Source organism: Schistocerca gregaria, chromosome 5 (assembly GCF_023897955.1).
Source record: "Schistocerca gregaria isolate iqSchGreg1 chromosome 5, iqSchGreg1.2, whole genome shotgun sequence".
Lineage (NCBI taxonomy): Eukaryota > Metazoa > Arthropoda > Insecta > Orthoptera > Acrididae > Schistocerca > Schistocerca gregaria.
Window position 1 is genome coordinate 369230208 of NC_064924.1, and position 288358 is coordinate 369518565.

The following is a 288358-nucleotide window of genomic DNA, read 5'->3' on the forward strand; positions in this document are numbered from 1 at the left end:
TAGCGGTCGTTCGGCTCCAGACTGTAGCGGCTAGAACCGCACGGCGGGCAGCAAAATGAAAGTTTCCTGCTCTACCAAAAAATAAATCACGTATTTAAAGAATGAACTTTGTTCATAAATTCAGGGAAATATTACTACTATACCATGGACTGATGGCTGTGACTCACAAAACACGTAAGCCTACATGGAAATGCAAACCTGCAGAGACACATTAACATCTTTCGTTAAACGTTTATAATTCCTAATCTGACCCAAACAATTAAAATAACTTTTCTGGGAGGCACACGAAATAATACTGCTTTAAGAATGATGATTCAACATCAGAACACTGCACTTTAAGCTACTAAGTGATCGAATGAGTTGTCCCGCATGATACATTAAATAAATAAAATATATGGAAAATATGTGTGAGAATAATAGTAAATACTTTTTAAACATCTATGTTAGATTTACGATAATGATTCTGATTTTAATACGGAAGGTTCTTAGGGAAAAGTGGTACTCAGTATAAAAACAGTGGCACAGTTTCGAAAGTTAGAGAGTTACCAGTACGTAGGGCAGTACTTATTCATCGCACTAACTTTGGTCACTCTTCTAGGACTATGGCACCCTCCAACAGACGAAAAAGTTGTCGAAGCAAAGGTATTCTGACAGTAACGATACATATAGCAGAAGATCTTTTGGTTCGAAACAGTCCTGCGTTACCTCGTTTTCTTAGGTGAAGTTAGCTGGGAAAATGTGAAAACCTTCTGGTTGCGGAAACGCAAATAGAAACTTTTGATAATGGGATTATAATGTAAAATAACAACAAGCTACATTAGTTACTTAAAAAGTTTATTTAAAGGAAACAATTACCGGTTTCGGATTTATTGCAAACCATAGTCCAATTTTCTTGCATTTCTGCTGGGACCTCAAGGTGTAATCATTACAGGTTTCCTGCCTTAAGGTGTACGGAAAGTCAATAAACCTGCGATAGGTTTCAAAGAAAGAAGCCCTTCACACAAACGTACGTTAAATGATATAAAACTAAGGTTCTTTAAACCTGAAATGTGGTGAAAACTTGGATGATACTTATATCTGTGCGACGATTTCGTCGGGTATTTGTGCTATGCATTTAAAAATAAAGACATTTTTGGAGTGGGCGCTACGTGAGTGCTTTAACACACATCATTCGATGTTTTCTGACAGCACAGAATCTTACCATAAACAAAACGTGGCACAGTTTCACATAAGAAACAAGAATTATATTTTGGACGACGTTAGAGTTATACAGATCTTACGTTACAGACGCTGTATAGAGTACAGTATATGGGAGCAGTAACATATATTCTCTAAAAATCGGTGAAATTAACTTAAAGGTCTGAAAGAGAAGGAATGATTACATATAATAATTTCACGTATGGAGTTCTGCTGAATGGCTAGGATTACACGAATAAATATTGCATATTTCAAGAAAAGTTTTAAAATGAGAAATATGGCAAATTAATATGTAACGTCCCGTCGACATGAAAGGTTAATAGGAGTGAACTATTAGTTGAGATCTTATGTCTTATTCTATTGTGATCAGATAAAGTTAAGTTTGTTGAATAGCACCAGCACTGATCATGGACGTCAGACGACCAACACTGTTAAAATACGAGAGCACAAGAAAACTTGTTTATGTTCATAACCTTTCGATGTTACTATGTTATAGTGACATAACTCAGCATAAACTTCGAATCTAATGTTACGTTGTATGTTACGAACAATGCAAGGCACATTCGAGGTTGCTGTTAATCAAATACGTTATGAAATTAAATCTGCACAACGAATTTTTTTTCTTTCTATAGGTACTCGTACATAAATCATAAGTGTAAACATTTGCAATATTAATCAACAACAAAAAAAACAAGAAGAAATATTTACCAATTATGACAAAAGGTCTCCAACCCCTCCCCCTCCTCCCCAATGCTTATTGACAAATAGTTACATTACAATTTCAGTGAAATAAAATGTATAGAGTACAGATTACTCGACAGGAGACAGCGTTCCAACAGTCACAGTTGACCAGCCGACCGGGCAGATTGGAGCGAATGGGAGCATTGGCTGTTAGCTAGCACTCGCCTTGTTAAATACAGAAATAACTGCGTCGAACATGCGGCTAATGTCGAATGCGCATGCACACAAATTTGTTATCACATTACCGACCGTTGCATGAGTAAAAACCTACGTCGCGCTGACGTTACCGCACAACAGGATACTATCACGAAAAGGCATATTAGAATTACTCGCATATAAACCTCTCTGTGTGTGAATATCACTGACTGCACAACGTCTCTTGCTCCAAGTGTACCGGATGTACAAAGGAGACTCGATAAATACATAAATTAAGTTGCAGGTAGACGTCTAGAATTCAGTTAGTTTAGAATACGAATCAAGTTTAATACAAAAATGATGGGGTAAATTACGGATAATCTTGAGTGGCTGCAAATCATTTCTAAGTACAATGTGCATCAGGTATCATAAAAACATATGGAAATGTGCACACATTAAGATGCATAATTTAAGCGACAGTAAACCGAATTGGGATAATTAACTTAACATGAAAGTTTGGCAGACGTCATCTCACGTTGGACACACACACACACACACACACACACACACACACACACACACACATACACACACACACACAACACAACTAAAAGAAAATCTACGCACCAAACAAAAATGTAGACTTTAGATTAAAGTGAAAAGCAACCTTAATTCAACGAAAAACACCGACTGTGAAGCACTGAAATGGTTTTACTGAAACTAACAGACTCCACAAGCCCACCCTAACACACGGAAGCAAGCGAAAACAGATACACAGAAAATGTAACCAAAGATCAAATGTCACATTGTCAAAAACTGATGTCAACCTGCTTCTTAATTAAATAAAACCGAAGAAAACTGTGGAAATCTCCAGACGCCCAACTGAACCAAATCTATACCTATCTCAATTCTTATAAGTATATGGAGCCCAAAGAAGGCTTGATCTGTACACTACCAAGTCAAAATCAAGAGACGACTTTTTCCTTGATGGTATTGTGCCCCTGCACTAGCGCACGAAAATCGTAGTGGACATGCGGAGCCCACGGCCAGTGCAGTACTATCTTCTCCAAGTCAGTGAAGAGACTACCTTAATGCCTCTGTCCAGAGAAAACTTGATTGACTAAACCAGTGGTCGTCAAACTCATTTGTCACAGCCAAACATGGGAGTAACAACTACTGCATTTCCGCTTGGTAGCCGTTTTTTTTAACTTAAAGTATATAGGTAGATGCATTGCTAAATTAATTAGAATACTAAGTTCGCCTTTGGTAAAACCGTCCCCAATCGCACTGAGGTACGTTCGTTGCAGTCAGTCGTATCCAACTCTCCAATCCACATTTATCTTGTGTACTTGTTTCGTCTATTTCCTCTCAGTGAACCTCTCAAATCAACCATAAACCATTTCAACAACCCTTTCTTAATGCTCGAGGCTTCATCTTCTTTCAATCTACAACTCTACCTACAGTTGACTTTATAAACTTTTCTTTAGTATTAGCTAAGCTTTACGTATGTAAGATATACGTTGATATCATACTTACTAAAGGTATTATTTATCGATGAATTTAAATTGTATTCATGAAAGTAAATCTTGACGATAAATGACAAAAACTAATATGGACAATGGCCCTGCATACCCTTGGAAAGTTAGGGTTGGTCAGATTTATATGTCGTATCCAAGTTTAGCCACGATTCGCGGTTCTCATGATTAAGAAGACCTCTCAGTCTACTCTTGATAAGGTTGATGCATGAAAATGATTGTTCTCATATATGTGTATACCCGAATAATGAAAGAACAGAAAATGCAAATTTTTTTAGCTGGTAGTAACTCAGGAAATATATATTCCACTTCTTAAAAATCAACATATCTTCGTTTCAGACCACTTGCCTAAACATAAAGAGACTTAAGAACATCTTTTTATGAAGAAATATAAATAAGAGAACCAGTCAAATCTACCAATAATTTTTTCCTTTGTCACTATCATCGTCTGCTTCATTTATTCATTTATTGACGACACACAGGTATTATTAAATAACTTGATAAATGGTGTCTAGTTAGTTCATTATTAATAGCCTGAAATTTCCTGGCAGATTAAAACTGTGTGCCCGACCGAGACTCGAACTCGGGACCTTTGCCTTTCGCGGGCTAGTACTCTACCATCTTTTTTTTTTTTAATCTCATTTTGTTCGCTTTTGTTCGTTGCATCTGCTCGGGGCGGACGTCGTAAGACATCCATTTATGTTCGTTTTTGATCGAGTGACTCAGTTTTTTTATTACAGAGGGCGCGTAACCCTCTGACCGAACACGCTGAGCTACCGTGCCGGCTATCACCTGAGCTACCGAAGCACGACTCACGCCCGGTACTAACAGCTTTACTTCTGCCAGTATATCGTCTCCTACCTTCCAAACGTTACAGAAGCTCTCCTGCGAACCATGCAGAACTAGCACTTCTGAAAGAAAGGATATTGCGGAGACATGGCTTAGCCACAGCCTGGGGCATGTTTCCAGAATGAGATTTTCACTCTACAGCGGAGTGTGCGCTGATATGAAACTATCTGGCAGATTCAAACTGTGTGCCCGACCGAGACTCGAAATCGGGACCTTTGCCTTTCGCGGGGAAGTGCTTTACCATCTGAGCTACCGAAGCACGACTGACGCCCAGTACTCACAGCTTTATTTCTGCCAGTACCTCGTCTCCTACGTTCCAAACTTCACAGAAGCTCTCCTTTACAGGAGAAACCAGTGCCGGCACCAGCGAGGGCACGTAGACTGAATCAACTACAACTCTGCCTAACGTCACTTCTACAAATCAGACTCGCCCAGGCCGAGGACCGAATTCTATGTATGGAACACGAAGTTTCATTCCCACTGTACGTATTCGCGCGCACGTCATGTTCAGTTGAGGAGCCGCACTCTAGGGGACGTTCAGCCGCTTGTGGCTTACGAGCTGCGGTTTGCCCACCACTGGGCAAAAACAAAATTAGCTCACATGCCTCCAACCTCTGTTGGGCACAGTCTTGAAATTGCCCTAACATTGACTCAGGAGGAAGTGTATTAAACTATACAAAAACGGGCGTGCCAGCTACTTGTCACATCACATATATTTCTGTTGTATGGGACATATTCTTCTTCTGAAGTGCAATCCAGAATTAATCTTAAAGGAAACGAAGCACTCATAAAACTGACAGATGCTTTTCAAAGGTGTTAGATTTTACTGTTTCACCAGTTATAATGTAAAAGTAATGATGTCATGTCTGTACATTGAAAAGAATCGGCACTAAAACTTGATCATATATTGACTGACACAGTCTACAGCACAAATGCACAATAAGATGTGTTTTTAATTACAACGCTAAAATTGAGTTTTGAACATAAAGTTCGTTTCTGTATATAAGTTAGTAATTTGGCATTTTACACTGATTAATAGTTATATACAAGAATCAAGCTGTAATACTTTTATACACACTGATCTGCTGGTATGTCCGGCACGGATAATAATGGCGACGTGTCGTTGCACGGAAGAAATGTCGCCTTGGTTGGTCGGTAGAGGGAGATGACACCACATCGGCACACATAAGTCACCAACTTCCCGTAAACTCCGGGAAAAGGGGCCTATGAGCTCTGACGCCACGTTCAGTCGCAACCCAGATTTGTTCGTTCGTATTCAGATCTGCCGACTTTGTCTTGGGGGGGGGGCACATCAATTGGAACTCGCTACTGTCTTCCTACATCAACTCCTAGCCTTATGACATGCTACATTATCTTGCTGAAAAATACCACTGGCGTCGGGGAAATGATTATCATGAAGGAGTTTACGTGGCAGGAATCAGTGTGCGATGCTTCTTGTCCCTCAAGGTGCCTTGATTGATCTTCGCTGGACCCATGGATGCCCACATGATTGTTCCCAAGAGCATAGTGGAACTGCCAACAGCTTGTCTCCGTCCCGTAGACGGATGTCAAGGAGCTGTTCCCTTGGAAGATGACGTTCCTTCTCATCGGCAGTAGACAGAAACCAGATGGCAGATATAAGAGTCGAGGGGTACGAAAAGGAAGCAGGGGTTGGGAAGGGAGTGAGACAGGGTTGTAGCCTCTCCCCGATGTTATTCAATCTGTATATTGAGCAAGCAGTAAAGGAAACAAAAGAAAAATACGGAGTAGGTATTAAAATCCATGGAGAAGAAATAAAAACTTTAAGGTTCGCCGATGACATTGTAATTCTGTCAGAGACAGTAAAGGACTTGGAAGAGCAGTTGAACGGAATGGACAGTGTCTTGCAGGTAGGATATAAGATGAACATCAACAAAAGCAAAACGAGAATAATGGAATGTAGTCGAATTAAGTCGGGCGATGCTGAGGGGATTAGATTAGGAAATCAGACACTTAAAGCAGTAAAGGAGTTCTGCTATTTGCGGAACAAAGGAACTGATGATGGTCGAAGTAGAGTGGATATGAAATGTAGACTGGCAATGGCAAGGAAAGCGTTTCTGAAGAAGAGAAATTTGTTAACATCGGGTATAGATTGAAATGTCGGGAAGTCGTTCCTGAAAGTATTTGTATGGAGTGTAGCCATGTATGGAAGTGAAACATGGACGATACATAGTTTGGACAAGAAGACAATAGAAGCCTTTGAAATGTGGTGCTACAGAAGAATGCTGAAGATTAGATGGGTAGATCACGTAACTAATGAGGAAGTATTCAATAGGATTGGGGAGAAGAGGAGTTTGTGGCACAATTTGACAAGAAGAAGGGATCGGTTGGTAGGACATGTTCCGAGGCATCAAGGGATCACCAATTTAGTATTGTAGGGCAGCGTGGAGGGTAAAAAATCGTAGAAGGAGAATAAGAAATGAATACCCTAAACAGATTGAGATGGATGTAGGCTGCAGTACGTATTGGGAGATGAAGAGGCTTGCACAGTATAGAGTGGCATGGAGAGCTGCGTCAAACTAGTCTCAGGACTGAAGACCACAACAACAACAACATCAGCATGATGTAGAGGGTATCGGGGTTCATCAGATCATGAAGCGCTCCGCCACCGTGCTGACTTCCAATGACGACAGTCACGTGCCCGTTTCAGTCGTAGTTGACGAATGGGCCGTCGGCTACGAGAGTCTATCGTTAGGAGTGTACGGTGCACCGTGTGTTCAGGTATACTTTCGCTTTGCCCAGCATGATGGTCTGATGTTAGTTTCGCCACAGTGTGCCGCCAGTCGGTCCAGCCCACGACATCCGACATCTGTAATGATTGATGGCCTCCCGAACCCACGACGTTTGGACATGGTTTCACCTTGGTTTCATCACGTGTTGAAGACACCCATCACAGCAGGTCTCGAACACCAGACAAGTCGTGCACTTTCGGAAATGTTAGTACCTAGCCACCGGGCCATCACAATCTGCCTTCGGTCAAACTCAGGTACATCGCTCGCCTTCTTCATTCTACACACGGACAGCAAGTTCACTGACACTACGCGCTCCGAGTGTATGTCCGACAAATATTCATTCCTTGCCAGGTGACGTTACTATCACCGGGACCACCGGGAGGTGGTCATAGTGTTCTGTTTCATCAGTGTATCTGGGTTTGTATATCACATATAAATGTGTGTGTTCATATGTGTGTGAATTCCAAAGGGACCAAGCTTCTGAGATCATTGGTCTCTCGACTTACACACTACGTAAACTACATGGCGGACACTAATTAGTTATTATCTGTAACATATAAAATACGGAGGTTTTTTTTCAATAATATCTACTACATGAGTATTGTCAGCAAGAAGATTTTCGGGTGCTGATTTGATTACGTTATTCAGTCGTAGGAATTCGTTTTCCTTAAACTCTATTTCAAAATTTCTACACTTTGGTCTATCTGATACTGTAGTTCATTTTATAAATTCCTGATCTTTCTTGTGGGCTGATAATCTGCGGAAGTGCGTGTATAATTAACAATTTTGTCTGGACAGCCATCCTCCTCAGCAACCCCAGAAATACTTATTTTGTAAATAAAACAGGATGCACTTGCTGCAACAAAAGGCGGTTTTATTTACAAAACAGCTATTAGTCTGTACAACTCCTTCTCGAAGGATGTTAAGACAAATTTTATATTAAAGTCAGCCTATATGTAATATGACTTCATACACTGGTGAATTTGCCATATTTACAGTGGCCATAGTAATTTTTATTCTTTTATTACTTGCAAAGTTTCTGTTAGAAATTATGTTTTTTTTTTTAATTTTCTGACAGTGTATCTATGATTGACGAACCGTATCCAACATTGGGAGCAACTGTTTTCATTGCGCTGATTCCTTTTTGCGTTAGAGGTTTTACAAATACGATGAAGCACTGACGTAATGTTGGTCATCTTACGCTGGTTCGGGTGCCAGGACGTGTTACTGGCGGTAACATGATGATTTTCGCTTCCAAACAATTGAAAGTCTTATTTGTTTTAAGGTCTAGAAAGTTAGTACATGCGAAAGGATTTATGAAATGTATATTGCAGTAATTGCTGCGCCACATCTTCGCGTTTTTCTCCTCTTTAGGATGTTGTTAACCAACACAGAAATGGATCCTTCGTTCCTGAATCGAGCCCATGACTTCAAAGGTAGAAACGTTACTTAGGCAACAGATTGTATACCTTAGTCGCAAAAGCAGTGTGAGTAAACTATGCGCTCCAGAACATAGGAATGGGTCTGGTTGCACTCTTAGACGCCTTTCTTAACGGCCTTCTGCAAAGTGGGGTACTCTAAAATTAAATTACTAGACTTTTCTAATGCATACCGTCAAGTCACGTAACTACCTTTCTTACTTTTTTTTACTTCACCTGCTCAGTCTTTCTGGTAATCTTTAGTAGCTATGCAAGAGAAAACAACTTTGCTTGAGTCTGAAAACTATGCGGTTCAGTCGCTACAGGAAATTAAGTTTTATCAATTAAGAAGCAATCGTTACTATTCAGATGTGTTGCAATATGCAAAGCCTCAATCTTAGGTCGTTTAAATGATTTTAGATTCCTCTTTACCGACAAAAAAGCTATCTGTATGTAAAAGCCTGACCTCTTAAGGCAGGTAGGTTATTCTTTTTGATGATATATATTGTTGCTACAGATGTAATTATTAACAAATAATAAATTAACTCACGTTTCCTCTCGGTAGTTGGGTGATAGCTAAGATCAGTGGTACACTCGATCCACTGCAGTATTTTTCATCACAGTGCACCATTTATACTCCACAAAAAGGCTGACATACGGCAGTGGACTCCTGTTGTGAACCACACGTCTAAAATAATCCTGTATAACTAGGCTCAGACGTTCCCCATTAACGACTGACGTAGTTTAACAGCCATTATTCCCACCATCTGAAGGTTGCATAGGACATATTCCTATAAACATTTGCAGTGCCTCCACTTTATCGGAGGTCAGGGGAATATATGGTAGCAACAAGGGCGGGCTCGAGACGACCACGTGGCAATACAGGGAGGGAAGACAATCGTGTTCAGGGTATGGCTGTGGTACATCGTACCACATCTGCAGCAGCGATCTGAGCAACATTTGGCACGACAGAGACACTACGAATTTTGGTTACCTGAAGAACAACTCCGAGCCAATCGCCCTGTAGCGTGCATTCCACTGACCCCAAACCACCGCAGTTTGCGACTTCAGTGGTGTCAAGCGAGAGCTCAGTGGAGTACAAGGTGGAGGCCTGTTGTATTCTCTGATGACAGCTGGTTCAGCCATGATGCCACTGATGGCCGTGAGTTGTTTATAAGGAGGCCAATTGTGGGCCTGTTACCAACAGAAACACTGGACATGCGCCAAGAGTTATGGTTTGGGCGATTTCGAGTGACAGCAGAACCACTCCAACGGTTATCCCACGCGTCCTGTCTGTAAATTTTTACGTCAGCCAGATGTTTCAACCCGTTGTGCTGCCATTCACGAACAACATACCAGGGGCTCTTTTCTAGCACGATTATGCTCGCCCATATACCGCTATTGCTACCCAACTTACAGTGTGTCAATCCGTTGTCTTGGGCTGTTCGATCAGCAGATCTGTCTCCAATCGAATGAGAACTCCATAGTCATCCACAAACAGCATTAACAGTCCCTGTATTGACGGAAAAAAAGGCAACAGGCATGGAACTCCTCACCACAGACGTATACGGCACATGTACATGACAAACGCATGAACGTTTACATGTTTGCATTCAACAGTTTGGACGTTAGACCGGTTATTAATGAACCAGCATTTCACTTTTGCAATAGCTTATCTCATGCTTATTTTAATCTATGATCTTGCAACGTTAATCACTTAAATAGGTAACTCTATGTACATAACTTTTTTGGTATTGCGGTGTTCTTTCCGTCAGCGTATTACGGACGGTTGGGGTAATTAACATTATTTTATGCGAGGATTCGAGTTACCTTCCAAGACTCCAGAAATATATGTAGTGTTTGATGCTCGAATATTGTAGCCCTGTGAGGTGTGTGACGCTGATGAGGCACGGTATCTGTGCACCCTGTTTCGGACACGTGAGAAGTGAAAATGCAGCACGTCACGAGTAAATTGTCTTTGAACGTGGACTGACCATCGCTGCAAGACGTGTCAGGCGTTTTATATGGGAGACAACAAGGGAATTTTGAAGTCTGAGATCTACAGTGCCTAGACTGGATCTTCAGCATCGCAAAGACTTTCCACATTCAAAACCACCACAAAGAACGGCTTTCAGTGTTCGGTGAAAGGTCCTCACATCACCTCCACAGAGCGATCTAAAGATTAATGTGAATCAGATAGCTGTCGATTTCAACGTGGACTGCCAAGAAACTGTTGTTACCAGGTTTTAAAATTTTATTTTTGTAGCCTGAATTTGTCTTGAGGATGAAAACATAGTCCATCTAGCCTTTAACCTATTAATTGGCCGTGCTCCACGCAACTGACGTATGGACATTTCTGCCAGTCAGTTCTAGTAGCCGAATACAGGCACATAAACTGGTCAGTTCCGGTTATCGCTTTTACCGCTAGGTGCCACTTACTTCCATGACTTACAAAAGCACCTAGGGAACATGGGAAGACACAAACCTGTAAGCCTGCTACGTAGGCTTCGGTCACAAGCTACTTGGTATATCAGAATACAGCCCTGGCTATCACAGCAGCCACACACGAGCATAAATATTTCAGAATTTCGTAGATTGCGAATCATACAGCAAGAAAGCCAATTACATTCTGGAAGGAGCCGGTAGGGTTATTGAGCCACGCTGGCGCCAGGGCCGTGTTCAGACGTGCTATGTTTTTCGACTGAGGAACAATGGTGTGTATAACCGATCGAGTGGTCTCACAGATTCTGAAATGAGTTTGATGCCTGGGAGAGTGTTGTAACGCCATCCTCGTGCCCTTTAAACCATGCTCTTATTCTGCAAGCTGTGAGCAACGTTGCATTATCCTGCTGGTAGATGTCTTCGTGCCGATGGAAAGCCGCATGTATAGGTAGACGTGATCCCCATGGATAGATGCATACTTGCGTTGATCCATTGTGACTTTCAGAAAGGCAAGTAAAGCGTCCAGCCTGGATCAGTCGGACGTTTATTGCAAGGAGTTTGTATTCAGACGTTTCAAGCTGCACACACCAACGGCCTTTTGTCAGATGTAGCTTAAAACGTGATTTATTGGAAAAGTCCACTAAGTGGTCGTTCAGCTGTGGTATTGGCGTGCAGATTCTTGCTTTCGTTGGCGATGAACAACTGTCAGCGTGGTTGCATGAACCAGGCGCCTGGCACATCGTCCCGTATATAGTAATCTTTGTTGAAGGGTCACTGAAGAGACACTGTTGGTAGTCCTGTGGTTCATTTAGAATTTTAGTTGCTCGAAGTTAGACGTTTATTCGCGGATGCACTTCTCCACTGCCGTCCTTCACCCGTGTCAACTATGCCCTGTTTCCGGCGTCACACAAAAAGGTTACGAATTTAGCCGTTTCTGAAGTACATAGGTAGTGGTCTCATTTATGTGACCAGGTCGTGTACATCACGGAAGTAGTCTTGGAACTTCAGTAAGTATATCGAGTGAGGCTAAGTAGTGATTACCTCAGTTTATGGGAGGACGACAGTTGAAATCACTGTCTGACCATACAAAGTTAGGTTTTCCACTACTTCCCTAAATTTGTCAAGATAAAAGGCGGAAATATTTGATTGGAAGGTGACGACCGACTTGCTTTCCCATCCTTCAATAATCCGAGCTTGTGCTGCGTCTGAAATGGCGTCACTAAGGACTGAGTGTTAATCTTCTTCCTTCAGTGAACATAGAACTACATTCAAGGATTAATTTCAGTGATATTGAAGACAGGGTTTGAGTTGGGTCAATAACATGTTGCCAATTGATCACAAGCATTTCTTTGTCCCGGGGAAACAACTCGCTGTCAAAGTGCCTTCCGCTTGAAGAATTCGAGTCATCTACGTTCGGATGGAGCAATACAACAATGGAATTCACCTCGATACGGACACGTGCACACGATCCGTTCCGATGGTACCTGCGCAGAGTCGTCAGAATGAAATAAAAGTCGCGGCGAGGAATGTTCTGGCAGCTTTGATCACTGCCAATACGGCACGTGATCCGAGGGCACGCTCCGGCATTTCCGCGTCCGCAGACAAGGGAGAGAGAGAGAGAGAGAGAGAGAGAGACAGAGAGAGGGAGACTCTGTGCAGTCCTGGGCGCTCACAAAGGGTCAGCAGAGAGGCCAGGCCGCCGGGCGCCCAGCTCGCATCACCCGGCTCCCAGCTAGCGGCCAGCAGCTGCCGGTTCGCGCGCGCCTCATTAGTGAAGGCCAGGCTGGCCCGCGTCACGCGCCCCGCCAATTAACAGCGGCGGGTGGCGGGTGGCGGGCCCGTGGCCCGGCCCGAGGCTCTCTGCCTTTGTGTACCACTGCCGGCAAGCGACACATCGATCGCGCCCCTAGCGCGCGGCACACACGCCGCACAAAGCACCGCTCGGGTACTCGAAACCGGGGTGACGCAGCGCGATCACCGACGACGCAACTCCACCTCCGCAAGCCGCTTTCCCGCCCGCTGAGCGCCTAGTCCACAGTACACACACACACACACACACACAGTGCCCCCTTCTCTGTGCGCTCGCCCTCTTATTTACAGGCGCCTATTCTCCGGGCACTTTGCACTCTCTCTGAAGCTCGCCGGCGACTTTCCGAAGCCTGAGGGTAACAGCACCCCAAATATCCGATCTGCAAAGGATTTGCACGTTAGCAGCCATCGCTGCACGTTTGATCCCCTGCCCTCTTAGGGTGGTGAGGTTTCTCAAATCGGTGCACCGCTTGCAGCGTGAATAATGCTAGGGGAACTGGTGGCTAAGAGACTTTCATCTGCGTTGGTGGCATCAGCATAAGAGAACACGTTGATAACTAGACATTCTCTTCTGTAATCTATCCACTATCACGAAAATTATAAATAGCAGTAAAATATACATAGCGATCATCATCTTTTCGATGCTACCTCACAATGCAATATGAATTTTATTTATCAAAAATAAGCATATCAAATGAAACAATTAGGAAACCCCCCTCCTGCCCCTCACCCTCCCTCAGTGTTCCACTCTTCCTAGTAGACTCAAGCCTTGACAGAAGGAAGAGAGTCCAGAAATTAGTTTGAGCATTGATAAAAATTGCTGTTTCGAAGAGCGCGCCGCAGCGCTTGGTATGAAGCAGTCGTCCTCCGTTTCTGGCTGTGACGTCACTATGGCAATCGCAGCTTTGGGGAAACGTTGCTTATTCACGTGCATTTAAGGGGCGCTATGAGATCGCCAGTCGGTCAGTCTGGATGAGTCTCTCGTCCCCAGGTTGCTAGTCTGTCTCTCGTCCGCATTTGTTAGGCAGTCAGTGTCTGTCTGTCGTTCGGAGTGCTAGTATGTCTGTCATGCGGATCAACCTTTAAAGCCGGCAAAATGAGAGTCTTTCCACTCCACCAGTAAGAGAACTCAGCGAGTGGTCGGGGCATCTGAGCCTGCGCGTTAGGCCGCCAGTCTGCTCGTATTTCCTCAGCCAATGGTCATTGGCGGTTGGATCGATCGGTTGGTCGGTCGCGCACTGAGACACAAGATGTCTTGTCTGTCTTGAGCGTCGGCTCATGTGAAGTCGCCACGTGAGTCGAGTGGGCCGCACTGGCTTACAGTGAGGGGTATTGCCTTCGCGGTCGACACGAGAGCAACAGGAGTCAACCCACGACATCAGTCTGGCCGGTGCAAGCTGCGACGCCGTGAGACTGGCGCGCCTTCCTGTGTCCGTTGAAGCGGCTGGCAGCGGACAGTTCGGGAGAGTGATTTGTGAAGGGGGGGGGGGGGGGAGGGGGGGGGTGCTGCGCCAGGTCGTCCCATTATTCTTCTCCGTTTGCCCACCCGTGGGGAGCTGGTTGTTTACGAATTGGGTGGTCCGCTTTCCCTTGTGGAGTAGGGGCAGGTGAGAGCTACCTGGGGTTCGGGTTGTTCGGTAATCTCCCTATCAATTTCCCGTACGTTAGTAGCTGCCTCTGTCATGTTTGTCGGATTTGGTGTGTTAACGAATTTATTGCTTGGAGTGTAACGGCCTAAGACCTTAAATATATTTTGATCTTTAGGAATTTTTTATATATTATTGCCTATGATCTTGAGAGGTGGTATCTGTGTACTGTAGAGCATCTTAACTATTGTTTGGCCAACCTTGTAGAATTCTATATAAGATTGCAGTTCATGGGCTTTTATTTAAATGATCATTTTAGTATATAAAGTTGCCACTCCTTCACCGTAAGACTTTTCTTACAAGTTAAAATCAAGTTGCACCTTCGGTGGCTAGATTAGTATTTTCATTATTAGTGTTCGTACCATTTCCATCCCTCCTCCAATGGTTGTATAGTTTGTGCGCTTGTGTAAATTGTTAAAACTCTTAGTTTAAAGTTATCTGGTGTGTTTCAGATTTACACAAGTGTAGTCTTTCTGAGGCTGTTGTGAGCGGTCGTAACTTCGGTCGTGTCAAAAGGAAGCGGCAACGTTCTCTTCCCGAAAGGTCATACAGTGAAAACTTTTATCTTTCTGCCCTTGAATAAATTGTAACTTTGATATTTAGAGGGTGCTCTCTGATTGTAATTTTAAATCTGTTTCTCTTAAAAAATGCTCTTTGGCACTACTAAAGTGAATAAAATTCCCATTTGTTTGAAACGAATTTGGTTATGATTTCATCAGTTACTCCCTGACAACTACTTCCATGCTTACATAGTGTGATTAAATGTGTTAATGTTCTTGATGAATCGCTAGTAAATAAAACAAATTCTTAAGAACATTTGAAAATAAATCGCGGTCCACACTTCAGGTAAACGTTGTATACGACAAGCAAAAAAACTCAAATGGCTCGGAGCACTATGGGACTTAACATCTGTGGTCATCAGTCCCCTAGAACTTAGAACTAATTAAACCTAACTAACCTAAGGACATCACACACTCCATGCCCGAGGCAGGATTCGAACCTGCGACCGTAGCAGTCGCGCGGTTCCGGACTGAGCGCCTGAACCGCTAGACGACCGCGGCCGGCTATATATACGAGAAGCCACTCACTAATGTATAGAGCCACCGGATTTCTGGGATTTTGTTTACTACATTCCCCTCGAGTTTCCAAACAGCCACAGACATTTTCTATGTGTTACTTGCTGCGTTACTTTTGTTTCACTTCATTGCATTACTTTCAAGTAATAATAGTTTTGGTATCGATAACTGTGACAAACATTTCGTACTTCTCATTGATATATTTCGTATGAGTGAAAGAAAATTTTGACTTATATATTTTGTTTTACGTGTCAGATTCCCTTTTGTTCTTCTCCATCCTCATGTCAATAATTTTCTGCGAGAGAGTACAGGCTGGATTTAGCGGGATGAGGGCGAACGAGAGGTAGACCACGTAGTGTACCAACGTAACTTGGTGGGCACGTTCAGCAAAGGGAAGGTGGCATCGAAGATAACCTAAGTGGTAGAGTGAGAGTGGTGAGGTTGGTAACAGCGATGGTCGTCGTACAGCCACCACCGAAGAGCGAGCGGGAGAGCCGTTGTCGGGGATTACAATATGTCCTAGTCTAGAGGAACCTGCAGAGAATGAGCGAACGCAGCCAGGTGCTGCTCTTCATATTTGGGTAACCAAGGGAGGTATCAGAATGTATTAATTCTTCTTTGAGAACGCATATGATGTGAGTTTTACACTTAATTTTGTCAATGAAATTTTTATTTTCTGGTTAATTATCATCGTTTTTCTGGAGCAAGCGACAGAAAGTAGGACGTAGTCGTGAGTGGACGTAGAGTGAAGACCTTCAGTTCACGCCGCCATTTCGTTTGTTATTCATATGTGCAAAATGTTTTTCTGTAGCCATAACAATGTAGTTTTGATACTTAGATAAATAATTTTAGGCCTCTTCTTTGTATGATGTACTTGGACACATTTTGACACCGTTTCTTGGTTGTCTGCTGAAGTGTGGTAAAACTACACTACTGGTCATAAAAATTGCTACACCACGAAAGTGACGTGCTACAGACGCGAAATTTAACGGACAGGAGGAAGATGCTGTGATATGCAAATGGTTAGCTTTTCATAGCATTCACACAAGGTTAACGCCGGTGGCGACACCTACAACGTGCTGACATGAGAGAAGTTTCCAACACAAACAGCAGTTGACCGGCGTTGCCTGGTGAAACGTTGTTGTGATGCCTCGTGTAAAGAGGAGAAATGAGTACCATCACGTTTCCGACTTTGATGAAGGTCAGATTGCAGCCTATCGCGATTGCGGTTTATCGTATCGAGACATTGTTGATCGCGTTGGTCGAGATCCAATAACTGTTAGCAGAATATGGGATCGGTGGGCTCAGGAGAATAATACGGAACGCCGTACTGGATCCCAACGGCATCGTATCACTAGCAGTCGAGATGACAGGCATCTTATCCGCATGGCTGTAACGGATCGTGTAGCTACGTCTCAATCCCTGAGTCAAGAGATGGGGACGTTTGGAAGAGAACAACCATCTGCACGTAGTGTTCGACGACATTTGCAGCAGCAGGGACTATCAGCTCTGAGACCATGGCTGTGGTTACCCTTGACGCTGCATCACAGACAGGAGCGCCTGCGATGGTGTAATCAACGACGAACCTGGGTGCACGAATTGCAAAACACTTTTTTGGATGAATCCAGGTTCTGTTTACAGCAGCATGATGGCGACATCTTGGTGAACACACATTGGAAGCGTGTATTTGTCATCGCCATACTGGCGTATCATCCGTCGTAATGGTATGGAGTGCCATTGGTTAAACGTCCCGCACACCATATTTTCGCATTGACGGCACTTTGAACAGTGGACGTTACATTTTAAGATGTGTTACGACCCGTGGCTCTACCCTTCATTCGATTTCTGCGAAACCCTACATTTCAGCAGGATAATGCGCGACCGGCTGTTGCAGGTCCTACATGGGACTTTCTGGATACAGAAAATGTTTGACTGCTGCCCTGACCAACACATTCTCCAGATCTCTCAGCAACTGAAAACGTCTGGTCTATGGTGGCAGAGCAACTGGCTCGTCACAATACACCAATCACTACTCTTGATGAAGTGTGGTATCGTGTTGAAGCTGCATGAGCAGCTGTACCTGTACACGCCATCCAAGCTCCGTTTGACTCAATGCCCAGACGGATCACGATCGTTATTACGGCCAGAGGTGGTTGTTCTGGGTACTGATTTCTCAGGATATATGCACCCAAATTGCCTGAAAATGTAATTGCATGTCAATTCTAGTATAATATATTTGTGCAACGAATACCCATTTGTCATCTGTATTTCTTCTTGGTGTAGCAATTATAATGGCCAGTAGTGTATAAAGTCGAGTCTTCTCGATCGTGTTCTAAACTCAGTTCAACTTAATAGTCAAGACTACAATAATTCTATGTGGTCATTTAATTTAATTGTCATTGTACCTTTCACAACTTGTGACTGTGCACATTTTCGCGCCTTTTACCTTATGTGAGCGTGTTTTGTCTGGGATTATGATTTGTTGATATCACTTTTCATTGAAAGTAAAGTAAATTCAAAATCTTTCGCGGAGCAGTAATTTTGTCCGGGTATGTTAGTTCATTTGTGCAGTTTTCTTTGTCTGTTGTGTTTCATCATGCAGCACTCGTGTGGCCTCTCTCAGATTATATAGTGTCTATTGCTACCTCATTTTGATGTTAAGGCGAGTGCAAGATTAATCATGAGAATACGAACTGTCCCAGAGGGATTTCTTGCGGTAATTTTTATTGTTCTTATGTGTGCTTTGTGCTTAGTGTACGACCACTTGTCGTTACACAAAAGTTAAGGGCCCATTCGGCAATCCTATATAAGGAACTGTAGCATAGATCCATATTATTGGAGATACAATTACAATCAGAGGTTCATTTTAGCTATTAAGCTTAATCATTTTAGAGATTATTTTGAAATGAATTGAGTGCGTTGAAGCATTCCTGCCATCTCATATCGTCCCATTGTCTTATATTGTTTCAATAATTTTCCTGCATTGAAGTAATCCCCCTATAACAGATCTTGCCTCGCTTTTCATGGTAAAGCCAGCCATAATACTTCTGCCAGTGCCTAGATCTAGCTATGTACTCACATGTTATACCAGATTTAATAAATAAATGTTGCATTGTTCTCTTCAGAATGTAAATTCTGTATGTGTTGATTAATTAGAAGTCTAACTCTACTGGTACTGAACCAGACAGTTAATTAATATGAGCAGTCATGATACGACGGTCGTTCCGAAAGTAATGCTTCTTATTTTTATTCATGAAAACTACAGGAGATACATAAATCCCAAAAGCACGGCTAAATAAACCAATAAATCAGTTACAGACTGTCATTTTTACACAGAGTCGCCACAATTCATTATGCACTTCTGCCAACGATGAACCAGAGCCAGAGCGCTTGTAAAAATCGGAACCCGTTGATGCTACTCACTTCCTTACAGCTTTGACAACAGCATCCGAATTTTGACAATTTTCACCAAGTAGTCCATCGTCAAGAGGCCCAAAGATACGGAAGTCTGAAGGCGCTATATCGGGATTGTACGGTGGATGTGGTAACACAGACCAGCCACATTTTGCAGTGAGTTGTGTGGTCACAAAACTGGAGTGGGGCCTGACGTTATCACTTTGCAGGTGAAAATTGGTCTTCTTTTCTGGTCTTACCCTGGAGATTCGGGCTTTCAGCTCAGGCAGTGTCGTCTTGTAGCGCGCTGACTGGGCAGTTTCTCTGGGCTCGACGAAATTCAAAAGAACCACTCCCTGGCTATACCAGACGACTGCCCACATCACTTTGCCTGCAGTCGGCTGTGTTTTGAATTTCTCCTTTGACGTAGAATTCGCATGCAGCCATTACATGCATGGTTTTTTTGGACTTCTGTTCGTAGTGGTGACACAAAGTCTCATCCCTGGTGACGATGCTATTCAAAAAATTGTCACCTTCAGCTTCATATTGGTACAGCAGGTTCCGACTAAATTCCATTCGATGAGATTTTTGTTCTTTTGTAAACATCTCGCACAGTCTTTGCGATAACCAAGATGTTCCAACATGGTTTTCAAGACATTACTGCCGTCATTCAGCTTTGCACACAATTCCTCGTCCCTTATCCGCCGATCAGGACCGATGAGTTTATCAAGACGCTCTTCATCTCGAGGGATGACAGCTGTGCAGGGTCGCCTGGGCCGTCGTTTGTCATGCACACTCTCTTCACCACCTTGAAACTGTCATACTCATCGCCTCACATTGCTCACGTCCATTGTATCGTTTCTATACATCTTTTGAAAAGTGTCTATGGATTTCAATCGACGGAATTTCTTCAGCAGTGCGGAATTCAATCACACATCTCTGTTTTAAAAGCTCGTGCATTTCAGCCTTTGTTTTGGAACGCTTCTCTGCTGGCGTCAACTATCACAGAACAATTGAAAATCGAGCAAATGAAAGAGGAAGTTTCCACCATTAATACTACACGAACGACATCTGGAGCAGACATCCTAAGTCACCGCAAGAAAATAGGAGGCATTACTTTCGGATCAACCTTCGTAACGTTGCGAAGTTTGCTGACCACTTTCAAGTAGATCTCCGTCAACGCTCTACGTTGTTGTCATTTCATGTTCTCGTAGTTGAATTGGCGTACATAGTGTAGCCAAGTGAGTGGTTAATTTTCCTTTCCCTTATCTACCGTTTTGCTTCACGGTAACTCGCCCCATTAATGTTATCCGTTGCACATTTAATTCATTTGTTTAACAAATTTAGTAAAAGGTCAATGTTGACCGCTGTTTACAATGATTTCTGTGGTCTTCGCTTAGAACAATTGAAGCTGAGTTCTTAACCATGAGGTGAAACATGTAGTGAAGCTAGGAGTGAGCCTTTAAATAGAATGTCATTTAGTCATTTACATAGAAGAACCAGGCGGTAGTCTTAAATAATGTTTGGTAATTAGCAGGCCAGTTGAGATTTGATTGTTTGCCTGAGTGTTCGTGAAAGTAAGAATGTATATGTGCAAGCTTATGAACACAGCTCTCACCGTCTTAGGGATGTTCATACTCATCGTGAAGATGTAGAAGAAAGTATTTGCTCATAAAACCACGTTCGCGGCAGCCTGAATGATTGTGTCCAAGTCTTGCTCCAAAACTTCTCCGAACCACATCCTGCCTGATCTAAACTCAGTACACATTTTAGGTTAAACACCTGGTCTGTATATGCAATCACTTGTCCATTCTGCAGCTCTCATTCAGTAGTTCTGTGAGAAACTTTAACATAACATTGTTGGTTTCACGGGCGCGAATATTGTCTACATAGTAATTTTGAAAATACAACCTGGAGACAAAACGACTGCTCACATGTTACGTACTTTGTTATCTCTGCACGGTAGAAATTTCGTCGAAAGGCTCTGAAGAACGATATTCTTGGCCTTCGATTTGCTTCGGACGAAGAGGTGCACACCTGGGTACATATTTCGTTCCATGGTATAATAAACAAAAGTCTTCTGTAATTACTCCATATTACTGGAACCATTATTATATCTGTTTTCAGATGTATGGTGTATAAATCATGTTCGGATTTTTACGCAGTGTTGTTGCAGTGTTGTGAAGTTCTGCGATGCTTTACATTAGTCGAGTAGACCTCGGTACGGTAATTTTCTCATTTTACCCTTCTTATAAATGTTATTACTAAATTAAAATACGAATTCATGTTCTTCATTTCTACTCCATAAAATTCACTGTAAAATTATTCATAAAGGACGCCTCTTACATTTCATTATTTTTTTAAATTTATATTTTGTATAACATCTGACGTGTCATACATTTCAAAGAAAGGTTTAAATTGTATTCTATCACTTTCGTAAATACCTCTTATTTCTGTAGTACCTTTAAACAAATTTCATCTGTGAAAACGGCGACTAATTTAGATTTGTGCTACAGCGTAATTTCGTACTGAGCCACTTTGAGTCATCGAATATTTTGGATACTTCCAGAACAAAATTTAATTCATATGTTCACTATAATTCACGGCAAAGGTGTCATAAGTTTTTGGATTATAATTCAGTACACATCATGAAACTCTTTCATATTGTGAACGAAGAGTTACTACGGCTAAAGTTTTCTTATGCAAGCTTTGATTTTATTTGTTGCGGAAAAAGTCTGTTGTGGAAAATGTTTTTCATGTGTCTACCACATAAGTAAAAGTACAAATAAAAAGTGGATATGGAAAAAAAATTTGAAATACACTAACGTCATTGCGCAGGTCTTAGTATGGGAAGCTGCTGCTTTGTTTGGATTCAGTTTTTCATGTCTTTTGCTACACCGGCATAAGATACCATTCTCGTAGCCAGTAAAAATGCTGCATAGGAGTGATCGGTATTGTTCACGAACTAACTTTTGACGAACAAGCAGAGGTGCGCATACGATCACCAACTGATTTTTGTGGTTTTTGCTTAGAGCATGCGGTACACGTACACTCGATTTTTTATGCATTACGAGTCATTCACTGCAAAGTAAATATGTAGTTGCATCGTCAAGGCAATAAATAAGCATGCTTTCTATTCACATTGATGAAAGAAATTACATATCTCCAACGACTTGTATAATTATCTTACTAATACAGTGATTGTGTGATATCTTCTCAGTTATTTGACTGATACAGCACTTTACAATGAGCAGCATCTCCTGCTTATTTCATTGACAATTCTGGTGGTCCAGGTCGATTTACGACGCGAAAGGTAACTACTGTCTTCGTGTACTGTAACGATTCAAATAAAAATCAACAACTACTTCTACCAACTTTACCCGAAAAGCTCAAGCGATAAGGCATCTCATTATAATTTTGTGGTGCCAACAGTTATGTATCACAAGGACAACAGAAAACAGGATCATGAGTCTCAAAAGAGCAAGTCTTTAATCAGTACTACAAAGTGATATTTCAAGTTAAGGGTATTCATAGTTTATGAACTTACGAGTAACGGAGCTTCTCTAATAGGGGATCATCTATACAAAGCGCAAGTTTAAGGAGCTGATACAATCTGAAACCACTCTGAACCTTACTTAAATACAAAAACAGTAATATCTGAAAACAAAAACTCCTTTATCTGCTCATTTTGTGAAAGCTGATCTATAGCTTCAGCTAGCAGCACTGCTGCATTTACCGCCAGTCTGCTGTACACGAGCTTACATAAGGATGCTCAAAACTCACATGATGTATTGTTATACTCGTGGCGTTGTATCTCGAGAAAAATACTTGTAAGTGACAGTGCAATTATATGTCGCATATGTTAATAGTGAAGTCTGTTGCAGGCTGTGAGTTTACGTAACCACGTTCTTGGGGAAAGGTAACAAACGAAGAATCGGAGAATATATGAATTACATTTCATAATTTGCATTAAAAGAGAACCTCTCATTGTACGAACAAGAAAACGTGGAGCCAACTATATTAGTCAGAATATGAATTCAGACTAATCACAAAGGAAATGTATCACTTTACATGGTATGTAAAAAACATTATCGTCAGAGCACCGATCTGACGCATTACTATACTGAAGCGCCAATGACAACGACAACGGTAAACTATTCAAATAGAGAGGTATGTAAACAGGTAGACCAGGGCGCTGCGGTCGGAAACGCTTGTCTAAACAAGTGTCTGGCACTGTTGTTAGATCTGTTACTGCTGCTGCAATTGCAGGTTATCAAGAAGTGAGTTTGAATGTGGTATCTTGTCAGCACACGAGCGATGGGAAACACCATCTCCAAGGTACTTATGAAGTGGGGATTTTCCCGTACGACAGTTTCACGAGTCTACAGTGAATATCACGAATCCGCTAAAACATCAAATCTCCGACATTGCTGTGGACAGAAAAAGTACCTGCTGCGAGAACGGAACCAACGACGGTGGAAGAACATTGTTCAACGTGACAAAAATGCAACCCTTCAGCAAATTGCTACAGGTTTCAATCCTGGGCAATCAGCAAGTGTCAGCTTGCGAACCATTCAACGAAACATCATCGATATGGGCTTTCGGAGCCGAAGATCCACTCTTGTACCCTTTGATGACTGCACGACGCAAAGCTTTATTCCTCACCTGGGCCCTTCAACACTGACATAGGACTGTTGATGACTGGAAACATTTTGCCTGATCGGACGAGTCTCGTTTCAAATTGTATCGAGCAGATGGATGTGTACGGGTATGGAGACAACCTCATGAAACCATGGACCATGTATGCCAGCAGAGGACTGTCCAAGGTGGTGGAGGCTCTGTAACGGTGTGGGGTGTGTGGAGTTGGAGTGATACGGGACCACTGATACGTGAAGATACGACTCGGACAGATGACACGTGCATCCATTCATGTCCATTGTACATTACGACGGACTTGGGCCATTCCAGTAGGACAATGACACACCACAGACATCTGATATCCTACAGTGTGGCTCTTCTGAGTTTGAAGACTTCCGCTGGCCAACAGACTCTCCAGATATTAACATTATGGAACATATCTGGGATGCCTTGCAACGTGATGTTCTGAAGAGATCTTCATCCCCTTGTACTCTGAGTTATGGACAGTCAAGCAGGATTCATGGTGTTTATTTGCTCCAGCACTACTCCAGACATTAGCTAAGTCCATGTCACGACGTGTTGCGGCACTTCCGTGTGCTCGTGGAGACCCTATACGATATTAGGCTGGTGTACCAGTTCCTACGGCTCTTCAGTGTATATGGGGACGGGATGTAGTATCTAGCATTATCATGGATGGCAATATAGTGCTCGAGTATTCTGGTCGACTTGGACACACGATCAGATCTACAAAGAAACAAATTACGTTGTCAATCTGACTGCCCAGTAAGAGCAAAAAGTTTGCACGCCTAGCTGCTAAATTATTTATACAAGTTCATACTTCCCAAATGTAGCGGATGACATTTGCAATTTGTCGCTCATGCCAATAGCACGGATCAATCCAACCAATAGATTTGCAGCAACTTAATGGGAACCCCTAACCATAAACAACACGCCAGAGCAGAATCATGACCGAAGAAAATTCTCTGCAAGCGTCTGATTAGGAAACGCAAACGAAAGTCTTTAATGAGGTGTGTCACATATGCGGATAGTCTGAAGAGCTACACAAAACAGTACACCATCGATACCAGTGTGTTTACCAGCGTGCCTCTTTCGATAAGAGAGGATGGCTCCATTTTAATGTGTCAGTGAAGCGACAGAAGGCGAAAAGCATACGAGTTGGACGACTGAGAACGGAACTGAATGTCAAAATGTTCCATAGCGCATTTATAACTGTGGTATTCACAAATATCATCAGCAGAATAGGACAGAGCCAGGAGTCAGTGTCAAGTGTTCTCAGGATGAAAGTCTTGAGCACTCATTGTATGGAGGGATGGACAACGAAGAGGGGATGGTGTCATGGTGTGTCTCCTGCTAATATGTCACTCACGTATATTATAGTACGGGAATTAGTTCTTTGGCGTGTTCTTAATTTTTTAATATTATTGTTTTCTTCGCTTTCGTGTAACAATATTTGGAGGTTCCATCAGGACTTGGATAATTTTTCTATCGCGGCTCTTTTACAAAAGTCGTTTACAATCTGCAGACAAGAACGTGAATTAATAAATTAATTAATATAAACCTGTTTTAGCCATGAAAAATTCAGCTCGAATGACAGAGAGCAATGAACATTTTTTAAATTTTATTTGGTTTAGAAAGTGTGTGAAAAAGCTATACACATTGCCACCTACATAGTGTTTGATGTGTTGTTAAAAATATAATTTCTATAGGTTATAAATGCTTATATGTTGAAATGTTTGGACAAGAATTTGATATTCTTTCTCTTTTCAACAAAGCCAAAAACTTAGCACACAACGTTTATCAAGAAACTGTCTTTTCAATTTCTTTTTCATTGCTAATAAACTGTGTCACTGACAGCTTCTTAATTCGGATACTATAGGCCGACTATTTTTTATGGGTAGTTTGCTGGGCGCAGGGCTATGAGAATTGACATTCTGTAGACGTTCTTTCTTAATTGTATCTTCATTTGTATAGTGAAAAAATTGATTGAACTAACGGTCGAAATTATTTGTTTCCGGGGAAGGGAAAAAGTATGCCCTAGTAGGAACTTAAATTATGTATTTTATATCTGGTTGACGACTTATATTATCGACTTGATCAGCTACAATAGCAGTTTCGGCGAAACTAATCCTAAGGGTTCCTTCACAATAATGCAGTGTTATCTCTTTGTTGTTAAGTTGTATAATACACGCTTTAGAATAAATTAATTCTTCCACTGAAGGGTGTCACTACAGCATTACCTGAAACAAATACCTGGATTTGTAACATGTTCACGACCAAAGATAGTGTTATAGGAAGTTCAGAATTTGTATGTTTCATTCCACTGTGTGGCAGTAAACAACTAGTGTTACTGACCATTGACTGGAGTTAAAGAAAGAAGCACCTGGGTCTTCTTTTGTTATCCACAGTTATGAAGCCTAGCTAAAACAAAGTCCAGAGCTGTCAACGTATTTCCTTGAGATTCTGTTGCTATCGTAAGATATGAGCTGTATCCAAACCTATTCAGGGTGGAAGCGAGCTAGGAGTAAAACTGACTTTTCAGTTACATGTTGTACAAAAAATACAAATGAATTTGACATTTACCTCGTAGTTTGACACTCGTTTTACTGTGATCTTATAGCGTTTTAGTTGTATAATTATATCTACCGACTGTTAATTAATGTTCCACCTTCTTTCTCTGCTTCGGCTTTCCATTTTCCGATGAACTGAAAGCTTGGACATAAATTTCACAAAATACGGAAATATTAGTGGAACAATGAATTGCATGACAGGTAATTACACCGCATTGAGAAACAGGCCTCATACTCAAATTGCCATTATTGCTGCGACCTATAGATATATTTTGTGTGCCGTCACCTCTGGACGTAAAGAGAACTCGCTTAATACCACGTAAAACTACAAGAGATACGAGTTTCACCCTTATAAATATAGCTCTGCATTGGGGAGGGTGTGTACATTAGTAGGAGAAAAAAATCTCTATCTGCTTCTTTCGGGACTTCAGTTAATTAGCATTATTAAATTTTGAAGTTGACATTGCCTTCCAGAGCTTCATTGAAAGCAAACCACTAAAAAGATCATAGAGGAATGTTCTTCCAATACTATCAGTTATTAAGGTCCGTCCCGTTCCATTCACGTACGAAGTGTGGGACGAGTGATTGCTGAACCGCCTTTGTGCTCCCTGTACTTGGTCTAACACTCTTTTTCGTCGTACAACAGGAGTGATCAGTAAAATCTGGTAATATATTCCTTGATTTCTTACTTCAACCTAGCTTTTGAAAATTTGTAAATTGGTTACAGGATTACAGTTCAGCTTACGCAGCATATTAATGAAAGCTTGCTGTGGGTTGGACAAGTCTGTGGTAATTCATGCTGCCCAGATTTGTATACATTCAGTATTCTCTTCAGTTCAGTTTGGTGTGACAGTCGGGTGCAAAGTGCACTGTTGGAAATTTGAAACTGGGGGTAAGGACTATGGGAACAAACTGCTGCGGACATCGATCCGTAGCAATATACACTAAGTAAACTAACTTAAGTTAACTTACGCTAAGGGCAACACACACACACCCATGTCCAACGGAGGACTCGAACCTCCGGCTGGGGGAGCCACGCGACCTGTGACAGACACCTAAGACCGCACGGCTAGATTGCGAGACCAAAGTGCATTGTTGACCGATTTCCCCATTCCCGTTCAATCTATCACAAAAATCATGCACTGTTTCCAGATTTCCCTTTCCACATTCCGTGCACCAATTTTCACATAGGCCGAAGGTCCTATGCGTAAAATAATGAGAAATTGTAAAATTGGTGTGAAATTCAGTAAGTAGTGGAAAATTAAAGATACTCGAGCTTCAATATTGGACTTCCCTCTACACTCTTTTGATGACAATATAGAAGTAGGGCTGTTGTCCTAAGTATAAATAGCATTGCTGCTAGATTTCCTGGATTTACGTAACCCTCTTACTTACACTGTGTTCTACAAATAATTAAGGATTGTTGACGTACCAAACGTGACACAATAGACTCTTCCACGTTTAGAGAAGTATAAAATTTGCTTACACTTTTCTCTTAAACTGAAGATGCAGAGCTGACTTGCAGTAGCGTATTGAGCGCATTCATATCAGACAAACGTGATGGTCAAGACATCAACAGGAGCAGTATTTGAGGTATGAAGTAATCACTATGTTGCTGATAATCTACTAAGAATAGAAAACTTGCTCACCCAATCTTTCTCTCTCGTATTCACTGTCAAGCAAGCACAAGATTAGAGAAACGTTGGCATTATCCCCCCCCCCCCCCCCCCCCCACATACCATCGCAGCAAGATTCGGATCTTGTTGCACAGAAACCGATAATGTTGGAAGAGGGAAATCAGTTCGTTTTACTGGATTGCGATGTCAAACGACAGACATAGACATCAAATGGTTCCACAGAATTTGTAGATATATTTTGATGAGTGAAATATGGTTCCTTCAACAACACGCTTGCACTGGAAATCTTTCGCGGGCCATGATTCTGGATGGCCATGACAGGGAGCTCCGCTGTAATGATTTGCACTCCATTATATAGGCGACCAAACTGCCTACGGATAGAGCATTTACACGAATCAGCTTTACAGCGGTTTCCTCCGGGTGTATTTAGCATTACATGTTTACACAACACCTGTATATTCCTGGCTTAGAACTTACGTCTAATAGTATGCATGAAGCATGCAAGATCAGGTGAATTTCACGTCTTAGACACAAACATGAATGATCCTCAAATCAGTCAGTTATAAGAGTTCTTGTGCATGAAATTGTCTGATAATGGTAATTGGATGTCTCTATAGGCCCCCTGGCTCAGCAGCTGTTGTGGCTGAGCACCTGAAGGATAATTTTTGAAAATATTTCGAGAACATTTCCCCACCGTGTTATGATCCTGGGTGGAGATTTTAATTTGCCGGATATAGACTGGGAGACTCAAACGTTCATAACGGCTGGCAGGGACCAAGAATCCAATGAAATTTTTTTAAGTGCTTTATCTGGAAACTACCTTGAGCAGTTAAACAGAGAACCAACTCGTGGCGATAACATATTAGACCTTCTGGTGACAAACAGACACAAACTATTTGAAACTGTTAACGCAGAACAGGGAATCAGTGATCATAAAGCGGTTACGGCATCGATGAGTTCAGCCGTAAATAGAAATGTTAAAGAGCGACCGTGGTACAACAACAACCGAGTTAGAAAACTGATGCAGAAGCAAAGGGAACTTCACAGCAAACCTAAACATAGCCAAAGCCTTGCAGACAAACAGATATTACGCGAAGCGAAATATAGTGTGAGGAGGGCAATGCGAGAGGCGTTCAATGATTTCGAAAGTAAAGTTCTATGTACTGACTTGGCAGAAAACCTTAAGAAATTTTGGTCTTATGTCAAAGCGGTAGGTGGATGTAAACAAAATGTCCAGACACTCTGTGACCAAAAAGGTACTGAAACAGAGGATGACAGACTAAAGGCCGAAATACTAAATGTCTTTTTCGAAAGCTGTTTCACAGAGGAAGACTGCTCTGTAGTTCTTTCTCTAGATTCTCGCACAGAAGGCAAAATGAAAGATATCGAAAGAGACGACAGAGGGATAGAGAAACAATTAAAATCGCTCAAAAGAGGAAAGGCCGAAGGACCTGATGGGAACCAATTCGATTTTACACAGAGTACGCGAAGGAACTTGCCCCCCTTCTTGCAGCGGTGTACCGTAGGTCTCTAGAATAGCGTTGCGTTCCAAAGGATTGGAAAAGGGCACAGGTCATCCCTATTTTCAAGAAGGGACGTCGAACAGATGTGCAGAACTATCAGTTGTAGAATTTTGGAACACGTATTATGTTCGAGTATAATTACTTTTCTGGAGACTAGAAATCCACTCTGTAGAAATCAGCATGGATTACGAAAAAGACGATCGTGTGAAACCCAGCTCGCGCTATTTTTCCACGAGACTAAGAATGCCATTGCTACGGGTTCACAGGTAGATGCCGTGTTTCTTGACTTCCCCACAGTCGATTAATGAACAAAGTAAGAGCATATGGACTATCAGACCAATTGTGTGATTGGATTGAGGAGTTCCTAGATAACAGAACGCAGCATGTCATTCTCAATGGAGAGAAGTCTTCCGAAGTAAGAGTGATTTCAGATGAGCAGCAGGGGACTGTCATAGCACCGTTGCTATTCCCAATATACATTAATGACCTTGTAGATGACATCGGAAGTTCACTGAGGCTTTTTGCAGTTGATTCTGTGGTGTATCGAGTGGTCGTAACAATGGAAATTTATACTGGAATGCAGGAGGATCTGCAGCGAATTGACGCATGGTGCAGGGAATGGCAATTGAATCGCAATGTAGACATGTGTAAAGTGCTGCGAATACATAGAAAGATAGATCCCTTATCATTTAGCTACAAAATAGCTGGTCATCAACTTGAAGCAGTTAATTCCATATATTATCTGAGAGTCGCATTAGGAGTGATTTAAACTGAAATGATCATATAAAGTTGATCGTCGGTAAAGTAGATACCAGACTGAGATTCATTGGAAGAATCGTAAGGAAATGCAATCCGAAAACAAAGGAAGTAGGTTACAGTACGCTTGTTCACCCACTGCTTGAATACTGCTCAGCAGTGTGGGATCAGTACCAGATAGGGTTGATAGAAGACACAGAGAAGATCCAACGGAGAGCAGTGCGCTTCGTTACAGGATCATTTAGTAATCGCGAAAACGTTACGGAGATGATAGATAAACTCCAGTGGAAGACTCTGCAGGAGAGACACTCAGTACCTCGGTACGGGCTTTTGTTAAAGTTTCGAGAACATACCTTCACCGAAGAGTCAAACAGTATATTGCTCCCTCCTACGTATATCTCGCGAAGAGACTATGAGGATAAAATCAGAGAGATTAGAGCCCACACAGAAGCATACCGACAATCCTTCTTTCCACGAACAATACGAGACTGGAATAGAAGGGAGAACCGATAGAGGTACTCAGGGTACCCTCCGCCACACACCGTCAGGTGGCTAGCGGAGTATGGATGTAGATGTAGATGTAGATAATACTCCTTGAATAGTTGAGGTCAGCGTGGTGTAGTTACTAGAGTACTTCTTCCATAGGTCCAAACAGAAGGCTCTAGCCTTAATTAAGTGATGTACTACGCATTACATTCACACTATGGATTAAAATAAGTTCCCAGCTAGCTGTAGGGTAGTAAATTCATATCACAGATTCTCAACTTTTGTAACACAACGACCACACACTTTTATGGTAGATGACGGAATTGTACATATGGTGCTGGTAGATTCTCACTAATTCCAATCACTGACTTAGAATTGCTACAACTATGAAACTGAAAGATTAGATTTTCGCGTTAGCTGATGCTAATATAATTGATGCTAGAGACAAAATTGTTTTAGGTTTTTGATACATTTTATCACAATAATGCTTTCCCACAGTTCATCTACACATAACTGCTGCACCCTACATTCAGTACCACACATTTAGCATAGTAGGTAGCAGGAACGCCACGACTTGAACTTTTATACTATCTCTACAGCGAACTCCATGTACTTCAAACCAATGATGTGTGATGAAAGACTTGTAACACAGCCACATAACCTGCTGTTAGTATAATACATACATATAGGGCATTATAATATTTCCACTATCTAATTACAGTGGTGTAGTATGTCTATATGTAGGCAACTCTCATAAACATACTCCAGTGTTACAGCCAAATACTTTATATTACAGAAAAAAAATTAACACTGTACCTCTATGTGTGGAGCAGTCAAGATGATACTCCCAGATGTCATATATGAAATTAGAATCCAAGATGGTGATCCATAACGGTAGACATAGAGATACAGATGTATCCTGCAACACCGCCCACTGCAATTTCTGTGCTTCTGCAGTCGTCTAATGCACCACTTATCCTCAGCAACTAGTCTCACAAGCCATAAAGAGGAACCATCACTTTTTCTCTGTACGCCATAATCAAAGGGTGATTATTATCATGAAGCGACATTAGAAATATGCCACATTCAGTTAGAAAAAACTGACTCGCACAGCTAGATGTGAGTAATATCTCATTCATATCTTTCTAAAACTATATTATTATTATTCATTAAGTATGTACGTATATATGTGTTCTAACCGTTTTATTTTATTTCTCCCGCAGCTCAACACCTCCCTGATGTAGAGGCTGTATCTTCAACAACAACAGAATATCTCCCGTCAACATCTTTCAGGCTGATACGATAAGATTAAATCTCAAAACCCAACACAGTGTTTGTAATATTTACCTAAAGCACTGAAGTGATGGAAACTTGTGTGGCTTGTATCGTTCAGTACGGGTCACTTCGGAGAGATTCAGTCTATGGTGAAGCAACTTTAAACTGTTTTTCTGTGGTATGGTCAAGTTTGTATTGGAACATGCAGTTCATGATAAAGAGGCGTTAGATGCGTGTATAGGTGTGTGTATGTGTGTTGTACCTATATGTGCAGGTGTTACACCTATAAACAGTAGTTCCACACAAAGAGAATCAACAGATGACATTCCTAAGTCGGTTATTGCTCCAGTTGGTTTACATGAAATACGTGCGAAATTAAATGCACGTAAAAACTATTATTTGAAAGACATTGCAGGATGAAGAATAAGGCTGATTTAGAAAGTACGAACACAGAATTTTAGTGAGTACAAAAGTCGTGAATAATATCTTGGGGGAAACATGTTTATAGAATTCTATGTCGCTGTAGGAAGTCAGCAGCCAAGTGTATACTGATTACTACTGGTACGGTGAAAAAACTGCTTATGGAGTGGACAATAATGGACTGTCAGGAGAAATGGTTCAAATGGCTCTGAGCACTATCTATGTGACTTAACTTCTGAGGTCATCAGTCGCCTAGAACGTAGAACTACTTAAACCTAACTAACCTAAGGACATCATACACATCCATGCCCGAGGCAGGATTTGAACCTAGGACCGTAGCTGTCGCTCGGTTCTAGACTGTAGCGCCTAGAACCGCACGGCCACTCCGGCCGGCAGACTCTCAGGAGAAAACTGTCTTTTGCTTAAGGGGCAGGCTTGGAGTTGCAGAGGACTTGCGTCCTGGCGACGAACAGCAGCCCATGCGAGCTTACACTGGCAAGAGGGCTGGACAAATCAAGGAAATCTGGAAACTACACAGGCTGCACTCATGTTCCAGGTCATCCATCTTGGATTCTATACTTAGACCACTGATATGCTTCCATCAGCAAGAAATCTTCCATTTCCCACCAATCTACACTTACAAGAGCCCTAGTTCCAAAGTGACACATTGTGCAGGGGGAAAATCCAACAGCCTAGCTGGCCCATTTTTCTTTTCCCACCACTTTTGGAATTTCTCAAACTTTTCAATTTCCCGCCATATTATATGGAAAGTAATTTGCCTATGGGGAATCGAGGTGGGATAGCAATACACTCTGTGTCATATCTGTCGTAGTACAGCTTCCTAGGATGCCCTTACAGTAGAACAATTTTCTGAGGTGGGTAGTACGAATGTATCGTAACAGTCCCCTTTGTAGACAGACTGCGTTTCTCTAGTCTGCTACCAGAAGACGACGCCAGTCACCTGCCTTACCTACGACAGAGCCAATATGATTGTTCCGATTCATATTCCCACAAATTGTTACACACAAGTATTTGCTTGAGCTGGCCGATTCTAACTATGTGCTCACAGGACACTAGGTTTACTTCGTTTTGCGAATTGCACAATTTTAAATATCTGAACATTGAACAGGTTGCCAGTCTTTGAACAACTCTTAAATCGTATCAAGATCTCGGTGAACAATGTTGCAGCTTTTTATCAGAAAGTATTTCGTTACAAGTTACTGCATCATCTACGAATAGGCTGAGGTTGCTATTAACACTGTCTGTAAGGTCAAACGTACATCGGATGAACGGTAAGGTAGCCACACGCTTCCTTGGGACACAACTGAAGTTATATCTACATCTCCATGCGATGTAGAGAGGCGACATACAGTGTGAATCGCCGTTCATGCCGAGTGTAAGCTTTTCAAATTCCACTGCTTTCAGTATCGACAGGACGTTACATAAAGAGACGTTACTGGAGGGCGGATCACACGTATCCGGTGCAGGTGGGCAGCGCCCCACGTGCCGACGGCCACCTCTGACAGACCGGCGGTCCTCCAGCATCGCCGCCGGCCCTCCGCAGCCTGGCTGTCTGGTAGCTCTTGCTGCCTGGCTGCTGCTGCTGCAGACAGACGCCGGCTGCCGCCTCCGGGGTGCTGTCTGCGCAGTGCTGCGCAGAGCCTCACCCGCCCGTCGTTTGTTTCCCACGCTTTTTGTTCGCGGCGCTGAGAGCGTTCCTATGTTTGCGCTGCCGCTGCCGCTGCTGCTGCTCCTCCACTCTGCCGTTGGCAAGATCGTGCGCACGCCACGCTGTCTTTTTTCCCCACTCCGTTCCTGCATAACATACGTTCTCACAAATGCTCCAGCCCAGTCGGTTATACGTAGGGTTATTTATATGAGAGTATCAGGGGCGTCTATGAGGCGGTACACTCAGACCCCTAGAACCGCCAGAGAGTCTTCCATCTGGAATTCATTACACCACAACGCAGTGTGCAAGGGGGATGAGAAGCAATACATATAACGCAGGCCCACGGATTGAAAAGACAAGCAACAAAGAGAACAGATTAAAGCACGAACAGTCAGACCTAGTAACCTACACAACACACTTTAACGTCCCTACTGTTTTTATGTTTACTTGAAATGTGTACCATCTTCCAATATGTTAGTGTTGTCTGTCTTATAAATAATGCATGATTTCAGATATATCAACCAGGATACTATCTGATCGTTTCACTTCTATATTGGAACCAGGCTTTTTGCTCCACAGATCAATAGTAAAATAAGAATGTTCCTTCCACGGATAGAAATCAGTAATATATTTTCAGAGAAGAAAATAACTACAAAGTGCTAGAAAAAATGTACATGTATAATTAACTCAGATGAACGTAATAGTTCATAAATTTCTCTAATCGAGCATCTTCAAACAGAAAAACAACTTACATCACTTCATTAAAATAATCCATGAGACATGCGCTATACTAGACAGAGCTGCATAGGGCGCAGGTATTAAGAAATATTGTCGGTTTCTATACAAAGACATCAGCAAAGATACCTGCAAAAGAAATATACAGGGTGATTTTAATATGAAGATAGGAGAGGTTACAGACGATGAAAACGTAAGACCTGTCGTTGGATTTCATAGCTCGGCTGTGAAAAATTAACATGGAGAGTGGTTGCTTGAATTTTGTGTGAATGACAACTTCTCTATATGCAATACTTTTTTTCCAGTATGGTCCGTGAATCACTACAAACGGATTTCTTTTGCAGGTAAGGTTACAAATCTCAGTGACATTCTTTCGGTGAGTGAAATTTGGCGTAATTCGGCCCTGGGTTCTGAGACCTATCCTAGTATAGACTGTAGCACGAAGTACACTATTGTATCTATGAAAAAGCGGTTACAACTTAAGCTGAATGGTTCAAATGGCTCTGAGCGCTATGGGACTCAACTGCTGTGGTCATCAGCCCCTAGAATTCAGAACTACTTAAACCGAAGTAACCTAAGGACATCACACACATCCATGCCCGAGGCAGGATTCGAACCGGCCACCGTAGCAGTCGCACGGTTCCGGACTGCGCGCCTAGAACCGCGAGACCACCGCGGCCGGCCACTTAAACTGATCAAGAAGACAAGAATAAGACAGATTTGTATTACAGGCGAAGGAGTAGCCCCCCACCCCCCAAACATAGGGCAAACTGAAGGAAATATTTAGTTCGACCCTTCCGTAACAGGATACTAAGATCCTTCAAGCAAAGTATCCCTGGATTTCAAGCACTACTCTACTCCTGCTCGAAGAGCGCAGCACATGGAAGAAACGTGGAGTGCAAACTCCTCAATGTTAAGAAGCATAAAAAGTACTTTGCTGCAAAATACAGCGTAGGTGCCGAACTGACGAGACAAAGTGTCTCACGAGTATTTGTGATTAAGTATCAAATGCTAAATGAGAGACATAACTCCGGCCAGATGATAAACAGAAATTCTCGAAAGTTCAGACCACGCACGTGAGTGACATAAAATGTAGATGCAACTATCATTAGTCACAAGGAAACAGTGATAGTCATTAGGAAACGACACTGTGAAACACCGTACTGGAAAGGAAATAACACCGAGGAAGAGAACATTTTTAAAGGAGCAGACGCAGAACCTGATATTATATTTGGTGGACTAATGCCATCAAGCATTTGGAAAACAACAAATCCCGAGCTACAGATTATATTTCTAGAGAAATGCTGATTGTGATGGAAGAGGGAGGGACGTGTGCTTTACATTTAGTATGTAATACGGTGTGGAAAGCTGGTGAGTGGCCTAAAGACTGGACTGCATCTGCTGTTATTCCCCTGCACAAAAAGTATCAGTTAGAGTTGCTTCAGTTACAGGACTATAGTATTAGGAGTAATATCGCAATTAAGCTTATCCGTTACAGATAATTTAGAATTCGTGACTCTTAATTGAATGTAAATACATAAAACTACAACCAGTTCCTTTTTTGAAATGTTAGTTATTATACCATGAACCGGTTTTCGCACCTTTGCAGGTTCATCTTCAGACGGTTTTCTGGATGTTACATCATTATTACATCACTATTTCTAGCATAATGCTGGGTGCTGGTTCTGTGACAAGAAGACAGAACACGCTTTCAAGTTTCTCCATGACAGACAAACAGTAGTAGTGACGATAAATTAAAGCGTGTTCCATATTCTTGTCACACAGCCAGCTCCCAACATTATGGTAGAAATAATGATCTTACGTCAGAAAATCATCTGAAGATGAACCTGAAAAGGTTCGAAAACTGGTTCATGGAATAATAAATATCATTTCAAATAGGTGACAGATTGCAGTTTTATGTGCTTACATTATTATCGCTAAGTCTTCCTGAACATAAAGAATCAACCCCGAAAGAAACAATTGGACTCTCACATTTCTGCAAAACAAGCAGATTTTGTGCTGCTAATATTATGCAGAGGACAGTCTTGAATTTGAGGGAGGTAATTTGGAAATGCGGTGAGTTCTGTGCTCTTGCCCTAATCTTTTGTTTCCTAGATCACAAAAAAGGCTGTCGTGTCATGTTGGATGGGTTCAAACGCCTAGTATCGTTACTAGAAGGTCTTTCTACCTGTCATACTACAGTTATAAAGGTGAATGGTGAACACTCAGAGATTTTTGATGTAATAAAACGAGTTATACATCTCTGTATAGTATGACCATAGTTTTATAACATTTTTTTCAGAATATGTCGTCAGGGGAGCATTGGATGGCTATGATGGTGAAACTGCAATTGGCGACTGGAAAATCAACAGTCAAAGCTTAGCAGATGACATTACCCTCATTGCAGAACGTGAAGAAGAACTTAGTAACCTACTCACCATAGGGAAAACTTTTAACCGTAAGATTCGGTCAAGAGGTGAACATGAAAAAGAAGCAAACTAATGATTATTACTCACAGTGGTTTTAGATCAAAATCAACTTAGAGGATGTTTAAATGATTTAGATGTAGTGAAAAATAGTATATGTACAAGATCTGGGCGTACACATTAGGAGTGATTTAAAATGGAATGACGATATGATGTTGATCGTTGCTAAAGCAGCTGCCTGACTGAGATTCATTGGAAGAATCGTAAGGAAATGCAATCCGAAAGCAACGGAAGTAGGTTACAGTACGCTTGTTCACCCACCGCTTGAACACTGCTCGGCAGTGTGGGATCCGTACCAGATAGGGTTCATAGAAGAGATAGAGAAGATCTAACGGAGAGCAGCGCGCATCGTTACAGGATCATTTAGGAATTGGGAAAGCGTTACGGAGATGATAGATAAACTCCAGTGGAAGACTCTGCAGGAGAGACGCTCAGCAGCTTGGTACGTGCTTTTGTTAAAGTTTCGAGAACATACCTCCACCGAGGATTCAAGCAGTATATTGCTCCCTCCTACGTGTATCTCGCGAAGAGACCATGAGGATAAAATCAGAGAGATTAGAGCCCACACAGAAGCATACCGACAATCGTTCTTTCCACGAACAATACGAGACTGGAATAGAAGGGAGAACCGATAGAGGTACTCAATGTACCCTCCGCCACACACCTTCAGGTGACTTGCGGAGTATTGATGTAGATGTAGATGTAGATCTCTGATCAGTGATACAGAAAATGTGTTACAGAAATAAAACGCCTGCCACAACGTTATATCAAGAAGTCCTAAAGTTCGCTGTAGATGGAGGCTTCTAGTCAAAGAGTTAGTCACTTGAAATAAATGAAAATTCCGAACAACGACACATGGAAATGAATTAACCTACTAATAATGACGAATGACATTTATAATTACATAACTTTTCTAAAGATGCGCAGAAGTCAGATTGTAAGTAACACGTCATTCGATATTAGTAACAATACATGTACCAATTTCTTTTATTAAGAAATTTTCCAACTGAGTCGAAGGAGCTGGGAACCAATATACGCTCAAAGTTTTAATTAAACTAAATTTTTTATGCTGAATAATAGACATCAAAGAGACTAAATCCTTATGGAGATTATTTTTATTTCTGTCATTGATTCTATCCACGGCATCGTTGGTTTGAAATACAAATAAATTATTTACGACAAATTGCAGTAAGGATTAAATGTCCTGGGGAGCAGAAGTTAGGTTGCACAGATTGTTGAAAAGCATTGAGCTCTGTACTTCAATCATTGGCAAGGCAGGGAACTGGATTTCTGTGAAAATTATGCAGAGAGCTATGCTGTTACCAAGAATTTCAATGGACTTTCTCGCTTTACTAAAAGTAGCCACGTCCATTGCAAACACTTAAAACAATCTCCATCTCCTTCTCAGATGTGGGGTTGCATGCAATTGCCTTACTGGCAACATTCTAGTTTAAAGAGTTTTAACATGTTTTCTTCTAATTAAACTTCTAATGAAACGTCAGTAGATTCGTTCAGGCAAACCACAGAGAGTATCAGGGAGACAGAACGTAAGTGTTCGTCATTTATCAGCGGGGTCGATACCCTGCGATGTCCGCTATCGACTCCTTTCGAGGTCGATCCACTTCCAGGGGAGTAGCATAACTGACTTTCGTAAACAGTGTGCATTATTGGTATCTCGTACCCCTCCCCTCCCCCAAACACTATTCCTGAACATAAACCACGTCCTCTCAGTTAAGTGAGTGTTTACATTTGTCACAAATTCATGGTTCACTAAGCATTACGAACCGCAGGCCATTGTTGTAGGAGCTAGGCTCGCTTTTTCTCCTTGTCCCAAGTTATCGCATTATTGAATGCTGCAACATGCTGATGTGAGAAGACTGACCCGTTAGTCTTGATGTTTGCCTGAAAATTAAAATCTTATACACTCCCATGCTGAATCGTTAGTGCATGTGTAATAATTACGCATGTACCTCATGAAAATGCTTGTGTATAGGCATTGGGATTACCAGATCCTGCTCAGAGAAGTGATAACAACAACCAAAACTTTTGAAATTTCAGGTACAGCATAGCACCATTTCCAGGAGAGCAGCGTATCTCCTGTAAAGTATGGTAAATTGAAGTATGGTAAATTCTGTAAAACAAAATTTTCATTCACTAAGCAGTAAGCGTCATCAGAACTCATCACCTTCGTCATCCAACGCGGAGTTCAAACCCTGGTGTCCATTTAGGCGCACAACCACTTAAGATAAATGAGCAGCGGCACATATTTCATGCAAAGTCTTCACTTAGTCCCTCTATTGACCAAGCTCACTTGCTACACTAACCGAAGAAAGCAGTGTCGATGGTGCCCAGATCGTCTGCTAATGATATGCACAGTCAGTGCGAGTACAGGGAAACACTCTGAGAGCAGCGCTGTAAACAAAGACATGTGACCCAAGTTTGCTTTGGGGCATCGCGTCGCACCGACAACCATAGCTGGACCCACTCACACAGCTACCACTAAAGTTTTCTCTTCGGCTAAATGATCAACAGCCACTTCACTGTTGATACCAGTTCATCAGTTTCTGTAATAGATGAGGAAACCTATGCTGAGCTTTGTTCAACATCACTAGTATGACCCAAGTTTGCTTTGGGGCATCGCGTCGCACCGACAACCATAGCTGGACCCACTCACACAGCTACCACTAAAGTTTTCTCTTCGACTAAATGATCAACAGCCACTTCACTGTTGATACCAGTTCATCAGTTTCTGTAATAGATGAGGAAACCTATGCTCAGCTTTGTTCAACATCACAAATGTCAACTTTGCACTGGAAATAGAGTGTAAGAGCATTGCACGGAACCGTACGCTATTCGATTAGTTAATTAGTTCTTCAATCACGTCAGGCACAAAGCTTTTTTAAGATGGACGCTTTTTCATCGTTTGATTTTATTATAGTAGATGACAACAAGATCGTACAAACACTTGTGCCATTATACGATTTTGGAGTAACTATGCACTCAATTGTTAGCTCTGTTTCACTAGTATTAGGATGTGCCAATAACTATGTAACTTGAATTCGGATAAATCATTCCGCAGCACCTCGCTACGTCAGTGCTAGACCAGTGCCAATGGCATTGCTATATGGGTCCATGCCTGAATTAGATCGTCTAGTGCCACAAGGCTTCCTTACACACGTCACATTCAGTTAATGGGCAACACATTGATGGTGTTACGAAAATCAGATAGCCCCCTACGTACATGTGGTGACTTTAAATCAACTAAAATGTACAGTCAGAGACTGGTGTCTATCCCATTTCAAGGCAGAAGAGCTAATGTCAAGAGTACCAAGTGGACAGCACTTCTCTACAATTGATCTACTCGAAGTTTATTTACAACTGCCGCTACAGGAACAGTCCTGAGGATTCATGAACACTCCATTTCTGTTGCAGATATAAAACAGGTTCTCTTTCAGAAGTACTAGAAATCCAGCACATTTCCTAAGTTTTTCGGAGCAGCTGATTCAAAACGTTCGGAACACAGAAAAAGATGAAATGAAATGTTCATGGGGCATTGTTGGCACGGGCGCCGCATCCCGAGCAGTTAGGCCACTGCTTTTCAAGACTCGCTGCAGGTGACGCAACATCAACATGGGGGAACTCGTGCGTTGATAATGAGTTGATGATGACAACATAAAACGCTGCCCATGAGTGGAGAAAATCTCCTGCCCAGCCGGGATTCGAACCCGGATCCAATGCGTGCAAGGCAGGCATCTTAAAACTCCGTTTTTTTACTTTTTTGTTTTTTTATCTTTTTTTTGAAAAGCCTCTAACAAAAAAAACTAAGTGCCACCGCCACTTTTCGTCCTATAACAAAAAAGTCTGTTCCACTTCAGGTGTTGGCTCCTGACTAAACCTACCCCAGAGAGCTGCCCATATACCAGGGGAAAAATGGTAAATCAAGGTTAGGGCTATCCTTACAAACAAAACAAAATCTTCCTTTTTCTGAATTTATTTTCATTTTTATTGTTGTTATTTTCTGCGCCCCGCTGGTAATATATTGAGTCACGTCTTCTCGAAATTGATGTGTTCTGTTCAATTGTTCAGAAATGTTCATTGGTTCAAACAGGAAACCTTCTTCTCTCTTGGCTTAACACATTCCAGCTGCGAGACGGGTCGTGGAAAGCACTCCCAAGGAAGTTCGAGAAAAATTGTCTGTATTTTGGGTGACGGACAACGACATAATGACGGTCATTGAGGTATGTCCAAAAATCGAGTACAGAGTCTAAAGTTTGCCCAAATAGGTAGCGAATGGCATGTCCGCGAATCCAATTCACAGCATTGGGCTTTGTCCCAGGAAAATATTCAAGTTCCGGAAATAATAATGGAAGGGGAGTAATCCGATCCGGAATGTCCCGCGTTAGAAAAGCGACAATACGACGAATCAAGTGCCAAACCTCCGCCGCCGGTCCGCAAACAAACCGATGCTCATCATTGTCTGGCACTCCACACGTGGAACAGAGAGGTGATTGGGCGAGGTGGATACGATGAAGGCGAAGTTGGTTGATTTGCTTACCATTGACAGTTAGGTACCAGACAGATTGAACATTCGTGTCAAGGTAACGGGCGAAAACCGCGCGCCATACATGACGCCAGTCAATCTGAGGGAACTTTTGTTCAATCGGGTTAGGTGGACGACCTAATTGGAGGACACTGTATACTGCCTTTGTCTTGACTAAAATTTGTCTTGGTAAGGTGAGGCGTAGATAACTGAGTTCAAGAAAGAAGTATCGTATATAACGGAACTGGGCCGGAACAAACGAGATCATCACTGGGGCTGACAGTGCGACAGGAGGAGACCAGTGAGGCTCGTTGGGCAACGTGTCCATACCGTCATCTGGAGCTGACTAACAGGGCGCGAGCTCTATCCGGCACTTGAAACAGACCTATCCCACCTCGTTCACGGGGAAGAGTAAGGGTTGCATAGTTAACTTTGAACAACAGCCCAGAGCTGACGAAAGATGCCATCGCTGCCAACATGCGACGTGCCACAGTAAGGGGAAAAGGTAGAAATTGTGCTACATGGGGAAATCGGGATGCGATATATATATATATATATATATATATATATATATTGACCTGCTCTGATCATTAAAAGGAGACGTCGGCAGTTGATGGCGGCTGAACGCCGGAGATCAGATGAAAAATCTATTCCCAAACAGCGAATGGTATCAACGGTGGTGAGAGGTGTAACACACTCCACAGGGAGCCCCGTGCCAGTGAACATAACTTGTGACTTACGTACGTTTAAAGAGCTACCCGACGCCTCACCATAAGTCGCTACCCACGTCAAAACATATCGAACCTCATCGGCATTACGTAAACAGATGACTACATCGTCAGCATAGGCAGTGCAACAGAATCGGTATCGATCTATGGACCACCCTACCAAACGTTGTCTGAGTCCACATAGCAAGGATTCCAAGGAAAAGGCGTACAAAATTGCTGATAGAGGGCAACCTTGACGTACGGATCGACCTATTTTTATCGGAGGAGTGAGCCTGCCATTGTACACAATCCTGGAAGAGGCACCCCGCAGAAGGCGCATCACTACCGTGATAACGGTGACTGGGAAACCCATATGGTGGAGAACGGTCGTAAGGAACGAATGGTCAACCCTGTCAAAAGCTTGACTAAAGTCGAAAGACGCAAGTGTCCCAGAGAGGCGTTGTGCATGGGTAACAGCAATCATATCCCTGTAGCGGCATAAAGCCGTGTGGATATTATTATCCCCTTCCAAAGATGCTTGGTCTGGCGACACAACATAGCGGGCAACGTTTTTAAGTTGTGCCGCCAAAAGGCGAGTGAAGATTTTCATATCACTGTTAAGGAGGGTGAGGGGCCGATAATCACTGATATTGTTGCCGCCATGCGGTTTATGTACAGGATTAATAATTCCTTCCATGAAAGCGTCCGGCACAGGTACTTCCGGAGGCATCAGTTCCCGACAGATAGAGGTGACGGTGGACTCTAACAAATCACGGAAGGTGCGATAAAGTTCGATGGGAAGACCGTCGGGTGCTGGGGAGCGATTGATGGTTCCTGCCCGGAACGCATCGCGGACTTCATCATCAGTCACCTCTGACACTAAGTCAATCGCCGCATCGCCCGGGATACCACCGAAGTTGAGCTGTGAGACTTCCTCGATCAACCCCGGGGAATGTGGAATTGCGGCGTAGAGCTGCTGATAGTGGGCGTGAAGCGCATTCCCTATTGCAGATTGGGTTACGTAGCGACGCCCTTCTTGGTCTGTTAGGACGGGAATCAATTTTCGGCGTCGATGTTGGCGTTCTTGGATGATATGGTACATAGATGGATGTTCATGAGGCATGCGATCAGCAGTACGAGATCGTACTATCGCTCCTTCCAAATGCCTTCGCATGAGATTGGTGATTTGGGCCTTAGCATGGTTCTTCCTTGTATGGCGCTCAGGGGAGGCTGGCATCGTGGAACATTCTCGTACGATCCTGTAGTAAAAGTCCATAGTGTTCTTCCTCCAGGCGACAACATCTTTGCCATACCGGATCAAAGTTTATCGAAGGGCAGGTTTTGCACACTGGATCCACCAGGATATGGTAGACGGATACGTGGGACGGCGTCTATTACGTGTAATCAAAGTGTCTTCTATTAGACGTCGACAGTCCGTGCCATACTGTCTGTCGTGTGAGAACAACGTCACAGAAGTAAGCCTCATGATCTGAGAAAGCAACAGGCCAGATTTCAGCCTGTCGAGTGTGTTGAATTAGGGATCGCGAGATGTAGATGCGATCCAGTCGGCTAGAGAAGTGCGCAGTGTAGTACGTAAAGCCCATAAGATAACCGTGAACATGTCTCCACGTGTCGACAAATTGTAGCCGCGTCACGACTGTTTCCAGAGCTGCGCATGGCGAGTGACTCGGCAATTGATCCTGAGGTCGCTGGGTGGAGTTGAAGTCTCTACCCATGACCCTGTCATCATGTGGTCCCATAAAAAGGGGTGTAACTTCATCTGCGAAGAAGGCATTGCGTTCACGACGGTAGCTGGAGCCCGACGGCGCATAAATGTTGACGATGCGTACACCAAAGAGAGTAAGGGCCATACCTCTGCCGTTGGGGAGGTATAGGACATCTTCGGCAGGAAGACCTTCTCGTAAGATGATGGCAACACCACTACCGGTGTCCGAAGCGGGAGAAAGATACGCCGTGAAACCATGTGGTGGTGAAAAATCGGCGACATGCACTTCCTGAAAAAGCGCAATATTAATGTCCGCACCATAAATCATATCGCGGAGCAGCGCTAGTTTGTGGGACGCACGAATGATCGCGCGGTTAATCGTTGCGACACGATAATGATGGTGTTGGAGTCCCACAGGCACAGGTGGGGCTGCTTCTTCAGGAACGAGAGGTCGTCGATCTTGCCGGTCCGCCGAAGAGGTTGCTACTGTGGAGATTTTGCGGGCGAGGGCGCACTCGATGGGGGCGCCCCGTCATCAGCACCGTCCACCCCACTCCCTTCGATCTCCACGTCGTCTGCCCAGGAGACTGATACTGCGGTAGGGTACCGGCTGTAGACATCATCCATGTGGAGAGGAGACGTAGTTTTCGGCTCAGCGGATAGACTCTCTTCAACGTCGACCTGTGGGGGCGACGGCGCCAGTAAGGAGGGGTGATCGTTGCCAGTGGTCGCCTGTGGCGGGTCGTTCGCATCAGACCTTTGGTCATCATAGAGCGGTTTGTCTTCCATATTCGGTTCTGCATCCCCGGTAACCATCCGTAGAATGGATTCATGATGGGGTGTACGGCTTCGTTTCTTTCTCTTTGGTGTCGACCCTTGTTTTCGAACAGGTCGCTCCTCGTCTGATTGCGGGTGTCTTTCGTCTGATTCCGGACCAGTCTGAAGGAAAGCAGAAGTAGGTATCACTCCCGGATCAACGTCCATCTCAGTAGCATTTTCAGTCACAGTGCTGCGATGATGCGGCATGTCAGGATCTGGCGTCTGTGGCACCTCGGAAGGTATCTCAGTAGCGGTTGCATCTACCTGATCAGACGACGTCAACGGAGCAGGAAGACCCTGTGTAGATGTGCTACCTTCCTGGCCTGGGAAACCTTGGCATATGTGACAGGGATCTGAGTGATCACCGCTGGGGACGCTTCCTCGCCGACCGGCGTCTGGATCAGGCGGCGTCGCATGCAGGCGGATCTGACGTGGCCTTCTTGTCCACAACCCGCACATGTTTGGGGTTGGCCGTCGTACATGACAATGGCTCGCACCCTGCCAATTGTCAGGTATAATGGTATATGTTTTTTTCAGTTCAATTTTTACCTGACGCACACCATTAAGGACATGGTAGGTCGTGAAGGATTGCCATTTTACCTCGACGTAACCGATGACGTTACCGTATGGTTGTAACGCAGAGACAACTACGTCCTTCGGCACTTCAAAAGGTAGTTCAAACACCTTAATAGTGCGTTGACCGTACTCTGCGAGTTCAAGTGTTACAGCTCCGACGTGACCAACAGAGTATTTGAACTTAAGTCCATTGGCATGGCGGCGAATAACATCTTCACACACCTCGGTGTTTGTCATTTTAATATGAACGACACTACTCGTGATCGAAAAAAGGATTCCGAGAACGTGGGTAGGATCTAAACGAACTTCTTCACGTAGGAACGTTTCAACTTCATGTGCATGAGATCGCGCATGTTCAGCTGGGAAGGAAACTTTAAGGGTCGCACGGCGGTAAGCGCTCGATATGTTCACGGTAGACGGACACAAGCCTTAAAGCTACGACACGGAAGTAAATAACGCCTGCAGCCGGCGCGCGGGACCGTCCGCACGCTGCCACTGCTGAGAGCCGACTTATCTAAGCAGGCGGACGCTCACCAAAGTCAGTTGTATGGGCAGTATATCAGTGACGCTACAAGGAAGCAACACCTGGTGAACTACCATTCCAAGCAGTGCAACAAAATTGAATGAAGTGCTACTTACAAAAGAGCGAATTATTTTAAGGGGAAGTCGAGCACTTCAGCGGTATATGGAGTCATAAGAACTTAAGCTGACTCAGCAACATGTTAAGGAAATAGAAAAAGCAGAATACTTTCGAATTTAACTGATCTCAATCGTTTGTCAACAACGTAAATCATTATCAAAACTTTTACTGAACACCACCTAGATTACTAGAACCCTTATTATATATCAGTGCAGGGAAGATGCAAAATTATAATGACCACTGGAATTTGGGCAGGCTTTTCATAAGATGATACATTATCTAAAGCCACTGCTTATCTGGAGTCTTACAGATAGTTCCACAAAAAAATTGGAGGCTACAGTTTTAAAATGTAACGCCCACAGTGACGAATATACATATAGGCCCACTAGGGACGGACATAGGTGCGGCATCTTAAGGGGGACAGAATTTTCTACTCTGTACTCATTTTAACCTTTCACGTTTCAAAATAACAGTGCTTACAAATGAAAAAAAAAATAAAATTGTTAAACAAATTGCTAGTTTAAATAAGCCTTAAGAACGAAACTCGACAATACAAGCTTCGAAATAAACATAGTTTACTTGATGAGTGATTGAAAACTTAGCATTAGGTTTCTGGCTGATATAATCTTCATGTTTGTTCAAAATATTTTGAAGTAAGCTGTCAAGACGGCAATCTACAACACAATGATTGAAACGTTATTACTCCGAGAATGTTGTCAGCTTCTACTTAACCCTACAATTATTCACCGTGAAAATACCGGGACCCCTGAAATGCACTGATAAACTGATCAACTGTTACTTAAATCCTGTAACATGTGGGAGCCTCCGTATGTAAAACCTGACTCTACTTAAATTTCTTGTAGAAATTACCGGGACGTATCGAGTGAACCATCTATTACTGTAATTAATGTGAAAACTCTGAGGTCTCCAATATCTGAGCTTTGATTGAATGACACCGGTTTAACAAAACATGTTGATACTGGGAATGTTTTACATTGGTAATCACATGTTCATACGAAAAGAACACAAAGCGAATATCTAGTAATGTTTGAAATACACTTCACAACAGTTTAAAAATGTTATTTATTTATTTACTTAGTTACTTCATTTGGCGAAAGAAGAAGACTAAACCAACTCATTTATTGTGTTGCATCTTGCACGATATTTAGGTTCACACTTCGTGCAATCAAATAGTACGTGACATTGCTAATTTTATATTAAACTTCTTAACTGAGCTTTCTTTCTTCCTGTCGGTGTCTCTTCTCTGCCTCTTGCGTAAATTGAATGATCTATTCTAATTGCGTAGTTCCAGTAACGTACTCAGGACTAGACGCACGAGGCTCTACTGCTCTATGGCGCCAAGGCTGCGAAATGATACTGTTACTTTCCCTGAGTGTAACTCTTCCCCTATTTACAGAACCTTCATGACCTGCCACCTCGGCATCGTTTTTACCTAAATTTCTTGAGTGAACAGAACCATCATCGGAGTATTCTGCGTCTGACATTTGTGCCCGGTTTGCAGAGTGATTTAAATGACATTCTGCCTTTCTATTTTGGTCTACATCAATGTCCGGCTCGTCTTCCATTTTGGAAAAAATGGTTCAAATGGCCCTGAGCACTATGGGACTTAATATCTGAGGTCATCAGTTTCCTAGAACTTAGAACTACTTAAAACTAACTTACCTAAGGACTCAAACAAATTCATGCCCGAGGCGGGATTCGAACCTGCGACCGTAGCAATCTTGCGGTTTCGAAATACATTTTGGATTACATTAGTGTTTAGCCTACGCGCAGGAGCTTTGCTTCTCGTAAGCATTAAAATCAATTGCTACCACGGCGATCACGCGCCACAACCCTGCTCTGATATCCTTTCAAATGATGGACTCATTTATGCCCTTGCCCATGAAACAAAACCTGCTCTAAAATGTCGTGTACGTCTGCGTAAAAAAATGTGTTCCACAAAACCTTTCTCAACACTGTTAGCAAGAACACAAGATCAGACAACAAGCGACGCGGAAGTCACTCACAAAACAGAACAATAAACCAAACAAAAAAGTCAGTGGCATACAATACGTACACTAAAATAGAATGACTACAGCTTACTACAAATTGATGAGATACAATGCATTGCATCAAACCTAAGTATAAATGTTCTCTATGCACCATAGACTCCATTTGAAAAAAAGAAAAACACGTGCCTGTTCCGCAAGATAACGCACTAACTGCCTCGCAGAAGTCCCATGAATAGAGATCGTAGTCGAGGGACGCCAAGTGAAAACTGTCGCTTGCTTTAATCATAGATATATGTCTGAGTGATGCTAAATGTTGTTATCTGTACATAAAGGAATGTATTATCTTCCCAATAACCTTAAAATTGTGAGCTTCACCTTTAAATATGAATTAGTGAATTTACTAATGGCACTTTTGTTGCCTATGCCTAAGGTCAGTTTCAGAAGTCATATTAATTAACTTCGAAACATAAATTGCTGGGATACTCATTTACTACCATAATAAATTAAAAACATTGAATACTTGAGGCAGTATGAATGAGAACAATAGCGTATTTAAGTTTAAAAAACAATAAGTTTACTAATCCTTTTGTAACTACAAATAGCTGAGAAATCTAACACAAAAATGACGAACACATGTCAGAAATGAAATGGTGTTTGATTGCCAAAGAAGACATCGCTGTGGAAGCTACACAAATTCTCCCCTGAATCAATACCTTTTACAACGGAATCTGACTTTGTTTACGTGAATCCACTGTGGGGCCCAACTCTATTCAAATCGGATCAACTATGACCAATTACAATTCAAACTATGGTTCACCTGGAAATAGGGAGCCGTGACTATCATTTCACAACCGACCGCTGGCGCAGCAATACTATAACCCTTCACCTTGATTAAGGCGGCAGTAGAAAACGGCTCGCTATGGGCCAGGAGCGGTGCGCTGTGGCAATTGTAGTGTTATGACACTTACATGAAAGTTTGCGAACTACGTGGTCTGTCATTCTGGTTAACAGAACGCGAGGAACTTCCCTACCAGGCAGATTTCATTGCGAGGTGCACCCATTCACTCGTCTGGGTAAACCAGTTTGACTCGCAGGCACGACAGTGGTGCTGACATTTCAATCGTCAGATGGCCAAATCAGGACGAAAAACTTCACCTCGTGACACCTGATATGTCTGAGATGATATTCAGTTCCATTGTCGGTGCTGTTGGAAACTGCCACTGGCTCTTAGTACACTACAAGATGTAGACCACAAATCTCTCCCAGAGACCTGAAGTTCTCAGCCAGGGGAGGAACAGAAGATGGAGAAAGCAAAGAAACACTACGAATTTCCATCAAGCCTTGGTATGAGAGCCGAATGAACAAAAACGATACTGCCCACACATTACACAAACCAGTCGAATTATCCTCTACTCATTGAATCTCCCCTCTTGACAGTTCTGTTGGCCTGGTAGCCAATACAGACAGCACCAGGGCCCTTACTATAGGGGAGCATGCCTCCACTTACATATACTGAAAGGAGCCAATCAGAGACTCCAAATCTCTCGTGTCTGTAAAATGTACATTTTAGTCTCGGGAGTTGTCCTCAACGTATGCACGGCCATGTTTGGTCAAAAAACAATAGAAAATACCTAGACGGGACCACAATCCCTCATTTACAGCGACATCTAATCTTGTCAAGTGCACCACTCTAATTCAGGAAAGAAGATTGTCAAGCTTGCCAGATATTATTACCTATGAAATATAGATGTTTTTTGCCGCTCGCTAAGAAAACGTGGCGGCTCCCTGGTGTCAGAGTAGTTATACTCTTGCCTCCACTATAAACGTGCACCAGACGCTCATCGCATAGTTCCAGCTTCTAACGTGAGAATGCACGGACTTTTGTGACAGTGCCACCGTTTAGAGCAGTCTCTCGTAAATAGCTTCCTCCACCCACTTTCCGGCAAGTAGCAGCCTCGCGATGGACTGCTGCCTGGCCCAGGTAGTTTGTTTGCGGACCGGCACTCTCCTGTCCAACCCTAACCGGAAGGAGGAAAGTGATATGGCCGGGCGTACCTCTGCAGGTACGATCCACTGAGTGCTGCTTCCCAGAATCACCTGCACAGCCTGGTCGCTGCACTCGAAGTTTATGGCATCCATCCATATCTCTCTCCCGGTTCTCCTTCGCTGCATTATGGCCCCTGCAGAAAACACATGCACTCATAAAAACATTCTAACCACAATTTCCTCACGTAAAAAGACATAAATCAACGTATCTAAAGTAGTCCTGGGGACAATCATATCATGACCTCAGACATGTTTACTAATCTAACAGTGTTGTTAAAGTGAGACAGTGGCGTACCACCTCTCACGCTCTGTAAAGAAGTCACATACTTATAATTCACTTAATAAGTTGAATATCAGGGATTTTTTAAATGCTGTTTTGTCGTTTGTCTTTACGCCAGCGATAGATTAATCTGTTCATATGTTGTGAGAGGTATAGTACCTTTTGGATTAAGCATTGGTTGGTGTAAATAAAAAGGCAAAATCCATTGGGTTACTGTTAGCATGAGCGTGGAATTGGACCTGCTACAACATGAATATGTAGTAGGCGGCCGGTCACGACACTAGCATTGAAGGCGAGCAGGGGATTAGGACGACCGCTGAACTCACTGAACTCAACGTAGAAGGAGGAAGAGCGGAGCAGCAGGCAGAGAATCCAGTGCAGTCAGCTGCATTCCAGGGCGAGACGAGAGAGGCAAGTGCTGCCACACCTCTCGAGTCCGGCACGCAAACAGCGGGATGCTTGTGTTATAACTATGTTCAGAGAAAGAAACAACTGTAGAGATTCAAGCGAGCAGGATGAACAGTACAGATAATGGCCAACACCATGATTTCTTTGCATTAATTTAGAGAAAGTAGTTCAAAATGCGAACTAAATTAAAAGTTAGACACAAAGTGAAAAACACGAAGTGGAGCCTTCAATCGACGAAATTTGTGATTAATGACATCCGATGTGAGGAGGCAATTTTGGCCGAAGAACATGCGAGAGAGAGAAGAAAAACTAAACATACCTATTAAGGAGAATTATCTGGGACGTCTGCGTGGCAGTCAGATTGCTTCAAGGCATTGGTTAAGGGGCATCAGTATCCCGATGCGGCCTATGAGGTCGCCGAGTTCATACACATTTGCATTGGAAATTGCCACCTCTTCTGGAAAGAGATATTACTATTTGCAGGAATAACAATGAATGACGTTAAAAGTTTTCAACAATTATTGCAAGGGTTATGAGCGGATAAGATATGGCGTAAACCGAGCACCAATAAAGTGAGGTTCATACCTCCTCCAGGTGAATTCGTGGAGAGGAACAACCACCAAACTAGACAGTGAAATGGTACAATGACGTCAAAATAGCAACCGTGCAGAAGGAGACAAAAGTAATTACAGTGGTAGATATTTTTGTAACAGAGAAAATCAGCAGGGTTCCACAGTTCACTAATGAGTAAGAGAAAGAGATCAAAGCAAAGAATACGAAATGTAGAAAATATCGAGCACGACGCCATAGAGTACATCATAAGTTTTTATGTTGACGTGAGAGAAACGTTATTAGAAGAAAATGTAAATGTTGGTATAATTATAACTTATAACATAAATGATAGTTTTAGTTTTCCATTTTTCTTGGTTCGGGGAGCAAGCTTCAATCCTGAGGGAAGACATATTTTTAAAAAGTATGAAAGAAGAAATAAATGAACTTTGCCTACACTCCCACTGAAGAACCGAAAATCAGTTCAAAACCGAAGTGTCGATGTGAAGCAACAGACACGAAACAGTGTTTGATGTCAACAGATTCATTCACCTGTGTAATTATAATCGTCGCGGTACTGACAGTAGAGGCAGTAATACATTTTCTAATAGAATAAAATGCGATTTTAGACTTTTCGTATTCATGCACTAGTGTACACAAAGGGACAAGAGATCAATTTATCCTCAGTTTTGAGAGGATGGTTACAGAGTCTTTGAGCATTCTAGTTGAGGAAGGAAGGAAGGATGATTGGGTTTAACATCCCATCGACATCGAGATCATCAGAGATGGAGCGAAAGATGGAATTGTGTCAGTGATAGGGAACGAAGCCGGCAGTGCCCTCTGCAAGGAACCGTTGCGGCATTTGCCTAGAGTATTTAGGGAAACCATGGAAAATCTAAATCTGCATGTACGAAACTGGGTTTGAACCGTCGTCCTCTTGAATGCAAATGCAGTATGCTTACAAATGCGCCACCTGACTTAGTGATAAAGGAAGAAGACGAGAGTGAAGGTCAGTACTTGTGTATGTCAATGAATATGATTGACAGTAGAAGTAGAGAAGACAGGACTGTGGAGGAAACTGTAAATGACAAGGTGGCGCATATAGAGGCAAGTGAGAAACGTAACAGGTGCGCAGGATACCGTGAATGGAAAAAAGTAGCGCTCTTGCAGGCACCTGCACCATACCATAATCTGCACCATCGATTTTAAAGATAAACCACGTAAATCTTCTTCAGCCCACACCTACCGCATTACTATATTGCATCCAGACAAAGTGAAACAAGAGTTAAAGGAAATGTTGCGACTAGGAATAATCGAGCCAGAGATCAGCTGATACAATAGTCCAATTAACCTAGTAGGACAAAAGAGGGAGATGCTATCAGATTAGGATCGACTCGAGACAAGTTGGTACGATCATTGAGGCCGAAAGAGATAGACCCGAGATCTTAAATCAATTAATAGAAATATTTCATGGAGTAAAATTGGTTCAAATGGCTCTAAGCACTATGGGACTTAACATCTGATGTCATCAGTCCCCTAGAACTTAGAACTACTTAAACCTAACTAACTCAACTCAAGGACATCACACACATCCTTGCCCATGGCAGGATTCGAACCTGCGACCGTAGTGGTTCGAATCCTACCTCGGGCATGGATGTGTGTGACGTCTTTAGGTTAGTTAAGTTTAAGTAGTTCTAAGTTCTAGGGGACTGATGACCTCAGATGTTAAGTCTCATAGTGCTCAGAGCCATTTGAACCATTTTGAGATTAGAGAGCTGGTGGACCAAGAGGAATTTGAACAGGCCGTCAGGATTACCAGGTAGGAAGCAGAGAACAGCCAAGCACCGTGGTCATCCTCACTGAACGACAATTGAAGAACAAAGAGGAACAGTCTGTCCGTCCTTTAAAAAGGAGGGGATTTCGCCGTCATCCCGAGAACTATACCTGTGGAGAATATCATTGCTAAGACCGAATCCTTCCTTACGAAAGAGCTGAGGAAATGTGCACTGATTCAGCCAGAATACTGCGCCCAGCACCACCACCACCGTGCAACCTGAAAAGGAAGTAAATCCGGGTGCTATTATAACCGACGACTTACTGAAATTTAAGCGCAGATCCGACTCAACGTATCACACGGAATACGAATCGGTTATCGAGGGGTCTCCCTTCTCGACGGACATACGGAGAAACGTGAGCAACACAAACCCTTACCACCACGACTGTATGGACTGCCAAAGACCCGTAAGAATAATGTTCCACTAAGACCAATTGTTAGAGCTCCTAGCTCACAAATGGACAAACTGCCAAAACATTTGGTCTCTCTTCTTCAGCCGCAAGTGGGAAAGAGTGACATATACATAAAGGCCTCAGGACATTTCATTGCGAAGCTGATGAATCTAAATCTTGTGCCAAACGACATCCTGGTCACCTTTAATGCTGTTTCTTTGTTTACCGAAGTGCCACTCAATGTCCCTCCGTAGCACATCGTTTTTACCGCACGATATCACCTAGCTCTTTCTTGCATATCTCACCACGAGATTCATCACATGGAATGGAAACTTCTACGAGTAGCTCGAAGGTGTCGCCATAGATAGTTCTTAGTCCACTGGTGGGTAACTTCTTCGTTTAGTATTTCGAAGCACAGGCACTGGACATGAAACCTTGTAGACCTAAGGTGTCATACAGATATGTCTATGATACCTTCGTTGTGTGAAACCATGATGTGGAACAGTTCGGTGACTTTCTAAGACATTTCAACAGCGTCCAAGCAAACATAAAATTTACCATGGATGTAGGGAAGGACAAAGATCTACCCTTTGTAGACGTGCTGATCACAAGGTATGGTTATAACGTGAGACAAATCGCTATCGAAAGGTGACACACACCGACTGGTACCTCCACAAACTATAAAAACACAACCAGAGCTAGAAAAGAGGCACGATAACACTCTCATAATGCGAGAAAGACGATCACGAGAGCCGCAGCACCTCAGACCCCAGATGCAACACATGGAAAGCGTTCTGAGTAGTAATGGGTACTCCACCAGTATAAGAAGGTTAACAAAGATTCGGCACACTAATGTATCAGGTAAAGAAATATCTCTTAGTGCCTTTATTCCATGCATTCCCTTACTGACAGACAGAATTGGCCGAATTCTGCGCAAACGCAGAGTCAAGGATGTTTATAAACCGACAGAGAAGAACAAAGCCTCAGCTCGGCGAAGGAGAAAAGGACCTACTTGCAATTATGGGAATATACCGGATACAACGCACATGTGGGAAAGATTGTTGGAGTCACCAGGATCACAGAACGTAAGCGACACTGCAGGATGGGGCAGTTAAAGAAATCGGCCGTAGACCACAAATTGAAATTCGGCGACACGGAAGTTCTGGCTGTACAGAAGTGCTATCGCATACACTTGTTCAGAGAAGTTATAGAAATACACAAACGTGAGAGCACCTTCACCAAGAAAGGAGAAAGCCTCAAGATAAAAGGATCCCGGATTCCCGTGCTACAGAGAACGACCGTTGCAGATACATAGAGGAGAACCGCACCGAAAATGATCAGGGATTAGTCCTTGGACGTTGGCGACCCAGGTACACGTAATCTGAGATCGAGAGCTCGACTCTAGTCCACAATCAGCAATGTAGGGTGAAGCTTTGACAATACCAGCCGCTCGTGCATGTGAAACGTCAGAAAAATCGTTAAACAAACGTCGGCCGAAGAACCCGCCACAGAAGTCAACAGATAGTTCGCCAACATGTGACCACGAAAGCCTTTACAGTTTTGTATTAAGCTGAATGTACAATAAGAAAATATTTCAATCTGATATTGGGTTATAAGGTGTTTTTATCAAAAGAAACGTTATTTTAACTGTGTAGTAATTGTATACATCTTTGCTAAGAACAACGGTTTGTTTTCAGTGTTTGTGGCTTATAATGTGCGATTTCTAATTTAGTTATCAGCTTCAGATGTGTATGAACGTATGGAAACTTTGTCAAAGTAGTGACTCAGGAAAAAATTTTGTACTTTTCCGTTTTCTTAGTACTGTGTTATTATTCAGCCTACCAAGGAACGTGGTTGTAGCGAACACTGAACTTAGGTATTATTTGAGATAAATCTGAATTAGCCGCTACATTAAATGATCATCTGACCTCCGTCATGATGAATAATTTTGAAGAAATTTTATTTGACTTACAGGTAGTTCTCTTTGTGGAGAGAGGACTTGTATGTTTCGCACCAAGTGCAGTAGAAACGAATCACTGAAGCTGGGGCTCACTGAAATGCTTCTTGGTTATTGTGTAAAGTGTATCAGGAAGTGGATGTACAATTAAAATGATTTTGAAGATTTTATGTGGTTTTAGGTAGTTTTTCTTTGCGATAGGTTTTGATACCAAGTGCTTGGCTACTACGCGTGTTCTGACATAGTGAGGAGAATAAAAACCTAAATCTTGCCAGAATATTTGGGACTAGAAAGCACATTTGGTAAAAAGTGACAAATATTGGTGCATTTCTGACTTTTCCTCATAAATTATGGTTTGATTTAGGGCTTGTTTGTGTAGCCACAGAGATTCCGATTATTCTAAATCTATGGTAGCATGGTTTGCCCCTACAGGGAGGATATAAGCATTACGGGAGAAATATAGGCGCGGAGTATAATCGATTGCTTTTATTTTAAATTTGAGTTCTAATAATTATGTCGTTTTTAATTTTCTCTTTCCTGGAAATTCTTATTGATCTTCCCCAGAATTCCATTTTCAATTGCGATAGGTTGTGTGGTACATTATAACGATCATAAGCTGCAGCAGAACAGCATTTAAATATCTTATTTGTTTATCGTGAATTTGCTTTAAACAAAGGATTTTCTCCAACATAACAACTACACCGAAATTATTGCATCTGTTACACAAGATCTTAATTCATCTCTACAGTTTGCTACTTCAAGTGTTTCGATCTCGTATATCTTCTTCCTCTGCGCCAAGCTTTCTCACTTTAACAGTACATTTGCGAGCCAGGAGGTCACAGGGCATCCTCTTCTCTTTCCATGTGGTTCCCATTCGAGGATCATTTTCGGTTTTCTGGTTTACTCCATTCTTCTTACATGGCAATTTCATTCTAACTTCCTTCTGTTGTTCACGTCACATATTTTTTCTCTTAATTCCGTTCTAATAATTACGTAATCGTTTTTTATTTTCTCTTTCCTGGAAATTCTTTCTGATCTTCCCCACAAGTCCATTTCTACTTCTTGCAGATTTTACGTGTTGCAGGTTAGTAGTCTGTCTCCACTCCGTACATAATTATGCTGTATAATATATATTTGGTTCTCTTTATTATACTTCGCTTCTTAAGATGGAGTTGTGGGTATACATCAACTGGATCATTAGTGAGTTCTGTTTCCTTAAAATTTATCTTCAACAACAGTTTCTATATTCCATTGGTAAGTGATTACATGCATAATTGGCGTCCTCCCAGACTTGTGCTATAACTGCTTCATTATCAGCCAACAGTGAGTTACGGAAATAAACTACATCTTTCATTTCCAGCTCCATACCATTATATTTACGAGACCATGTCTTAAGCCTTATGTATACATAGATTTTAAATACTGTTGGTAACATGGTACAGCCTTGTAGTAGACCCTTGCTTGTTCTACTTTTCTGTGGAAATGTAATACCACTTTTCACCTGGTTTTCTCAGGACAGTATCATATGCTTTTTCTGAATTTGTGAAACCTAGTCATATTTATTTTAGTTTCCCTTGTTTTCCTAAAATCTATTGTAATGCAGTAATATGGTCTCTGCATGATGCTAAGTCACATTGTTCTTCCTGGACTTTGAAATTGATTTGCAATTGATTTCCAATTATTTTCCCAAAAATTCCCATTAATGTGTTTATAACACAAAAGCCTTGATAGTTACAGTATCTTTTGGGATCCCCTTTCTTAAATATGACATTAATATATCCTAACTTCATTTCTTTAGGTATTGACTCTCCATGTAACATTCCATTGAATAAACATGTTATCCCCACTAACACATTTTAAGAACTCCACATTCATACAGTCTGGTCCAGGTGATTTACTTTTGTTCCTTATTATTACTGCCTTACTCAACTCGCTTTCTAAAATTTGGATATCCTTTCCTTCCTGCCTGCCCACTGTTCATTCCTCCAGATACTCTTGTATATAGTCATTTAATAATTTCTGGAGATATTCTTCTCATTCCTTTGGTGTTACCAGTTGAATAATGGTTTTGGTTCTCGTCTCTTGCTGAAGCCCTTTTAATACTAACCACGATTCTTTCGCTCTCGCGTATCCCAGTTTACTGCTGACACTGGCACATGCTTTATTCCTTGCTCTCCACGTCTTTTTCCTCTCTTCATTCTTCTTTTCTTATAAATTGCTCTTGTGGCTTCCGATTTACTATTCAACCACTAGCTAAATTCTTTCGTATTTTCTTTAATTGCCACCTCCATTTCCTCCGCCTACCATTATGCTGTACAGGTGATTGTTTCCCCTTATTCACAGCACGTATGCTGCTATATTTATATCCTTGGTTTTTATGTATTTATAAATTTCCTCTAAATGCCTCTCAAATGATTCTTAGAATGACCTTTCCTTCCTGGCACAAAGATAGTTTGCATAGTTTCATGTTATAGGCTGTCAATAATGATTAGTGGATTTTAAGCTTTCTCAGAGCAGCCCATTTTAGTATTGTTAGTACCATCCTGTGGATTGTTCCATTGGCCAAAAACTCTTAATTTTTACTAGATAATGGTCTGATCCATGGTGGGCTCCTCTACAAGTTCTAACATCCGCTGCCTTTAAACTACTTGTATGTGTAGTGATAATAAAGTTTATTATAGAACGAATTTCTCTAGTATTCTGTTTTCAGGTATTTTTATGAATATCCTTGTGTTTAACAAATGTGTTTATAATTTTCAGAGTAAATAGTTCTCAAATTTGAATCAATCGTCCTGCGTTGCCATTACATTCTCTCTCTCCATATTGAAGCACTAGCATGATTCTCTAATTCCTACTCTTCCGTTAAGGTCCCCCGTGACAATCAGTTCCTCCCTTCTTGGGATTTTTCCTGTAGTCTCCCTAAGGACTGTCCAGAAAGTACCATTCTCCTGGTCTCTTGTATCATTTGTGAGAGCGTAAACCCGATAATTACTGCCCTTGGAAATAGAATTATTTCCACCATAGTAATACGTTCATTAATTAATTTCCATTTAAAATAATTAACTTAAATGAACTTAGATCTTTTTTTAAGAAAGTATGAAGCTCTATACTATGAGACACTACAATGCTACCATCTGGTAGTCTGATTTGTATGGCCTCTCGCTTAGTAATGTTTGAACGAGAGCTGCTTTACGTTTAGGTATTTGTGTAAAAATTGAGTCTAAACCAGTTTCGTCAATTTGAGGAAAGCCTGTTTTACCAATAAAGATGTTAAAGCTTTGTTTGGATTCACTATAGCAGCTTTTACAATTGAGAAATCTCCAATCTCTCATACCTATCAATAATAGCAAGGAAAGAGTAATACAGCTGTTAACTGTTATTAGGAAAGAAGGTAAATATTCTCAGATAGGAATAAGAATCCAGAAGGATTGTCAGTTAAATTTTCGACATAACGGAAAAACTTCTTCTCCCTTCCTCTTTGGTCTGACTGTCATGATATTCCACTGTTGCAGGGAGCTATACCTTTTGCAGAAGTATTTATTTTGGGAATACATAAGTTATTACAATGAGTTTGAGTCAACTTATCAGACCATATGAAGCTATTTTACTTTACAAGAGGATCGATATCCTGCCTTAACACAAACAAAGTGAGGTATGATGACGATACATATCATATAAATGTTTGTGACGCCCATAAATAATTATGTAAAACAATAGTCAGTAATCGGTGGAGGATTGGTTTTAGGAATAACGGAATACAGAAGAAAGTATTTAATGGCGACTAGTACAAGCGGGGATAACTTTGCAAAACTAGCGCTCGAAAATGAAGCACAACTACCGCTACTTTCTTAGTAGGAGTTACTTCAAAATAATGACTTGCAAACGCACTATAGGATGATAACTGCCACGTGACTCATGTGTCTGCTGCGTCAGTGTGTCATGGCCATCACTCTCAACCCTCTGTGATCCCTTGAGGCTTAAAACACGATCACGCCAGCCCAACCGTCGTCCACGCTACTCGCTACTCGCTACTCGCTGGGAACTGAGGTTTCAGCACGATCTTTCGGATGGGCCCCAGGGAGGATACCAGTTTCGGTACGTTAAATGTTCGCAGCTATAATAGCTCCATGCTGGCACGATACGCCAATCCACTGTGCTCACTCTTATCGACAACTGTTGCTGTCCAGGAGCTAGCTTCATGCATCTGAGGCTTGTCTGGCACATCCCAAGGTTCAGCACAGCCAGAAACGATGAAATGAGACTCTTTTCTACCTCCAGCAACGCTAATTTCCAACACGATCGCATAAATTGGTATTCTAACTGCGACTGACTCCCGCATCAGCATTCCGTCGCGCCGTAAGCAGTGCTATAAGCAACACCAGATGTCTAGAGTGACAGTGAATTTTAGCAGTCTCGCTCGCACACACCTCCACCAACTACCAGCAAGTGTATCACGATACCGACACTTGCAGGCCGACGCACCGATGCAAGAGAGAGGGATTCTGTACCTTTCTTGATAGATACTGAGTTCAATACCCTCCGACGTCGGCAGCCGGAAAGAGGTTCATAACATGAGCCTGACCACTGCTGTAAAGCCAGAGACAAAACTTGGCCACTGGGCTGATACAAGACGCTTTGGATCGTGTCGTGATTGAAGTCTCTAGCTTCCATACTGTGTCCTTTCGTAACTTGGGTAGTTACTGGGTTTCAACTGGAATACGATTGGCTTTGCTTTTCTGCCACTTATTGACGGATTTTCTGGACACAGGACGATCTGGATTATTCTCTTGGTGTGTTTTAAAACTTGAGATGTCCTGGCTAGGGCTGTAATTGTCAACTGTCAAGTGATTACAGAGTGACCACATTTTCTGTGTAATAAAAAGCATGTTTCACCATAACCGGCGTTGACACACATTTCTGAGTTGCTTTTACAACTATTGGAAATATACATATAAGACGAGAAAATTAGAAGAAATCTCTTTTTCGCTTAACATCGAGTATAATGCGTAATGTGTGGTCTACCTTCCTGTTAGGTATGACTGAACTACCGCATTAGTGCTCCAGCTCTGTAGGTGCTAAACATTGATATCTTGCTGAATGAAAAGTGGAAAGTTGACAATCAGTTTGTATTTCTGCAAAGAGTACAAGGATAAGCTTTCTGGTTCATATACTGATTAACCTGTTACCTGTTGTTGTATTTCCTTACATGCATCTGCTATTTTCTACAGTAATTCAGGATTTTGCAGTTTAGTGTATCATCTAACTACCCAGTTTTTAATCGAATAATATTCAAACAACCCTTCGCAGGTCGCGTGGTCTTTTAAGACAGAGATGATGGCACTGTTAAAAATCTTACTTTTGTATTTAATCAATGTATTTTTTTTACTTCCGTTTCGATTCATTGGTCACTTAGTTTCTTCATATTTACGAAACGAGCGAACAGATTATTCATTTAATTTTGTAACATAAAATGGGTATCCATCACCCCACCTATTTACTACTCACAGCATGAAAAATGACACAAGTAATTAATGGTAATGTCTCTTTGAGGAAGGAACCCTTAATACACAGAAAATTATCGGAGTAAATATGTACAATATTAAATCATGGGCAATTCTTACAAACAAACCTTTTCATTCTTTACTTCAGATTTTTTCATTTTTACTTCTGGATACTCTACTAACAACGTCATTCATCAAGGTTTTAGTTATCTGGGTATCACGGACAGTTTGACCAGTTCCGAAATTTGAGGTATCACCATCTGCCAACTGATTTCGTCAGAGGTATCAGTTCGTTTAACGTTTTCATGGTTCTTATTTGTTGAATAAATACGTGAAGCATTCATACCAAAGGTATATAAAATATCGTAAAAATTTGTTGTTAGCCATCTTTCAGTAGATTCACTGTACTATTTGAACGCCAACGTAAGTTTTGTGAGCTTGTAGTGTGTAAAAGTTTATGGTTTGGTATTTGAGTACGTGGATTCGTTAATGGCTGCTTCATTGTGGATACCTGAAACCACACTCACTGTTTTTTCCTCATCGCAGAGCAGGATACAAATGTTGCATTATGTCCAAACCCGGGAAGAGATGTGTTTATTTTTAGAAATTTGCTGGTTGAAATTCCTGAGGTATTTCTTTTTTGTTGTCTGATTGTGCTAACATAAGTAGTCTTTTGCTCAAGCATAGCTAGTAATCAAACAACCGCTCACGATTTTAGGTCCTGTGCTTAAAATTGCCTTCACAATTGTCATGACGACCTCCTTCCCTGCGTTGCTCGCATCAAAAGGTCTCGCCAGCTGTTCTCCACAATGAATTTCTCTATTCGTGGTATACATTAACCTATAATAAATTGCAACAAATTCCTTTGCGCCATAATGAGCAGGTTTACTAGGCCTGAACTGTCTGAATCGACATCTTCCACGGAAACCGACCAGATGCTCATCAGTTGGGAACCACTCCCCAATAGTATAGCACTTCCAAAAGTTTTCTAGCACCAGATCTATAAGTCGACGTATTTGAGCCAATTGGCCGACCTTTTTTCTTTCATTTCTAGTGTTAACGTCATCAGTCTGAGGCTCCGAAGCAAGAGATGAAATCTATTCCTTGAAATTGTCAAATAGCCTCCTTCAATCCTACTGTCATTCTCATTGTCAATACTTTGCAAGTATTCAGTTTGTAAGTTTTTATCTTACTAGTTAAAAAAGTGTACCATTTGAATATCGCTCTCTAAAAATTTTTTCCTCATTTAAAAGTGGTAGTCTTGATGAACAAATCTATTATTATGCCGTTGGCTGTCAACTTAATGCAGCCGATTTCAGGTTAAGAGTATTTTTCCTTCTCTTTTTGGGCCAGGAACATTAATAGCGATATTGCTGGACTTTTTTTAATGTTAGGACGATCCGCTAATTTATTCTATTTTGTGCCCGCAACTCTTGGTCTAGTAGCTAGCGTTGTTGCCTCTGGATTACAGGGTCCCGGGTTCGATTCCCGGCTGCGTTGGGGATTTTCTCTGCCGGTGGACTGGGTATTTGTGTTGTCCTACTCATTTCATTATCATCATCATTTGTGACAGTGCCTAAAGTGGATTGTGTAAAAATTTGGTACTTTGTACAGGCTCTGTCATTATCACCATTCTGTTTTATCTTTGCCAAAATAATGATTATATTGATCACTACGTCCTCATTTTCATCTTCTGATTCTTCCGATACATTGTTTAAAACTTGCTCGTCAGGCTGATCACCATCCTCGCTAGTATATCCACTGCGTAGTTCAGAAGCACAATCGGGTCATCAACAAGCAGTTGCATACAAATTACTTCAGCAGAAGTGCGGTCTGCCATTATACTTAAACAATAATGATAACCTAATACAACTACAACAATCCAAATATATTTCAGCTAGAATGTAAATTTAAATTTTTACTCGTCATAAACTGTGTACCTTGATACTGGCGAGGAGTACATATGTGTGCCCACACGAGAAACAAGACTTCAGACTTGGTATTAGAAGTCCCGTGAAGATCTCTGCTCGTCATGTACTGTAAGTTATGGCCTTAACATGAACATCAGACTGAGAATTTCAACTCTACCTCCTTACCAACACGAGGAAAATAACGTTTAGGAAGACAATGTAGCACATTTGTACTCCGCGTGAAAAACCGAGAGTTAATGATTTTATAAAAATAAATAGTAAATCTGTACAACACGCAAAGTGTAAATGTGATATGTTACACTACATGTAATTCTGTTTTAGGTATGTGACATTGGATGTATCTCTTGGTTTTTTTGTCAAATAATTATTGTAGATTCATTTACATAGTGTTCTTGATTTTTATTCTATTTTTAATGTCTTTTTTTCTACACGAACGATTAGTTGACGCTTCCCTCATTATTGCTTATAGATGCAGGCCTGAAGTTCGTGTTTTGAGTGACCGAAACTTGTTGTAATATAATAAATTATCAAAATGACAGCTGTAGGTGTTGGTTTCATTACCTAAGTGGACGGCCGCGATCCTGTACACCATCAGTCATAAGGATTGACAGACGAAAACGTGCTACTATTGTATCGTGTATACATGATCGTGTATCATAATGAAAGAAGAAGGATTACATTTACGAAACGTATCTAGTTATCCACATATGCGACAAATTAAAAAATAAAGACCTGAATTTGAGGTATATCGTCCTTCCCCAGTTCTGTTCTGAATACAGTAACATAATGGCGACAGATAAAATACGTAGACCCTACGATGAAGCACAGTCTTTGTCACAATATTTGACCACCTGGAAAAATAGTTAAAGGATAGAACTTAATAGATTACCATTATCTTTGAAAAGAGAAATCATCAGAAATTATCATCAGCGTGGGTGCAACAAAGAATTGTAATGAGTGTACTGATGATACTTACGGGCAATTTGCTGCTAGTTTCATATATGCCATGTTTGTAAATGTTTTTACAGTAATGTACACGTAATGTGAATATGTTATACTTATGCAATCGATTATGACACAATGCAATAATACAAAGGTAATAATACCCAACCATTTCATTACTGAAACATAAAATGCTCTCAAAAATTACATTTTCACATGGCATGCAGCTGCAAGCTGCAATGCTCCTTTGTACAGAAACAATGATATTAGTATGGTTGTGGGCCACCGTGGAAGCCGGTAAACATGACGGTAAACCATTACAATAGTTTCCGTAAGTACGGAAGCACCTTCACCAACTGTGAAATTGTTACATGGCTGTTCGTCGTTAATTTTGTTACGCTGTATTTGTTGTACATGCCGTTAAGGTTCTTCGACTGCAATTCTGTCCACTGAAGCTTTGTGGTGTTGCCGGTAAACTGGTCTCATGGTCGACGAAACATATTCCTTAATTAAAATCATATGTAAAATGGTATCTGTTGAATTAGCTTCCCTAAGGTGGACACTCACCACTGGGCCTTACGCCCTTTGGCAAGTTGTTAAGAATAATTATTCATTGATACAAACCTGTAATTCCTCATTAAACACTTCTACTGCAACAGCGTAGATCTTCAAATTATCTATGGCTTCCATGTGAGAGGGACTTATCTTAGGGACTTTAGATGCTGGCTGTGTTGCTAAGTGTAGTCACCTGATGTAACGAGCACCACTGTATGGCATTAACAATTATCTAGCAATTGCTTGGTGCTAGAATTATTTGGTAATTTTAGTTTGGCCATCAAACGTGGGGCGCCTCTTGCTGATTTTCGTTTTCATCTTACTCTCAAGCGCACAAGAGTTGTTTATAAATGGGACTTTTCCCGTTGCAAGACTTTAATGTTTTTCAATAAATTTGTGTTCCAGTGTACTTCATTTTATGGCCCAATATCTTTGTACTCCTTATCATTATCTGCCGCTTCATTATGTTCCTAATGTAGTGTTCTCTGGAACCTGCAAACTTTCTTCGATCTTATTATCCGATGTCGAGATCCAGACGTTGAAAGTTACCATACTTACGAAGAAAAATATATTAAGTATCCGGTCCGAGACGTAGATGCAGTTTCAACAGATTTTGTGAAAACATGGCTGTGGTTCTGGAGTCATCAAGAGGGTTTCATTTCACCAAACTATGTTTTTAGTCGCCATTTTTTCACCAATAAATATGACGTGCTGTCCCTCCTCAGTGAGCACGTTCATCACGCCCAGGCAGTTATGACCTGCAAATCAATCGATTGTGTCACCTGACAGCGTCAGCACCTTACAAGAAACTGTTTTATCATACGAAATACTTTCCACTTGCAGATAAAACACACTTTTTTCAGCATATTGTAGATGTTACCTAAAATGTTGTGCATTTTTGTGAAAAATGGTGTAAAAGTGAGTGAGACCATTTTGTTTTAAACTTATATTACCTGCACTTATTTGTTCATATTTGTCAAAATCTGAAAATGTGTCTGAGTATTCAAATGTCAAACCCTTACTGACCTCCAGAACTGACTTTATATAACCAGCACACGATGATCTAACAGGGAAAAGAAGGGAACCAGCCAAAAAATGCTCCTGTCGGAACAAAAATAAGGCGAGTGCATGAAAGTGACACTCCTTCCACACAAAAAGTTCGGCATGTGAACATATTTGCGCTTTTGGGGCTGGTACAGAGTAACAGAGAGACAGTAACAGCGCAATAATGACGAGACGGTGCCAGTGGGAGAGAAACAGAGGACAGTGGTGGTGGTGAGAGGAAGCCGCAGTGAAAGAGAAAAAAAGAAATGAAAATACCAGCAGTTGCGGCCAAGGAGAAAGGATATTCATGGTGAGTCAGTGGAAGCAGAAAAGAAAGGGTATGGGATGTACATAGAAGCAGTGTCAGCAAAAGAGAAAGGAGACTATAAGGTGCAGGGGAGGGCGGAATTTGGACTGGAATTTTAAATGTGTGGATACAGGGGAAAAAATAAATCGTATATCTCAGAATTTATGAGTTGCGACGTACGGTGGAGATAGTAGGAGTGAGAAATAAAAACAAATGCAGGCAGTGTAAGTGAGAAACAGTGGCTATGGGAATACTGTAAATGTAAGGGAGAAAAAGAAGACAATACGAGAGAGACGTAAGTAGGCAGTTGCAGTGAGGGAGAGTGAGTGAGAGAGAGAGAGAGAGAGAGAGAGAGAGAGAGAGAGATTGGTTGGTTGGTTGGTTTAAAAGAGGGGAGGGGGACGAGGATGGTCCAAACAGCTAGGTCATCGGTCCTCGTTCGGATTAAAATAATTTCACAAGGGTGATAGTAAAATAATCGAGACGTACGAAACACAAATGGAAGAAAGGGGAAAACCACATGAATGACAGAAGGGCAACAAACACTAAAATGTACCAAATCGGACAAGACAGCCACAGAGACACGCAAGAAACAGAACCGATCAAAGCGAAAGCAGATTATCATGGCTGATTGACCATGAGCATACGAAGGAGAAGCCAGCCACTCTGCAACATACTAAAACCACCACCCTAAAAGCACAGGGTGTAGGACAAAGAGGGACAAAGGACATGCACTAAAACTTAGATCAAGTGATAAAACCCACCCTCACGAATACGGTTTATGCCCAGTATATAATCCTCCACTTCCATGGAAGGTTCCCCCTCTTGTTTTAACACATTCTACGGAGAACCTCGTCATTCCTTGCCTAATCTATAGCAATCTCCTGTAGCACCGCATCTCAAATGCTTCGATTCTCATTTGTTCCAGTTTCCAACAATCAGTGTTTCACTAGAGTACATTCTCATAAATTTCTTCATAATATTAAGACCTATGTACGGTACTAGAAGGCTTTTCTTGCCCATCTTTTAGCCAACGTTGGTCAGATTTTATGTTTCTCTTCCTACTTGCTCCACGCTGGATTCCCTATCTCTCACCATTGATATTTTTTCCCTACTGCTCTGAACATAAGCTCTGAACATAAGTGTGGAATCCCCGCTGCGCTCTTCATGTTATCACCCTTCCTTTTAATTTCACCGAAGGTTGTTTTGACATTTCTGTATGCTGAGTCAGTACTGCCGACAAACATATCTTTTATGATTTCTTCACATATTTCATGCAACCAATTCGTCTTAGCTTCCCTGCACTTCCAATTTATTCTTGATTATCTTGTACTTCAATAATCCTGAATTTCTCGGAAATATTTTTTGTGTCCTTGTTTCGTAGTTCAGCTAAAGTATTTCTTATTTCTTCTGTTATGCATGGTTCTTTGCAGCTACCTTTCTAATACATGTGCTTTTCGTTCCAGCTTCAGTGACTGCCCTATTTAGGGATGTCCATTCCTCTTCAGCTGTATTGCCTGTTGAGCTGTTCATTAACGCAACATCAGCAACTTCAAAGAACTTCAAGGGTGTCTCTTCATTTCTTCGGCTCTAATAACCCACTTCCTTGTGCATTGATTCTCGCTGAGTTGTCTCTTAAACTTCAGCCTACTGATCATCACTACAGAATTTTGATCTGAATCTATATCAGCTCCTGGTTAAGCCTTACAATCCAATATTTGATTTCTGGATCTTTGCCTGACGATAATGCAATCCAAACATACCTTTTCCGGCGGCAGGGGTGGTCGAGCGGTTCAAGGCGCTACAGTCTGGAACCGCACGACCGCTACGGTCGCAGGTTCGGATCCTGCCTGGGGCACGGATGTGTGTGATGTCCTTAGGTTGGTTAGGTTTAAGTACTTCTAAGTTCTAGGGGACTGATGACCTCAGTAGCTAAGTCGCATAGTACTCAGAGCCATTTGAAGCATATCCTTTCCGTATCTAGTGGCGTCTTGCAAATATACATCTTCGTCTTGTGATGCTTGAAGGGAGTATTCGTTAGCTTAAGTTTATTGTAGAAATTTCTTCTCTTTCACTCCTACTACCAAGCCCATATTCTCCCGTCACCTCTTCTTCTACTCCTTATATAACCGCATTGCAGTCCCCACGACTATTACGTTTTCATTTCTCTTTATGTCTGAATCATCTTTTCAGTAAACTCATATAATTTCTCTATCTCTTCACCTTCCGTCTGAGACATAGGCACATAAACCTGAGCTGTTGACGTCGATGTTACGATTTGGACGAGAACATTCCTGGCACTGAATCGTTCACAGTAACTCTCTGCCCTAGCCTCCCACACTTACCGAATGCTATTCTCGTTACACCATTTTCTGATACTACACTCCACATGTTAGCAGAAATCCTTCTTTACATTTCACTTCACTAACGGCCATTTATATTTACACTAAGCCGGTGCAGTTCTCTTTCTAGCAGTTCTATTTTTAGCTTTCCTACTACGATAAAACTTTTGACAATCCACGCCCAGGATCGTGGAACACTACATTTTCGTTAGTTATTCAGTATTTCTCTCTTACCTTCAGCTTGGCAGTCACTTCCGAAAATCCGAAAGAAGACCTAGTCAAGAATCTTTTGACAGTGGAAGAGATCATCATGGCACTTTTTCAGTTATGGGCCTAATGAACTGTGGATACGCGTTATATGTCTTTAATGCTGGGGTTTCCATGCGTTCTACATCCATACGTCGTCTATCGTTGCTAATTCTTCCGCCTTTTAGGGGCAGGTTCCAAACCGAAGAGCAAGAGAGTGCCGAGACACTTTGTCCGGTCCTCCACGTTCTTTGACAAGGGCTTTGGTATAACTAGAGTGACTTCTTATGCCGGATGTCTTCGGCCACCATTACTGATAACTTTCAAAATTTAAGAAATTGTGTGGTCCTCATCCAAGACACAGGAGGTTTTGATTACTAGTCAAATACGCTAAACATACGAGTAGATCACGGTTGCAAGCCTGTGTATTCCCTGTAACTCGCGGAATTTTCTCGTTGTGGTCTTTCCTCGTTATATATGTGGGAGGAATTAATATTTCGTCTTACTTATGCTGGAAAGAATTCCCTAAAGTATTCAATAGTAAACTTCTCCATGATGCGCAATGCCTCTTTCGTAACGTCTGCCCTGGAGTTTTTCGAGCATTTCTGTAACGATCTCGTACCGACAAAACGATCCTGTGACGAAGCGTGCCGCTCTTCGTGGATCTTCTCCATTTCTTGTATAAGTCTTACATTGTAAGGGTCCCATGTTGGTGTAAAATACACGAAAATCGGTCGACGAAGCGCCTTAGAAGCTACTTCCTTCGTCGATGAATGGTATTTCCTGAAGATTCTTCTAATGTTTACAGTCAACTGTTTCTTCTATTATCGGTTTTTGCGGACATTCCATTTAACGTCACTATGATTAGTTGCTCCTAGATATATTAAGGTAAATACCTTTTCCCGCTATTTGTCATCGATAGCTTAGTGGTATAGTAGTGGACGTGTTAGATTTATTTACGTTACCGTCAGGTGAGAGAGTCTGCTCGATTCGTCAATCCTTTGCAGGTCATTCTGCAAGTCGACACTAATTTCCGGGGTTGCTACTGTTTTATAGACAAACGAACCGTCTGTGAACAGATTTTGGAAACTAGACACATTCTGCTAGAACATTCGTGTTCATTGTTAACAGAAAAGACCTTATCCCACTCCCTTCGGTTACACAAGAATTACTTTTCTGTTGATTTTGTTACGTTAAGGACAACATGTCGAGTTCTGTCAGCAAAGAACTCTTGACTCCAATCGCAAATCTGGTCCCACACGCGCTAAGCACGTATTTGTTACAGTAACCGACGGTGTGGGACGCTGTCAAATGCCATCCTGAAATCAAGGAACAACTGCATCAACATGATTACTTTTGCATACAACGGTAGGGAAAGCTTGGAGGAACAAATAAGCTCGGTTTCGCAAGATCTCTGTTTGTGGAATGCTTATTGATTTTTATGTAGCAGGTTTTAGTTGTCTGGAATAGTCGCAATTGTTGAGCATATAACATGTTCCATAACAGAACAGACTGACGTCACCGATATAGGTATAGAAGTATGTGCATCTGTTCCGAGGCTCTTCATGAAACCAGTAATGACTGCGTTTTAGTAGTCATATATTTTCACTTCTAAGAGACTGTAGTTGATTTTCGGGTCCGCAATCAGTTATTCAATATCTGGCATCTCGACGTTCTTGTGGTGTCTGAAAGGAGGGGGATCGAATTTAGAATTTCGGCCTTCTCGTTTGTTCTGTTTCGGGGCCGGTACGGTCTCTGAATGAATGAATAGGGTATTTTGTAACGCTTCAATCACTGCTCTCATTACGCTCATTTTTACATCGACCAACTTTTGTTTGGCAGCTAGGTTTTGACTTGTCTTGAATTCGTAATGAAGCGCTTTTACTTTATGTAGCATATTTCTAACACGGCCATTACCATGATTGTAGGTCTTTCCCAACCCTTATACGTTGCTCGGAACATAATTGCCTAAATCATAGTAAACGATGCTTTGAATTTTTTTTCCATTTGTGCTCCACATCTTCTTCCTCATCACTGAATATTTGATACCTACTACGCAGATGCTCTGTAACTTGTTACCTCTCACTCTTACTAATCTAAAATACTGTACTTCCTTTCTTAACGATTCTCGTTCAACGTGTAGTTATTGTTCCTATCACAGGCTTACGACAACTGTTACCTTCCACTACGGTAAGTGCTTCGATCAGGTCAGGCCTGTGTGTTACTAGGTGGTCTAAGACATTAAATTCAATAATCGGTTCTATGGGGGTTGAAAGTAATTTTCGGACGAGCTATTCACAATAATGTGAGATGAATCTCTATTGAAGACTCACCATTGAAGGTAAAAGATTTTGAACACATGCTGATAGAGACAATAGAGGCCGTTCCAAGTGGCCATGGACTGATAGTGGTAGGAGATTTTAATAGCAGTGTAGAAAACGGAAGGAATTGTAAGGATATTGGGATGTATGGGGAGGATATTAGGAATGAGAATGGGAAAAGTGTGGTGGCTTTATTGGAGCAATATGAACTACGAGTAGAAAATACTTCTATTGCTAGCAATACATACAAACATTTTCATGGTGTAGCAATGCAAAATTGTTGAAATCAATTACTGATTATTCAATATTGAAACAAAAGGTCAATTTAAGTATTCAGGATGTCATAGTTAAAAGAGGGTCAGATTGTGGAAGGACAGTCATCAGGTTTAATGCTAAACCTATATCTTCTAGATTGTAAGGATCAGTGGCAAATAGAAGAGATCGCATTATGAATGAAGTCTTCTCGGATTTGAAGCGGTGTCAATTTGAATAAAATTCTCGAGCTTTTGATGTCTATCCACGACGTCGTCGTCAGCAGAAAATCCACTGACTGATGGGACTCCATATTTCCCCTTTATTGTTATTTCAATTCCCCACGGCAGGGGATAGCTAGCAGCTAACTAAAACTGTTCTTCAGGCAAACGTTAAAATATTTGTGTTTAAAAACGATTAAAATGTATAAAACGTAACAATGACAGAAGATTTTGTGAAAATACATTGACGATTTTTACATAAAAACTGACAATAAACAAGGATTTATAAACTACACATTGATGGAAAATACTGATGGTTTTTAAAATTGATTTGAGACTTTGTATTAACTCCAAAAAACAGCTACTTTTTAGCGTGAACTATGGTATGACATAATGGTGATGCTAGGTGACAAACGCAAAAACTGTCATGATTAAGGTGCTATGATGAGTATGACTGCGGGACCCTACATAACCGCCGGTTAGCGACTGTAGGAATGAGAAATTTTTTGGGATGGTGTGATATGGAGCGTTGTGATTAGTGTTGGATAGACGCGTGTATCTTGGGACGGATTTCACAGTTGGGGAGTGGAAGAGGAGCTGGGGTGTGGAGATGTCGAGTTGGACACGTCATAAGAGCTCCGGCTCGCCTCGGGACTGAGTGACGTCTGTTCGCGTGAGGGGCCAATTGCCACATTTCAAACTGCCGTTCTCTCCTCCTTACAAGCGTCAAGTACCCGTCGTTGCGCCCTTCCGACATCCAGTGCCCGCCTCCACGCCATACTAAGTGTGTATCCCTAATATGAGTTAAAATTGTTTATTTTTTGTTCTAATCTTAGCCGACTCTTTTATAACGAAGTCCCAGCACGTTTGCGCATGAGCCAAGCTCTCGAGTTTTCAAACTGTATTTCGTGTCCGTTTTCTCGTCAGCGCTCAGCTATTGTTGACTTGTCAAGCTCCGTTTGTTTAATATGTCGCTTGTGCTTGGTACAAAGCTCTGCAACGATGCGAATTCTTTGACCTATATAGAAGCTGCCGCATTCGCAACGGACACCACACACACCGGGCAGACGAAGGGCGTATATCTCGTACCTCGGGGGCTGGCTGGATCACTAGTCTCAGTCTATGTCTCTGTAACATACGTCCTAACTTGTTGCTTGTTGTCCTATGGTACGGCATGGAAGCAACCGGACTGCCTCCTCTGCAAATTCACAAGGATTCTTTCTCTTTTGGTACCTAAAAGCTTTTGTAATCATTATAACCTTCCTCCAATCCGCGATCACGAACAACTGATAACACTGTGACTGAGGTAACTTCGCTCTTGGGAGACAATTCGTCACTGATCCCAAAGGGAATTTATGTCTCGGAAGTATTATCAGCAATGGATAGCACAAGGAGACATCCGTGCGGCCTATTCCCTCTTTCGACTTCCGCCTAGTGACAAGCGAACATATTAATGTCTGCTACTCACTATCTGGTAAGGAAGGACTTGTCACATACTGCGTAGCGGAAGTTGTAACGACAATCAGGTTAGCAGGTGCTCCCAACGGCCTCGGAGGTGTCATAGGCCTCTTCATTTACAGCCCAATATAGCCGCAGCTTAGAGGAGTAGCAGAAAGCCTAGTGACCGTGGCACAATATCCAGGGTGACAATTATTGAGCAATATGAAATAAAATTGTCGTAACTTCTGAACAGTTTGGGTTACGACGATGAAACTGCACGGTTCGCCGCGGGGCATGGTGGAAATTAGTATGCACATGCATGGTTTGATACAGCGACGAAGTCTACTTTCCTTTGGGTGGGTTCGTCAATATGCAAAATTGTCGCGTTTGGCGGACTGAGAATCCGCATTCCGCATTCGTAAAGTCTCTTCACACTCAACGGGTGACTGTATGGTGTGCAAAGTCCAGACACGGATATCCTGTGCTGTACTCCTTGATGGCACGGTGACTACCGAACGGTTAAGGTTTTGGAAGATTATTTAATTCCTATTATGCTAAGTGACCCTGATTTCGACAAGGTGTGCTTCATGCAAGACAGAACTCGAGCCCATCGAAGCACGAGACTGTTTGACGTCCTTGAGAAGAACTTTGGGGACTGCATTCTGGTTCTGGGACACCCAGAGAACACTGGCATCGGCCTCGATTGACCGCCATGTTTTCTCGATCTGAACATGTGCGACTCCTTCTTGTGGGGCTACAATAAAGACAAGACGTACAGCAATAACCCCAAAACCACTGGTGAACAGCAAATAGCCATTCAGGTGGTCATCGGCAGCATAGATGTTCAGCGTGTCATGCAGACTTTCGCTATTCACGTGCGCCACATCATGGCGATCATACACTCCTGGAAATGGAAAAAAGAACACATTGACACCGGTGTGTCAGACCCACCATACTTGCTTCGGACACTGCGAGAGGGGCTGTGCAAGCAATGATCACACGCACGGCACAGCGGACACACCAGGAACCGCGGTGTTGGCCGTCGAATGGCGCTAGCTGCGCAACATTTGTGCACCGCCGCCGTCAGTGTCAGCCAGTTTGCCGTGGCATACGGAGCTCTATCGCAGTCTTTAACACTGGTAGCATGCCGCGACAGCGTGGACGTGAACCGTATGTGCAGTTGACGGACTTTGAGCGAGGGCGTATAGTGGGCATGCGGGAGGCTGGGTGGACGTACCGCCGAATTGCCCAACACGTGGGGCGTGAGGTCTCCACAGTACATCGATGTTGTCGCCAGTGGTCGGCGGAAGGTGCACGTGCCCGTCGACCTGGGACCGGACCGCAGCGACGCACAGATGCACGCCAAGACCGTAGGATCCTACGCAGTGCCGTAGGGGACCGCACCGCCACTTCCCAGCAAATTAGGGACACTGTTGCTCCTGGGGTATCGGCGAGGACCATTTGCAACCGTCTCCATGAAGCTGGGCTACGGTCCCGCACACCGTTAGGCCGTCTTCCGCTCACGCCCCAACATCGTGCAGCCCGCCTCCAGTGGTGTCGCGACAGGCGTGAATGGATGGACGAATGGAGACGTGTCGTCTTCAGTGATGAGAGTCGCTTCTGCCTTGGTGCCAATGATGGTCGTATGCGTGTTTGGCGCCGTGCAGGTGAGCGGCACAATCAGGACTGCATACGACCGAGGCACACAGGGCCAACACCCGGCATCATGGTGTGGGGAGCGATCTCCTACACTGGCCGTACACCTCTGTTGATCGTCGAGGGGACACTGAATAGTGAACGGTACATCCAAACCGTCATCGAACCCATCGTTCTACCATTCCTAGACCGGCAAGGAAACTTGCTGTTCCAACAGGACAATGCACTTCCGCGTGTATCCCGTGCCACCCAACTTGCTCTAGAAGGTGTACGTCAACTACCCTGGCCAGCAAGATCTCCGGATCTGTCCCCCATTGAGCATGTTTGGGACTGGATGAAGCGTCGTCTCACGCCGTCTGCACGTCCAGCACGAACGCTGGTCCAACTGAGGCGCCAGGTGGAAATGGCATGGCAAGCCGTTCCACAGGACTACATCCAGCATCTCTACGATCGTCTCCATGGCAGAATAGCAGCCTGCATTGCTGCGAAAGGTGGATATACACTGTACTAGTGCCGACATTGTGCATGCTCTGTTGCCTGTGTCTATGTGCCTGTGGTTCTGTCAGTGTGATCATGTGATGTATCTGACCCTAGGAATGTGTCAATAAAGTTTCCCCTTCCTGGGACAATGAATTCACGGTGTTCTTATTTCAATTTCCAGAAGTGTATTAGCAACGCTTACATACTGAGTAAAGTGTATGCACGCCGTAGTTTGTAACTAATTTACGTTTTTTTCATATAGATCAATAACTGTCCTGTACCTTTCAGCTGTTCACGCACAGCATTGTAATCTCTTTATGTGCGCTCACAAGAAGCACGGTCCCTAGAAATATGATACCATGTACAAAATTTAAATAACTTTTCAGAAATACAAACAAAGCTGTAACTCAGAAAGTACTAACAGACTTTCGGAAATGAGAAAACTATCCGTATGGAGCACTATTGAGTTTGGAGTGAATGCAAATACACACTTAAAAAAAAGTTTGGCGCTCACCTCGGTTCCGAGATTTCCAGAAACTGTACAGAAAGTTGGAAGAGAGATCAACAGAAAGATCGTATCCGCCCTTTTTATTGCTCATGAAAACTACACATTCCATGTTGTACCACCATACATCGAGACCTTAAGATGTGTTGGTCCAGATTGCTGTACACGGCGGGCCGGTGAGGACGTACGGTTCTAGGCCCTTCAGTCTGGAACCGCACGATCGCTACGGTCGCAGGTTCGAATCCTGCCTCGGGCATGGATGTGTGTGATGTCATTCGTTTAGTTAGGCTTAAGTAGTTCTAAGTTCTAGGGGACTGATGACCATAGATGTTAAGTCCTATAGTGCTCAGGGCCAATTGAACCAATTTTGCTGTACACGCCGGTATCTCTAATACCCAGTAGCATGTACTCTTGCGTAAATGCATGCCTGTATTCGTCGTAGCATACTATCCACAATTTCATCAAGGCACTGTTGGTCCTGATTGTTCCACTCCTCAACAGCGATTCGGTGCACATCGCTCAAAGTAGTTGGTGGCCCACGTCGTCCATAAACAGCCCTTTTCAATTTATTCCAGGCGTGTTAGATAGGGTCATGTCTGGAGAACATGCTGGCACTCTAGTCGAGCGATGTCGTTATCCTAAAAGAAGTCATTCACAAAGCATGCACGGTTGGGGCGCGAAATGTCGCCCATGAATACGAATGCCTCGGCTCCAGATATGGTTGCATTATCTGTCGAAGGTTAGCATTCACGTATCGTGCAGCCGATACGGTGCCTTGAATGACCACCAGTGGCGTAGTACGGCCCAACATCATGCCAACAGAAAACTGCAGGGAACCTCCATCTTGCTGTACTCTGTTCAGCGTGTCCAAGGCGAACAGCCTGACCGGTTTGCCTCCAAACAGGTCTCCGACGATTGTCTGGTTGAAGGCATATGAGGCACTCATCGGTGAAGAGAACGTGATGACAATCCTGAGCGGTCCATTCGGCATGTTGTCGGCCCATCTGCCCCGCGCTGCATGGTGTTGTGGTTCCAAAGATTGACCTCGCCATGGACGTCGGGAGTGAAGTTGCGCTTCATGAAGCCTATTGCGCACAGTCTGAGTCGTAACACGACGTCCTGTGGCTGCACGAAAAGCATTATTCAGCATGGTGGCTTTGCTGTCATGGTTTCTCCGAGCTATAATCCGTAGGTAGTTTTCATCCACTGACCTAATACCCCTTTGGAGGCCTGAGCGAGGCATGTCATTGACAGTTCCTGTCTCTCTGTATCTCCTCCATGTCCGAACATCGCTTTGGTTCACTCCGAGACGCCTGGGCTCTTCCCTTGTTGAGAACCCTTCCTGCCACAAAGTAACAATGCGGACGCGATCGATCCGCGATATTGACTGTCTAGGAATGGTTGAACTACAGACAACACGAGCCGTGTACCTTCTTCCTGATGGAATGAATGGAACTGAACGGTTCTCGATCTGGAACCGCACGACCACTACCGTCGTAGGCTCGAATCCTGCCTCGGGCATGGGTGTCCTTAGGTTAGTTAGGTTTAAGTAGGTCTAAGTTCTAGGAGACTGACGGCCTCAGTTGTTAAGTCTCATAGTTCTCAGAGCCATTTGAACCATTTAATCGGCTCTCGGACCCCCTCCGTCTAATAGGCGCTGCTCAGTCTTGGTTGTTTACATCTTTGGGCGGCTTTAGCGACAACTCTGAATAGTCAAAGGGACTGTGTCTATCTTCAGGAGTTCTGGGAATCGGGTGTTGCAAAACTTTTTGTGTGTGTATAGCGACGAGATTGTGCAAAAAAATTAAATCTGTTTTGCAGAGTTCCCAGTATAGCTTGAGACGGCAAAATCTTCAAAAAGTAGTAAATTTCTCTATTTCAAATGTATGTATTAAGGATTAATTATGAAGCAACTACTACGATCGCGATATATAATTTACTTAAAATGATCGGTTTTGGCACATACAGAAGGGCATCTTCCGCACAATCAACAACGGGATGTTCAACTGCATGCGCACCGCCTGACGATCGGGAATTGCTCGCAGAGTTGTCTGTCATAGTAGCAGCTACTTCGTTAACCATCTGTGGTGCAAATCTTCCCCGAGTGACGCCCTGTTCTGTTGATTCCAACTTCTTCATCATGGTCCACACATCATGGTCCACTGCCAGTGATATTCTCTAAGTAGAGCTGCATCAATACCCTTGCTTAGATAATAGTGCTTCACCAATAATGACATACTCCTTTTGTCCAAGCTCATCTCGATGGTGGTGCTGTGACACATAGAAACCATGCACCTCATACTCTGAACATAAACTCTACCAAGGTTGGTGCTTGTACGTTAGTTATTTTCCGTGTTTAATTATAACCACCCAGTGTATGTGATAGGCCCTGCATACGTTTCTTACTCTTGGATGCCTGTGTCAGCTTGGCGCTGCAAGCGGTCGCTACTAATTGTGGTCTGTCCTGTATAGAAAAATTATAGTTGAGTTGCCTTTGGCAGCGCCTCTCGTCTTGACACCCCAAGCGGTGTAGTTTGTGCCTTAAACTTGCCCTTAACATCAATCACACCGTGTACTGTGAATAGACACTAACACATAGTGTGTCGTATTTATCACCAGTACGTTACTATGACCTGCATTCATCACATCTGAGCGTTACCATGCAACCTGAGAATGACTACAAAGCTGACATAATAAAACATATGACAATTAAAAGCAGAAACTGACTTCAACCCATGGCCCTTTCCACAATCCTGTTCTGCCCAGCGGGTTTATCTGGCGTTTCAATAGACCTTCATTTCAGGAAGACATCTCTGAGAATATACGTTTGGAACACAGCACTGTGCGACAGTTAACTATGGACAGTGGGAACAGAAAAGAGTCCAAGCGTTTGAGAGGTGGTGTTGCACAAGTAAGTTGAAAATCAAATGGAGTGATAAGATAAGGAATGAGGTTTTCCGCAGTATCGGTGACGAAAGGAACATATAGGAAACACTGACAAGAAGGAACAGTATGACAAGATCAATTTAGACATCATCCATGGTACTAAAGGGAACTGTGGAGGGTAAAAAATGTAGAGGAAGACGTAGACTGGAATACATCCATCAAATAATTGTGGACGTAGGGTCATGGGGTCGCTAGTCGTAGGAGAGTAATTCACGGCAGGCCGCGTCACACTGGAAAGAAGACTGATGCCTAAAAAGAAATTGTCGTGTTGAATGAGGGTATTTGATATTTTCCTGTTGAGCAGCGATAACATTGTATGCTATTCTGACCGCATCAGTTGGAATTTCCATCACGTAGTATTCTTGGTGTGTATGTGCAGATCATATGCCTTGTGACTTTCCTGTTGCGCTTTTTCAATAAACCAATTCGATTGTCATTATTATTTTGTTTTTCGTAATGCATTTTTGAAATGAATACTTCTAAAGTCTTAATAAAAATAATCAGAAAAATACCTCAAAGTGAGTTTTCATATTTCCAGAAATTTACCGTGCTGCTCTAGGAAAGTATCACTTGGGCCGGTCAGTAATGTGTCGCTTTTTCGTTCCTTGAACAAGGGCGAAGCTTACGTCTGCAGAGAAAAAGTTAGATTTGTCAACGAAGCTCCCCGTCCCGTCGTCCCTCACGTCCTCGAGAAGCGCCGCCATAATGCTGTCTTGTTACCGCGGATAACGATCCGCTTCTTAAGAGCGGACCCCAGCATATGACGCAGCAACAGTTGCCTCGGCCTTACAAAAGAAGAGACGCTGACAAAAGGGTTGTGTGCCATGCCATGCTCCGCCGACGATTTGAAGTTATGATCCCGAGTTTTTCTTGCGTGGTACCTTCTACATAATACAAATGATATGAAACAGCACCTCTATCATTTATCACCACATCGGTGTGTAGGCCTTTAAATTTCTCGAATTGAAGTAGCAGTGACTGCGTAAAGGGCGACTATTTTGAGAGACGACGCAATTAATTTTTTCCTACATGTTTACAATGAGTAAATGTGCTTGAAAAGAACATTACAAAGTGTACTACAATTGATATTCTTTAGATCGAATTGACTGTTTTCAAATTAACAAAGATATTTCATTTGGCGTCGTGAGGTCTGGGCTACACTTCATGTAAATGGAGGATACACGAAATGCGTTCCTCATACATGGGAGATCAAGCCATTATCATAAGCGAGGAATATATTTTCTCATTTATAATTTTTATGTTTTAGAGTTGGTAAATACCCTGAATGATATACATAATGAAACAACACCATATAGAACTGGGCAGGGTGGAGATTAGTTTGGAAGCCAGATAAATGAAGATAGAGGAATAGGAGACTGGGGAAAGGCAATGCTATATTTACAGAACTAACTAATTTTGAAAGAGTTTTTGACAATGTTGACTGGGATGCAGCTAAAATATAGGTAGCGGAAAGCAGATGCCAGCCTGCTGCAATACATGTCTCAGTCTGTACACAGAGTAATCAGTAAAACAAATCCAAGAGAATGTTATATTACACAGTGAATTCCAGCAAAAATAAATAACATACTTTAAGCAGTGACGAAGGTAGTGTAATTGCGTCAGAGACGCGACGGCCTAAGAAGATCATTTGAATGGAATAAGCCGCTCCTTTAAAATAATTTGTTCGATAAACGTCGGGAAAACCATGGATAACACAATATTGTCGGAAAAAGTAAATGTTTAGGAAATTAGATTTGTTGTCGCAAAGTAACTGAGAGTGACAGAAGGAAAGAAAATACAAAACGTAAACTAATAATGGGAAAATATGTTTGTGTTGGGAAGTCATTTAAGTAAGCACTGTTATACAGGAATCAAACGTGAACACTAAACAGAACTTACCATATGAGAAGCTCTGCTTCTGAGATGTGGTGTTGCAGGAGAATACTGAACTTAGATGCCGAGATCTGGTAACTAGCGAAGAGGTACTGTATCGTACAGACAGCTCCGTTATGTCATAACTAAATTATACGACGGGATAGGACGAGAGCATACATTCCGTAGACAGTGGAATACGAACAGTTATTTGGTAATGGAGAGAATTTTAGGTGAAAAAGTCGTAGAAGGAGATATCGGCGTAACTACAGCAAGTGGATGAAGGTTGCAACAGTTATGCAGAAATGGTGCGAGTTGCATAGGTTACACTAACTAGCGTTGACGGCGTTATCAAATCAGTCTTTGAATGAAGATATCAGCAGGCGTCCGAAATTACTGTCAGATAACACACAGAAAAAATGATTGAGCATATCCTTTAAAAGTCTAAAAATAATAAATTACGGCGTAATGGCGCTCACACACCGTAATTTCAGACAGTATTTCCTTTCCTTCCTTATATTAGTAATAAAAATATCGTCAGCCAATGAGCTCTTAACCCGACTCAAGCATCAGATGCAAATACTTTGCTCATAAGAATTTGACCAGCGTCTTAGTAAATTAAATGTGCTGACAGACAATAATAAAGTTCGAATGCAAATTAATATCATCTTTTCTTGACACATCCCATTACCGACAAAAATTTTGAAATATCTAGATAACTGCGTGTAACAGTGTGTATGTGGAAGGGAAGGAGGGGCGGATGGTAGGTTGTGAGTAGGTGGGTGCGTGTTTTTGCGATTAACAACTTTAAACATACATTAAATATTATGTAAATTTAACGGATAACTAGACAAGTTAATGAGTTACTGAAAACATTTCCACCGCAACCACTTTTCCATTGAAATACTTCATCGTTTAACTAAAACTTAATATCCGTTCCAGTAATACCAAGGTAATACGAAATTCCTCGAGGAACACGCAATAACTCGGAAGATATAAATATGTATTTTAAGGGGTTAAGCATATTGTGGTGTTACCGGTGATTCTTGTAGTGTATGCTACTGAGATCTGATGAAAATTATCGTACGTCTCATGTAGATGATATTCTATGACAAGCATTTCTTCTGATGAGTCATTCGTATATGTTGGTAGCTTGAAGAAAACAAAGAAATGTGATGAAGGTAACGGAAGAGTTATTTGAAAGGGAAGATGTTTACCACGGTATACCGCCGCTCTACTTCCTTACACTCCTGCTGTCTTCATCTCTCTCTCTCTCTCTCTCTCTCTCTCTGTCTCTCTCTCTCGCTTTCTCTCTCTCTCTTTGTCTTTTTCTCTTCTTTGTTGTAGCCGTGTAATTGAATTCTTGCTTGCGGAAAGAGAAACCATGATGGTCATCTATAAATGTTTGTATGCAGTATGTGGAAATGATCTAGTTGATATGAATACAGTTGAGTAATGGTAAAGGAGAATTAGGACGTCAGGAACGGCAGAAACTGAAGCACTTGATATGCCACGTTTATGACGTACTGTCACAGTCATTGCTACAGACATGGTGAATCGCTCGAATGCCATTACTCGTGTAGACAGTCACACCACAAATCGACAATTGGCTCTACATCTGTTAGTGAGCTCGAATTCCATTACTCGTGTAGACAGTCGTACCACAAATCTACAACTGGCTCCATATATATTAGTGAGCGTTGTAAGTACATGTGCAATGGCTGAGTCTCTTGGAGTTGTCAATATGGGTTCCAAGAATGCTCACAACAGATCACACGACTCAAAGACCTTCGACTTCATCTAAACTATTGAAGCAGTTTGAGGAATGTGGAGAGGCCTTTGTATCACAGATCGTTTGAGATGTCAAAACTTGGGATCATCGTTTTGAGACGGAACTGAAACGCACTCTCTGCACAAAAAGAAGAAAAATTCAAGGCTACTCCCTTCTCTGCCGAAAGTCAGGAAGACAGTTTTCGCTATAGTGATTGCGTCATTATCTTAGATGTGTTTCGACGACGGTCAAGCATTAACTAGGTTTCTGAACTAATTCGAGAATCCTTTCCGAAGTATTCGGCCAAACAACAATCGAAAATAATGTAGATTCAATGTGATAATGCACGCTCACATGTAAGACTCACAACCTAGGAACACACTGATAAATTTGGATGGTCATCATTGTCTCACCCACCCTACTGCCCCGACGTGTTGCCATCACATTTCCATTGTTTGATCAAATTGAGAATTACGTGGGACAACTTTTAATGACGATGGAAACGTAATTCATGGAGTGAATTACTGACATCAGCATACGACAACAGGAAGTACACGCATTTACTCAACACTGACTTAGTCGCTGGGCATAGCTGTTTCCATATGGTATCAGACCTGATAAAATTGAGAGTAAATGTGTTCTGAGAAACAACTGTGGCCCTATTTACTGAGGAAGAAGTCAAAATTATTTGTTTTTGTTTTTTATTGGTTTTCCTTGATGTTTATTAAAACGTCTATTATATTTATCTTCTCAAATAAATTTCACCTTTTGCGGAAATTTAGATTAATAACACCTAATTTGTTAAACAAGGCACCATGTTGTTATGAGTGAGTAGCAGTGGTGTGAGTGCTGAATATTAGGACTGGCTGGTTTGCGGCTGGCCATCGACTTCGGTATGACTTGTCTGCCTGAGCCAGGCTCGACCCTGGGTGAGACCGGCCGGATCGTCGTCAACAACACTCAGTGAAGCGTTTCTCACGTAGGTGAACTAACGGTTTGGAGTACAGAGTAAAAACTTGTAGTAGTCTCTAAAAATACGTAAAACAGACATGTTGCGAGGAACCTAAGCACACACGTGTGTGAAACCAAAGGACGAAAACAACTTCCGTATGATGTGTCACTGCCAAGTAACGTAGCTCGATGGAACTTGAATCATACATAGAAAGACCTACTGCAGTATAGTAGAGAAGGTAACTGTAAAAATGCATTAGACGAACAGGAATTACACTTTCGTTCAAAGACAACATTTACACGGCAGTTACCGCGATTCCTGATGGACCCCTTTACTTTACAAAAGACAAGACGTGTATCTTCGTAGGCTGTATGATTATTACTGGCGGCAATGCATTTCTGCAATGTTCTCCCGACAGGCCACAAAGTAGGTAAGAAGTTATTGTGGAATGGTGTTACATTCTACCACTTTATTTTCGTTTCTGGCTGGTTTGATGCACCCACCTCGTTCCCCCACCTGGATTTTTCTCATGGGCCAACCTCTTCATTTCAGCGCAGCACTGGCAACATACGTCCTCAATAACTTCCTGGGTATATTCCAATCCCTGACTTCCTTTAAATTTTTTAATCTCTACAGCTCACTCTGGTAGCATGGGAGTTATTCCTCGATGTCTTAACAAATGCGCTGTCATCCTGTACTTTCTTCTTGTCAGTGGTTTCTACATATTCCTTTCATCTCCGATTCTTCAATGAATTTCATCATTCCTTACCTTATCGATTCACCTAATTTTCAACACTCGTCTGCAGCACCACTTCTCAAATCCTTCGATTCTCTTCTGTTCCGGTTTCCGCGCAGTCGATGTTTCAGTATCATAAAACTCTCTGCTCAAAACGTACATTCTCAGAAACATCTTTCTCAAATTAAGAGCCTTTTTGACAGTAGTAGGCATCTCTTAAGCAGAAATGTCTTTTTCCAGTGGTAGTCTGCTTTTCAGGTCCTCCATCCTTCGTTCGACATCGATTTTTATGCTGCCTAGGTAACAATTAATCCTGATGTTAAATTTCTTGCTGTTCTTCTCATTTCTGCTGCTTCTCCTTACTTTCGTCGTACTCCGATTTACTCGTAATAAATATTCTGTACTCATTTCACTGTTTATTGTATTCAGCAAGTCCTGTAATTATTCTTCACATACGCTGTGGCTACGAATGTCATTAACGAATTTTATCATTTATATCCTTCCACCTCGAATTTTAATTCCACTCTTGAACGTTTCTTTTATTTCCATATTGCTTCTTCGGTTTATAGGCGGGAGAAAGACTATAACTTTGCCTTACACCTCCTTTAATTCGAGCACTTCGTTCTTAGTCTTGTACCCTTATTATTCCCTCTTGGCTAATTTTAATGTTGTATATTATCCGTGTCTCCCATTAACTTACCTCTATGTTCCTCAGAATTTCGAATATCTTCATTTGATATCGTCGAATGCTTTTTCCAGGTCGATATAGATTATGAACGTGTCTTCACGTTTCTTTACTCTGGCTTCCATTATCAACCGAAACTTCAGAAATGATCGTCACTTCGCAGAATGGCCGCGGGGTTTGAGGCACCATGTCACGGACTGTGCGGGCCCTCCCGTCGGAGCTTCGAGTCCTCCGTCGAGCATGGGTGTGTGTGTTGTTCTTAGCATAAGTTAGTTCAATTAGTGTTTAAGTTTAGGGACTGATGACCTCAGCAGTTCGGTTCCTTACGAATTCACACACATTTGAACAGCTGAAATTATCGTCATCTATGTGACCTCCACTTTTGTTTTCCATCCTTCTGTATATTATACATTCAGCAACTTGGATGCATGAGCTGTTAAGCTAATTGTGATAACAGTTGCGCACTTGTTAGCTGTTCCAGTCTTCGAAATTGTGTGGATGACATTCTTCGAAAAGTCAGATAGTATATCGCCAGACTCATATATTCTACTGAACAATATGAATATTCGTGCAGTTGGCACTTGGCACAATGAATTGAGAAATTCTGATACAACATTATCTACCCGTTCCGCCTTATTTGATTATAAATCTTCCAAAGCTCTTTTCAATTCTGATTCTTTTCTTGGATCTCCTACCTCCTCTAAATCGCCTCTTCTTTCTTCTCCTATCGCGTCATCAGTCTTAGAAGTCTTTAGTGTACTCTTTCCACCCATCGCTCTTTATTCTACCTTTAACGGTGCAATTACCATTGCACTTTTGATCTTAACACCCTTGTTATTAATTTCACCAAAGATTTTCTATATGCATTCAATTGCTATTTATTGCATTCCTCAGTGAATCGTGTTTTTATATTCCTGAACTTCCCTGAAAAATTTTGTGCTTCCTTCTTTCGTGGATCAACCGCATTACTTTTGTTATCCACGATTTCTTCGTAGTTGCCCTCTTCGTACGTATGTTTTCCTTTCCAAATTCTGTGATTTAGCTTTTTAGATATGTCCATTCCTTTTCAACTGAACTGCATTCTGAGCTATTCCTTATCGCAATTACTAGAGCTTTAGAGAACTTCAACGGTACCTCTTCATTTCTTAGTACTTCGGTACCGCAATGCTTTGCGTATTGATTCTTCCTGACTAGTTCTTTAACTTCAGTCTACTCTTCATCACTACTGAATTGTGATAAGAATCTGTATCTGCTTCTGGGTACGCGTTACAATCCAGCAGCTACTTGCGGAATCTCTGCCTGATCACAATGTAACCTAAGGGAGTACTTCCTCATTTGTCTGCCTGTTCCATGTATACCTCCTCCTCTTGTGATTCTTGAATAAAGTATTTTCTATTAATACCTGTAGGTTATTGCAGAACTCAGTTAGTTTTTCTCCTCTCTCAACTCTAGTACCAAGCCCTTATTTCCTCATAACCGTTTCTCTTACTCCTTTCCCTACAACAGCATTACAGTCCCAATGTCAATTAGATTTTCATTTCCCTTCAGTACTTAGTTATCCTCATACACTCTCCCGTCGGTGTTTGTTTACTGTAGGTTCTGAGGAGAACCACCCTCTCACCGAAATGTTCGCTGCAAGACACTCTCTGCCGTATCCTCCTATTCATAACGAAACATAATCCTGACACAACGCTTTCTGCTACTAGATTCATCTGAAAAGAAATCCTTGTCTTCATTCCATTTCACTTCATTCATCCCCCTATATCTACACTGAGCCTCTGCCTTTCCCTTTTAGGATTTTCCGGCTTCCATACAAGGTTCAAACTTTTGACATTCCACGCCCCTACTAGTAAAACGGTACCCTTTCCAGACTTAGTTTCATATCACCTCCGCCTTCTGTGTAGTTCTCTCACAAGGACCCGAACGGGGGACTATTCCGAAATCTTTCGCCAAGGGGAGATCATCATGACACTTTTTCAGTTACAGGTTACATGTCCTGTGGATACACGTTATGTGTCATTAATTCTGTGGTTTCAATTTTCATCTGCATCCTCAATCCGTTGATCATTCCTGGTTCTTCCGCCTTTAGCGCAGTTTTCAGCCACAAGTGCAAGAGAGTGCTCTGAAAGGAGGTCCGCTGCTCCGCCCTCTTTGACTAGGCCTTGGGAGAAGGAGGGTGAATCCTTAGGCCGGAAGTCTGCGGCCGTCATTGCTGACGATTTTTTAATAAAAGTTCAAGCGGTTCAGGGCTTGAACGTCGGACTAAAGACATTTTATTATTAATCAAAGACGCTACTCTTAGGCGTAGCGTGCGTCCACTACCGTGATTGAAAACTGCGGATAGTGTTTGGTTCTTGTGTACCTACTTCAATATGTGTCCCCAATGCATCTCATACCTGTTCCATGGGACTTCAGTTGCGGGAACCGGCGGGTCAGTCCACTCACCAAATATCATCTCATTCCCAGAGCTCGTCCAGCTGCGCTGAAGTTTGATGATGATCTCTCCGTTGGCAAAAGGTTCCGGAATAGTCCCTCAATCGGATTTCCAAAAGGGGACTGCCAAGCGGGAATTTACCATGAGATAACAACTGAATAATCAACGAAAGGAGAACGTTCTACTAGTAGGGGCGTGGAATGTCAGAAGTTTGAATGTGGAAAGGGAAATGCTGAGGCTCAGTCTAGATATAGTAGGGGTCAGCGAAGTGAAGTGGAAAGAAAGGAATTTCCGGTCAGATAAGTGTAGGGTAATATCAACGGCAGTAGAAAACGGTATCACGGGAGTACCATTCGTTATGAATAGGAAGGTATGTCAGAGGGTGTGTTTCTGTCAACAGTTCAATGACAGAGTTGTTCTTCTTATCAGAATCGACAGCGAACCAAGCTGAAGATGAGGAGATAGAGAAAGTGTATGAGGATATTGAAGGGAAAATACAATATTATTAAAATCTAATAGTCATGGCTGACTGGAATGCAGTTGTAGGGGAAAGAGTAGAAGAAAAGCTTACAAGAGAATATGGGCTAGGGACAACGAATGAGAGAGGAGAAAGAACAATTAAGTTCTGTAACAAGTTTCACCTAGTAATAGTGAATACTCTGTTCAAGAATAACAAGAAGAGAAGGTATACTTTGAACAAGGCCGGATGATACGGGAAGATTTAAGTTAGATTACACCATGGTCAGACAGAGACTCCGAAATCAGATACTGGATGGTAAGGTACACCCAAGAGCAGATATAGACTCAGATCACAATGTTGTAGTGATGAAGAGCAGGCTGAAGTTTAAGACATTAGTCAGGAAGAATCAATACGCAAAGAAGTGGGATACGGAAGTACTAAGGAATGACGAGATACGGTCGAAGTTCTTTAAGGCTATAGATACAACAATAAGGCATAGCTCAGCAGGCAGTAGACTTGAAGAGGAATGGACATCTCTAAAAGGGACATCACAGACGTTGGGAAGGAAAACATATGTGCGAAGAAGGTAACTGCGAAAAAACCATGGGTAACAGAATAAATACTTCAATTGCTCGATGAAAGGAGGAAGTAAAAAAATGTTCCGGGAAATTCAGGACTACAGAAATACAAGTCGCTGAGGAATTAAATAAACAGGAAGTGCAGGGAAGCTAAGACGAAATGTCTGTAGGAAAAATCTGACGACATTCGAAAAAGAAATCATTGTCGGTAGGATAGACTCAGTATACAGGAAAGACGAAACAACATTCGGTAACATTAAAAGCAAGGGTGACAACATTAAGAACGAAGTGATCGTATTAAATAGGGTGTAAGAGAAGGATGCAGCCTAGCGACCCAATTCTTCAATCTCTACATCGAGGAAGTAATGAAGGCAATAAAAAATGGGAATTCCACTGTTAAAGGCAGAGTTGAAAGCGGATAGGTGGAAAGAATACATTGAAACCCTCTATGTGTGGAAAGATTTGTCTGATGAGATATAAGAGAAACAGGAGTCGATTCAGAAGAGATAGGGGATTCAGTATTAGAATCAGAATTTAAAAGAGCTTTGTAGGACTGTAGATCAAATAAGGCGGAAGGAATAGATAAAATTCCAACAAAATTTCTAAAATCATTTGTGGAAGTAACAACAAAACAACTATTCACGTTGGTGTGTAGAGTGTATGAATGAGGCGACATACCAACTGACTTTCGTAAAAGCATCGTCCACACAATTCCGAAGACGGCAAAAGCTGACAAGTGCGAGAATTATTGCACAATCAGCCTAAAAGCTCATGCATCCAAGTTGCTAACGAGAATAATACACGTAAGAATGGATAAGAAAATTGAAGTTGCGCTACATGACGTTCGGTTTGGCCTTAGGAAAAGTAAAGGCACGAGAGAGGCAATTCTGACGTTACGGCTAATAATGGAAGCAAGGCTAAAGAAAATCAAGACACGTTCGTAGGATTTGTCGACCTAGAAAAAGCGTTCGACAATGTAAAAAGGTGCAAGATGTTCGAAATTCTGAAAAAAGTAGGGGTAATCCATAGGGAGTCACGATTTATATATAATATGTACAACGGCCAGGAGGGAATAATAAGAGTGTACTACCAAGAACGAAGTGAACGTATTAAATATGATGTAAGAGAAGGATGTAGCCTATCGACCCAATCTTCAATCTCTACATCGAGGAAGTAATGATGGCAATTAAAAAAAAGTTTCAGGAGTTTAATTAAAATTCAAGCTGAAGGGATATCAGTGATAAGATTATCTGACGATATTGCTATCTTGAGTGAAAGTGATGAAGAATTACACGGTCTGCTGAACGGAATGAACAGTCTAATGAGTACAGAGTATGGATTGAGAGTAAATCGGAGAAAGACGAAGTGAATGAGAAGTAGTAGAAATGAGAACAGTGAGAAACTTAACATCACGATTGATGGTCACGTAGTAGATGAAGTTAAGGAATTCTACTACCTAGGCAGTAAATGTTAGGAAATTTCTGGAATGTACGTCCGTAGTATAGCGTTATATAGTAATAGACTGTGGGAAAACCAGAACAGAAGAGAATCGAAGCATTTGAGATGTGGTGCTACAGTCGAATATGGAAAATTAGATGGATTGATAAGGTAAGGAATGTGGAGGTTCTGTGCAGAATCGGAGAGGAAAGGAACATGTGGAAAACACTGATAGGGATAAGGAGAGTGGACAGAATGATAGCACATATGTTGAGACAAAAGAAAATTACTTCCGTGGTACTAGAGGAAGCTGTAGAAGGCAAAAACTGAGGAGGAAGACAGAGATTGTAATACATCCAGCAAATAATTGAGGACGGAATTTGCAAGTGCTACTCTGAGATGAAGATGTTAGAGGAATTCGTGGCGGACCGCATCAAACCAGTCAGAAGACTGATGACAAAAAGGAAAAGATGCTGCTGGAATTAAATTAGGAAACGAGACACTTAAGGTAGTAGATCAGTTTTGCTCTCAGGGGAGCAAAATAACTGATGACGATCTAAATAAAGAAGATATAACATGTAGACTGCATATGGCAAGGAAAGCGTTTCCGAAAAAGAGAAATTTGTTAACATGAACTATAGATTTAAGTTTCAGGAAGTCTTCTGAAAGTATTTGTATGGAGTGTGGCCATGTATGGATGCGAAGCATGGACGATAAATACACTCCTGGAAATTGAAATAAGAACACCGTGAATTCATTGTCCCAGGAAGGGGAAACTTCATTGACACATTCCTGGGGTCAGATACATCACATGATCACACTGACAGAACCACAGGCACATAGACACAGGCAACAGAGCATGCACAATGTCGGCACTAGTACAGTGTATATCCACCTTTCGCAGCAATGCAGGCTGCTATTCTGCCATGGAGACGATCGTAGAGATGCTGGATGTAGTCCTGTGGAACGGCTTGCCATGCCATTTCCACCTGGCGCCTCAGTTGGACCAGCGTTCGTGCTGGACGTGCAGACCGCGTGAGACGACGATTCGTCCAGTCCCAAACATGCTCAATGGGGGACAGATCCGGAGATCTTGCTGGCCAGTGTAGTTGACTTACACCTTCTAGAGCACGTTGGGTGGCACGGGATACATGCGGACGTGCATTGTCCTGTTGGAACAGCAAGTTCCCTTGCCGGTCTAGGAATGGTAGAACGATGGGTTCGATGTCGGTTTGGATGTACCGTGCACTATTCAGTGTCCCCTCGACGATCATCAGAGGTGTACGGCCAGTGTAGGAGATCGCTCCCCACACCATGATGCCGGGTGTTGGCCCTGTGTGCCTCGGTCATATGCAGTCCTGATTGTGGCGCTCACCTGCACGGCGCCAAACACGCGTACGACCATCATTGGCACGAAGGCAGAAGCGACTCTCATCGCTGAAGACGACACGTCTCCATTCGTCCCTCCGTTCACGCCTGTCGCGACACCACTGGAGGCGGGCTGCACGATGTTGGGGCGTGAGCGGAAGACGGCCTAACGGTGTGCGGGACCGTAGCCCAGCTTCATGGAGACGGTTGCGAATGGTTCTCGCCGTTACCCCAGGAGCAACAGTGTCCCTAATTTGCTGGGAAGTGGCGGTGCGGTCCCCTACGGCACTGCGTAGGATCCTACGGTCTTGGCGTGCATCCGTGCGTCGCTGCGGTCCGGTCCCAGGTCGACGGGCACGTGCACCTTCCGCCGACCACTGGCGACAACATCGATGTACTGTGGTGACGTCACGCCCCACGTGTTGAGCAATTCGGTGGTACGTCCACCCAGCCTCCCGCATGCCCACTATACGCCCTCGCTCAAAGTCCGTCAACTGCACATACGGTTCACGTCCACGCTGTCGCGGCATGCTACCAGTGTTAAAGACTGCGATGGATCTCCGTATGCCACGGCAAACTGGCTGACTCTGACGGCGGCGGTGCACAAATGCTGCGCAGCTAGCGCCATTCGATGGCCAACACCACGGTTCCTGGTGTGTCCGCTGTGCCGTGCGTGTGATCATTGCTTGTACAGCCCTCTCGCAGTGTCCGGAGCAAGTATGGTGGGTCTGACACACCGGTGTCAATGTGTTCTTTTTTCCATTTCCAGGAGTGTAGTTTACACAAGAATAGAATACAAGGTTACGAAATGTCGTGCTACAGAAAAATGGTGAAGACTAGATGAGTAGATCACCTAACAAATGAGGAGGTACTGAACAGAGCTGTAGATAAGAGGAATTTGTGGCACAATCTGACTAAAAGAAGGAATCTTTTGGTAGTACACGTTTTGGGGCATCAAAGGCTCACCAATTTAGTATTGGAGGGAAGCGTGGAGGGTAAAAATCATAGAGGGAGATCAAGTGATGAATACACTAAGCAGATTCGGAACGATGTAGGTTGCAATAGCTACTCGGAGATGAAGAAGATTGCACAGGATACAGTAGGATGGAGAGTGGCATCAAACCAGTCTCTGGACTGAAGGCGACCACCACAACAACAACAGGCATAACAGACTTTCAGATTACCAGCAGATTCAGGTTATGGTCTCCACTTACATTAGATGCAGCAAGAACTGTTAACTTGCCTTTACGTTGTTTGTGGCCTGGGGCAAATTTATTCTTTTGAGGTTACAGTTTTAGTGGGAAGCATTTTATAACTGAGGCTTGTTTATCGCAGCTGTACAGTTGATCTGGAGTAAAATTTTCCTCTTGTATACTTTTTCTGCATTTCTTACAAAATTGTGTAAGAGTTTAAGAATCTACAGAAAGTTTTTCAACGAATATTTCAAACCGCTTACGCTGTATCGCTTGTTCCACCCCTCCAACAACCCTGAACTTGCAGTAAAATCTTTCTCATCTTTCTTTAATTGTTTCTAAAAAATACAGTAATTTCTTTGCAGAATTGCCCCTGAAATAGGTATTTCTTTTTGTCTTTATTGGGCTAATTAAAGTAACAAAACCTCCGTTCAAACGAGCAAATAGAACAATGGTTTGATGAAAATTTCTGAACTCTGTTTCTGTTTCTAGGCCAGTCTCCAACTGTCACTTCACCGACTTATTCTCAGCAGCTAGATTTTTTAAAGAATCACACAGTTACATATGTACAGTACATTGTACACACTTCAAACAGTTTAAAATTAACGTGGACGCACTACAGTACAGATGTTGCTACACATTCAACTACTGTACATACAACAATTATAAGCCAATGCTGTAAAATGTGTACTGCATTGTTTCTTCGCATACTCTATTTTAACGACCACTGTTGCTGAGTAAGTACAACAATAGGGGTAAGTATAAGGACGGTATTCACTGTATAACTAATTTTTATGGGGTACCATTTGGTGAAAGGTCAACAAAGAACCATAAACTTAATGGAACTTGTCCATCTATGACATAAATGCATTAGCAATCGGAGGGCAAGATTATTTCTTTGCCTTTAGAACGAGAATCGTATGTGGGAATGTTTTACCTGTATTATACATAGAAAATTGGAAGACATTCCAAAATGTAACATGTTCGAAAGTGCGTAAAAATTACATATGGACAATGTATGAAGACACGTTTTTACCCCTGTTTTATATAAAATATTAACCTCGAAATGTCCATGCTGGAATTGCCGGGTCTCTCTGAATTTCAAATTCCTTATCCGCTAACCTTTTGAAGATTAAGCAGTATTATAGTGGAAGTCCTCCATGAGGAAGAGTCATCCGTTACTAACGTGAAAAAATTCTTTACAAAAATTGATTGAATAGAGTTAAAAATGTGTTGGCCGTTCAACATCTATACCGTCATCAAAATGTAGGTGTACCACTCGTCCGATGAAATGAGGATATTACCTCTTTGATTTAGGTTTACCGAACAGGAAGCGGTTAATAATATCGCACAAAGTTAGCGTCCGGAAGATAGTTCTCAGTACTAAGCACTAAATCACTGGACACCCCGGCATAGATAGATATGGTGGCGCTGGGTAGAAAGTCCATCACGTTTAGTGACGAACAGGGAGCCACTGACGAACCCAGCTTTGACAGTATATCTTCCAAAGCACACCATTTAATAAAAAGGAACAACTTGTTTTGCTGCAGTCAATTAGGTCACTAAGTACACAGTTTTCCAGTGCCGCGAAACAATGCGAAAAGGAGCTAAAGCCATCGGTTGGTAGCTCACGATAGGAATTATGGCGGGCCACAAATAGGCTGTAACGAGTAAAAAGCTATAGCTATGTCGGATTTACACTATTTTTGCTTCACCATGAACGAAAAATTGACATGTTCTTTGCTTGTCTCAACCAGCTATATTTCTGTGCTTGACTGTCGGCTTTACTGTAAGCATGAACGCATTTCTGGATTCCCTTCATTACAATTACTTTGGAGTAGTGCTGTGTGTTTTAGGAGGAGTCGGTGTTTGTAACTCTTACTTGGTGTCCCGAGGGTTTTTACACCCCAAAACTCTTTTAACTACTGAGAAACCGTTTTAACATAGACATGAAGTTTTCATATTTCCGATGTGGTTTTCATGGACTTTTTATTTTAATTGGGGAAAATATTTATGTTTATGTCACGGTTCAAAGTACAATAATTTCAATAGTTTTTTCATTGAGGTTAAAAAATATCCCAGGTACATAACACATGGTTTTCAGTGTTACATTTCAGCTTCGCTATGGAAATAAAAGCTTAGTAACGATGTACCTTCTGAACCAACATTAATATTTCCATTTCTTTAACCAATTCGTAGAAAATTATACTCGTATTTGTCTGGAACAAATTCACACTTACGAACTGCGTTTTGATGATGTAAGGTGTGGTATTATATTCTATTCATGATGGATGATGATACATGCTCTGAAAGGGGCTACGGACTCGAGCAGGTTTCATGAGATATACGGAATAATTTTAGCGATAATGGATCAATTTTAGGAAATGGGGACGAGAGCTATGCTGATGCAGATGTGACAGAAACCTGTACAGTCCGGCTATTACGCGGAAGTTAATGTATGTGAAGATAATGATATTCAGTAAAGTAGTGCGCCTACCCTTGTGTCTAGAAGTGGACAGATAACATAGAAGTAGTACCGCCAAACGTGTGCAAGCAGGCTTCCAGGAGTATAGTGCGTGGAACTCCACATATTTGCACATATTTCTCGTCACCTTCGACCACAAGTACAGAAAAGGGCAAAGATTCAATCTCATGCTGAGTGTAATGGTAATGCATACCAATAATCATGGAGAAGACAGTAAAATTCTACACCTAATCTTGAATGCTGGATCGAACTGTAGTATATGGAACGGCAGGTAATCTTTGGTCGAGTAATAACAACTGGCTTACATAAGGTAAGTGGATAGATTTCTAACAGATGATTATGGTTTAACTAGTTTTTCCAGTCGCAATGAGCTTTCCAAGATTTCGCGATAACTGATGCCCTTCGGTTAGACGATAAACTTACAAGAGCAAAAAAAGAAAATCAGTTTCTGGATCAAAATCTGATGCTATAACGGTCGTGTTTGAAATGTTCATTGATGTATGTATGCATTTTGTCATATCCCTGGGAATTATAATACTGTTGATATGCACTTGTATACTTTCAGGGGACTGTTCATTCATGGTGTACATTCCTTCAAAACCTGTGCTGTTTAGGATAAAAGTAGGCATTTCTGTAGACTATGAGACCAATTATCTCATAGATGCACAGCTGCATACAGCAGAACCTGCTTAATAATAATGGAAATAAATTAAGGGAAACGTGTGGTGTATGATTTAATGATCACCTGAGAGGAAAGTGTTAGGAACATTGCCACACGTAATTTTTTGTAAGTTTGCAACATAACTATAGCATGCAATAACAGAGTTGTAATTTCAGAAATGTGTGTGAGTCTCAAAATATTTAATTATTACCTTCGCGAAAATATGTAGTTGATAGAATCGCTTTGGGGTCAAAAAATACGCCAGAGCTGAGACCATGCGAGGGCTAAGTGTTTAACTGTTGTCACGGCCAATAAGTGTAATCATTGTGAAGGGGTTGATTGCAGATACGTTGCTTAGCTGCAACTTCATGAAGAAGTCAGGCGGTATTTTTAATTAAGGAGGTATACAGTTTTTTTTTCTTTCCAGTCCGGCAGATGATACTTGTTGAGCAATGATAAGCATATTCAGGGTGTTTGTAGTGTACAAGAGGAAGTCGATACATTTAATGGGGCCTATCTGAACGAAAGTAGAGCCCAGAAATTGCTTCATTACTGGACACATTTCCTAATGTCCTTATTGACAAACCAGGGATCACGACCAAATTTAAGTAGCAGATTCAGACTGGAGATAAAATTCCCGTCCATCACTGTCGCTCCTCCTAAAATAAAGGATCTGCGCGCTATGTTAGATCTACGCTTGGTTGACACAGTGTGCTCTGACCTGATTCCTATAATGATAAAATCTATTGTGGCGGGTGTGAGGTAACGAGCATTTCGCTCTCATTGAAGTAAATGGCCGAAAGAGTCAGCCTTCAGAAATTGTGAAACGAAGCCTGTCGTCCAGGACCGGATGCCAAAAAGGGCGCAGATTCACCACGAGATGAAGAAACTCACAGGCGTCTATTGTCTACTGAGGCCTAAGGGCTGTAGTGTGCGAGTAAAATAGACGAGCAACTACGTCATAGGGATATCCCACAGAAGCTATTTTTATGGCTGGAGAGATGGTAGTAACGTGAAATATGGCAGACCTAAAATCTGCCAAAAAGTGAAACATTTATAGAAACTATTTAATTCTGTAGTAATGCAGGGAATCAAGCCACAGTAATTTTAATCTGCCATCTTCCATAAGTCTTCATGTTGATACCAATAAAACTTGAATATTGATCATATGTATAATGGTTTAGGATTTACTATTAAAGTGAAATTAACAAGTTTTGTAACAAAGACCTGAATGCTAAAATCCGAACGCTAAGGTCTATCGTAATGATGGACATTTTATATAGACTTCCATCATTAAAATGACAGACTTTGTATATATCAACTCTGTAACCTCATATATTTAAAAGATGCAGTAAATTTAAATTATCAGTATTTTCAGCTAAGCATCAGATCATCATTTCACCCACAAAAAACACATTGAACGATGAACGATGACACCCTGTTCAATCATTAGGTAACAGAATTTTTGTTGTAAATATTAGTGCATAATAGCTACTTTTGTTCTTCATTTACTTATCAGAAAGCACATTGGAGCATGGCTACTGGCCGTGGCATTCAAAGCCATGTAGGAAATTTTATTGGTGTTATGTAAAAGAGTTTAACGTTTATTATTTATAGGTATTATTGTTACTTTATGTAGAACGTGAAAGTGGTCAAGCTTTGATTATTTAAATATGTTAAAATGTAAAATAATGTATAAGAAGCTGTAGCCAATCAGAGGGACGGCTTCAGGATAGGGAACTGCCCTAGTGAATTTAGTGACGATGTTCGACACGCAGGGGAAAACGCGGCCGGGCACGGGTAGAGGGACAGTGCTGGTGTAGACGCGAAAGCTGACAGTTCGGCTGGAGACACCAAAGGGATGCAGACGCGAAAGCGGAAAGTCGGTCTTTCGGCAGGAAGGGAAGTCTATGAGCTGCGCGCCTAGTGTGAACTCTTAAGTTTTCGCGTAGGCCCTAGTTAATGAGGTGAAATGTTGGACGTGCAATTCACGATGAGGTTGTGAATGATCGAACTGTGTCAAATAGATATGCACTCGAGTGTAACAGTAACAATACATACGACAACTTTCGCTATTAATTTGCTTTCTGAATAAACATTATTCTGACCGAATCGCAGCTGTGGGGCCTAAATCAATTATGGGTCGTTAATTCTGTTCCCGATGTTACTATTACTGATATTATGTTATATCAACTTTGTCTTCCGCAAACTTGCCTTCAGCCAGACAATTTAACCAAAGGGTCACAAGTGTCTAATTTAGGGCGTGTAATGCGACACATGCCGTTCTAGACTGAGACGAGTTTGAGCCAAGACATTTCGACGAAGAGGAGTCGCATGTGATCCCGAACATCTTTGGGATGTTAGTTCGCACGGGTTTAGGGCCAGTGGCCGATTACCGGCCCTAAGCCGTAGGGTGATATTGGAATATGTATCCTTGCCCAATCTCCGTGACGTTTAGTTTGGTTTTGCTGTAGGTGCTGTTGGCCGAAGAGTCCAAGCCTCTTACGGGGTTTTATATGGACTGAAATTTGCTCGAATATAAACACGTCTGCTCCTGGATTCTGTTTCTGGTGAAAACTTCGATTATCTTGGCCCGGTTTTGTGCCGTTTACAGGAAGGCAGTTTAACTGTGAATCCTTCGGGAAATCTCTTTTTCGGGACACACTGTCTCGACTGACGGGATCAGTATTGATTAGAATAATACTTATTCTATGTATTAGTTTCCGCTAGCTAAAGATAAGAAATGTGTTTCTAGGTTTATAACACAGTAAATGTTGTTTAAAAATTTCCCAATTAGTCTAGTTATTAATTACGTCAGTGTGGAGAGAAGTTCCAGTGGACTGACACCCAGCAGGTTGCCTCTGAGGATTTGAAAATGGCTTTAAGCAGTGCACTTGTTTTGGTTGTTCCTGTATTTGAGCGTCGGCTTTTTGTTCAAACTGACACATCTAATTCTCCAATAGCCATAGTGTTACTTCAGGAACATAACATCATACAGAAGCTGTAGCCCAGACTTCAACGGCCGTATCATCTCCAGAAATTAAGTTCATTGCATGACTTGGAGGCCTTTCCCTTAAATTCCAGCAATCTGCAGCAAAAGAAATTCCATCTCGAAAAAAATAAACCGGGCTATGAGTTGGAATGGGTTTGACAGCCAGATGGGCTCTCGGGATTTCTGCCTTCCGTTTTCATGCTAGAAATAATAGGGCTATCGACAGTCAAATAGCTGAGACAGTGAGTTACGTTCAGTGTGAACCGGAAATAACCGAACAATCGCAAGTCAGCCAGAAGACCGAATGTTTCTTCAGTACTGAGTGAAATATTGTCGTTATTTGGTTAGTCAGAGGAAAAACAAAACAAGATGCTCAGTTATATAGCGGCAGCAGCCGAGCCGAGAGGAAGCGTAGCGCCTGCAACAGCTGTTGTCTGATAAACAGTAAATTAATTTAGGCTTTGTTTTTTTTCCTCACGAGCTTCTGTAAAGAAATGAACTATACATGCGTTTTTTACTGTGTTGACTAGTGTTTAGAAAATTAATCGTAGTTTTTGTTTTTACGTAGTTCTTGTGAATATCCTTGTGTAGGGCGAATTCCTAGTATAAATTTACCCGTCCCCAGAAACACCGACACGCCACTAAGTTTTAATTTTTGCTAGTAGACAGAATAAAGTTTACATATGTGCATTATAGTTTGAATATTTATCTCGTGCAGTAACGTTTTGGTAAGCAAAGTTTCTAATAACATGTATTTGTAAGTACAACTTCAGTATATAACTTTTTATCTATTTAATAGCTTACGGTCTCAGGATACTGTGAGAAATCTGTACAGCAATTTTAAGTGTTTCTCTATTCTCCTTTGGTATATTTTGTATACATTTCAAACTCAGTAGCGCCATTTGAGACCTTATACCTATTTTATACACATTTTACGATATGGCTAGGGACTATGCTCGTTATGAGCGGACACAAGGAGAGTTGGCTTCCGTCCGTAAACAGTTGGAAGCTGCGTTGGCTACCGTCGACAACCTTCTAGCTAAAGCTCAAAGTTGCGGTGACGTCTTGGTGCCATTGACGAGCACTTCGGCACCTTTGGTGCCATTGGAATCCCCTGGGGACCCCGATGACGCTGCCTCTTCTGATACGCCATTTAGACCTTTTTCAGTGAGGATAGCCCATAGTTATTGGGGCTTTGAGAAAATTTAGAAAAAAAACTCTCACAAAATTGTGCAAAATTGCGACCAATACTTTTCTTTATAAAGATAATCCAAAATTCAGAGAACTGTAACAAAATTATAACTATGTGTCACTAAGAAATAGTATATCAGCTCGTATTAAGACAAACGAATCTAGCTCTCCTTCCTACGTATTACACATTACGTCACAATATTGAGCTGCGTTGGAGAGTAGTTTTATAACGATTGATATTTCATATTCCGACTAACTCAATAGACATTACAACATTTTATCTAGCAAAATTTAATAATAAAGTTTATAAAATACCATACACTTATGGAAATTTAATCTCGCACTACATACTTGTATGAAGATGTATTGGAAAAGGTGCTAAAAACGTCACAAAGTTACTCAGTTTTACAGCAATGAGATTAGTGAGCTGTGAGAAATCTTTACGGAATACAGGATTAAAGCTTAAGCCACAAAATCCAGTCTATCTTGGTTGAGCATTCGAGGCTCAATAGCCCGAAATATCGGGTGTGCCATCCATTTAATGCCAATATATCAACTTCTCGTCCTGCACAAAGAGTGTAGAAGTAATAACAGAAGAAAAGGTAGATCATGCTCAGAAAATAGCTACCATGTTTCAGAAGACATCAGCATCTCTCCATATTTTTAAGTGGAATATAGATTTATAAAAGCGCTTATAATTCAATTTGTTGGTCACAGTGATATTATCGTGGATTATTGTAATAGCAAGCCCAGGGCATCCGGAATTGGTGAAGAACGCCTGCATTCAGAAGAACTGTGGGGGAACTAACATCAGACTTTAATACTGGGCAGAGGACAAGTGTGTGTGAACGCACAGTGCGTCGAACACACCCAATGATGGTTCTCCGCAGACGACGAACTATGCAAATGTCACTGTTACCACTACGACATTGGCAACTATGACTTGAATAGCCACGTGACCATCGTCACTGGACGTTGTTGCAGAACAGTGAAAAGTTTAATGAATCCCGACACATTCTTCACTAGGCCGACAGGAGTGGAGAACCTGTCGTCATCCAAGGCAATAGCTCCTTTATGTCTAAATTTCGGGAGGGAGACAAGCTGGTGGCGACTTCATTATGCTCTGGGGAATGTTCACGTGGGTACCCATGAATCCAGTGGAGATCGTAAAAAACACCATGGCAGCCAAGGAGTACTGACAACTAGTTGCAGACCTCGTAAACTCCTTCAAGACGATCAACAAATTAATGAACCATATCGCAAAGCTAGGAGTGTTATAGATTGATTCGAGGAATGCAGTGGAGAGTACCAATTGATCTGCTAGGCTCCCAAATCGCCAGATCTGAACCCTATCGAACACATCTGGGATGTGATTGAATGTGGTGTCAGAGCTCATCGGCCCCCTCCCCGGAATTTAGAATTAGGTGACACATTGCCTCCATCCCACGCCGTCTCACCGATGTTACTCGTGTCGAAGGTACGAGGTACTGTCTATTAGATAGCTGGTCATAATGTTATGCCTGATCAGTGTTCACAGATATTCTCGCTAAGAACAGACAAGAACACAAAATTCCATAAAGTCACTCTCCCCTGCTGAGTTATCATCGTACACTGGCCCTCATATCACACCTCAGTCTTCAAAATCTTGTCTGAACGGCATTGCAGAAACACTCATTTCCGTACAAGCAAAACCCACCCCGTTACTCATACGTTTTCTCAAAGTCCTTTACAATTGAGGGAACCTGACTCTGAATGACGTCCTTCCTCATATTAGAGCACTCAATAACATCTCCGTATTCGAAAGACAATTAATGACAAATGTACTGAAACAGCAATAACGTCAATCTTTTTCTCTGTTCGCACGTTGTACCCCACTACACTCTTTTTTTTCTTTTCCAGCAAATGTTCATCATTTCCCAGTGCTCTGAGCTGGTGCAACCTCCATTGTATGTCTTTCGCTCAGAATCCACTATGTCAGAAAATATCATTTTCCTTCAACTACAAATGCAACTGGTATTTGCCACCATCACTGTTGTTGTTAACATTTGTATCACTATTAGCAGCAGCCATGAAAACTAGTTCTGCTTCGGTGCCAGTGACGAGCGTTTGTTGGCTAGAAAGAGGCAAATAGAAGGCCTTAACCAACCTGTCTGAGTGCTAGACACACAAGACATACACCGGGAGTTGCTATCAAGAACAAGTATGTTTGTTTTTTGGATATATTCCTCTTTCTCTTTGCCTAAATTTTTAACCCCTGCAGTTTTATCTAGTACCACGTAAATGATTCTTTGAACTGCTACACGTATCCTATTATTCAGTTCTTTCTTACTGTTAATGATTTCTTCATGTTCCTCTCCTCTTCCTCATTTCTTTTTTATTGGTCCATTTTATATTCGGTATTTTTATACAGCACCACATTTCAGACCCTTCGACTATCTCCTTTTCCAGTATTCTCACAAAAAATGATTCACTTCCATAAAGACGCATAGTCTCAGAAAATTCTCCCTCATATTGAGGCCGAAGTGTCATACTGATAGATTGCATTGCTAGTAGGTCATTCGCCTCCATACAAACGCACAGCATCAAAACATTCTCCGTCATATTAAGGCTGATGTTTCTTCCTGTGCTAATCTGCTCTCTATGTCCTCCTTGTTTCGTCCATCTTGTATTATTTTGCGCCCAAGGTAGCTGATTTCTTTCATTTCATCTCGTTTTGGTCTCCAGTTTTGTTACTAAGCTGCTCACTAATCCTATTTCTGCTGCCTGTAGTTACTTTTAATCTTTCTTTGCTATAGTCTCAATTCTTATCGTGTAATCTATCATACCATTCAACAAGTACTCTAATTCATCTTAACTTTCACTGAGAACAGAAAAGTATTCAGAGAATCACAGTTATCATTGATAAGGAGGAACGAATGTCTACAACGCTATCTCATACACTTCCTAATCGGAGTGTTTCGCTATTGGTCTTCTATTATTAGTTTTCCCTCTTCGTTTTAGTACATTCTCTATATTACCAGTGTCTGCTTATAGCTTGTAAACATTTTCCTGAGAATTTCGAACATCCGCCACGTTTTACATTGTCGAATGACTTTCCTAGGTCGGAAATGAGGTCTTCATTTTTGTTAAGTGTTGTTTCGATCAGACACAGCATTAGAAAAGCCTCTCTTCTGTATTTACCTTCCTTCAAGCCAAAGTGATAGATATCCAAATCATCCTAAATTTTCTTTTCTATTTTTCCGTATACAATACTTGTCAGAAAATTTGATGCATCGTTTCTTAAGCAGCAGGTATTTCTCTTATCTCTCTCTTTACTATTTTCGAGACTGTGTGGGTGACATTTATTACAAAATATTCTTACAGAGACAGAAAAATTGTATTAGATTATACTACCTTTCACAATAGCTTTGACATTACACGCATGTATTTAATGAAGAAAAGTAAATTCTTAACCCCGACATTAACGCAAAACAAAAACAAAAAAAATGGTTAAAATGGCTCTGAGCACTATGGGACTTAACATCTATGGTCATCAGTCCCCTGTATCTTAGAACTACTTAAACCTAACTAAACTAAGGACATTACACAACACCCAGCCATCACGAGGAAGAGAAAATTTCTAACCCCGACGGGTATCGAACCCTGGACCCGCGCGTGGGAAGCGAGAACGCTACCGCACGACCACGAGATGCGGGAAACATTAATGCGGATAGCTCATCTGTTTATCTACTACTCTGGTTATCTATCGACATAGTTGACACACAATGGCGTAACCGATTATCAGATCCACTTTGCGGTTAACGTCCTACTAAAAATATTTATTTTGTTACTCAAGAGGCGGCGTCAAATATGTGTTACCATATTAAACAAAAATTGGTCTTTCTGCAGGAAAACATGTTAACCCGTTATTTATTATAAAACCTAGGTACTTCCCCATCAACTCATGTTTTATAACACCTTCTTTCATGCATTAACCTAATCTATCTAACAGCCAAACCCAATAGAACGAAACATAAAGCACTGACCATATTGCCAATAAACCATTAAAGTGGAATGCCTGCTGTAATCCAACTCCTGTCCTCGTCCTCCCTCTATCCTTGTTTTATTCCTCCTCTCAAACCTGTAAGGCACCACAGAGCATTGGTGGGTCCGTTCCGATGGCAGCAAATTTGGCCAGCATGGGATCAGCAGCTAATTGTCTGCGAGACAGCCGGCCAGAGTGGCCGAGCGGTTCTAGGCGCTACAGTCTGGAGCCGACCGACCGCCACGGTCGCAGGTTCGAATCCTGCATCGGGCATGGATGTCCTTAGGTTAGTTACGTTTAAGTAGTTCTAAGTTCTAGGGAACTGACGACCTTAAAAGTTAAGTGGCATAGTGCTCAGAGCCATTTGAACCATTTTCTGCCAGACACCAAAATAAAAAACACCGCACTTTTTACTAGCCGTCGATAACACATAGAGAGAAATAATAGACGCTTTTTTTTTACACCTTCCAATCCTGATACGTCCCCACAACGATTTCAGGACATCTACAAACTGTAGATTTCGGGTAATTTTGTCGACTGCACTTAGCCTCCTCGACCGTGAGAGTTTTCCACACTCTCTCTCACTCACATATTGACGTGTCCTCAGCTAGAGTTCTTTTATTTCTATATTTCGTTTGTTGATAATTTCCATTTAATATGCGACGTTTTTTTCTCATAGATGGCCCGTGTTTGTATTCATTTAATCATGATTTATTTTTTTCGCCAAAAGGATTCGTTCCCCGGTGGCTGCACTCTTTCGCATGGTAGTTCCCAGTGCAGAGCTACTTTGAGGTGAAAAATATTAGCATCTCTTCATATTTAGTCATCACCCTACTTTCACTAAAGGTTTCGTTACCGGCTGTTGGTCGCCTTACCCGTATTAACTCTCAACATCCCTTCTGATTCGCTGAAAAGAAGAAACCTAGCTTACATGTAACAAAATTTAACGAAAACGCAAAAATTGCCATCCTTCCGTAGTGTAGAGCCCATAAATGCATTCGACGATGCAAATCAGTACTGCAAAAAAAGCAATTCTCTGACACTTCATCCGTCCATAGGGTCTAAACGGTAACTAGGTGTGGGCATTAATACAATACAGCCTCACTTAAAACCGCAAATAAGCACTACATAAGCCAAGTATACCATTCATGTAAATATATCACAAAACACGAAAATCTGGAAACCAAAGAAGAACTCATCGTCTCCGCAACGACTTGATTGAAACAAAAGATACAAGATTTGTAGAGAAAATAACACACTACTGGCCATTAAAATGGCTACACCACGAAGATGAGGTGCTGCAGACGCGAAATTTAACCGTCAGGAAGAAGATGCTGTGATATGCAAACGATTAGGTTCTCAGAGAATTCACACAAGGTTGGCCCCGGTGGCGACACCTACAACATGCTGACATGAGGAAAGTTTCCGACCGATTTCTCATACACAAACAGCAGTTGTCTGGTGTTGCCTGGTGAAACGTTGTTGTGATGCCTATTGTAAGGCGGAGAATTGCGTACCATCACGTTTCCAACTTTGATAAAGGTCGGATTGTAACGTATCGCGATTGCGGTTTATCGTATCGCGGCATTGCTGCTCGCCTTGCTCAACATCCAATGAATGCAGAATATGGAATCGGTGGGTTCAGGAGGGTATTACGGAACGCCGTAATGGATACCAACGGCCTCATATCACTAGCATTCGAGATGACAGGCATCTTATCCGCATGACTGTAACGGATCGTGCAGCCACGCCTCACTCCTGGAGTCAACTGATGGGGACATTTGCAAGATAACAACTATCTGTACGAACAGTTCGACGTCGTTTGCAGCAGTTTGGAGACCATGGCTGCGCTTACACTTCACGCTGAAACACAGACAGGAGCGCCGGCGACGGTGTACTCAACGACGAACCTGCGTGCACGAATGGCAAAATGTCATTTTTTCGGATGAATCCAGGTTCTGTTTACAGCATCATGATGATCGCATCCGTGTTTGGCGACATCGCGGTGGACGCAGAATGGAAGCGTGTATTCGTCATCGCCTTACTGGCGTATCATCCGGCGTGTTGGTATGGGGTGCCATTGGTTACACGTCTCGGTCACCTCTTGTTCGAATTCATGAAACTTTGAACAGTGGCAGTTACATTTCAGATGTGTTAAAATCCGTTATTCTACACATTATTCGATCGCTGCGAAACCATACACTTCAGCAGGATAATGCACGACCACATGTTGCAGGTTCTGTACGGGGCCTTCCTGGATAATGTTCGATTGCTGCCCAGGCTAGCGCATTCTCCAGATCTCTCACTAATTGAAAACGTCTGGTCAGTGGTGGCCGAGCAACTGGCTCATTACAATACGCCAGTCACTGCTCTTGATGAACTGTGGTATCGTGTTGAAGCTGCATGGCCAGATGTACCTGTACACACCGTCCAAGCTCTGTTTGGCTTAATGCCCAGGCGTATCAAGGCCGTTATTACGGCCAGATGTGGTTGTTCTGGGTACTGATTTATCAGGATCTATGCACCCAAATTGCGTGAAAATGTAATCACATGTCAGTTCTGGTATGGTATATTTGTCCAATGAATATCCGTTTATCATCTGCATTTGTTCTTGGTGTAGGAAGGCAGGAAGTACAGCAAATAAAGCAACTAAAAGAGAGAGAAACTAGGAGGAGATATGCCATTTGAGCGACCAATATGAGAAGAGGCCAGAGCTCATCACATGAACTTCCTACCCAATTAAGCAGACATAAATTATAAGTAACAAGTTAATAACAGAAAAACGTTCCCCGGAAATCACCAAAATCATGGCTGTCACACACACACACACACACACACACACACACACACACACACACACACACACACAAATAACATCACAGCCATAAAAAATAACTTCTGTCAACAAAAGTGCATGCAACTTCTAATCGGCTAGAAAAAGCACTTGTAAAATTCCACAGACTGGTTTAAAAACTTGTCTCGTCATCTCAGATGCAAATGTACTTATGTCACCCCATTCACCCATCTGACATTTTACACACTCGGAAGTTGCATACTGTCTCCTCGACCCGTACCGTTTATCACACCCACTTTGAAAACGAAAGGAAATAACTTTACTACCAAAAACATACAAAATTCTGGTACACAGAATACTGCGTACATTCTCTGCGCTTCGTAGAACAGTTAACGTATGGGACACGCATTTAACTACACAAAAACAGGCAAACAAAGCCATAAGTTGGTGCCTAGATCTTTGCAGTCACCGGTATCACCCTTACTTTCAGCACTCATCGGTCAGTTGAAATACGACAGGACTTGCAATTAAATGAATCAATAGCAGTCATACATACGACGCGGTAGACCACCATTTGACTGGCGCTTTTCGTCGGTAACATTACCTGTGTTAAAGGTTAATAACCCTTCATCTTTACTTCGTCTCCACTGACTGAGCCTCCAGAGGAAATCATTATTGCGCCATTAGTCATTCCGAATATATATTTTTGCGAATAGTTTAGTCTCATGCTAATAACAAATGTATTCCACGTCTTACCCATTTTTCAGCGATTTTACTATGCCTCTGGCAATATATGATATCTCAGGTGTTATGTCTAGGTAGCAGTACACTTAGCATCCATATTGATGGAGCGTGATCAAATTTCGTGTTCTATGAATCGTGAGGAGTGTCCACTGTTGTCTGATCCTCAAGCAATAGAGCCCTGAGTGGCTTTAGGCAATATCAACGAGCTAGTGAAACGTAGCGATTGACGACACCTTCTTTGAAGAGGCAACAGCAGGTTTGGGTATAATTGCTCTGCAGGTGACTTTGGCGAACGAGAATGCAGAATATCCTGGTGTTTCTCAAAGGGAACGGCCGCTGGGCGTGTAAGGTCAGAAACGTCGAAGACACAAAGGGACTTTTTTCATCATGGTTATGTCTAAGCATGTGCTCCGTCTCTGATGAATTAATTTCCAACGTGGTATCAAAACCAACGTACAGATTTAGTTCATTTTCTTCTGGCTTTTGTTGTCATTTGACGATTACTGTATCAGTATCAGGGGCCCTCATTTCCTGGAAGGGAAGTTTCACCAATGGTAAAAGGATAGAAGTAAACATTAGAAGGCGCACATGTATAAAGAGACATTCCAGAATAGCTTGGAATGATTTTAATAACAGCGCCGACATCACATCAGTATATCACAGTGCTATTACTAGGTAAAACTTATTTTCCAAAGTATAAATTTAATTTGAGATATACTTGCAGCAGGAGTTAGATTAAGCCTTAATAAAGTGATTACGTTAATAGGTAAGACTGAATTAAATATAAATTGTTGTTAAATAGACTTCTGATTAGGAAACTAATTTTTTTCTGGTTAGTAAATACGTGGACATCTTCCTTCCCGGTTGGACCATCCCTCACATGCACCAGTGTTCTGCGAAATCTCTTTACGTATAATACCCCACAATGATTGAAGAAATAAATTACTGACCTAACAACATTTTTGTATTACGAAGCTATATTTCTTAGTAAATACTACCTTCCCGGTCTTTTTTTAATTTTTGGGGAAATGCGAATTATGAGAAGATGAGATTGTCCATTTTGATTCTTTGTTGTTGGTAGCAAATGGGTTTACTGTATGGTCCATCGCATAAAAGAATGACTGTAGCGAAAAATACAACCTCACAAGCTGTGGCTGTTATGAAGTTTTCTGTTGTTGCTACGGTCGCAGGTTCGAATCCTGCCTCCGGCATGGATGTGTGTGATGTCCTTAGGTTAGTTAGGTTTAAGTAGTTCTAAGTTCTAGGGGATTGATGACCTCAGATGTTAAGTCTCATAGTGCTCAGAGCCATTAGAACCATTTTTTTCTTTTGTTCAGTCAACAGCTAGATTTTTAGACAGGAATATTCATGGAAAGATAATTACTTTCACAGCTATTTTAACACAGTTGTGTTCATCCTATTACGAGAACCAGATAGCTCAAAATACTCTGCCGTAAGCTCACAGAAAATCTGATGTTGCTCAAAACAAATAAATTTGATTTTCACTTCTCTATGAGCACCTAGTACAGAAATAATTAAAGTATAAAATAAAAATAGCACAAGTTGGGCACCACAATATTTGTTTCGGTTTCAACTACCGTGCATTCTGCAAACGAGACTACTTTCAAACAAATGAGGAACGAATTCAGAATTGTTATGAAATATTTGTGCAACTAATGTCTGATGAAAACACAATGGAAGAACGAACAAAACAGTACCATGCTGTGACACGTTTGAGTATAAAAGGAGAAATGACGGGCTGAGGCAGCAACACTTTTTTACAAATTTCAGCCATTTTTTTCTTTTTTTCGGGCTGGGTGAAACTGCGCGCTGCTGTTGTTTCACGGTTTTCGGCTGCATCCATTTAGCACGCTTCATATCTGAGTGACGTGCGGGCGCAGAGTGGCTCGCTTCTTGCTGAGTACAGCACACCCAGCAGCCGTGACGCGCGCGGCGGCGCTTTCGCTGCGTATCGGCGTTGTTAGTCTGCACTTCTGCTGCCTTGTCATGTTTACGACACATTTGCAAACCCATTCGCCCGCCTGACGCGGATGAATTGCGAAAATTTCATTTTCCATTTCGGGCCGGTTTTAATGTGATACCGATATAATCCGTAGGTGCTAATATATCTGGGTTGCGCTTGTCACTGAGGGATGCGCGCGAGATAATGGCTGCATCAATCACGGCGGAAACCGCCCAACGTGCCGCGCTGTCCGGCACAGAACTGGCTGCCCGAGGCGGCTCTCCGCTGCACAGGGCCGCGTGACGTACAGTACGCGGACGGTGGCCGGGCGCACTCGAGTTAGAATGCAACTGCACTCACTAGTACGACCCGGCATTTACTTAATGACGCAGGAACTGTTGTTTCGGTTGAGAAATTTTTCTTTCACGTCACATGACGACACCGTAAGGAAATTAACTTTAACATTCACACCGAAATTATAATGTAGCATAAATGAACTACTCTTTCTCTACTCCATGTTGTTTCATCATTTCTCAAACTGCAGCACTAGTCTATTTTATTCATATAATCGTGTTATCATAACCAGTTCAGTATCAAGGAAATGGTAAGAAACATTATGCGGCCTATTGAAAATGTTCTAATCTGGTAAAGAATAGCCGGCCTCGCGGTTCTAGGGGCGCAGTCCGGAACCGTGCGACTGCTACGGTCGCAGGTTCGAATCCTGCCTCGGGCATGGATGTGTGTGATGTCCTTAGGTTAGTTAGGTTTAAGCAGTTCTAAGTTCTAGGGGACTAATGACCACAGCAGTTGAGTCCCATAGTGCTCAGAGCCATTTGAAACATTTTTTGGTAAAGAATATCGTATTTTCGAAATTTGAGAAAAGTTATTTGTTTCTTTTAATGATAATTTAAACTCTCTCACTGACAAAAGTGGTTCAAATGGTTCTGAGCACTATGGGACTTAATTTCAGAGGTCATCTGCCGCCTAGAACTTAGAACTACTTAAAACCTAACTAACCTACGGACATCACTCACATCTATACCCGAGGCAGGATTCGAACCTGCGACCGTAGCGGTCGCGCAGTTCCAGACTGTAGCGCCCAGAACCGCTCGGCCACCGTGGCCGGCTGTCGCTGGCGTATAGCAATGATAACATATTGGGGCCACGTGCGGCTGCATGATGTGTTCCTGATGCGTATGAAGTTCCACTCATCTCATGGTGAACCTCTTCTCCCATGTACGCCTACTTGAGGTTACTGAAATGCAGTTCTGATACGGAAAAGCTATAGAAAAATCAATTGTACCCTTCGTAACGACAAGTTTTACTAAAACGTATTATGTCGGTGGAGGAAATAGTTAAATGAAAGTATTTACGTGCGTAAAATTTCACTCTATTACAGTAAGCTTGCATATACCACTAACTTCCAAGCCCTGCTCTCAGCTGCACAGTCTGAAAAGTCCAAACACACGCATCACTCATAACTATAGCCAGGTTATAGTAATTATTAGTTATTCTTAACAGAAAACTTAATAACTGATTGTTTCTTTTAGAATAGCTCGCTCAATTGTAGCTATAATCAGTTTGGCGTAACAAAACCGTTCACTGTCGCAAGTAAGCAACACGCTACATGGAATTGGTAATTTAAAATGTCACCAAAAGTTCTGAATTTTCATACCGGCATGAAATGGAGCGCTCTCCCACTTGTACGCCACTTCCCAAACATTTTGGTATCGGAAAATATCACAATAAAAATCATTTTCATCGGACCACGTATCAATACATCAGATCACTACGAGATTGATACCCCAACTCTACTCATCTGTTATCACAAAATAAGTCTCTAGTTCCCAAAGTACACTCGAATATGCTTATTTCTGATTGGCACAGGAACATCACATCCACTCGGAAAGCAACATCCAACTCGCTCAATGCCACACATATATGCAAAACCAATCAAAATATGTCACTGAATCAGAACAGTAAGCTAACATAAATAAATTTTCAAAACCCACAAGTATAAATTTCACATTCACACCTTTATTTATCCCATAACAAAACGCAATTATAGTAGCAATTAATAACCATTAAGAAGATTAAAGAAACAGAACTTCAAATAAAATTGACAGCATTTTGACTGTTCGTTAAACAGTGTCCGTTAGCTCGTGACCTCTACCAGAAAGTATAGAAACTACATACACTTGAGCATTTGACTCCATGTGTCTTGCGCGTGACTCATAAGTCTGTTCACAGCTGTATGGTTCCAGTAGGCTCTACGTAAGGCGCTACGTCTCACACGTTATATATCACGCTTATTGATTTTATGGCCAATGTTCCACTTATATGACTGATATAAAGTAATACCGTCATTAGAATGAAATTTTCACTCTACAGCGGAGAGTGCGCTGATATGAAACTTCCTGGCACATTAAAACTGTGTGCCAGACCGAGACTCGAAATCGGAACCTTTGCCTTTCGCGGGAAAATGCTCTACCAACTGAGCTCCCAAAGCGCGACTCACGCCCAATCCTCACAGCTCTAATTCCGCCAGTACCTCGTCTCTGACGTAGAGCAACTGCCCGCGAAAGGCAAAGGTCCCGAGTACGAGTCCCGGTCTGCCACACAGTTTTAATCTGCCAGGAAGTTTCATTTATGACCGATGTTGCTTACTGTTTAATAAATGAATGTTCATCCTGTGCAACTTATGAGACGGTTTTCGTAACTCTTATTGAAAAACCTTACAGATACACTTAAACAAAAAATCCAAGTACATAGATTTTCAACAATAAATTTCTCATTAAGCATTTTCGGGTTCAGCGCTGCACTACTGCATGAGCATCTCTTCAAGAAGAATATTCAGAGTGAACGTCAACAACAATTAAAGAAATGAATATATAAAAAGTTATGGTAGTCACGAAGTACCCTTCTCCCCTTTTCCCATTTGTTAATGCATGCTATCAAGTGTTAGCTATGATTAAGTTATGCTCTATGCAAAACTCTACCAGGCGGCTTCCTCTTTAATTTATTACCCTCAATCCATAGTTATCTACAGTGTTTCCTTCTCTCCCTTTTTCTAGTCTCGAATTCCAGTCACCCATGACTATTAAATTTTCGTCTCCCTTCACTACCTGAATAATTTCTTTTATCTCATCATACATTTCTTCAATTTCTTCATCTGCAAAGCTAGTTGGCATATAAACTTGTACTACTGTAGTAGGCGTGGGCTTCGTGTCTATCTTAGCCAGAATAATGCGTTCATTATGCTGTTGGTAGTAGCTTACCCGCACTCCTATTTTTTTTAATTCCTCCTCCCAACGAACTTCACTAATTCCCACTATATCTAACTTAAACCTATCCATTTCCCTTTTTAAATTTTCTAATCTACGTGCCCGGAGAAGGGACCTGACATTCAACGCTCCGATCCGTAGATCGCCAGTTCTCTTTTTCCTGATAACGACATCCTCTTGAGTAGTCCCCGCCCGGAGATCCGAATGGGGGACTATTTTACCTCCAGAATATTTTACCCAAGAGGGCGCCATCATCATTTATCCATACAGTAAAGCTGCATGCCATCAGGAAAAATTACGGCCGTAGTTTCCCTTGCCTTCAGCCGTTCGCAGTACCACAACAGCAAGGCCGTTTTGGTTAATGTTGCAAGGCCAGGTCAGTCAATCATCCAGACTGTTGCCCCAGCAACTACTGGAAAGGCTGCTGCACCTACGGTACGGCCATCTGTATCGCTGAGGCACGCAAGTCTCCCCATCAACGGCAAGGTCCATGGTTCATGGGGAAGAATATGACACTAAAAAAAATATTTATTTTCTTATTTATTATCCAAATTCAACATGACACTAAAAATATTTATTTTGTTATTTATTATCCAAATTCAAATGTTAAATTCAAACTGTTACGGTGTAAAGTGAAGTGCCACCACGCCAGTGGGGAATGATAGAGAAAAGATAGCTGGGAGCAGGCGTCTGCGAATCGTACGCTGACCGACCTCTCTCCAGGACGACAATGCGACGGCGGCGGCACCTATGTGGAGAGGACACAATCGCCGTAACCGGCTGGCGACACGCCAGTTGAAGAGTAGCATCAAGATTAGGGAGTTGGATAGATGCGTCAAAGCTCAGTTCGCTTGTACATTATATGTAGCACAGTCTTGGAATTGTTCATATTGAACAAGATGCAATACTTCGTATGTCGTTCTTTGCTTGCGACACATCTGTGTATTGTCAATCCTTTTTGTAATAAAACACATTAATACGATTTGTTAGAATTATTTTTCTAGCGAACCGAGTAGGTAGAATTCCTATACTCCACATGGTTGACGACGAGCATGGAGATATAAAACAAACATGTTCGAAAGTTTTGGAATTCCGAGTGTTGGTGTCTTACCAGTATCTGTGACGATAACAGAATGGTATTGGTTAATTAACTGACTATATAGCTTATTAAGCTTGTATGGAAACCTCAGAGCGCGAACAATACTCACTTACATAGACTTTTTATTTCTTTTGCTGTCCATCGAGTCATAGTCTTCGACTGCCGAAATTCAAAACTAGTCCAATGTCTATGTGCCATCATTCTTGCTTTATTCTAATTCCTGTTTAAAATGTAATTTGTATATTTGTATATTTGTATGTTTATGTAGTAACAGATTTTCACATCTGTTTTCATCCGCTTTAAATTTCCATTGTGAACTACCTTCGTCCTTAATATCGTTGTAGATGCGCTACACACAACTTGAATACCACTTCAAAGCCTGATGGGGAGTGAGGAACGTGGTGCAATGCACGCGTCTGACGTCGCACTCGGCTGAGGGTAGGTAGCGGCCCGGGAGGCGGACAAAGCAAGCCGCAGGCCTGCACAGCATAGTTCAGCCTGGCGGACTCGTGGGGCTCATTGAGGGCGTGCTAGGTCCTGCTCTAGCAGCCCGGCTGCCGGCTGCGCAGCGTCGCACAATGAGGAGAAACGGCTGAAGGGACGCCAGGCGCCAGGCAGCAGGCAGCAGAGGCGGGACCCGCCGGGAGATGAGCAGCGTTATGACACGTTCTCTGCACCCGCAGAAAAAGTCAAAACATGTCGCCACCACGACTTAAAAGCATGCAGGCCTTTCTACTTCTTAATTGCTTAGACAGTGACATTAACAGCAAGCAATAGAGTGGAGTTCATCGCAAAAACACCCCCTAATATACTTGTACACACGATGAAAAAATGCGAACCGGTATGTCCGTAAAAAGATTAATATGTTTTCCTTAGTTACTCTGAGGAAAAATCAACTTCTCTACTCTCATCATAGATAGAATATTGTTAATACAGACGCTGAATCCCGCATCTGACTACCACTTATTACTTGGTCAGTTGAGTTTCTTTCTAGCATTATCTTGGAAAACCATGGCATCCGCTAATTTCACTGGAGATATTGTTTCCGTTACAAACATGCGGCTCTCATTCGATGGTTCACAAGCGTGAAGAGTCCTTAGAGAACTTTTCATCTAGCCTTTGCAAAGAAACGGTACTAAATTATTCAACAGATAAATTTAGTAATGAATTCGTAAAGGAGGGGAAATTATAAGTTCAATGATTGTTGTTGTTGTTGTTGTTGTGGTCTTCAGTCCTGAGACTGGTTTGATGCAGCTCTCCATGCTACTCTATCCTGTGCAAGCTTCTTCATCTCCCAGTACCTACTGCAACCTACATCCTTCTGAATCTACTTGGTGTTTCATCTCTTGGTCTCCCTCTGCGATTTTTACCCTCCATGCTGCCCTCCAATACTATATTGGTGATCCCTTGATGTCTCAGTACATGTCCTACCAACCGATCCCTTCTTCTGCTCAAGTTTTAAATGGTTAATTTTGTGCATATCAAATGAGTTAGCCAAGCCAATGTGCAAATTTCTTCTATAAAATAATTGTGTTCTGTATTCTGGAACCAGTATAGGACCATCGGATGATAAAGTCAAAATAATTTTTGACATCTGCCAATGATGTTATTAAAAAAAAAAAGCAAGGTGGCTGGACCATTGAATGAAAATGGGCTATTTAGTTCAAATCATTTTCTTGGTGGCGTTGCCGTGTGAGGAGTCCATTTCTTTCTCGGTTCAGGTGGCAGTAGATCAGACTGGACACACTCAGAGCGTAGATGCCCCCAACTCCACTGTATAAAATTCTTTATGAGAGGTTTGCGGTATGAGCCTGCCGTGCAAGGTAGCCTGTGGGGGCTAGGTTTTCCTGGGGAATAGAGGCCACCTAGGCATTAAAGTTAACGGATACCAACATTCTAGGCTACTCTGACGAAGGCCTTGTTGATGCCCTTTGGTTTCTGATCGCCCGCGAAAATTCGCACGCGTCTGCCAAAGTCTCAGATAGCAGTAGGCACCTATGTTCTGACCTTAGTCACCTTAGCATCAGGTATCTCTCTATGTATCGCGTCGCGAGAGGTGCTACGCAGCTATCATGTTCGACTAAAGTACACATGCACGCATCAAGCTCTGTGAGCAGATTTCACGCCACACTACGATGTTACTTTAATATTATTTGCAGCTCCTGCACGACCATTACATTCGAATCTCATCCTCATGATAAGACATTATCTCCACTTCTCCTCTGAGGTGCTCCTCGCCCTTCTTTCCAAATGAGAAATATTAGCTGGACAAATTTTTTAATCATTCCGTGTATTCATTTTCTCTCTAATTCATAAGTCCGTGGAGTACAAGCCACAAGTGTGGAAAATCCGACAGTCAGATTTGTGCTTCCTCGCATTCCAATTGTGTTTGGGGCTCAATATACATGAAGATCTGTTAACTGTATACATCCCTGTTACTTGTTTGCGCGCCTCCTCCTATTACCATTTCTCCAACACTTCCTGGTTGAAACACCAGCTGTAGGTAATATTGTTTGATTTTGGAAATTTATGGTAAGGTATTATCGGACCAAACTGATGAGGTCATCGTCTCTAAGCTTAGACAACACTTAAAATAACTTAAGCTGAGGACAACATACACACCCATGCCCGAGGGAGGACTCGAATCTCCGACGGGGGGAGCTGCGCGGACCGTGAGAAGACGCCTAAGACTAAGCGGCTACCGCACGCGGCTAATATTCTTTAACGCTGCCACGATCAGTGAGACAGGAAGATCTTTCAGATATGCTATCATTATTTTATACGGAGATAATTACTTCAAAATTACTTGTTATAATAGCAATCAGTTTTATATAGGTCAATGAGGCAGACACATAACAAGCAGGTTAACTGAACGTCAACTGCTGATTACAGAATTATGACTCTACAGTTGCTGAGTGTCTACTGAGAGTTGACCACAGCTGCCAGCCACAATCCCACGTCCTACACTTAGCAAATGTCGGAAACCCAACCTGCTGGAAGCCCGGGAAATTAACAACTACTGACATGATTTAATATTAAACGACCGACCGCACCACATTATTTCCCTATTAGAAACTTCACTTAATTCTCATACTTTTCCAACGCTTCCCACACTGTCTGTTGTTACTTCCCATTCCTCCTTTTTCCTGTACTTATTTATTTTATTGTGATTTCCTATGTACCCCATGTAATATGTTGTCATAATTGGCAATTATATTTTTTACTCTCTTTCTGTATCGCTATCCATATGTAATACTTCTCCTTCTATTATCTGGCGCATGAGAGGCGGACTCGCGGTAATTGCTGCAATACGGCAAATTTCTAAAGTTATGCACGTTCGTGAAACAAGTTTCTTAGTAGTTGTAGTCTTTCCTGAATATTTCAGATCGTTCGTTCACGTATTGTATATGTGTGCGTTAATTGATGCTGCTGGTCTGAATTGTTTTCTGTAATTAATAGGTGCATCATCGTATGTTTGCAACAATTCAGTAATTAATGTTTAAGTTTGAGTGGGCTGGCAGTGTATTTTCGTGTACGGTTTGAGAGTCCTTTAGATTTAACATGCCAGTCCAATCCCAATCGTCGGGGCTGTCTGTGATACAAGTCTTTCAGTTGTAGGGTCAGCAAACTGAGAGACAATGCTGCAGAGCGTGACTCAACCCATTAAGGATTTCACTGCAGAGACCACATCTCGACAATCTGCTCCCGCATTTACCCCTAATTTTCGGTGTTTGATGGCCAAGTTTTAAAGACATAAATTCTCAGAAGTTTTAGTCTTCCGCAACTGTGATAAAGTGGCAGTGGGAATCACCACTTTTTTCCCATTGCTTTTCGTATTCGCTGGCACCACTTAATATCTTCCTCTGCTCTTGTGGCATTTTTCACTAGCGGAATTTGGTACATGTGCTCTGCTACTCCTTTGGCAATTATGAGGTGTCGTCGGCTTAAGTCGTATTTGGATTCACAGTCGCATATTTGTTCTTCCGTTAACCGGACGTGGTGCTTATTGTCAGCAGTTCTGCTTGGAATTTGTCCCGTGTATTGACGTTCTCCCCGTTATACTCGAACCGCTTCTAGGCTGTTCCGCCGAAGCAGAAATACAGATTATCGAAACACGTCATCTCATCCCACCAGTAGGATTTGTCGGCACTATCAAATCCTTTCACCCATTTCGTCGGTCCCTGACCATGGTCTGCGGAAAACACTGACGGTTGCCTGATGTTGAACTAATTTATTGCTATTGGAATTCATATTTTGTAATATATCACACCGCCCCTACCTGTGGAATATTCTCCTCTGTTTAGCTTTGTGGTGTGAGGTATCGTTATCGTATTTATAATTTTAACTCGTAAGAGGTTTCTTTATCACGAACTGGCACGCAATTAAGCAATTTTCATTGCTGCTGCCAGCTCATTTTGATTTGTTGCGAAGTAAATAAGTGTATGGATCTCCTGATAACCTTGGAAGAGAGCAGGAGTCAAGAAAGGCGCGTTCTTGACTTTGTCATAATTTGTAATAAAAACTGGCAAACATTAAAATTCGATAGGTCTGCTACATTACTAAACCATTCTGAATAATCATATTGCATATTGGCCTACGTTTACGTAACTCAAGCAGCAGTTATTGCTGCAGAAGGAATTTGGCTCAGATACCTACAAACCTCCTCTGTAATAGCGCAAAATCGTGGCATCCTGTGGCATCACCCTTGTTCTCGGCAACGATTCTAACAGCGAGGTGTCAAGGCAGGCAAAGAAAATGCCAGAGTTCAGAGGTTCATGTCAAGCGTTTGCTGGGTTAATAATGTCCGATTGACACAATTCTACCCAATGCCACAGTGGACATGTCAGAAGAAGGCAATGTGCTCATACCCATTCTTACCGACATTTAACTCTTTCTTTTCACTCCTCTGCGATAGAGGACGGAACAGCGATCTCCAGCATTGAAATCACGTCGTTTTCTTACGGGTGGCCGAGGTAAGGTTTAAAACACTGTGTTGTTTAAAACGGACACTAAAAGGCCCCAGGGATTGATATAGAGGGTATCAATAAAACTATCCCTTTCCTTGACTCGTTCCCGTCTAAAAGACATTTCACAGTGCCATGAACCACAGGATAATGTTCATGACAAATTTTGCCACTGCTGACATCCTTCCAATGACACATTACTTTTCTAAAGACATCGCGTGCCTGCACCACATTGAACGTCATCTCACCACTTGGGAGTGAAGCGTGACAGACATGATGAAGGTTTCCAGCTAAATTTCCAAATTCTACCGTTACGTAACTTCGGGAAAGAGATCCTCTAATAGTATTACGCAGTGTATTTATACAAATAGCGAATATTCCCTAATGTTTGTATTGATACAGAAATCGAATAGTCCACAAAAGACAAGCATTTCAAAGAAAGAAATTTCAATAATCTTCAAGAAATAGTTAATGCTAAATAACAAAGAACAACTGGTGATCGTGTCTGAACTAGTTACCAGCAGCACGTCAGAATGCGGCGCTAACTACCAAGCCAAATTGCACGCACCACAACTCCCGGTAACGTTGCACTGGCTAGTTGGTCTTACAATATACTATAATAATGTGTAACTGGCTGCCACAGAATATACAGAGCGTTTGAAAACGTACTCTCTAGTTTCAAGTATAATTTTAATGGGAAAAGTCATGAAAAAGTTCATCAGTGATTACATATCACAAAAGATAATTCCTTGAAGTTTTACTTAAAGTTAGTAATATCAACGTGGGATCCATTTGTTGCCCTGCAAACGTCGAAACGATATTTCACTTCTCACCACGTATTCATCAACAATCCAGGTGTAACTGTCCCAACCGCCCCGAAGATTATTTCCCGTAAATGACTAATATCTCTGATCTTTTCACTGTACAACAACATTATTTATGTGTCATCAAAAGGAAACGTCCTATCGGGTTACGTCTGGGCTTCGTGGAGACCAAAGTATTAGGCCAACCTGCCTATCCACCTTCCTGGAAAGCAAGTGTCAAGAGCCACACTCACATGGTTACTATAATCAGGTAGGGGGCCACCTTGTTGGAAAAACACAAGCCCCTTTCCCACCTCAACATCGTCCATTTGAGGAAAGACGTACTTTGTCTGCCGGCCGTGGTGGTCTCGCGGTTCTAGGCGCGCAGTCCGGAACCGTGAGACTGCTACGGTCGCAGGTTCGAATCCTGCCTCGGGCAAGAATGTGTGTGATGTCCTTAGGTTAGTTAGGTTTAAGTAGTTCTAAGTTCTAGGGGACTGATGACCACAGCAGTTGAGTCCCACAGTGCTCAGAGCCATTTGAACCATTTGAACCGTACTTTGTCAACATGTCACAGTAAACGTCACCATTTATTGTTTTTTCTACAAAAGTGAAAAGACCAACCACACGATATTCCATCAAATCGCATCAGACATCAACTTTGAGAGAGTCACGTTGATGCTGAAAAACATTTTAAAAAATGTGTCTGAGCACTATGGTACTTAATTTCTGAGGTCATCAGTATCCTAGGACTTAGAACTACTTGAACCTAACAACCTAAGGACATCACACACAACCAGGCCCGAGGCAGGATTGGAACCTGCGACCGTATGGCACGCGGTACCAGACTGTAGCGCTTACAGGGTGAAAAGTATTTAAACCGACAAACTCTGGGAGGTTGTCGGGGACATCAAAACATATATTTCTCCCTAATGTCATTTTTTCCTATAATCATTATTTCAAGTGGTGGAGGCCGTATTATCGCTCTTCAGTTGATAGAGACCGTATTACGATCTTCAGTTTTTAAAGAGCATATTACGCTCTTCAGTTGTAGGCAACTGCTATTCACCAGTGTAGTAGTGCATTGTCTCTGTTTACTAATGGAGCGATACACCTGGAGTGAGTACAGTGATATGGTTGGTGCGTACTACGTAGCGCACCACAAAGGACAAGCTGCACAGCGGATTTATCAACAATAATATCCTAATCACCGTATCCCGCATCATACTGTACCACCTTCGCTGCTGGGTACCAACGTCTGCGTGAGACCGGGTTCTTTAGCAGAATACCTGGATAGGGACCCCGTCGCACGGTAAGAACGCTGCAATTTGAAGAAGCTGTCTTGCAGCATGTGGAGCGGAATCCTTCAATCAACACTCGTGAGATTGCACGTAACATGGAGACGAATCAGACGAATGTAAGAAATGTCCTTCGAGAGCAATTGTTACGTCAATTTCACTTACAGCGTATCCACAACCTGGAACCAGTTGATTATCTACCGAGAACACAGATTACGCAGTGTTACCTGGAACAGTGTGAAATGTATCCTACATTTCCATCCTCTGTGTTAACGTTCGGGCGTGATGGGGTCTTCAACATACAAAATTCGCATATTTGGAGTGAGGATAACCCACATGCCACAGTTACTAGCGCTCATCTAGTGCGGTTATTCGTTAATGTGTCGGTCGGTGTCGTTGGGGACTGTTTAATTGGGCAGTATCTGCTACCTAGCCCATTAAATGGCAGGCACTATTACAATTTTCCTCGCCAGAACATTGCCAGGAATTCTGGAAGACGTCCCGCTCCCTACAAGACAACGCATGTGGTTCCAACATGACGACGCGCCGTCGTCGTGTTCGTCGATTCCTGGACCGACGGTTCCCACAAACGTGGAATGCCAGAGGTGGTCCTGTACCATGGCCTGCTCGATCCCCAGATTTGTCCCCACTGGACTTTTTTGTATGTGGAGAGATGCACAACATTGCTTAAGCAACTCACCTTGCATCAGAAGAGGATATGGTTTCCTGGATAGTACCAGCAGCACGAACAATTCAGGCTACTCCTGGGGTTTTTGCCCGTGTCAGACAGAACATGATCCGACGGTGTAACCTTTAAGTGTCAACGGAGGCATTTTGGAAAATCTACTGTAATTGAAATTGGGTTGTGTTAATGTGTTGTCTCTTAGTCATAAAAAATGTATTGGTTAGTTTAATTAATTTTCTGCCAGAGGAATCAGCCTCTACCTGTTTAAATACTCCTCAAAGGAAAAAATGACATAGGGAAAAATATTTGTATTGATGTCCCCTACAACCTTCCAGAGTTTGTCGGTTGAAATACTTTTCACCCTGTAGAACCGCTTGGCCACTCCGGCTGGCGAAGAATTTCATGTGGTCTGCCACCCAAATTCTGCAGTTATGACGATTAACTATTCCACTGACGTGAAATGTAGCCTCATCAGAAAAGAGAATTTTTTTTAAAAAAATTTACGTCATTCTCATTTCTGTGTAGAAAGTCAACAGCAAATTCTTACCTTTCGATTTTATCAGTAGGTTTTATTTCATGTAACAGTTGCAATATGTAGGAGCGCACAACTTCATACACAGTACCTTCAGGCACTCCTAATTGTGGACTACGTCTGGCCAATCACTTGTTCGGGGTCCGAACACACGAAACACGCATCTGTTCAACAACACCTTCTCGCGGTGTACTTGGAGATTTTGCTTTTGAAAGACTACCGGTTTCCTTGAAAGACTTTAGCCAATAACGGATAGTTTTTGCTGTAGGTTGGTCATCATCATACTGACCTCTAAAATAACGTTGCACTCTTATAACTGACTCAGTTTTCACAAACGAAAAACACACTTCGCTTTCTGTTGCGGAGTACACATTGTTGCTCAATTGCTCTTCACTGCACTGCACGCACGCCTGGACTGAAGTGAAGGAGTAGAGAAAAAGAAACAGCACTGTTGCCGTCTCAGGTTCAAGCAGACCTGCCGACTGCAGGGGTGACAAACTCGGAGAGTTGATGAATCAAACACCACAACCTAGAATTGTGTCTATCATTTTGTACAGATTCTAGAAGACATTAAGGTTTCGGAGTTCTTTTTCAAACACACTGTATAGTTTCAGTTACATTCTTCCACGTGGAAAGGACTAGGCCGACACTGCACATTTGTCCATGAAGTGGAAATATCTATGATTTCAAAATTTTAGTTACGTATTTTTAAAGAGAAGAAACTGCAGCTGATTATTTCACGCTTTTGGATATGAAGCATTACACACTCTTAACGCGATCGATGTTGTTGTGGTATTCGGTCCAGACACTGGTTTGATGCAGCTCGCCATGCTACTCTATCCTGTGCAAGCTTCATCTCCCAGTACCTACGGCGGCCTACATCCTTCTAAATCTGCTTAGAGTATTCATCTCTTGGTCACCCTCTACGATTTTTACTCTCCACGCTGCCCTCCAGTACTAAATTGGTGATCCCTTGATGCCTCAGAACATGTCCTACTAACCGATCCCTTCTTATAGTCAAGTTGGCCACAAACTCCTCTTCTCCCAAATTCTTTTCAAAACCTCCTCATTAGTTATGTGATCTACCCACCTAATATTCAGCATTCCTCTGTAGCACCACATTTCGAAAGCTTCTATTCTCTTCCTGTCTAAAATATTTATCGTCCACGTTTCACTTCCGTACATGGCTACACTCCAAACAAATACTTTCCGAAACGACTTCCTGACACTGAAATCTAAACTCGATGTTAACAAGTTTCTCTTCCTCAGGAACCCTTTTCTTGCCATTCCCAGTCTACATATTATATCCTGTCTACTTCGACCATCATCAGTTATTTTGCTCCCCAAATAGCACAACTCATTTACCACTTTCAGCGTCTCATTTACTAATCTAATTTCCGCAGCATCACCCGATTTAATCCGACTACATTCCATTATCCTCGTTTTGCCGTTGTCGATGTTCAGCTTATATCCTCCTTTCAAGACACTGTCCATTCCGTTCAGCTGCTCCCCCAGGTCCTTTTCCGTCTCTGCCAGAATTACGATTTGATCGGAGAACCTCAAAGTTGTTGTTTCTTCTCCATGGATTTTAGTTCCTACTCCGAATTTTTCTTTTGTTTCCTTTACTGTTTGATCAATATACAGATTGAATGACATCGGGGATAGGCTACAACCCTGTCTCACTCCCTTCCCATGTCGATGTTACGTATGAATTATTTTCCTATGTTTATAGTTAGAGTGGTACGCTGCCCTGACAGCTACAATCCTCGCCAGTCGCGAGATTTAGAGGCGGCCATAATCAGTCCTCCAGGCGAGGGGCCCTCAAGTAGGCCCTGGATCTTGAGCTAGAGCGCAGCCGCGAGAGGAAATTAAGGCAGAGTCGAGTCGCCGAGTATTTACGACCGAGACTGCCTCTGCGAATACTGGCTGGAGAGAGAGTGATGGAGGTTGGAGGAGGGGGCGAGAGATGACGGTAGGAGTGGCGCAGACGACGGTGGCTCATTACAGATGCGCGCGACTCTCCGAATTTCCTGAAGGGGCGAGCGGTCTGCGGCGCCGCTCCGAGAAGGCGACTCCCCGCTGGCTGAAGTCAACAAAGAAATCGAGCTGTAACTGCCGCGACAAGTGGTGGGGCGAGAAACGGAGAGGGAGACCGGGTGGGTTGGGGAGCACCGCGCCAGCCGCCACGAAGGAGGTGACAGTGCCTCCTCTTGGTCTCGGCCGCCGTAGAAAGCGAGAAGAGGACAGCAGAGCGGCTGTGAGGCGGCGCGGCGCGGATATTCAATTGCGCAGCCGCCGGAGGGGAGGACAGGCAATCTGGCGCAGGAAATTACAGGCGGCGCTGCTGTGGGCAGCGGTGGCGACGCAGCCGCGGCAGTCCAGGGCCCAGCCAGCGTCCAGCCCGCACTGGCCGCTGTCCCCGTGCCCGGGCCCTGGAGGCACCTGTTCCCAGTCCCTGACACCTGCTTCAAGCGGCAGTGAAACTCCACAGCCCACCTCATGCAGTACTACATATTCGTGACGGCTTGTAAGCTACACCTCACGGGGATGTTAACGTCGACACTTCCCTCGACATTAATACTCTCCAATTTGAATTCAAGTGCTGCTAGAGACCACTTGACAGAGCCAATTTCAGATTATGTCTCCACCATTCCACTGTAGAATATAGCGCTCGAGGAAAGAATACTTAAATCCCAAATCACGAGCTCTTATTTATTGTATTACAATTATAATTTCAGCCTATGTAGGTGGGAGCTATAACAACACAATATTTTCGCGTTTGCTGGAGAAACTTTGAATTTTGTTGAAATGCTTTCACCTTAATGAAAAACGCCTTCTCAGTTCGCGTATCGTATCAAATGGTTCAAATGGCTCTGAGCACTATGGGACTCAACTTATGAGGTCATTAGTCCCCTATAACTTAGAACTAGTTAAGCCTAACTAACCTAAGGACATCACACATCCATGCCCGAGGCCGGATTCGAACCTGCGACCGTAGCGGTCCCGCGGTTCCAGACTGCAGCGCCTAGAACCGCACGGCCATTTCGGCCAGCGAGCGTGTCGTATCCGTGACACTGTCTCGTATACAGGGTGAAAAGTATTTGAACCGACAAACTCTGGGAGGTTGTAGGGGACATCAAAACAAATATTTATCCCTAAAGTCATTTTTTCCTATGAGGATTATTTAAACCGGTGGAGGCCGTATTACGATCTTCAGTTGTTAGAGGGCGTATTACGCTCTTCAGTTGTAGGCAACTGCTGTCCACCAGTGTAGTAGTGCATTCTCTCTGTTTGCTAATGGAACGATACGCCTGGAGTGAGTACACTGATGTAGTCGGTGCGTACTACGTAGCCTACCACGACGAGCGAGGTGCACAGCGGGTGTATCAACAACAATATCCTAATCGCCGTATCCGGCATCATACGACCTTTGCTCCTGTTTACCAACGTCTGCGTGTGACCGGGTCATTTAGCAGATTAACTGGACAGGGATGTCGTCGCACGGTAAGGACGCTGTAATTTGAGGAAGCTGTCTTGCAGCATGTGGAGCGGGATCCATCAATCAGCACTCGTGCAGTTGCACGTAACATGGGGACGAATCACACGATTGTAAGAACAGTTCTCCTAGAGCAGTTGTTACGTCCATTTCACTTACAGCGTGACCACAACCTGAAAGCAGTTGATTATCCACCCAGAGCCCAGTTTTCGCAGTGGTACCTGGAACAGCGTGGAATGCATCCTACATTTCTATGTTATGTGTTGTTTACGGATGAAGCAAAGTTCGGGCGTGATGGAGTCTTCAACATGCACAATCCGCATGTTTGGATCGAGGATAACCCACATGCCACAGTTACTAGCGCTCATTAAATTCGGTTCTTCGTTAACGTGTGGGACTGGCAGAGGTGGTTCTGTACCATGGCCTGCTCGATCCCCAGGCACGTCCCCTCAGGACTTTTTGTGTCGGGAGAGATTCTTAACCTTGTTTACGCAACACCTCTTGCATCAGAAGAGGATATCGTTGCCCGGATAGTAGCAGCAACAGCACTAACAATTCATGATACTCCTGCGGTTTTTGCCCGTGTCAGACCGAACATGATCCGACGATGTAACGTTTGTTTACGTGACTATGGAGGCACTTTTGAAAATCTACTGTAATTGAAATTGAGTTGTGTTAATGTGTTGACTCTAGGTCATAAAAAATTGGATAAGTGTTTGTTGGTTTAATTAATTGGCCACCAGAGAAATCTTCCTCTACCAGTTTAAATACTCCTTATAGGAAAAAATGGCACTAGGGAAAAATATTTCGTTTTATGACCGCTACAACCTCCCTGAGTTTGTCGGTTTAAATACTTTTCACCCTGTATTTCGCGATATTACAAAACGAACTGCCCTTCGTTGAACTCTTTTGCTGTCTTAATCCTCCGTCAATGCTGATGGGAACGATTCCATACTGGAGCAGAGTGCAGACAAGCTTAGTTTCGGTAGTGTTTTTGTAGGTTTGTTGCATATTCTACGTGTTCTATCAATAAAAAGTAGTTGTGGGTTTGCCCTCTGGAGTTCATCTTCAATGTGATGGAACCAGTTTGAGTTGCTCGTCACAATAATCTCTAGGTATTAAGGTGAATCGACGCCTCTTATGTTTGTATTACATTGAAGCTCAAAACAAAGTAGTGCAGGCATGCGTATTCAAATACAGAAATATGTAAACAGACAGAATGCGGTGCTGCAGGTGGCAATGACTGTGCACGGCAATAAGTTTCTTGCGCAGTTGTTAGATCGGTTACTGCTGCTACAATGACAGGTTATCAAGATCTGAGGTTGTACGTGGTGTTACAGTCGGCGCTCGAGAGATAGGCTGCAGCATCTCCGAGGTAGCGATCAATTGGGGATTTTCCCGTACGACCATTTCACGACTATACCGTGAATATCAGAAATATAGTAAAAAATCAAATCTCTGACATCGATGCGGTTGCAAATATATTCTGGAAGAACTGGACTAACGACGACTGAAGACAGTATTTCAACGGGATAGAAGTACTGCCCTTCCGCAAATTGTTACAGATTTCACTGCTGGGACACCAACGGGTGTCAGCGTGTGCACAATTCAAAGAAACATCATCTATACGGGCTTTTGGAGCCGAAGGCCCACTCGTGTACCTTTGATGATTGCACATGTTGCCTGGTCGGACGAGTCTCATATCAAATTGTATCGAGCGGATGGAAGTGTACTGGTATGGGGACAACTTTATGACTCAATGGATCCTGTATGTCAGCATGGGACTGTTCCAGGTAGGGCGGGGGAGCGTTCTCAGTAATGGTGTTGGGCCTGTTCAGTGGGAGTCATATGGGACCCCTGCTACTTGTAGATATGTCTCTGACAGGTGACACGTACGTAAGGGCCCTGTCTGATAAGCTGCATCCATTCATGTCCATTGTGCATTTCGACGGACTTGGAAAATCCCAGCACGACAATTTGACAAACAAAACGTCCACAATTGCTACAGGGTTGCTCCAGGAACACTCTTCTCAGTTTAAACACTTCCACTGGCCGCCAAACACCCCAGACGTGAACATTATAGAGTACAGCTGGGATGCCTTGTAACATGGTGTTCAGAATAGATCTCCGGCTCCTCGTACGCTTACGGATTTATGGACAGCTCTGAAGGATTCACGGTGTCAATTCTTTCCAGCACTACGTCAGACATTAGTCGAATCCATCCACGTCGTGTTGCGACACTTGTGCGTGCTCGATATCAGGCAGGTGTACCAGTTTCTTTGGCTCTTCTGTGTATTTATTGAGTAACAGAAAAGTAGCGGATTTTTTTTAGTACTCAAGTAGAGACATACACATTATTATTCAAGCTGAACTGCCATATTTTGCACCATTCAAATAGCCAATGAAGCTGCTACATCTGTCTAAACCCGTGTATGGGCTCCGCGAGCAGGCAGAAGTGCTCAACACGATGTGTCATGGACGCGATTAATGTCTGAAGTAATGCTGGAGGCTGTCCATAAATCCGTAGGAGTACGAGGAAGTGGAGATCTCTTCCTAACAGCACGTTGTAAGGCATCCCAGATACACTCAATAACGTTCATATCTGGGATGTTTGGAAGCCAGCTGTAGCAATTCTGCAAGTCTGGAATGTCGTATTGTCCTGCTGGAATTGCACAATGCCGTCGGAATGTGCAATGGGCATGAATGGATGCAAGTGACGAGCCAGGATGCCTACGTACGCGTAACCTGTCAGAGTTGTAACTAGACGTATCAGCGGTCCCTTATCACTAATCGCAGACGCCCCACACGGTTACAGAGCCTCCACGAGCTTGAACAATCCCCTGATGGCAAGCACGGTCTATGGATTCAAGAAGTTGTCTCCATACCTTTACACGTCCACCCGCTCGATACAATTTGAAACGAGACTCTTCTGAACAGGCAACTTGTACACAATCGTCAAGTGTCTTGCGTAACACTTTGTATCGCGCAGTTATCAAGGGTACACGAGTGGGCCTTCGGCTTCAAAAGCCCACGTCGATGATTTTTCGTTGACTGTTTCGCACACTGAAACTTGTTGAAATCTGTAGCAATTTGCAGAAGGGTTGCATTTGTGTCACGTTGAACCATTGTTTTCGGTCGTTGTAGGTCCCTTTCTTGCAGGATCTTTTTTCGGCCGCCACAATGTTGGAGATTTGATGTTTTACAGGGTTCCTATTATTCATGCTTGTAGTTGTTATTGTTGATGTGGTCTTTAGTTCAGAGACCGGTTTGATGCAGCTCTCCATGCTACTCTGTTCTGTGCAAACTTCTTCATTTTCAAGTAACCACTGCACCTTACAGCCTTCTGAATCTGCTTAGTGTATTTCTCTCTTGGTCTCCCTCTACGATTTTTAAACTGCACATTGCCTTGGAATACTAAATTGATGATCCCTTGGTGCTTCGGAACACATCCTACCAACCGATCCTTTCTTCTAGATACGTTATGCCACAAATTCCTCTTATCCCCAATTCTATTGAGTACCTCCTCATTAGTAACGTGAACCATCCATTAAATCTTCAACATTCTTCTGTAGCATCACATATCGAAAGCTTCTATTCTCTTCTTGTCTAAACTATATATCATCCACGTTTCACATCCATACATGGCAACACTCCATACAAATACTGTGTGAAAAGACCTCCTGACACTTAAATCTATACACGATGTGAACAAATCTCTCCTCTTCAGAAACGCTTTCATTGCCATTGTCAGTCTGCATTTTATATCGTCCCTACTCGACCATCATCAGTTACTTTGCTCACCAAACAGCAAAACTCATTTACTACTCTGACTGTCTCACTTCCTAATCTAATTCCCTCAGCGTCACCTGATTTAGTTGGACTACATTCCATTAGCCTCGTTTCCCTTTCGTTGATTTTCATCTTATAGACTTCTTTCAAGACACTGTCCATTCCGTTCAACTGCTCTTTTAAGTCCTTTGCTGTCTCTCACAGAATTATGTCATCGGCAAAAAGCAGTTTTTATTTCATCTCCATGTGTTTTAATTCCTACTCCAAATTTTTCTTTTCTTTCCTTTACTGCTTGTTCAATATACAGATTGAATTACATCGGGGATTGGCTACAATCCTGTCTAACTCCTCTCCCTACCACTGCTTCCCTTTCATGCCCCTCGACTCTTATAACTGCCATTTGGTTTCTCTACAAATTTTAAGTAGCGTTTGCCTCCCTGTATATGACCCCTGCCACAGTCAGAATTTGAAAGAGAGTACTCAAGTCAACATTGTCAAAAGCTTTCTGTAAGTCTACAAATGCTAGAAACGTAGGTTTGTCTTTTCGTAACCTATCCTCTGAGATAGGTCTTAGAGTCAGTATTGCCTCATGTGTTCCAACATTTCTACGAAATCTAAACTGATCTTCCCCAAGGTTGTCTTCTACCAGTCTTTCCATTCGTCTGCAAAGAATTCGTGTTAATATTCTGCAGCCGCTACTTATTAAACTGATAGTGCGGCAATTTTCACACCTGTCAACACCTCCTTTCTGTGGGATTTGAATTAATACATGCTTCTTGAAGTCTGAGAGTATTTTGCCTCTCTCACACATCTTGCCCACCAGTTGCTAGAGTTTTGTTTGTGCTGGCTCTCCCAAGGCTATCAGTAGTTAATGAAATGTTGTCTACTTCCGGGGCTCGTTTCCTCTTAGATCTTTCAGTGCACTGTCATATTCTTCAAGCAATATCATATTTCCCACTTCATCTTCACCTACGTCCCGTTCCATTTCCAGCATATGACCTCAAGTACATCACCGTTGTATAGACCCTCTATATACTCCTTCCGCCTTTCTGCTTTCCCTCTTTTGGTTAGAACTGCCCCTCTTCAGGAACCACCCCTCCGTTGTGGTTGCACCTACAGTACAGCTACCCGTATCACTGAGGCACGCAATCCTCCCCACCACTGGCAAGGTCCATCATGGTTCATGGAGGAGGGCGGGGTGGAGGATATCCACGGTACACTCTTCAAATGGTAGTTCGAGAAAGTCCTCACTTCATTGCTACCTCGGAGATGCTGTTTCCCATCGTTAGCGCGCCGGCTATAACACCACGTTCAGACACATGTAAATCTTGATAACCTGTCGTTGTAGCACCAGTAACCTATATATAAGAATATCAAATTTCATACAAACGAATTTTGTTAAATCTTGTAATTTTATGTGTCATCAGTCTTCCTACCTTCAGTCTGCCACGGATTCCTCTCCACCACTTACACACTACCTCCAAACCTCTGCCTTCTCCTCTAGCTCCTACCCTCGACAATTCCCGCTGGTACCATGGAGATTATTCTATAATGCCTTTATACATGTCTCATCTTCTTGTGCCCTGTTCTTGTGGATATTTTCCACATATTCCATCTTTTTAAAGGTTCTGCGGAGAACCTCCTCATTATCTTGCCAGATTATCTGATTTTCAACATTCTCCTGCAGAACCACAACTCGAAATCTTTGATTCTCTTCTGTTCTGGTTTTCCCACTGTCCATGATAAACTGACATAAAATTCTTCTGTGAACCAACTGTAGATTCTCACAACTTTCTTTCACTTACTAGTGCCAACGTTTGATACCAGCAGATTTCTCTTACTCAGGAATTCCCTCTTTGCTGTGATAGTCTACTTTGCATTTTCCCTCTGCTTCGTCTGCCAAGGTAGAAGGATTCCTTAACCCCAACTACGTCGTGATCTACAACATATCATGTTAACCTTTTTACTATTCCAGTTGCTGCTACATCTTATTACTTTTTTCTCCGCTTTACTCTCAATCCATATTCTGTACTTTTTAGGCTATTCATTCTATCTAACAGATCCTGTAAATATTTTTCGTAATTCTTGCGGATAGCAATGTCATCAGGAAATTTATCATCGGTTCCGTTTCACCGTGACAATAACCTCATTATTGAACCATTCTTTTACATCCGTCACTGATTCTTCGATGTAAAGATTGAACAGTAGGGGAGAAAGACTATATCGCTGTCATACATCATTTTTAATCTGTAAACTTCATTTTTTGTTTGTTTCTTGTGCATATTGTATATTAACTGTCTCTCCCTATCATTCAATGTGACTTTTTTCATAACTGTGAACATCTTTACACTATTTAACGCATTATCTAGGTCGATGTATGCTATGACCGTGCCTTGCATGTTCTTCAACCTTCCTTACATTATCAAGAACAACGTGAGAACTGCCTCCATGGTGCCTTTACCTTCCATGTTGGCAAGCTGATCTTCTCGAAACCGATTGTCAGTTTCATTTTCCATTGTTCTGTTTCTTATTCTTGTCAGTAACTTAGATGCATGGGCTGTTGAGCTGATCGTGAGGTAGTTTTCGCACTTACCTGCCCTTTCATTCTTCGAAATAATGTGAATGATGTTTTCCCGAAAGCCTGATGGTAAGCTTCCAGTCCCATAGTTCCCGCACATAAATTTAAATAATATTCGGTAGCCACTTCCGATAATTATTTTGCAAATTTCAGTGCCGTATTATCTATCCCTTCTGCCTAATTTGATGCCAAGTCTTTCAGAGCTCTTTTAAATTTGACCCCATACTAGATCCCCTACGTCATACCTGTCGACTAAACTTGTCATCATAAAAGTCCTTCCCTCGCAGTCGCCTTCAACGAACTCTTTTCACCTGTCCGCTCTTCCTTCCGCGTTTAGAAATGAAATTGCTATTCCACTCTTAATGTTACCACCACGGCTTCCAGTTTCACCAAAATTTCTTTTGACCTTTGTGAATACTGTATCAGACCTCTAGAAGATCACTTCTTTTTCGATTTCTTCACATCTCCCTTGGAACCAGTTTTTGATGTTGCAACAGCCATACAAGACATTTTAAAGGAATTCACCGCCATTTGAATGTTGTATTGTTAATTTAAGTACTTGAAAATGGCATAAAAGGCAGAAACTTTGGTTTTACTTAAATAAAAAATAAATCGGTCAAACTACGGTTGTTCCTTAACCAATTAACGTTTTAACTGCCCTGCGTTTTCTATTTCTGTTATTTCTAGTGGGTTTATGTGGCTGTGCATCTGATTCTCAGGAAAGTTTATAAACTTGGCCTTCGTAGATCAACTGAAGTTTTTCATCTGTTACACATCATTTTTCACTGTTAACTTTCTTGTACGACAGTCTACCTTCCAAAATTTATCATTGCACTTCCATTCTCGCAGTATCAACATTCTTCCAGGAAGTTTCATATCAGCGCACACTCCGCTGCAGAGTGAAAATCTCATTCTGGAAACATCCCCCAGGCTGTGGCTAAGCCATGTCTCCGCAGTATCCTTTCTTTCAGGAGTGCTAGTTCTGCAAGGTTCGCAGAAGAGCTTCTGTAAAGTTTGGAAGGTAGGAGACGGATACTGGCAGAAGTAAAGCTGTGAGTACCGGACGTGAGTCGTGCTTCGGTAGCTCAGTTGGTAGAGCACTTGCCCGCGAAAGGCAAAGGCCCCGTGTTCGAGTCTCGGTCGGGCACACAGTTTTAATCTGCCAGGAAGTTTCATATCAGCGCACACTTCGCTGCAGAGTGAAAATCTCATTCTGGAAACATCCCCCAGGCTGTGGCTAAGCCATGTCTCCGCAGTATCCTTTCTTTCAGGAGTGCTAGTTCTGCAAGGTTCGCAGAAGAGCTTCTGTAAAGTTTGGAAGGTAGGAGACGGATACTGGCAGAAGTAAAGCTGTTAGTACCGGACGTGAGTCGTGCTTCGGTAGCTCAGTTGGTAGAGCACTTGCCCGCGAAAGGCAAAGGTCCCGAGTTCGAGTCTCGGTCGGGCACACAGTTTTAATCTGCCAGGAAGTTTCAATAGTTTTCTTACTGGCGTGATGAGGCCCGTCAGGAATTCCAATCTGTTGAACTCAGAGTCAATTTGCTTCATTATTATTTTCTGGATGTATTCCAGTCCTTACCTTCCTCTACAGTTTTCATCCTCTGCAGCACCCTGTAATATCATCGAAGTTGTTCCCTTAAGTCCTACCAACCTGCCCCATCTTCTTGAGAGTCTTTTCCATATATTAATTTTCTCGCCGTTTCTGTTGAAAACATCCTCATTCCTTACCTTATCAGTCCACATAATTTTCAACACTTTTCGGTAGCAACAAATTTCTAAGTTTTCGATTCTCCTCTGTTCCGGGTTTCCCACGGTACACGTCTCATTACCATACAGTTCTGTACTCCAAATGTGCACTATTCTGAAATTAAGACCTATCTTTGATACTATCAGACTTCTACGGGCAAGTAATAACATTTTTGCCAGCGCTAGACTTCTTTTTATGCCCTCCTTGCTAGTCCATCATGTGTTATTTTGAGGCGTTGGTAGCTGAGTTCTTTAACTCCCTCTACTTAATGATCCTCAGTCCTGATTTTGTCTTCCTCGCTATTCTCATTTCTCTTCGTTATCATTACTTCCGTCTTCCTTAGATGTACTCTTATTTAATATTCTGATCTCTTTCGACTGTTCAGTTCATTCAGCAGGTCCTATAATTCTTCTTTACTGTCACTGACGGTAGCAGTGCCACCAGTGAATCTTATCATAGATATCCGTTTATCTGAACGTTAATCCCACTCTCCAAACTTTGTTTCATTTCCCTTAGGCTACACACTGCCTACACCCCTTTTTAATCCGAGTAATTCGTTCTTAGTCCTCCTGTGTTGTTGTTCCCTTTTGGTTCTTGAACATGTTGTACATTACCTGTCTCTCCTCATAGCATATCTTTATTTAGAGGAATTTTGAATATCTTGTACCATTTTATATTTTCGAGCGCTTCTTTCAGGTCAAAAAATCCTACGAACGTGTCGTGATTTACTCTTCACATCCTCAGTGAACTTTAAGCGCGTCTCATTATTCTTCAGTACTTCAATATCCCACATCCTTCCAAACTTCTTCTTTCGGGCGATTCTCTCAAACCTCAGTCTACATTTCATGAAAACCATATTGTGATCTGAGTGTGTACCTGCAGATGGCTACGCCTTACAAATCCATTGTCTGATTTTGGCACCGTTCTGACCATGGCGTAATTCAGCTGGAATCCTGCGGTTTCTCTTGATCTTTCCAGAAATATCTCCTCCTCTTGTGATTCTTTAACCGCATATTCACTAATAAAATGTGAAATTTATTGCAGAACTCAGTTAACTTTACTGCTGTCTCTTTCCTAATGTGAAGTCTAAATTGTCGTGTAACCCTTTCTTCTATTCTTTCCCCTACAACCGCATTCGAATCCCCCGTGGCTGTTAGATATCCATCTTTGCTCACATACTGAATTACCCGTTCTGTATTCTCATATACTTCAACTTTCTCTTCATGTACAGCTTGCGTCGTTGACGTGTAAACCTGAGCTATCGTTTCCGGCTTTGGTTTGCTCTCGAATCTAATGAGAACAACATAATGACGGGAGTGTGCACGGTAACTCATTCTCTGCCCTATCTTCCTATTCATAACGAGTCCTACCTCGTTATGACATTTCTGATATTGTTGATATTAGCCTACATTCGTTTGACCAGAAATCCGTATCTTCTGTCTATTCACTGACCCCCACTACATCTAGACTGAGCCTCTGCATTTCCCTTTTCAGATTTTATTGCTTGCCCACTATGTTCAAACTTCTGACGTTCCATGCTCGGACTCCTTATGATATCTCGTTGTTGCTTAATCCATATTTTTCTTATGGCCACATTCCTCTTACAGTCCTATCCCGGAGATGCCAAAGCAGACTTATCCGGAATCTTTTTACAGTAGACGTCATCATGACACTTTTGCAGCTGCAGGCTACAAACTCCTCTGGACCCACTTTATGTGTCTTTCATGCAGTCTTATCTGCTGCCTTGTGCATCGTGATAAATTTGATAATCGCTGATTCTTCAGTCTTTTTGGTGCAGTTTCGCGCTGCCTCCTTTGACAGGGCCTTGAACAGAATGATGGTGTCTTCATACGACGGAAGTCTTCGGCCACCATTGCTAATGATTTCTGTTCCAAATTCAGGCAGTAGCTGGCTTCGAGCCCAAAGACGCAAAACACTACCCTAGACCACAGTTACACAGCTCATACCGACGAACAAAACAAAGTAATTGCCGTTTTTGCCACTTAAATACATCTCTTAACACTCCGTACTCCGATGAACGAAAAAGGCTTCTCCATCTCTCTATCTCGAGGGATTCCAACGGTCTCGGGATTATCTCGCCGACCGCTAACAGACGTGCGCCAAAGAAACGAACGTGGTGCTAGCGATACGTAGCTACAAACACTATTCGTTTTCTGCAGAACGGATATGTTTCAGTAAGTGGTGCAATACGGATCGCTGAAATGGAAATTACTAACATTACATCCCTATATTTTCCCCATTTTGTTGCCGATACATCGCTCTAGATAGCCAGAATGCTCCATTCATATTAGGTTTTACGGCGAACGTCGAAGATTACACAACCTCTGCGATCGTTGAAGTTTTTTAATTCCGACGGGACATAATTCACAAAATACGGCTGGTTTCCAATAAGTAGGTTTCCCTATTTTATATAAGAAAACGCATTATACAAAATCTTTCAAGCTTAAGTCATTTTATTGGCACTGTACAATGCTCCTGTTATTGCTTTACTTCCTATGTTTTTGTAGGCAGTTCTTATAACGTGACACAAGTTTATCCAAACCATTGTTGTACCAGATTGGGTCCTGTGCTCGTAACCACTGTTGATATGGACTGCTGGTTACGAGTACCGGAAGTGTTTACCTCCAAGATCGCCTTGGAGTTGAGGAACATGTGAAAATAACTTGGGGAAATATATGTGAACACTTCACGATTGAATCTTCCGAGTTTCGCGTTGGCCATATGAGCTACGTGTGGCCGAGGACTGTCGTGGAGGAGGAGGTCTTTGCGAGACAGGTCCAGGACTTTTTGTTTTGACGTCTGCTGGCAGATTCCACAAGATTTTACAGTACATCTCTGCACTCATTGTTCCTTTACGAGGCACGTAGTGAACGAGTTGCACACCATGATATGCCGGCGCTGTGGCCGAGCGGCTATAGGTGCTTCAGTCCGGAACCGCGCTACTGCTACGGTCGCAGGTTCGAATCCTGCCTCTTGCGTGGATGTGTGTGATGTCCTTAGGTTAGTTAGGTTTAAGTGGTTCTAAGTTCTAGGGAACTGATGACCTCAAATGTTAAGTCTCATAGTGCTCAGAGCCATTTGAACCATTTGAAGCACACCATGATGGTACCAACACATAGTTGTCATAATCGTCTTTGCAGAATGTGTGACCTTCGTCTCTTTTTGGGCACTTTAGCCAAACTTATTTCACACCATCCTCTGACATTCATCTCAATAATCGAGTGGTGGGCCTACTTCTTATTTCTATTTGAACGCTCATACTGCCTTCCCCTATACAGAGGTACATATCGATAGTCGATGATACTTTGCTGTGAGAAGACGAATGATAGAACGTAGCTCACAAGCGGAAGCTGTTTGTAGTGGTAACACCATGCTAATTTACAACATACTGGCAATATACTGTGGTATGCATCGCCAGCCCTCACATGTCACGGGCATAGTTTATCTTGCAGAGAGACACACTGCACAAAACAGTTAGAGGGACAAGAATTTGATCGAGTGTACCATGCAGGTAGTCCGTGATTAAGTAATGTAATTCCACTGTTGCTCTTAATCTTCCGACTTGTTTCAATAATGAGAAAGAGCCTACACATTACGTTTAAAAGTCACAGCTTAGTGGCAGTAGTCAGTGCTGTGCCTAAGAGTGAAATGGACGAGCAATGTCTCACTCTACCATCCAGGGACAGTAAGTAATAAGTGAGTCTCTATATGCTCTGTGTACATTCCATAGAGTGAAATGGATGAACAACGTGTCACTCTGCCATCTAGTGACTCTAAGTAAAGAATGTGTCTCTATACTCTCTCCGTACGTTTCATCAGTCAACATAAGGCACCTGATAGAACACGTTTGGGCAGTGACATTAGCAGTGACATTACTGCAAGAAGATTCGACTATTATTGCAGTGCCTACAGATCATAAAGTCGCTTCATCTTTTATTGTGAGACTTTGGAAACGATTTCGTGGAACTGGTACTCGTACAAGAAAGCCATGACAAGGGAGAAAATGGAAGACATTGACGAGAGACGACCGATATGTGATTAACTGGTCTCCCCGTCGGTCCACTGCACTTATGATATAAGAGCAGCAAGTGGTTGCTCTGGCAGTGAGCAAACAATACGCAACAGACTCCGAGAAGTCAGTTTAAGACCGAGAATACATCATCACGTTCTTCGATTAACTGGTAGACACACGAGAGATCGACTTTGACTGGTTGGGGATAAAGTCACTGGAATCAGAGAAAATGGCGTTTTGTAATGTTTACAGACGAGTCCCTCTTTCGGCGAACGCGGTGCGACGGACGTGTAAGTATATATCACCGTCGTGGTTAACGTTATAACGAAGTAGCAGTAGTGATGTTAATTGGCATCACAACTGATGACCGATGGGGCTTTCAGATACTCACAGGCCTATTTAATGCTCAGAGGCATATAAACGTGATTCTCCTGAAACCTGTTATGCCCAGTACAGTTGTGATGGTTCCTCAGTTTATCCTGTCCCCTGTTTATTCTGGAACAAGATAATCCGAGAGCGCGTTCAGCAGCAGCCACCATGGAGATGTCACAGGACGTCGCGATTCAAAAATTAGCCTCTCCTGATCTGAGTCCTGACCTCATTCCTCTTGGTCATGTGTGGGATATACACGATAGACGACTTCAGCCTCGTCCTGTAGCACCTCAGCCTGCTAAACAACTCGCAGAGTCCCATGTTGAAGAGCGGGAAAAATTTCCATAATAAAGTGTTAGCAGACTTGTTAGGAATATGAGTTGAAGGCGTGATGTAATAATACGAGTTCATGGAAGGCCTAGCAGATATTAAAATATTTCCTTTTGTACCTTATATGACTTACGTGAAGGTATTTCCGCTTTGATTTACGATAATGTGTTGAATTTCTGGGCATAGCGACACCTGAGTGATGAGAAGAGCACAAGACACGTACATTTCTCTTAAATGAAGGTTTCATTCCAAATATTCCTGAAAAAATGAAATGCTGTCCCTGAACGCTGTATTTGTCTTTTGCTATCAATCAAATGTGATATTCATGAACTCCACATAAAGTTCAATGAAGTATGATATAAGAATAAACATATTTTCCAATTAAAGGATCCGTGAAGTGATATTACGCTAGGCGGATAGCAGCTGGGTTTCGAACGCATTCTTTTGTACGATTTGATGTGAACAAACTCGACAGTGGGCGCCGAAGGCCACGGCGGGCTGCATTATGAGGACAGAAAAGTTCCACAAGTGAGGGCGGTCCCCGCCGGGTTGTGGGGTTAGTCTGTCACCATGAACTCAAAGCAGAGTACAAACACTGTGCTAATTAAGTGTGACACTAGGCAGATTGTTGGTCTTCAGTGGATCACCCCATGATGACTGGTAGGAGTTCTATCAGAATCAGATCAGTGAAGATCAGCGAAGTGAATGATCAGCTACAAGCCTGAAACATATTACGACCATACTGTGTGCGTAATGAGTAAAGCCGCGAGGCCATTTTCTGCGTAAGTTAAGCATCCAGACACACAACCTGTACACAGTATGGCGAATAAAGAAGAGCCCTGTCAGTTAAAAAGGACAGGGTGAAGCTTATTCGCACTTCTGTCGAGAACAGTCACATAATATAATTTCATACATTTTTATGGAAATGAATCTGTGTTGTCACGGCGCTAGATGTTGTTGCGGCGCTAGATGTGACTATTGTTTTCAGCCTCGTAACATTTGTCCCCATCAGTAGGGTTTTGCACTTCGTAAGTGAGAGCTGACCACAGAACACACTGCTAATAAGGTGCTTCTTTGGCCACACGAAATACAGTTTGTCATACAATTAATTTTTAAAGAATTCCTACGTTCATTCCGGAACTCAATATTAGGATTGAATTCATTAGAATTTAACGCGTTCCAAGATAGCTAGTCCAGTGGTATACAATGGACAGTCTACATACACTCTGTAAATGTAGGGAGGAGGATCTAGGAAACTGATTAATTGAGTGGAGCTTGATGTATGTGTATAGAACGTTCAATCAGCAAAACTAAGCCGCGCTAGGTAGCCGCGCGGTCTTGGGCACCCTGCGACTGTTCGCGCGGCTCCCACCGTCGGAGGTTGAGTCCTCCCTTTGGAATGGGTGTGTGTTTTATCCTTAGCGTAAGTTAGTTTAAGTCAGATAAAGTATTGTGTTAGCCTAGGGAATGATGGCCTCAGCAGTTTCGTCCCATAGGAACTTGTAACAGATTTCAAAATTTTCGGTATAATTGATATTGGTAAGGCCAGTGATTCATTTTCTAGTGAGGTACACAGCTCTAATCTGAATAAGAGATAGAATCCTCGTCGTATCACATAGTTCATTTGTAACGTAAGCCTTTTTGATATAGACTATTTCACTTGTGCCATATTTTAGCAACACATTCCAAGAAAAAAAAATCACGCTGCACTCGACACTTGCTGCCAGAGCTAGTGACGTGTTCCTGACAAGGTAGAAAGCACACGAAACATAAAAGTGCAGCCAAGTTCAGCGCCGCGGCGTGATGCGTGGCCTTGAATGACGACCGAAGTCTGCTGTATCATAGCGAAGCGGCTGCAACTTGGAGCCTTGGGCAGCCTTTGCAGGACACCAATTTGAGACCAGCATCGGTCCATGGAGGGCGTGCTGTCTGGTGTGGTCTTCGTCCCTGATTGACTGGATCCTGGACCTAGTCACGGGAGACCATTAGCGGGTGGCTGAAACAGTGATATTGGCTCAGTAATGATGGAGAATGGGGCGGTCGTTGCTATTTTGGGTAATGGAAACGGAGCCAGTCTGTGAGAAACGAACGAGGGACGAGACGACAAGGGAGTAGAGAGATCGTTGTGTGGACCATGTGGGCGAAGATGCAAGAGCGCATGGCGAGCAGTGGGCGAGTCGGAGCTAGTGGCTAGGGCAACGTTATTAACGTGCGGAATTGGTTCCTGGCATCAGTAGGTGGGTTGTAATAGGCATCTTCTTTCTAGTGAAGACGGTGCTGGCTTGAAACTTGCTGGCAGATTAAGACTGTGTGCCGGACCGAGACTCAAACTCGGGATATTTGCCTTCGCGGGCAAGTGCTCTATCAGGGTGCTACTCTTGCATGTTTCGTAGGAGAACTTCAGTAAAGTTTCGATGGCAAAAGAGGAGGCAGTGGCGAAAGTGAAGACTAGAGGACGGGTCGTCAGTCGTACCTGGGTAGCCCAATCTGTAGAGCAGTTGTCCGCGGAAGACAAAGGTCCCGCTTACGAATCTCCATGGACAAAATTTTAATGTACCAGGACCTTTCGGATCAACGCAGCGCAGTGCAGACTAAGTTAGAAAATGAAAATTTCATTCTACACGGTTCCGGCTGTATGCTGTGTGCTCTTGTACAACACTCCACAAGAAGAGTGCGACTGTCAGGCCAAGTTCTGCTTACCTGAAATAGGAGTGGAAGGTTCTGTGTTAAATTACACCGTAGGGGCTCTCTTATATTATTTTTAAGTTTTACTGGTTCTTTATATACTTACACATTTATACACTCATATTTTCACTGTTGGCCTAGTATTTCTGCATTTATGAACCACAATGTTTTTCTCCATAATAAAGTGCTGTGTAGGCCTTTTAAGGGGTAGCTAAAGCTATTCCTTGCTAAGTTTACTTTAGATTTCAAGAATTAGCCTTAGATTTATATGCCTTCTGGCTTCTCTCATTTATATTTTGTTTACGAAATTGTGTTCTCTTTTGCCCAGTGACCTTTCTTTTATTACTGTACTCTTCCGGCTTCTATAATTAATTAGTTGCATAATTGTTGAATTAATTAGCGCTCTCCTGTTATTGTTAAAGCAAATTTCGTTTGAAGTATCAGAATGTTGCGAAGTTGGCGATAAATGTAAGAAATGCCGTTCCTGATGTCGTCCGGAATGCTACGTTATGTTGTTGTTTATGCTGATGTGGTCCGACTTTTTAATACACGGTGTCCGTCCTTACGGATACACGAATCCCGCATCTGTGGTACATACTAAGAAAATTGAAGGTGGAAGAGGGGGAGCGAAAGGGAAACGAATTCAAGATATCAGCTGCACCGTGACTTTATGCGGAGTCGATGGCGACGATTGAAAATAAATACCGGATTAGGATTCGAGCCCGGGATCTCCCGTTTACTAAGGTAATTTGGTTCACCACTACTCCATCCGGACATAGTATTTACCTCAAGTGCGCGGACAATCACGCTACGCTCCCTGGCCGATCCACGTTCCTACCTAGCGCCACCTATCCACAGTCCACGTCCATGTCCCCCTTGCTCGCTGCTTTGAGATTCCAGGAGAAGGTCGAGGGTGACAGTGCATCCACATTGAAGGTTGTGGTGTGGTATCGATAGCTACGATCCCACGGCTTAGGTACTAGCTAAGTTGGCACTAAGACACCGACACCGATGGCAGCGCCCTCTAACCGGCGCTGGAGAGCGCTACGAGCATCGCTTCAGATTCTGCCCATTTCATCAGGTGCAGCCAGCCAGGAGACTTCGCTTCAGCTTTTCTCTACATACGACGGGTCTAAGACTTCGCATCTGTACAAAGTTATGTATTCTTTCTTGCACCAGTAAACCACTTTTACTCACTGCAGTACCGACGTAATTTTCCTGCTCCTGCTCCTACCCACGCGCCGACTTCCAGGCGGCATACAAAAGAGGGCAACGAGATTTCTTTTTTTTTTTTGCATCTCCTATAATTTTCTTTTCTGCTTGGTACTGCGTTAGTTTTTTTGTGATTTCCCAGTGTGACTGTGTGGGTGGGTGTATGAGTGCTCCCGCCATTCGCTATAAGACTTTCATTTGTGTAAACCATGGCTTCGCCACAGGAACAGGTTTCGCTGTCCGATCTTGTCCGTTTTCAGGCTTAGCAAATGACGCAGCTGCTTGCTACCATAAATGGACTGGTCACACTACAAATTGCAGCTACTTCGGCGCATCCGGCGCCACCGCCTGTGCCGATGCCGTCGCCGACGGCGCCGCCATTTTGTGCCATCAATCCTGACGTTGAACGCTGGCCAGAATACATCGCCCAGCACCAGGCACACTTCGCAGCTTACATCATACCACATACAGAGCGGCTTGCCTTTTTCATTGCCAACGCGGGGGTTGTGTTGTACCATGTGCTCGTGAAATTGTTTCCACCACCCTACGACGACGTGATTAAAGCTTTGAACTCCCACTTCCGTGACAGTGTGAATGTGGTAGCTGCACGTTACAAATTCTTTCACCTCCGGCGGGGCCCTACTCAGTCGAATAAGTCTTGATTAGCGGACCTTCAGGGAATAACTTTTGATTGTGATTTTAATTGCTCATGTGGACGCTCATATGCGGATATAATGATTAGAGACGCTATTGCGCAGAATGTGGCGGATCACCGCATGCGCGAATAAATCCTCAAATTTAAAAACCCGTCTTTGCAGGAAGTAGTGGACTTGCTAGACACACAAGACACATTAGACATGGTTACGTCCGCGTTCGACGTGACCCCTGGTGTGCGTACCGTTAGCACAGTCAGCCACGCCGCACCGCTCACGTGCACGTAAACACGTCTCAAACCAGGCACCCAATAAGAAACTAAAATCATGTCCGAACTGCTTTCGTGCCCACCCACGGGACAGTTGCCCATCCCGTTAAGCACAATGTTATTTTTGCATTAAGAAAGGACATGTGCAAGCTGTGTGTAGTAAGAGCAACTCTAATTCCGAACTTGTCTACTGTTCGCGTGATTCTCGTGGGCGTCACCGCAACGGCAACCGCCGTGATCATGATTCACATCAGCCGGTGGACGATAATGCCACTTATTCAAAGCCTTCTGCTTCACGTGCGACAACAGCTCGTCGTGTGGATCAAGTTCTGCCAGACACTACCTCTAGCATTCAGCACGATGTGAAGAAACTTACTGTGACTTTGAACGTTTGTGGACTATCTGTTCGCACGCAGCTGGACACTGGTGCGTCAGTTTCTTAATTGAACAACTGTACGTACTTGGTTCGCCCCCGCTTCATCGTTCGCATTCCACGCTGACTGCATTTACTGCACAGGAAATCTCAGTGCTCGGCGGGTGTAGTTTGCAAGCCACGTATGGTGCAACGACCCGTACAGTGTCTTTCCATGTGCTCCGCTCTATTGATGCTACGAACATTTTTGGCAGGGACGCATTTGAACTTTTTGGTCTCGCAATTCAAGACAATGTACTTTGCATCAACGCTAGCGACCATGCAGACAGTGTTACCGCACTATGCAATGATTGTGCTGAACTCTTTTCTGATGGAATTGGTTGTGCCAAGGACACAGTCGGCCTACGGTACCTACCAACAACAGATCCATCAGCCTTTTAAACACTATGGCGCCCTTTAGTCCGAAGCAACATCTCAATCGGAGGCGTCCGGGTCCTGTGGGCCCAAGCTACCAAATATCTCTGGGTCTGGTTGGATAGGATACTTTTCTTCCACCACCATGCAGAATACGTCACCCATAAAGGGTTAAAGTTGTCTTGTGCCCACTCTTCTCCAGGCAGGAGCAGAATTTAGATACCAATCTCCGGCTGTATCACTCCGTTGTCCTACCATCACTAATGTATAGTTCCACCGCATTTGCCACCATTAGTAAGTCCGGGATGTTGACGCCCTAGCGCCTACAGAATAAAGTTCTCAGGTGGGAGTCTTCACGCCCCTCCGCTCACCAGGATTGTCACCTTGCATGAGGAGACAAATACAGCCCCTCTCAAGACGACCATTCGCCGTAAGGCTCACCAACTGTACAAAAAAGTGGACGTCCTTCGTGAGACAATCGCTAGGCTCCAAACCATCGGCACTATAGTTCCACCACACAGGCACCGACACCCCGTTCCGCTCACCATCCTGGAGGACAAGGGTTCGTTCTATGGCTGACGATAGGCCCAATACGACCATGTTTTTTTTGCCCGTTTTGTACAGTCACTAGCAGGGGCCTATTCATGTCCAGCAACTTTTCTGCTTGACCATAGAGTTGGCGTATTAATGCATCCCTCCTCTGTCCTTCCACGGTTGAAGGGTGTCAACAGAAATTAAAAGTTCCATCACCACACCTCCAAAGTGCTATGCACCACTGCTATTCAGCCGCTGCTTTGAGTCTCCTATTACTTGTCCACCGAGACAGTTGGAGCAGATCTGAACCAGTGATGCAGTGCATTAGTAACCTATCACAAAAAAATACCCATATGCATTATCTGGTTCTTGATCATAGTCCTGCGGAACATCCAACCCTTACAACGCCCCCCCCCCCCCCAACTTTCAGCAGATTTCCCTTCACGCCCACTCTGTTTTCCATTTGAATACCGGGCCCACTTTAACTTCACCTACCTAGAAATCCTCGTTTAAGTCCCTCTCTCCACTCTCACTTCCTTCCCCTTCCCACCTCCTGGCACATCCACAGAATTGTCTCCTCTAACTAAACATTCGCTCCCTCCCTGCCAAGAAATACCTCTCTATGCATCCACTATCGCAGCATCGACTCCTTCATCATTAATGAACTCTTCCTCCAACCTCACCCTATCTCCTTCACTGGACCAACAATCCCTTTCCCCTCGCCTGAAGCAGGGTCTCTGTCTGCCACCTCAGGCATCTATCTGTCCAACCACAACCCCTCACTCAATGACCCGACTGAATATCTCCTCCTTATCGCCTTTTTTTCCCTCACTTACCATCACCTGTGCCACTATCTATATTCGTCTTGCAGCTCCTCCCCTGCGACTTCATTTCCCATGTTGACCATATCTTCTGCACCTGTGTGATTGCCACTGATGTCAACATCCACAGCTGTGACCCTGACACACTTTGGCGATGGCATCAGTTATTTACCACCCCCATGGCGATCTTGTTCCTCTTCGACAACACACCCGTCCTAAATGTGACTCAACCACAGATATTATCCTCGCTTTCCCTAAACTCTTTCGTTGTATCACCAGAGATGTCATCGATCCCATTCGTGGTGACTGCCTCCCCATCCTCCTCACTGTCTCCTCTGCCCATGGCCCCATTACAGCCCCTGGCCAGGTACCCCTCCAAAGTCCGTCCATGACTATGCAGCACAGGCTGGGATGTCTACTGGGAATCCATTGCCACACTGATCGACAGCCACCCCCTCCTCTTTCACCATCCTGCCGACATCTCCTGTGCCTCTTCTTTCTTTCAGAACACCATCAATGATGCTAGGGAAGCTCATATTCCTACCAAACTCATCCATCCTCACCACCCTATGCTTCCTCCAGTGGCTGTCCTCCTTCATGAATCCCACAGGCTACAGCACCTTCTTCCGTAGCATCCTTCTGGGGCAAGATAGTGGTCTGCCGAGACTGTAGCTGAGCGATAACGTTGCTCCTTTCGTCGATCGAAATCACACAACTGTCACTCATCCACCACATACAATTACAGCGATACATCTGGAACCTCCTTAAAGCAAAGAAACTCCGGGACTGGCGCCAGACATGCATACACCTAAACTCCATGCTCCCTGTCAACTCTTCCAAGTACCAGTCATCCTACCACCACCTTACTGGTATCCATCCAACCCTGCAATACCCTATTCTCCATGTCTTCTCCACTGTCCTTGACCACACTGATACCCCTGTCCCACCACTCGACCTTAGTTTCCAGTACTTGGATGAGTTACCTCTCTGACATCAACACTCCCACCACAACACATGACATCACACTTGTACTCCACTCCAAACGCAACACTGGCCCTCGTCATGACAATGTCACATATCACCACCTCAAGGAATTCCCCCCCTCCCCCCCCATTTTTCTTGTCTGCCCTTGTTATCCTGTACAACGTCCTCCTCATCACTGGCTTTTACCCTGACCTGTGGAAAACTTCCTGTTTCCTGCTGTTCGCCAAACCCGAAAACCCCCTCTTACATCTCTTCCCATCATTCCATCTGCCTACCCTCCATGGTCGGTAAGGTCTTTGAGTCCATCTTCTCCTACCGTTTTCATTGCCACCCTTACCAGCAACACCTCCTTTCACTGAGAAGGAGAGCTGGAAGCCACACTGGGTAAGTGACTTAAATAATTAGCATTTCATCAGACTTATACACAGTAGGTGGGATAAGGCCTTCTGCATTCAGTATTTAGGAAAAACAAGAGACGTAACATCTCTTATTCACAGATAACATTTGTATGTGGTTCATATGTGAGAATATGGAGCTATACCTAAAGCTAGTAGGGACATTGTGAGCCAGCACGTATTAGCATTCTTCTGCGACCGGATAATGGTCTGCCAAGACTGTAGTTGAGCGATACCGTTGCTCTATTCGAGATCACACAACTGTCACGCACACATGGAATCAACGTTCAGGACCCGGCCGCGTTGATCTCGCGGTTCTAGGTGCGCAGTCCGGAACCTCGCGACTGCTACGCTCGCAGGTTCGAATCCTGCCTCGGGCATGGATGTGTGTGATGTCCTTAGGTTAGTTAGGTTTAAGCAGTTCTAAGTTCTAGGGGACTGATGACCACAGCTGTTAAGTCCCATAGTGCTCAGAGCCATTCAACGTTCAGGAGCACTACTCCAACATCAGGTTGGATCTCAAAGAATCCGTAATATTGTCGGAGATAGGCACACGTGTCGCTCGCACCTTGCAGGATCGTATATTCACCTTGCTTACCATGATTCAGGGGATGGGGTTGGTTACCCGAAGTCAGTTATCTACACTGAGAGTGCGACGATGTCTCGAGCACCGCAGACCTCCGGCACGGGTACCATTGACGCCGCAAGACTGGACATATGGAAGCACCAGATGTTCCATTTCTTTTTCTTTGCTTTTACAGACATGTCAAGATTCCGTGTACTGACCAAGATGCACATATGAAGAAGTAAATGCTCCAGAGTGAACTTAAGATGCTAGATTGCCTTCGTCATCTTCATGTGGACCCGCTGTGATGATGGGCACGCCCCATGAATGAGAAATGACCTATCTGATTGGCATGACCAGTAACTTTGACTCCAGTCGTTAAATTGCTCATCCGTTAAGGCCAGTAACTGCACCATGTATGCTAGATTTCCATGACGCTCGTAAGAAAAAAAATGTGGGTGGATTAATGGCTACGTTTAGGTATCTTCGATGCCACTTCTGTGAGTTACGTATCTGTAATCTAACCCAGTTATTCATCCAAAGAAAGGCGTGTTGCGTTTCAGTGAAGTGATGCAAGACCATATGTTGCGCATGTTGTCCTGACCTATGGAGATACGTTGGGTGTTCCACTATTGCCTGGACAGCATATTATCCACATTTCTAACTATATCATGGATTGCTGAGAGATTGGCACTCCACCTTCCACAGACCAGTACGACTGATGAACTACCGCATACTTCAAGCAGCATGTACATCCAGACTCATTTCAACCCCAATGCCTAGTAGTATTAGTCACTGTATTATAGTTGTACTATAGTTTGCACCAACCTTATCCCCAGCAAACCTACAAATTTAATCATGTATTCTCCCACTCGTAATGTATACGTAAAATATAGTAAAATTTCGTTATTCGTTATCTTTCCTGCTACTGAAATTTTAATGTCCATGTAGCACAACCGTTTTTCTGGAAAGTGTCCCGACACTAATCTAACACCAGAATGTAAAAACCCATTAGTTCGGCACAATTAATCAACAATGAAAAAGGTCATAGTATCATTGATTGTCAGCACTTACTAAGCTTAATGTACATTATTTATTAAGATCTGAGTGGTGTAAATATGAAGCCATTTGAAGGGCACAGGGGCAAGCTGCCAACACTCGGGTGGGCGAGGCTCCTTGCCAGACAGAGGGACCACCCCAGGGGGAGTTCTCAGAACGGTCCTCCAGACGGGACGCACGTCAATGCCGCTCACCTAACAGGCTTTTTGTTTTTAACTGCAGTACACCACAGGCAATACAAGTATTATCTACTAAGCGTGAGGCCTCATTCAGCTATTGTTTTATGACCTGAAGGTGGCAACAGTTGAAATGGTTTGTTTGGAATAGTGCAGGAGATGAGCTATTGTGAAGAAAACGTAGAAAGCTGTTTTTTTTCGGACACGCCGAGTGCCACAGACAACCTCTAAAAAATGGAGTGAGTACCTGTAGTTCGGGACCTCTTTGCAAGCATGGAAAACCGCTGAAAGTCAGGTGCACAACAACGAAATATTTACACAATATAAGAAGAACCATGCCGGGGTAGTGTAAACTAGAACATGGAGTGAGAAACTGGAGTGTGCTCCCAAAGACCCATTTCGTTGGCCACAGGAAGAAACAGAGAGTGAGACGCCATCTTTGGATACCCTGAATGGTGGAAACAGTGTTACAGCGGTGGTCGGAATATTCACAGCCCAGATAAAATGCAGATATATGTCTTCCTTTTACGAGTACTAAGCTATCGGTGTAAAAATGCATCTGCAGAAGGCCTCAGCATCAGATTTCTCTCTGATGATCTGTGATGCTGGCAGATAAGATGAGGGATCCGAACTCAGCTACAGGCGTGTGTCATTGGTGTGCCACAGGCGACGGATTCTCTAGCCGCTTCAGCCTCCACCTGCAGATTGCTATGGTGAGACCGAGACGTGAGAGCGAGGTTATTCGTAGGGACAGTAGCCATTTTATAGGATTTCTGTCTTCACTCTGAAAATTTGCTTTCAGGCTGGAATTTCTAATTTGCTTCCAGCACCGTTTACAGATACAGTTGATCGCCTTCTATAGTGCTATCTTTTATAGTAACATCATGACAATCATTCAACCACTGTGTGACTATAGTTGTATCATTTTTACACACCATTATTAGACTCCTATTGCAGGCCCCAGAATCAGATGTGCAGTGGTTTTATCTCATAAATAGCATACCTTTTCAGAAGATTAGTCACTGACGTAATAAACCGAATTGTGATTCTTGTTTCTTTTAGCAGCCATTGAATTTCTAATTCATTTTTTAGAGAGTGTATAATTAACTCATGTTGCACGACAGAGCCATTTAGAGTACATTCAGACTAGACAATCCGATGTACGCTTGCCCCGGCAGAGCACTTATCGGCTATATCCACAATATTATTTATCGGTTAACTTTTCTAAATTTTTATTAGTTTGGGAAGCAATACTGAACTTAGGACAGGCCAGACGTAGAGCGGCGAGCGCTCTAACCTACGGTTGTGAGCTGCTTCTCATTAGGCAAGGGAGGCCAGGCAGCACTGGGTAACATTTCACAGTCAGTTAACACAGGTTTTGTTGTTTATATTCATTTTTGGCTATTTGCTTATGTTTAAATAGCGGGAGCTTTCTGGCAGGCTCGTGAGCTTTTGATTACGTAAAATCATTTTATTTGTGAGGTATCATTCAAAACGTAAATGGGAAACTAAATTTCATGAAAATGCAACAAAATTTAGAAATAATTTTGGTTACATGTTTTCCTGGCTAACGAAGTGTTTGGGAAGTTCGAGAAAGAATACAGGGTCAGTATATTACCTGAACAGCATATTACGAGGAGAGTTCAGTAAGTAAAGCAATGTTTCTTTTCTCATTTTCGATTGAAAAAAATTCAAAATTTGTTGTACAACATTGTGGAATATTCTGGCTTCTGCTCCTATGGCTCCATTACGTTATGATACGTGGCTTTGTTATACGAAGCGTCTGTCGCGTAGGCGCGTACAGGGCAGAGAGCTGTCATTGAATTTATTTTGGGAGAAAAACAGACCGTCAGAGATAATCACGGTCTCTTGCGAATTTCTGTGGATATCTGACAGTGAAGAAGGGAATGCTAAGTCGTTGGACGAGGCCTATGTCATCATCGCATAAAGGTCGCGCAAACCGGGCCGAACTCCCACGTGCCGGCCAGTCGCACCCAAATGTTGCTTCTGCAATGTTGGAACGTGTGCACACTCCAGTTCGAGCAGATCGACGGTCACGTTGCACAACTAGCCGTCTCTGTTGCTAGTTCTCACCACTCGTCCACCAATTTGGGTACTGAAAGTTATGTCCCTCATGGTGCGACGGTAGACTATGAGGCGTATTGCTATAGCCTCAGGAAATTGAAGAAACGACTTAGCGTGTCCGAGACAAAAAAATTTAAAAATCTTCTCTTCCTCCAGCCGTCACACATATCTGCGCACCCGCGAGTAGCTCTTCCTCATACAGCCTACAGTCCAGATCCCGCACCTTCCGACTTTCATCTGTTTGGCACAGTGAAGTATGCAATCTGTGACAAGCCGTGTGTGGATGATGTGTAAGTTATTGAGACAGTAGAACTTGGCTCCGAAGTCGACCACTAGAGTGGCACCACGCGGACGTACAGGCCGTCCCAGTAAGGTGGCAATGAAAGGAGAATATGTTGAAAATAGGGTTTTGTAACCAAAAGCGTGGTTAATAAAATGGTATATTGGAATCCTGAATAAAACCAACTTGCTTTCAGAAAAAAATGGGTGCATTACTTATTGCAGGCCATTCGCTATTTTATTTAAGCTGTACCGTTTCGATTGGGGTTTACATCGCTTTTTGATTAAGAGAGGCAAGTAGTATGTTTAGGTCATCACTTTCATCCACAGTCAGAAAGTCAAAAACTTTTCTAACAGGCTTACGCGCCAGTAAACACATTTTAATTTATTTTGGAACAGACTTAGAGACTGGACACTTAGAGCAGACCTTCGCAGTTAATTGGTGATTTTGTGCTGAGATCCCATTCAGTGTAATCTCGGAGCTATGTAGCAGTTACTAGTTTATGTGATAATTATGTAAATGCACCTGCAATCTTAACACAAACAGTATATCTCACTTGCATTGGCTTTAGGCAGTTTATGCTATCACCATCCTACAATTTAGTTATTGTGCACTTATTACTTGAACTGACAATAATGAATGCAGTTACTCCTTACACAACAAGGAACCAGTAACAGTAATACTATGGTGGCATTTTTGTTGGAAAGGAAATAAAGTTATTGATACTATACTGAGTAATTTAATTAATTGTAGTTCATAATCATCAACGCAACTACACTACATGGAATTTGCTCGTCCAATTAGCAAGAGCAAATAATCGATTTATTTTAAACAGTGATTTAGTGTGAAAATATCCCTGTAGTCGACGTTAGTTCCTTCTGAATTTTCCGAAATAACATCTCATACTTTCAGTTACGACTAGCGCAGACTCATTTTAGAGTTTACAATGCCCTTTACAGTTATTGTCCTTGGGACGGTGACGTTAACTTTAAATCGATAACAGGAAGGTAAGTTTCTGTATTCATTGCGTACCACGTTTCTGATTTTTAATAGGACACTCACAAAAAATTGTAACACCAAGGAGTTGTGCGACGCAAACGAAAGTAGTTGGGCATGATGATGGAGCATCACCTGGATGATGATATCGGTTCAGAGTTTTCGGCAGTCGGATAGGAGTGAGTCTAATAGCGCCACTATGAGTTAGAAAATGAGGTTTGCTTTAAATACACGCTGTAACGAGCGTTAGTTACCTTCAGGCCTCGAAATAGTAAGTTATACAAGATTGCCTTTAAGGCGACAAAGACGCCTTTATCAACACTTTACTGAGTTTGAACGGGTCGTGTGACAAGGCTACAAGAAGCTGGATGTTTCCTGCGCGATATTTCAGAAAGACTTCGCAAGAATGTAGCCACTGTACATGACTGCTGGCAGCGGTGGTCACGAGCATGCACGGTCGCAAGAATGCGCTGGTCCGTACTACCAGCATATGGCTCTGGCGCACTGCACTGCATCTGCTGCTGCAGTTTGAGCAGTAGGTGGCTCCACAGTTACCCACCGAACTGTTACAAATCGGTTACTTTAAGGACAACTACAGTCAGATGCCTTGAAGTGTGCATTCCACTAACCCCAAACCACCACCAGTTTTGAGTTCCGTGGCGTCAAGTCTGAGCTCAGTGGGGGACAGTGTGGTCTGTTGTGTTTTCCGTTGAAAACAGGTTCTGTGTCGGTGCCTGTGATAGCTGATAATTGGTTAGTAGTAGGGCAGTTGGGTGCCTACAAGCAAACTGTCTGCGAGCTGGACACATTGGAACTACACCTAGTTATGGTCTGGGGTGCAGGAGCACTCTCATGGTTATCCCATGCACACTGACTGCAGATTTGTATGCCAGTCTTGCGATTCGACCTGCTGTGCTGTCATTCATGACCTACACACAAGGGTGTATTGTCCAGCAGAATAACGCTCGTCCACATACCACTGTTGTTACCCAACATGCTCTGCACAGTGTCGACCTGTTGCCTTGACCTGCTCGATAATCAGATGCGTCTCCAATAGAGCACTTGTGGGACATCATCGGACGACAACTCCAGCGTCAACCACAAACAGCTTTAACAGTCTCTGGATTGACTGACCTAGAGCAACAGGTATGGAACTCCAGTCCACAAACTGACATCCGGCAACTGTCAAATAATGCTCGCATTAAACATTCTTGTTATTACACCGGTTATTAATGAACCAGAATTTCACATTTATCTCGCGCTTACATTAACCGATGATCTTCCAATGTTAATTATTTATATATGTAGCCTAGATAAACGTATTCCCGAAATTTCTTGAAAAAATTTCAGAAAGTTCTTGACGAATTTGTTTTAAATTTTTACACGTTACCCTACTAAATATTCAGACGGCCAAAGACTTACATATTTTTTAAATATATACTGCGTATAAAAACATTTTTAACGTACAGAAAAGAAAAGTTGTTACGAATAATCACAAAAAGTGCTTTACCGATTTACTTCAAACTTTTACACGATATTCTAATAAAATTTGGAAGGCCATACACTAAACATTTCTTAAACATGTGTGAAATAAGAATATATATGTCAGATACGTTATGTAAATGTTATTAGGAATATTAATCAATTGAATAAGTTATCTAGACAAATATATTATTGAAATTTGTTGCTTCACATTAAATAATTTTTGCTCTTGCAATTTTTCTCCGTCAGAATACTATGACCAGAATACCTGCCGGCTCTATAATACACTTTTCTTCTAAAATTTTCTGTACTCATGCATAAAATGTGGATATACAGTAGGTAAAATCAGTATTACTGATTCCTGAAAGAGTTATTGGCATTCATTAGATATGATCAGTAAACTTCTACCATCTACAGTTTGTCTATTCCACTGTGTGGCGCCTGCACAGCCCCGTGGGGTAGCTGTGCGGTCTGGGGCGCCTTGTCACGGTCCGTGCGGTTCCCCCCGTCGGAGGTTCTAGTCCTTCCTCGGGCCTCGGTGTGTGTGTTGTCCAGAGTGTAAGTTAGTTTAAGTTAGATTAAGTAGTGTGTAGTCTTAGGGACTGATGGCCTCAGCAGTTTGCTTCCATAAGACCTTACCACAAATATCCAATTTGCATATACTTTCCTTCACTTCTACACAATCCAAATTCGGTTCGAAGGTACGTCTAAGAAGCTCCCACTTTCTTATTAAGAAAGGCAAGAAGAAATACCAGTATTTCCCTACATAAATCGAGAATCTGATATGTGTCCTTTCAATTTCCCTTTCGCATGTCCAACTGTCATCTCCCATCTAACACCTGTCAATAATCATACATATTCCTTTCCAGTCTTTTCTAAAAACGCACATCAACAGTCAAACAGTCCTGAAACAGTCTGAAGTTAGTTCTATCAAAGCCGACCAAACACTTGAGTGTGAACTCCAGAGATATCCTGTAGAAATAGAAGTTACTGCTAGTCACATTACATAATACTAGCATGAACAGAGAACCACTCGTTTGCTGCATACAAATATCAAAATATTACAGTATTTGTCAATTGCGGCTATTAAGCTCGTTCAGGAATTTAAAATACCGTACGAACTTTTAAATATTTGGTTGATGAGCACAGGTTGAAGTTATCTGATATGAGCAATAAAAGAAAAAAAAAGTGATGGTGCCCATGAATTCTACAGGAAAGGTGAAGTAACAGACCAGTATCACAATAGTACCTACCGAAGGGGTTTTACTGTTGTAGAGATGCGCAACATGCTATGAGAAAGTAAAAGGAAGCGAGTACTACATGCAACTCAATCTAATTGCAGCTTAAAAACTTTAAAACAGTTTTCAAACACGCAAATAGATTTAACTACAGACAGGAAAGTTTAGCAGTTAACGGTATCTGATTTCCAGGAATTGTATCAGTTGCCACACGCGCTTCACCAATGTATACACAGTTCTTACAGCAGATCACCAAGGCAACATTAAATAAATTATTCGAGACTTACGTTAAAAGTGTGTTGCATACACTGTCCCAGTCTTTCACTTACTATGATGGGATTATACTATGGTCTAATTAAAATTACTTGATATTGACACTTCAGGCGTTGTCGCTAGTTTCCTCCCATCAGAGCCATCGACGTCACACCCAAACTGTTCGCCGTTGCCTAACTGCCACAACTATTAGTTCACCTCCAATACTGTGTCCGGCTTTCTTTGTCGATGTATCTGAATCCCGAATCTTGGGTCTGAACCTTTTATTTCGTATTTCATCACACTTGATGTCCACGCCAAAAACTACACACACACACACACACACAACGATGATAATGGAATATATATGTTTCATAGCTCTCACTAATCAAACTTTATTAGATCCATCCATGATCCAGCATTACATATACAGTTATTATAATAGCAGAGACTGCTTGTGTTGGATGAGCTACGGACGACACTGCATGAAGGCGAATTTTTACATTCCACAATTAATCGTGGCCACTGGGTCTCCATAGTCCCCCACTGTAATGGCGTAGCACAGTGGTTGATATATCAGCCTGATGTATGGGAAGTTGTAAGTTCGATTCTCTTCAGATTCAACGAATTTCTTTTATTTTTTCTAAATCTAGCAAAAGGAATTAATGATTTTTATCCCGTTGAATGGCTCTGAGCACTATGGGACTTAACATCTGAGGTCGTCAGTCCCCTAGAACTTAGAACTACTTAAACCTAACTAACCTATGGACATCCATTGATTGGTTGATATACAGGGTGAGTCATGAATCAGAAGAAATATGTCGTGAAAATTGTCACACACTGAGCTGCAAACATAAATTCGTTTTCCGCATGTTCCCATGTCAATAAATGACAATGAAATTGAATGGAAAAAATCTGGAAATATGAAGTGGACCTTTCGGTGTTGCTGTGCGCCGACATTGGCCATGGGGACAGTTCGGCAACACGGCACAACATGTGAGTGTTGTAGGTACTCTAACCGCTCACGAGAAAGCGTGGTATGCGACGTCAAACGACGGTCTGTATGACACTGCGAGCAATGACAGCGCCTACATTTATCTCGTACCGGTTACGCTGGCCGCTTTTATGTATCGTGGCTAGTTGGCATAGGGAAAGGAACGTGAGGAGGGGCTGCACTACTGTACATGCATGTTTTTTAATTTGGTTTTTGTGTTCCAGACTTAGTTTTAAGAAACGAGTACACAACTGTAGAATACAGAAAACAACTACACACGTATGTGGCAGTTAGTACAAACGAATACAATACAGCTGTACAAATCGAAACTAACATAGAAACATAGTACCAGAAGCTGTAGTGGCGGTTCATAAGTACTGTTCGAAATGACAGCCAACATGTGTGTGGCAAAGTTAAACACTTCGCAGGAAGGATTGCTGAACTCGATCGAACATGTCTGTATCTCTTTGCGTAATATAACGGGCAGGTTGTATTCTGCGTTGAAGGGTGTTGACATCAAGAACCTACCCTTCATAAATCACTGATTTCAGATGGCCTCAGGAAAAGAAATCCAGAGGATTCAGGTCTGTCGATCTTGGTGGTCATGCTACAGGGGGCTCAACGACCGACCCATTTCAAAGGGAAGCCATTGTCCAGGTGGCTGAAGTGAGCGGAAGCATCATCATGCATATACCACATGTTCAAATTAGAGGCCAATCTAACGTCTTCCAACAATTCCGGTAATGTAGCATCCAGGAAACGCAGATACCGCTCTCCTATAGGCGTTTGTGGTAGTATATGTGGCCGAATGAGATGGTGATCGATAATACCAGAAGAGATATTGACAGTGATTGTTTGTAACCTCGGATCACTGTGCTGTGGGGGTTTCTTCCACCCACTTGTGCAACTGTGCGAATTCACTTTTCCTTCGTGAAATAGCCTTCGTCGGTGAACTGTATTGTTCGTGAAAAATGCTGGTGTTGGGTCTGACGCCGCAGGATAAAGTTGGAGAAGTCCAGCCTGCTTTGGTAGTCTTCCGGCAATAATGCCTGTACTTTCTGCATGCGAAAGGGTTGGTAATGGTTTCTATGAGTACTCGCGTAACAGTAGACTGTGACATTCCGACCGCAGTGGCGAGAGAACTGGTGCTTATTGTTCGGTCCTCCGCAACAGTTTGTAACACTTTCTCTTCGTCATCCGCACTGTACGTCTACGGTCGGTCACGACCACTAAATCCTGGAGATGCCACACGTGCCCCATACTCCCTCAATCGCCTGTCCACAGAGTAAAAGGTTTTGCGGATGGAAGTCGCCGGTCAGGAAATCTCTCGTGATACAGTTACCTTGCAACGTTAGCTCTTTCATCTGCAAGGTAAGGTGTATTCCTCGTTTGTGAAACTTGCTATCGTACTGTAGTAACACTGCGACGCGGCCGTTAAGAGCTGTCCACACGGCGAGTATCGGGTAGAGTGAGCAGCGCAGAGGTGTTGTTAACACGTCATGCCTGCCGCGGTTTTACTTCCACCGTTGACCACTCTTTCCGCTTACAGGACACATATTCACTAACGGCCTTGGGAGAGCCAGTCCTGACAAAACTCTAGCATCTGGTGAGCAAGATGTATGAGACAGGCGAAATACCCTCAGACTTCAAGAAGAATATAATAATTCCAATCCCAAAGGAAGCAGGTGTTGAAAGATGCGAAAACTACCGAACAATCAGTTTAATAAGTCACAGCTGCAAAATACTAACGCGACTTCTTTACAGACGAATGGAAAAACTAGTAGAAGCCGACCTCGGGGAAGATCAGTTTGAATTCCGTAGAAATATTGGAACACGTGAGGCAATACTGACCCTACGACTTATCTTAGAAGCTAGATTAAGGAAGGGCAAACCTACGTTTCTATCATTTGTAGACTTAGAGAAAGCTTTTGACAATGTTGACTGGAATACTCTCTTTCAAATTCTGAAGGTGGCAGGGGTAAAATACAGGAGGAGAAAGGCTATTTACAATTTGTACAGAACCAGATGGCAGTTATAAGAGTCGAGGGACATGAAATGGAAGCAGTGGTTGGGAAGGGAGTGAGACAGGGTTGTAGTCTCTTCCCGATGTTATTCAATCTGTATATTGAGCAAGCAGTAAAGGAAACAAAAGAAAGATTTGGAGTAGGTATTAAAATCCATGGAGAAGAAATATAAACTTTGAGGTTCGCCGATGACATCGTAATTCTGTCAGAAACAGCAAAGTACTTGGAAGAGCAGTTGAACGGAATGGATAGTGTCTTGAAAGAAGGATATAAGATGAACATCAAACAAAAGCAAAACGAGGATAATGCTATGTAGTCGAATGAAGTCGGGTGATGCTGAGTGAATTAGATTAGGAAATGAGACACTTAAAGTAGTAAAGGAATTTTGCTATTTTGGGAGCAAAGTAACCGATGATGGTCGAAGTAAAGAGGATATAAAATGTAGACTGGCAATGGCAAGGAAAACGTTTCTGAAGAAGAGAAATTTGTTAACATCGAGTATAGATTTAAGTGTCAGGAAGTCATTTCTGAAAGTATTTGTATGGAGTGTAGCCATGTATGGAAGTGAAACATGGACGATCAATAGTTTGGACAAGAAGAGAATAGAAGCTTTCAAAATGTGGTGCTGAAGATTAGATGGGTAGATCCCATAACTAATGAGGAGGTATTGAATAGGATTGGGGAGAAGAGAAGTTTGCGGCACAACTTGACCAGAAGAAGGGATCGGTTGGTAGGACATGTTCTGAGGCATCAAGGGATCACCAATTTAGTATTGGAGGGCAGCGTAGAGGGTAAAAATTGCAGAGGAGACCAAGAGATGACTACACTAAGCTGATTCATAAGGATGTGGGTTGCAATGGGTACTGGGAGATGAAGAAGATGTGCACAGGATAGAGTAGCATGGAGAGCTGCATCAAACCAGTCTCAGGACTGAAGACCACAACAACAACAAGAACAACAATAATTCCCTAACATGTGATTGTACACTCCATTGCCGCCGGCAAAGTGTTATTCACAAGTTCTGATACAATTTCACAGACATAAAGATGCGATTTGTTCTTTCTCGTATCTTTCAAACGCTGGCAGATACACATCAGCTCATTGGTGTGTCATGTAATGTATCTATCGGTGAATGACATGTCATCGGCAGGCTCGTCGGTATCTAGTTCAGTGGTTAACAGGTGTTTTTGTTTTACGTACACAGTACACCGGGAAAAACGGAATTAACAACGGTGCGTCACGTGTTATGCATAACAGCATGCGGTCCTTGACATAATTTCCTTATTTATGACGCACCCAGTATAATTTTCTTTATTTTAAATGCTTGGCGCGTCATTTTCCTCATGTACTGGCTATTTGTTGGCTCTTACGTTATGCTTCTGTGGTCTAGATTCTGCGCCAAAATACCAACCAGGAATGCTCATCGGTTGGTAACGCAGCAGACGGTTTAGGCAGTTTGAGAGTAGTTTCAGTTAAAAAAATGACGGCGAGAAATTACGGTTTGCTCACCGCTGAAGGTGAACCCTTTCTGCATTGGGTTTTCTCGACGTTCGATGTAAACGCCATGAACAAAGCGATCGGACAGATTGTTGACCCCCATTTTCGCGGATACACTAAGCATCACGAGGCTGTGGATGGGTTAGGGCAAAAGTAACGCCACAAAAAGGGCCCTATGCTGCAGTCAAATGATTGGTCACTTAAGATCAGCTGTGAACAGACTCTCTCGCAGTTCCGCCATACCTTGTGGCGGCCATGTCCAGCACTGCTCCCGGTTTCAAACGGCAGCATTTTTGAAGTGACACACCGTGATCGATTGCTGTCTATAACAAAACCGTAGATGGCAGCTATGTTGCAAGACCATAATGGGTACGGCAGACGTAAACTATGAGATAATTGTAATCAGCTATAGATGTGGTAGTGGGAGGCACCGTGAAATCTATTTTGCGGCATTACGCTGTGTAACCATCCAACAAGAAAGTACGACAGAGTAACGCCCTCCAAAAATATTACATTGTTGTTGTACTGACCCAGACGTGTGACAAGGTGCGGCCACTGGCGCAGACAATAGATGAGCGAACCGCGACTGCAGTTTGCATGTCCTGTAACAGATGCGCGCCATCGGAAGCGGCGGCGCGGCCCACGTCTTCATCTGTCATCTGGCCGGTGGCTGCTGGCGCCCGGCGGAGTGATGGATGGTCGGCGCGCGACTCACTCCTCGGCGTCAGGCGGCCAGCAATCTGAGACAAGTGCCGCGCGGGGCTGCGGCGTCCGCCACAGGTGGCCCTGCCCGCCCCCACTGACGAGCGAGGCGGCGTGGCGCCGAACTGGGGCGCCGGGTCTCCTCCTCTCTCTCTATAGATTTTCCTCTCCTGTTGCAATGCAGATCGTTCACTACACTTGTCCATTTCAACACAGGCACAACCTAGCGCACCAACACCGAAACAGGAATAGTCACATACACACTGAGTGTCACACTGAAACAGTAAAAGTTGATAATTTGAGAAAACCCTGAAGGGACACTGTGAAAAAAAAGGTTCAAATGGCTCTGAGCACTAAGGGACTTAACTTCTCAGGTCATCAGTCCCCTAGAACCTGAGCGGTCGCGCGGTTCCAGACTGTAGTGCCTAAAACCGCTCGGCCTCCCCGGCCGGCATTTCACGGTCAGAAGATGTGAGATGTCCACACGTGTTTTGAAACATCAAAAATTTTATCTTCCTTGACGTTCTTACACTAAGACGTCGTAAGAGTCCTGTCCACCAGTACGAATGTAGGGAGTATTACGTTGTCAGTAAAGCGCTAACAGTTAAGTAAGGATCAGATGGTGTTATGAATGATATGCGGCAGTTCTTTGTGGCTTGAAAGTGATCGCCTTGTTGCACTTAAGGGGGTATGAAGTTAAACGGGTCGATCTACAGCAGGAGAGGTATCACAGGACATTTTAATTTCCACTGCCTATACTTTTACAAATCAATTCACAAAACTTTGTCAGCGTGACCACGAAGGATTCATAACAGTGGAAGCTGAAACATATTTTTTTTACATCTGGAATTTCATCATATTTTCTTTAGTATCGGCTGCATTTGTTGCTATACGTACACTTTTCTTCATAAATAAGGAAATTCTTTGTTGAATTCTGCACTTCATACAAACCATAATAACTGTTGGATAAAACTATAGAATTTTCCAAATGTATTAAAAACTGTGGTATAAATTGAGATAATTAAACTACAAAAATTTGAGTTTTCTCTAAATATTAAATTTAAAGTGTGACAGCTTATTCATTTTTCATAAATTAATAGAATCCTAGAGTTTCATACACCTGTACGTATGATATGTACGCTGTCAAAATACATTGAAGGATCACTTACTTAAGAATAAACGTGTACTTGCAGCAACAAATGTAGCCAATAGTAAGTGAAAAAATGAAGAAATTTTCAAAAAACATAATTTTGTTATATTTTAGAACTTCCATTGCTGTGAGTATGAATCCTTAATCCTTCCTGGTCGTGCTGACAAAGTTTTATGAACTTGTTTGTAATCGTATAGACAGTGCAAATTAAAATGTCCTCTGGTGCCTCTCTCGCTCCAAGTCGGTCCGTTTGACTTCCTACCCCCTTAATAAAATGCTAAATGCGGAAGCATGTGAACAAGTTTTACAGCGTTCTACGTTTGATACTGTAGACGAATAGTTTAGAAGCGATGATTCTATTAGCACGACAATGTAACCTGTCATAAAACAGCATCTGCGAGACCACGACTTTTGGGCAACATCATTTCTGTAACAATTGGCTCTACGAGTTCCGACTTGAACACAATGGAACACCTTTGTTATGAGTAAGAACATCGATTCACTCTAGACCCCAGCGTCCAGAAACAATAGCTTTCCTAGCCTAGGCTCTTGAGAAGGAATGGGCTACCACTTCTCTGGAAAAGCTCTGATGTAACATTGAAAGCGTCCTCAGTATAGTTATGGCTGCCATAAAGGCGAAGAGTGCCAACACAAACCGTATTAATGTCAACTAACAGACCTTCCGCTACTTTTGATCAGATAGTTTGTTTCATTCAGATGACGAAAATTTTTGTAAGAACTTCTTACAACGGTTATAATAAATATTGTTAGAGGGTTACTTTTACTAAGAATAGGATTAAATGACTTTTTTCAGAATAATTTTACCAGTTATCTCACACAACTTGTACTTAATTCAGCGATGGAGACGAACTAGAGCCACGACCTACTTAAATCGTACATTACGTTAATTCTTTAAAACTGAGGAAAGAATTACAAATCTATGCTATCTTTAAAAGAAGTCATCGCACTACAAATATTCAATCACTAGGAACCATTTCTCAATTCTGTCATATTACAAAATTCTAGCCATTCTAAGACCTCCGCAAATGATCTCTACAAATTTCTCTCTATATTCCTATCTTCACTGACAGTGTTAGACTTCAGAGTCGTTGCCAAATAGGTCCATACTGTGCCCTTCTCTTCCCTTGTTCACATGTATTTTTTCTCCATAATCTAAACATACGGATCCGTATCGTCATATGCATGGAAGGATTACTGACTTCAGTCATTTGATATGACAAACGAAACTGTTTTTTAATCAGTTTAGTAGTAAGCAACAGTTCGGGCTTTACATAACGATAAATTCAAATTTTCAAGCATTTATCCTCTTTTCTTTGTCGCTACTCTTCTTTTCCTAAGGTGTACTTATTACTTTTCCCAGAAGTGCAAGTGAGGTACGTAAAATTTCTTAGAACTTTATCCTTGAACAATCGGATCATAAGGACAACTAGACGTTGGTATCTTAAACCCCTCTGGTAGAGACACAAGAAATACGACTCTAGGAATCGTGCATTGACGGGAAGGAAATTTGTTGTCAAATTTTCACCGCACTCTAAAATACGGCTCTATGAATCGACTCTATGAATCGTGCGTTGTCAGGCAAGAAACTGGCTGTCCAGTTTTCACCGTCATGTACCACAAAGAGAAGGTTAGCTTCGAATAGCGTTATCGTCAGATGACATTCGCAATATTTCGACAACAGAACAAGTTTTGTGACGTAGCGCTCAGTAACTAATCGAACAGTTCCTTTTGTTCTAGAGATAGTGTCATCCCTGCTCGACCGGCTAACATTTTCTTACAATTTCATGTGGACATTTGCACATCTCCCAGATGAAGCGGTAAGGTGTAACGTTATTTGATGCAATACTAACCGATGCAACACTAACCGACATATAGTCATTTGAATAACTCCATCCATGATTTTGCGCAGTTTTCTGGTTACTCAGAGCTGTTACATCTGTGGTAATAGTGGGTTAAAAAAATAAAATTTTGACGTCTCGTACAAATTGAGTTCTCTTAAGAATAATAATGAGAAGAATATTAAGATCGAAATTCAGACGGATTTTTCAAAAAGTGCACTCCGTAAAATTCTCAACATTGATCTCATTAGAAAAACCCTGCTTTGAGCCGTAAATCCAAGTGTATTAATTATTCAACGCCGGCTGACATTGTTAGATACTTAGAATCAAATGCGGGAGATAAAATTGCGGCATGATAAAGTTAAAGCTTTTGAATCTTATATCTCGTAAAGTAAACTCATGCCGAACATGAAACATAATACGCAATTATGTGGAATTTCGTCCACCTACTTTTTTCCAATAATCTACAAATTCGTTAAAAAATTGATTTTTTTGGAACGGTAACACGTCTTTTACAAATACTGTTTTCTATTAAAGCTTCAAAACCCATCTCATTTGAAACAGCGTGTTTTAATCCCTACCCCGCCCCTTCCCCTCTCCCCAGAACAGTGTGTTTAATTTCCAGTATGGACAAACAATGCTATGTAAATCAAAACAAAGCGGCCGGACAGATTGTGCTGCGAATAAAATTTAATTCTGGATTCTTATACCTCGTTGATTAAAAGGATGACAAATATGAAACTTTGCCCAAAACAACTTAGGAACATAAATTATTGCAATGCAAAATATATTTCACGAACTGCTTTCCAAATTCCTATAAAATCATTACCAATTTCATTTCAATAAAAATTAGAAAAATAGTTCACATTCTATTTGCTGTTAGAAAACTTGTTTTCATAACTGATTTCAATTTAATCACAGTAGGAAAGAGCACGTCATCAACCATCCAGAACATCAAGATCTATTTTCCATTGTGTCTTAACAGTGTTGGACAAATTTGAGGGAATGTACCACACTAACAGGCTAAATTGCACCACCCTCGTTTCCACGTTTCGTTGCATGTAGTTTCCATTTTTAAATTGACAAGTAATACCTCACTGTATTCTGTTGGTCCTACACGTTCATGAACATGAACGCGCAACCCTATCGCCACAGGGGTAACGCAGTACTGGTGACGGGTGTTTTCATCCAGGTTCCCAAGCCTATGATTTCGTTTCTTAATTTAAGTGCCAAAGCCTTGCTAAGTAACATACGTTCGATTTTAAAATCTGAAAGAATATCTGATATAGGTGGCAATCAAAAAGTAATATCAGTTTCAGTTACAAACTATTCAATACTGCAGTTTACCGTTTTCGAAATTTTTTAGCACTTTCTGTAGTTCATTTCTTTGAAGCTGATACTCTCCGCTTGATAATATCCTGAATAAAAAGCCCCGATAAGTATCCGGTCTTTCGAGTCAATAACATAACTGATCCATGCCTTCAGGGCGCATAAATTTGAACAGAGCGCTCTTTTTCCGTTAATACGTCAATAATGGTGCCAATGTACCATTAATTATCGTACAAAAGGCAACGTAACGGCCAGGTAGCATCTACGTCAATCCCGCGTCCGGCCAACCTGATTTAGGTTTTCGGTGATTTCCCTAAATTGCTCCAGACAAATGCCGGGATGGTTCCTTTGGAAGGGCACGGCCAACTTCCTTCCCTAATCCGATGAGACCCATGACCTCGCTGTTTGGTCTCTTCCCCCAAACAACCCAACCCCAACCAACCAACTATGTCAATTTCAGACTTACCCTGTTTGCGCTAGATTCTGTCATTACAAACTCTGTTAATACAAACCGAGTAAAGTGTTACAAATTGAAGGTGATCTTCAATTTGGCAACCGTACTGCTTCAACGCCTTCTTATGTCTTGAAACTTTCTGCTTTCTTAGACTTCTTGGTTTGGAAGATATGTTACATATGTGAAGCCAAGGGCTCCCATGCTCAAAAGTACCCGAACGAACTGAATTGCATTTAGTCTGATCTATATGCAGCTCACATAACTGTCTTGCAGGTTCTCTGTTCAGTTTTCGGTACAGTTGTTTGATCGTACAAAGTGATTACTTTCAGAAATCACAAGACAAACTGCTCTGTACGGCTATCATACCAGATGAAAATTAATCTAACAGTAGTGCAGATATCTTAAAACATGTCTTTTGATGTGACACTACCATTAAGCGTATAAACTCAATTTGTTACCGTAAAAGACATTAGAGATAGAAAGTCTTAACTCCAAATTAGATTACGAAAATTTTTGCATTGGACTGTGACTCGCCAGGCAATCCAGTGACTTTTCTTCCTTTGAAATAACCACGAAAGGTCTTAAATATCATTGTGATCATAAGTAACAAATTGTGCGCGGGCAGGTTTAAACTTGAAATGACGAGACATAATATCTTAGATTTTAACGCGGTTCGAACTTCGCACCTAATCCGATTATTAACTAAGTAGAATCAAATGTTTGAAATTGTAAATTTTCACCAATAGAGAACAGACTGAAATTGAAATGACTAGACGAGAAAGTTTTCACCCACCGGGATCCGAACCCAGCACGTACCGTCATTGACTTCTAGTCACTAATAGACTTCAAAAATCGGTTTATTCCACAAGTACCGAGATGTGAACAGGTCTGACGTGGAAATAACATTACGTAAAGTTATGTGCTAGCTGGGAGTCGAGCCATTAGCTTTTCGTCGCTGACTGACACAAAGAGACGTTGACTACCGAATTCTTCTTCACCAGTAAATGAGAGTGGCATGTTTTAACATGAAGTGATACGACGGAAAGTTCTGTGTATAAATCGGAGTCGAAACCAGTAAAAACTGTTATTGTTGAAAATGCACGGATAGGTGTTAAAAATCATAATTATTGGACACCTGTAGTCTGGTGCACGGATGCTATAAGTTATAATTGAAAGTTTTATGCCATATCAGGATTCTAACGGGCAAACCTCGATGAATTCGGTACCTTGGGGACACAATGAAACGATGGAACTGCATCGTCTCAAAGCCGTCAGACCAATTGAAAGGAGAGATGTGAGTTCGAATCCTACTCCAGCATCAATATTTTCGTATTTACAAATTGATAGAGTAAGAAATAATTGCCCATTTACCTTACAAGACAATTCATCATTAATAAAAAATAAAAATTTTGTTACAAAGCAAGATCGTGACATAGTTTCTACATGGACTAACTACCGCCTAATCCACACCAACTCTTTTAAAGTAGGTAGTGAAGGGAACCCAAGCGAGGTGAGGAGAGTCTGCTTGTGCTTGTTACAAATGATTGGTGTGAATCGAACCCAGACCTTCGGCACACGTTGCTAGAACATTCGAACAGACAACCAATCCAGACGGACGATTGTTTCCTTATTGTTTCGTAGAGGAGCATACTCCACACGGAGGGAGATTTCTGATTCTTCGGAGGTTGACATTAATTTTGGTTTCCGTCCTCGTCTATACTAACTACCTGTCGAACCAGTGCGTGTTCTTCACTTCATTTTTTAATCATCGAAATAAATTCACGTAACAGCCAGCTGTTCGATCTGGATGCGGGTATTTCTGCTGGAAGTGTGGATTTCCATTTGTGATTCTGAGCTGATGTATGTATTTATGGTTTGCTTATATATATCGCGCACTACGAACGCAAATAACATATATCTACCATACTCTCATCTTTACATTTTCTAAACTGCATTAATTCTCATATAATTACGTAGGTATGGGCGCACTGACGTTTCCTTACGTTGCATATTATGTGAAGGGTATTACTGTATGTAAACCACCAGGGCACAGTGCACCTAAAAACCTGGACAATGGCGAGTAAGAATCGGGTTCTGAGGAATCGGTTCAAATTTACTTATGGTTATAAACAATAATATGATAATAATTATGATGATGAAGATAATGACAACAGTAGTTCCCTGTGGCTCAATGCCATGGTGCTAGTCTTTCCATTGGGTGCCACTCTATTGTTTTCCATTAAGCCTTTTCTTTTTTTTTTTTTTCGGGCCTCTTTCCTCCCTTAGAGTCTTTCCTTACGATCGATGTAAGTGCCTCTCAGGGAGTACCTTCGTCGTCAATATTACTCCTATTTCCATAGCTCAGTGAATGAAATAAGTGAATGCTCTGTTTTTAACATAATAGAGAACAATAATAAATGCATACTACTTGGGCAAAATGTTGTAGTTAATGGTAAAGCAAATAAAAATCTCTACTTTTTGAAAGTAAAAGACGTTGTTCTTCTTAAAACAAGAAAAATCCTTGAAAGCGTAAATAAGTATACCTTCTCAAAACCACTTCGCGACTTGGGTTCCCTAACCTACTCCAACTATCGAGCAGGGCCAAAGGGACTTTCCGTTTAACGTAGACTCCTTATATAGGTGAGAGGTGATGTACAGATTAGAAAGAGGTTAGAAAAATCGGAGTTTCGACCGAGAATCGATTCCCCGGCTTCTGAACTTCCAAGCACGCACTTCATAGCTACACCACCAGAAACAACGTGACTCTACATTCTTCATGTATAAAACTGGACGCGTGAGTTTGGGAGTTTCTAAATATGTGACATATACCCCGCATTTTTTGATGGCATTCACTTAGCTCAAATTTTTTACTCCACCAAGGGACCGTAGACCTTAGCATTTGGCATTAGTTTAAACTTGTTTCTCCCATCATTTCTCGAGAAAAAGTGATCATTGCACACGGCCGTATCTTTTGATTGCGCTGAACTAGAACTTCAAGGTCAATTGACAGTGTACAAATTAGACATTTGAATTTGAAATAAGTTTCAACTCAACATCTCTTCCCGTTTCTGAGAAGAAAAGGTCTTAACAGGTGGACAGATAGACAGACGAGTGACAAATGGCAATGAAGTCGATTTAAGGAAGTGACAGAAAACTACATAATCATCAGGATGGTCAGACGGGAATTTATATCGTCACGTATTAACTTCATAAAGAAAAAATATCGGTTGGCCCGTAAAAAAAAGAAAAAAAAAACCACCGCGGTAACATATGCCAGTGTGAGTCCTCAATATAACTTCATCCGTATAGTGGCACAATCAAGAGGTTCTGTGCTAACAACTGCATCTCAAAGACGTGTTCATCGCAGCTGGCACTTGTTTGAACAACTGAGGCGCCTTACAGTCGAAACATAAGACAAACGACCAAGGAAACTGGATCCAGTGTTGACACTGTACGAGAACTCCAATCTACACACCGCTGATTTCACAAACGATCATATCCTTCAGCATGGCTGGAAAGTAATTCTTATTGCTCTTCGCCTTCTCATCAAGCACTCAGATGGTTTTCCTTTTCGCTCATTGTGGAATATATCCCGAGAAAACTACTTCGTGGGTGAAAATGAACTTTAAACTAAGATTGACAACAGCTTTATCTCCTCACTAGCAGTTTCCTACAAGCGTGTAATCCAAAAACTGCCTGAACGTCGCCAGCCTGTTTTTCTTAACGAAGGGATTGGGCTATGTTATTGATAATTAATTTCTCTTATACTCTTCTGTTATATTCTGTAAATCAACGAAAAATATAAAACATGCTCTGCTCTATTACAAATGAATTACAATTTAGCAGAACACGTTATGAAACGTTCCCTTAGATAAATTATACAAGACTGTGCTTAACCTGAAACACAATAATTTTAGCGCAACGCAGTCTGACTTTAAAAAATCCCTACAAAAGAATGGCCCTGACTAACATTAACCTATCCCTTTCTCAAATCACTTACCTAACAAAAATCTTCGTTACTCGAACTACTGCAATACAGCGAGCGCCACTACTGCCAGCTAAATAAAAGATTTAAACTACTGAAGGCACTAACTACTGGTAGGCATAGTTAACAAATGAAAGATTTTGAAAGAGAACAAACAACGAATTAACCTCAATAGTGTTCAAAAGTCATAATGTATACAGAGCGCTAAGTGGCGGCGGCGTTACCAATATAAGAACCTAAACAGCTTACTTTCAAAATGAATTACAATTTAGCAGAACACGTTAATACAAAAGTCTAATTTAACAGAACCTAACTATCTTTAACATGAGCCAGCCCCAACGGTCATGCAATATCAAGATATCACATACTTTTAAGCCTGGTGCGGTCTGTTGTAGCAAAGTCCTGTGTCTTATCAAACAAGCATTTTGGGATTAGTACGAAAACACTACATAAACATCGCCCTGAGAGCAGAGCCAAAAAGAAACTCAGCTAACAAATTATTCTATGTCAAACATGAACTACAGAACTGGATATTCATAAAAACTAAGTTGTGTGTTGGAGTAAGCAAAAAATATAACTTTAAACAAGGAATGGATATCACAATGTTTTTAATTTTTCACGTTTAGATCCATCGGGTACTAAATCAAAACTGTGATAACTTTTAAGATGCTGAAGTTAAGATTTTCTTAGTTGCCGTCGATCTGGACGTTTGTAGCTTGTTAAGCCAAGACGTGAAAGGACAGACGAACTGTGAAGCCCTCTGGCGAGGTTAGAACGCTGGGCTAACCCACTGTTCCTCTTCACAAAGCGGACACGTTACGACGTTACTAGCGACCTAGTGCTGCTAAGAGTCCGTCCTCCCTGTGGTTTTGTTGATTAACAGTAGTACTTGGTAACATTAAATATAGGATCGGTTACCGATTGTGTGGACAGTCCTTTCTGAAATCAAATAATAAATGGCACTCCAATGTTACACCTTAGTGAGACATTCAGATTGCCTGCTGGAAATGGCAAAGCAATATTACTGGACATTACTAGACATGACTAGCGAGCTAGTGCTGCTAAGAGTCCGTCCTCCTTGTGGTATTGTTGATTAACAGTAATACTTGGTAACATTAAATATAGGATCGGTTACCGATTGTGTGGAAAGTCCTTTCTGGAATCATATAATAAATGGCACTCCAATGTTACACCTTAAGTGAGAAATTCAGATTGCTTGCTGGAAATGTCAAAGCAATATTAACTGATTTATTAGGACAGACACGCACCAGGCAGTACATGTCTTATGTGTACTGCAAACTTGAAACTCATTCCCAATACGTCATTTGCTTTTTTATAATCACGTGATACAAATAACTACTTATGAGTAAAAATTATGCTTTTTAATATTACACCATAAAGCAACGCTTGTAACATATAATAACACGAAAGGGCAACATCCACAACGTGTTTCACAAGCTTCAAAGAGCACAAAGTTTCAAATCAGAAAAGGAACAATGCGAGGAAATCTTTCTTAAAGTCAAAAACACTACTCACAAATCAGTGAAGAAAATGAAGCAAGTGAACTATTACAGTGCAAATTAGATAAGGTGGCAGACTACGTTGCTTATGATTACCTTATTCCATATGTTTATTGCAGTGTTCAGTAAATAAAAACAAAAACGCTATGTAGTCTACATTGTATAAATACGAATTACCTGCAACTTAGTATGGTAACCTTGCAACAGAAGTCTTCTGTAATAAAACAAATTACCCATAACACAATCGTCACAAATTAGCATGGCATTATTCATTTTGGGCATAAAAGCAATATATTTGCAGCCTATGGCCATACTGAAGTACCATTACAGGACTATCCTGATATTGTAGAAATGTCGCAGTGTAAGCAGACACAAGACGAAATTTAGTTCAAAAACTATTAGAAAAAAATAGCTCAGTAGAAGCAGAAAAAGCATTATCAACAAATATTTAAATACGTAAATTTTTCATTTTTAGCTACTAGGTATTGAATCAAAGCAGCAAAAAATCTTATGGAGGAGAAGTTTTCTAAAGATTTCTACACTGATTGTCGACCTAACTGACGCTAACTGAGCCGTGTTGCGGCTCATATTGGTGCCGTTGGTAGGTTGGCATCGTATAATAGGGATAGTGGCTTCTCGTTTTCTTCTTGTGTTTACTGGAGCCAATACATTTGCTAGCGTTGTCTGTCCACGAGTGGTTGCAGCAGTGGTTATCGATATCCAGTACCGTGGTACTATTTTTGGAAGGATGCAAAGTGCTCTGGGTCAGAGTGTGTCAGAGAGTTCGGTTGGGACGGAGCAGCAGTGAGGTCCGGCAGCGCATGGACATGTCAGGACCGCTGGCAGCACAGAGGCACTGCCAGATCGGGGGGCTGTAGTTGTGAGGGCCACAATCTCGTGGTCCACTGGACCAGGGGCGTTTGGGTTGAGTCCACCCGGTAGTGAAACTTCAACTATTTTGAGATCACGCCGTTTGTTCGCGCTTTACAGCTCGCAGGGTCGCTGAGACAAAGTGAAGTGTTTGGACTTGGTGAAATTAGTTAGCCATCCTCTGCTTCTTATTATTTAGTCATTGAGTTACTTGTGTTTATTAGCGTTCAACCAGCGGCATTTGTTCTATCTAGAGGCCACCAGCGCCCCAGTTACCAGCCCTGGAGGTTAGCGTATTTTCGCAGAGTGTACCTTTCCTTGCCTTGCCGCTGTTATCCGATAAGGCATGTAGTTCGACAGCCTCCCTCGTTGTCGTCCGGATATGTTGTTTCTTTTGCACTACTTTGGTTGTAGTGGTTCCTTCTGCTTCTGGATGTTCTATATAGTGGATTCTGAAGACGCAGCACTGTCCGCTGGTTCCGCCTTGCCTGGCTTATTCCATCATTGCCTTGGTTATAAGACGTTAAGTAAATTTTGCAAGAGTTTTGGTCTGCGTTTAAACTGTCACTAGTTTGAGTTGCCATTTGGTGAGGTGAATACGACTTTTGGCTGCCTGTCTCATCGGTTACAAAGTTGAGCGACTTTCCCGGGCCGATCCTTGGAGCACTGTCTGAGGCCCACTTTTCTCTTGGTTTGATCAGATTCTGGTGATTGTTTTTCTTTTATAAAAAAAATAATTTTTGAGTTATTACTAATGGAGACTCAGATGACAAGTAATTTGAATTTCTGGTCAATAATGCCTTCAGCCGTGAATGCACTTTGTCTTAAGAACATTTAATTACATGTTGTCTCTTATAGTGAAATTTTGATGATTGTGTTTTCTTTAAAGAATATTTTAGTACCTCTTGGAGAAGTTTAACTGTTTTTAAGAATCTGCTATCCAGGCCTTCAACTGTCAAACTGTTTTAGAGTTGTTACTATTGGGGCCTCCAGCTGACTAATAATTTGAATTTCTGGTCAATAAGGCCCGATAGCGACCCATATGGTTTGTATCTGAGCCACGGATGTTTATACTGCTGAAAGATAACATCGCCGTCAGGGAAGAAACTGAGCATGAATGGATGCTTGTGGTCCGCAGCTGTCAGCGTGTCCTCAATTACCGCCACAGGTCCGATGCAAGCGCAGGAGACTGTTACCTGTGGCATAATATTGCTCCCACGCTGCACGTTTCGAGTCCCCGTTTACCTCGATGACGGTGTTTGAGAAGCTGATACCTAGCGTAGCTAAAATGTGATTCACTCGAAGAGCCAAAGCGTTTCCACTGAGAGACGGTCGAATCCCGATGGTCCCTTACCCACTGTAATCGTAGCTGACGATGTTGTTGGATCAGCATATGAACAAGTAGGGGTGGTCTGCACCGAGGCTCCATGTTCAACGGTGTAGGGCGAACGGTGTGTTCTCAGACACTTGTGTGTCCACCAGCGTTGTGCTCGTTTGGAGGAGATGCTAGAGATCACCGTCTGTCCTACTTTATACAAATGACAAGCCCCAAAACCTCACGTTATGTGTAGGGTCGTAGATGTTAACCATTCAGCGCCAAGTGGTGGTTTCACTGTCTTTCTACTTATTTCCGTAAATGTTCACGACAAAGTCTCCTGAACATTCGACAGCTTCGCCGCTTTCGAGATACTCATTGACAGGCTCAGAGTCATAATAATTAGCCATTTGTCAGAGTCGCTTATATTAATGAATTTCTTGATTTGCAGCCCGTATCTTCAGCAGACTGATTCTCGGTCCATGTCTGCTCCGCTTACATACTTTGTTACAGCACCACTAGCCCGCAACGACACCAGGTGGCATCTAACGACGCGGTGGGCAGTGGTCGTAAAGTTTTCACTTATCAGACTATATATTTCCAGCCATATGTCCAGGCCACATGTAAAACTTAACACTCGGTCAGGAGAATTGTACATTTCTTGTGGGTTGTGGACGTGCATAGTCCTTCTTAAATCAAGCATCGCATCACAGAACAAGGGTGTTTCTGTGGCATACGTTACCTTACCAGCTTGGAGTGACCTGCCACGAATTTTCTCTTATGCCAGCCTCTTCACCTCAAAGTAATAATTTTACACAACGTTCTAAGTTATATGTTGCATGTATTCCAATATCGGTCTTTCCCTACCGTTTCCGCCCTCTGTAAGACCCTCCAACTTCACGGAAGTAATTCTCTGACGTATTAACACCAGTCCTTTCATTACCCATCTTCTTATCAATCTTTTCCATATACTGTTCCCCTTGCCGAGCCTGTGTAGAACCTCTTCATTTTTCATCAGTCCACCAAATTTCCAGGAACATTCTGTAACACCATAAATCAAACCCTTCGAATTTGCCCTTTTCCGATTTTTCGACGCTTCATAATTCGCGTCCATGCAATGGTATGCTACAAACGTACAATTTCTTCCTGTAATGAAGGCCGATGTTTGATACTAGTGAACTTATTTTGAGCAGGAATGCTGCGTTCGTCAGTGCTAGTAGTACTTTAATGACCATCTTAGTCGGTCCACCACGTACTATTTTGTTTTCTAGGTATAGGGAGAGATGGGTCATATACAGTATGTACAACAAACAAGAGGGAATAATAAGAGTGTACGATCAAGAACGAAATTCTCGTATTAAGAAGGGAGTAAGACAAGGCTGTAGCCTTTCGCCCCTACTCTTCAATCTGTACATCGAGGAAGCTATGATGGAAATAAAAGAAAGGTTCAGGAGCGGAATTAAAATACATGGTTAAAAGATATCAATGATACGATTCGCTGATGACATTGCTATCCTGAGTGAAAGTGAAGAAGAATTAAATGATCTGCTGAACGGAATGAACAGTCTAATGAGTACACAGTATGGTTTGAGAGTAAATCGGAGAAAGACGAAGGTAATGAGAAGTAGTAGATATGAGAACAGCGAGAAACTTAACATCAAGATTGATGGTCACGAAGTCAATGAAGTTAAGGAATTCTGCTACCTAGGCAGTAAAATAACCAATGACGGACGGAGCAAGGAGGACATCAAAAGCAGACTCGCTATGGCAAAAAAGGCATTTCTGGCCAAGAGAAGTCTACTAATATCAAATACCGGCCTTAATTTGAGGAAGAAATTTCTGAGGATGTCCATCTGGAGCACAGCATTGTATGGTAGTGAAACATGGACTGTGGGAATACCGGAACAGAAGAGAATCGAAGCATTTGTGATGTGGTGCTATAGACGAATGTCGAAAATTAGGTGGACTGATAAGGTAAGGAATGAGGAGGTTCTACGCAGAATCGTAGAGGAAGGATTATGTGGAAAACACTAATAAGGAGAAGGGACAGGATGATAGGACATCTGCTAAGACATGAGGGAATGACTTCCATGGTACTAGAGGGAGCTGTAGAGGGCAAAAACTGTAGAGAAAGACAGAGATTGGAATACGTCAAGCAAATAATTGAGGACATAGGTTGCAAGTGCTACTCTGAGATGAAGAGGCTAGCACAGGAAAGGAATTCGTGGCGGGCCGCATCAAACCAGTCAGTAGACCGAAGACCAAAAAAAATAAAAAAAATAAAAAGAAAAAGAAAAAGTATCGAAATTTCTAAATTTCTTAAGTTAGTTTACTTAAGCATTTCATCTTCTATGTACGGATTGAACAGTACGGGGGAAAACCTGGAACAGGACTTTATCCTCTTTCTAATCCGAGGACTTGTTTCTGGGTCCCAGATATTTATTATTCCTTCTTCGTTTTTGTGCATATTGTATACAGCCTGCTCTTCCTGGTAGCTTACAGCTATTTTCTTGAGAAATTCGAACATCTTATACACTTTTACATTTTCAAATGATTTTGCAGGTCTCAAGTCATATGGACGTGTCATTATTATCCTTAAGGATTAGTTTCACCATCAAGACTGATTTCATAGCTGCCTATAAGGTGCCTAAATCTTTTTGTAGTACGAATTCCGATTATAACTACAGCATGAATCTATTTTTATTAAGGCAGTATCGGTTTTTTGGCTTATAACAATTTCATCGATGCCTGTTTAAACAACAAGAAATAAACGAATATATTGCTTGAAGCTCTACACTTTAAACTAATACCAGAGTCATATGTACCTAATTAAGGTACTAGATAAAAACAAAAACATTATGACAAACATTAAATCACGATAACAACACGGTGGAGAGTATAGGAGGTCAGAACTTCATAGTGAAAACCACAACGTCCTTAGAGCCACGGTAAACTTCGTATGCTATGTGTCAGACAAGGTACCTTTGGGTCGAGAAGTACAATGCTTACCAGCAAGTCAGCACAGCACAGACCACACGGATGAGCGGTTGCAATACCGAAACAGTGTCCGACGCATGAGGCGCCCGCGCAAAGACCGCCTCCATGACGTGAGATGGGAGAAACCAAACCCACGTGTACCGTTCTGTAAGCGTACTATGAAAGTTCGAGCTTCATTTCATCAGTTTTGACAAAGCCATACCACCAATCCATTGTCTACAGGTTAAGCTCAGGAAGAACAGGTCACATTGCACGTAAAATGGCGTCACAACCGTATACATACTAGGGAACAGATATCACAAAATCAGAAATATTTCCAAGGGTAAACAATGGAGACAAACTACTGTAATAAATAGGGATGAACGGATCTCTAGGCTCTCGCAGTACAGTTAGAATTAGATAATATGCCCCCATGACTTAACTCTACTGAATGGAATGAACAATGTCATGAGCACAGAACATGGAATTATAGTAAATCGAAGGTCGACGAAAATAGCGAGATGTATCAGAAATAAGTAAAGCGACAACTTTAACAACAGGACTGGTGTTCACGAAGTAGATGAATTTGAAGTATTCTGCTAACTAGGCAGCAAATAACCTTTGACGGTCATGCAAGGGAGATATAAAAAGCAGAATAGCACTGGCAAAAGTGCTTTTGCTGGTCAAGAGTACTCAACTAGTGTCAAACATAGGTCTTAAGTTGAGGAAGAAATTTTGGAGAATGTACGTTTCGAACACAGCATTGTATGGCAGTGAAACATGGACTTGCAAAAAGCGGAACAGAAGAACACAGAAGCATTTCAGATGTAGTGCTACAGAAGAACGTTGAAAATTACATGGAGTGGTACGATAGGGAATACGGAGGTTCTCTGCAGAATCGGTAAAGGAAGAAACACATGGAAAACAATGTTAAGGAAAGGGGACAGGATGACAGGATATATGTTAAGACATCAGAGAATAGCTTTCATGCTATAGAGGGATCTGCAGTGAGTAAAGACTGTAGAGGAAGACCGAGACTAGGATACATACAGCAAAGAATTGAGATTATAGAATCTTCATAGCATAGTCCAGAGATCCGCTACCTGATACGGAACCAGGTGGTTACAACGCCGATGAATAACTGCAACGGGGCTGGACGGTTTCCTATAGATGCCTAAAAATGTCTTGTAATCGTGAAAGGAAATCTTCAAATACGGCAACCAGCCTACCTCTTCATGCTATGTAGTTAACTAATCATTTAGTGGACTCTATTCAGATTTCGAACAAACTCAAAACAATTGCGTTTGGTGCCCCGGTACAATATTAATACATCATTCACATAAAAGCTCCACATGACAACATTATTACACATCGGGAACGAGATCATGACATCCTATTCAAACTTGGTAATGTAAATTTTCTCCAGGCTCTATATCAGAGGAGGTTCCATAGCCAAGCTTCGATTTTGAATGATCGTTTGACCGCCAAATGTAAAATAGTTATAACTGAGGACCGTCTACTAGTCTGCATGAACCTGTCCGTACTGTTGGTGATCATGCTGCGACCAACACAACAGCAAGCAAAAGGGGCGATCCCAGGGTTCAAAATGGTTCAAATGGCTCTGAGCACTATGGGACTTAACTGCTGTGGTCACCAGTCCCCTAGAACTTAGAACTACTTAAACCTAACTAACCTAAGGACATCACACACATCCATTCCCGAGGCAGGATTCGAACCTGCGACCGTAGCGGTCACGCTGTTCCAGACTGTAGCGCCTACAAACGCACGGCCACTCCGGTCGGCCCGAGCCCAGGGCTCTGCAAAGAATATGAAGAGAATTATCTTGTTGTTTTGTTCTTCCTTATATTCCTATCTACTTCTCATAGTTGCATTTTGTACACGTAAATCATTGTTCTTTTTTTATTACATTGGTGGCCGAAAACTTCCGGCATAAGGAGTCATCCTCATTCTGCAAACGGCCTTGCCAAAGACGGCAGAGGAGCGGACGGAGGTTCAGGGCACTCTCCTGTCCTTGGGGTGGGAAACTGCCCCTAAAGGCGGAAGAACAGGAAATCACTAACGGCGTGAGGATGCAGAAGGGAATGGAAACCACTGCTGTAAAGACTCATAACGTGTACTTACAGGACACGTGACCTGTAATTGAAAAAGTGTCATGATGATCTCTCCATTGGCAAAAGATTCCGGAATAGCCCCCCCCCCCCCTTCGGATCTGAGGGGGGGACTGCCAAGGGGGAGGTGGCCATCAAATAAAGACTAAGTAATCAACGAAAGGATAACGTTCTATGTATCGGTGTTTGTTTTAGGTAATATTATCGACAGTCGTTTAATGAACAAAGTAAGAGCATAGGGACTATCAGATCAATTGTGTGATTGGATTGAGGAGTTCTTGGATAACAGAACGCAGCATGTCATTCTCAATGGAGAGAAGTCTTCCGAAGTAAGAGTGATTTCAGGTGTGCCGCAAGGGAGTGTCATAGGACCGTTGCTATTCACAATATACATAAATGACAGGGTGGATGACATCGGAATTTCACTGAGGCTTTTTGCAGATGATGCTATGGTGTATCGAGAGGTTGCAACAATGGAAAATTGTACTGAAATGCAGGAGGATCTGCAGCGAATTGACGCATGGTGCAGGGAATGTCAATTGAATCTCAGTGTAGACAAGTGTAATGTGATGCGAATACATAGAAAGATAGGTCCCTTATCATTTAGCTAAAAAATAGCAGGTCAGCAACTGGAAGCAGTTAATTCCATACATTATCTGGGAGTACGCAATAGGAGTGATTTAAAATGGAATGATCATATAAATTTGATCATCGGTAAAGCAGATGCCAGACTGAGATTCATTGGAAGAATCCTAAGGAAGTGCAATCCGACAACAAAGGAAGTAGGTTACAGTACGCTTGTTCGCCCACTGCTTGAATACTGCTCAGCGGTGTGGGATCCGCACCAGGTGGGGTTGATAGAGGAGATAGAGAAGATCCAACGGAGATCAGCGCGCTTCGTTACAGGATCATTTAGTAATCGCGAAAGCGTTACGGAGATGATAGATAAACTCCAGTGGAAGACTCTGCAGGAGAGACGCTCAGTAGTTCGGTACGGGCTTTTGTTAAAGTTTCGAGAACATACCTTCACCGAAGAGTCAAGCAGTATATTGCTCCCTCCTACGTATATCTCGCGAAGAGACCATGAGGATAAGATCAGAGAGATTAGAGCCCACACAGAGGCTTCCGACAATCCTTCTTTCCACGTACAATACGAGAATGGAATAGAAGGGAGAACCGATAGAGGTACTCAGGGTACCCTCCGCCACACACCGTCAGGTGGCTTGCGGAGTATGGATGTAGATGTAGAGTAGATGTAGACAGCAGAAAATGCTATAACGGGAGTAGGATTCGTTATGGATAGAATCGTAGGGGAATGAGTGTGCTACAGTGAACAGATAAGTCATAACATTGTCGTTGTGAGAATCTACAGCGAACCAAAACCGACAACGATGTTGCAGGAATAGATGCCGAGCTCTCAGGCCGATGAGGAGATAAAGTATATGAGGATATTGAAACAATACAGTACATAAAGGGAGATGAAAATCTAATACTCTGTAGAGTGCATAACAATTATGTTTTATTTATGGTTGTTCAAAGCAAAAAAATACGTAAAGACGTATTATAAGTTAAGTGAACATTGTAGAGATTTCGACACGTTAAGCGACAATATTCGGAAGAGGCAGCAGTCAAACATGGAATGCTAGCACGTTGGTCGACATTGATCACGTTTGTGTCCAATCTGAGAAGGGCGATGAGCACCGGAGCTTGCACAGCAGCTGTCAGCACTTAGACAGATAAGTGACAGAGCAGACGGGCAATGCTTCCACGGAGAACAACGACCAGCGCAGTTCGCACACCAGAATGATCCAGGAACTGTCGGCATACTGAACTCACGTGCGTGATGTATCTAGCGATGCGGTGGAGGACGACAGAGCGCTGGCGCCTGTATCGACATTGGTCACGATTCTGCCCAACGTGGGAAGCGCAGATCAACGACCGAAGAGTCTGTCACCGCTCTAGAAACTTCGTGACAATGCAAAAAGCACCGAATAAATACCTCCGACAAACGCTTGAGAGGTACTCCATTGAGAGGGTCCTTCAAAGCTGAGAAAGGAGACACTAAGAAACGTCACCTGGTCAGTCAGCGGACGTTATACTTCGCTACAATGACTTAGTCGCTACGCTGCTAGAAATATGATGATGTCGGTACCACGCTGATAAGTCAATGCGTAAGATACCATCCCAGATCTTACTAGAAAGGTCGTGTGGTACATATGCAGTTAGCTGCTGAGCGCGAAGGAGCTTTGGCCTCACCACAGGGGTCACCTGTGAACCTAGAGGTTGAACTCCGCCAGAAGATGCCAAACTTGAGAGTCGCTAGCACGATTCCGGGACGGAGCACTCCGCACCATGCCACTTGATAACAACGTAACCAGCGAATTCACAAGGAGTCACAATGGGTCACTGACACCGTAGTGAGGAAAGAATACGACGCCTGGTACGCCGCTGCAACACTAGCCGTAGCCGCATCAGCAGTCACTGTTATCTGCACGCTACGACTCCGCCATTCCGCAGCCGCGAGGTATTGGTCGAATTGAAACACATTCTATTACTCTGTTTGTTCAAATGGTCTTATGTCTCAATAAATGGCAGTTAGTAGAACCACCAATGTCTTTCTCACACCTCACCATCTGAGCCAAGGAAAGAGCCAACTCCACTGCCCACAAAGTGTCGTTCTCCCTCCCGCTATGTCTGACAAAAGAATGAACTTTGCTCCCATCTGTCACTGATGCTCAATATCTAGTGTCACTAAATTCCTAACCTCAACAACTCATCGAATACTGGAACTCAGTTGTAGGAGAAGGAGTAGCTGAAAAGGTTACAGGAAAATATGGATTTAGCACAAGGAATTAGAAAGACTAATTGAGCGCTGTAATAAATTCAGCTAATAATAGTGTATACTCTGTTTAAGAAACACAGGAGGAGAAGATATACTTGGAAAAGACGGGTCATATGGGGAAGATATCAGTTAGAGTACATCATCGTGAGACAGAGATTCAGAAATCAAATAATGGATTGGAAGACGTACCCAGGAACAAATATAGACTAAGATCATAATGCAGTAGCGATGAAGCGTAGACAGAAGTTCAAGAGATCAGTTAGAAAGGATCAAAACGCAAAGAAGTGGGATACAGAAATACTGAGAGATGGCGAGACACTTTTGAATGTCTCTAAGGCTATAGATACTGCAATAAGGAATAGCTCAATGGGCAGTACAGTTGAAGAGGAATGGACATCTCTAAAAAGAACAGTCATAGAAGCTGGAAAGAAAAACATAGGAAACAAAGAAAGTAACTGCGAAGAAACCATGGGTAACAGGTGAAGCACTTCAGTTGATCTATGACACAAGAAAGTACAAAAAAGTTTCAGGAAAGCTCAGGAATGCAGAACAAAAGTGTGTGAGGAATGAAATAAACAAGAAGTTGTAATGTTATGTGTGCCTCAGTGCTTTTTTTTCTTTAACTAATTTGTGCCTGATTTTATTCTTAGAAACTCAGTAATATATGTAAATACCGTAAATGTAAATGTGATTCAAAAAGGACTTGAAGTGAGTGAAGGGCAGCTGGACAGCAAGGAACTCTTTAGCGCGCAGTCCCCGCAACGTTAGTGTTAGAGAATCTGTGAGTATGGACGCTAAAAATAAAGACAACTGATATTATTTAGAAAAGAATGTTAATCTTTATCTTGTGGAAAGAGGACGTGTTGCTAGGCCGTCGCTCAGAACTCTTTGTTATACTTAATGAAAACTGATATTTTAGCAATATAACAGTGAAGTATGTGTAAGAGCTTCCAAACATTTATGTATACAAATTTTCTGGAAGTGAAGAATAGAAATATCTTGTTTTGGGAAAAGGAGGTGAACTTCATTGTCCTTGCCGTCTATCGATCGACAGAATTGTAAGTGTACACAGTTCACTAAAATACAGGAAAAGAAATGGTTCTTATGGTTCAAATGGCTCTGAGCACTATGGGACTCAACTGCTGTGGTCATTAGTCCCCTAGAACTTAGAACTACTTAAACCTAACTAACCTAAGTACATCACAAACATCCATGCCCGATGAAGGATTCGAACCTGCGACCGTAGCTGTCACGCGGTTCCGGACTGGGCTCCTAGAACCGCTAGACCACCGCGGCCGGCGGAAAAGAAATGCATTCTCTATAGTTTTCATTCAGTAAGTAACATAATTTCTTAATAACTGTAATTGGATTATGTTATTGTACAATAGTGTGGTGCTGAACTCCACTGACCAATTTTGATGTAGCAGGACGTATAGTTTTAAGGAAGTTTGTGTGCCAAAAGCTACTAAAACTTGGGCTCAAATCTATCCACAATGCGGCCAAGTAATTTACAGAGTTGTATTTTAAACCTTAAAGAACAATAACTTCCTCCAAATTGCAATACGACAACAACTGGTACAGAAACTTATCATTCGAGGAGGCAGCAACCAAAATTCAGGTACCAGTTACGACTTAAAGTAAAAATCTCAATCAAAAATCAATCTCTCTGTCGCTCCCTCCAAACACATATACAAATACTGATATTATTATTTAAAAAAAAAGTAATTTTTAATAAGTGTAGGGAAGTTAAAACGAAATAGAACCATGAAAAAGTGAAGAAATAGTAAAAGGAATGGTTGTTGGAAGGACTGACTCAGAATATGGGTAACTGATAACAGCCTTCGGTGACATTAAAACCAAGGGTTGTAAGATTAAAAGGGCAACAGGCATTCCATTGTTAAATGCAGAGGAGAGAGGGCATAGGTGGAAAGAGTACACTGAAGTTCTCTGAGGGGGAAGATTAGTCTGATGTTATAGAAGAAGAAACCGTAGTCGATTTAAACTAAATAGGGGATCCAGTATTACAATCAGAATGTAAGACAGCTTTAGAGGACATAAGATCAAATTAGGCGGAATGGGTAGATAACATTCCATCAGAATTTATAAAATCATTGGGGGAAATGGCAACAAAACGACAATTCACTTTGGTGTGTAGAATATATGAGTCTGACAACATACCATCAGACTTTGAGAAAAATATCATCCCCACAGTTACAAAGACTGCAAGAGCAGACAAGTACGAGAATTATTGCTCAAGCAGCTTGACAGCTCAAGCATCAAAGTTTTTGTCAATAATAATATACAGAAGAATGGGAAAGATTAATGAGGATGTGTTGGCTGACGATCAGTTTGGCGACAGAAAAGGTAAAATGCCAGAGAGTCATTTCTGGCGTTGCGGTCGGTAATGGAAGCAAGATTAAAGAAACATAAAGTCACGTTCTTAGGATTCGTCGACCCGGAAAAGAGTTCGACAATATAAAATGGTGCAAGATGTTCGAAATTCTGAACAAATAGTGTTAAGCTACAGGGATAGAAGGGGCATATATAATATATACAAGAACGAAGAGGGAATAACAAGAGTGGACAACCAAAACCGAGGGAGCGCATTACAAAGGGTTAAGACAGGTATGTAGTCTTTCCCTTCTACTGTTCAGTCTGTACACGAAAAAGCATTGATGAAAATAAAAGAAAGGTTCAGGAGTGGAATTATAATTCCAGGTCGAAGGATATCAATGATAAGATTCGCTGATGACATTGCTATCCTGAGTGAAAGTGAAGAAGAATTACAAGATATCCTGAATGGAATGGACAATCTTATGACTACAGAAAATGGATTGAAAGTATATCGAAGAAAGGGGAAGGTAATGTGATGTAGCAGATATAAGAACAGCGAGAAACTTAACATCAGGATTGATGGCCACAAAGTACATGCCGTTAAGGAGTTCTGTTACCTAGGGAGCAAAATAACCAATGAATAGCGGAGCAAGGAGGACATCAAAAGTAGAGTAGCACTGGCAAAAAGGGTATTCCCCGTCAAGAGAAATTTGCTAGTATCAAACGAACGCCTTAACTTGAGGAAGAAATTTCTGAGAATATGCGTCTGGAGCACGGCATTGTATGGTAGTGAAGAAACATGGACTGTAGGAAAACCGGAGTAAAAGATAATCGAAGCATTAGAGATTTCATTCTATAGGTGAATGTTGAAAATTAAACGGACTAATAGTGTAAGGAATGAGGAGGTTCTGTGCAGAATCGGAAAGGAAGAGAATATGTAGTTCAGATGGTTCAAATTGCATTGAGCACAATGGGACTTATGATCTGAGGTCATCAGTCGCCTAGAACTTACAGCTACTTAAACCTAACTAACGTAAGGGTATCACACAAATCAGTCCGCAGCTCGTGGTCGTGCGGTAGCGTTCTCGCTTCCCGCGTCCGGGTTCCCGGGTTCGATTCCAGGTGGGGTCAGGGATTTTCTCTGCCTTGTGATGACTGGATGTTGTGTGATGTCCTTAGGTTTAAGTAGTTCTAAGTTCTATGAGACTGATGACCATAGATGTTAAGTCCCATAGTGCTCAGAGCCATTTGAATCATCACACACATCCAGGATTCGAACCTGCGACCGTAGCGGTCGAGCGATTCCAGACTGTAGCGCCTAGGACCGCTCGGCGACAGCGGAAGGCGGAATATGTGGAGAACACTGGCAAGGAGAGAGAACAGGATCATAGGACAGCTGTTAAGACATTAGGGAATGACGTCCATGGTACTAGAGGGAACTGTAGAGGGGAGAAACTGTATGAAGAGGTCAGTACGCTGATGACCCAAAAAAGAAAAAAAACTTTGTCTCTACTTCCTTGCATTTCCTCAGAAATGGACACCTCGTATGCAGTGAACCTATGCTCTATCAGTATTGTGATAATGTCTCCTCGGTTCTAGGCTGCTACGGTCGCAGGTTCGAATCCTGCTTCGGGTATGGTTGTGTGTGATGTCCTAAGGTTAGTTAGGTTTAATTAGTTCTAAGTCTAGGGGACTGATGACTTCAGATGTTAAGTTCCATAGTGCTTAGAGCCATTTGGACCATTTTGAATGTCTTGTCCAGAAAACGTGACATAAAGAAATAAATAAAACAACCCCCACAAGTCAGTTTAATAGGCTGACAATGTGCGTTCACATCATATCCTCTACACCAAGGTTCATACTTGGAAGAGCAGCATTACTCTTAACTGGTTGAGGAGGCAAATTAGATGTTTGTGAAATATATCCTGGAAATGTCCAAAGAAACTTAACACACATATTAGTTTTCATTCACACAAACATGTAATAAGCAATATCACAACACCCATTTTCGATACTGTGGCATGCACACGTGCCAACGTCGGCGATCTAGTATTGCTTGTATCTGTTCTGCGTCCATCTCTGGCGATTGCTGGGAAATCTGAAGTCAGATGGGCTCGAGAGGTTGCGCATAAGCTGCGGAAAACGTGGGCATGGGGACGTGCTTGGCTGGATATGGGGAAGTGACTTGCTGACAGACTTGGGCAGCTGAAGGTTTCCTTTCACCGAGGGCACAAGGGTGCTGAACAGAGATGGCGGACTGACCAATAAAGTGTTACTGACGCCATAAGTGTACTTGCAGTTTAAATGTCAGCTACTCGACCCTGTTCATAAAACTGTCATGTGTCCACATTGAGGGCCATTGGGTGAGTTCTCTTAGTGACGGGTAGTAATTTCACTCTCAAGCTTCGTGTGAACCACTGCATCCTGGTTACTTTCAGGCCTACTTGGTACTTTTGTCGTTCCTGAGTGAGTCTTAGGTGCTCATGTGTGATTTATATGCTTCGCTGTGTGTAACTAGTTTTCTGGCCACGCATTCACGAATTGTGGTGAACGTGATGGCTCTGAGCAATATCGAACATAACGTCTTTGGTCATCAGTCCCCTAGAACTTAGAACTACTTAAATCTAACTAACCTAAGGACATCACACACATCCATGCCCAAGGCAGGAATCGAACCTGCGACAGCAGCGGTCGCTCGGTTCCAGACTGTAGCGCCTAGAACCGCTCGGTCACTTCGGTCGGCTGTGGTGAACGTGTATTAAATTTTAATTTGTGTTATCTACTCAACACGTTACTGAACAAAATGCTGTGTACAGAAAATACACTATCACATCGTTCTGTAGCTTACCTGCAATGATTTTTTAATGTCATTACTGGTTGGTTGGTTGGTTGGTTGGTTGGTTTGGGGAAGGAAGCCAGACAGAGAGGTCATCGGTCTTATCGGATTAGGGAAGGACGGGGAAGGAAGTCGGCCGTGCTCTTTGAAAGGAACCATCCCGGCATTTGCCTGGAGTGATTTAGGGAAGTCACGGAAAACCTAAATTAGGATGGCCGGATGCGGGATTGAACCGTCGTCCTCCCGAATGCGAGTCCAGTGTCTAATTACTGCGCCACCTCGCTCGGTGTCATTATTTCCAGACTCCTTTAAATTGTCTTGTACGTTATTAAAGTATTGTTCAAGGTACTTACTGTTCAAGTTAACTGTAAATTTTTTGCCTCACATGCTATGTTGTGTCTTGTGTTTTATGAAAATAGTGTTTACTCGATGCTCATCAGCCCTTTACCCATTCATGACTTGATAGTTTTGGCATTTCATTTCAGTAGTGTTAAGTATTTAATGCTCGTCCTATTGGCTTTGTTATGGGGCCTCCTTTATTTTATTAGAATACTGTTTAACGCTTTCAGTGCTTGTCAAACTTATGTATGCTTTGGTTTTGTTTTTAGCTAAAACCTAGTTTAAAACTAAATGCGTATTTGTGATACAGGACAAATTAGCCACTGTTTAGTAAATTATTTATCAGGGATCTCATTATATGCTTTGGCCGATCTGGTGACATTCATAAAATGAATCATTTGCTATTTTCTGAACTAGCCGCCTGTGTGATAATTACCTTGTCATACGCTAGTTACTGTTGCCACCCTTTAGGCTTAGTTGATATGCTTTGTATATTTTTTCGGCTATTGCCACTGTTTATTTTCTTGTATCATCTGAAATGAAGCGGTTGACTTGCTTGTATGTTTTACGCCCAGTTGTTGATAATTTAATGCAGCTGATTTCTTCTAAATCCCATGACACTTTCTATACGAGGATTTCGTATAATTTTAACCTGATGCTCTGCTCAGCCATTGCACTGTTACGACCTCTGTATTTAAGTTTAAGAGCCTCCAAGATAGTTACTAATTTCTGTAAATTCTGAAGCACCTTCACCAACTACAAGTTTGTTAGTCGGCCACTGTTCGTTAATCGTGCTACCCATGCATTTGTTGTAAGTGCCATTAACGTTCCTTGCAGTGTAATTCTCTCCACTAGTGTTTTGTCGGTGTTATTGGCAAACTGGTCTTATGACTCTGGATACTTATTCCGTCATGAAAATTACCATATGTGTAATATTTTATTAATTGAAATGGATTTGCCATGGTAGAGTTCATTGGGCCTTAAGCTATTTCTGAAAAAAGGTAATTATCGTCAGTTAGTTTCTTTCATCTACCCGATAACGGACAGTGCCCTAGGATTGTAACAATTTTGTGACAACTGATTAGAATTTGAATGAGCTGATAGTTTCATTCTGGCCCTGCTTCGGGTAAGGGCGAATTTTGTAGCTTTTATCATCATCTTACTGTCCTTCACTTCAAGTATTATACTTAATAGCACTTTTTATAACTGTAAAAGGTTTAATACTTTTGTAAACGAATACCTGCGATTGCACTTTATTTTGTAATCCCAACATCTTTACATGTCCAAATAACCTACTTCTTGCTTCAGAAACCATGGTCCTCCAGCTAAATCACTGAGGAATATCGGGGATAAGAGGGTCCAGAGTATTTGGTATGTTGGGGTTCAGCCGGTTTACTCAATAAGACAACGTTATGCAGTCACTGTACTCGTAGAAGAGCCAGCTAATATCTTTATTCTAAGAGTGAGCAGATGCACCAGCGATCGTAACGTAGAATGTACGCACACCACCATCACACAAGTTTACAACAAGGTTTCACAGCGATTAGGAACTTTTTATTTTGTTGCACAAGAGGAAGTGATGTACTGATTATAGAGCTCGGCATATGTATTCTTCCACACTGAAAATAATTTTTTTACAAGCTGCAAGCACATCCGGTAAAAAGTTGTTTTTGTTAACAGCTGTCGCTAAATCACTCACGTATTCATATGAGAACTCACAAAGGATAATCAAGACGTACAGCGAGGCAACTGTCATGTAAGTATTAACACTGATGAATAAGAATGAAATTATCCTTTTTCTTTAGTGGCCTGACAAATTCCTCACAGCAGCCGCCACTTGACCCACTTGACGTTCAGATAATGCTGTTTAACGTCAGTTACTGGTTAAACAAAATACTTGTAAATTTATCAGTATGGAATTGATGTTGGATCGTGACTTCCATCCATTATCAGCACTATAATGTCTTCAATACGGTGACATTCATGTAATATTATCTCTGGATGACACATGTTTAAATGCAGATCTCTGCTTTATACACGGAAACGACCAGTCTTTCTCAGTCAAACTTGGTGATCATCACAACAGGGACTTCCCATGAACAGGTAAGTTATTTAACATGAGAGAGGGCACTCATCTACAGAAACACATTTTTAAAAATCAATTGTCTTCCTGTTATGGAAACTTTCACACTCTACACTGTCAACAACGCTACAACCTTAAGTCTATGAAAATTAGGACAGAATGAGGAAGAACTGTAGCAGATGGCGCCAATATCTCATCACCCACTAGCAGAAATCATCACTCAATGTTACGAATCTAGTAGTGCATTGGTGCAAGTGGAAAGCTATGAAGCAGTTTTGCCAGATGTAGGAACAGAAGTCCGGTCCTGATTATCTTCATACGTCCTGCTACATTCAAGAAATTATAAATCAGCGAACATGTGTTTTCTATAAAGCTCTCTGAATACTAATGTAAGCACATAGTCGTCGCCAGGACAGAGTGGAGTAAACATACTCAATACAAAAGGCTTCTAGAAGCTGATTGCTGCTGGAATGATACCAGACACCAGGAGAAGGAGGTAACTGGTTAGCTGGTTCCTCATAATATGATTTATGGACTATGTGCCAGCAGGAACACTAATGTAGTTCCCTCAATGGTAACACAAACTGATATATTTATTGAAAACACTATATTCAGCCAAAATAGCGGCTATTACAGGAAAATTTACAAGAAAGTGGTGGAGTAGGCAACAAGACATTCAGCAAAGGTAGTGACAGTCCACAGCCTAGAAAGAAAAGTCACGTGCATTCATATTCGAGGACATTGTGGCAGAAAACCTGGATCAGTTAAAGAAATATCTTTGTTTTGGCTGCCATATGAAAGCAGTTGACATTTATTTGAACCAGGCAGGATGATATGAATGTAAAAGATATATACCAGGTACTTGTAGGAACTGACATTACCTCCAAAAAAACTGGTAACATATGTTGCGATTGCTGGTATCACAAGTAGTGTGGCTTTCCAGTTAGAGGTAAAACGAAAAAAGTGAATGACAGTCGATATAGGCAATCCAGTAGTTCTGCTTAAAAGGTAATGTACCAACATCCAGCTGTATCAGTATGTTGTTACAACGTCACAAATTTTTAGATGAAAGTTTTCCCAAAGTAAAGTAGCTATGCCGGGCACTTCTGGATAATATATCGACAACCATAAAATGATCATAATGTGGAATTAGTATAAATAACGGTGAAACAAGGGCGCCGCTCTCTTTTGCTCTTTTTTGTGTTTTACTCTCTTGCCATTGTGATCCTCTCTCTAGGTTGGCGTGATTCGTCTTACGTAATAAATTCTGTGGATCTGATGAAATAGTCATAGGAGATCCTCCTCCTACACTTAATTATTTGCAACTGGAACTGTTATTAGTAATCAGACATAAAGTGGGTGCATTTGAATATTGCGCGGCTCGTGTAGAGTATCTTTCGTTTTACATACTAGGCATGATATGCTTGCTGTGTGGAAAAGTGTAAGTTGACTTTTATTTCTTTAAAATAAGCTGTTAAAGTTTAATCATCTTCCATTTATAAACTTGTTCTACCCTTGCCGATTCATAATGTTGTGTGTTTTCGTAAATACGGAAGCATTTATTTTGGTTATTATTGTTTGTGTGTGCCATTTTATGCGCCGTAGATCTTTGCTTGTGAAATACGGTGCAGCCAGCAATCACTTAATATTACGAAATTTGCTCTCGAAGCCGAAACTTTGGGTCGTTGCTACTTCCAGAAGAAATTCCACTAACTTTCGTAAAAGTCAGTCAGTCAATGAATGAGCCCCCAGTTTGTTTTAAAGTAGCCGCCATTGCTTTTCATTTTAATATAAAAAATTTCACAACACGAAATTGCCTTCAATATTAATTGAAATTAAAGTACATTAAAAACGTTAAATTGGCGAACGTGACAGAAATGCGAAAGAATAAACTGTAAGGACAGGGCGTACCACCATGACAGAGATGACGGGAATCAGAACCAAAACCGAAATAATAACGGTAACGGTAATGGGAATGGAAATAACTGAATGTACACCAACAGTGTTGTATAATTAACCATGCACAGGAAGGTAACAACTAATAGCACTTCGGAACGACAACCACAATAATAATCTGGGTAACGACATAATGCCACAAACTTGGTCAAACGACGGACAAGCGAATTGGCAATCGAATATTGCACCACCAAACAGTGAGCAACAGCATTCGATGCAGAATAACAGCCTAAACCAAAGTTTTCACAATAACAATAACAATACTGTGAAGTGGTGGGTAGAGAATTTACCATTGTGGCTAAATGAAGAGATTGAAAGCAATCAACCTTGAAACAGCCTGGCAACAGACTAATTTCGATCAGATCGAGCCCTCCGATATTGGTAGTGAATACTGTAAGGATCAATACGGACAACAGATCAATCTGATCCGCTACAATAACGATATTGATATACGTCGTGAATTGTTCTCAGAGAACAATTCCTGAAGAGAGGAAAACAATACAGTGGTACAAGCTGCATTTGAAGCTGAAGTAGGTAAAGTATCTTCAGTGCTAATAACTGACACCGATGCATCGGCGACAGGTATTTTCTGTAATTTGTTTAAAAACGTATATGAGGAGGATGTATCTGCCACATTTCCAGTCCAGAACTATACAGGATGGTCCGTTGATCGTGACCGGGCCAAATATCTCACGAAATAAGCTTCAAACGAAAAAACTACAAAGAACAAAACACTTCTAGCTTGAAGGAGGAAACCAGACGGCGCTATGGTAGAACCGCTAGCTGACGCTGCCATACGTCAAACAGATATCAACTGCTTTTTTTAAAAATAGGAATCCCCATTTTTCTTAAATATTAGTGTAGTACGTAAAGAAATATGAATGTTTCAGTTGAACCACTTTCTTCGCTTTGTGATAGATAGTCACAAACATATGGCTCACAATTTTATACGAAAAGTTGGTAACAGGTAGGTTTTTAAATTAAAATACAGAACGTTGGTACGATGGAACATTTTATTTCGGTTGTTCCAATGTGATACATGTACATTTCTGAGAACGCATGCTGTTACAGCGTGATTACCTGTAAATACCACACTACTGCAATAAATGCTCAAAATCATGTCCATCAACCGCAATGCATTTGGCAGTACGTGTAACGACATTCCTCTCAATAGCGAGTAGTTCGCCTTCCGTAATGTTCGCACATGCATTGACAATGCGCTGATGCATGTTGTTAGGCGTTGTCGGTGGATCATGATAGCAAATATCTTTCAACTTTCCCCACAGAAAGAAATCCTGGGACATCAGATCCGGTGAAATTGCAGGACATGGTTTGGTGCTTCTACGACCAATCCACCTGTCATGAAATACGCTATTCAATACCTCTTCAACCTCACGCGAGCTATGTGCTGGACATCCATCATGTTGGAAGTACATCGCCATTCTCTCATGCAGTGGAGCACCTTGTAGTAACATCGGTAGAACTTTGCATAGGAAATCAGCATACATTGCCCCATTTAGATTGCCATTGATGAAATGGGGGCCAGTTAACCATCTTCCCATAACGCCGCAACATAAATTAACCCGCCAGGGTCGCTGATGTTTCACTTGTAGCAGCCATCGTGGATTTTCCGTTGCCAAATAGTGCAAATCATGCCGGTTTACGTTACCGCTGTTGGTGAATGACCCTTCGTCGCTAAATAGAATGCGTGCAAAAAAACTGTCATCGTCCCGTAATTTCTCTTGTGCCCAGTGGCAGAACTGTACACGACGCTCAAAGTCGTCGCAATGCAATTCCTGGTGCGTAGAAAAATAGCACGGGTGCAATCGTTGTTGATGTAGCATTCTCAACATCGACGTTTTTGAGATTCCCGATTCTCCCGCAATTTGTCTGCTAGTGATATGCGGATTAGCCGCGACAGCAGCTAAAATACCTACTTGGGCATAATCATTTGTTGCAGGTCGTGGATGACGTTTTACATGAGGCTGAACACTTCATGTTTCCTTAAATTACATAACTATTCGGCGAACGGTCCGGACCCTTGGATGATGTCGTCCAGGATACCGAGCAGCATACACAGCAAACACCCTTTCGGCATTTTGATCACAACAGCCATACATCAACACGATATCGACCTCTTCCGCAATTGGTAAACGGTCCATTTTAACACGGGTAATGTAACATGAAGCAAATAACGTCTGCACTGGCGGAATGTTACGTGATACCACGTACTTATACGTTTGTGACTATCACAGCGCCATCTATCTCAAAGCGAAAAAAGTGATCCAACTAAAATATTTGTATTTTTTTACGTACTACACGAATGTGTGATAAAAAAATGGAGGTTCCTATTAAAAAAAAACGAAGTTGATATCCGTTTGACATACAGCAGCGCCATCTAGTGGTCCAACCATGGCGCCGTCTGGTTTCCCCCTTCAAGCTAGAGTAGTTTCGTTCTTTGTAGCTTTTTCATTTGACACTTATTTCGTGAGATATTTTGCTCAGTCACTATCAATGGACCACCCTGTTCAGTTATTGTCCGTTACGTACAAAGTCGAAGAATATTAATTGGCAGACTTAGCTGCAAATATAGACAGGAAATGGAACATTTTGCTTCACGTTCCTGGCGGTCGAAAATTTGTCAGCAGACTGTATGTTAGTTGTAGGATTTCTGCAAGAGAAGGACTCAAAAATCGACTTCTGTCCAGGAAACTGGTATACACTCCTGGAAATGGAAAAAAGAACACATTGACACCGGTGTGTCAGTCCCACCATACTTGCTCCGGACACTGCGAGAGGGCTGTACAAGCAATGATCACACGCACGGCACAGGGGACACACCAGGGACCGCGGTGTTGGCCGTCGAATGGCGCTAGCTGCTCAGCATTTGTGCATCGCCGCCGTCAGTGTCAGCCAGTTTGCCGTGGCATACGGAGCTCCATCGCAGTCTTTAACACTGGTAGCATGCCGCGACAGCGTGGACGTGAACCGTATGTGCAGTTGACGGACTTTGAGCGAGGGCGTATAGTGGGCAGGCGGGAGGCCGGGTGGAGTACCGCCGAATTGCTCAACACGTGGGGCGTGAGGTCTTCACAGTACATCGATGTTGTCGCCAGTGGTCGGCGGAAGGTGCACGTGCCCGTCGACCTGGGACCGGACCGCAGCGACGCACGGATGCACGCCAAGACCGTAGGATCCTACGCAGTGCCGTAGGGGACCGCACCGCCACTTCCCAGCAAATTAGGGACACTGTTGCTCCTGGGGTATCGGCGAGGACCATTCGCAACCGTCTTCATGAAGCTGGGCTACGGTCCCGCACACCGTTAGGCCGTCTTCCGCTCACGCCCCAACATCGTGCAGCCCGCCTCCAGTGGTGTCGCGACAGGCGTGAATGGAGGCACGAATGGAGACGTGTCGTCTTCAGCGATGAGAATCGCTTCTGCCTTGGTGCCAATGATAGTCGTATGCGTGTTTGGCGCCGTGCAGGTGAGCGTCACAATCAGGACTGCATACGACCGAGGCACACAGGGCCAACACCCGGCATCATGGTGTGGGGAGCGATCTCCTACACTGGCCGTACACCTCTGGTGATCGTCGAGGGGACACTGAATAGTGCACCGTACACCCAAACCGTCATCGAACCCATCGTTCTACTAATCCTAGACCCGCAAGGGAACTTGCTGTTCCAACAGGACAATGCACGTCCGCATGTATCCCGTGCCACCAACGTGCTCTAGAAGGTGTAAGTCAACTACCCTGGCCAGCAAGATCTCCGGATCTGTCCCCCATTGAGCATGTTTGGGACTGGATGAAGCGTCGTCTCACGCGGTCTGCACGTCCAGCACGAACGCTGGTCCAACTGAGGCGCCAGGTGGAAATGGCATGGCAAGCCGTTCCACAGGACTAGATCCAGCATCTCTACGATCGTCTCCATGGGAGAATAGCAGCCTGCATTGCTGCGAAAGGTGGATATACACTGTACTAGTGCCGACATTGTGCATGCTCTGTTGCCTGTGTCTATGTGCCTGTGGTTCTGTCAGTGTGATCATGTGATGTATCTGACCCCAGGAATGTGTCAATAAAGTTTCCCCTTCCTGGGACAATGAATTCACGGTGTTCTTATTTCAATTTCCCGGAGTGTATTACACTTGATGAAAAATATAATTCTGGATTTTCTCAAAATAAACGCTCGGCATTGCAAATTCTGCTACCGTGTGAAAGTCAATTAGTAAGTATTGAGCCTCCACAGACAGGTGATAATTCAAATCTTTAGACAATGTAACATGTACGTTAATGTTGGAAACAATAAGTAAATCTTAAGACAATATTTCCAGGCAAAATTTTACATTCAGATTGCTTAAGTGAGAAGCAGAGAAATGAGCTATGCAATCTCTTGCATAGATATCGACAAGTCTTTGCAGAAATACCAGGTTTAGTAAAAGGATACATACATCACATGCAAGTTAAACCTCATTAAACGCTTGTCACAGAAGATACTCAATTTCCTGGACCAAGACAGAGGCCGTACACTAAGAAAGTAGGAAAATTCTACATTGGGAATAGCAGAAACATCCTTATTCTCCATATATTTATATTACCCGCAGCCAAGTTAAGAGGTAGATTGCGCTTAGTGCTGCATGCACGAGCGATCAGTAAGATTATAATATCTGTTACAACAAGGCCAGAAAACCTAGAACAGATACAGAAGTTTTATGGTGTACAATAACTATCTTCAACAGGTTTGCGAAATTCCAGCTGGAAGGTTTTGCTGTTTGAGGAATCAAGAATATATAGAACACCTACAGAACTAAACACTTATGAAAATAATGAACAGATTAAACCCCTTCCACGAATGCTTAGAACAGAAATTACACAGGAGGAAAAATTAAAATGTGCTAAAGTTTCCTTGGCTCACCAAGCACGACATAAAACGTATAAATACGGAAAAACTTTGAGTAACGTACAGAGTTACTGAATTGGGACAGTGTATTTCTAAAAGTTTATTTTAAACTATCCTTACTGAGAAAGAACAAGAAGTGGCAGCTAAACTACACTGGTTGACCCAAAACTGTGAACTTTCCTTATGACGGAAGCTATTTACTACAAAACATCCATATAACATCCTCAAGAAATGTATTTCATGAATACATTTATGTTGTATATATATCTGTGTAAATATGTCACTTCTCTTTTCATTTACGTAGTACAGACAGTTGTGAGAAGAAAAGTCTCAAAGCACTTGTGTGGATATTGCAAAAAGAAGCTGAAATACATTTAAAGGATACAAAAAAATACTAATCCAAATTTCCGTTTATCTTCTAAAGCCGAAACGTGCCTTATAAAGGCATCTCACCTCATGAATTTTAAATAGTGATATAGTTTTCTAGACAGAATTCGTAGATGTGTGTTAGTTTTACTATTATCTATTTATACTTCTGGCTGCAAAGTATGTGATTAGTTGGAAATAGCTTTGCATCATTGATGTCGGAAGATCCTGCCCCACAAGCTCAAGATAAATGTTTTCAATAATCAAGTACATTAATACTAAACGACATATTATCTGAAGGATGATGTCCTGTGTCATTGCATTAGCCAGCAGGTAAGGGGCTCAAGTCACCTAGCTTGTAATTAAACTATGCCCTTATTTTGACACTTACTGATGTCCTCGGACATTAATTTTGCATGCTAGAGCTATTTTTCGGTACTTTCTTATCCGTATGGTACAAGATTGGGAATGACCCTTGACTTGGGCTCTCCTTGGATTAAAGAAAACTCGGTGCCATATTCGAGGGAAAAAAATGCATGTAAAGCACTACCGCACAACACGTAAAATAACGGCCATACACAGTTCGCATCGCAAATTTTCAAAGAAATTAAAAAAAATTATATAATTAATGTTCATATGCAGCCAAATTTCAATGTAAATATTAAACAAGTATTCTTAAGTTACGTCACATCATACGAGTCTCCACACAGCGAACAAACAAGCTAGTTTGGACGATAGATGAAACACAAAGCTTAATTTGTTTCAAAATGTTGTATGTAATTGCAAATGAGTAACAAAACGAATGCCAAAGTCATTGGTTATTGCCGTTAAAGATTTCCAGAGAAAGCCGTAGTAATAGAACTTTGTGAGCAAATAAACAAAACTGTGCAACGGAACTTGTCTGTGAGAACTGTGAGCATACTAGTGTTGCGAAGTGCATAATAACCTCTCTCTGCTTTTTTTTTTTTTTTTTTTTTTTTTTTTTTGACAGTTGTGCTTGTCTCTCTCGGTTAGCTTGATTCGTCACCGACATGTCCTTAAAATATACTGTCAATGTTTAATCATTGTTCCATTTATAAACATGACCTTCCTCTACATATTCATAAGTTTGTGTGTTTGCCTAAATACGGAAGCACTTATTTTGGTTATTATAGTTTGGGTGCGCCGTTTTATGCAATGTATTTTTTTATGTTCGTTCGTGAAATGCGATAAAACCAGCAATTTAATACTATTTTCCTCAATAAAAGATTTAAATACACGGTCAGAAACAAATTTGATCAAGACATTTGCTCTCCAAAACAAAACTGTTGGCCGTTGCTACTTTCAGAAAAAATTGCTTTAAGTTTCGTAAAAGATCAGAATTATTTCAGTCATTTAGTGAAAAAGGCCCTAGTTTCCTTTAAAGTTGCCTTCACTGATGTTCATTTTAACGTAAGGCTGGTTCACAAACGGAAATTGCTTTCCATGTTTAGTGTAAGTAAATTCAAGAAATCACAATTAACGAGCGGTGGCGTCATATTCGGGTTTCTTGAATAAGCGAACGTTGAGCAGTCACCATCTTCTTTAACGAGGAAGGTAATGCTTGTGATCTGAGAATGAGAAAATAGTGGTCGGAACCTACACGCAAGTTAACAACAAGTGCTGTCATTTCGAATTTAGCATCAAAGATAAGTTGTTTCTTTTATTTTTATTTATTTTTCTTTTTATTTTTTCTTTTGCTCAAACGACAGCGACGTAATAACTCTAGAGCTCAGCGTATATATTTCTTTACAATGACAACTATTTTTAAAGAAGTTGCGTCCACATCCACTACAAAGCTTATTTGAATTAGCAGCTCTTGATAAATCATTAACCTAGTCATGTGCGATCTCAGAATGCATAATCAATATATGTACCGAGACAGTTGTCATGTAAGTATTACACTAATGAATAAGAATGTATTTATAAAAATAGTAAGGAATTATTCTTTCCCTTTAGTGGCCTGGCATATTCCTCACAGCAGCTGCCACTTGACGTGCAGATAATATTGTTTAACGTCAGTTGCTACTGATTAAACAAAAATGCCAGTAAATTGGTCAGCATTGGAATGGTTTCGAATAGTGAGTGTCAGCCGATGGTAGTATTCTCTGTCTGTCCTTCTTTCCAGAGATAGTTGCAGGAATCGGCTGCTCGATAGAGGATGTCAAACCAAACACATTTTAACCGTCCAGTTTGCAAACTTCATTTATATGATTACCAGTCTTGGTGATTTTTACTACGTCATTTTCTACAGAAACGCACTTTTAAAAATCTATTGCCTTTCTATTATGTCATCCTTCACGCTCTAATCTGTCAACAGCACTTGCAAACTTGACTATCAATTCTGAGAGAGAATGAGAGAGAATTGTCGGAGATGACGTCAATATCTCTTCACCCATTTAAAGAAATCATCGTTCTACGTTATGAGTCTAGTTGGGCATTGGTGAAAGTTGAAAGCTATGATGCAGATTTGCCAGATGTAGGCCCACAACTGCGGTCCTGCTTATCTTCATACGTCCTGCTATATGCAAGAAATTACAAATAAATAAATAAATAAAGAAGATTGGCATCTGTTTTCTATAAAGCTCCCTGAATACTAAAGGAAATACGTAGTAGTCGCCAGGACCGAGTGGACGAAAAACACCCAACAGAAGTACCTACTAGTAGCTGACTGGTTCTGGAATGATGCCACACACTGGGAGAAGGTAAATTGTTCGCTGGTTCCTCATCATATACATGCTTTGATTGTTGCACCATCTGCCTAGAGGAAGACTTATCTTGTTCTGTCGCGGTTAACAAGTACTGACATAGTTATCGAAAACATTATATCCAGCCAAAGTTGCAGCTGTTACTGGAGAATTTACAAGACAGTGGCAGAGAAAGCAACCGCACATTTAGCAGAGGTATTGACAACCCATTGCCTGCGAAAGTACAGTCAGTCAATGCATTCATATTCGACGACATTGTGGCAGAGACTAGCATTAGTTAAATAAATGTGTTAGTTTTAGCAGTCATATAAAAACAGTTGACTTTTATTTGAACCAGGCAGGGCAATATGAATGAAAAAGATATATTCCAGGTTCATGAAGGAACTGAAATACCTCCAATAACCCTGGTAGAATATAATGTGATTGCTGGTACACATGAAAGATTGCTTTCCAGTTACAGTTAAAGAGAGGAAATTCAATGACAATCGATAGAGACTTAACTTCCAGTATTTTCTGCTTAAAACTTAGTGTATCAGTGTGCAACTGTATCCGTGTAATGTCGGCTGTGGACAAATTTGTTGGTATCTCATTTACTCATTCTAAAGATGTGAAGAACAGGGAAAATCTTACATCAGTAACTTGATAGAAAAATCAAAGCAATCGGCTTAAAATCAACAGGCTGGGAAAGTATTATTAAGGCAGTAACTATAGAATGCGTGATGCTGAATAACAAAATTAGGCAATACGAACCATATGCCTATGTTTACAGTTATAGGTGTCAGTCTCCATATCTCGTTGTTTGAGACAGTTGTTTTTGATCACCTTCTAGACCTCATCTGTGTCCTGTTCGACTCTAATATTTTTCAGGTTGTATGGAGGAAATTTTCTGAACATAGTGAAATGCATTGTAGATAAAAGCAAGGAGAAAAGTAACAATTCTCTTGTTAAAAGTTTCTGGTGACATAAAATGCAATGAGATGTCGAATGTCTCTGAAATAACACTTCATCAATTCACACCAAAATACCTAGCAGCAGACTGTGAGGAAAAACATGAAAGGTCCCACCAACTCGTTAGAGCTTTGGGTATCAAACAATGATGCCAACGGGATCCAGTGATGGGCATCTGCTGCTACTTTTTAAAAAAAGGAAAGAGAAGAAATAAAACCTTTTTACTCTCATAATTATTTTTGCTAACTGTTTAATCGATTTCTTTTGTGTTACATAAAAAAATGTCATTGGTTGGTTAGGAAGTTTCCGTCTCCTAGGTTCTTAATGAAATAGTAGTTTGTTCAGTGTATTTTAAGTATTTATTAAAACTCAGCGTGTTGACCCATTTAGGAGTCATATTGTATTTAAAGACCCAAAAACATAATAAATAGAAATATCAGTACATATCAGAGAAATAGTTTTTGTACGCCAGTGTAAGTCTAGAATTGAAAATTATGTATTTTCTACAGTTAAAGTATCTTTCGTACTTCATGTACTTTATGACTGTGTATACGTGTCTCTGCTGTATGAGACACAGAAGACTGTACTTCCACAACATGAAAGTAAGTACTTTGAGATTACTTAACCATATAATGTAGAAAATGTTTCACTATAAAATAAACTAAACTCTGTGGGAGAGAAATGACAAATGGAACAGAAAGTCACTGGCATATACGGGGAAAGGTTTTCATTTCAGGTGCAGTGTCAATTGATCCCTGGTTTTAAAAAACATTTAAGCATCTGGTGTTGGCGGCATGCGAATAAATAGTGGATAATTTAAGTGACTGGAGCTGAGGAATTGTTATATGATTGTGTAACACACAATAGCTCCATGTAGTTCCTCTTGTAGTCCTACTGAGACACATGTGCGCCTGGTTCAGGTAAACGAACTTTTCCAGGTGGTAGGGATTTATTAATGTTTCTTGAGCATGTATGTAATACACTTACATTCTTTTTATTTCAAGTAATCCTGGGAGGTGTCAGTAAGTGAAATCAACTCCTTTTTCAAGTTATAAAGTATATTCTACTCATTTCACTTAATGTTCCATTACCCTCGTAGAACCAGTATTGCCATATGAACATAGATAATCAGCCCCCCCCCCCCTCCCCAGAAGTCAAAAAGGTGGAAACAAGTAATATACTCACTTCTTGGGTATCGCACACGTCCACTACGCATGCAGTTCCTCTCGTGTCTGGTACCATACATTTTCTGTTAAGCGCCGAGTTTCTACTCCACGAAGTTGGGCACAGAGACGACATAAACACATGGAATATGTTTTGCTTATGAAGTATTTGAAAAGTCTATTACTCTTTCTCTTTAAAGGTGTGCCCTATTGGTCATCTTTGGACTTCGTTAAGACGAGGGTGAATGTTTGCAGATCAGCTACAATCAGATATTAATTTATAAGAATGATCTGAATACCCCTACAAATCACATCAAACATTATTGCATCAATATCGAAAGAAAAATGATAATTTAACAAACATAATATTACGCTCTGCCAAAATTCAGTGGGTGTGCTGGCATATATGAAAACTAAGAAATTGCGTAAAACAGACAATAATTCTTCGTTTCGTACACTTAACAGAGCGCATCACTATGGTACTAAGAACCTTAGCACCCTATTCTAATAACATGAAACCACTCTAACAAGAATTATTGTGAGGTGAACGACAGTGGAATAGTATTCGACATCGGAGATTTCCCACGTAAGTCAGTAAATCCGGTACCTACACTTAAACTATACTCCAACCACATGAACAGGATTCCGTTTAATGTAGAATACTTTTGTCTGTTCATTGGTGCTGGCGTTTATATTTCATATAAATTGTTCGATCGAACAAAACGTATTGCTTGTGAGTCGAGAGGTATTAATGTTTAGATGCACACTGAGACATTCAAATTAACACACACAACTGGTAAAAGTGCATGGCGTGCCAAACCGAACAAAGGGCAGTGTCCAGTTTGCTCATTCCACATTAACTTCTGAAAATTACACCGCAAAAAAATTATATCACATCTGAAAGCATAACTGAAATACCTGAATGGTTCCCAAACAGAACATAACAGCTGAAGCTAAATTACTCAAATGAAATCATAGCAAATCACGTTCCCAGGAAAAAACTCACATTCACAGCTCGGCAGCGTACCACGGCTGTTGCCACGGAGACGAGGTTGGTCAGCAGAGTGGAGGCCGCTACCCAGCTACTGCAACACGAAAAGACCGTGGAATCTCAGGATCGAGATGTAATTACTTTGACAGACGTCTTAGGAGGAATTCTAAAATGTTGGTGCTACTATACGTGGTAGAAAAATATCTTCATTGATAGCCAGTACACCTGCTAAACGTCTGATATAAATACTAACATTGTCGGCTTCTAGTACTATGGTAGCGGCAACCGCCGTCTTATGTTAGCAGAGAAGGAGGAATTATTGTTGCTGGTGCTGTCTCTGCCACCACCACTATCATAAGTTTGAACCACATTTGTCCGTCACTTTGGAAACTGCGAAGGCAATGGCATTTTGGTAATTACTGGCAATAGCAGATGGTTGATATTTGTGACTCATTGATTTGATCATATGTTCTCCTGTTTGTAATGTAAATGTATTTTAAATTAATTTAATATTCTTTACTGAAATTAAGTGATTTTATACTTCTGAAGTGTTTGTAATCAGGCATTTTGTTAACGTTATTGTTCGATATTTGCTTATTAAAAATAAATTCATTAGTGATTTTAGAAATGTTAATAAATTCATTATGGCTCACCACCTTACACTCAACACCAGCTCCCTGCCGGATTTCAAACTCTTCTAACGCCTTTCTGATCTTCATCTAACAGATCCTCAGTTTTCTTTAGCATTCTTCTGTAAAACATAGTTACCATCATCTTGGATGCATGAGCTGTTAAGATTACTGTGGGATAGTTTTCGCACCTACTGGCCCTTACCACGGCATTTCATATATGATGTTTCTCTGAATGTCTGATGGAAAGTTGTCGGTCTCAGAGACTCTACACAACAATTTTAATAATCGCTTCCTTCCCACTTCCCTAGTAATTTTAGAAATTTAGTTGTAATATTTTCTATCCCTTCTGCTTTATTTTATCTAAAGTCTTCCACAGCTCTTTTGAGGTGTGACTGTAACATTGGATCCTCTATGTTTGCATTATTGACACAATTTTCTTCCTCTACCTGTTCATCCGATGCTTTTTACTTCTTCCTGGCAAGAAGATGGGACGGGGTGATAGGACATTTCTTATGGCATCAGGCCATTGTCTCCATGGGGTTATATAGAGTGAACACTGTAGGGGAAGAGAGATCGTAAAACATTCAGCGTATGATTGAAGATGTAGGACACTTGATTCCAAGACAGTTTTGCGGACGGTTCGGCCACAACGTGCGTGAAGTCAGTGGCGAATAACTGACGGTTGACAGTCGAACAGTGGAACAGTCGTGAGACGGAAAATTGCTCACGAGTCTGGGGGCGGAATATCGGCATGGCGTCTTGATGTCACTGCTGTGGAATTGCAGTTGCACAAAACAATTTTAGATAACATACACCAGCATCTACATCTCTTTTCTCCAGACCACTTTACAATATGAAGTGGAGAGTATTTCGTGTACTAGTCTCTTTTCCTTCTTTTTATGCTCTAGTCGTCTATGTTTTGCAACAAGAGGTCCTACGGAGGTCTCCAGCCGACAGAGTCAGACAGAGTGTAGCATACGTGCTATTTTCGCAAATGAGGCCGGTGTGACAGACAGTGTGGAATAATTTCTTGAGTCAATACTTTATCATTCAAAACATCTATTGTATCCCATACTCAGAAAATGAGCGTTGAAGGGCGACGTAAAGTTTTTTCAGTATCCGTCCAAGGCAAGTTTCCACTCTGGGTGGTCTGTCACTGCCATTCCTGGACTTTTCATGCAGTGTCAAATGTGAATCTGCGTCGTATGCATGACTGTGAAGCACAGTGCAATGTAGAGATTGTTTTGTTGTTGACTAGGGGAGGAGAGTGGGTAGATTCCTGTGTCGGCAAGTCTTCAGCACCTGACCAATACTCCGAGGACACAGAGATCAACGAACCCATAAAAGAAACGGATGTCCATCAACAATGGTACATAATCTCATCCCAAGTGACTCTGCAGAGATTTTCGACGCAACTCCGATGATAACGAAATGTACGCCACGGCTTCTCCTCACGTTGTCTGCCAAGTACTATAAAAATATCATGCACAACCAGAATTCGAAACGGCTACTCTGAACAGAGTCGCTCCACAGATTTGCAGGCCCATTTCAAAACTGTATACGCTAAACGTAATCAACTGTACCTATGTTGTTGATGATGTCGTACATTAATCCATTACTCCATTATGTGAATGGACCACTTGGAATTTACTCGACTGGTAGAAGAAGAAACCTTAAAGGGTGCCATCAAAAAGAGTACCCTCTGCCGAACATTTCAGCGTGGTTTCCAGAGCATTTTTAGTCGACCACAATATTATTGCAACTGTCCGCCTCGATAGCTGTGCAGATTGCAAACAGATGATGACCCGGTTCTCGGATGGGTAGGAGATTATTTTCCTCTTACCGTAACTGGAATTAATATTGAGATAGATCAATGGGCATGGCCCGAAACACGGTACACTGTATTATTCCAGCTGGGATGAAGGGTGGTTCAGATGGCTATTAGCACTATGGGACTGAGGTCACCACTCCCCTAGGCTTAGTACTACTCAAACCTACTAACCTATAGGCATCACACACATCCATGCCCGAGGCAGGATTCGAATCTGCGACCGCAGCAGCAGCGGGTTTCCGGACTAAATCTCCTACAACCGCTTGGTCACAGCGGCCGGCGCTTCGGCCGGACTATAGTGAAATTTTACTATGATATTTCACTTGATAGTATTAACAAAACTGTCTTGAAATCATTAACAATGCGATGCGTTTCCCTTAGCGACCACCATACTTGCTCAGTGTAACTTATACGTGTGTTTCCGATAGCGGTCACGGAATGCTAAGTTTATTAATATCGTGTTGATTTAGATGATGGTACTTATCACGTAAACGCTAATGTACCAGGACTCACAAACATGTTGTCCTACTCACGCAATGGTTACTTGTACATAAAAAAAATGTGGTAAGCAGAAATGTGAACTGTTCTGCTTTTGTTACAGTACGGCTAGCGAGGTACGACTCTGCGAAAAGGTCAGCTACGGAATAACCTGCGCAACACGTTTGCGCAGGGAACGAAGAGGTTGTAGAGCCGCCAGCGCGCGTGCGGCCGCAAACCCCGCAGCCCTCGACAGGCGGCGTGTTTATCAGGCGCCGTGTGACGTCTGTCAGCGCCCGTGTAGCGTATGGGCACGCAGGCAGCCTGCAGACGCGGTGTTTGTGCCTAACCTGCACTGTGGTAGCCGCCAGCTGCGTGCCTGTTTGCGCACGCGCGCTACACAGGAGGTACAGTGTGTTTGCGGGCCGGTCATGTTTACCAGCTTAGATCTAGCCATGTGTATGCGCACCTCCCCTCCCTCCCTCCCTACTCCCTCAGTCCCTCTCTCTCTGTGTCACTCTCTTCCTACTCTGTCGTTCTCCTTTCTCCCTGTGTCAGTGCCTCTGTGGTTCCGCACCCGCTCTGACTGTACGTGAAGGGAAAGGGATACATGTATATGTGCGAAAGCTGGTGCGGGAGAAGCAGGGCAGAGAGGATCGCACTGCAGAGAGGACAGACACAACGGCTGGCAAAGTGGCACGCGTTGCACTAGTTTGACGTGCCCGCTTTGTGTCGGCGGAAATTGACTCTCGCGCCGCGAGGTCCCCCCAGGAATATAATTCGGCGTTCCTGAGGCGGCCGAGGCGCCCGACGCCCGACGCCCGGCGCCTCGACGCTAAGCGTCGCGTCGCGTCTCGTCGCGTTCCCGGCTCAAAACAGGCGTGGAATCCGCGCGGCATCCATTGTGGCGCCGCCGCCTGGGTGCCTGGGGGCGTTAATTACGGCCGATCAATAGGCGCGCCGCGCGCTGCTCCCTCGCACCGCCTCCACAGCCTGTTCGTAATTACAGACTTGCTTTGGGTTACTCATCTCATTAACTCCTACAACACTAACGGCGGCAGAAAAACTGCTCGTATTACCCTTGTTATCGCCGAAAAATCCGGATTCCTTACAGAATCTTCCATTAGGCATACGAATTGATTGCCAGCAGTTACATCTTTGACCACAGTTGCCGTCTACTCTTGCGTAAAAGGGAATTTAACTTCAGTAATGCCACAATACTTGTCACGGAGAAACCACTGGACGTAAGTTCCATCGAGCACTTGATGACTGAATCTCTGTTCGATGCGAAAACATCGCTCCAGTTTTACGTATGTGCTTGGCGATATATGCGTTTTTCCTGTAAGAAACGCATTCCGAAGGTCTTTCATAAGCCTATTTCTTTTCAAATTCTTTCTATAGGTTCATATGAGGGATCCAACTTTTAGAATATTTCCATATGTAGTTCGTATGTCGCTCAGTTCATCATATGTTAGTGGACCGAAGTGGTAGCATTAAAAGAGGAAAAAGAAGGAAGTTAATTTCAAGCATATAGTCAAGTACTTTCCTATGTTGTAAACTTTTGTCCATATTCCAATTCACATAAACTAGTTGTCAAAAAACTCGTTTTTCATCTAATTCAAAACACAAATTTTGCCTTTCGTCAATATGGCTCACATGACGTTACACTATTCCGAAGACAGCAGAATAATCCTGAAGACGATTCCACCTGAGAGATAGAAAAGTCGAATGGTTTAAAGTAGAATTTGGAACAGGAATGTGTCTCCGTCTAATGACTAAGGAGATTTCACAATCACTGATAACAGTCACGAAACGCAACAGCTTTCTTCACCAACCTTGCTAGATACTAATGAACATTTAGCCTGTAGTTTCAGGTATCTTAAATACATCAAATTTCCAGAACCGAGAGATGTATGAGTCCAGTGAAGCACTGTCTCCCGTGAGCTTTCACGAAGAAGGGAACTTTATACACTCGACTTCGTATTTTCTTGAGAAAGAAACACATGAGATAAATATAAAACCCAGCAATCGATCCCACAGGGCCATTATGCAGATACTAAGCAGGTATGGTTCTGTAAACGTACAGCCTCTTACCAAATGTACCGATATGAAATTAGCTTCTTGTAAAAATAAAACACTAATTTTGAATTGAAAAGTAAATACATTTTATTCAAAGTACTGACAATTGCTTTCTGTACATTTTGTCAACCTTTCTGGCAATTTGTGGACATCACGCCATTACAAATGTTCGTCTTTTGAAGCAAACCATTCAGACACCCAATTTTCGACTTCTTCGTATGAATCGAAGTATTCCACAGCCAATGTGTGTCCAATTCATGAAAATAAATGGTAGTCGAAAGGGGCCACGTCTGGTGAATACGGCGGGTGGGCTAGCAGCTCCCAACCAAGTGTTTTGATTGTATCCTGAACCAGTTATGCTTTGTGTGCAGGTGCATTGTCGAGTAAAAATATTACTTTGCTATGTCTTCTGGCCCATATTGGTCTTTTTTATATCAATGCATAGTTCAAATTCATCATTTGTTGTCTGTAGCGACTAGTATTCACAGTTTCACCAGGTTTTAGAAGCTCTTGATACACCACACCTTTCTGATGCCACCAAAGAGCATTGTCTTCTTGCCGAATCGATCTGGTTTTGCAGTCGATGTTGATGGTTGTCCCGGATTAACCCATGATTTACCCCGTTTAGGATTCTTAAAATAAATCAATTTTTCATCGCCAGTAACAATTCGCTGCAAAACTGTTTTTCTTTCATGTCTTTGAAGCAAAATTTGACAAATGGTTTTTCGGTTTTCCATCTGTCTTTCATTCAATTCATGTGGCACCCATTTTCCAGACGTTTGGATCTTTCCCATAGCTTTCAAACGGTCAGAAATTGTTTGTTGTGCAAAAATTAGCATTGCTGCCATTTGCTCCTGACTCAAAGTATCATCTTCAACGCATATTGCTTGCAATTCGGCGTATTCAAACTTTTTTGGTGTTCTTTCACGTTCTTCATTTCTTACATCAAAATCACTATTTCGGAATTGTTGAAACCATCTATTGCACAATGCTTCTGATAGAGCATGTCACCACATGCCTCGACAAGCATTTGACGAGACTCTGAAGCCCTTTTTTTCAAATGAAAAAAAAATAGATGCTTTCCGCAAATCTATACTTTCTGGTACAAAATTCGACATTGTTAACACAATGAAAACATATGATGTTGTTTGTTCCATGACTTGACGTGTATTAAATATCTTTGACAGCTGTCATACCAACCAAAGAAACAAAAAATTAAGGCTCGTTCACAAGAAATATTCCCTATCGACACATTCTTATCTTAAAGCTCATTTCATACCGGTACACCTGGTAAACATTCTCGCATTCGTGTTTTTTGTCCACTTCACTGAGGCCGCTTAATGCTCAAACTCGAAGTAGTGCTTGCAGAGTTCAGTAACAGGTTTGTGTTCATGATCTCGATGAACCCTCAAGCTGTCGGGCGATACCACTGAGGGTGGTATGATAGGACGGCTCAACTGCAACGATTAAACATCAAAGAACTAGCGCTCCTGAAAGTCGTCACAGGTAGACATCAATAACTTCTACACACAGTACACAAAAGCACATGATGCTTTGTGTTTGCTTTTTCTTATGTCTTTCAACTTCGTTGCAGATATCATAGACCATTGCACGGATAAAGTGCTGGATGTGAAAGAAAATAGTGGGTTCACGTACGGCACATGTGTGCGACGGCGATAATAAAGCTGCCATTTCACAACATGACATTCGTCGATCACTTCCATCTCTTCACCGGAGCTGGACCTTTTAATCGAGGACGCCGGTGATGATGAAGGCTGCTTTGACGATGTAAAACGGTCGAATTCTATTCCGCTCGTGTGCGCAATAGAGGAATATATGCCATGGGCCGTTGATTTTTGTAAAGATGAAAAGAAGCGGACTCTACCTTTCAAGACCGTCAATAATAGCTTTAAATTAGTAAACAGAAAAGGTATATGTATGTTTGGAATAAATACGTCAAAAATATTGTTACGTGCCACGAAATGTTTGCGAAAGTGAACACAACCTGGTCAGATAAATTTACAGCGATACGTTCACGATCCGCAACGATAACGTACAGCAGTGGGGCGTTAAAGCCACAGTGGAAGTGGGCCTAACTAATTCCAAGACGTCTGCTGGGTGGTTTTACACCTTCAAGAAGAAATATAGTATTGTTTCACGAAAAATACCACACGTCACGAGCCAGGCGGTTCTGGGCGCTTCATTCCGTGACAGCGGGACTGCTACGGGCACAGGTTCGAATCCTACCTCGGGAATGGATGTGAGTGATGTCCTTAGGTTAGTTAGGTTTAGGTAGTTGTAAGTTCTAGGGGATGATAACCTCAGATGTTAAGTCCCATAGTGGTCAGAGCCATTCGAAACATTTTTGAACCCACGTCACAACAACAAAAAAACTACGTAACAAAACCATAATTACTGCCTGCGAAAAACTCGTCGCCAACACTAGTGCTGTTATGTAAACTGGTCAGTAAACAGAATGTAGACAATATGGATTGGCGTAGGTTTCATTTAGCAATGACGTCAGGTCTAACATTTGCGAGAGAAAGGGACAAAAGATGTCATCACAGTCATGCAGTCCGTCAATAACATGGCTATTAGCTACACTATAATGCTAATGATATCTGCAGATGGACACTTACATTGCTTTCAGAATGAGATTTTCATTCTGCAGCGGAGTGTGCGCTGATATGAAACTTCCTAGCAGATTAAAACTGTGTGTCGGAACGAGACTCGAATTCGGGACCTTTGCCTTTCGCGGGCAAGTGCTCTTCCAACACTCACAGTACTTGTTGTTTTAAAAGAATTAACCGCATCAATTGGGCCGCATGTCAAACAAAATGTATATAACGCGGGCAAAATTGTACTTGTCGCCTCAACTTCTGGGAAGGTAAACAAGGAACACTTACAGAAGTGATGTGTTCTATAACATCATCGGAGACGGTAACAGATCTGTTTGATTAGCGGATATAAAGGCTCGAATGTTCGCGTGATATCTATTCCTGAGGTTGATGTCTAACTCATCAACATTTTTTCTCAAGAATTTGCGAGGCCGAATTTGTAAAGTTTCCTTGTAAGTAGTCTAAAGACACATTGGCGTCGATCTAACGATCACACACACTAACGATACGCTTCGAAGACCACTACAGGTGACCACCACAGATTGCCACTGAATATCCCAGTTTTCTACGGTTTTACACACCCCCGGTTGTCTATGATGTGGAGGCAACGTTAAACGACGCTTGGTTACTCGAGATTCAACCCAGCTTACAGTAATATGCTACCGACGATTCGTGGTACCACTCTCCTAGTATCCTATACCCGGATCTCAGCTGTTGTAGTCCATCTATTCGTTAGAGTGAGTCGAATTCTTATACAATAGCCCGGCGGTGTAGTCCTTCTAGTAGGAACCGTTTCAGTTCTTCTTACCTCTTGTCCCGATTCCATTTCACCACCAATCGTCCTGGTCACTTCCCCACAGCCGACTGCATGTGTAACCTGCCGGTGTAGAGATACTGCGTCCTTCATACTTATGACGATGCTAAGCTGCAGTTGTACATGGTGCGTGGTGATCTCCAACTCAAAAGTTAATAGTTGGAAAAGCCCAATATACGCCAGTTAATCTGACAACTCATAATCTGTAGGATTTTGATTGAGCTCACATAAACATAAAATCGATCAACATATCCACAAGGCAAGCAAATCCTGATGTACCGGTTTTGTACCTTTCGTCAATATGTTCAGTGCCATTTATTTATAACACTGCCTGCCTCCATGGCGGAACGGCCTGCGCATCTGATTGCTATGGCGATGACCTGGAGTTCCCCAATGCTGACAGAATTTTTTCTTCGTGATGTAACTGGAACCGAGATATGGAAAGCTGTCAATGGAGTCGACAGCGTTGAGATGACCCGTAACCGTACATTCCAAAGCCAAATGACACCATGTGACACAGGAGGACACGTCAAGCGGATGGCAGCCCATAGCTCGCGGGGCTTGATACGTAGGGTGAACCAGGACAAACTTTCAGATGCTTTTCGGGGAAACCTCTCGAGTATTTTGGTATAAGAAACCAAAGTCTCCGGCGGTTAGATGCAGAGTTAATTCATTTCGTTTGCTTTCTTCTCGCAATTAGCTCTGTATCTCCACTGCACTGAAAATAGTGTGCAGCAGTTGAAATGTCGACAATACGCGCTGCATGTCTTGTTTCAATTCACATACGGTGCTTGCTGTCGGCAGTAGTTGTGCCCATTTTACACACTTCCCCTTCTCCCCCCCCCCCTTCAAACTTGCATTCTCTACTGTTCACTGTTTTTATTAATTTATTTTAAGTGTCAGATGCACGTTAGAGGTAATACACAGCTGTATGGATAGGTTTACTGACGAAGAATAGGCCCATTTGCGCCTTGTGTGTGGTTTCAGTCAGAGCAATGGAAGAGAGGCACAACGATTCTTTGCTTAATTGTTCACGCAAGGGCGGCGAGTGTTGTTGCATTACGCTGTGTTGAATGATGTATGTTCAGTTTATTGGATATTACAGACTTGTTGACTGTGATGGTGTTTTCATAGAAACAAGAGTGATTGCTGTAACAAACCGATAAAGCTATGATTACAAGGTTACTCTGTAAGAAGCCGGCGTTAACTGTGGATTCCTCGTACCAAAGTGCTTACAGGGTATATCTGAACGACCTCTGAAAATTGGTCGGTGAAGTTCTGGTCACTGTGTGTATGAGGATGTTCACATCACTTGAATGGAACTGAAATTTAACCTTTAAATTCTTTGCAATATTTACAGACATCAGAGACATTATCTTAGTATGGTTTTCGCATTCTAAGCAAGATTTTTTAATTCCACACTCTAACAAGAGCGATAGCGAGCGTCGCGAATTGAAGATATCTACTTTCTAACGTGTAAAATCACCTATATTCCTGATGCAGGTATCGAAGCGTCCACGAGACACCGAAAGTATTGGGGAACAGTTTTGATGCATGATCTCTGAAGCACTGCCAAACATCAGTCCGATTAGTATTCTTCAGGAAATGTCCTGCGTAAATGTTCTTGGTGGAACTGAGATTAATTGAGCCCTGGAGATGGGGAGAGAGGTAAGCATCTAATGTTGGAGGAGTGTCTCTGACACAATGTGGGAGTGACGGGCTTGTTCATTAACTTGTAGCAGGTACATGCCACCTCCAGGTTTAGAAGACTATACAGGAACACACACACCCACGGTGATAATCCGACTGTATGAGTTCCTCTGATGGAAGCTGATGAGGGGCGATGGCATACATATTAAGTATAACAATGGATACTGCTTTTCATGCCCCACAATGGAAAGTCTCCAACAATAGCCTTATTGGTACCATGTTACAATAGCCTCCGTAATCAACACGTTTTAGCTCATAGCAGTAGATCATGCTGTGGGTGTTCGTTCCTATCTCGAGGTACTCAAGGTACAAACTTGTCACAGTGCAGAAACGCCCAGTACCTGAATGAATTTGGTTACTAATAGCTACTATTAGCTTCTAAATGGTTCTCCAACAGGCCCAGAGATGGCAACCCATGAACTATCGAAACGAGTTTTGTGTATCTCATATGTTTAATACTTTTACATATTTGTATCTGACAACAGCTGGTTCAAATGGCACTGAGCACTATGGGACTTAACATCTGAGGTCATCAGTCCCCTAGAACTTAGAACTACTTAAACCTAACTAAACTACGGACAACACACACATCCATGCCCGAGGCAGGGTTCGAACCTGCGACCGTAGCGGTCGCGCGGTTCCAGACTGAAGCGCCTAGAACCGCTTTTGCCACACCGTCCGGCCCAACAAGTGAAGTGTCCAAATCTGATAAAGAGCTGTTTTGTTCGTAAATTGTTTCTCTACAGCCTATCGTCACGTCCTCCTGCCTCCCTCGCCATCACACAAACCCAATGGATGTCCGAGGTGGAAACAGGGGGCAGCCTGACGAATAAGAAGTCGGCGCCCACTGGCATTGTACCCTCCAACATGCTACACATATTACAGCACAGCAAGGTTGAGTGTCTTGCCGTAAACCTCATCAGCAACACGCTAACGTTTAATGGTTACTACTTTGATGGTTTCTCTTGGTGCAAATTGTAATTTCACTGATTTATTAATTGTAGTGTTTTTCAATGTGCTGTTCCGATTTCTCTTCTGGACAGCTACTACCAATATCCTGAGCAACTATTTAAAAAAATTTACCAAAAGTCTTTACAAGACATGAACTTTTTGCTCCTATTCTCACTAAAGGCGCTATTCTTCTCATCGTTTTTGGTTTTGATTTTTTACATCCATAGGCGCAATAAACGACAAAATAATGTTGTTCTTTTCTCACATTTATTGTATTATATGTTCATGAGACACCCATCGTTCGGTTTACAAACGTAAGTGTCGAGTTTTTCATGTAGTACTGTGACTATGTCGAGGTTCAAAATGTTTTGTGCAACATGGGAACACATACAAAGTTTTAAAAACAGCCAATACCATGAATACTTTTTACGGATGTGTACTTGCTACGGAAAATTTCTACATTCGCCACTTTAAGGGAAGTCTTTACATTTGATATTTCGAGGAAGTGATCTACCTTGAATGATTTACTTGCATCCCTAACTTGAGGTAGTAGTGACTCAGATGATTGTTGTCGTAACAAATGTTCCAGAATCACAAGGATAAGATATTCCTCCCGTTTCGGAGAGTCTATTGTTCGGAGATGGCGTAGAACTTTTTCTGGCCTCCATTCTTGAATATGAGACTTTAACCGAAACATTCAACCTGGATGTTGTGGTTTGTTTGGACTAGCACTGATGTAGTTCCCCAAATGCTGCAGCTTCTTTCTCTGTCTCCCTTTTTCCTATTTTACTTGCGAATTTGATCTCCATTTATATTTTATCTTATTTTCTGACGTATCAACCTTAATCCAGATGGACATACTCTTGAAATTATTTAAAAATTTACTTAATGGTTTATAGAGCTGAATACAGTACGAAAGTGCTTTTCATCATTAGCCATTCCAGTTATTTTTATGATCTCATAAGACATAAGGTTTAACGCATATTTCGGCAATTTACTGGTGGTGCCTACATCTACGAGATAAAATTTTCAAAGCCACATACAAATATAAAAAATTCAAACCTGCAGTTGAAATTTTACTCCATGTAACACGTCATGGTGTTAACCCAAGGCAGTCGTAGTCTAATGGTTTAGATCTGTTTGTTACAGGGAAGCTTTGGATGTTAGAGTAGTACTTTTTTTGAGTCATACAAGCAGTAAAATATTAAAATGACAGTAAATTATTAGTAGCCTACTTACGTTTATGCCATTTTCTGTCAGTTTCGTTTAATAAAGCTACTTTAAAATATCCAAACATTATTAGATACCTACGTATTTTGACGCAATTATCCGTCGATTCCCTTTACTAAATCTCAAAAGATTATTAGTAGCCTATGTTCGCGGAAGGCACTTTCCGTCAGTGCCCTGTACTAAAACTACTTTTGCATTTACAAAAACTAATAATCCTATCTTCATGCCCAACAGTAAGTGTATACTCTCAGTCTGGTAGTCAATAACTCATTTCAAATTCAATTATAGCTTCGGGATCTATTTTACTGTTTGAAAGAAAATCTTTGCCACACATAACAATACCTTATTTTACAAAGCGAATTATACCTAAACCATGTTACCAGAGACGGGTGTGTCATCGAGGAAACTCCTATGTCAAAGCTAAGTGATCACAAGTCAGATTACGTCACGTGATGAACCAACTGTAGCTACTTTAACCTCAAATACCAATAGTGTGTTTATGAGTCTCAGCGCATATTTGCGTTAATTGTGCTGGTAAAATTGCAGGCATTGGGCAACACTGAACAAAATCAATGTTTTAAATAAACGTTATTAGTCGCAGGCGTCATAATACAAATCAGTCGGACGTGCGGACGCATCCGTTTAGGCGCGGGAGAAGTAAAAAGTCGGGCACAAGTGATTAATAGAACTGCGATCGCCCGAATTTTGCCGATGTATCAGAATCGATGCGTCCAGTCGGCGCTTTGTAAATAATAGAAAATCCAGGGCAGGCTTTGTTTCCCGGTGAAATTGGATTTCACACGCCATCCCACTACGGGTGGGCCGCACCAGTTTAATTCGGAAGGCGGCAGGGTGGCTCGCTACATGTGTGTGTGTGTGTGTGTGTGTGTGTGTGTGTGTGTGTGTGTGTGTTTTGTTACTGTGGCGACGCCACCGGATCGCGTTCTCGCCGTAGCCACGCTCGTCCGGAACTGTGCAGCCGCTCATTCCACACACACAGGGGACTCGCTGCACCTCTCCCACTCTTAGTTCTGGGTTAGCCAGTGGTATTGCAACACGCCTCGCCCGTTACTGCACGATTTAGTACGATTACGGAACAGATTTTTTGTTTTTGAAAAACGTTTACTGGCGTGGAGTCGCCGTTTCGCTTCGCTTGTTTCATTAGTAAATATTAAACATTAGCTCAGTGTCAGCGTAACGTTTCCTGTGTGCTCGCGCCGTCTCTTCTCCAAACTCTCCTGTAACCCGCAACGTGGCCAAAAATTGCTGAGTGCGAAAAATGTTCGAGAAACTCTGTTCTATAATGCCATACTGACTGTGACACACCTTACAACAACGGTTCAGATTTGATACAACAATGAGTTTGTACGTAAAGCAGTTATTAATTTTTTATTTGTATTAAATTTTCACCTTTGCAGCGATTTAGTCTTCTCATCTCACATTTACGATCATTTATGTCACTCTTTCGAGCAGTAATATTTGTAGGTAAAGATTACAGGCATATTGAAAAAGTAAATTCGAGCGTTTGGTTTGGTGATCGAATCAGGAAAGACATTTATTTTGGATTCCACGTTAAGTCGCTTTTACAAGGCATGATTAATGAGGTGGAAAGCAAATGGCTGAAGCGTTGTACAATTGAAACATTCTCTCCAAGGCGTTCAGCTATGCTGAATTTATTCCTATTTTCCAGCTGTTGCTGTTCAGGTTATAACTAACTAAAAAAAAGTGTCGGGACACTTCTATGCAGAACTGAGGACAAGCTGTCACGAGAAGTGGATCCACGTTATAAAAGGGGACGGAGATTATTGTCTTGTTAGAGGGGAAGCCGTAACAGCGTAACAGGTTGGTGAGGAGAGTTTAGTTACTTCGAACTTGGACCAACCACTGGCTGCCACCTAAGTAACAAATCCACCAGTGACGTTTCAATGATTCTAAAACGGCACAGGAAGACTTTTGATGATGTGACTGTGCAGTCGAAACTCGAAGGAGCCACAGCAGCTGAACCAAGACCAGTAAGGCCTCATATACTGGCGGAAGAAGACCGTCAAACAGTGTAAAGGGTGGTATTCACAAATCGCACGAAATCGGAGGAAGGAATCACTCGTGAGTTCTGGAGCGCTACCAGCCCTCTGGTGAACACTCTTCTGAGTATTTCGTACGTAAAATTCTCTGCCTCCAAACACATGTTATCTCTGTCTATCTAAGAAATCAAGGAGAGGTGTGTTTTACCAAACCCAAGAGAATCCTTATTAGGACTTTCTCACCCAGATATGTGGATGGGTCCTATTATATACAGTAGTCAAAGACCTGTTACCTCTCACATTCACAGGTCTCATATCAACGTTCTATGTTTTGTTTGATTATACGGACTTTCTAGGTTTTGTACCATATCAGTTGATTTGAAACACATCTGAGTGGTGGAACTTGTAAACATCATTCCTTTATGAGCACTACTGAACTGTTCTACAACTGAAACATGTAGTTGGAAAATGGTAACGAAATACTTATTCGTTTTCCCTTCACTTTCTTGAAATGACTATTGGAAAATTTCTTACCCAACACTCTTTGTAAACGAATTAGAATCGTAATTTTGAAACTGCAATTTTTTCCAAATGTATCTGCAACCTTAACACCTGTTTCTGTCTTTAGACTAGTGACCCACGTATATTTGGAGTACACATCAACGAATTTTAATAAATATTTGTACCCTGAATTGTATTTGGAATATGCAGTCAGATAAACCTGATTGGCTTAATGGACGTCATCAATTGCATTCGTCATAACTGCTCTCCTTGGATAAATGTTTCCTGCTGACCACTGTAGTGCTTCCGATGTTACAGCTCTCATGTTGATTACAGTGCCAGCCAGTAAGAAGAGCACGGTCTCTCGTCAGAATCATGTGCCAGCAATGAATTACTACTTTACGTGGTATGCTATAGGGGGTAAGCGAATCAACGAAAAATACTACAGATAAAAATTTTATTATGTAAGACCTTAAATTAATCTCATTGTTTAAAACAAGTAATATAATTTTACTATACAATTCCAACATTCATCAACAACAGGATATGAAATTCAGTAAACGTTTATTTCACTATAGAAAAGCATTCCATTTCTTTTGTTGTTGAGCAACAAGGTCCATTTCGCTCATTCGCGTCATATGGGAATTTTCACAAGTCACAGTCATGTCACCAGCGTTCCAACAAATTCACATTTAACTCTACACTTACTGTTTCTTGATTATTGACATGCATTTTTGATTGTAGCACAAGAAATAAGGGGCATCCTTTGTATTCAGAATAATGTACATCATACTCTAGCAAGGAGTCTTTAATCCACAACGCTCCCTTCGCTCCCTTCGCTCCCTCCAAGTGCTTCATTCAGAATACGAGGGTGGTGTGAAAAGTTCTCGGAACGTAATAGAAAAAAGTACTTACATCAATGAACCTTTTTTTATTTTTCAATGTAGTCTTCTTGTAGATTAATGCACTTGGTCCAACGATGTTCAAGTGCCTTGATCCCATCTCTAAAATGAGTTTCCTCCAGGCCTCTAAAATAATTATCAACTCCGGCTATCAAATCTTAGTTTGAAGTGAATCCTCGTCCCCCAAGAAAAATTTTCAGTTTCGGGGAAAGGTGACAGTCTGACGAAGCCATATCAGGTGAATTAGGGAGGTGTGGCAACAATTTATACCTTAGTTCCTGTTATTTTGCGATATCCATTCTCATACGTTGTTGATCCAGCGTCAAGAGTCGTGGAACCCATCGTGCAGATAATATTTTCATTTCCAATTCTTCAGTTAAAATGTAATATACCCTATCAGATGACATCTGGCAAGAGTGGGTAATTTCAGCCAGTTTCACTCGACGCTAATCCATGACCACTTTGTGCACTTTTTCATTGATTTCTGGAGTAGTGATACGTCTTGGCCGACCACTGTGCGGATCATCATCTAAGCTCTCCCGACCAAATTTTAATTCATTTGTCCTGTTGACAATAGTTGAACATGAAGAACCAGAGTCCCCCAGTGCATTCTGGAAAGCAGCATGAATGTCCTTTGTTTCCATACGTTTCTTTAAGAAGTACTTAATCACTGTTCGAATCTCGATTTTTTCAATCATCGCAAATCACTACACGGGAACACCAATAGAATAGCGTTACCGCCGCAGCTCTCTTCCAAGAGTACTGATGTGGCACGTTTTTACAGGCAACAGTCCAATGAATATCACGTGAACAACTCGTTACTCTGACCTCTCTTGGTGATTCAGCTCGACGTAACTGCTGCCTGTGTCACGTCTGCTGTGCAGCGAGCTACGTTAATTTAGGTATGAACTGTATTTTTCTTACTTGTCACTTCTTCTTCCGCGTGTTTTTGCTTTTACGAAGCTTTAATTGTCGAGTGCTAGTAATAGTGTTCCATAGATATAGTGTTTGTTTTGAATACAATCCGAGAGAGTCCCTTTAGTCAGCCACAGTGTCAGTAGAGCTAATGTTTGTTTTGAATACAGTCCAGAGACAGGTAGTGCTATTTTCATAGTTTTCTACAAGAAGTGTCTACTAACCACAGTTTAGCCAAGTATCAGCCGCCTTTAGTGAATTAGTAGTCTAGTTAAAAGTTGATTAATTCTCTACAGTAAATTGGTTTCTTAGGATGGATAGGATGTGTGACTGCTGTGTACGGACGCAGGAGGAGCTGGCCACTGTTCGCGAACAGATGAACGTGTTAATGGCCGCGGTCAGCCGTCTTCAGGTTACTGCCTCGGAGTGTAGCGGCAGTGGGGAGCCTGGTGTGTCGCATGGAACACCCCAGGTGTTACTTGCTTCACCCACTGTCCCTACTGTCGAGACATCTTCGCGGGTACCGGGCGCGGTTGAACCACCCTCTCCGCAAGGGCTCTAATGGCTCTGAGCACTATGGGACTTTAACATCTGTGGTCACCAGTCCCTTAGAACTTAGAACTACTTAAACCTAACTAATGTACGGACATCACACACATCCATGCCCGAGGCAGGATTCGAACCTGCGACCGTAGCAGTCACGCGGTTCCGGACTGAGCGCCTACAACCGCTAGACCACCGCGGCCGGCTCTCCCCAACGGGAGTGGCGCACGAGGCGGAGGGTCAAGGTGGAGGCTGGCTCTGTGGAATCGCCCGCTCTGCCTGTGAGTGGACATGTGGCTGCCCCTTCAGCAAGGTCTGAGCAGGCACACGGGGGGAGGGCTTTATTAGTGATTGGGAGCTACAACGTGCGGCGGGTAATGGAGCCCCTTACGGAAATAGCGGAAATGTCGGGAAAGAAGGCCAGTGTTTGTCTGCTTGCCGGGGGGTCTCGTCTGAGATGTAGAGGAGGCCCAGCCAGCGGTGATAGAGATCACTGGGTGCACCCGACTGCATACTGTAGATCATGTCGGCACCAATGACTCCTGCCGTCTGGGTTCAGAGGTCATCCTCAGTTCATATAGGCGGTTGGTGGAGTTGGTGAAGGCAGAAAGCCTCGCTCGCGGGGTGGAATCTGGGCTAACTATTTGTAGTATCGTTCCAAAAACCGACCGCCGTCGTCTGGTTTGGAGCCGAGTGGAAGGCTTAAACCAGAGGCTCAGACGATTCTGCGGAGATCTGGGTTGCAAATTTCTCGACCTCCGTTATCGGGTGAAGAAATGTAGGGTCCCCCTGAATAGATCAGGCGTGCACTACACGCAGGAAGCGGCTACGTGTGGAGTGCATATGTGGTTTTTTTAGGTTAGATAATTCCCTCCCTAGGCCCGACAAGACGCCTCCTGAGACGCGGCAAGGTAGGAATAGGCAAAATGCAACAGGGAATAACAATATTAATCTGCTAATAGTAAACTGCAGGAGCGTCTATAGAAAGGTCCCAGAACTGCTCTCATTAATAAACGGTCACAGTGCCCACATAGTATTAGGGACAGAAAGTTGGCTGAAACCAGGTGTAAACAGTAATGAAATTGTGAACTCAAATTGGAATGTATACCGCAGAGACAGGCTGGACAGTGAAGGGGAAGCGTGTTTATAGCGATAAGAAGTGCAGTAGTATCGAAGGAAATTGGCGGAGATCCGAAATGTGAAATAATTTGGGTGAAGGTCACGGTTAACGCAGTCTCAAACATAGTAACTGGATATCTCTGGAGGCCCCCTGGCTCAGCAGATGTTGTGACTGAGCACCTGAAGGATAACTTGGAAAATATTTCCAGTAGATTTCCCCTCCATGTTATAGTTCTGGGTGGAGATTTTAATTTGCCGGATATAGACTGGGAGACTCAGACGTTCATAACGGGTGGCAGGGACAAAGAATCCAGTGAAATTTTTTAAAGTGCTATATCTGAAAACAACCTTGAGCAGTTAAACACAGAACCGACTCGTGGCTATAACATTTTAGACCTTCTGGTGACAAACAGACCCGAACTATTTGAAACAGTTAACGCAGAACAGGGAATCAGCGATCATAAAGCGGTTACTGCGTCGATGATTTCAGCCGTAAATAGAAACATTAAAAAAGGTAGGAAGATTTTTCTGTTTAGCAAAACTGACTCAAAGCAGATTTCAGAGTGCCTGATGGCTCAACACATAAGTTTTGTCTCAAGTACAGACAGTGCTGACGGTCAGTGGACAAAGTTCAAAACCATCGTACAACGCAACAACAACCGAGTTAGAAAACTGCTGCGGAAGCAAAGGGAACTTCACAGCAAACATAAACTTAGCCAAAGCCTTGCGGACAAACAACAATTACGCGAAGCGAAATGTATTGTGAGGGGGCTATGCGAGACGCGATCAATGAATTCGAAAGTGAAGTTCTAAGTACTGACTTGGCAGAAAACCTTAAGAAACTTTGGTCTTATGTCAAAGCGGTAGATGGATCAAAACAAAATGTCCAGACAGTGTGTGACCAAAATGGTGATGAAACAGAGGATGACAGGCTGAAGGCCGAAATACTAAATGTCTTTTTCCAAAGCTGTTTTACAGAGGAAGACTGCTCTGTAGTTCCCTCTATAGATTGTCGCACAGTTGTCAAAATGGTAGATATCGAAACAGACGAGAGAAGGGTATAGAAACAATTAAAATCGCTCAAAAGAGGAAAGGCCGCTGGACTTGATGGGATACCAGTCCGATTTTACACAAAGTACGTGAAGGAACTTGCCCCCTTCTTGCAGCGGTGTACCATAGGTCTCTAAAAGAGCATAGCGTTCCAAAGGACTGGAAAAGAGCAGAGGTCATCCCCGTTTTCAAGAACGGACGTCGAACAGATGTGTAGAACTATAGACCTATATCTCTAACGTCTATCAGTTGTAGAATTTTGGAACAATTATTATCTACGAGTATAATGACTTTTCTGGAGACTAGAGATCTAGTCTGTAGGAATCAGCATGAGTTTCTAAAAAGACGATCGTCTGAAACCCAGCTAACGCTATTCGTCCACGAGACTCAGAGGGCCATAGATACGGGTTCCCACGTGGATGCCGTGTTTCTTGACTTCCGCAAAGCGTTCGATACAGTTCCCCACAGTCGTTTAATGAACAAAATAAGAGCATATGGACTATCAGACCAATTGTGTGATTGGATTGGAGAGTTCCTAGATAACAGAGAGCAGCATGTTATTCTCAATGGAGAGAAGTCTTCCGAAGTAAGAGTGATTTCAGGTGTGCCGCAGTGGAGTATCGAAGGACCGTTGCTATTCAAATTAAACATAAATGACCTTGTGGATAACATCGGAAGTTCACGGAGGCTTTTTGCAGATGATGCTGTGGTATATCGAGAGGTTGTAACAATGGAAAATTGTACTGAAATGCTGGAGGATCTGCAGCGAATTGACGCATGGTGCAGGGAATGGCAATTGCATCTCAATGTAGACAAGTGTAATGTGCTGCTAATATATAGGAAGAAAGATCCCTTATCATTTAGCTACAATATAGCAGGTCACCAACAGGAAGCGGTTAATTCCATAAATTATCTGGGCGTACGCATTAGGAGTGATTTAAAATGGAATGATCATATAAAGTTGTTCGTCGGTAAAGCAGATGTCAGACTGAGATTCATTGGAAGAATCCTAAGGAAATGCAATCCGAAAACAAAGGAAGTAGGTTACAGTAAGCTTGTTCGCCCACTGCTTCAATACCGCTCAGCAGTGTGGGATCCGAACCAGACAGGGTTGATAGAAGAGATAGAGAAGAACCAACGGATAGCAGCGCGCTTCGTTACAGGATCATTTGGTAATCACGAAAGCGTTACGGAGATGATAGATAAACTCCAGTATAAGACTCTGCAGGAGAGACGCTCAGCTCGGTACGGATTTGTTGAAGTTTCGAGAACATACCTTCACCGACGAGTCAAGAAGTATATTGCTCCCTCCTACGTATATCTCGCGAAGAGACCATAAGGATAAAATCTGTGAGATTAGAGCCCACACAGAGGCATACCGACTATCTTTCTTTCCACGAACAATACGAGACTGGAATAGAAGGGAGAACTGATAGAGGTACTCAAGATACTCTCCGCCACACGCCGTCAGGTGGCTTGCGGAGTATGGATGCAGATGTAGATGTAGATGTAAATTCCGATAACTTTTCAAATCACCATCGCAAATCAAATGTATTGTGCAGAATTCTTGTCAGTCAACACAGTGCTCTCTTATGCAAAGAGTAATTCTCTTCCCAAAAATGAAGGAAGTGTTTTTCTTTTCTTATCATGAGTAACATGTCTGCAAACTACGACACACAACAGATTAATGATCATTTGAGAGGGTCAAGGCCTGTTTTTAACGCTAAACACTTAACATGGCAAGACATCCGATAACAAGATCATGATCTCGCTTCCGGTCGGGAAAATTGTGAGACTGTTTTCAATTGTACAGGATCAAATCTCGTATACATGGGTATCAGAATCAGGGAAACGACATGGAAGGACTAGGCCCCTTTATCTTACATCATTTATCCTTTTCAAAACAAATATTTAGTTTTTCAACGTAACAATGGGTCTCCTTTAAGGTGAACAGGAAAGAATATTCCAAGTTAATTTGCAATATTAAATTTACAAACTTGAAATACGTGTGAAACTTGGACGTTCCTATATGTTTTTTTTAAGTTGGCTGCTAATTCTGCTGTTGCCTGCATACACAAACATATTGTTATCGCCAGTGGTGACGACCTAACAGTTGTTAGTGATGTGGAGAGAAACCACATCACGAGAAGCTGCAGGCTGGCAGGAACATTGCAGTGTAATTGTCAGGACAAGTCAGAGAATATTTAATATGTTGTTGTGGTCTTCAGTCCTGAGACTGGTTTGATGCAGCTCTCTATTCTACTCTATCCTGTGCAAGTTTCTTCATCACCCAGTACGTACTGCAACCTACATCCTTCTGAATCTGCTTAGTTTTTTCATTTCTTCGTCTCCCTCTACGATTTTTACCCTCCAGGCTGCCCTCCAATTCTAAATTGATTATCCCTTGATGCCTCAAAACATGTCCTACCAACCGATCCCTTCTTCTGGTCAAGTTGGGCCACAAACGTCTCTTCTCCCGAATCCTATGCAATACTTCCTCATTACTTTTGTGATCTACCCATTTAATCTTTTCGCTTCCGACGCCCGGGTTAGATTCCCGGCGGGGTCAGGGATTTTCTCTGCCTCGTGATGGCAGGGTTTTGTGTAATGTCTTTAGGTTAGTTAGGTTTAAGTAGTTCTAAGTTCTGGGGGACTGATGACCATAGATGTTAAGTCCCATAGTACTCAGAGCCATATGAACCATCTAATCTTCAACATTCTTCTGTAGCACCACATTTCGAAAGCTTCTATTCTCTTCTTCTCCTAACAATTTATCGTCCTTGTTTCACTTCCATACATGGCTACACTCCATACAAATACTTTCAGAAATGACTTCCTGACACTTAAATCTATACTCGATGTTAACAAATTTCTCTTCTTCAGAAACGCTTCCCTTGCCCTTGCCAGTCTACATTTTATATCCTCTCTACTTAGACCATCATCAGTTATTTTGCTCCCCAAATAGCAAAACTCCTTTACTACTTTAAGTGTTTCATTTCCTGATCTAATTCCCTCAACATCACACGACTTAATTCGACTACATTCCATTATCCTCGTTTTGCTTTTCTTGATGTTCATCTTAAATCCTCCTTTCAAGACGCTATCCATTCCATTCAACGGCTCTTCCAAGTCATTTGCTGTCTCTGACAGAATTACAATGTCATCGGCGAACCTCAAAGTTTTTATTTCTTCTCCATAGGTTTTAATACCTACTATGAATTTTTTTGTTTTGTTTCCTTCACTGCTTGCTCAATATACAGATTGAATAACATCGGGGAGAGGCTACAACCCTGTCTTACTCCCTTCCCAACCACTGCTTCCCTTTCATGTCCCTCGACTCTTATAATTGCCATCTGGTTTCTGTTCAAATTGTAAATAGGCTTTCGCTCCCTGTATTTTACCCCTGCCACTTCTAGCATTTGAAAGAGAGTATTCCAATCAATATTGTCAAAAGCTTTCTCTAAGTCTACAAATGCTAGAAACCTAGGTTTTCCATTCCTTAATCTTTGTTGTAAGATAAGTCGTAAGGTCAGTATTGCTTCACGTGTTCCAGTATTTCTGAGGAATCCAAACTAATCTTCCCCGAGGTCAGCTTCTACTAGTTTTTCCATTCGTCTGTAAAGAATTCGTGTTAGTATTTTGCAGCTGTGACTTATTAAACTGATAGTTCGGTAATTTTCACGTCTGTCAACACCTGCTTTCTTTGGGATTGGAATTATTATATTCTTCTTGAAGTCTGAGGGTATTTAGCCTGTCACATACATCTTGCTCACCAGATGGTAGAGTTTTGTCAGGATTGGCTCTCACAAGGCCGTCAGTAGTTCCAATGGAATGTTGTCTACTCCGGGTGCCTTGTTTTGACTCAGGTCTTTGAGTGTATTGTCAAACTCTTCACGCATTATCATATCTCCCATTTCATCTTCATCTACATCCTCTTCCATTTCTATAATATTGTCCTCAAGTGCATCGCCCTTGTATAGACCTTCTATATACTCCTTCCACCTTTCTGCTTTCCCTTCTTTGGGTAGATCTGGGTTTCCATCTGAGCTCTTGATGTTCATACAAGTGGTTCTCTTATCTCCAAAGGTCTCTTGAATTTTCCTGTAGGCAGTATCTATCTTACCCTTAGGGAGATAAGCCTCTACATCCTTACATTTCTCCTCTAGCCATCCCTGCTTAGCCATTTTGCACTTCCTGCCTATCTCATTTTTGATACGTTTGTATTCCTTTTTGCATGCTTCATTAACTGCATTTTTATATTTTCTCCCTTCATCAATTAAATTCGATATTTCTTCTGTTACCCAAGGATTTCTACTAGCCCTCGTCTTTTTACCTACTTGATCCTCTGCTGCCTTTACTTCATCCATCAGAGCTACCCATTCTTCTTCTACTGTATTTCTATCCCCCATTTCTGTCAATTGTTCCCTTATGCTCTCCCTGAAACTCTGTACAACCTCTGGTTCTTTCAGTGAATGCAGGTCCCACCTCCTGAAGTTCCCACCATTTTGCAGTTTCTTCAGTTTTAATCTACAGGTCATAACAAATAGATTGTGGTCAGAGTCCACATCTGCCCCTGGAAATGTCTTACAATTTAAAACCTGGTTCCAAAATCTCTTACCATTATATAATCTATATGATACATTTTATTATCACACACATCAATATTTAATAAATCGGAGTTAAACACTACACAATTGATTTTTCGTGATTTATAGGAAGAGAACTAATTTTTGTTTTGGTTCGCTATCAGATATACTGACATTTCCTGTAGTAGGAGATTACAGAAAATGTTTCAGTACTGACACATCGGAATAAGGGATTTCATAATTCAAGTTGTACGGTTGAAAAGCTCTGAGCACACTGGGACTTAACTGCTGAGGTCATCAGTCCCCTAGAACTTAGAACTAACTAAACGTAACTAAGCTGTCACACACATCCATGTCCGAGGCAAGACTCGAACCTGTGGCCGTAGCAGTCGCGCGGTTACAGACTGTAGCGCCTAGAACCGCTCGGCCACTCCGGCCGGCAGTTACGTATTAAATTTTGTCAAAACGATAATAAAATTACACTAGATGGCCTCGCAATATTTAGAGAAAAGTATAGGTAACGATATTGGCCCTGATAGAATTTACGCACGTCGTTCGCCAGGCTAACAACAATCAGAGTATTAGGCAGAAAAGATTTCACGTTGGAAGTTTTTAATGGCGTTAAACAAGATACAAGAAGCTATGACTAACAACCTTGACCTTAAAAGTTTAAGTTCATAAAATTTTAGTAAACTTTCAAACAATTAAAACAGTGCTCAGGATAATTTTTTCAAGCGAGTTCAAAATCAAGGCATTAGGCAGACCCCAAAAAGATAAATTCTAACTAGTTAACAAGAAATAACAGATCGCCTCTACGGCTTGGCCAGAAGCTTCAGACCAAATAATTTACAAAAAAATTTGGAAAAATATTACAGTATATATTAAACGGAACAATAACATTAAAAGGAAAATTTCCTTTGCGAAGCCAGTTCATCAGACGAAGGCCTCTTGGCGGACAGCAAAATTTCGTTTCAGCACATGGCAGATAATATGAGGTACTCAAAACCAACACAGACAGTCGGGTAGGGCGATTTCAAATAAATAGCAAGCCACGCTAAGAAATGCTCGAGAGCCACGCACACGGCTCCAAGTTAAGTCAGTCCCACGCGGCGAGAAGCCGCTGGCACAGTTCTCTCTCCCGGCAGCTTAGTTGGTGTTCTAAACAAACAAATGTCTCAGTCAATTACACTACCAGTGTAATCAGACTACAAGTGTTGACCACGATTGCACTTAGAGAACCTTTTGCAATATGGTCCCACACCCCAGAAAATAAGCATCGCTAAAAATATAAAGTGTAAAATTGATATACTCAAAGGGAGCTGTAACTTCTTCGAGAAATGAATGCAAAGAATAACTCGCTAAAGTCTTAGCATTAGCTGGTGGTCATAACACACAAAACTGAAAGGAGTGGATAATAATGATTTTAGAGAGCCCGACAGCTTCTAGACATAGTGAAAAGCTATATTACAAAACTTTTAAAGCTAGATACTTCATAGTCCCTTGAATTAACTATGCGTGAAAGCTGGGCCCAACACGTAGTAACAGAAACTGTCATAAGTATATCAACCACAGCAAACTTTTAGAGAATACCCTGGCCGGCAGTTTAACACAAGCTACGTCAAATAAAGCACAGAGCAGACAGGGCACCAAATTTGTCCTAGAATCACACAGAGTCAAATCACAAAGGCGTACATGATGACTCAGTGAATGTATCAACTCAGACAGCTTGCGGAATGGGAGATTAGTACTCAGGGCTGAACAACCAGATACGCACGACATGGCGAACCAGTCCCTGCGTTCTATCGAGCCCTGGCGAAGAACAGTGAATGATGACCCGGAAAAGACGACGTGCCCGTTCCTGTATTCACAGCCGCTGGCCGTGTCTTCACACTGCGTGAAGGCTACGCCTAAACTGCTAGCACTGCGTTGTTCTAAGGCCTCCTGTTGCGCCGCTCTCGCGGGAAACGGTAAGGGCATCGATAACCGCACAAGGGGTTAATACACGCCACCTGGTCAGACGTCAGCTAGAAGCTCTCGATAGAGGGAAGGTGAAATGAGCCGCCACTGATCAACCTGATTGATTAAAGGTGACATTCCTATAAGAGATTCGCGAATAACCAAGCAAATTGTTATCGTAATTTTGGGAACGGTGTTTTTCTCTATATTACAGTTCACGTGTCGACGACAGATGATTTCGATGTTTCGTCACCTTGACGAGAACGACTAGTGATATGTATAATCCCATTCTTGAAGTCTGTACCATTCCTGCGTCGATTTCTCCTTAGTATTCTGTCCACACAGAACAGTGACTGAACATTGTAGTACATATAATACGCTTGCAGTATTCTTAGTCTTAAAACCACTTAAATAATCCTCATTGCTAAATTCTGGTTAATTGGCGTATATCTTCAACTCTGTTATGCTTGTTGCGTCTGATATGCTGTAATCACTGGAAGTCCAATTCTGATTTATCTGAACACGTAAATTACAGTCCAGTGCTAACTACACTGAAGAAGCAAAGAAAGTGGTAACCCTTCCTAATATCGTGTAGGGTCCCAGCGAGCACGCCGAAGTGCTGCAACACGACGTTGTATGGACTCGACTAACGTCTGGAGTAGTGCTGGAGGGAACTGACACCATGAGTCCTGCAAGGCTGTCCATAATCCCATAGTGTGCGAGCGGGAGATCTCTTCTGACCAATACGTTGCAAGACTTCCCAGATACGCTCAACAACGTTCGTGTCTGGGGAGTTTGCTGGCCAGAGTAAGTGTGCAAATTCAGAAAAGTGTTTCCAATTTGCTTATACAGACGATACTATATTTCTGAAAACAACGTAAGTGTTATTTTTGATTGACGTCCATAGATTTTTGCATTTATTTTTCATCGACAAGACTTCCATCGTTATGTAGATTACTCTCGCTTAGCGGTAAGCAACTGTTTTCACTTTGTGTCGCATTGAGCGAGGTGGCACAGTGTTTCGCACACTGGACGCGTATATGAGAGGAAGACAGTTCAAATCCCACGTCCGCCCATACTGATTTAGGTTTTCCGCGATGTCCCTAAAGCACTTGAGGCAAACACCGGGATGGTTCCTTCGAAAAGGCAAGGCAGAGTTCCTTCCAATCTTTCCCTATCGCGAAGGGAGCGATTTCCTCGCTGTTTACTCCCCTCCCCCAAATCTACCAACCAACCAACTTGGTATCGCAATCGATATGGAATCGTTGTAAGAAAAAACTGGTTGACGAAATAGTTCACACCTACGATACTCGAAGCGAGTAATGGAGTCATCACCGACAACTTTTCTTTCACTTTCCGTAATAACTCGTGATGTTCCTCGGCTTCTTTTTCTTCTTCGTGTTATTCCTCGCCAGGAAAAATATCGAATGACAGCTCGCAGAGTACCATGGTCGTACTGTGTATCGTAGTGCTCACAGTATGTGTCGATTGGAAGAAGTCAAGATATTACCCACTTTTATCTTCTTCTTGGTGTCTCCCTCTTCTTTGTACGCTTTCTTTACCTCTTCAGACACGTTTTCTGAGAGAGATGCACATTCCGTTCCCTTAAGTTCAAACGAACAATTATTTATTCTCTGTCAAAAACCATAGGAATTTGAGTCTTGATCTGTAACTGACATACTTAACTATGTGTTTTCCTAGGAGTGCCACATAAATGACCGCGCTTGGTGCTTCCACAACATCCAGGTGGTACTGCAGGCCAAAGCTGGTGCAACAGACATGTAGGATCCACAGAAGTGTTACAGTCAACACATAGGGCGTTAACGTTTTGAATAATTACTACGTGTCCTCCTGTCTTTAAGATTTGTTTCTCAGTTACAGTTCTCTCGAAACCTAAGACAAGGCTGACGTATATTATCTTATAGTGCATTACTCCACATCTCCAATCGAGAGTTTAATTGTACAGTCCGTTCCACAAGAAAGTGTACGCCGCAATTTTAAATGTAACGCCCGCAGAGAAATCTCTGGCAGTGGACTCGATTCTGTAATCAGTGCACTTTTGCACAGTGTATAGATAACAAGCGAGAGAGTTGATTGTTTTATTTTGTCGCTTGTGGTTTAAAATGAGTAAAAATATCTAAAACTTGGCAAGGTAGTAGTCCTTGTAAATCATCCCCAAGAACCAAAGCTTTCATATGGAGCTGCTGCTAAAATTGTTAGAAAGTCAAAGACATTCGTTGCCACTTGGTCAAAAGGCATTTAGAGGTAGAAAACGTGGATGATTTACCGGAGAGAGCGGGTAGATGCCAAGCTATATAATCAGTAATGGTGGCAACTGGATTAACTGGCTGGTTCTGAGCACTATGGGACGTAACATCTGAGGTCATCAGTCCCCTAGAAGTTAGAACTACTTAAACCTAACTAAACTAAGGACATCACAAACATCCATGTCCTAGGCAGGATTCGAACCTGCGACCGTTTCGGCCACACGGTTCCAGACTGAAGCGCCTAGAACCGCTCTGCCACACCAATCGGCTACTGGATTAACTATTAGGTAACTATATAATTAGTAATAACAAGTATTTTCATGTAAACATTTATTTACATTAGTGTCTTTTATTTCATACAGACAACGGCGTACACTTTCTTCTGGGAGTGACTGTAACTGAAATTCAGTTTTTCACTGACTTTTACTTTTTCTCGTAAAATTCTTGATGTTGAATGCAGTATATATTACCCCTCTTCTTGTAAGAACTCAATGTGAACTTATTTCATTTCCTTCTTATCCCGCCTGGAAGTTAGCAAACGAGGTCTAGTATCCTTCAGGTATTTAGGGTAAAGAATATCTCATAAACAGGCTTGAGATACATTGTATTCCAGTTTTTTACCATAATACTCTAAGTTAACAGTAGAAAGCTCTCTTGGTGTGTGACTATTACAAGAGACTTTTCTCCATCAAACAGAGACCATGCTAATTTTTTTGATAAGTTTTCCATGTGCAAGGCCTTCATTTCATGGAGTGTTATTGCTTACATTATATGACTGTGTCTATGCATCTGAGCCAGTTGTTTGCAAGCATCCTTTGATTCATTAATTGCCTTAGCAATTCCTGTCGCCCCACCAGCTAATCCTCCAAGTACTGATAATGCCGTAAATGTTGGAATGAGAGGTAATACTCCTCCGGAACTGCTTCGTTCGTTACATCCTCTGCATCCTTCTTTTTCTTCTTCTTCTTTCTTCTACCCATAACCATTTTAAATTTAGCTTTCACGACACCAATCTCTGCTTAAGCTGCTAATTTCTCACAGATCTTATCATCTTTTGCTATGGTTATCATCTTCAGTTTTCGCTCTACACTATGCTCTTTCTAAGAGAATTTGGTCCGTCTGATATCTCTATGATAAGTATTGTATAAGCGATGGCATGTTTCTTGTACACCACATCTAACGGCTTGACTCAAACATCGCCTCCCTTTAGCCATTCCATCACGTTAGTGCACAGCGTGCAATATGAGTAACCAGGCAACCGAAATTCTACAGTGGAGTTTTTAATAAGACAATTACTTCTACTTTCTCTTCTTCTTCTTGTTCATCGTTCGAATTCCAGCTCGTGACTGGCGTGCTAAACTCAAAGAAACCTCTTACGTGTGGTTGCTGCATGGTAAAAGAAACGTTAATGTGTATCAAATTGCGATCCCAGCTAGTCCTATTATTCATGAAAGTGAGTTGCAACCATGGTCGCAAACATGGTGATCTATATCCAGATAAAGTTAGATTCGTTGTATCGGATCATTCCAAGTACGAAAAACAAATGTGAGTATTAAAACTTCTCATTTCGAAAATGCCCTAAAATTTAAGAATTTGTATGTACACAGTTAATCCCTATTGCTTAAAGTGCCGTAATACTGGAACAGTATTAGATATTTAATATTTTCAAGTAACGAGAGTGTAATATCACCTGCTAAAGTACTACCACTTTAAATTTGGGTAATAATTACGGAATAGACAGCTTTTATCTATGCAAACCTGTAGCAATATTTTGAAATAATTCGTTAGAGGCAATGCTAATGTAAATATTCTTTTCAAACAAGGCGAACGTGAGTTGAGGCACGTATTGGACGATCATGTTTACATAGGGATGACTTTCAATGCATTCCCCGAAATGTGAATCCTAGCTTTGAGTGAGAATGCATGAAATTTTCTGGTCACAAACAAAGATGGTGATTTAAATAGTAGTAGTATGAGCGAGGTTTCTACGACTGCCGCCGCCCCTCGCATCCCAATCCCCATAGTTCACGGTCATTCCAGAGTCCTTCATCAAGACCTCTCGCAGACATTGCTTCGTTGACGTCGTCTTTCCCGCATCTCGCAGGTCTACCGCGCTTTCTTCTTTGATGTGGAGTCCAGTGCCATACCCGTTTTGCCCATCTTGTGTCTGGCATACGCTGTAAGTGACCATACCAGAGTAGGCGCTTCCTTTCTATATAGACTAAGACTGTGCTTTTAACATTCATAACCTCTCTGAGCCTGTCATTTCGAATATGGTCAAGTCTGGAGTATCCACAACTCCGTCTCCAGAAATCCATCTCGACAGCCAGCAGGCGATCTTTCTGCCTCTGAGTTAGTTCCCGCCACTCTGCACCATATGTTGTGATACTTTCAATAATTGTGTGGTAGATGGTATGTTTCGTTCTGCGCGTTATGTTTTTGTTCCTGAGAATACTATTTAGTTGTTTTATGGCTCGGTTGCCCTGGACTATTTTATTGTTTACATTATCCATACTTCTATCATTGGACGACAGTGTCACTTCCAAGTACTTAAAATTATGGCACCCTTTAACAGTATGAAAACCGAGCTGTAAGTCGTTAACAGTATTTTCTCCCACTTTCAGATATTTTGTTTTAGATACGTTTATGACAAGACCCCATTTTTCATGTTCTTCTTTTAATTTGGGGAGCATGTAATTTGCATCTTCTTCATCTCCAGCTACTAACACTTGGTCGTCTCAGCAAAAAATTGAGTGAACAAGATCTCGTCGACTATAGGGACACCCATTCCTCCGTATTTCCTTTTCCACGATTTTATTTTCTCCTCTAGGTTGATGTTATAGAGTGTAGGGGCGAGTGTGCATCCCTGGCGGAGTCCCTTTGTCACCACAAACTCTTGAGACAGTTGATTTCTCACTTTAACCATTGCCGTACAACCTTGGCAGAGGAGCGTGACAGCTTTCACATAGCTCCGTGACACACCATTATCACTTAGACTTGTCCATAGCTTGTTCTATGGAACTGTGTCATAAGGTTTCTGGAAGTCAACAAAGACAAGGCGGGTTGTAAGGCCCCTTGCTGTCCTTTTCTCCACTAGCTTTTTGAGGGTAAATACTCCATCAGTACAGTATCGAAAACATCTGAATCCATTTTGTTCTTTAGATTCAGATATTTCTTCTTCTATCCTCTTTTCTATGATATGGCCATAGACTCTCGCCATTGATGGCATCACGCTAATACCAAGATAGTTTGCACAATTCCTCCTGCTACCCTTCTTAAATATTGATGTAACTGTTGCTTCTTTCCACTCCTTTGGGACTTCGTCGCCTCTAAGACATTTGTCGAGAGTCATTGCCAATATATCAGAGTTTTAACGGTGCTGCTTTAAGCAGTTCTATATAAATTAATCCTGGACCTGGCGACTTTCTGTTATTCATGGCATTAATTGCATTTTGGACTTCCATTGGGTTTATGGGTGGTACACTATCATTACTGATTTCAGTGTCTGGTGGGTTCTCAGTGAACGCAACTCTGTTCTCAGTTAGTAGTCCTTGGTGGTGTTGCACCCATTCCTGCATGCTAATGAGGTTTATATTTGATTTATCTTTATTCTATGTTCTCATTGATTTTAATAACTTCCAGGCTTTATTTGCTCGTGTGTTCCCCATGCTTTTTTTCTATCTCTTCACCGGTTTTCTGCCAGGCTTTGTTTTTTGCATTAATTATTATTTTTGTCCATCTTTTCTCCTCTCTCTGTATTCCAGCCAATCATTGTCTGATCTTGAGTTCAACCATTTATTATAAGCTTTCTTCATACTTTCTAGCTTCTCTTGTACCGAGTGGTTCCACCACTTATCACATATTCTATTACTCTTTCGGATTTCTTTTTTTCCAGTGCTTCATATGCTGCGTTATGGATTGATTCTTTAACCATCTCATACATCTTCAGAGGTTTCTTCTATGGCAGCAAGTTTTTCTGCTAGCCTTTTCTGGTACAAGAAGCGGATAGAACCATGGTCAAGGCTTTGTAAATCACATTGAATATTATTGGCTTTCTCTGCTTCGGCTTTCACTTCAATTTCTGTTTCTTTGATAGACTTGAATAATATCTTAGACATTAACACAAAATGGTCTGATCCGCACTCTGCACCTCTCACAGCCCTCATGTCTTGTACTACTAGCTTTGTTGTTTGCCTTATTATGGCATAGTCTATAATGGACTTAACGGGTAATATTTTATTAATTTCGATAAGTATGTTTGTATTTGAGGTCCGGTGCTACATGTGAGCAGTGGTATAATTGAGATGTTTGTGTGTAATACTTGTCAACGTGTCTCTCAATTCCATTAGACGAAAGATTAGTCTGGGAAGTCAGGTGATGAAATCTTGAAGAAACATTCACTAGAAACTGGTGTCACTGCAAATAAGGCAACCTGATCATGGATCTGATCTGGAAACAGCTATAATACCTGTTTCTCAATCGATGGGAAGATGGGGAGAGATATTACTACAGAAAATAGACCAAGATAAGTCCAAAAAAAAGCAAATTATCTATGAATGCAGTAGAAGAAGATGATGATTAACACGACGTGGAACATTGTGATGGAGATGAAGTAGACCCACTGACTTAAATTTCGCTGGATGGATGAGGTAGCGTTCTCGCTCCCCACGCCCGGGTTCGATTCCCGGCGGGGTCAGAGATTTTCTCTGCCTCGTGATGGCTAGGTGTTGTGTGATGTCCTTAGGTTAGTTAGGTTTAAGTAGTTCTAAGTTCTAGGGGACTGATGACCATACATGTTAAGTCCCATAGTGCTCAGAGCCATTTGAACCATTTTTGATGGGGTAGACTAGCCACATGGTTCTTTAGTAAGCCAACAGATGGAACGCCAGATACTTTATACAGCATCCGATATGAACGAACAGCAAGTGCGTCGATTATAATTATCGGTAAGTTAGGGTGAAGGAGATGATATAATATTCCGCAACATAAGATATTGCTTATAATTTGACCTCTTAAAATGAGTTACACAACACCAGATCTTCTACGTCATGGTAAAATTCTCAAGGTTAGCAATGCTCATGAGCAGTTGTTATAAACAAATATTCCTTCATTCAGTTACTTCATGAGACAAGTATGTGTTATGAGTTACGAACTCAAAACATAATCGCTATGCTCGTCACGCCTTTGTGCCAATGTGGTGCCCTGTAGTATCAGTGCAGTTGTTTACAGCATCCCAACTGCCTTCTGGGTATGTGAAACGCGAAATTCCGCTAAAAAAAGTTTATCCCATAATCAAAATGTGAGTACAAATACCAAAGAAGGAATAGCATTTGTCCTTTTAAATGAAAACTTCTTGCGACAACTGATATTTCAAACCTCTTACCATTCTCATTATAATCTGTTTAATAGTCTGTGAAATCTATTTTCGGGTAACTGTGTCATTTAATTTGTTCAGTACACTTTTAAGGTGTTTGCTCTGAGTAAAAGTTGTATTACTAATGCTTGTAAATCACAGTACGCCCTGATTTGATCGAAATATGATCTATAATAGAGAACGTTCCAGATCATGTGATTAAGTATTGACTGCAATATAACTACAGTACAAAATAAAATTTATTTGGGCACTATAAATTACTTAAATATGGCAACGATAAAACAGTGAGCATAACAATTTTAGGTTGAACAAAAGTGACCCAGGACATTTTTATAAAATTCCGGTGGTAGTGTTGTAGAATACGACCTATCGTCGGCCACAGTGCTATGAGGCTGTAAACCCTGTGTTGTAAGTAGAGGATCAGGGCCAGTTTCACATCGCGGCATGCAGTGGCCGCGCTGCTTGAGGCACCATGTCACAGATTGCGCGGCACCTCCCACGGGAGATTCGAGTCTTCCATCGGGCATGTGTGTATGTATTGTTCTTAGGGTAACTTGGTTTAAGATAAATTGAGTATTGTATAAGTCTATAGACCTATGACCTCAGCAGTTTCGCCCCTTATGAATTCACACCCAGTTTCACATCAATGGATCAACTTTTCTGTCTCGTCCGCTGTGGCCGAGCGGTTCTAGGCGCTTCAGTCCGGAACCGTGTGACTGCTATGGTCGCAGGTTCGAATCCTGCCTCGGGCATGAATGTGGGTGTTGTCCTTATGTTAGTTAGGTTTAAGTAGTTCTACGTTCTAGGGGACTGATGACCTCAGATGTCCCATAGTGGTCAGAGCCATTTGAATCATTTTAACTGTTCTCCTTACCATCAAGGTCAAAGGTAAATATCCTCGAAACTCAGTATCCTCCATTGTGAGGCAGTTGTGTTATCTTCAAAGTCAGTTCCACCCCTTCTCTTCCTAACATTCCCATCTCCCAATGACTCCCTATTCGCCTCTCCATCCCTTCCCCCTCCCATCCTCTCTCTTTTCCCTACAGTCACCTGTCTGAGAGAATTATTTTAAACTCATAACTTCCGTGCACCATAGTGAGACTATCTAGAACCATGAGTCTGTGGCAGTTGTATGACTTCAATACTATGGGAAATTCAAGACATTGCTGAGTTCTCACTTTGGCAAATTTGTTACTCAGCAGTAACGATTTCTCATTATTATTGATGACCTCTCATCTAACTACAATAATTAATGGATGTCACTGTTATTTATCACTTAAAGCAGAAAGTATTTTCTCTCGCCACTCCATTTGTCTTACTAAGCATTAGATGGATTCTTCACTCATGATCTGTCTCTCATACATTCCTGTCATGCAGTAGAACTGTCTTTTGAGTTTCTGTGATTGTGTTTTAGGGTTCTGTTAAATTTTTAATGCTCTTTCTCACAATATTCCATTCTTGAGTCCAGTGAAAGAGACAGTTACGATACATAACTCTTTATGACCTTTTTTTGTTAGCAATATGTTTAGAGATATTTTAATAATAATAATGGGAGACTTGTACATAGATACTTTGTATGATGATACCTGATTCGAAGTTGGACATAACAAGGCCCTCGTTCCTCTGTTAACCTCAATATACTCCTTCAGATAGTGTGACTAGTTGAAGGACGTAGTATATGTGATTCGAATCAGTTTCATTCCAAAACTGATACACTGATGGAGTTTATCAGGTTGGGAATAGAACCGTTGTATGGGAATAGATGTTTCAAACACAGATTCAAAATATTCTGCACCTCAAGTAAGCTACCAGGGTATGCCACTTCTGTTTCCATAACATATCCTACATCAGAATCAAATGTCTCATTGGAGAATTCCGTAAACCCAACGATTTCTTCATTAGACAGCGTTTGCAACCCTTCAATATGCAGAGAGTTGTTTACACCCAGCTGCAGGACGTAACCGAAATTATCAGCTGCATAGAACGCCTCATACATTCATGAATTATTTGCCCCAGCGTGCCAGTGGAGAAAATGGGAAATCCATCCATACGTTGCACATTCGAACAACAGCACAATGTTGACATTGGAACATAGCTCGATTTTTTAAACATGGCGTCCCATGGAATCCTCGAAGTGATGTAATAGAATGCAGAACCCTTGTGCCATCTGGTCATGTATAAGCTCAAGAATTTCTAGAAAATATCTGAAAGCAAGCACACTTTGGTGTCCATATAAATCTTTACATATCCTCCTAAATTACAGATGTTGGATTTCTGCCAAATATTCACCACATGTCCACACTCTCTCATGGTGTTGCCTATAAGGATCCTGTGGAATGCAGTTATATCAGGCAATGTCGTTTCATTGAATTTCTCCATTGAATCAAGATATTTATTTAGGAATACCTAATTATTCGTCATTAAAGGAACTTTGCCTCATTAGGATGTGCAGCTCTAGTGAGGAGAATGTTCTGCTGATGCAGTGACTTAGAACATTTATGAAGTGGTTTGTGCATCAATAGAAATGAGTCTATGAAGCACAACGTTCTTATGAAATGAAATGTGTTTTTCAATGCTCTTAGCAGGATGCTAACCTTGTAATTTCTCAAATCGAAATCACTAAAGTGCTCAACAAGAAAGTGAGCATTATGTCTATTCACATTCTGAAAGACGATGGGTATATGTTGAGACGATTGGTGTTTCAAGTTGTATGCATTATGTGCTGCGCCGCAGAACTGCTCCATTAAACAGCAATAGTCTGTAACTGGAATTTCCATTTTTCTAAGTGATAGCCAGAGGAGGTCAAGGTAAGTTCTGGCTATAGACACTGGCACAGCAACCACCACCACTTTTTTCCTGTGTTAGATTACAGCACAAGTACTAGGAAAGCTGTATTAAAGTCACCCCTGCAAACCCATTCCCCCTCCATGTAGTGGTTTGAACGTAATTATTTCATACAATGAATATGCTGGAAATTCTCAGATCTACACTCCTGGAAATTGAATTAAGAACACCGTGAATTCATTGTCCCAGGAAGGGGAAACTTTATTGACACATTCCTGGGGTCAGATACATCACATGATCACACTGACAGAATCACAGGCACATAGACACAGGCAACAGAGCATGCACAATGTCGGCACTCGTACAGTGTATATCCACCTTTCGCAGCAATGCAGGCTGCTATTCTCCCATGGGGACGATCGTAGAGATGCTGGATGTAGTCCTGTGGAACGGCTTGCCATGCCATTTCCACCTGGCGCCTCAGTTTGACCAGCGTTCGTACTGGACGTGCAGACCGCGTGAGACGACGCTTCATCCAATCCCAAACATGCTCAATGGGGGACAGATCCGGAGATCTTGCTGGCCAGGGTAGTTGACTTACACCTTCTAGAGCACGTTGGGTGGCACGGGATACATGCGGACGTGCATTGTCCTGTTGGAACAGCAAGTTCCCTTGCCGGTCTAGGAATGATAGAACGATGGGTTCGATGATGGTTTGGATGTACCGTGCACTATTCAGTGTCCCCTCGACGATCACCAGAGGTGTACGGCCAGTGTAGGAGATCGCTCCCCACACCATGATGCCGGGTGTTGGCCCTGTGTGCCTTGGTCGTATGCAGTCCCGATTGTGACGCTCACCTGCACGGCGCCAAACACGCATACGACCATCATTGGCACCAAGGCAGAAGCGACTCTCATCGCTGAAGACGACACGTCTCCATTCGTCCCTCCATTCACGCCTGTCGCGACACCACTGGAGGCGGGCTGCACGATGTTGGGGCGTGAGCGGAAGACGGCCTAATGGTGTGCGGGACCGTTGCCCAGCTTCATGGAGACGGTTGCGAATGGTCCTCGGCGATACCCCAGGAGCAACAGTGTCCCTAATTTGCTGGGAAGTGGCGGTGCGGTCCCCTACGGCACTGCGTAGGATCCTACGGTCTTGGCGTGCATCCGTGCGTCGCTGCGGTCCGGTCCCAGGTCGACGGGCACGTGCACCTTCCGCCGAGCACTGGCGACAACATCGATGTACTGTGGAGACCTCACGCCCCACGTGTTGAGCAATTCGGCGGTACGTCCACCCGGCCTCCCGCATGCACACTACACGCCCTCGCTCAAAGTCCGTCAACTGCACATACGGTTCACGTCCACGCTGTCGCGGCATGCTACCAGTGTTAAAGACTGCGATGGAGCTCCGTATGCCACGGCAAACTGGCTGACACTGACGGCGGCGGTGCACAAATGCTGCGCAGCTAGCGCAATTCGACGGCCAACACCGCGGTTCCTGGTGTGTCCGCTGTGCCGTGCGTGTGATCACTGCTTGTACAGCCCTCTCGCAGTGTCCGGAGCAAGTATGGTGGGTCGGACACACCGGTGTCAATGTGTTCTTTTTTCCATTTCCAGGAGTGTATGTGCAATGTCCAACAGTGAAACACCTCCTGTATCACGAGATAACCACCTAGTATGTGTTCACACTATCCAAGAGTGGTTGAGACGCTGTACATAGTAACAGAAATTCTGAGGAGTGCACTACCATTACTATCCAACATTTATCAAGCAGGTGGTTACTAGCGCCGCAATACTGTGTGTGTCAATAAGCATGCTAGGTTGGTGTAACTTCGTATGGGGATTTTAAGAGGATGTTTTGCTCAGAATTTTGGTATATTGTACATCATCACTATCTAAAGTAGGTAAGAAACTATATGTGCAGTCTGCAACCCACTCCACTTCCATAATGATCGAAATTTGGCCACATGTTCATACGACTTTTTTCGACTGATTTCCACACACACACACACACACACACACACACACACACACATATATATATATATATATATATATATATATATATATATATAAGTCGAAAAAAGTCGTATGAACATGTGGCCAAATTTCGATCATTATGAAAGTAGAGTGGGTTGCAGACTACACACATCCATGAACGAATATGAAGACAAGTCTGAATATTACGTAATGAAATGGTGTGCAGGAGCTGTGGAGGAAAGAATGATAGTGGGGAATATGACTTATCTGTCCCGCAAGAAGTGTGGAGGCTCTCCAGCAGTTAGCAGGACTGTGATGTAGTACATAGGCAAGTATATCCAGTATGTAGTCATGGATCAGATAAGTCGAGCACTCACAAGGTAATGTATGTGTTGTGCTTGAATGTCATTAGCTGAACAAGCTCATTGTGTCGAAGATTAAAAACATGTCACATATGTTGAACCATCCAGAATACGCAGAAAAGTCTTTCATGTGTGGGTATTTTAAAAGCAGCCCTAAGCAGCTCTGGCAAAATCCAAGAGTCGTTTTCCTGAACAACAAACTTCTGTACCAGGGTATTTCCCAAGTTTTTGAGACATTATGTGACCCTGGACCTCTACCCAGTGTAACATTAGAGCACAAGACCTTCCAGTCATTTTTGCTATGGTAGAATGGAGTCCCACCACCAGTACATAGCGCATAAACCATCAGCTCGATATTCCACAAAAATGAATGGGGTGTACATTACATTCCAAGGGCTTTTACCCATTCCATTAGCAGCCTGTGCAACATTCGCACCAAGCTGACTTACTAAGCAGACAACAATTTTTTGGACGTTTGGCTGTATACAGAAATACCATGTGATACACATTGTATAGAGGTGAGACAACATTTACAAACAGTATTGTCATGAACGCTCACAACAGTAACACATGGGTGATAGAAGACCCACATGATGCTAGGGAAACAAGATTTCATGTCATGTGGTCAGTGAAGGTCTGATGTGGTATAACTGATGATATAGTGATAGCGCCTGTGCTCCTGCCAAATTGCATCACAGGTGCAGCATTCACACATTTCCTGATAGCACAGCAACAGTGGACTTGCAAATAATGGATCACCGATTCATTGTACCACATAAGTATCCCAGTATGAATAAAACGTTTCCTCAACGCCGGATTGACTTTGGCGGACCCATTAATAGCCTTCTAAATCACCTTGACTTACCCCATTAGTCCTATTTTTATATATCTAGTTAAAGGGGAATGTACACACTGCAAACGTGAATATAGGTGAAGAACTTGCCCTTTGCATCACTGAAGCTGTTGCCTACATTGAAGCCAGCAAAGATGATGTTGAATGTACAGCACAACATACGTTCCAATGCATTGACAAGTGCACAATGTGCACAAGGTGGGGTGTCTTTTTGAACATGTCTTGTACAGTGGATTAATCATCTGTCCACCATTATCCTGTCCACCAAAGTGATTATACAGGAAATCAGTAGGTAATATTCACACATGTCTTCATTCATTCATTCATTCATGTTCTGTAATGATAGAAAACCGGACATATGTTGATACGAATTTTGGTCTATTTTCATATTAAGAATCGCACACAAATTATGTTTCATTCCTCTTGAATCACCCTGTGTATATGAGTGTCTGTGTGCAAGCGCGTGTGTGTGTGCGTGTGTGTTTCATTCTGAATCTATACCATCTAACATCATCTGAAGTAATATAACATAGAAAATGTCTCCAGTCGATAGTTATTTAAATCTATTGTTATGTACCTCAGCACATCCCCGAATTTCTGAATGAGAAAATGCAGCCATCAAATACTTGTATGTGCTTATTTTTGAAGGTAAAGTATTTCAATGTTACAGACTGAGTGTATAAATTAATGACACCATATTTCATTCTGAAAAAATTTACAGTAAATATGAAAATAAGATGCTTTCAGATTTTTAGAACTGTTGCATGAGTCTCAGTCAACATAGTGACAGGATCAGAAGATCAATGGGAACTATTCGAGGACCACAGTGAAATTGATAAACTGGCCACAAAATCCGGCAGTAAACTGGGAAATTGTTCGGAACGTTGGCAGGAAATTGGCGGACTGGCTCCAACACTGGCAAATTGGTAGTCAAACTTGGCGTAAAATTTGCATAGTTAGTGGGATAGACCAAAATGCAAATTCATGTAAATGTATCATTCCTTACAGAAAAGATGCAAACATCGCACATGTAAATAATTAGCTTTATGGTGTTATTATTAACTGATTCCAACTCATCCTTTTTTTGAAAAATTCCATTTTTACGTTATTGCCGTGCCTTGTTACTCAGAATTATAATGAAATATGCCACTCGCAGTAACAGGAGGATCTGGGTTCGGATCCAGTCTGGCAAAAAGTTTCGTTGTCGACATCCCGTTTTACAGTTTGTACCGTTACCTCCTTTCTGCGTAACTGTTGTGGTGTTGAATTAATTCACTTATTTCATATTAGTCAGTGCAGACTGTTAAGTGCGGTTTGAAATAAGGGAGCAGGCTTAAGTCGTAACCTACAGCGATGATAATGTAACGTAGCAGTTTAAATTCTGAATACTGTTTTTGGAACACCACGTGTATTTTGAGCGCTAGTAAATGCAACTTATTATACGTAGCGTGACTTAATCTCAACAGGCCGGCAAAAATTTATTTATTATTAATGGAAATGTTATGCTCTCTTTCAATGGGTGAGAACGTAACTTAACCTGCAATATAGAGCATACAATCATTTCATTTCCCAGGAAATTAATCTAATGTTACATAGAAAGAAAGAATGGTACAAATACCTGTGGATTTTAAAAATAATTTCAAAGAATTTCTTTAACTTTATCTTCTTTAAGAATTGAGTAAACTTTTAATCGTTTGAATAAACGGAAAAAAAGTTGAAGCCTCACCTACCTTGAGTGTTAAATCTCTGAAAAAGTTCCGTAATCAAAAATATTAACTAACTTTAATATTGAAAACTGACTGTAAAATTTCATGAAGGCACTTAAAATTATTTTCCTTTGTGACAGAAGCTCGCAAACACTGAAATATTTTTAGTACAAGTAATAGCGGACTAAGCGCCACTGAAATAGTTGAAGCCATTTTATTATTATATTTAAATAAATTTCATGTCGAGCTAGAGGTTTTTTTGAAAGAAAAGACTCAACCAACCATGTATGGTAATCTTAAAGCTCATATAGATAGCTAGTTATACATACATCGATCCACAGGTGAGAGAGAGAAAGCGGTAAACAGAGAACAAACAGGGACGGTCAACACGGCTCTTTTGAATACGTATACGACACTTGAAGTTCCATGCTTTCATGGAACGCACTGAAATAGGGTTTTCTTTATCTTTTCGATTAATTGTAAATATTGTAAATTTTGTCACAGAATATTATCAGACTCTATAAAATAACTTATAAAATTAGATTTGATTCATATCGGTTGAATACTCGTAAATCCCTGCGTGCGAGTACGTCAGACAGACTTCCAGGTGACGCCACAAGGTGACGGTTGTACATATTCGCCACTGTGAATACGTTTGATCAGCGGGACTGTCACCCTGCAGAGGAAGGATTAGGTCCTTTTTTTGGATATAATATAAACAATGTGTAACGAAATAATTTAAGACATTTCAACATTACGATGGCTAAAATTAACGAACTCATAGCATATTCTGTAAAATGGTCGCAGATACTGACGCAAGAAACAATGACTTCACAGTGTGTGTATAACTTCGTGTCACGTTGAAAAATATCAGTCCTTCATTCCGTTAAGCTGCCTTGAACATGATTAGCAGTAAAGTATTGGGCATTGAATATAATAATTGTAACTTATATTTTACACACTAAATAGGACGAACGCAACCAATGATACACCTCTTGCACTGCCTCGCCCATCATTAGCTGTTTTTTCCGCAATTTCAGCACTATAATGTGCTCCGGAGAGTTTACTTGGAAATGGAATGGAACTTATGCTTGAATTCGGCAACCAGGTTAAAGAAGAAGAAAAACTGTTAATACTCATAAAATTTTTGTCCTCACTGTCTCGACACCACCTCAGTCAATGGCGTAGTGCGAATGTAGTCAGAAGAAAAATATACCAAACAAATAATATTTTTCTCTCATCTTACTGCTAAACGTAGGAGGTGGGTGGGGAGCTGTTAGTAATCCAGCACCGCAGATTTCCTAGCCATTCCAGTCAATGCACACTACCTATCTAAGCATAGGTGGTACTTAACCTAGCATCGGGAAGTAGTTCTGGCCAGGTTAGTCGGTAGCTGCTGAGGGTGTGAGCGTTGCCCCAAGCCAGAGTATCTAGACGATATGGTACCACATGCGATTCACTCAGTGGTATCCAACAGGCATATGTATTGCTTTACACTGTCTGTCGCCACCGCAACTCCAGCACCATGCTATTGCACTGCCACCTCAACGCAGCCACGATGCCACCTTGATACCAGTTTGACGCAGCTGTGATGCTGTACAGACGCCACACACGAGTAGCATAGTGACGATATACTGTCTAATGTGTGCATCTGAGCCTGGCCATGAGCTGGCCCCGTGATAGTGCGCTGGCTTTGGTCAAGAGAGATACACGTCCCTGACATATCCGATGTGTGCAAGCGACTGTCAGCAACTCTTTTCTGGTGGCTGGTGGCTGCACTCCTTTGTGCCGTGTGAAAAATTACTGTACAAACTACTTCCTTGCACTTGCAGATCGTATAAATATAGTCCATGTGGGCAACTACACACCTTGTTCCCATCACCACAACTGTTCTGTTAGTGTGCATAAATCAAAGCGTGACAGGCTAGTTTGAGATATGTGCATGGGAATTGCAGTGCAACGTATGTGTTTCTTTCAGTTTACAGAGTGGCGTAATATCCACTGGAAACATTGTCATACCTCAATAGTAGTATTACAACATTGCTTAACATGCTTCATCTTCTAAATATCATTTTCTTCCCCTAGAGTAACTTTCCTTACCGGATGAGAGTAAAGGAGTATTCATTGCATGCCAAAGTCTCTAGTACAGACGGGAGTTGGACTTTACATCACTGATCAAAATTATCTTTTATTACGCCCCAGCATTGAGTTAAAGAACAAATGTTTACAAGCATTTGGCATCATTGTAGAGTGTTTCTACACTGGAGAACCAAAGAAAATGGTACACCAGCGTAATATAGTGTAGGGTCCAAGTGAGCACGCAGAAGTGCCGCAACACGACGTGGCATGGGCCTTACTAATGTCTGAAGCATTGCTGGCGGGAACTGACACCATGCTCCCTCCTACGTATATATGGCGAAAAGACCATGAGGATAAAATCAGAGAGATAAGAGCCCACACAGAAGCATACCGACAATCCTTCTTTCCCTGAACAATACGAGACTGGAACAGAAGGGAGAACCGGTAGAGGTACTCAAGGTAACCTCCGCCACACACCGTCGGGTGGGTTGCGGAGTATGGATGTAGATGTAGACGAATACTGTGTGCCTGACCGAAAGTCCGTAAGAGTACGAGATGGTGGAGATCTCTTCTGAACTGCACCTAAGTAATCCCAGATTTGATCAATAATGCTCATGTTCAGTGTGTTTGGTAGCTAGTTGAAGGGTTTAAACTCAGAAGAGTGTTTCTTATCATTTTATAACTATATATAAGGCCACTTATCACGGTATAATTATATTTTACGATTTTTCTTGGGGTGTCTTTAAATATTGTGGGCTTGCATGAGGATTTTAATTAGCTTAATCGCGATAATACTGGTACGAGCATCGGCTGTCCCGAAATACATACGATATAATATTTTTTAAACACAGCGCGCCACTCTCTGCTTCCAAATAAATAGTTTGCATGAGCGCTGCTGTTTAGAGAATAAAATATGGGTTTTCTTACCCAAACTGTATTTATTAATATGGGTCGCAAGGGCTACTGGTTAATTACGTACCAAACCACACAAAGATTAACGGAGATATTTTTGAGCTTATTGACTGGAATTATTTTAAATATTTCTTGTTCATTCTTTGCAAGGAAAACTTGAAAGGATCTCATTTGCCGTTACACGGCCAAACTCGAAACATACAGAACTCATTCCGTATTCTAAGTATTAATAAATGAAATTATTTTTACTCTATTAACTCTGAAACTATTGTAAGATCAAGGTAGAGAAACCTCTCACATTTACATTTAATATTATGGCATGAAATTTTAATTAAATAATATAGTCAGCGTAATGGCCATCTGCATCCTACTAAGGGAGATTAGCTCACTGCACTACGAAGCTCTGTAAAAAAATTGTTAATCATAATTAATGATTACTATCATGAGAGGTGTCCACTAAGTAAATAATACACACTGTCTCATAACAATTGTAAGTATACTTTACTAATTTAGAACCAAACTTACACTAAATGCCGTACCGCTATACAATGGCGGCCTTCCGCTAGAAAAAAACAAAATAGGAAAGCTATTTCAATTAAACAATAGTCTGTGGTCACGTTCATTTTCATTACACAGATATTATAAACAAAAAATTTCTTTGTTAATAACATCGGTGTTTCTGATTTTTGGTTGTATTATTTAACTTTTTTTAATCCCACTTACACATCGCAGATGTAAGCAGTATGGAAATAATTTATAATTCACACGTGACACAAACAAAACCCTTTTTCTTTTACTAAAACGTCAATTTACATGACGTACCGTCACATCCTGCAGCCACTGTGTAGCAATTCTGTACGTGTGGAGTGTAGCATTGTCCTGCTGGAATTGCCCAAGTAAGTAGGAATGAACTATAGACATGAATGGACGTAGGTGATCAGACGGGATGTTTACTTAAATGTCTTTTGTAAGAGTCGTATATAGATATCTGCGGTCCCATATCACTCCAACTGCACACGCCCTATACCACTGCCACGCGGGATTAGCCGAGCGTTCTAACGGCGCTGCAGTCATGGGCTGTGCGGCTGGTCCCGGCGGAGGTTCGAGTCCTCCCTCGGGCATGGGTGTGTGTGTTTGTCCTTAGGATAATTTAGTTTAAGTAGTGTGTAAGCTTAGGGACTGATGACCATAGCAGTTAAGTCCCATGTGATTTCACACACATTTGAACATTTGAATCTATACCATTACAGATCCTTCACCAGCTTGACACTGGCATACAGGGTCATTGGAATCATAAAGTTGTTTCCATACCCGAACACGCCCATCCGCTCAACAATTTGAAACAAGATCTTCCGAAAAGGCAACATGTTTCCAACCATGATTGGTGTTGAGCCCCGGCCCGGACCATTTTGTATTGATCAAGGGTTACACAACATCAACAAAAGCAAAACGAGGAATGTAGTCGAATTAAGTCGGGTGATGCTGAGGGAATTATATTAAGAAATGAGACACTTAAAGTAGTAAAGGAGCTTTGCTATTTGGGGAGCAAAATAACTGATGATGGTAGAAGCAGAGAGGATATAAAATGTAGACTGGCAATGGCAAGGAAAGTGTTTCTGAAGAAGAGAAATTTGTTAACATCGAGTATAGATTTAAATGTCAGGAAGCCCTTCCTGGAAGTATTTGTATGGAGTGTAGCCATGAAAGGAAGTGAAACATGGACAATAAATAGTTTGGACAAGAAGAGAATAGAAGTTTTCGAAATGTGGTGCTACAGAGGAATGTTGAAGTTTAGGTGGGTAGATCACGTAACTAATGAGGAGGTATTGAATAGGATTGGGGAGAAGAGAAGTTTGTGGCTCAACGTGACTAGAAGAAGGGATCGGTTGGTAGGACATGTCCTGAGGCATCAAGGGATCACAAATTTAGCGTTAGAGGGAAGCGTGGAGAGTAAAAATCGTAGAGGGAGACCAAGAGATGAATACACTAAGCAGATTCAGAAGGATGTAGGTTGCAGTAGGTACTGGGAGATGAAGAAGATTGCACAGGATTGATTAGCATGGAGAGCTGCATGAAACCAGTCTCAGGGCTGAAGACCACAACAACAACAAGGATACACGAGTGGGCCCTCGGCTTCAAAAGCCTGTATCGATTATGTTTCTTTGAATGGTTCGCACGCTAACACTTGCTGATGGTCCAGCATCGAATTCTGCAGCAATTTGAGGAAGGGTTGCACTTGCGTCTCTTTAAAGAGTTCTCTTCAGTCGTCGTTGGTCCCGTTCTTGCAAGACCTTATTTCCGGCCGGAGCGATGTCGTACCGGATTCCTGATATTCATGATACACTGTTGAAACTGTCATGCGGGAAAATTCCCACCCCTTCGCTACCTCGGGGATGCTGTGTTCTATCGCCCGTGCGTCGACTATAACAGCAGGCACAAAATCACTTAAATCTCGATAACCTGCCATTGTAGTAGCAGTAAGCAGTCTACAACTGCGCCAGACACTTGCCTTATATATGCGTTGCGGACCTCAGCGCCGTATTTTGACTGTTTACATATCTCTGTATTTGAATAAACAAGCCTATGCTAGTTTCTTTGCCACTTCAGTGTATTAAAGTCCAATACCAGTTATACTGTAGCCTAATCCTGGTATGCGCCATGTTTAAATATTATTATTCAATCACAGAACCAAAGCACCAAGTACTGAAAGTATTTTGTCATTAAAACCTTAGTGAAAAACGTGTGTAAAAGAGACGAGTCCGGACAACCAGGGCACTGCAGTATTTAAGGTGTGGCTTCGAATACTGTGCGTCGCAGCAGATACCCAGTAACAGGGCATCGGCTACAGATATTTACACAATACCCACACTGTTGTTGCTGTGGTCTTCAGACCTGAAACTGGTTTGATGCAGCTGTCCATGCTAATCTATCATGTGCAAGCTCCTTCATCTCCCAGGACCTACAGCAACCTACATCCTTCTGAATCTGCTTAGTGTATTCATCTCTTGGTCTCCCTCTACGATTTTTACCCACCACGCTTCTCTCTAATACTAAATTTGTGATCCCTTGATGCCTCAGGACATGTCCTACCAACCGATCCCTTCTTCTAGTCACGTTGAGCCACAAACTTCTCTTCTCCCCAATCCTATTCAATACCTCCTCATTAGTTACGTGATCTACCCACCTAATCTTCAACATTCTTCTGTAGCACCACATTTCGAAAGCTTCTATTCTCTTCTTGCCCAAACTATTTATTGTCCATACCCACACAAGGTTCGACAAATAAGACCACTGCTACGTGTCTTGAACTGCCTTCGTTCATCAGCGGATCTTTCCTCCATACTTTGGGAAGTATAACGTGCTTCAGAAAGTATATTTGGTATTGGTATGGGATGAGGTTTAAGAAGTTGAAGTAGTAATTAAGAGAAATACAAACTATTACTACTTAGTAAACAGTCGGTGCTCACGCGCTCGACGCTGCCACAGTCGTCGATGTATTGAGACTGTAGACAGACAAATGCATACCTAAATGGAAATACTTCACTTCCGTTTGACTTGAAAGCGTAGGAGTGGAGAAAATGCTGTCGGCGAACTTACTTTTCACCCCACAAGCTTCCATTCAATACTGCTCGGGACTGTTTTCTGGTGTTTGTTAACGGACAGGTCAATACTAGTCCCTGCCTTCCTACATTCACCGCTGCCTCCTTATACACAAGTCAACCGTCTACAAATATCCTACATCTACACAATTACCTCGCAACCCACAGTGTGGCACATGATGAAGGGAACATGGCGCCTGTGTTACCACTAGTAGTCTTCCTGCTAGTTTGCTCCAGATATCCGTTCATCTATGAGCACAATGTCGGTGGTAGATCTGTCAACTGGTAAAATCACAGCAGTTAGCTCTATAGAAGATGCAAATAATTCTACCCTTTCGATTGGTGAAAGCCTTGTTTTGCTGCAATGATGAATATTTGCTACAGAAGATACGTATCATTTCGGTTACAGTTCAAGAGAATGAGAACAGCTTTGCCTGGAACACTTCTTTTTTACACACAATACAGCGCCGATTGTGTGTTACTGGGTGGACAGACCCCGTACGATTTTCTGAACTAATATACTATCCATCAGCTCTCTTCATAAAATGTATTGAGGTGAAAAACGTTCCTGCTGAAACTGACCCACGCTAATAACCTCGCCGTTAGGCACCGTATTCTCCATTCGTATCCGACCTTACAGCTGAGACAGTTGTATATGTTATATTCAACACCACTGGCTTTTCCTTCCCCTCCGCCTCCCGTGGTTTGCTTTAGGCAAATTGTTTTATGTAAAATCATCAGCATCATCATGTGGTCAGCCAGTCTCCGTCGCTACCCCACTGCCCTCAGATAATATACATTTACATATAAGACTCACATCTGATCAGTCCAGTTAATGTTCAAACACTGTTGACATTTGCGGATACATTTTATTTGACAACTTGCTGGTCTATACGAGTGAGTATGGTAATTGTGCTAGACAAAGAGTTACACTCGTCATCGAACTTCTAATTGTGGGGTAGCGTATAAGTGTTCAGATGAGTCAAGTAGCATGGAGACGCTTATTTGACAAAGTAGCATTCATTGTAAGTTAGCTACCACGGTATATAGCCCATATGAAGTGGATATCGACATCTTATCGAGCCGTGTCACTGAGTCACTAATTAGTCGGTTTGGGCCTAGAGTGTTAAAACTGTGGAATTGTGATACAATCACAGTGTACATTTAAACAAAACTATTGTGTCTAACATAAGATATGCATATGACACAGTGTACAGTGCAACTGGCAGACAATGTCAATTAACTGGCTGTGTGACCGAAGCATATTACTATATTGCCAAATAAACAGTGTAAGGAAACGAGAAAACGAAGCATGACAAAGGAAATTCCCGAATGGGACCGAAATAGGTAGTTGTGATGTACATTTCCAAACAAATAAACAATTGCAGTTTTAGAAAAAGTTGAAACTGAGTTATTTATTCAAGAGAAGAGGCTTCGCAAATTAAGCAATTCAGTAATGTACTGGTCTCCCTGTGGCACTTGTGCCAGCAGTTATACGCCTTGGATTGATTGATAAATTTTTTGGATTATATCCTGCCGGACGTTGTGCAAAATTCAGTCCAGTTGGCGATTAGTACATTTTCTTTAATATATTTTATTTTACTTTATTTCTTCTTTTTAGTCATCATTGTTTTCGATGGTTTTATGTGGCCAGCCACAAATTCCTCTCCTTTGTCAACGTTTTCATCTCAGAGGAGGGCTCGCAAACCTACGTACTCAACTATTTCCTCAATGTATGCTATTATTAGAAGATGTCTTAATACACTCCTCGAAATGGAGAAAAAGAACACATTGACACCGGTGTGTCAGACCCACCATACTTGCTCCGGACACTGCGAGAGGGCTGTACAAGCAATGATCACACGCACGGCACAGCGGACACACCAGGAACCGCGGTGTTGGCCGTCGAATGGCGCTAGCTGCGCAGCATTTGTGCACCGCCGCCGTCAGTGTCAGCCAGTTTGCCATGGCATACGGAGCTCCATCGCAGTCTTTAACACTGGTAGAATGCCGCGGCAGCGTGGACGTGAACCGTATGTGCAGTTGACGGACTTTGAGCGAGGGCGTATAGTGGGCATGCGGGAGGCTGGGTGGACGTACCGCCGAATTGCTCAACACGTGGGGCGTGAGGTCTCCACAGTACGTCGATGTTGTCGCCAGTGGTCGGCGGAAGGTGCACGTGCCCGTCGACCTGGGACCGGACAGCAGCGACGCACGGATGCACCTCAAGACCGTAGGATCCTACGCAGTGCCGTAGGGGACCGCACCGCCACTTCCCAGCAAATTAGGGACCCTGTTGCTCCTGGGGTATCGGCGAGGACCATTCGCAACCGTCTCCATGAAGCTGGACTACGGTCCCGCACACCGTTACGCCGTCTTCCGCTCACGCCCCAACATCGTGCAGCCCGCCTCCAGTGGTGTCGCGACAGGAGTGAATGGAGGGACGAATGGAGACGTGTCGTCTTCAGCGATGAGAGTCGCTTCTGCCTTGGTGCCAACGATGGTCGTATGCGTGTTTGGCGCCGTGCAGGTGAGCGCCACAATCAGGACTGCATATGACCGAGGCACACAGGGCCAACACCCGGCATCATGGTGTGGGGAGCGATCTCCTACACTGGCCGTACACCTCTGGTGATCGTCGAGGGGACACTGAATAGTGCACGGTACATCCAAACCGTCATCGAACCCATCGTTCTACCATTCCTAGACCAGTAAGGGAACTTGCTGTTCCAACAGGACAATGCACGTCCGCATGTATCCCGTGCCACCCAACGTGCTCTAGAAGGTGTAAGTCAACTACCCTGGCCAGCAAGATCTCCGGATGTGTCCCCCATTGAGCATGTTTGGGACTGGATGAAGCGTCGTCTCACGCGGTCTGCACGTCCAGCACGAACGCTGGTCCAACTGAGGCGCCAGGTGGAAATGGCATGGAAGGCTGTTCCACAGCATCTCTACGATCGTCTCCATGGGAGAATAGCAGCCTGCATTGCCGCGAAAGGTGGATATACACTGTACTAGTGCCGACATTGTGCATGCTCTGTTGCCTGTGTCTATGTGCCTGTGGTTCTGTCAGTGTGATCATGTGATGTATCTGACCCCAGGAATGTGTCAATAAAGTTTCCCCTTCCTGGGACAATGAATTCACGGTGTTCTTATTTCAATTTCCAATAGTGTATATAAGACGTCCTACCATCATGTCCCTTCGTCTTGCCAGTGTTTTCCATACATCATTTTGTCGCCAATTCTGTGCAGAACCTCCTCCGTCCTCACCTTATAAGTTAGATCGTCAGAGTCCCAGCACCTTGCCCATAATGCTTCAAACGTTCTTATTGGAGAGGGATCTGGTGAACCTGCAGGCCTACGTAGGGTTTGGAAAGCACACAGACAAGCAGAAGAAACCCGCACGATGTGCGTGCGGGCAATATCTTGCTGAAATGTAAACCTGGAATTACTTGCGCTGAAGGACAACAAAATGGGGCGTAGAATATTGTTGTGTCGCTGTGCTTTTAACGTGCCGCGGATAACAACGAAAGAGAGCCTGAAATATTTCAGCAAGATAATGCCCTCCGACACATGGTGAGAGTTTCTGTTGCTCAACATGGACAGATGAAAGGAAGAGGCTTTATGGAGAGAAAATGAGGGAATACTGGAAAAATATGGAACAACGACAAAGGGAGAAGAAGAACGGAAGTTGTTCACGTGATACTAGTTGGTCAGTACGATCGTAAAAGAAATTTATTCAGATAATTCTATTTTTGAATTTGTGTAACGGTCGAAACGTGTGGTGCAGTTACGGGTTGGTTCCTTAAGCCATCAGCTAGTCCCTTCAGAGTGATATCGAACTTCAAATACTACTCATTGTAATAAATTATTGTCCAGAAACAAGTCTCTAATCTTTTTGATACTATTATCGCAATTCATTTTAAATGAAGATATTTGGATATATTGTGGCTATTCTCATATTTACTGTTGTGGTTGGCAGGAGAGCCAACCGTGTTACTGAAGGAGGCCAAAATGCACGCGTCTCAGCTCACGCAGGCTGGCGTGAGGTCTGGAACATGACTAGGGAATTAGAATTGAGAAAAACGGACGTAGCTGGTGGAATACTTAACTTTAATCCATTAATGTAGAACGTCGCTCTTTATGGTACATGATTCACAATATAAATAGTACGGATACTGGCGCCTTGCTAGGTCGTAGCAAATAACGTAGCTGAAGGCTATGCTAACTACCGTCTCGGCAAATGAGAGCGTAATTTGTCAGTGAACCATCGCTAGCAAAGTCAGCAGTACAACTGGAGCGAGTGCTAGGAAGTCTCTCTAGACCTGCCGTGTGGCGGCGCTCGGTCTGCAATCACTGATAGTGGCGACACGCGGGTCCGACGTATACTAGCGGACCGCGGCCGATTTAAAGGCTACCACCTAGCAAGTGTGGTGTCTGGCGGTGACACCACATTCCTCCGCCGCTAATCTGAATACGGTTGTGGCATCAGGCTTCCACCCGCCGTGGGGAGGATTGCATGTTGACGGATGCGACTAGGTGGGGAGCCTAACAACAGGCGAGGCTGTGCCACCCGCACCCTGACATTCGGATCGCGGGGAGCTAGGAAACGCCTGAAAACCTGCTCCAGGGTGCACGCCAACAAGCGGTGTATGCACCCATAGAGAGACAGGAGGGGCCGAAGGGTCGACCTCCATCGGGCCGGGGCACCCGACGGGCGAAGGCGACATATGGTCCGGAGCGGGCAAGAGTTCCATGTCAGAGGACAACTGGTCACGGGAAGCGATCGGCGGCGCGTGACCCAGGGAGGCTCCCGGCGGTTGCTGCGACGCGTCAACTGCGCTCGTCGCCGGCGGGAGAACAGGCGGCAGCGGCGGCGGCGGCGGCGCGTCGCCATGGGGCAAAATGGAAGGCAGCGTCGGTAACACCTGGGGTTGAGGCGAGCCAGTAGATTGGCCCCAGGGCGCTGACCGGACGGCACCGTCGCTGAAAGCAGACGGCGAGCGGCAGATCCCGTGCGACGACAGAGGCGCATCTGATTGAGATGCCGACGCACCTCACCAGAGGCCCCCAAAACCAGATACATAGCGCGTCCGAGGCAGCGAAAAATGCGCCCTTCGAGCCAACGCCGTGAACCTCGGTAGTGGCGATAGTAGACAACGTCGCCTGGAGCAAAAGCAGGTGTCTGCCGCTGCACGGGAACCTGATGCGGCGGATGTAGCAAAGACATCAAGATTCGATGAGGGCGACCGTGGAGCAACTCAGCCGACGAACGACCATCTCGGGGCTGAGAGCGACACGAGAACAAAAAGAGCAATAACGCGTCCTCCCGAGAATGCGACTCTTTCAACTTCAACATCTGGGACTTGAAAGTCCTGACCAATCGTTCAGCGACTGCGGCGAAAACGGCGCGGACGTCAGATGTTGAATACCATTGGCCTTGCAGAATGACTGAAATTCTGCGGACATGAATTGTGGGCCATTGTCGGAAACAATAGTCTGTGGAAGACCTTCAATGCAAAAGATAGCGGATAACACTTGGATGGTGGCAGATGACGTCGTGGAAGACATCCGGACAACAAAAGGAAAATTACTGAATGAATCTACCACAACCAACCATCGATCAATCCAAAATGGGCCAGCAAAATCGATGTGTACGTTGCCAAGGGGAAGTGGCTTTTGGCCATGCAAAGAATTTCCGTGGTGGTGCTGATTGTTGTTTTGCACACACCATGCAAGAAGAGCACATATTCGTAATTGCGGCATCGATTCCGAACCAAGTACAGTGCTGACGAGCAAGTTGTTTCGTTCTCACTATACCCCAATGTCCTTGGTGGAGAAGCTGTAAGACAGAGGACTGTAACGAACGTGGCACCACGACCCTCGACTGATCATTATCAGAACGCAACAGCAAAACACCACGTCGTACAAAAAGTCTCTCCTTGTGATTCCAATGTAATCTTTTTGCGACCTCATCACGCAATGCGAGGGGAACATTGCGCGCTCTGAAAAATTTCGGTTGCGCGTTGACTTTCAGTTCCACATGTGCTTTATAGTTCGTAGCGCAACCGAGGCCCGGTGCAAAAATGTCTGCAAATTCTTCACATAGACGAGAAACACTGTCTGAAGACACAGTCTGGTTCACTGATAGGACCTGATTTACTATAGACAAGTTAAACAACTGAAATAAGTCGAAACCAAACAAGTTCACTGCAGAAGAAAAACGAAGGACGTAAAATGACACAAGTTTTGTTTGTACTTTGTATGTTGCAAGAAGGCTGCACTGTCCTAACACAGGGATATCTTGACCGGAATAGCTAGATAAGTTAACATTTGCGGCACGCAACGGAGGTGTGCCCAGCAGTGTGTAAGTGTCCTGATTGATCAGTGAAACTGGAGCTCCTGTATCGAGCTGGAATGGTATCACTTTACCGTTAATGTCCAAGTCTACAAAAAGTTTATTGTCCTGCTGACGACAAGAGCGACTGTCTCGTGCAGCGTGAACTGACACTGGTACATAATCACTTGCGACTTGACGGGAGTTCCGGCGATGTCGACGCTCACCATTTGTGAGACGAACACAGTCACTGTTAGAGAGAGTGGCACTGGGCGGAGTGGAATGAACCACATGAATTTCCATGGGCGAAGTTTCGCGAGCCTGAGTATCCTTGGTTCGATTCCGATTCCGGCGCGAAGCAAAGGTCCTGGAACGGTTTTGAGCTTCCGGTCTGAGCTTTTTCTGGCTAACACTCTGAACATGTCCTTTTTTATTACAATGAAAGCAAATAGCTTGGCGTGACGGGCAATTCTCACGCGATTGTTTAGTAGCACACCGCGGGCGTGATTTGATCACTGCAATTGCTTGTCTGTGGGACACACTTGGCTGAGAGCCTGGCGGCAGCGGCGCAGCCGGGCGCGAGGGCTGTTTACTGCTTCGTGCAGCTCGCCCGGCGGGCCGGGTAACCTGACACACTGCTGGCGAAGTTTCAAATGATTCCTGAGAAAAGTCAAGTGTATCCTGCCGATCCAATATGTCCATCACTTGTTGAAGGGAGGGATTTACTAGTTTCAAAATCTGTTCCCTTATACGAACATCAGAAACGTTCTGGGCAATTGCATCACGGACCATAGTATCTGAATAAGGGAGGCCACATTGACACTCAAAACTCAATCCCTAGTAAGGCCTTACCATGTTGCAACCCACTCCTGGTTAGTCTGACCTGCCGTACGTTTTGTACGAAAGAAGGTATACCGATTGGCAACTACGTTGACTGATTCTTTGAAATATGCATCTAATGCAAACAAAATTTCTTCGTAGGACAGAGTTGCGACGTCGCGTCGGGGAAATAATTTGACTATCACACGGTATGTGGTCACACCTACGGAAGAAAGGAGAAAAGGCTGCCGCTCGTTACCTTGAATTCTGTAGGCGGCGAGATGAAATCCAAATTGGCGTGACCACTCGGTCCAGCGTTCCAGTTCAGCATCAAAAGGTCGAAAAGTGGGTACAACAGCGTGTTGTGGATGCGTTAGCGGTGAAGCGGCTGCTGTCCAAGGGCATCCAGTAAGGCCTGCGTCTGCTGATTCTGTAAGCGATAAAATTCGGACAGTACATCTGGAGATTGTGGCGCAGCCATTACACAAGTAAATCAGGGCAATTTAGATAAGAACACTTTTACTCTCGTCGCCAATGTTGTGGTTGGCAGGAGAGCCAACCGTGTTACTGAAGGAGGCCGAAATGCACGCGTCTCACCTCACGCAGGCTGGCGTGAGGTCTGGAACATGAGTAGGGAATTAGAATTGAGAAAAACGGACGTAGCTGGTGGAATACTTAACTTTAATCCATTAATGGAGAACGTCGCTCTTTATGGTACATGACTCACAATATCAATAGTACGGATACTGGCGCCTTGCTAGGTCGTAGCAAATAACGTAGCTGAAGGCTATGCTAACTACCGTCTCGGCAAATGAGAGCGTAATTTGTCACTGAACCGTCGCTAGCAAAGTCGGCTGTACAACTGGGGCCAGTGCTAGGAAGTCTCTCTAGACCTGCCGTGTGGCGGCGCTCGGTCTGCAATCACTGATAGTTGCGACACGCGGGTCCGACGTATACTACCGGACCGCGGCCGAATTAAAGGCTACCACTTAGCAAGTGTGGTGTCTTTCGGTGACACCACATTTACCCCGAAATTTATCGAAACGTTTTATAACGAGTACTTTTCTGTTTTTCGTTTAGCAATTGGTCTCAAGTATTTTTTCGACTGTTAGTTCGTTGTAAGAACCCTTAAAAAATTATGAAGTTTCAATTGACCTAGTACGTGCGTAGAGTAAAATGGAACCAGTTTCGGGTTCTTTATATGTGGCTTTTGCGGGGATATTGTTCCTATGCGACATTTCTTTTGATAAAGAATTTTCTAACCCCAGACACAGAAGGTTGGAAACAAAACGGTGTTGAAAGTCGTCAGATATTTTAGAAAGCTAGAATAATTCGAATTATTGTTGAAGTTCAAGAACCTACAGATTCTAGCGAAATTTCTTACCCGCAAGATACTTTAGTTGCGACTTAGAATAACTGAAAAAAATTGATGTACTTATGGGGATATTATGTGCCTGAAATACTTCAGCTATTCACAATGAGAGTAGCAACATGTCTGAAGTCTCACTTGCACGGGAAGTGAGACCGTAAGATAATGACCCATCACTGATAATTGTTTTCTAATTAATGTGATATTGTGGTATCGGTTTACTACTCGATCGATTGCCACATGTTGCACTACAAGGAAGGAGAGGAACATAACAATGAGTCACAATCACACAGATTTTTTGCTGTTCTTGCATATCCAGATTGCATCTGAAACAGGCATCTTAGGTGGCTTTGAGTGATATATACTCGTATTCCAACAAATTCGCAGCAGTACATGTCACCACATGTCGATATGGTGACTCGTACTGATTCAAGTTCGTTGGATTACAACTCACTCAAATGCACTGAAGGTGGCTATATATATAGCTGAAATCAGGATATGTACGTATAACGAGAGACCAGTGGGATGTGACTGTTTGCTGTGTCCCTGTCCGTCCTTATAAAAATTAGTAACATATAGTCACAGCGCACAACTGCTCCTTTATTAATCAAAGATGGAGCCACTTAACAGCGTTTCCAGGCTGCCTCTTGGATAACAGTTCAGCATGGAGAGAAGACTGTACCCCATATTAATTAGTGGAGGACTGACGAAAAAAGTACATTTTGCAGGGTGCACAGGAAACAAGATTACTAATGAGAATTTTTGGATAATTTTGCACATAGAAATAGAAATGTTGCGTCTGGCCTTCGTCAAAGAATGTACTGCATAAGATGAAAGACAATATCAGAAGTAGATAAAACGCTAGTGCACCACGTTACAACATGACTCTGTATACAGCACAGAAGAAAGTAACTGAATTTTAATCCAGCTGTGAAAGCCGACGAACCTACACGGAAGCGCCAGAGTAACTATAATGGGCATGCTTGTTAAAATACACATATATGTAAACAGTCAGAATACGCCACTGCGGTTGGCAGCGCCTATATAAGACAATAAGTACCTGACGTTATTGTAAGATCGGTTACTGCTGCTACAATGGTAGGTTATCTCAATGAAAGTGAGTTTGAACGTGGTGTTATGGTAGGCGCACGTCACAAACGGTGGGAAACAGCATTTCCGAGGTAGCGATGAAGTGGGAATATTCCCGTACGACTATTTCACAAGTGTACCATGAGTATCAGGATTCCGGTAAAACATCAAATCTCCAACTTCTCTGCCACCGGAAGACAGATCCTACAAGACCGGGACCAACGACGATGGAAGAGAATCGTTCCTCAAATTGCTCCAGGTATCAGTGCTGGCCATCAACAAGTGTCAGCGTGCGAATCATCCAACGAAACATCACCGATATGGGTATACCCTTGATGACTGCACAACACAAGGCGTTACGCCTCAACTGCAGCTGTCAGCACCGACATTGGACGGTTGATGACTGGAAACATGTTGCCTGGTCGGACGTGTCTCATTTCAAATTGTATCGAGAGGATGGACGTAAACGGGTATGGAGACAACCTCATGAATCCATGGATCCTGCATGTTAGCAGGGAATTGTTGAAACTGTTAGAGTTTCTCTAATGGCGTGGGACAGTTGGAGTGATTTGCGACCGCTAATATTTCAAGATACGACTGTGTCAGTAACACTTACGTACGCATCCTGCCTGAACACCTTTATCCGTTCATGACCATTGTGCATTCCGAAGGACTTGGCCAATTCCAGCAGGACAATGCGACACCCGACTGGCCACCAAACTCCCCAGATATGAACATTATTCAGCATATCTGGGATGCCTTGTTACGAGCTGTTCAGAAGTAATCTTCAGTCCTTCATACTCTTACGGATTGATGGACCGCTCTGCAAGATTCACGGTGTCAATTTCCTCCAACACTACTTCAGAAATTAGTCGCTTCCATGTCACGTCCTGTTCTGCGTTCTCGCAGGGACCCTACATGATATTAGCCATGAGTACCTGTTTGTTTGGCTCTTAAGCGTAAATATGAATCATATCACTTGATCAGCCTTTTTAATAGAATAGTTATGATAAGAGAACAGTTCTCTCTCCACTAGGGGCAAGAACTGTGGTCGATGATGTCACTGTTAACGGCAAGTTTGAACAGAATGAAAGTAAATAAATTGCAGGTTTAGTAACAAATTTCCTTCCAGCAGATATAATTCTTTTCAGGTTTCTGAAATGTTGTGAGTGAAAATGAATAATATCCTCATCCTGGCAAAGCATTATTCAGAAAATAGTAAGTGTTCGAACCTGTATATGGCAAAGGTTACCCTACAAATAAAAAATTTCATCCTCAGCGGTTATCAGTTTTTCGGATCGCTCCCGCAGAGATTCCTTAATAGTGTAATAAAAATTCTAGACATCCTTAAGTGTTGCCCTCTAATTAATTCATAAATATTTTGCGATATGAGGAACAGACCACTAGAGATCCGTCGAAGCAATTATTATTGTTCTAGCTAAGTACCAGCTGTGGCCCAGTCATCTATTTATTTAAATTGTATTACCACATCTAGTCCTTTCCCTCCTTCCACCTGCCTCCTCCGATCTCCTCACTGCCCAATTTCTTCTACCCACCGCTCTCTGTTCAACTCATAAGGCGTCCTCTCTCTGTTCATTACCTGCCTAACTGTCTCGCTACCTTTCTCAGCCCACCTGCACCCCCCCCCCCCCCCACCACCACCACTGACTCTCGGAATATTTTCCATTCTTTCATTCCTTGTCCAACACCTATTGCCCCCTCTTCCTCTTTGTCCTTTTCTCTGGAAATTTATCCCTCTCCCTCTCTCTGCCCACATCCGTCTCATCCATAGTAGCGTTCACGTCCTCCTGCATCTCTATACCTGTCCATCTCTCCACTTTATCACACCCATCCCAACAGAATGTCGCAGGTTCTAAATCCAACAGTATTTCCTTCCAGATAATGAATCATATGAGAACCACATTGGTTGAAATCGTTCCAGAGGATTAGGAGGTTTATCTTGGCTTTGCCCGCACACGAATGTGTCACATATACACGGAAGCACCAAAGAAACTGGTATAGGCATGCATATTCAAATACATAGATACTGAATACGGCACTGCGGTCGGCAAAGCTGGACTGTTCAAGCTGGTTAAGACTCTGTAATAGTGGGGGACGTGCGCAGTTGAAGTCATATGGGACACCTGATAAGTCTACATTCGACTCTGATAGTTGCCTCGTATAGACGCATCGTGTCATTATTGTCCATTCCGATTGACTTCGGCAATTCCAGCATGAGAATGGGACGCCCCACACCTCCAGAACTGCTTCAGAGTGGCTCCAGAACACTCTTCTGAGTTTAAACTTTCCCATTGGCTACAAACTCTCCAGACATGAATATTATTGAGCATATCTGAGATGCCTTGCAACGTGCTATTCAGAAGAGATCTCCACCAACACGGACTCTTACGAATTTATGGACAGCCCGGCCGGACTCATGTTGTAAGTTCCCTCCAGCACTACTTCAGACAAAAGTCGGGTCCCTGCCACGTCGTGTTGCGCCTCTTCTTCGTCCTCGAGTGAGCCCTACTCGATATTAGGCAGTTTCTTCGTCCCTTCAGTGTACTTATTTCACACATATTGGTACACATATTTCGCCCGTAACTATAGAGAGTTTCTCGCTGAATTTTTGGTTTCTCGCAGCTCATTGCTTAATGACGTAATGTCTCCTGAAGTGTGTGTGGTATAATGATACAATTTCATGTAAACATCCAGCTACATATGTGTGGAACCTATTGCGAACTGGGTTTGTGCCAAAGAAGTAATAAACTTATACGTCATGCATGACGCGATAGTTTATCCGACATCTCAGTGTTTATGAAGAAAACATCTCGTGAACTGTATGCCGAGGAATAATATAATTTTGTAGGTACCTTCAGCGGGATACGTGTTTACTGTTTTCCAAACACAGTTTGTATGAAAGAAATAATAAATGTAATCGTCCTCAGCTATCATAACGTCATATCTCCTGAACAATGTGTCACACATTGCTGTTACATTCAGTGTTACTTGAATGTAGTGTCTGCAAAATTTTCCGCAATGTAGAGTTAGTAGTAAAGAAGTAATAAATTAAAAAGTCATGTCTGTTGTTACAGTTTGCTGCATGAGCAGCGAAAATGCTGTAAGCGATAGTGTTTCTTTCTTTGTATTATTTTGTGGGGGCTGTCAGCGGGCATAAGGTTCTTAAATGTTTGAAATTGTTCGTAAATTTTGTTGCAAGAGAGATGGTTCGCCCATTTTCCGATACTGGATACAAATGTTGTGGGTTACATGCATCGTACGCTACACAACATTTATCGTTAGGTGGTTCTTAACCACACAGTGATTCCTTCCTGATACTAAGTGAGACGTGTACAAATTGAGGTTGAATCGGTCCCGTAAATCAGGAGGAAACACAAAATGTGCATGCATACATACATAAGTTTTGATAAAAATGTATAAATGAATATCCTTGCATAATACATACTGTAGCCAAAGAATATGAGCAGTACCATGGTGTAATGGTTAAAACACTAAACATCTATTACACAGGGTAGTGACTTCTAAACTCACCTGGACCATACAATTTTAATTCGGTTCGAGTACATTCTAGAAGTACCCACAAATGTCAAGCATTGTTGTACTGGAATGTTCTGTAACTGCATATATACTTTATGTTTTCTGGCCGGAATCAGTTCGCCCCACGCTCTTGTATGTGCAAGTGCTGAATAAACCTTCGTTAAGTGAAATTAGTATTCCTCATTCATCTAATTACACCATCTACTACGTGACATTATTCTGATGGGGGCGCTGGGTCTTGGAACTTGTGATAGCGCACATTATCGACGATACAGTGGTTCAAATCAGGCCACAACAGAGCCGCCGTTTACGTGGCGAGAAACACGAGTTCGAGCCATATTCAGGAGATAGCGATCTACCGGAGACAGAAAAAGAAGAGGACGTTACGATGATAGCAACAGCGTGCCATCACATGAGACATCCTTCCGGGTTCTCTAGTGGCAATGGCCAATATCAAAACAAGTGGCTGAAGGTATGTGGGTGTACAGTCAAATTTAAGAAATGGGAAGACACCGTGGCAAATGGGATGGAGCGCACTGACAAGATATGGTATGAGAACAACGAGGAGAACTTCACAAGCTAGGAAGTATTCCAGGCGGAACTGCGCAAGTATTACGGTGACACACAACGACAGAAGTGCAAGGCTTAAGATAAATTAAGTTGCAGTGCGCAGCGTTCAGGAGAAACTACAGCATCCTACATTCAAGGCGTCTTGGAGCTGTGTAAAATAGTGGATCCTAGAATGAAGGAGGAAGACAACGTTGCACATCTTATGAAGGGTGCTGCTGAGGACATGTATCAAGCCCTACTTCTGAAGGAAATTTCGACAGCAGACGACTTCATAAAATGGTGCCAGTGTATCGAGACAATGCATCAAAAAGAATTACACGCAAGAAGTTTGAACGGCTTCCAAACGTCGTATCGATGTCTGTCGTGGAGGAAGAAACTGATTTCACAAGTGGTTTTCGTTAGATAGTGAGAGAGGAAATCCAGAATACACTTGGATTGCACGGCGACCAAAAAACCGAAACGCTTCAAGAGGTCATAAGGGAGGAAGTGGAACAGAGATTGAACCCAATCTCTCAGCCTTCATTTCCCCTATAAAACGGTGAAAAATTCGAGCCCCAATCTAAGTTACGTTAGGGCAGTACCGCATTTGGAACCTGTTTGGGCACCAAGGAAGATTGACGTCTGGAGGACCCAGGATAACCAACGTCTGTGTTTCCACTGCGGACGACCGGGACATATGGTGAGCTATGGTCGAGAAAGGCGGCGGATATTCGATGACGCCCACGCCAGAAGACAGCAGACCGACCTTAGCCGACGCCAGCTCCAGAACGACGAAGATGAAGTATAAGATGTGGGTACAGGACGACGTAGGTCACAACCGCCGCAAGCTAGCCGCTGGAGAGACGCTCCCCAACAGGCGAGCAAGGTCTCCGTAGCCGCTTAGAAGCTCCAGCCGATCACCTAGCCGCCGCAACCTGGTAAACAAAAGGATGCGACCTTCCTTGGAGGTGAGGCCGCCGAAGAGAAAAATCCTCCGTCGTCGATATCCTGTCAACCCCAAGTTATTGTGGACTCTGGAGCATCATATGCGGTCATTTCGGAGCAGTACAGTCGCCAGTTGCGTAAAACCGTATTCCTCGACAGCAAAACATCTCTGCTGAAGGTGGCTAATGAGAAATACGTAAAACCGACAGGAAGATGTACCATTCTCGTGGGTATAAGTGGCCATACACAGCCCTTAGAAATCATCGTGTTACAAGAGTGTGGTCATGACGTCATTGTCGGACGGGATATTTTGAAAGCTTCTCAGGCAATTATAGATTGTGGTCGCTCGAAGGTTGTGCTAGACGAGATGAAATACTCTGGAGAGGAAGATGCGCATCCGAGTGTGTGGAGAATATGTATGCTGGAGGAAGTGGTCATCCCGGCAGTCAGCGCCAGAAATGTAGCTGTCACATTTTATGCAATGCATCAACACATGGAATTTATAGTGAAATGTAAGAGAAGGTTACCACAGAAGAATAACCTGGCCATCCCAGCCTCTGCCGTCTTGTTTAAGAACGGATTCGGTGAATTGTGGATAGTTAACTGTCGCCGACAACCGCATATCCTTCCAAGACGCATATTCTAAGCAAACGCTGAGCAGTTGATTGAAGAACAGCTGAGCGTCATGGGAACCTCCCATGCTGAGTCTGTGGGCGAAATTAGCGCTACCACTACGAGACCCTCCGCCACACACCGTCAGGTGGCTTGCGGAGTACGGATGTAGATGTAGACAAGATCTTCTCCAACTATCACTAGATCTCACTAAGGAACAACAGAAGAAGCTACTTGCCATTCTTCAAGAGTTCTCAGAATGCTTCAATCCACAGATGAAGAGCAAATTAGACAAATCGACAGTGAAGCACCGGATTAGCACTGGAGACCATTAACCAATAAGCCAGAGAGCATATCGTGTGTCACCGACGGAACGTCGAATAATTCGCGACAAGGTAGAGAAAATGATGAAGAATGACATCATTCAGCCTTCCCTGAGCCCATGGTCGTCACCAGTGGTCCTCGTCAGGAAGAAGGATAGCAGTTGGCGCTTTTGTGTTGATTACGGGAAGCTTAATAACTAAAAAGGACGTTTACCCCCTTCCACGAATTAACGATACACTAGATTGTCTGAAGTGGGCCAAGTTTTTCTCAACCATGGACGTGTACTCGGGATACTGGCAAATCGTAGTAGATGAGACTGATAGTGAGAAAATTGCATTCATCACAACTGATGTTCCGTGTGAGTTTAAGGTAATGCCGTTTACTTTGAGTGATGCACCAGCAACTTTTAAACGAATGATAGATAATTTTCTATGTCACCTGAAGTGGACGAAGTGTCTTTGCAATTTAGATATTATAGTGTTCAAAAAGACATTTGATGAAGATATAAAAAGACTGAGGGCCGTTCTTAAGTGTCTACAACGAGGAACACTGATACTTAATTCAAGAAAGTGTCTCTTTGGAGTATAATATATCAAAATACTTGGACGTCTGGTTTCAAACGAAGGTGTGTTGCCAGACCCAGAAAAGGTAAGATCTATAACGGAATTTCCTATTCCTAGAAGTATTAGACCAATTGTATGATTGGATTGAGGAGTTCCTAGATAATAGAACGCAGCATGTCATTCTCAATGGAGAGAAGTCTTCCGAATTAAGAGTGATTTCAGGTGTGCCGCATGGGAGTGTCATATGACAGTTGCTATTAACAGTATACATAAATGACCTAGTGGATGACATCGGAAGTTGACTGAAGCTTTTTGCAGATGATGCTGTGGTGTATCGACAGGTTGTAACAATGGAAAATTGTACTGAAATGCAGGAGGATCTGCAGCGAATGACGCATGGTGCAGGGAACAGCAACTGAATCTCAATGTAGAAAAGTGTAATGTGCTGCCAATGCAGAGAAAGATAGATACCTTATCATTTAGCTACAAAATAGCAAGTCAGCAACTGGAAGCAGTTAATTACATAAACTGTCTGGGTGTACGCATTATGAGTGATTTAAAATGAAATGATCATATAAAGTTGATCGTCGGTAAAGCAGATGCCAGACTGAGATCATTGGAAGAATCCTAAGGAAATGCAATCCGAAAACAAAGGAAGTAGGTTACAGTACACTTGTTCGCTACTACTTGAATACTGCTCAGCAGTGTAGGATCCGTACCAGATAGGGTTGATACGAGAGAGAGAGAAAATCAAAGGAGAGCAGCGCGCTTCGTTACAGGATCATTTAGTAATCGCGAAAGCGTTACGGAGATGATAGATAAACTCCAGTGGAAGACTCTGCAGGAGAGACGCTCAGTAGCTCAGTACGGGCTTTTGTTGAAGTTTCGAGAACATAACTTCACCGAAGAGTCAAGCAGTTTATTGCTCCCTCCTACGTATATCTCGCGAAGAGACCATGAGGATAAAATCAGAGATATTAGAGCCCACAGAGAAGCATACCGACAATCCTTCTTTCCACGAACAATACGAGACTGGAATAGAAGGGAGAACCGATAGTGGTATTCAGGGTACCCTCCGCCACACACCATCAGGTGGCTTGCGGAGTATGGATGTAGATGTAGATGTGGATTAGAGACGTGAGAAGTTTCGGATTATGTTCTTATTACCGACTTTTGTATCAAAGCCAGGCCACGCCAAGTGTTGTTAAAAGCTGATGCTAAATTTATCTGGGGTGGTGCTGAACATGATTCTATCGATGTGCTACTAAAAGTTCTGACGACTGACCCTGTACTTGGTCTGTATGATGAGAGAGCACCTACGGAACTACACACAGATGCCAGTGGGTATGGGATCGGTGCTGTTTTGGTGCAAATTCCGGATGGAAAAGAGAAGGTTACAGCCTATGCTTCTAAGGCTCTTACAAAAGCCGAGAGAAACTACTGAACTACAGAAAGAGAATGACTTGCTGTGATCTGGACAATGCGCACATTTCGACAGTATCTCTATGGAAGGCCATTGACAGTTGTTACAGACCAACATCCACTCTGTTGGCCGACAGGTCTTAAGGATGCAAGAGGACGACTCGCCCGGTGGGCACAACGTCTTCTAGATTATGACATTACCACAATGTAGAAAAGTGGAAGAAAACACCAAGACACCGACTGTCTCTCAAGAAACCCAGTGCAAGACAATAAAGACTTTGATGAAGATAGTGACTGTCTCGCTGTACTCCAGTATGTCTCTACTGAACAAATGGAGGACGCCAAAGTATCTCAAATTATGCTTGCCTTAAATCGGTCAGAGGATGTGAACAGACAATTTAAGGTAGTTAACGAATTACTTTGTACGAAAACTTTGAATCATTTGGAAAGAGGTGGCTACCAGTGTTTCCTATACACATGCGCGTAGATGTTCTACAGAAATTCCATGACACACCTGAGGCCGAACATTTAGGATTTATAAAGACATACGATAGAATCTGCAAGAGATTTTTATGGCCAGGTTTATTTAGGAGTGCCTGTCATCCTGTGTCGCACCGTCGAAAATGCCATAGGAGAAAAGCAGTCCCTCAGAAACCACCTGACTGACTCATACCAATTCCACCAGCCGAAACGCCTTTCCAGCGTGTTGAGACTGATCTCCTCGGACGTTTTTCTACGTCTGCTAGTGGCAGTAGATGGATTATTGTTTGCACTATCTGACAAGCTAAGCCATTACAAAAGCCGTGAAAGCAGCCGAAACATTTGCGGTAGCCAAATTCATCGTGGAAGACACAGTATTAAAACACGGTGCACCAGGGTCGTTAATTACGGATCGAGGGAAAGATTTTCAATCGAATCTTGTGACAGATATAAACCGTTGGTGCAAAATTACTCATCACATGACAACTGCCTACCATCCGCAAACTAACATTCTTACTGAACGCCTTAATAAGACCTTGGCCGACATGCTATCAATGTTCGTCAATGCTGAGCAGAGCAACTGGGATGAGGTGCTACCTTTCGTGACTTTTAACTACAAAACCGCAGAACAAGACACCACGGGATTTCCGCCATTTTTCATGGTACATGGGCGTTAGGTGACTACGACGATGGACACTGTGTTTCCGTTACATCCTGATGATGTGGACGACGACTACATCGGCCAGGTGTTAACCAGAGCAGAGGAAGGTCTGAAGTTAGCTCGACTCCGCACGTTGCAGGCTCAATTAAACGTTCACCTGGTGACCTCGTCTGGATCTTCACTCCTGTTCGGGAGATTGATATCTCCCAGAAGCTTCTCAGGCGCTACTTTGGATCTTGTAAGGTTGTAAGACAGTTGTTACTTATGAAGCTGAAGATTTAGACCCCGACACTAGACGACGAAACATCAGAGATATGTTCCACGTCCTTTGAATTAAGCCCTACAAGGATCCTGCAACCGAGGCTAGATTCGAAGCTCCAGCGACAGGCAGCAGGCGGCAAGGTGACGAAGAGCGTAGCGGAAAAAGACGATCACCACCAGGCCCCGTTTCAGTCATCGGGAGTCGGAGTCTGCAGGACCGATGACTCGTTTTCAGACTGGGAGGAGGTAACATCGAGACGCTGTTGGCTTAAGGAGGGAGCAATGTGGTCGAAGAAGGTGAGAAGCACCGTGGTGTAATGGTTCTAATACTAAAGCGTTGCATGGAGTGTCGTGAGATCAAAACTCACCTGTATTGTACAATTTTAAATTCCATATTCGGTTGGAGTAGATTCTAGAAATATCCACAAATGTCAAGCATCATTGTACTGGAATGTTCTGTAGCTTTGTATATACTGTATGTGTTCTGGCCGGAGGCAGTTGACACCACCCTCTTGTATGTGCAAGTGCTGAATAAACCTTCGTTAAGTGTTCGTCATTCATCTAATTACACCGCCTTCTAGGTGACATTATAAGTTGACTAAAACACAGAACTCTCATAAAAAAAGGGCCAAGTAAGAACTATTCCAGATAATTGCACAGACACAAGCTTCTTGAATATATAAACTGCTGCACTTATATCTGTCCTTTCAAGCCTGTATATAATTGCATCTCCTTCTCATAATATTTTAGCACCAATTACTATCCACCAGTTTAACACATAAAACATAAAAAGAAACACAGATCCTGGCAATTTAAAACTGTAACCGGATTCTCTATATATTGCTAAATTTCCCAGTACGATACCGCTATCCACTATGTTTTCTGAGAACGCCGTCCAACATTACAGTACACCTGCGATACAAATATCGGTTAGGAATTATGTAGCTTGCAACCAGATATTTCCCATATACATTCATTAATTTCGAGTTATCCCTGCTAGACACAAATGTAAATCTCGCTCACAACATACAATGAATGGATGGATGCAGTCGTCGGGCGCTGCAGTTGCACAATTGTCAGCAGAATTTGTAGAAAATATTCCTGCGGTCGTTAATTAATGGGCGTTGTCTGGACGCAGCGCATGTCACACAGAAACAACCATTTCCATAATTGTGCACGACTCATCATGCGAGCTGTGAGTCGGGGGAGGGAGGGAAAGGGGGGGGGGTGGCAGCGGGCGCCACCGTCCCGTCGCGTATATCACGCTCGCGGGTGATACACGCGCCCCCATTTGTATTCATGAGGGAATCGCGCGCCCCGGCGCCTTCCCGACGTTTTCATTAAGTATTGCCACAGCTCTTGGGCCGGGCTCGCTGCGAAGTCATTTCTGGAGATGTGCACCAATTTTCCTCAAAGGGCTGTATACTGCAGTGAAGAGCAGACTGTGAGATGTTTATCGACATTAGTAGAAGTTCTGATAGTCTCTTTCAGTCCTATTCAACCCAAAATTTATTTTTATTTTCTTGGATGTGAAAATAATAATAGTTATGCAGCTAAAAGTTGTAGACAGTAATAATTAGTGACCCGATTTTCAAAAAAAGGAATATTCTTTACTGTTATTCGATAAGTATGCTCTGTGGATATTATGTTCGAATTACTTCTTTTCTTGTATTTTAATCATGGGTTTAGAGTGCATACAATGCATATTTGGCCTGTTTTACAAATAAGTATAATATTTTCGAAAAAATATATTTGTTGAACTTATTTGTCTGTTTTTAATTACAGCATTTATACTTTAAAAAATATGAAAATTTTAGATTTTATGTTGACATGTTCTGTTGTTGTGGAAGCTTAGTGTTATGTATTTAGTTATGATTTTTCTTTCTTCTCGGTTTACTGCAAGGAGTTAGCCTTGGCACTTGCTGACGTGGTACGTGGCCTTGTTTGCTGGACTTCTCCGAATTCCTCGCAGATCTCACCAACATGGGCATTAAGGATTAGTCGAAACTGTGTCTTTTGGAGCTGCTTACATTGTAACACCAAGCAACAGTTGTAACATTATTATTTAATTAAGTATAACATTCTTCAAAAATGTTTCACTTTATAATATTCATAACTTTTAAAATAATACATCGTTAACGTGATGAATTACACATTTCCGAAGCCTCCCTCAGTTACCTATCTTCAGTTACATCCACTTTTACTTTGCAGAAAATCAGCGAGCGGTGTGTTTCAAGATTTTCACAATTAAGTGCGATGTCAAAAGTGAAAACAGTCTAGGTTGCTACAATATGAGCGAGAGTTCGAAGGGGAGATATAACGGCAAATGGCACAACACTTTATTGCCCCGTGTGTGTGTGTGTGTGTGTGTGTGGTTGTTTGGTTGTTTGGGGACGGAGACCAGACAGCGTGGTCATCGGTCTCATCGGTGTACGGAAGGATGGGGAAGGAAGTCTCCCGTGCCCTTTCAGAGGAACCATCCCGGCATTTGCCTGCAGTGATTTAGGGAAATTACGGAAAACCTAAATCAGGATGCGAGTCCAGTGCGTGTGTGAGGAAAACATTAGTAATAGATAATGTTTCCAATTCGTTAAAACATGTGGAAACCAATAAACACACAGAGAACGTAAGATGCGTACACGAAAAGTGCCCCCATCCAGTCGCAGGTTAGAAACCTGCCTCGGGCATAGATGTGTGTGATGTCCTTAGGTTAGTTAGGTTTAAGTAGTACTCAGTTCTAGGGAACTGATGACCACAGATATTAAGTCCCATAGTGCTCAGAGCCATTTGAACCATTTTTGACTAATGCAGCAAGCATGATCAAAGCTGGTACTGCTCTCAAAGTTAGATTTCCCAATATGATACATTTGACTTATCTTGCTCATAAGTTACATTGCGTTCCTGAAACTATTCCAACAATTTTTCGTCCCGCTTATAAGCTGGTGTCTGCTGTGAAGAAAGTGTTTGTCAAAGCACAACCTTCAGAGCAGCAGCATTTGACATTCCCCTCCCAGTAGAACCAATCTTAATAGGCTGGACGTTTAGAAACTGTTGAGAGAATGGTTTCTACATTTTATCCTAAAAGTAAAGCTTCAAGTCTAATTTCCCCATTAGATCTGAACATCCCAGAAATAGCAGCCAGCCTTGCGTTTGTATCCTCTCGTCTTTCTCATTTTCCAGCGACAATTATTTCTATGGAAAGAGGCAGCTCTACTCTTTATGATTTATGAAGTGTGTTCAGAACCACAATTTCTAAACCTGAAAGAGTTGGTGAAATAGTGAAGCAGTAAAATAATAAACGAAAAATTCATGCCTGTTTTCTAACAATTTACGGATCCGATAAATTTTTGATACTTAAGAAATTTTATGCTGTAAACGCACTGAATTTCCAAGCAACATATCGCTTTTGTACCTGCACACGTTAAGCTAATGTGAAGTAGAGAGAAGTCTCTCCGGCTAGAAGCAGATTTTCCGAATCGATAAGAGACGACTTAGTTTCGAAAACCTGAAACATATAGTGGCTGTGAACCGTAAGACAAGGTAAGTAGAAAACTAATTGTGAGTAGAATAGCTTTCCGTAAAGTAACGTAAAATGCTACTTAATTAGTCTTGTGCAGCAAGATCACATTTACATCCCAGACAGTGACTTGTGTTTTGACATTGGTATGAAAACTTCGGAAAAATCTTTAGAATGGTTATTCATAACACCTTCGGAATGACTGTGCAATTCAAAATGTGTAAATGATACTCCCAAAAACGGTTTGTTCCTGCAATCAGGGCCATCTACGTAATGTGATTTATTTGTTTATTTTACCTGATTCCATTTATACTTGTCCTGCAACCTAGTTACTATGAAAGCTTTTGATTTCACAACATGTTGTAAATAACTTTAAAAGAACTGCAGATTTATTTTTTATAAAAATAATTAGTAAATAGAAATTCATAAAGTTATTCATTTATGCACTAAGAAAATAAGAAAACAAAACACAGGAAAAAAGTTACAAAAAGCAACAACCGACATTCTCCAGGAGCAAACAGCCCATAAAATAATGATCATCTCGCTTATGTGCCCCACTGTCCGATGTAATGGTACTCGCCATTTGAGGACGAGGATTTCGACAGTTCTTTGAGCCTCTCCTCAGGTAGTTAGATTTGCGGCATAATGCCGAAGCAAACATTGCACTGAACTTACATTACGATTAAGCACCGATTCTTATATTTATTTAAACATTATAAAATTTCAATAATTTAGACAAGATCGTTAGCAAAAACAATTTAGGTAAGGTAAACTCCCAACCACGAGGTGACAGGGAACGAAACAATGGCAGTAGTCGATCAAATACACAAACAGAATGGCCAAGGCCCGGCGTCCACCCAGCTGCACACAGGCACGACAAATATAATATCACACAGGGGGCTATTTCAACAAGGCAGCAAGGTAGTAAATGACAAGCAATGCGGACTGGATGTAATCAGGTGGCCAGCTGCCTTACCAAAATTCGTACCTTTTAACATCCGTATTGCAAACATTTTTTGTGAATGTCTCAGTGAATTTGCTGATGAACACTGCATTAAACAATGGCTAACAGCCCTAAATAAACAAGTGCACACAAACCCAACAATTACTCTACTTAAAAACAAACCAGTGCACAAGTTTCAGGAGACTAAAATATGAAGTCAACTGTGCGAGCACTAAGGGATAAATAATATCTACATGAACTCCAAAAATGAGCAGAGGATAACAACATAAAATTAACACTACTTCCGTTAGATAATAAATAATAAAACACAAGGCGCCTTAAAGAAAACTAGAAGCGTGTCATAAAAAATCATGGCAGGAAGTTTACAGAGTGAAATTTAGGAAGCACTTGGAGATACTACAAGCTGCTGTCGCCATTCTGTAATGCGACGGCTACTTAACAAACATGGTGCAGGTTCACCACAGTTTGCGAAAACGAGCAGTACATGCGCAACACAAACAGCATTTTCTGCTCACAACACTAGACCGCAGTAATGACACAAATATTACGTGGGTGAGCAAGGAAACAGGATGCAGGTATGAAGCACATATATAATGCCTATTATCGAAGGACCGCAATATGGTTCACAATACGGGCAGGAAACGGTTCCCCCCAAGCAGACTTGCTTCTTTCGACGATCGAATAGCTTCCAGTTCAGTTCCCAATCGCCGCGTTGGCGCCGAGAACATTCCACAGGCGAGGCAACGACCTTCCAGCAATGTTCGGCCAAAACAGATCCCTCGTGTGTCCCTGGTAAAGGCGAACTTTCAACCGCTAATGACCGCAACCAGTTTCTTCCCAACTGATATACGAGCATGGCCTTAATTCCCGTCCGTGGCTGCTTTTCGCGCCCTCTCGCAGCCAAGCGTCGCCAGGTCCCCCAGCAAGACCTGACTCAAACTTATTGCAAGTACCGCGATACTACCAAAGACGTCACGTGTTCATAGTACAGTTAGGCTTTATTTTCCAGCGTGTGCAGTCCTCTGTGTCTACATTTGTCCCAAAATCTAAAGTCACTGTCTAATGTACACAGTTTTTCCGTGACACTCCACACCAGTTTGTAGTTCTTCTAAGTACGTACTTCATATGTACAATGTTTTTATGTATGTATATATGGTTTCTTGTATAATATTTAAGTGTTCAATACTGTTCCAAGACTACGTACATATGATTCGCGTGCGTTAGTAACAAGCGATTCTAAATTATCACTGAGCCTATGTCAGTACTTTTGTTTGGTCTTCATTTTATGTTCCTTCATCTTCACCTGTTCCGCCACCATTTCATCTGACACTACCGCTGTCGCCTGTCTCGCTAGTGTAACATGTGGAATCATTCATCGCCTGTGCTTGTCACTACCTATCCTCTTGTTGTCAGTGCCCGTTATGTTGCGCTCCAGATATTCTGTGTGCATAGTCATTGAGATTACTTCACGAGGTCCTGCCTCTGCTGAATGCAACGACTACTTTAAAAATGTATGTATTCTGTGATCTGTTTATCTCGACATGGACTTAGGTTTACATACAGTAAATGCTTTCCTTATGGCCCATGGCTGGTTAACAAGTGAACCGTTCTTACGGTCGGTTTGCGGAAATGTTGAAGGCTTCTGGCCTCACTCGTGGGGTGGGAGCAGTTCTTGCCAGTTTACAGCATTGTTCCCAGAGGTGATCGGTGTCCGCTGGTTCGGAGCCGAGTGGAGGATCTCAGTCAAAGGATACGTTCACCCGGTGACGGTCTTGGCTGCAGATATCTAGACTTGCGTTATCGGTTGGGGATTTGTAGGACTCCCCTTGGTAGGTTAGTGGTGCACTACACAAGGAGGCAACTGCTTGGGAAGGTGAGCTTTTTTGGAGTGAAGTTCAAATGAAGATACGCAAAAAGGGTAGTCTGACTGCATTCAGCGTAAAGACACTTCGACTGTCAAAATTTTATCTGTGAACTGTCGACGTATTTCTTAAAAAGCTCCCGAGTTAACTATCCCCCAGAAAAGTATCTCGCTAAGATTATTCTCGCGAGCGAGAGCTGCCTGAAACCCGAAGTGGAAAGCTCTGAGGTAGTCAGCGACTTATAAAAGGTATATTTAAAAGAGAGATTAGAGGTCATAGGTGGGCGAGTGTTTATTGCTATTAACAAAAATATTGTCTCTATTCAGTGTGACAGTGAATTTATCTGGTCGCATGTAACAGGTGTAGGGGGAAACTAAATTAATCTACTGGCCACCCATTTCCAATGTGACAGTTGTAGAGTCATTCGAAGATAATCACCTTTAGTAGTACGCAAATACCCAGATCATGCAACACTAGTTGGAAACGTCTTTAACCTACAGAGTATAGACAGGGACGTCTACGGGTTCATTACATTGGGCACAGATGGACCGTCATGCGAGGTACTTTTGAACACGTTTTCTGAAAACTGTCTTGAGCGGCTAGTCCTGCAAAACACACGCAATGGAAATATCTTCACTTTATAGCCACTAATGTGCTGGATGTTATCAGCAACGTCAGTATGGAAATGGGGGTTAGCGACAATGATGTCATTATTACAACTATGGTTACGAAAGTTAATAAAGCAATTAAGAAGTCTAGGGGAGTGTTGCTGCTGGAAAGAGCGCAGACAAGCAGTTGTTAGTATCTCTCTTGGACACTGAACTGACATCACTTAGTTCCAGTAAGATGGACGCAGAGGAACTACGGGCAAAGTTTAAGTAGATTGTAAATGGGAGAACTATATGCTTACTAAGTGGATAATGGATGGAAAAGGCCCACCATGGATTAATAACGAGATTCGGAAAATACTTAGGAACCAGATGCTGTTGCACCCTCTTTTCAAAAGAGAATGCCCAAATGATGACAAACAAAGGTTAGAAGAGATTTGTGCGCCCGTGAAAAGATCTAAGCGCCTATTATACAACTACTGCCATCGGCATATCTTGTCAATAGAACTCGCATAGAATGCGAGAAAATCCTGGTCAAATGTAGCATCGCTGAATTTAAGGCTTGCATCCAGTCACATGTGGACAAGCCTGGAGTGGCAGTTCAAGACAAGAAAATGAAAGCTGAAGTTTTAAATTTCATGTTCAAAAATCGTTTACGCACGAAAATCGTACAGACATGCTGTCGTTTGACTAGCTATAACAGGTGAAAGAATTGGTAAAAAGTAACTCACCAGGTTCGGATGAAATCATGATTCGCTTATTCAGAGAGTATTCTTCAGCATTATTGTGAATATCTATCGCAGCACAAAGTCCCAAGCGACTGGAAAAAAGCGCAGTTGACTCCTGTGTGTAAGAAGGGCAAAAGAACGGACACGCAAAATTACAGACCAATATCCTCGCAATGTTTACAGCAGAACCCTTGAACACATTCTCACTTCGAATGTAATAAATTTTCTTGCGACAGAGAAACATATCACCAATCAGCAAGTTTCAGAAGACATCGATCAGGGAAACTCAGCTTGCTCTTTTCTCGGTGGCTCCAGGACTTCTTAAATTACGGAACCCAGTACGTTTCCCTCGACAGCGAGTGTTCATCTGAGAGAAGGGTATCATCGGGAGTGTTCCAGGGAAGTGTGATGGGACCGCTCCTATTCTCTATACACACAAATGATTTGGCTGACAGTGTGGGCAGGAGTATGAGGTGGTAGGTCGATGACGCTATGGTATACTATAAGGTGTCGACATTGAGTGACTATAGGAGGAGAGAAGGAGATTTAGATAAAATTTGTAGTTGGTGGTATGAGAGGTAGATAGCTTTAAAAACAGAAAAATGTAAGTTAATGTGGATGAGTAGGAAAAACAAACCTACAATGTTCGGATACAGCATTAGTAATGAACTGCTTGATACAGGCATCATTTGAACGTCTTCTATTTGATGGACAAATACATACATGGTAGAAGCTTGCGATCATTCATACTTTGCATAGTTGTGTTTAAATATCTGAACGTAACCTTGAAAAGTGATGTGAAATGGAACTATCATATGAGGACTGAGATACCGAAGGCGAATTGTTCAGTTTCTAGGAAAGTGTGGTCATCTGTAAAGGACACCGTATGTTTTTCAGTTGTACGATCTCTTCTTTAGCACTGTTCCAGTGTTTGGGAATCGTGGCAGGTCGGATTAAACGAAGGCGTCGAAGTAATTTAGAGGAGGGCTGTTTGTTCGTGATATGTTCTAACAACACGCATTACGGAAATACTTCTAGAAATCAAGTGGGAGGCCCTGGAGGAAGGCGACATTCAATCTAAGGTGGTATAAATAGTGCAGTTGTGTAATGGAAGATCTAGCACATACGCTGCTACAGACGTGTTCTCTCCTTTGCACGCTGAGGGCGCCTTTCATTATGGCTATACTGCTCGCCAAATGCTGCTTCCTGTGCTGGTAGATGCCATTATGGTCGATATTAAATATTAATCATGAGATTTTAAGAAAACTACTGGGTAAGAAATAATTTCAGCACATCTTATAGTGTAATATCTTCACTCGTTGAAGGGCTGAATTTATCTTCGTTATCTGCCATACTTACTGGGCTTCATCAAATTAAATAAAACATTCCACACAATTTCAAAGAGTTCGTAAAGGTAGAAACTCATTCCGTTAACTTTGCAAATGGTTGATTCCAGCTCATGAATTGCTGGAACTGGAATGTAGATAAGATATGGAAATTTTGTTTAGAGTTGAGAGCAGCAAGATACCTTATTTTCTTCTCGAGTTATTGGGTTTTTCATCTGATGTACTTTCACGTCGCGAATCATGGTGTCATAACAATTTTCATATGACATAAAGAATTAGAGATATAGAAACGAGGCTTTTTGCAGATGATAAGAGGTACATATATCGTACGGTAAGTACCCAAAACCTTTATGTTCTGGTATGGAGGTTATTCGTCTGTAACAGTGAGAGGTCGGTGGCTCGAGATGCGTATAGAGATCCATAGCACTGTAGGACAACTCATGAAGTATGTGTGCCTGTATACACCACCAAAACAGCGAAAGGGTTAAAAAATCGTATTTTTACATAAAGAAGGGAAATTACGTTTACGGCATTCCATACCCCGCAAAATTTTTTACCACACAACCACAATATTGGCTGGTAATGGCAACGGGAGGCGACACTGGAGGTATCCAGTGGCGCATACAGCTTGACGTTACGGAGCATAGTTGAACTGCTTAGTCGACGAGTAACTCAAAACACTACTGTAGTACTAGCGTTGATACAAAGCAGAGAAATGGCAAAGATAAACAAAGAAATCTTCAACAACATTAGGTGCGGAAGAGATTTCGTCAGATAGAAACACAAGGAATTTATCTGCGTGAGAAACAAAGTGGCAGGTGAAACATTAGTGCTTCGACTGTGCGGGAAACATACGTTAGAAGTACAACGACGATAGGTGCGTAACAAGTGAAAACAAGTGTCGAGCCATATAGTTCATCATCCTTGTCGGACAGGGAGTCACAAATCACATCTACAGTGAAATACAATAAAGGGCAGTCGTGGTCCAAGGAGCGGGTACTAAAAATAACTACCTACATCGAATATCAACCGCAGCATAGATTTCGAAAAAGTCCAGAAACATGCCCGGGTAGAGCGTAAGAAAAGTACGGATATTCAAGAGAGGGCCTTTTAAGAATTCTCGATAAAGTCTACTATTTACTACGGTATGCACATCAAATTTCGCACAACGTCGGTCACAGTCATCTTTAAGGGAATCGGTGGATTTTGCATAACTTCACACTGCTGCTGAACTGAAAGACGTAAAATAACGAAATTTCAAACGAAGCATCAACTTGCAGGATGCACAGCAAACTGTGGAACGACGAGAAAAATGGTAGATAAGGTAAAGAAATATATCCCATCGTTGAGTAAGGAACTTGATTTCAACTCCCATCAATGAGGATCTGGAGAGGAAATACATATGAATAAAGCCTGGAAATTAGCTGTATCACGAGAATTATATCATGATCAACTACCATCAATGCCTTAATGCATTCTTATACGAATATGCCCACTGCTAATTTAGATGGCAAATTATCTGGAGAGTTATTTACTTTGCTGCGACAAGTCCTAGGTCCTCTGATGCCTACAATTCTTTCTCTTGTACGTGATATTCCAAGGACAGTAGACAAAATTTACGTCACAACAAGTGAGAGTGCGAAAATGGGCGTAAGAGAACTACTACTATCTTATGAGCACTGCTTTTGGCCAACAGTTGGTCAAAATGACATTCTTTTGCTTGATCCCTGGTTTGCGTATAAAAGTCAAACTCCTGTAGGGCAAATTACCCCTCCCAAAAGTGTGTAGCATTGAACTTCGAAACATCTGGAACCAATGGACCAATTCAACCGCTGGATGTTAGTTTTTTTTCCATGCCTATAAAACATTTTGTCGGACTATGTGCAACTACGCCTTCAGAGATAGCTAATTTCACAGGTTCCACGACTATTGTTTTGATTTAGGCTACATGACATCACATTCCATCATTTCTCATAACACCGTTACACCAATGTGATTCTATATGCATTATTTAAGAGTGAATATGTAGCTACACGGTTTGTAACTAGCAAGGACTTCACCTTCGATCTTAATGGGTCAAACTTTTGTGATCGCTGAGCCCCGTTTGATTAGGTACACATGGTTCAAGTTAATGGTCCATAGGTATACATGGTTCACGTTAATGGTCCATATTGATCTTTTCTTAAATGTCCACTTTGTGCAGTGTAACAAATTCATCCCATAGACGGGTGATCACTGATGCCCATGGTGAGTCAGTATCAGGTATTATTTTTCCTGTCATAATTGTTAAAACAACACTATCAAATGAATTACCATGTAAGTAGGCTGTTTAGGTTTTCTTATTGGTAACGCCGCTTAGCGCTCTGTATGAAAAATCGCTGGGTGTGCTGTGCGCAGTCTGTGTTTAGTTTGCATTGTTGTCTGCCATTGTAGTGTTGGGCAGCGGCAGCTGGATGCTAACAGCGCGTAGCGTTGCGCAGTTGGAGGTGAGCCGCCAGCAGTGGTGGACGTGGGGAGAGAGATGGCGGAGATTTGAAATTTGTAAGAATTGGTGTCATGAACTGATATATATATTATGACTATTAAGGTAAATACATTGTTTGTTCTCTATTAAAATCTTTCATTTGCTAACTGTGCCTCTGTAGTTAGTGACTTCCGTAGTTTGAATCTTTTAGTTAGCTGGCGGTAGTGGCGCTCGCTGTATTGCAGTAGTTCGAGTAACGAAGATTTTTGTGAGGTAAGTGATTTGTGAAACATATAGGTTAACGTTAGTCAGGGCCATTCTTTTGTAGGGATTATTGAAAGTCAGATTGGTTGCGCTAAAAACTATTGTGTGTCAATTTAAGCACAGTCTTGTATAAATTTTTCTAAGGGGACGTTTCAACTAAAGATTGAATTTGCGACCTCATACATAAGAGGTTCATTGTTCGGCGCGGATGGGAAAGGGGCGAAACGGAAGATATTATTGACAGGAACGGCGTCCAACCTATTGATTGAAAGGAACGCTGCGTTATAGGGATACTAATCAGTCAAACAAGGAGGTTAATTGATTAAAACTGAAGAATGTCCGAAGTTAAAGCAGATGGAACCTGAGTAAGTGTAAAGAACCAGTGGCTGTAGACGGTTTCAGAGGGAGCTTTGGGGAACGATTGACAATAACAGTGGAGAGGATTACAGTAGAAGAAAAAATGAAGCGTGACATGAAATGGTGAAGGCAGCAAGGGTTCAAATACATAAAAAGACGAGAGCTAGTAGAAATCCTTGGGTAACAAAACATATTTTGAATTTAACCGATGACAGGGTAAACTATGAAAAGGCAATAAATGAAGCAGGCGAAAGGGAACACAATCTTCTAAAAAATGGGATCGACAGGAAGTGCAAAATGGCTAAGTAGGAATGGCTAGAGGACAAATGTAAGGATGTAGAAGCACACATCACTAGGTATTAGGTAGGTGCCACCTGTATGAACATCAAGAACCCAGATGGAAAACCCTTCCTAAGCAAGAAGGAAAAGCAGAAAGGTGTAAAGAGTATATACACGGTCTATACAAGAGAGATGTACTTGAGGCCAGTATTATGAAAATGGACGAGAACGTAGAGGATAATGAGAAGTGAAATATGATACTGCGTGATGAATTTGACAAAGCACTGAAAGACATAAGTCGAAAAAAGGCCCCGGGAGTAGACAACATTCCATTAGAGCTACTGATAGCCTTGGGAGAGCCACCCATGACAAAACTCTTCTATCTGCTGAGCAAGATGTAAAAGACAGGCTAAATACCCTCAGACCTCAAGAAGAAAATAATGATTTCAATTACAAACAAAGCATGTGCTGACAGGTGTGAAAATTACCGCACTATCAGTTTAATAAATCACAGTTGCAAAATCCTTACACGAATTCTTTACAGACGAATGGAAAAACTGATAGAAGCCGAGCTCAGGGAAGAGCAGTTTAGATTCCGGAGAAATGTAGGAAGACGCGAGGCAATACTGACCCTGCGACGTCTCACAGAAGATCGGTTAACGAAAGGGAAACCTACATTTATACCATTTGTAGACGCAGAGAAAGCTTTTCAAATGGTTCAAATGGCTCTGAGCACTATGGGACTCAACTGCTGTGGTCATTAGTCCCCTAGAACATAGAACTACTTAAACCTAACTAACCTAAGGACATCACACACATCCATGCCCGAGGCAGGATTCGAATCTGCGGTCGTAGTAGTGGCACGGTTCCGAACTGCGCGCCTAGTACCGCGAGACCACCGCGGCCGGCGAGAAAGCTTTTGACAATGTTGACAGGAATACTCTCTTTCAAATTCTGAAGCTGGGAAGAGTAAAAAACAGGGATGGAAAGGCTATTTACAATTTGTGTAGAAATCAGATGGCAATTATATGAGTCGAAAGGCACGAAAGGGTGGCAGTGTTTGAGAAGCAAGTGAGAAAGGGTTTTAACCTATCCCCGATCTTAGCACCAAGTAGCAAGTAGAAAAGGAAACAAAAGAATATTTTCAAGTTGGAATTAAAGTCCAGGGAGAAGAATTAAAAACTTTGAGGTTTGCGATGACATTTTAAATCTGTCAGAGACAACGATGGACTTGGAAGAGCAGTTAAACGGAATGGACAGTATCTTGAAAGGATAGTGTAAGACGAACATCAACAAAATCAAATCGAGGATAATGGAATACACGCCAATTAAATCAGGTGATATTGAGGGAATTATATTAGGAAAGGAGATACTTAAATGAGTGAAATTAGTTTGCTATTTGGGAAGCAAAATAACTGAAGAAAAGATATCTGTTGACATTGAGCATAGATTTAAGGGTCAGGAAGTCATTTATGAAAGTATTTGAATAGAGAGTAGACATGCTGTAAGCGAAACATGCAAGATGAACAGTTAAGACCAGAAGATAATAGAAGCCTTTGTAAAGTGCTGCTAGAGATGAAAGCTGAAGATTAGATGGGTAGATCACATAAAAGTTGAGGAGGTATTGAATGGAATTGGGGAGAAGAGAAATCTGTGGTACAACCTGAGTAAAATATTGGGATCGATCGGAAGGACATATTTTGAGGCACCAAGAAATGACGAATATATTACTGCAGGGAAGTGTGTGAGGTAAAAAACGTAGAGAATCATCAAGAGATGAATACGGTTAGCAGTTTCAGAGGGATGTAGGTTGCATTAGTTGCTCGGAGATGAAGAGGCTTGCACAGGATAGCGTAGCATGGAGAGCTTTGGTCTTTGGTCTTTGGTCTCAAGCCCACATCAACAACAACTTCGAAAGCCGCAGTCAGAGACTTAAATCTTTGAACCCATAACTTGGTGGCAGTTCCTCAATTCAACTAGCGATTCTTCATTTCTAAGGCTGGATCCAATCTACATGATGAACATTCTCATGTTGTACCTCCACGTCATAGCAACTGTTTACATTTACTTAATTAACTGCCAGCTCTCTCTTGGCCTCACTCATTCTCGTTTCACTATTAGCTTTTGACCTTGAGAAATTCGGAATTCTCTGAAAGAATTCTCCAGTTGTCAATATTATTAACACTTGAAGAAAATAATAATGAACCTCCAGGAGAATCCACAAAACCAACCTTCACACTATAGTCCGATACCCTCCTAAAACAAAACACACTAATTCTCCTATTATTCTGGGAAAAACACCTGATGGTTATGTGCCAGCAACTTAAAAGTGGTTTAGTTTAGTTAATTCAGCGATTATTCAAGTGACAAATCAAATCATTCCTCAAAAATTACGTTTTAATTTGAAAATAAAATTTCTAATATAAACGTGGCTTCAGGGGTTCGTAATTAAACACATCCTGAACAGACCTGCCTATCTATGACTTTAAAGCCTGTCTGAGTAGTGGATCAATTAATTTAACTGAAATAACAAACTATGCATCTTAATTTGGGCCTGTGTAGCTGACATCTATCAAAGTAATCATTTTCTCATTTCCGGTGTATAGTTAGGAGTGGCAATTGATTTTGAAGTTGCTGATGAGACTGAAAGATTTTGAACTATAAAATTAATAATCTCTTGCCACTCTGTTAGTGCACAGCAGACTGTCCTGTGTATTTATCAAATCCAGTCTAGTCTGCCCTTTCCATCCGGGACATCCCAGTTATCCAACAGCAGGAAGGGAAGGACGTGATTCTTTATTTTCGCGACGAAATGCTCGTTATTTGTCATCAGACTTGGCATAGCAAGGTACTAGATGTTAATGGAAGTTAAGAACATCATCTTCTCAATATTGCTGAAACACAAGAACTGAAACGGCTTCGTCCCTTCAGTTATACTTACTAGTATTAGTATTATATGCTATCGACTTCGTAGCTATATACCTTGATGTTCATGTGTCATAAAGATAGTACCTTCAGCTGTATGTACTATTTCTTCTTTTACTCGCGACCTATTTCCGAGATGCAATCCACCTACCGTCTTCAGGCATTCAGCAAACATGTCATTTATCATACTACATAATGTGTCACCTGTTACATAATAAATAATATATCTACACTAAATGGACAGGTCTCTTGAAGTATGTATCAGTTTTAACAAACCTAACTGCAAGTATTTTATTGAGTGAATACATCCAACACTATGCAAATGACACATTGTAGACCATAGCGTTTGATTTTTGTATGTCCATCCTTGTGACTGGACAGAGAGCCTTCAGCTGCTAACTTATGTAATAAAATGCAACACCTACAGCAGTCATTTAGATATTTATTTTATGGCTACGTTCCGGTGCTTCACTACACCATCTTCAGAGCTTAGCTGACGCTTATGGGGTTAACACCGACCGTATACGCTGTGCATCAGAGGCGAACATTCACACCTAGTTTTTGCATACTACCTTTAACAGTGATGTTGTGACTCCAACCATCAACTATCAACAACTGATACTTGATGGCTGGAGAGACAACATCGCCATTAAAAGTAGTCTGCGAAAATCAGTTATCGATGTTGGCTACTGATGCATCGCGTACACGGATGGTTTTAACCCTATTAGCGTTAGCTAAGGCCTGAGGATAGTGCAGTAAGCACCGAAGCTGGTAGCCATAAAATAAATGACATCATAAGGTCGACCATAGGCGTTACGTTTTGTCACATAGCGCTTGATGGTTTCATGTGAGCGACACAAGGGAAATATAGCACCCCTTCTAACCCTATTGTAGCCTGAGAGGTTTAAGGCCCTGTTCAACAACCCTTTGCACGTTCAGTATGGGCTGTCTGGGTTCCCATCGATTATTGTAAATTTGATACTGGGGAGACACCAACTACAGATGAAATCTTCAAAGGCCGAATCCAGTCGAAAGTAAATTAAAATTAATACATATGGATGAACGTATCGTTGTTATTACACGGAGCTATATAGCTGTTGTTCCGGAACCCACCAGAAGATGGATGTATGGAAACAGCTTCATGACCAGGTGCCTTTGCATAGCACATGATTCAACGGAGAACCATAATCCGGGTTTTGTCTCGAATACATCCATTGTATATACAGCTCATTTATATTCTTCAATTTTACTTGAATAACGATGTGACTAACGATATAACTTTCTGTCGCATCACTCCTGTTTATATCGGCTATTGATGGTTACTATACTGTTTTATAACAAAAGATGACATTTGCTGATCGGAATGTACACTTTTTATTCGTATCAAGCAGCGCATCCTTATGGTTAGGAAAAACAAAATACAAAATGCCAATCAAGATTTATGCTCTAGTGAGAAGACATGGCAATTCACGGTGCTTGTGGAATGAAGTTTCGCAAGGATATATTATGAAATGCGTTTTTCATCATGACAGGAGGGCATCAACCAGTATACCTGCCGATCTTCCAGTTATTTTAATGGCTACTAGGCGTATGTGGTACGATATTAAGGTCACATGCAGCTCATAAATTTCTGCTTTATTAGTTACGTAATACATTTTTATTTGTTCTCTGTGGGACTATCGCACACACATTTTATGAAGACATTATCCAGATACAATAGCCAAAGACAGATCTGTCGGTTTTTGTATTACAATACTACACTCCTGGAAATGGAAAAAAGAACACATTGACACCGGTGTGTCAGGCCGACCATACTTGCTCCGGACTCTGCGATAGGGCTGTACAAGCAATGATCACACGCACGGCACAGCGCACACACCAGGAACCGCGGTGTTGGCCGTCGAATGGCGCTAGCTGCGCAGCATTTGTGCACCGCCGCTGTCAGTGTCAGCCACTTTGCCGTGGCATACGGAGCTCCATCGCAGTCTTTAACGCTGGTAGCATGCCGCGACAGCGTGGACGTGAACCGTATGTGCAGTTGACGGACTTTGAGCGAGGGCGTATAGTGGGCATGCGGGATTCCGGGTGGACGAACAGCCGAATTGCTCAACACGTGGGGCGTGAGGTCTCCACAGTACATCGATGTTGTCGCCAGTGGTCGGCGGAAGGTGCACGTGCCCGTCGACCTGGGACCGGACCGCAGCGACGCACGGATGCACGCTATGACCATAGGATCCTACGCAGTGCCGTAGGGGACCGCACCGCCACTTCCCAGCAAATTAGGGACACTTGCTCCTGGGGTATGGGCGAGGACCATTCGCAACCGTCTCCATGAAGCTGGGCTACGGTCCCGCACACCATTAGACCGTCTTCCGCTCACGCCCCAACATCGTGCAGCCCGCCTCCAGTGGTGTCGCGACAGGCGTGAATGGAGGGACGAATGGAGACGTGTCGTCTTCAGCGATGACAGTCGCTTCTGTCTTGGTGCCAATGATGATCGTATGCGTGTTTGGCGCCGTGCATGTGAGCGCCACAATCAGGACTGCATACGACCGAGGCACACAGGGCGAACACCCGGCATCATGGTGTGGGGAGCGATCTCCTACACTGGCCGTACACCTCTGGTGATCGTCGAGGGGACACTGAATAGTGCACGGTACATCCAAACCGTCATCGAAGCCATCGTTCTACCATTCCTAGACCGGCAAGGGAACTTGCTGTTCCAACAGGACAATGCACGTCCGCATGTATCCCGTGCCACCCAACGTGCTCTAGAAGGTGTAAGTCAACTACCCTGGCCAGCAAGATCTCCGGATCTGTCCCCCACTGAGCATGTTTGGGACTGGATGAAGCGTCGTCTCACGCGGTCTGCACGTCCAGCACGAACGCTGGTCCAGCTGAGGCGCCAGGTGGAAATGGCATGGCAAGCCGTTCCACAGGACTACATCCAGCATCTCTACGATCGTCTCCATGGGAGAATAGCAGCCTGCATTGCTGCGAAAGGTGGATATACACTGTACTAGTGCCGACATTGTGCATGCTCTGTTGCCTGTGTCTATGTGCCTGTGGTTCTGTCAGTGTGATCATGTGATGTATCTGACCCCAGGAATGTGTCAATAAAGTTTCCCCTTCCTGGGACAATGAATTCACGGTGTTCTTATTTCAATTTCCAGGAGTGTAGATTTCTGTTCAGAAGTACAGACAGATTTAGGTCTTTTTGCAAGAGAATGATTATTTTCCTTTATAGGAGAGTGGACAGAGAGTGACTGAAAATGTATGCAATTTTATCTTTGAAGTCTTAGAGTTTAAAATAATTTAAATACACTGATATTGGAAAGTTTTATGTGGGTTTTAGTAACTACTATATTGCGCATTGTAACCACTCCAACGTTGTTATCACGAACTTCAAGGTCTGAATAATACATTTCGGAAGCACTGGATTCACACTTTCTCTGACAAATTATGTTAATAACTGCCGACATATTATGGAGAGATTCTTCAGTGTCAGTCTAACATCTTGAACCAGCAATCAAAAGACACGAGTTTCGTTCCAGCGGCTAAATTTCTGTGGTTATTAAAATCATGCAAGATAGGCGTTAATGGCTTTTAAAATCACAATAGTGATTGCCCGAAAACGCAAAAGGAGAAATGTTTCATTATTCTCGAGCTTCAAGAAATAATGTTGTCTCAGCTGTAGCCTCCCATTCTTCCCAGAACCTGAAGTGCTCACTTTTTTTTGTCCTGCGGTGTACTTGACGCAGCTATCCACCGCAACTCACTTTGGTCTGCTGAGCTCCGACCATTATTCACAATCGAAGCAACAGACGCATTAGTGGTTGACAGCACTCAACAGGCGTCATTAGGGGCTCGAGGCGCGTTGCTTCACAGGAGACCATTTGCAGAAAAGGAGACAGTGATCGAGAGGTAGTGCGTGACTGAATGAGGTCGGCACCCAAGTTCTGTGAATGTTGCGACCATTTATTGGTTTTCTTGTTATGTTGCAAAACTCTTGCTTCCAATTCGCTCACTACGTCACGAAAAATCACCTATAATTTCATGTCGCTGACATAAGTAAAGGACTGTTGTCCTACGACAACAGTTTTCGTTATGTCTACCGAAACAGAGAAGCATTATCATCTCACTCGTGATTCATTTAATTAATCGCATTTCGTCTCAAAATCGAAATTGAACTGTTGATTCCTTTTTTTTCCATTCCAGTAGTCTCCTGAATACCTCAGATAGGTTCAATCACTTCAAACGCTCTCATTTGAATTTCGTACTTAATTTAATTGCTACTAGTCGCTATCATAAAACAATTAATAATTTCGTCAGATTGCTTTGTCATCCCACGTATTTGCGTTGTTCAACATTAACATATAACGGAACTCCAGCATCTTCGTGTTAGAGGAGTTAACATTTCACATTCACATCATGAGAGTATCAACACTTATTAGGCCCAAAGGACAGAGCTTGATAAACCTGCACCCAGAAGTATTGTTCTTGTAACATTAACATCAATCCTTAGGTAATTTTTTTGTATATAATTATTCAAGCAAAACTAATTAAAACCATTAGAAAGATTAATTCGTAATGTGCAACCTCATGAATCGATGTTAAAGTGTCCACTCTGCTGTATTTACTATTAACGTGTCATCTGCGTTTGTCATTGCAGATTATTCATTCAAGATAGACCTCAAAGGAGACTTTCGAAACAGATGCGGGTACAAAATCTATAATATCACATTAATAAAATTTCCGTCGATACTTTTTCAGGAAACAATAATAAGAATAAAAAATCAGCTGTTTCTTGACATTCTGTCAATATTCATTACGGCAAGAACATTATTTTGTTTTTTCATTCTCTTTATATCATTTCCACGTCTGAAAAGGTTTCCTTCATCTCTTCTCAGCCCTTTTATCTTCTTCTGGTACTTTCGATAAGTCGGCACACTATCTTGGTGCACGCTGGTTGGAGATTCAAGTACTGTCCCACGTTAGACAGATACATGTACCTTGTAGGGCGTAATTTGTGTATCGTAATAATATAAACATTTAAAGCAGAGTATCTTACGTTGCATAAAATGGACATCAATGAGTTTATTGTTCTGTAAGCATGTGATGCAAATTAATCCACAGTTTTCCCTCCTATAGAAACAGTCAATGGTGTTTCCTTGTATCATGTTAGATTCTTTGTGATATTCTTACTATATGAATAGCAAGCATAGTAACGATAAATAATGAATTATATGTAACAATAGATTAGTTGTTGAATCCACGTAACTGTACCGCTAAAACTGTTTGTTAAGGACAGAATGCTACAAAATTATTGTTATGGACAAGAAAATGAAATGAAATTATCGTATGGCATTGTAGGACGGAAGACCCAAGAGGGGACGTTCGGCCGCCGGGTTACTAGTATTATTTCAGGGGACGCCACATTGGGCGACTTGTGAGCCGGTGATAATGATGAAGGATGATGAGGACAAAACAACGTCCAGCTCATGAGCAGATAAAATCTCAAACCCGGCCGGTAATCGAACCCGCGTTCGCTGCATATTACGCAAACACGTTACCACTCAGCATTGTAAGCGGACCAGGGACAAGAGATAGGTGTGCACGAAACGACACTCAGAATTAGTTTTTTTTCTCTTCGAGTCAGTGTCGAAGAGATAACTTACCTCAAAATCCAT